The sequence below is a fragment of the Hypanus sabinus genome, chromosome 29 (assembly GCF_030144855.1).
Source record: "Hypanus sabinus isolate sHypSab1 chromosome 29, sHypSab1.hap1, whole genome shotgun sequence".
NCBI lineage: Eukaryota > Metazoa > Chordata > Chondrichthyes > Myliobatiformes > Dasyatidae > Hypanus > Hypanus sabinus.
The window spans coordinates 19,164,097-19,452,454 of record NC_082734.1 but is presented as its reverse complement, the minus strand read 5'-3'; the positions used below and the strand labels follow the sequence as shown (position 1 = coordinate 19,452,454).

General features: G+C 46.0%; 1 protein-coding gene across 1 annotated transcript; it reads left to right on the top strand.

Moving 5' to 3' along the window:
- Positions 1 to 145,827: 145,827 nt before the first annotated feature.
- Positions 145,828 to 285,932, top strand: LOC132382768 (protein shisa-9-like). The gene is made up of 5 exons (XM_059953224.1): positions 145,828 to 146,137; positions 150,988 to 151,791; positions 228,749 to 228,879; positions 277,230 to 277,376; positions 285,243 to 285,932. Exons 2-5 carry the CDS (start codon positions 151,244 to 151,246, stop codon positions 285,590 to 285,592), a joined length of 1,176 nt encoding a protein of 391 aa, XP_059809207.1. The 5' UTR covers positions 145,828 to 146,137; positions 150,988 to 151,243; the 3' UTR covers positions 285,593 to 285,932.
- The last annotated feature ends 2,426 nt before the right edge of the window (positions 285,933 to 288,358 follow it).

The following is a 288,358-nucleotide window of genomic DNA, read 5'->3' as shown; positions in this document are numbered from 1 at the left end:
TCATGAACCACCTCTGGACCCTCACCACATATGACATGGCGCATAACGAACTATCTGTAGAGGCAACAACAGACATCTCAGCACATGATCAAAGTTTCTTGCAAGGAGATATCTCCAACGAAGCATAAAACAGAAGCCTTGGCAGTTGGCAGATCTTGCTCAGGTGCCTTCCAGCTGTGGCTTTTCAGTTGAATCTATTAAAGTGCAGACAGAGAATCAGGACTCCTCCTACCTCCTTGTGTATTGAATATTGACCTGACCTTCAGCAGGTGATATCCTCCTACGCCTGGAGCCCATTGTTTATTTTGATGGGAGAAATCGCGAATTTGGGAGATACAATCAGAACAGGTGTGGTGAGGAATTTGGACAGTGTTTTGCTGATCCCGTACTCTGTGGCGGTGGGCCAATCTATGCACGATATGAAGATTTGGGATTGGGAGCAGGATATGAATCAAATGCGCTGGTTTTTTCCTGATGGTCTAAAGTTTTCTAAGTACTGTTGGAGGCTGTTTTCATCTAGGTACACAGAAAGCTAATGCTCCTAACTTTCGCTTTGAGAACAGTTACATGCTTTGACGTTGTGTCGTTCACTGAGCTTGGTAATCAGCTTGCAGATGTTCCATCACCAGTCTCGGTGACACCCTCAGTGCACAGTTGCTGGTGTTTCTCCCTGGAAGTGTTTGCGTTTATATAGCCCCTTTCTCACACCTCGGTTCTGATTGGCTGCTCCTTCAATTCTATTGGCTCCTGTTCATTTGGCTCTTAGGGGTTTGTAGATGGCGTCTATTTCTATTTCTTCATGGAGTTATTGGAAGAGAACCATGCTTCTAAAAGTTCTCGTGCTTGCCCGCACCAGAACTTCTGTGGTGTCCCGGTTAAAGTGGTGTCCTTCTCGGTCTTCATGTACTGAAATTGGCCGACAGTGGATCACGTCTCCATGCCGCCAGTTTGTCTTCCCGTCAACGGGTTGAGAGTTTGTGTCTTGTCTGGCTGGCGGAGTTCCGGTCACAGCCTCCACAGGTGATCCTCTACACCACATTTGGAGTGTCGAGAGTTGAGCATCTAGACTCTGACCTGTTCATGCAGCCTCAGTTTTTAGTGGCTTGTTCAGTTCATTGATCAAACGTGACCCCTGTGTTGCTAATAGTTAGAGCAAGGGTTCCCAACCTGGGGTCCATGGACCCCTTGCTTAATGGTAGGGGTCCATGGCATAAAAAGGTTGGTTAGAGGTTAGTGAAGCTAATGCTGTTGAATTTAAAGGTTAGACTCTCTCTTGTTGAAGAGGGCAACTGTATAGGAATCTTGTGGTGTAAATGTTATTTGCTATTTGTCAACCTATGTCTGAATGTTGCTAGGTCTTGCTATATGGAGGTGTACCTACTTACTTACTGCCTGTTACGTCGCAATGAAAGTCCTTCATCTCTGTCTGTCCTTGGTCCCACACAGATGCAGAAAGGTTCTTCATTGCCTTTTTCCAAATTCTTTTTTTGTTTGACCAGTCAGGCTTGTTAGCCCTGAGCTGAACCCCTGAACTTGGAGGACCGGTGGACTACTTGTAGTCTGGCCTCTTGCCCTTTGACCTGTTTGGCATGGGTGACCCTGTCAAGAGCCGAAGCATAAAGCCCCGACCCCAGGCAACATCGCTCTCTGGGTCATGCATGCAAGCCTGCAAACCCGACGACAAAGCTGTGGTCCTCTTGGAGGACATGGAGGTGTGGTGGGCCTCTTCATTCGCTGAAGTATAGCGAATTGAATTGATTGTTCTGCCACCATTATCCCAAAGGAGCAAAGAACGATCCACTGGGGAACTCAGCAGCTCGAGAAACATTTGTGGGATAAAAGGGATTGTCAATATTTCCGACTGAAACACCACGACAGTCCTGATGCACGGTTTTGGCCCAAAGCATCAATAATTCCTGTCCTTCCCCCTGATGCATGTTGACCCACTGAGTTCATCCAGCAGGTTGTCCATCGCTCCAGATTCCAGCATCTGCAAATCTTGTGTCACCATCAGCACAAAGGATTTAGACTTTGTTTTCCTTTTCGTTGAGTGGTGTTCTATATTGAATAATTTATGTTTTTCTTGTGAACATAGAACTGACCATAAGACCATAAGATATAGGAGCAGAAGTAGGCCATGTAGCCCATTGAGTCTGCTCCACCATTCAATCATGGGCTGATCCACTTCATTCAGTCATCCCCACACCCACACTTTCACCCCCTGCCCTTTGATGCCCTGGCTAATCAAGAACCTATCTACCTCTGCCTCGGCCTCCACAGCTGCTCGTGGCAAAAAATTCCACAGATTTACCACCCTCTGACTAAAGTAATTTCTCTGCATCTCAGTTCTAAAAGGACATCCTTCAATCATGAAGTCATGCCCTCTTGTCCTAGAATCCCCTACCATGGGAAATAACTTCGCCATATTTAATCTGTTCAGGCCTTTTAACATTCGGAATGTTTCTATAAGATCCCCCTCATTCTCCTGAACTCCAGGGAATACAGCCCCAGAGCTGCCAGACGTTCCTCATACGGTAACCCTTTCATTCCTGGAATCATTCTTGTGAATTTTCTCTGAACCCTCTCCAATGCTAGTATATCCTTTCTAAAATAAGGAGCCCAAAACTGCACATAATACTCCAAGTATGGTCTCACGAGTGCCTTATAGAGCCTCAACATCACTTCCCTGCTCTTATATTCTATACCTCTAGTAATGGATGCCAACTTTGCATTCGCCTTCTTCACAACCAACTCAACCTGGAAGTTAACCTTTAGGGTATCTTTCACAAGGACTCCCAAATCCCTTTGTACCTCTGCATTTTGAATTCTCTCCCCATCTGCCCATTTATTTCTTCCACCAAAGTGCATGACCATTCACTTTCCAACATTTTATTTCATTTGCCACTTCTTTGCCCATTCCCCCAAACTATCTAAGTCTCTCTGCAAGCTCTCTGTCTCCTCAACACTACCCACTCCTCCACCTATCTTTGTATCATTGGCAAATTTAGCCAGAAATCCAGTAATACCGTAGTCCATATCATTGACATACATCGTAAAAACCAGTAGTCCCAACACTGACCCCTATGGAACTCCACTGGCAACCAGCAGCCAGCCAGAATAGGAACCCTTTATTCCTACTCTGTTTTCTGCCAATCAGCCAATGCTCCACCCACGCTAGTAACTTCCCTGTAATTCCATGGGCTCTTATCTTGCTAAGCACCTCATCAAGGGCCTTCTGAAAATCCAAGTACACCACATTCATAGCATCTCTTTTGTCAACCCTGCTTGTAATTTCCTCAAAGAATTGCAATAGGTTTGTCAGGAGGGTTTTCCTTTCACAAAAACATGCTGGTTTTGGTCTATCTTGTCATGTGCCTCCAGGTATTCTGTAATCTCATCCCTACCAATTGATTCCAACAATTTCCCAACCACTGACATCAGTTTAACAGGTCTATAGTTTCCTTTCTGCGGCCTCCCACTCTTCTGAAAATGGCAGAGTAATGTGCAATTTCCCAGTCATCTGGTACAATGCCAGAATCTATCGATCCCTGAAAGATCATCATTAATGCCTCCACAATCTCTCCAGCTACTTCCTTCAGAATCCGAGGGTGCATTCCATCAGGTCCAGCACAGTACAGGCCTTTCAGCCCACAATGGTGTGCCAACCCTTTAAGCTACTGTATGATCAATCAAGTCTTTCCCTCCTACATAGCCCTCCATTTTACTTTCATCCATGTGCCTGTCTAAACATCTCTTAAATGTCCCTAGTGCACCTGACTCCACCACCACCCCTGGCAGCACATTCCACGCACCCACCAATCTCGATGTAAAAAACTTGCCTCTGATACCCCGCCTCCCCCTATACTTGCCTCCAAAATGATGCCCCCTCGTGTTAGCCATCTCTGACCTGGGAAGAAATCTCTGAAGTCTCTGGCCGTCCACTCAGTCTGTGCGTCTTGTCCTCTTGTACAGCTCTATCAAGTCACCTCTTGTCCTCCCTCCTTTGCTCCAGGGGAGGAAAGCCCCAGAAGGCTTTGTGCTTGTGGTGCTCCTGCTCGTAAGTTTTATATTACACCTGTGCTTATGACAATAAACTTGACTTTGATATTTGACGGGGTGGGGGGGGGGAAGGTGAAGCGATGAAAATGGTTACCCCTGAACACTGACAAACGGAAAGTGGAATATGTGACGGGGAATGGTTTGGCCTGAGAATGCCTGCACTAACGTCCTGGAGCTGGGAGAATTGACCTCTAACAACTACAAACATCTTCCTTTATATCTCCAACCATTTTGGTATTTTTCCCCTTCATTTCCACAGACCTCAGTTTTACCAAGATATGCTTGTTCAAGATGCCATCCTGATGTCATGCCCCACCTTGTTGGTTATCATGGCTTAGTGTTCTCCCATCTCTTGCCAACTCCTCCCTCTTGCATATTTTCATCAAAGCCTCTAATAAATCTTCTCTTTGATGTGAGTTCCATGAAATCCTATCCCACTGCTCCCCCTCTGTGATCTCTGCTGCCCTCCAACTCTTCTCCAGCCGTTTACCTTTCCCACTCACCTGGCTTCACCTATCACCTTCTAGCTAGCCCCCTCCCCCCCTCACCTTTTTATTCTGGCATCTTCCCCCTTCCATTTCAGTCGTGAAGAAGGGTCTCAGCCGTAAATGTCAACAGTTTATTCATTTCCAGAGATGCCCCCTGACCTGCTGAGTTCTTCCAGCACTTTGAGTGAGCTGCTTTCGATCTCCAGCATCTGCAGACTTTCCCGTGTTTATGAAACTTATGATGAAGCCTTTGGACCTTGCGTACGTCAGTCAGGCCTCTGCTAGCCTGTCCAGCTGGGAACTTGCCTCTGGATCACATCTAAAGTGAGATTATTATCATTTCAATGCACCAGTGGGCATGGATTTTGAACAATGAAGAGAACTTCACCAGAAGTCCAGCTTATGGCATGATTTGCAAAATGACAGTGGCTGGAAAGACAACAAGTTGCTATTCTAGTTTCAATCCTTCCCAAGCTCCACGCTAATAGGTGATGGGGAGTTGAGATCCTCAGGCTGGTCCATTGAGATCCTCAGGCTGGTCCATATCTTGGTCTGCTCCTTTCACTGCATTGTAATGAAGGTTATTCTTTTTTGAGACTGGGGATACTAATACATCTTACAAGACCCCCATCCATCATTCGTCACCCTACCCCAGGCTAAGATTTAGCAATCCAATAAACCATTAGTCTTAGACTGTGAAATGACAGTGAGGTTCAGGAGGGCTAGAATATTGTGGAGACTTTCTGGGAATTCATGGGAATAATGTGGGGACTCTCTGGGAATTCAGCCACACATCTGGGGAACGGTTTGAGAATGAACGTCTTGCTTGATTTATGGATTAATCCTCAAGTGACTGGAATTCTGAAACATTTAATGTTGGTGTAATCATATTATTAATCAAATTATGGAACATTAAGTTATTTAGCATTTCTTTAAGAAGTTTCAATTTCAGTCTCTAGTTAGCTCTTTGGTCGTTAGTACAGGCCAATCACAAAATGTCTTTCCAACAGTTGCCATGGAGATGGCCATACATCCTTTAATCTTTTTTTGGATTTGGAGTTTTTTTTATTGCAGTCAATTATGAGATCAAAGAATGGTGTCAGCCTCCTGATGGCTTTTCTAATCCCATACACTAAGTCCCTCAGGGTACTGAGTAAGTTGCAAAAATAGTTGTTCTTAATTACAGACACTTGGTCTTAATTCTCCGAAGCAGTTACCTGTCATTGTATTGAGTGTGACTGCAGAAAACAAGGTCATTTAGACAATCATGTTATTGCCAACTCTTTGATAATTCTCTCCAATTAGTTCCATTCTTGTGGCATTAACGCCCTCCATGAGGCAGAGATGTGAACAAAAAATCAATTTATCCCTTAGGCTTGAAGATAAGATCTTTGAAAATAAATCACAACCGTTTTGGATGGCAACTTGCCTTTATTGCAAGGTGGTCGACAGTGTCAGAATAAGAAAGAATGACTACAACCATATACACCTTCATTAGAACCACTGCTGGATTCCTGTCTTCATTTGTTCTCCTTCCCTAACAAGGAATTTAATTGCTCTGGAGAATTAGTTTATCCCGCTGTCTCTGGATATTCAATTATCGAGTTTATTCGAAGATGAGATCAGTGAGATTTCTGGATGCCAATGCAGTCAAGCAATATAGGGATCAAGCTGGAAGTTTGACTTGAGGCAGGGGATCAGTGACAGGATTAAGAAAGTGATAAATTTGCAGAATCGGAATCAGGTTTAATATCACTGGCATATGTCATGAAATTTGTTGTTATGGGGCAGCAGTACATTGCAATGCAAAATATTAAACCTGTGAATTACAGTAAGTATATATATTTTAAAAATTAAATAAGTAATGCGAGAACACAAGCAGTGAGGTAGTGCTCCTGAGTTCATTGTCTATTCGGAAATCTGATGGCGGAGGGGAAGAAGCTGTTCCTGAATCATTGAGAGTGCTTCTTCAGGTTCCTGTACTTTCACCCTAATGGTAGCAATGTGAAGAGGACAGGTCTTGGCTGTCTTCTTGAGGCATCACTCCTTGAAGATATCCCAGATGCTGGGGAGGCTAGTGCCCCTTGATGGAGCCAACTGTGTTTATAACTTTCTGCAGCTTCTTTTGCAAGGATAAGCACCCAGTGGCCACTTTATTAGGTACCTCCTGACCTTAATAAAGTGTCCACAGAGAGTATGCTTGTGATCTTCTGCTGTGTAGACAATCTACTTCAAGGTTCAGTGTGTTGTGCATTCTGAGATACCCATCTGCAGACCATGTGGTTCCTTGAGTTACTGTCCCCTTCTGTCAGCTGGAACCAGTCTGGCCATTCTCCTCTGACAGTTACAAGGTGTCTTCCCCATAGAACTGCCACTCACTGGGTGTTTTTTATTTAACACACCACTCTACACTCTGTAGTGTGTGAAAATCCCAGGAAATCAGCATTTCTGAGATACTCAAACCACCCTGTCTGGCACCAACAATCATTCCATGGTCAAATCGGATCACATTTTTCCCCATTCGATCTGAACAACACTTGTTCAATTGACCATGCCTGAAAGCTTTAATATATTGAGTTTCTGCCACATGATTGGCTGATTAGAGTTTCTCCAGCATTCCGCGCCTTTTGCTCTGGATTTCCAGCATCTGCAGAATCTCCTGTGCTTATGATGATATAACTGCGTTAACAAGCAGGCACACATTACCTAATGATGTGGCCACTGAGTGTAGAACCAAGGCAGTGAAGCCACTGGAAGAAGTGAACATGCCATCCAGAATTAAAACTACAAAATGCAGCAATAAAATATTTACAGAAGTCTGCAACATTCATGTTTCTAATTTTGTTGCCACATTCTGGTGGTGATCAGTGGAAAATTGGTGAAGCTCTGCAAAGTAACATCGGTTGCCCAGGGAGGGGGTAGCACCTCTGGTGTAGGGGCTTGTCGAGTCTATTCCGGGGTTGCTCACTCACCTTTGAACCTTTGTTCTCACTCGTGGGTCCAAGTGGCATGTGACAGCGGCCACACTCTGGTCTATCACTTCAACAGGTGGGGTGACCCAGGTGATGGCAGCCGGTGGCATCAGACCCCGGTGAGACAGGGACACGCCTGTCCTAGCAAAATCAGCTCTGGTGGACTGGGCTGATGAGATCTGTAGTGAGATGCAACGAATAGGAAGGCAGTACTTCAATGTTCCTTGGAGAGCAAAGGGTATGACAAGGCATGGAAGATGTCATGGTAATCCTCTGCAACCAAGGATGACCCCAGTTTGTGACACTTATTCATGCCACTGGCCCCGGACTTCTGAGGCTAAGAGAGTGGACCTGCTCCAGTGCAATGGCTTTTCCACTTGAAAATCTCTCCAGCACAGGTTTACTGTCATCGTCGGACACAATGGACAAGCCCCACATCATTCAGAACAGGGTTGTATGATACCTCTGTAATGCCCTGGTTCACATCTTTACTGTTATGCTGTAGGTATTTCATTTAACAGCTCTGTAAGGGCAGTCTGTTCTGCTTTCAGCCTGTTTGGGTTCTTGTTGAAGATTAAGGATGACGTGGGATGTGAGTCACCCAGTTCGTGGGAGGTTTTCTTGATGAGGGACAGTAATGTTGGGCTTGGTGTTATTTTTTTGTTCGAGAGGAGATGAAGGGCGAAGATGCTGGGGAGAACCGGTTGTAGCGTACGATTCTGTGGGAGAGTCGTTTGTCCGAGATGGATTGCGAGCAACGTTCAGAAGGTGGTGTGTGTTTTCACGTTGACCGAGGGCCCAGCGCGTGAGTGACAGAGAAGTTCAAGATGAGCTCCAACCTGTGCACATTTGACTGTTTAATTAGAATGAGCCCTTTCCTTTTAGTTATTATTTACAAACTCTTCAGTTAAGATTCATAAATATAACTCCTTTAATCATATGCGGTGTATTGTCTGTTATTTCATGGCACTAATTTGTAACAGGGTAGTAAATGACACAGACTAGGGTTTTGGTCTGGGATCAAGCAAGCCTCAGTCTCACAAGATTGGCAGGGCTGGAGCTTGTCTTCCCTAGTCTTACACAGCCGAGGAAACCGGGGTGTTTCACCCCAATAAAAGCTCAGGGTAAGAACGTGATTCAAAGCAATTCATATTGGCAGAATTTCAGATGGACGTTGAGGAGGCATACAGGAGTGAGATAGATCAGCTGGTTGTGTGGTGTTGCAACAACAACCCTGCACTCCACATCAGTAAGACCAAGAAATTGATTGTGGACTTCAGAGAGGGGAAGTCAGGGTAACACACACCAGTCCTCATCGACGGAAGTGGAAAAGGTGAGAAGTTTCAAGTTCTTGGGTGTCAGCATCTCAGGGTCCATCCTGGGCCCAACATTGTGATACAATTATGAAGTAGATATTTCTTTAGGACTTTGAGAATTGATAAGTCACCCAAGACACTCACAAATTTCTATAGATGTACCGTGGAGGGCATCCCAAATGGTTGCATTGCCATCTGTTATGGAGGGACCACCATGCAGGATAGGAAAGAACTGCAGAACGTTGTGAACTCAGTCAGTTCCACCATGGACACTAGCCTCCCCAGCATCCAGACGACTCAGAAAGGCGGCATCCATCAGTAAGTTCAAGTTTGTTTAATTATCATTCAACCACACCCGTAAAGACAATGAACATAGCCAAGCAAAATAGCATTCTTCCAGCACCCAAGACATGCCATCTTCTCATTGCTACCATCAAGGAGGTGGAGCAGGAGCCTGAAGACACACACTCAATTTATCAGGAACAGCTTCATCCCCTCCACCATCAGATTTCTGAATAGATAAGAAACCCACCTCTTTATGCACTATTTATAATAATACTATATATACATATATATTATTCTTTTTCTTCAGCTGTCCATCGATTTTGATGTTGACTGTGCTGAGAGTTTAGTCTCTGCAGGGACATCTATGCGCCACAAGACCAGCATTGGACTGACACCGTCAGAAACTCTACTCCAACACGCCTTGCACAGTAATAAGGCAGATGGTGTCATGCCCTCACCATACAGTCTCTCTGGGCTTCCAAATCTGACGCTAAGTGGTGCACAGGAGTGTAACAGACTTAGCGGATAAGGAAGCTGCCCCGCAGTGACAACTGACCAGTCTGGCGATGCCATCCGTTGACCAACACTCTGGTTCCTCCGCGTGCCACCAAGGTGGCTGTACCGTTGACCCTTTCGGATTCATCTGCCACAGACACCCTGCTGCCGGCTTCCTCGTTGGGTGCAGTCTTTGCCCGAAGTGGCATAACCTACAAAGTAGCAAAGGCATGCTTACCTCCTTGACTTAGCCAGCCATGATCCTACCACTAGATCTAGTCTAGTAGTATACTGATGGAACATCACCTTCACTGCTAGGTTAGACCTGCCAGTGAAGAGTCTCCGCCGTACTTCGCTGATAGGCCAGAGTCACTCCTACGCCATGGTGAGGCACCAAGGTAGGATTTTGTAAGAGATATATAATATTTTTTTTTGGGCAGAGTACATTACAATGTATAATATATAATATTAGTACACATCGTAATGTACTGCTGCCCAAAAAGCAACACATTTCACAACAGTTTATGATATATAGCAATGACCTGGATAGGAAATTACACAGAAGTTGGTAGTGTTCTGGATAGTAAGGAAGTTTATTTAAGGCTACAGCAGGATTTAGATCAGATGCAAAGTGGAGTGCAGTATTAGCAAATGGAATTTAATCCCAACAAGTATGAAGTGATAGAGAATTCAAATAGGAGTCAGCCATCTACAGTAAATGGCAGAGTGTAAAGGGATGTTAATTAACTGAGGGATCTTGTGGTTCAAGCCCATAGTTCTCATAAAGTGGCAATGCAGGTTGATAGGATGGTGAGGACATATTGTATTATGCTTGCTTTCACAGGCTGGGGTACAGAAAATAAAAGATCATTCGTTATGTCTTAACTTTATAAAGCACTGGTTAGACTGTATTTAGAACATTGCAGTTCTAGCTGTCACACCTGAGGAAGGTTGTCATTACTCTGGATTCCAGGGTTTTGGGAATGGGGAGAGATAGGATAGGGCGAGCTTTAGAAACAGGGAGAGATTGGATAGACAGGGTTTTAGTAATGAGGAGAGATAGGATAGACAGGGTTTTAGTAATGAGGAGAGACAGGATAGACGGGACTCTAGTAATGGAGAGAGATAGGATAGACTGGACTCCAGTAATGGGAAGAAATTGGATAGAGTGAGCTTTAGTAATGGGGAGAGATAGGATAGAGTGAGCTTTAGAAATAGGGAGAGATTGGATAAACTGGATTTATTTTCCCTGGAACAAAGGCTGAGGAATAACCTGACAGAAGTAAATAAAATCTTAGGGCAGTTAATCATAATCTTTCTCTTATAACAGGGATATCACACACAAAAGAGCTTCGAGTCATAGAGTACTACAGCATAGAAACAGGCCCTTTGGCCCATCTAGTCTGTGCCAAAATATTGCTCTGCCTAGTCCCATCGACCTGCACCGGGACCATAGCCCTCCATACCTCTCCCATCTGTGTACCTATCCAAACTTCTCTTGTGTTGAAATCAAAGCTGCATATACCACTTCCACTGGCAGCAGCTCATTCTACACTCTCTCCACCTCAGAGTGACAAAATTCACCCTCATGTTCCCCTTAAATATTTTATCTTTCAAACATAACCCGTGACCTCCAGTTCTAGTCTCACCCAACTTCAATGGAAAAAAGCCTGCTGGTATTACCCTATCTATCACCTTCAATTTTGTACACCTCTATTAAATCTCCCATCATTCATCTACAGTCCAGGGGATAAAATTCTAACCAATTCAACCTCTCCCTATAACTGAAATCCTCAAATTCTGGCAACATCCTTGTAAATCTTCTCAGTATTCTTCCAATCTTATTGATATCCTTCCTATAGTTAGGAGACCAGAACTGAACACAATGCTCCAAATTAGACCTCACGCACGTCTTATACAATTTTAACATAACATCCCAACTCCTGTATTCAGTACAATGATTTATGAAGGCCAATATCCCCAAAGCTTTCTTTATGACACTATCTACCTGTGACATCTCTTTCAATAAATTATGGATCTATTCCCAAATCCCTCTGCTCTACTGCTCTCCTCAGTACTCTATCACTAATTGTGTAAGACCTGTTTGTCCTCTCAAAGTGCAGCACCTCATGCTTTCCTGCATTAAATTTCATCTGCCAACTTTTAGTCCATTTATCCAGCTGGTCCAGACCCTGTTGCAAGCTTTGATTACCTTCCTCACTGTGTAGCACACCTCCAATCTTGGTGTCAACTACAATCCACAAATTTGTTGATCTAGGTTACTACAAACAGTTAATATAGATGATGAACAACAATGGATCTAGCACCGATACCTGTGGCACTCCACTAGTCACAGGCCTCCAGTCCGAGAGGCAACCATCTACTATCACTCCCTGGCTTCTCCCATGAAGCCACTTTACTATCTCATTCTGAATGCCTAGCGACTGAACTTTCCTCACCAGCCTCTGATGCGGGACATTGTCAAAGGCCTTACTAAAGTCCATGTAGACAACATCCACTGCCTTGCCCTCATCAACTTTCCTGTTAACTGCTTCAAAAAACTTTCTAGAGATTGGTTAGACATGACCTACCACACACAAAGCCACGTTGACTATCCTTAATCAGTCCTTATCTTTTTCAAAAAACAGTCAGTATACATCTAGACTCAGAATGCCTTCCAATAACTCACCTATTACTACATCAGGTTCACTGGCCTATAATTTCTCATCTTATTCCTGGAGCCTTTCTTAAACAATGGAATAATCTTGGTTATACTCCAATCCTCTGGAAACTCACCCCTTGCTAGGGATGTTTTAAATATCTTTGCTAAGGCCCCTGCAATTTCTGCACTAGCTTCCTACATGGTCCAAAGGAAAACCTTATCAGGCCCAAGGATTTATCCACCCCAACAAACACGTCCTCCCCTCTGTCATCAGTTTAGAGTCCATGACCTCACTGCTGTTCTGCCTCATGTCTATTGACTGTCCATCTCCTGAGTAACTACAGATGCAAAGAAAAAATTCTATTTAAGATCTTCCCCACCTTTTTCGGCTCCACACATAGATGACTACTATGATCTTCCAGAGGGCCAGTTTTGTCCCTTGCCATCTTTTTGCTCTTAATCTATCTGTAGAAGCCCTTGGGTTTCTCCTTCACTTGTCTGCCAGATCAATCACATGTCTTCTGGCAGGCAAGGTACGAAGTATTAAAGGCTTAGGTTTAAATGTGAGGAGTATTATTTTTTAAATCATTGAGTAGTTGAACTTGCTGCCAGAGGAGGTGGTAGAGTCAGACATAATCATTATGTTATGAAACAGTTGCTTGTAGTGTGGAGGGTAGTCTTAGACTGCAAGATGATGTTGATGTATTGGAGCAGAAGGAGTTTAATCCAAAGTTCAAGTGCATTTATTATCAAAGTATGTATAACCCTGAGATTCATCTTCTTGCAGGTAGCCAGAAAATGAAGGAAGACAATAGAAACCATGAAAAATCAAACAGAGTAAAGACTGAGAAACATCCAACGTGAAAAAAAATCGTGAAAGTAATAAAAACGTAAACAAGTAACACATAGAACGTGAACTGCAGCGTCTCCAATAGTGAATCTATACACAGGTGGAACGGAGTGACGATGGCACTGAACGGCGACTCCTTTGCTTGCATCTTCGAAAACAGCTCTGTTTCAATCTTTAATATTTCTGTTTTTCCCTTTCAGGGTTCTTTTGAAGACCCTGACCTGGAGTTACACTCTGACTATGGTTCTTTGCGGGAATGGGACCTGCCCACAGAGCCTCACGACTGACTGTTATTTCGTACGCCAGAGGCTCGGGTCAGCTTTGGGAGCCCTGGATCTTGGGGTTCTGGAAACAGGCAGATTGAGGGTCGGTGTCACAGCAGAAGACACGTGTGTCATCGGGAGAATTGTAATATCTGCGGCTATGTGCCCAGAGACTCATGATATTTGGGCACAGAGCATGAGAAAAATGACATGGTGGACTTTTAACATCGTAAACCAGCGAGTTGTTTGTTATGTCTCCCCGCTCGCTGTGAAAATGGAGACATTTCTTTCTCTCTTATTAGGGAGAGAGAGAGAGCCTATGGTATGTCAAATATCAGGTGAAATGCGAAGTCTTTGGGGTAACTGCAAGTCTGTGTCTTTGCTATTGCTCTGTGGTGGGTGCCGATGCTTTTTTTTGCTGGTTGGGGAGGAGGGATTGTTGCTTGCTGCCACTTACGTGAGGGAGGGAGGGGAGCCGGGGTTCTAACACATAACTGTTGTTCATTTTGTTTTTGTTGACGGTAGTGAAGAAAAAACATTTCAGGATGTATATTGTATACATTTTTCTGACATTAAATGTACCTTTGAAACCCTTGAGGCTGCGGATTGGTCAGAGCTGAGGCGAGTGAAGCCAGTCCGGGTGCCCGATGGCTGCAGGGTAACAACTATTCCAGAACCCATCGGTGTGAGGCTCAAGACTCCTGCATCTCCCGCCTGCTGATAGAAGTGAGAGAGGGAGGCAGGATAAATGCAGGAAGATGGGATGGGCTCAGGTGGGGGGGGGGGATCTTGGCTGGAATGGAGAACACTGGCTCATTTTCCGCTCTCGATCCTAAATTTGGCCTGAAGTCTGATGTGCCCTTGTGATGGCCGTAACTGCAATCTCGAGAGTCAAGTTTGTTGAATCCTTCAGGAGACTGTAAAATTGCTAATTTGTTTTGATGCTTCAAAAAAACATTTCTTAAAGGGAAATTACAGGCTGAGGATTGTAGTGATCGTAGTCAAGAAGTAGAACTATACACCTAGTAGTTTTGTGGGATGCCAGTAAAACATCACCATATATCACCAGCGCCATCTTGGAAAGAGATCCAGGTACATGCGAGGTGCTACACTGAAGGAGGCTAGGACATACTCCATGATCAGCAGGAACTCAGGAAGTATTGAGTAGATCTTGGCATGTGTCCAAAGATTCTTGAAAGTGGCAGGGAGATAACCTTGTGAAGAAGAATACTGTAGAATACTGGCCTTCACTAGTTAGCACACTGAATACCACAGCATGGAAGTTATGCTTCAACTGTATAAAACATTGGCCAGATCTCATCTGAATTACTGCATGTGGCTCTGGTCACCACACATTGAGAAGGTTCAGATACCACTAGGAAGGATGGAGATGTTGCCTAGGGTGGATTGCTTCTGCTATGGATAGAGACTTGGGATTGTGTTCATTGGAGAGGAGGTTAAGAGGGGACATTACTGAGGAAGCGTATAAAATGATGAGGGGTAATAGAAAGGGAAAAGGTTTCTGCAATTTTACCAGTTAGAGAAGTTGGTAAGAAACTAGAGGATGCAACTTAGGAACAGGAGTGAAAAAAGGAACATGGATATGAACATAGAAGAGTACAGCACAGGAACGGCCATTTGGCCCACAATGTTGTGGCAAACCAGTGGAAAAGCAATCAAAAACACCTAAACATTAATCCTTTCTACTTACACAACGTCCATATCCCTCTATCTTCCTTAAACTCATGTGCCTATCCAAACGTCTCTTAAACGCCTCTAATGTATTTGCCTCTGCCACATAGCCAGGTAGTGCATTCCAGGCATCCACAACTCCGAGGGAAAAACTGACCCCTCATACCCCCTTGATCCAACCCCTTCTTATCTTCAATACATGCCCTCATATTAGACATTTCAACCTTGGGAAACAGGTACTCCCTGTCCACTCTATTTATGTATTTTCTAAATCTTCTAAACCTCTATCAGATCTCCCCTTAGCCTCCGGCACTCCAGAGTTTAACCCAAGTTTATCCAGCCTCTCATGATAGCACATGCCCTCTAAACCAGGCAGCATCCTGGAAAATCTCTCTATACCTTCTTCAAACCCTCAACATCTTTCCTACAGTGGGGCGACCAGAACTGTTCTCAATACTCCAGATGTGGCCAGACCAGAGTTTTGTAAAGTTGCAACATAACCTCTTGACTTTTGAACTCAGTGCCTCAACTAATAAAGGCAGGCATTCCATAAGCCTTCTAGTCAACCTGTGTAGCCACTTTCAATAAGCTATGAACTTGGACCCCAAGACCTCTCTGCTCAGCAACATGGTTAAGGGTCCTGCCCATAACAGTGAACCGTCTCCTTGCATTTGCCTTCCAAGGTGGAAGACCTCACATTTATCTGGGTTAAACTCCATCTGCCATTTCTCAGCCCATATCTGCAACTGATTTATATCATGCTGTATTCTTTGTCTACCTTCTATACTATCCACAATACCACCAATCTTCATACCTAAGAAAACACCTATCTACATTTATATGCATCACAAACAGCAGAGGTCCTAGTACAGATCCCAGTGGGATCATAGACTTCCGGCTAGAATTATTCCCTTCAGCCAGCATCCTCTGTCTTGTATGGGCAAGCAAGTTCTGAATCCAAATAGCCAAATTGCTATGGATCCCATGCATCTTAATCTTCTAGACAAGGGATTTTATCGAACTCCTTATTAAAATCCATGTAGACAACATTCACAGCTCTACCTTCATCAAGTACCCTTGTCACCTCATCAAAAAACTCACTCAAGTTAGTAAGATATGACTTGTTATGCATAGAGTCATGCTGGCTCTTGCTAATTAGGCCCTGGTTTTCCAAATGCTCATAAATCCTATCCCTAAGAATTCTCTCCAGGAACTTCCCTACTACTGACATTAGACTCACTGGTCTGTAGTTTACAGGATTATCCCTAGTTCCCTCTTGAATGATGGAACATTAACTACTTGCCAGACTTTCAGGACCTCACCTGTGGCTAGAGAGGACACAAAGGCATTAGTCAAGGCCTCAGCAATCTCTTCTCTTGCAGCTGGAGTATATTCCATTATACCCTGGGGACTTAAAGTCTTAAAGAGACCAAACACTACCTCCTCCTTTACTTTGAAATGTCCTAGCATATTAACATTCTTGGTACTGATTTCCTTATCCTTCATATCTTTCTCCTTGATAAATACTAATGTATTCAATGAGGACCTCGCCCACATCCTTCACACCCCCACTTTATTTGCCCCCCTTTATTCTTGAGTGGTCAAATCATCTCCCTAGTTATCCTCATGTATGTATAGAAAGCCTTGTGATTCTCTTTAATCCTATTTGCCAAAGACTTTTCATGGCCCATTCATGGTTTTCCCAATCCCCTTCTTGAGTTGTTTTCTGGCATCTTTATAAACCTCAAGGATTCTGTTTGATTCTAGATTCTGAAGCTTTACCTACTTTTCCTTTTTCTTCTTGACTAAGTTCATCACCTCCCTCGACATCCAAGGTTCTCGTACCTTGTCCTTCCTTCTGACTGGAACATACCTGTCCTGTACTCTGTGCGGTTGGTCTTTGAACACCCTCCACATGTTGGATGTGGACTTCCCAAAAACAGCTGCACCCAATTAACTCCCTCTAATTCCTGTCTAATACTCCTGGAATATGCCCTACTTCAATTAAACACCCTCCCGCAAAGTCCATACTTACCCTCATCTTCTGGTCAGTGTTCCTTAACTGTTCACACACTGAAAGGTCAGTCACTTGGCCAGGCTCATGACCCAACACCAGGTTCAGTACAGCCCCTCCTCTTGTTGAAATATCTATATACCCTCTTGGATGCACCTAACAAATGCTGCCACATCTAAACTTCTTGCATTAAGAAGGTATGAATTTATATTAGGGAAATTGAAGCCCCCCATGACAGCAACCCTTTCCTTAAGAGCTGGTTATTTATTCCTCAATGTTCCAGTGGTTATTGGGATGGGTATGTCTGTAATACAATCCCATCAGAGAGATTGCACCCATCCTATTTTTGCATTCAACCCATATAGACTCAGTGGACAAGACCTCTATTCTGGCCCCTTTTAGTGCAGATGTGATATTGTCTCTAATTAGTAGTGCAATTCTTCCCCCCACCCCACCTTTTACCTCCCTCTCTATCTTTTCTGAAACATTGAAGCCCTGGGACAATAAGCACCCATTCCAGCCCCGCTCTCAATCAAATCTCTGTGGTGGCTGCAACATCATAGTTCCATGTACTGATCCATTCTCCAAGTTCATCACCTTTACCCATGATTCTCCCAGCATTAAAATACACACACTTCAACCTATCTGTCCTATTGTATCTATTATTTTGCTCCAGCCTACTTTCACTGGCCCTGATTTCCACTCTCCTCCCCATCACACCACTGGTGCTCCCGAGTAGCACTAGTGAACCTCATGGCCAGGATATTGGTTCCCCTCCGTTTTAGGTGCAACCTCTCCTTTTGGTGCAGATCACCCCTCCTCCAGAAGAAGTTCCAAAGATCCAAGAACCTGAAACCCTGCCCCCTTCACCAGTTCCTCAGCCACTCATTCATCTGTACTATCATCCCATTCCTGCCCTGACTAGCACTTGGCAAAGGGATTAACCCAGCGATGACTACCTTGGAGGTCCTGCCCTTCAGTCTCTTTCCTAACTCCTTATACTCTCTGCATAGGACCTCTTCCCCCTTTCTACCTGTGTCAATGTGCACCACAACCTCTGGCTAAACACATTCCCTCCACCCTCCACTTCGAGAATATTCTGCAGCCATGCTGAGACACTGAGATGCCCTGAACCTTAGTGCCCTGGAGGGAACTCGTATCCTGGTGCCTCTCATGCAGGCAGAGAATCTCGTGCCTGTCTCCCTAACTATCAATTCTCCTACCATTATCGCTCTGCCTGACTTTACCCTTTGCTGTTGAGTCTCAGAGCCTGCCACACAGCCACTAGCCCGGCTGTTGCTGCTGTGCCCTAACAGATCATTACCCCTACCTCCCTGGCAGTATCCAAAGTTGTACATGTTGCCGAAGGGAGTGGCCACAGAGGAACTCTGCACTGACTGGTTACTCCGCTTACATCTCCAGGTGGTCACCCTTATAGTATATGAAGCCTGCCCTCTGGTCGTGAGCTCAGTAAAAAATTTCACCTTGCCAGTCAGGAGCTGAAGTTGGGTGCACTTCCAGCAGACATAGTCATCAGGGAGACCATTAGGTACCCTGAAATTCCACATCTTGCAGGAGGAGCATGCCACCACCTTAACTGCCAACCTTCCTAACAGCATCTATGCAAAAGAGCACAGTTAATGTTTTGGGCCGAGACCTTTTATCAAGATGAAAACGTCAACTATACCCTTTTCCATTGATGCTGCCCGGCCTGATGGGTTCTTCCAGCATTTTGTGTGCATTGCTTGGTGTCCCAGCATCTGCAGATTTTCTTTTGCTTGCTGTCCTTCCTACACTGATTGACAGTCAATGATAAACTGTTCTTACCTGTGCCTTCTCTCTGAAGTTTCACACTCACCTAGGTCACTTACTCAGCCTCGTCTCACTGAGCTTGTTAAATATTTGGTTCTAACTTCTGAAGCTTAAGTACACACTTGATCCTCTCATCGAAATCACTGATACTGATTGTGAAGAGCTGAGTCTTCAGCTCTAATCCTCGCATCCTGAGCCCACTCCCATTGGCGAGTACTCAATCAATGAAAATACCACCAACATCATGCACTTTAATTGTGTTTAACAGTCTCACGTTTCAAGATTCAAGATTGTTTACTGCCATTTCCAGTACACAAGGGTAAAGGAGAATGAAATAATTGTCACTTCAGATCCAATGCAGCACTAAAAAAGCACTGATAAGATAAAAAAAACACACAATAATAAAAAGAAACACAATAAATATGAATACATATGATAGCTTATATACATAGTTTGAATATATATCCATAAAGTGATGCTAGGCACAGGAGTGTTTGCACATAAGGTGGATGACCACATCAAATGACTTGCCCTGATTTATTCAACTAGTTGCAACGTCAAAAAGAAAATCAAGCAGATTTGTCAAACATGATTTTCCTTTCAAAAATCCATGTTGACTTTGCCTAATCCTATAATTAATGTCTCAGAGCCTTGCTGCTGCTGGCATACGCTCACTGCAGTTTGTGGGGGGCTTATCGTATGCAAATCTGGTGAGCAGCAAGCTGAATCCTGGAGTTTAGTTTGAACGTTGTCATGGGGTGGGGGATTGTCAGCTCCCGGCATCATCGGCAATGTCCTGCTGAAGGAATGCAGATTTGAAACTGCATTGTGTTTCACCGTGCAGTGCAGGGGGAAAATAGTTGCTTAATGATAGGGGACTTTTTTCCCATTAGTCAATCAAACAATTCACTTGGCTTTGTGATTTTATTCACTGCCTGACAAAATAATAAAAGTAATTGACAGGAAATGCATAACACTACGCAATATCATCAGTATTGTCAATTCCAAGATCGCTATATCTGTAACCACGCACAATATTTCTGTCTATACAAACCCTTCTTGTTTCCTTTAACCTTCCTTCTCCTACGTGCTTCTTCTATCACTCCTCCATCTTGCATCTATTGCTCTCCCTCTGTCCCAGAATTCTCCTGGCCACAAGTTTTGCTTGGCTCCCTGTTCCTTTGTAACTTCTCCTTCGCTTGCCTTGGGCCGGTAAATCCTCCGATGTGTTTCAGTTGTGAGCGGCAGCTCATTATTGGAAAGTTACGGCAGAAACGACACTTAAGTCATGGAGGTCCACAGCTCAGGATCGTTGCATTTACTTGGTGTGAAAACAACTTCGCTCGTCAAATGATGAGAGCTCATTTTCAGCTCAATTTCATACAGAAAGCTCTGTGGATATGTAAATAGGAGGAATCCAAGGATTTCTGTCAAGTTCCTAATCTAAATTTTCTCCACGAAACACCATGAATAATCTAAAAACCAGAAATAGTGGCTCTGTGTGCTTGTGTGGAGGGGACAACAAACAGTCTCCATTCCATGGGCTAGGATGGTGAGGACCACTGTCAGAGGTTGTTCTCTGATACCCTCACTTGGCATAGATTTACCCCATTCTGATTTAGACTCCCCACCCACTCTTCTCCCCTGCTACCTGTTTTAAACTGACCTGAGGGAAATTGACTCCCACAGATCAACAGTGAGGCTGCCCACGATTGCCCCTTTGCCCATATTTCTCACCATTAGGACAAGGCATCAGAAGAATCACAGTAGCTTGCATTTATACAGCAGCACTAATGTTGCAAAACACCCCAGGACAGTTCACAAGAGCACTTAGAGATTGAACAACGGCCACTCAGTTCGGAGGTGAAAAGTAGTGGTGTCTTCACTCAGGTCGACGAGAGAGCTTCAAAAAATCGGCACTTTATAGCTGTTTTTTAGAGTTTGAACAACAGCCAGTTGGAGTTCAGGATTAATTTACAAGAGCAAATAAAAATAAGGCAGGGGCAAGTGGAGTGGCTGTTGTTGGAGTGCAGCAGCGTTAGAGTGGGGAGACTTTTGGCTTTGGCTCAACAGGCATGGGTGATGTAAGTATCTGATAAGCTTTTCCTTGTCCATTCTTCATCTGTAAGTGTAGAGATAGGCTAATAAGAGTGGCTCCAGGGCTGTGTTATGTCCTTTGTGTGAGAAGAAAGAATTCTGGAAGATCTCTGGCTTCCTGAGTTACCATGTCTGCATCAGGCCCTCAGAGAATGGGTTAAGGAACTGAGGCTTCAACTCGATGATCTTCAGCTCATAGGGGAAATGATAGTTAGGAGCCCTAGGCTGCGGGAGGTAGGTGGATGGGTGACTGTCGGGAGAGGGAGGGGAAATAAACAACTGGTACAGAATACCCCTATGGCTGTTTCCCTCAATAACAAATATACCATTTGGATGCTGTTGGGGGCAACGACCTACCTGGGGGTTGGGTGGGGGGGGGGGGGGGGTGAGGTGCAGTGACCAGGTTTCTCTAGCATTGAGTCTGGCACTGTAGCTCAGAAGGTAAAGGGCCAGAGGATGAAGGTAATGGTGATTGGAGATTCCATAGTGAAAGAAGTAGATAGGAGAGTCGGTAGTAGTAGATAGAGAAACCCGGATGGAATGCTGCCTCCCAGGTGCCAGAGACAGAGATGTCTCAGATCGGGTCCCTGACATTCTAAAGGGGAAGGGTGAGCAGCCAGATGTCTTGGTATACATTGATACCAACAAAAGAGAGGAGGTCCTAAAGAGAGAATTTAGAGAGCTAGCTAGAAAGCTGAAGAACAGGTCCTCCAGGGTAATAGTCTCTGGAATCACATGCCAGTGAGGGCAAGAACAGGATTATTTGGCAGATACAGCTGGTGCATTGGTGCAGGGGGCAAGGTTTCAGATTTATGGATCATTGGGATCTCTTTTGGGTAAGATATGACCTATACAAAAGGGACAGGTGTCACCTGAGCCTAAGGGGAACAAATATCCTTGTGGGCAGGTGTTCTAGAGCTGTTGGGGAGGGTTTAATATAATTTGTCAGGGGGATGCGAACTGGAATGATAGAGCTCAGGATGGGGACGTTGGTTTGTGAGCAGATGTAGTATATAATGAGACAGTCAAGAAGGACAGGTAGATGATAAGGCACAATTGCAGTCAATAGGACAGGTTACAGTGTAAAAGGGGAACAAAATTGAAAAGGGTGACAAATACAGGACTACATTAGAATGCACGCAGCATATGAAACACTGTAGATTATCTTGTAGCCCAGTTAGAGATCGGCAGATATGACATAGTGTGGCGACCCACTTTCTGCGCAGGTGAACCGGCTCACAAGTAGCCAGTGCGCGGGAAGAGACTTTGGTAATGCACCTCTGACGTCTTTTCCGCCCGGAGAGGGTGGGTGCTAGGGATTGAAATACCAGCACCGCGATGTTTGAATAAACTAGACTCGAAACAATTTACCGACTGCGTGTCGATATTTCAGCGCTGTGTGTAGCACATCACTACAGTAGTGGGTATCATGAGTCATGACTGAAAGATGATTGTAGTTGGGAGTCTAATATCTACAAATATAGAATCTATCAAAAGGACACCAGGTAGGCAGAGGAGGAGGACTAGCTCTGCTGGTAAAAGAAGAGTTTTTACATACAGTAGGATTGGACGATGTAGAATTCTTGTAGGTGCAGGTAAGAGACTGTATTGGAGTATAAAAGTTGCATTGTTTGCTGTGTAACCAAAACTATGTAGTCAGCTTTGTGTTTGCTATTTGCTATGCATGTATCCAATTTAGTAGGAGAATGAAATCTCTGTATTGTCTCTGTACTATTGAACACATCAGTGACTTAAGAATGTAGCCAAATAAGAAGATAATGGTGTGTTAATGAGAGGTAGCTAAGAGATGTAGATTAGAAGTCAATGGGTAGAAACAATAGTGGCGGATACTTGTGATATGCAACTGTAGACCGATTGGATATGCTAATACAACTAAACCAGGAGATTGCTATAAAAAATGCTATGTCCAAGGATTGGTGGGCAATCAGCGACTAGCTCAATGACTGTCTCAGCTTTGATTCGCAAATTAAAGTTTAATACTTCTTGAAAAATCTTCTGTGTCTCCTAGTCGTTTGTGGAGCACGAGAAACCACGACAACTGTAGGGGTCAGAAGACCCTGATGGGAATTGCTTACAGGCCTCTGAACAGTAACCAGGATGTAGTCCGCAAATTACAGTAGGAGATAGATTTAGCATGCCAGAAATGCAATGTTATGCTAGTCACGGAGGATTTCGGTATGCAGATAGTTTTGGAAAATCAAGTTGATGCTGGATCCCAAGAAAAAGAATTTGTGGAGTGGCTCCAAGAAAGCTTTTTAGAATAGCTTGTGGTTGAGCCCTCTAAGGGACCAGCAATTCTGGATTGGGGGTTGTGTAATGAACTGGATATAATTAGGGAGCTTAAGGTAAAGGAACCTTTAGGAAGCAGTGAACATATGATAGAATTCACCCTGCAGTTTGAGAGGGAGAAGTTGAAGTCAGATGTTATAATGGAGTAAATAGAATTACAGAGGCATGCAAGAGGAGCTGGCCAAAGTTGATTGGAAGGGGATGTCAGCAGGGATGACGGCAGAACAGCAATGGCCGGAGTTTCTGGGAGCCATTTGGGAGGTGCAGGATAGATACATCCCAAAGAAGAAGTACTCTAAAGGCAGGATAATGGAACCTTGGCTGACAAGGGAAGACAAAGTCAGCAATAAAGCAAAAAAGCAAAAGTAACAGAACAAAAATTCATGGGAAGTTAGAGGATTTGGGAAATTTTTAAAAACCAATGGAAGGCAACTAAAAAAATCACAGGAAAAGATGAAATATGAAGTTAAGGTAGGAAATAATATAAAAACTGACATCAAAAGTTTCTTCAGATATATAAGGAGTAAAAGAGAGGTGAGAGTGGATATCGGACGGCTGCAAGATGAGATAGTAAGAGATAGTGATGGGGGGGAACAAGAAAATGTCGGATAAACTAGGTAACTGTTTTGTATTAGTCTTCACAGTGGAAAACACTAGTTGTATGCTGGAGTCTCAAGTGGCAGAAGTGAGTGTAGTTGCTACTACCAGGAGATGCTTCTTGGGGAACTAAAAGGTCTGAAGGAGAACAAGGAGAAAATTCAAAATGCTGAGATGCAAAGAGATTTGGGAGTTTTTGAGTGGGATCACCTAAAGGTTATTTTACAAGCTGAATTGTTGGTGAGGAAGGCAAATGCAACGTTAGCATTCCTTTCAATAGGACTAGAATATAAAAGCAAGGATATAATGTTGAGGCTTTATAAATACTGGAGAGGCCTCACTTGAGTATTGTGAGCAGTTTTGGACTCCTTATTTAAGAAAGGATGTTCTGATATTGGAGAAGGTTCAGCGGAGGTTCACTAGAATGATTCTGGGAATGCAAGGGTTATTTCTTGAGCAGCCATTGAATGCCTTGGCCTCGTACTCACTGGAATTTAGAAGGCTGATGGGTGATCTCATTGACACTTATTGAATGCTGAAATGCCTTCACAGTGGATGTATAGAGGATGTTTCCTATGATGGGTGAGACTAGGACCAGAAGGCACAGCTTCAAAATAGAGGGACACCCATTTATAACAGAGATCAGAAAGAATTTAATTCACCAAACGGGTGATGAATCTGTGGAATTCATTGCCATAGGCAGCAGTGGAGGCCAGGTAATTGAGTATATTTAAACCCACAGTTTCATAGGCTTTTGATTAGTCAGGGTGTGAAAGGTTGATGGGAGGAGGCAGGAGAATGGGGTTGAGAGGGAAAAGGATCAGGCATGATGAAATGACAGGGCAGACTTGATGGGCCAAATGGCCCAATTCTGCTCCTATGTCTTACAGTCTTATTATTGATCGAAACTTACCTCTTAGAAACATAAGAAGATTATCAAGATTGGAAGTAGAGTTTAAGAAGCAACTTAATGAAGAAAGGTATTAAAGTGGCTTAGGGAGATGAATTTCAGAGACTGGGGCCTCAGCGGATGAAGGCTCAGCCATCAGTGTTTCCTTGTGAGCAGTCGGTAAAGATGGTTTTCAAAGGAAGTGATGAATCCAGGAATGAACTGAGAATGAGAAAAGAATATATTAAAGAATGAGAAACTACTGACAGGTTTTTGAACTAGATGATGAAGGTTGGAGACATAAAAGGCTGCGTGTCCTGTGAAGGATCAGTGGGTAGACACAGGCATAGAGGTATGAAAGGAGAGCATTAAAGAAATATGAATGGGTGAAGGTTGTAACACGAAGGAAGCAAAAGCCCAATGGGACAACACAAAAGATCACAGGTTAACCTTCAAACTTGTTTTCAAAAAACCTCGGATGTTGCTAGGGATGGAACACTTCTGTCCCAAGGAAAGACTGGAAAGTTTAGATCTGTTTACCCTAGAGTAGAGAAGGTTAAGATGGGACACAATTGAGGTATATAACATTTTGAGGGAGATATAATCAGTCGAGTGCAAGAAACTTTTCCAAATTTCAAAGATAAGTAAAACTAGAGGACAAAGATTCAGGTTAGAAGGTTAAATTTTTTTTTGGATCTGTTAAGGACTGTTTTTAACTAGAGAGTGATGAGTACCTGAAATACATTGCCTGAGAGTCATTAACAGCATTTAGGAAGTGTTCAATGAGCACTTGATTCACCTAAACATAATAGGAATGGAAGGCTATGGCCAAGTGTAGGAATATACAAAGAAGAGATTGATAGGTTCTTGATTAGTCAGGGCATCAAAGGATACGTGGGGAAGGCAGGAGACTGGGGTTGAGAGGGATAATAAATCAGCCATGATGGAATGGTGGAGTTGACTCCATGGACTAATTCTGCTCCTATGTCTTATGGATGGGTGTCCACTGGGTATTGTGGACGTAATGGTCCCAGTGACTTGTTTCCATGCCGAATAACTCTATAATCTTATATAACCATATAACAATTACAGCACGGAAACAGGCCATCTTGGCCCTTCTAGTCTGTGCCGAATGCTTACTCTCACCTAGTCCCACCTACCTGCACTCAGCCCATAACCCTCCATTCCTTTTCTGTCCATATACCTATCCAACTTTTTTTTAAATGACAAAATCGAACCTGCCTCTATCACTTCTACTGGAAACTCATTCCACACAGCTACCACTCTTTGAGTAAAGAAGTTCCCCCTCGAGTTACCCCTAAACTTTTGCCCCCTTATGATATATTTCTGTTCTTGATGTCAGTCTGTTTACCACCATAGTCCAAACATCATCCATCCTTCAGACTTCCATTTCATTGGATGTTAAGAACTCTGATCACTGCCCAGTAAAAACCAACACCCAGTCTGGGCCTCACACACTTCCAAAGGGAAATACTGGCTTGGTACATCTCACTTTCACCAGAATGATGAGGCTAAAAGAGTTACATTTATGAAGACAGTTTGCTGGGACTCTGCTTATATTCCCTGGAGTTTAGAAAGCTAAGGGATGTTTCAGTTCAAAGTTCAAAAGTAAATTTATTATCAAAGTCCATACATGTCACCATATACAACCCTGAGATATTCTTGTGGGCTTACTCAATAAATCCGTGATAGAATAATAATATCAGAATCAATGAAACACTGCTCTAACTTGGGCGTTTGACCAGTATTCAAAAGACAACAAACAGTGCAAGTGCAGAAAGGAATAAATAATAATAATAATAATAAACAATAAACAATAAATCTTAGCAACATGAGATGAAGAGTCCTTGAAAGTGAGTCCATGGGTTGTGGGAACATTTCAAGCAAAGTTGAGTGAAGTTATCCCCTTCCAAGAGCCAGATGATTGAGGTAATAACTATTCCTAAACCTGGTGGTGTGAGTACCGAGGTTCCTGTATCTTCTTCCTGATGGCAACAATGAGAGAGAGCATGATCTGGCTGATGGGGATCCCTGATGATTGATGCCTTTCTCCTACAACAATGCTTCATGTAAATGTGCTCAATGGTGGGGAGAGGTTTACCCGTGATGGATTGTGCTGCATCCACTACTTTTTGTAGATTTTCCATTCAAGGGCATTGGTGTTTCCATACCAGACAGTGATAAAGCCAGTCAGTATACTCTCAACCACACATCTATAGAAGTTTGTCAATATTTTAGATGTCATTCTGAATCTTTGCAAATTCCTAAGAAAGTAGAGGTGCTGCTGTGCTTTCTTCGTAATTACCCTTACATGCTCGGTCCAGGACAGGTCCTCTGAAATGATAACACTGAGGAATTAAAAGTCCGCTGACTCTCTCCACCTCTGATCGTCTGGTGAGGACTGGCTCATGGCCCTCTGGTTTCGTTCTCCAGAAGTGTGTAATCAGCTCCTTAGTCTTGTAGACATTGAATAAGAGGTTGTTGTTACGACACCACTCAGCCACATTCTCAGTCTTTCTCCTGTATGCTGATTCATCACCACATTTGATTCAGCCTAAGACGGTGGTGTCATCAGCAAACTTGAATGTGACATTGGAGCTGGGCTTAGCCACACAGTCATAAGTGTAAAGTGTGGAGAGTAGGGGTCTAAGCACACAGCCTTGTGGTGCACCTGTGCTGATGGAGATTATGGAGGAGATAATCCAAACTGATGGGATCTGCAAGTGAGGAAATCGAGGATCCAATTGCACAAAGAGATATTGAGGCCAATGCCTTGAATTGATTAGTTTTGAGGGGATAATTGTATTGAATGTTGAGCCGTAGTCGATAAGGAACATCCTGACACATGCATCTGTCAACAAGGTTTACCCTTTAGTTACAATAATCAGTTAGGCACAGAGAGAATCTGTTTTTTCTGACTTGTACCTTTATATTCTCAACTAACAAGCACATGCATTCATAAACTAAGTATTTACACTTGGTTTCCCCAATTCTCCAGAATAGTCAAAGAATAGGAAAGGTAATACTTGGGCAAAGGAGTCCACACTGCCCTTGTCGTCCCTGTCTAATCTCTATGTGCTTGATGTCAGGTTGCTCACACCCGTATCTGTGATGGCTATTCTCCAGAGCTGTCACTGCCTCACATTCAAACCTCTCATTTTTATACACTTTCCCTATCAAATGTTGCATTTTAATCTTGTTGGCTCGAGGTTATCTGGCTGATCTGTGGCACCTTCTTATTGGCTCTGTCCAAGCGGGCATCCATTTATTGCATTCTTCCGCAACTGACAACAGGTAATTTATGGTTCTTCATTCTAAATTAGTTACCATACCAGTAACCAGCTCAAATCACTCAGGGCAGACACAGACCTCACTGTTCACAAACCTGCATGTTGTATCATACCAAAGAACACCTGACAAATAACTTATTTGGAAATGATCCAGCAGATTACCTGGAGTATCATTTTGTCTACTTTAAAACACTGATTCAGCCAAGCAAAACCAGTTCAGAAAATGGAAGATGCAGAGCAGCTTCACAAAATGGCAGCCTCCGTTCCTTCAACCTCATGGGAAGAACAAGGAAAATTGCTGTGCCAGCTTCCACTGTCCTTGATTCATTTAAATTCACTGATGTATAGACTGTAGTTCTTTCTGGTCAACACATTTTTGTGGCCAGATGTTCCAGGGTTAAGTGAAGAGCCAATGAGACGGCATTTGTTGAGGACCTGTTGCACCGGTAGGCAAATTGAAGCAGATCCCAGTTGATTTGCAGGTAAGGATTGATATGTTTCATCACCAACCTCTCAAAACACTTCACTGTGTGGATGTAAATGCTATTGGACAATAGTCATTGAGGCAGGTTACCACATTCTTCTTTGGCACAGATATAAGTGAAGTCTGCTTGAAGCAGGTGGGTACCTCAGATTGCTGGAGAGGTTGAAGATCTCAGTAAACACTCCAGTCAGTTGATCAGCATAGATCTTTAGTACTTGGCCAGCTACCCCAGCCTCGGAGATTGAATGCTTGCACGCCAGCCTCGGAGATTGAATTCACAGGATTATCGGGGGTTGTGGGAGTTTGTGATGTCTTGTCCATGTTTTCATGATCAAAACAAGCACAGGAGCTCATCCGTAAGTGAATCCCAGTTGTTGCTCGTTTCAACTTTATAAGAGGTGATCGCATTCAAGCCCTGCTACAACTGTTGGGCACCCTTTATTGATTCAAGTTTGGTCTGGAATTACCACTTCACCCGTGAGGTGGCTTTCTGAAGATCGTACCTCTACACCTTCTTGGCCACCAGACTTGAATACCTCTGATCTGAGGTGTTTAAGGATAAAATTAACTCAATACAATAGTTAGAGGGAGTCAATTTCCTCTGATAGGACTGCCCCAAGGAAGGGGAATAACTTTAACATTGGAACAAGACTGTTAGGGGAAGTGTCACTATTTCACCAAGGAAAGTTTAGTGGATAGCTCTCCTGTAAAAATCTGTTGAGAATGGAGGTTAAGTGAAACTTTTTTGAAATGGAAATCACTAGATTGAGTGAGGCAAGGGTTACAACACCAAGGCAATAAAAAGGAGCGACATGCTTGGGGCTCAGGAGGGCGAACTGATCTCCTCCTGTTGCGTGGGTGCTGGCTTTTAAATGTCAAAGTCAAATCTACACAGAACTGTTTAAGCCATCTTTCTCCATTAGCAACTGTATAACTGCACTCTGTAAATATGTCAGTGGATGATGGAGTCGATACCAACAAGCAGATTAATCTGCCTGCAGTGTGGCAAGCTTAATGTAAGATACTGTGCCACCAAAATATTGCACAAGAAAGCCTGAAGACCCTGTGCAACATAGTGTGTACTCTCCTTTCAAATGACTGTGCCTGTCATTTTTATTAACCCCTCAAAAACAAGGGTAATTGTGGAAAATTTTTGCCTCACCTCAGATCTTCACATTAAAGCTGGAAATTTTCTATGTCTTTGACTTGGAGATTACAATAACTGCAATGTTTATTATACAAGAAAATATATAGGATCTAGCAATTTCTAGATAGAACTTACTTGATTTCTATTCATTACCATTTTATATAATTCAGAAAGGTACTCACAACTTCTTTGACGCTATATTTAACTTCAACAGATCCAAATCTTTGTCGTGCTCTCTATATACAAGTGTGTCAATTCAATAAAACATCGCCCAAAAGCTTTCTCATTCCCCAAATACGAATAGATTGATCAGAATGAGAATCAGGTTTAATATCTCTGGCCTATATTGTGTTGGTGTGCGGCCAAGTGATTAAGACGTTGGTCTAGTGATCTGAAGGTTGCTAGTTTGAGCCTCAGCTGAGGCAGCGTGTTGTGTCCTTGAGCAAAGTACTCAACCACACATTGCTCTGTGACGTCACCGGTGTCCTTGTCCTTCCCTTGGACAACATCGGTGACATGGAGATGGGAGACCTGCAGCATGGGCAACTACTGGTCTCCCATACAACCCTGCCCAGGCCTGCGCCCTGGAAACTTTCCAAGGTGCAAATCCACGGTCTCTCGAGACTAACGGATGCCTTAATATCGTGAAATCTGTTCTTTTGCAGCAGCAGTACATTGCAATACTTAATAATTTTGAAAACTATGAATTACAAAAAGAAATATATATAAAAAATTAATTAAGTAGTGCAAAAAGTGAGCAAAGGTAGTATTCACGGGTTCATTGTCCATTCAGAAATTAGATGGCTGTGGGGAAGAAGCTCTTCCTGAAATATTGAGTGAGTTATCTTCAGGCTCATGTATCTCCTCCCTGAGGGTAGCAATGAGAAGAGGGCAAGTCTTGGGTGATGGGGGTCCTTAACGATGGATGCTGTCTTCTTGAGGCTTTGCCTTTTGAAGGTGTCCTTAATGTCGGGGAGGTTAGTGCCCATGATGGAGCTGGCTGAGTTTACGCCTTCCTGCAGCTTTTTCTGATCCTGTGCAGCTGGTGATGAAGCCAGTTAGAATGCTCTCAATGGTACGTCTGTAGAAATTTGTGAGAGCCTTTGGTGACGTACCAATTCTCCTCACACTCCTTTGTCATGACTTCTTTGTAATAGCATCAATAAGCTGGACTCAGGTTAGATCCTCAGAGATGTTGACACTCAGGAACGTGAAACTGCTCACCTTTTCCATTTCTGATCCCTCAATAAGGACTGGGGTGTGTTCCCTCGACTTCCTGACTTGCTGACTGATGCTGAGCGCAGGGTTGTTGATCTATCTTGCTCCTGTACACTTCCTCATCACAGTCCAAGACTCTGCCTGCGATAGTTTTCTCATCAGCAAATTTATAGATGGGGTTTGAGCTGTGCCTTGCCACACAGTTGTAGGCATAGAGAGAGTAGAGCAGTGGGCTAAGCATGCATCCTTGAGGTGCGCCAGTGCTGATTGCCAGCGAGGAGGAGATGCTACTTCTGATCCATACTCACTGTGGTTTGCCAGTGAGGAAGTCAAGGATCCAGATGGAGAGATGGAGAGATCCAGGAGTTGGAGCCTGTTGATCAGAACTGTGGGTATGATTGTGTTGAACGCTGAGCTGTAATCAATAATCAGCAGCCCGAGGTAGGTATTGCTGTTGTCCAGGTGATCCAAGGCCAAGAGTCAGTGGAGATTATATCTGCTGTGGACCTTTAGTGGCAATAGGAAAATTGCTGTGAGTCCAAGTCCTTTCTTAGGCAGGAGTTGATTCTCTCAACTCACTTCATCAGCGTAGCTGTGAGTGCCACTGAGTGATAGTCATTGAGGCCGCTCACCCTGCTCTTCTTGGCCACTCTACAATTATCACCCTTTTGAAGCAGGTGGGAATCTCTGACGGCGGCAGTAAGAGATTGAAGATGTGCTTGAGCACTCCTGTCAGTTGGTTGGCACGGGTTTTCAAAGCCCTACCAGTTACTCCAAGAGGGCCTGAAGCCTTGTGAGGTGTCACGCTCTTGAAAGATGTTCTGACGCCGGCCTTCGAGACAGAGATCACAGGGTGACCAGACGCTGCGGGGATTTACACAGGTGTAGTTTCATACTCCCTTTCAAAGTGTATGTTGAAGACATTGAGCTCCTCTGGGAATGAAGCATCACAGACAATTGTGATGTTAAGTCTCACTTGCAAACCCTGCTTGAGCTGACATGCGTCCGATTCCATCTCTAGCTTCAATTGGAATTGTTTTATTACCCTTAAAATAGCCTTCCATAGGTCATACCTGGACTTCTTGTGGAGTTCTGTATCAGCAGTCTTGAATGCCACAGACCTAACCCTCAGCAAACTATGAGTCTCCTGGTCCATCCACGGTTTTGGTCTGGGTATATTCTCAAAGGAATACACTCATCCACACAGGTCTTGATGAAGTTGGAGACAACTGTGGTGTATTAGTTCAGATTCAAAGATGAGTCCCTGAATATTGTGCAGTCCATTAACTCAAAGCAGTCCAGTAAGTGCCCTTCTACCTCCCTGGATCATACCCTCTTGGTCTTCAACATTGGTATTGCAGTCTTTAATATCTGCCCAGAAAGGACTGGGCATGAGATGGCATGGGAAGAGTTCATGATGGTGACATGACAGTGGTCAAGTATGTTGGCTCCCCTGGTTCCACAGGTGATACGTTGGTGGTAGTTGTTCAGAATCTTCTTCAAGCTGGCCTGGTTGAAATCCACCACAATGACAGGGAAGCTATCAGAGTGCACTGTTCATGACCACTGATTACAGTGCTCAGCTTGACCTCTGGGTGTTCAACATTCCTCTCCTTTCCTTGAACTCCTAGTGGACCAAAGCTTTCTTTATTTTTTGTCACTGTGAAATTCCAGTGGATCAAACTTCTTCCATGGTATGTCCACCCCACAGAAATGAACTTGGGAGTCATAGAGCACAGAACACTACAGCACAGTAAAAAGGCCCTTTGGCCCATCTAGTCCATGCTGAACTATTAACCTGCCTAGTCCCAATGACTGGCAACTGAACCATACCCCTCCCATCAACATAGCTATCCACATTTCTCCTAAATGTTGAAATCAAACCCGCATTCACCACTTCCGCTGGCAGCTCGTTCCATGCCCTGAGTGAAGAGCGTTCTCCTCATGCTCCCCTTAAATATTTCACCTTTCACACTTAGCCTCTAGTTCTAGTAACTTGACGGAACTTTATCACCTATCTTATAAGAGTTCAATGGATCAACCTCTGTCCACTCACCCCCAGTTCTGCAGAATTCCAAGAGTCGTACTGTTCTTGGATTAGGAGTTGGAGGAGATATGCTGGAGAGGCTGCCTGATGTTTCTGGACACAATGTGGATCATCACCATCAAAAAGCCAGACGAATGCTGGGAAAATTCTCTTTAGAAGAGGAGATGAAAGAGAAATTTAGAGAGGAGAACATCTCACGCCTTATTGCCCTGAAGTCCTGCTCCCTGATCATTGATTAAGCCTGTCTTATGTGCTTGCCTTTAGCGTTAACTAAATAGAGGGGGTGCAAAGTATTTATAAATGATAATTAAAAAAAATTATTCTTGCTAGAAATCTGAAACAACAACAGAAATGCTGCAGTTTGGCCAGAATTTTCTGTTTTAGTTTCTAAAAGATGTTGGAACAGAACGTAACTTTGGCCATTACGTCAAAATCTGCTCATGGTGCTATCTTAGGGAAACAACAAGGGTAACTTGTGCAAGTTACTAACTGCAAGGAAACTTTGTAAAAGTTTATCATTTTGCATCATTCTGAGCACGCCCACCTACAGTGAGCACAGGATAAAAAGCATGATTTCCTTTTGCGTCACTTGCATGTGTCTTGGTTTGAATCTCCAGTGTATGTTGTTGTGTGGAACACACGAGACCTGAGGGAGCAGATCCTGAGATCGTGCTGGTCTAAGTAAGCAGTGCTGGCCACTGCCAAGGCTCCAAGGCACAGGCCTTGAACAGCAAAACTAAAAAGGGTCTGACACCCAAGCAAAAGCAAATAGCAAGCTCAACATTTCTGCACTACCAGAGTATTTATTAGTGCAATGTTTGGCTCTACACTCCCTTTCTGGACATAATAATAACCGATTTATAGAGTACTTTTCATACAGATGATATAGTTCGAAGTACTTTACAATGGGATAACGTTCAAGCATGAACACTAAATCAAAAATGAATATGAAAATAAATGGCAAAAAGATTTTAGCTAAGAGCAATGCTAAATAAATCAGAGATAAACAAGGAAATAGACATCCCAGGGAGAGGGCGTTCTGCGGAAGAATGCAGCCACGGAATTATAGAAACCTGACTTGTGAGAGAGGACTTTGGGCGGAGGGGAGAGCTGTCCTGGGGCAGAAATGGAGTACAGGGGATGGGGATAGTCCCTGAGAGAGGAGTTCTGTGCTGAGGTTTGACGTAAAGAGCAGAGCACTAGAACATCTGACAGGGAGATGGCACATAGAGCCGGGCTTGGTGGGGGAGTTCTGGAAAGGATGGAATTTTGGGAGGGGGAAATGGTGTTGAAAAGATTTACAACAGGTTTATAGCCCATCATGTCCAAGGTATATCTCATCTTCCAATGCTCTATCTGTAGCCAGCAGTCAATGGCACATCCAGCTAGTCTTTGTGAGGAGGATCTCTGCTCCTATAGTCTTACTATCAGCAAATTACAGACATCTATGATATTCTTGGCTTTTAAAATTTATTTTTCAGGATCACTGCCCGTACTGGTATTTATCACCTGTCAAATTAGTGGCTTGCTTGGTCAATTAAGAGTGAACCACATTGGAGGTGTAGACGCCACATATAAGTCAAATCAGGGTAAAGATAGCTTCTTTACCTGAATGTTATTGGTGAGCCAGAGGGATCTGATGAAAAGTTTATTGAATCACATACTCCTACAATACAGAAATGGACCCTCTTTGCTCACACTGTCCATGATGTCTGTTCAGTACTAAACCTAATTGTCCACATAACCGCTTGTGGCTCCTTTAAATTTCTTCCCTCTCAGTTTAAACTGTGTCCTCTAATTCTAGATTCCCTTGTACTGGGATAAATATTTTGACAATCTTATTTTTGACCCTCCTAACTTTATAAACCTCTGCAACTTCATCTCTGATTGGTATTCCATTCAAAGCAACATCCTGGTGAATCACTACTGCAAGTAATATACTTTGGTAATATATTACCAAACTGTAGACAATACTCAGTGCAGTAACTTTTTAAATTAATTTAAAAAAAAAATTTCTAATAGATTTTATATGTAAATCCCATATCGTTAACTGATTTTAAATTCTACATTATGAAGTTGTAGACTCTGGATTGTTAGTTCAAACCCTTAGGTCACAGGTTCAGTAAATTGCAGGGAGGTGTGGTAGCTCAGTGGTTAGAACAACACTTTACAGTACCAGTGACCCGGGTGCAATTCCCACTGCTGCCTGTAAGCTTGTACATTCTCCCTGTGACTGTATGGATTTTCTCCAGGTGTTCCAGTTTCCTCTCAGTCGGATGTCCCGGTTAGTAGGTTAATTGGTCATTTTAAATCGTCCTTTGATCAGGTTAGGATCAAACTGGAGGATTGCAGGACAGCGCAGCTCTAAGGGCTGAAAGGGCTTATACTGCACTGTAATGCAACAAATAAACAAACAATAAATAAATAAATCCCTGCGACTTTAATTTGGCTGAATAATGCAATCACTTGTAAACAATATATATTAATTAAATAGCATGAAAGTTGAGGTTTCAGCTGTTTATCAGTCACCAGCATCACAAAGGTTGACTGTCATTACATGAAGTAGATTACAACAGATTCAGCAATGAGTACATTAGGGTACCAGATTGGTATCAGATTGTTTTAGCTTTCTATCACGATGCACGTTGGCAATGCCGTGCGTCTATCTTTCCCCCAAGTAGGGGGGAAAGGTAGACTCCAACGTAGAGACGGCGACCGGATTTTACTCATGAGAATTCCAGCAGAACATCTGTGCCTTGTCCGAGGGACGCCGTGAAATGTAACATTCTCGTAACTAGGACCCCGTGATTAGCGCTAATCAGGTGTCCACTTAAAAACTGCAAGTGACACGGATCTCTTTACAAACTTATTCCTCTGAATCCCTCGGACAGTTGGGTGGTCTGTAATATAGCCCCATTAGGGTGGTCTTACCTTTCTTATTACTCAGCTCCACCCGTAATGCCTCACCAGGTGAGTTCTCCAGTCTGTCCTGACGGAGCACTGCTTGACATTTTTCCTGACTTGTCCTTCTTTAATCCCTCCCACTCTGTCTCATCCAAAACAACGGAACTCCGGAACATTGAGCTGCCAGTCCTGCTCCTCCTGCAACCAAATCTCAGGAATGGCAACAGCATCATAATTCCAGGTGTATATCTATGCCCTGAGCCCACCCACCCTCCCTCCTCACTTCTTGCATTGAAATAGACACAGCTCGGGACTAGTCACACCTCACTCAACTCCAGTAAGATGAATCATTGCAACCTGGGAGTCATTCAACAACAGTCAGTAGCTTGTGATGACAGGACAAATCACAAATTACAACATCATTAGACCGTTTGCTGTGATCTCATTGAGGGAATTATGGCTTTATTAGATGCCACAATAGTGTAGCGGTTTGCATGATGCTTCTACATGTGGAGGTGTCAGAATTCAATCCCATTGTCCTCTATAAGGTGTCTGTACATCCTCCCTGTGGAATGCATGGGCTCCCCCCAGGTGTACTCTGTGAGTTAATTGGTCACTGTAAACTACTTTGTGATTATGTTAGGGTTAAATCGGGGTTGTGTTGGTTTGCTGGGTGGTGTGGCTCCAAGGGCCAAAAGGGACTATTACGCACTGCATCTCTAAATAAATACTCTCCCAGTGTGGCCTCCTCTATATCAGTGAGACCCGACATAGGTTAGGGGAACACTGTTGGGCACCTTTGCTTTGTCTGCAAGAAGCAGGATTTCCCGGTGGCCAACCATTTAAATTCCAATCCCCATTCTCATTTGACACGTTGGTCCGTGGCCTCTGCTACTGCCATGATGTGGCCACACCCAGATTGAAGGGGAAACGCCATGTATTCCATCTGGGTAGCTTTCAACCTGATGACATGAACATCAATTTCCTATTTCCAGTAATTTTTCCACCCTCCCCCTTCTTTTTTTTTTCCATTCCCCATTCAGGCCCCCTACTTACCTCATCTCTTCTCCTCACCTGCCTATCACCTCTGTCTAGTGTCCATTCTCCTTCCCTTTCTCCTATGGTACCCTCTCCTCTCCTGTCAGATCCCTTCTTCTTCAGCATTCTCCCATGGTTCCCCTCGCCTATCAGATCCCTTCTTCTTCAGCATTCTCCCATGGTTCCCCTCTCCTATCAGATTCCTTCTTCTTCAGCATTCTCCCATGTTCCCCTCTCCTCTCCTATCAGATCCCTTCTTCTTCAGCCTTTTACCTTTTCCACCTATCACTTTATTCCCATTCCACCACTCATCTACCTTCCTCCTCACCAGGTTCCACCTACCACCTGCCAGCTTGTGCTCCTTCACCCCCACCCCACCACCTTGTTCTGGCCTCCTCCCCCTTTATTTTCAGTCCAGATAAAGGGTCACAGTCCAAAACACCAACTTTTTATCCCTTTCCACAGGTGCAAAAAGGTCAATGAACTCATTCGTAAGGCCAGTGATGTTGTGGGGGTGGAAATGGACTCTCTGACGGTGGTGTCCAAGTTGCATGCCATCTTGGACAATGTCTCCCATCCACTCCATATTGTACTGGTTAGGCACAGGAGTACATTCAGCCAGAGACTCATTCCACCGAGAAGCAACACTGAGCGTCATAGGAAGTCATTCCTACCTGTGGCCATCAAACTTTACAACTCCTCCCCTGGAGTGTCAGACACCCTGAGCCAATAGTCTGGTCCTGGACTTATTTCCACTTGGAAAATAATGTACTTATTATTATTTAATTATTTATGGTTTTATATTGCTATATTTCTACACTATTCTTGGTGCGACTGTAACAAAACCCAATTTCCCTTGAGATCAATAAAGTATGTCTGTCTGTCTGTCTGTCTGCCTGACCTGCCGAGCTCCTCCAGTATTTTGTACTCTGGATTTCCAGTATCTGCCGAATCTCTTGTATTCGTTGAGAGAAAGCAAATTGAACAGAGCACTTGAAGTTGTAACTGGCGCAAATACTGACAAGCTTTGGGATCTCTCAAGTGCAAAGGTCTTGAATTTACTGGCTAAATGCCACCAGCGATTTCCTGGGTGCACTTCAGCTGGAGGCCACATGGAGTCCAGTAGTGGAGCTGGTATGTCCCAGAGTGAATGTTGGCCAGTGGGTTTGTTTATCAGTGCCTTTGCTTCAGTGATATTAAACAGTTTAACATTATCTTCAATACCTTTGATTAATAGATGATCAAATAAATAGTAATTATAGAGCTACAGGGAAGTAAAGCACCAATAAAACAAGTTATGATTTGGTAAAGTATTCACCGGCTGGCATCAGGGGCGAGAGGTCTCGAGTTCGAATCCAGCTGGCTCCCTTGCACGCTCTCTATCCGTGCCTGGTTTGAGTGTTGAGCTAGCAGCTCGACCTCGTAAAGAAAAAAACCTGGAGAGGGATGGGCTCCGCCGGGTTTCAGATGCCCAAGTCACGCTGTACGATGAGCAATCACCAAAAGGATTGGTACAAAAAGCTTGTCATGACAGCGCCCCGATGACTCCACCAGAAGTAAGGGCGCACACACAAAGTATTTATGCTTGGTTAAGTGTCATTTCAGTATTGACTTTATGCTCATCTTTTCTCTTATCACTTTCAGATGTATTTCTTTTAGCTGTTTGAGTTGTTTATAAGATCTTCAGAAATGAACTCATCAAGGGAACTCACGCCATGTGTGACAGCCATATTACTCACAGTGGAACCCTAGAAACAGGCCATTGGCCAAGTTCCCTTCAGACCACTGAGTCCACACTGTCAATCAATCACCCACTTTCACCCTTACTGTCTGATGCACCATCAATAACTCTGAGACTTGGGTTAAGGTCGGCTTTTATTGGTTGGAAGAAAGCATAAGCAGCAAGTGACCACCACACAACATCCTGGAGACTGAGGGAGGAGCAGTGCCTCCAATCGCCTTTATACCGGGGTCTGTGGGAGGAGCCACGGTCTGTGGGAAGAGCCACGGTCTGTGGGAGGAGCCACGGTCTGTGGGAGGAGCCACGGTCTGTGGGAGGAGCCACAGGAGCAGTCAGCGGGGAGGGGGGGGCGTGTCCAGACAGGTATATGTACTTCACCACGGGGTCTGTGGGAGGAGCCACAGGAGCAGTCAGCGGGGGGGGGGGGGGGCGTGTCCAGACAGGTATATGTACTTCACCACGCTGTCCATTATGCCTGCTGGAGTTTAGGGCAGCAGTGAAGCTCTTCCACCTGTCTGTCCTTGGCCACCCAGATGTTCCCAGAAGGGTTCTTCATTGCTGTATCCATAAGAGTTTTGTTTTACCAGTAGGCCCGAGGTGAAGCCCTGAACCTTATTGTCCAGCGGACCACTCTTTGTCTGACCTCTACCCTTTGACCCATTTGGCATGGGTGACCCTACCAAGAGCCAAAGCGTAAAGCCCTGACTCCAGCCAACAAAGCTCTGCAGGTCACTGAGGCACGCACACCTCCGAACCACAGTTAGGTTGTAATCCTCTTAGAGGATTCCTACCCTAACCCATTTTGTTTTCCCATTCACAGAAACTGTCCGCAGATTCTACCACTGATCTACACATTGGCCAATAATTCACAATGGCCGATAATTCACATTGGCCGTTAATTCACAATGGCCAATGACCAGTTTTGTGAGGAACTCAGAGCAGCTGGAGGAATGGCATGTGGGCAAAACGAGAACAAGCATGCACCAGAGAGTCAGTTGCCGGTAGACCCCAGGTCACTGACACACTGAGCTGCACCTTTTACCAGCCCCACTGTTAAGCTGCTCAGTGTTGTAAGATTTCCTGCATCTTTCTGCCTTTCTCATCAGTGTATTTCACACAGATCATAAACACAAGAGATTCTGCAGATGCTGTAAATCCAGAGCAACACGCACAACATGCTGGAGGAACTCGGCAGGTCAGGCAGCATCTATGGAAAAGAGTAAACAATCGACACTTTGGGCCGAGACCCTTCAGCAGAACTGGGAAAAAAAAAGTGAGACGTCAGAGCAGGAAGGTGGGAGGAGGGAAGGAAGAAGTACAAGGTGGTGAAACTGGGGCGGGGAGGGTGTGGTGAAACTGGAGGGGGGTGGTGAAACTGGGGGGGAGGGGTGAAGTAAAGAGCTGCGAAGTTGATTGGTGAAAGAGTTACAGGGCTGGAGAAGGGGGAATCTGACAGGAGAGGTTAGAAGGCCATGGAAGAAAGGGAAGGTGAAGGAGCTCCAGAGGGAGGTGCTGGGCAGGTAGGGAGATGAGAGAGGGAAGTGGGAATGAGCGAGTGGTGAAGGGTGAAGGCAATTATCAGAAATTCGAGAAATCAGTGTTTCAACCTAAGAATCATCAACTGTTTACTCTTTTCCACAGATGCTGCCTGGCCTGCTGAGTTCCTCCAGCACTTTGTGTACGTTGCGTTAACTTTGTGAAATGCAGGGATAAGGAGTTCCACATTACAACCACTTTCAGAATAAAGAGGTTCCTCCCCAGGCTCATATTAGATTCATTAGTGACAGATTTCTCCTTGAGTGGAAATGTTCTCGATAAAATCAGTATAAAATAATGCAGAAGAGGGAAATATGAAATTAAAACAGACAATACTGGAAATACTCGGCAGGGCAGGCATTAACTGAAGAGGGAAATATCAGTTATTGATTTGGATCAATGACCTGATTTTGTGTTGGCCCAGCACCTCTACTTGCCTTGAGCAGAGCACCTGGTGGCTTACTTACCAGAAACTCCCTTTCCTGTTCTTACAGTCATTCCCAATGGAGCGGATGGAGATGTGGGCAGACGAAAGGAGAACTGGAGCACACGGTACTCCCACAGGGAATGTTAATACAATGGCAAAAGCAGAGATAATTACATTTCTCTATCTATTGTAACAGTAAAGAAACGAGACCTGAACTAAATCAACGCAACTGGTGCTGCCGAGACTATAAAGGGATCAATTTAAATAGTTGGAGAGATCATTGGTTCCAGGGAGAATGTTGGTCTCATTATAATCTGTAACGTACTGGAGGATCTGTGGCTCTGAGTGAAACATTTTGAACATTAGGCTTCATTTTCTTTCTCTTAAAGCAGGATTTTCATTTTTGTCGGGCAATAAACAAGTGTCTGCTAAATGTCAGCAGAAGGCTTTGGAATTATTCAAAGGCCATTTGTTGCAGGTTTTCACAGTGGGATCTATTTGCAAATGTACAGAACAAGTCTGAATCTTAGCTATAGCCTCAGTCTAAGCAATGATTATGTTGCAAGCTGTGTTGAGATTTGCACTTGAAGTCTCTTCCTTCAGTGGAATCAACGTTACAGTGAATTTCACATAACCCTTCAGATTACTCTGGCACTAGACCCCAACTCTTTCTCTGCTCCATCGACGTTGCCTCCGGAACTGGTGCACCCCTTCAAATTCCTACATTTATGGAACATTTCCGATACCCTCTCTCTCCTTCCTTGATCTTTTTGCTTCCATCTCAGGAGACAAACTGATGCACCATCAATAACTCTCGGAGACGTGAGGCGAGATATAGGCTTTTATTGGCTGGAAGAAAGAACAAGCAGCAATTGACCACCACACTACATCCTGGAGCCGGGGCTGTGTCTCCAATCGCCTTTATACTGGGGTCCATAGGAGGAGCCACAGGAGCAGTCAGCGGGGGGGGGGGGGGGGGGGGCGTGTCCAGACAGGTATATGTAGTTCACCACACAAACCATCCACTGACATGTGCTATAAACCCACTGATTCCCACATCCTTTGCTCCCGCCAGATTAACCAACTTGCTCTCCGCTCCATGTTGACTAACACAGTACTGTATAAATGTCTTGGGGACATATATATAGCTAGGCCCTATAGCAAGTTTGTTAATCTGGTGGGAGCAAAGGATGTTGGGAATGATGAGAGTGGAGTGCCATGGGAGGGGTGTGGGGCAGGTGACAGTGAAGGAGTGCCAGGGGGCAGGGGGTGGTGCAGGTGCAGACGTACCCAGCCCTTAGACACCAGGCAAGGCCATTTGATTCCAAATAATTAGTTTAGTGATCATTACAGAATGTCTCTCTGGTGCTTCTCATTCCCTCCCTTTCCCTTTCTCTTCCCCTTTTCCCAACCATGATTCCCCTCGTCCTTTCTGTCCACAAAAGAGACCCATATCAGAATCTGGATTATCATCACTCACATATGTCATGAAATTTGTTTTGCTTTGGTGGTAGCAGTACAGAGCGATACATAAAATTACTACAAAAGTCTTAGGTACCTTTGCTATATATATGTGCCTAAGACTGTTGCACAGCATTGTACCTGGACCACACCTCCAGCCTCTCTGTATCTTGTAAGAACCCCACGTGTTTCTCTAATTTTCCATCTCTTCTCCATCAGTTCTCAAGATGAAAACCTCAGCTCCAGAACCTCCAAGATGACCTCCCTCTTTGGAAAATTTTGTCCCATCCTCTACTGAACGAGTCCTCCCCCTCATCTCCTTTATTTCCTGCATTTCTGCTCTTACCTCACCCCCCCACCCACAGATAGAACATGGTTAGGGTCTCCTTATTCCTATCTTTCCACCTCCCACAGACAGAACATGGTTAGGGTCTCCTTATTCCTATCTTTCCACCCCCCACAGACAGAACATGGTTAGGGTCTCCTTATTCCTATCTTTCCACCCCCCACAGACAGAACATGGTTAGGGTCTCCTTATTCCTAACTTTCCACCCAAGCAGCTGATGCATCCAGCACAACATTCTTCAACATTTCCGCCAGCTGAAGTGTGACCTCACCACCAGCGGCATCTTCTTCTGCTTACCATTCCTCTCCATTTTCAGTAGCGACCACTCTCTCACTACCTCCTTGTTCACTCATCCTTCCCTGTCTACTGACCACCAGGCATCCTCCCCTGCAACCATAGGAGGTGTAACACCACGTCTCTCCGCACCATCCACGGCCCCACAGCTCTCCCGGGTGAGGCAGACATTCCCCTGCATCTCCTCCAGAATGCTTTATTGCATTAGTGTGAGATCAAGTGCAGACTTGGCGATCACTTTGCCGAACACCGGCACTCAATTACTAATCATGTTCCTTCCACTTCCCATTCCCACACTGACCTCTCTATTCTCGGCCTCCTCCGCTGCCAGGGTGAGGCTGAACACGAACTGGAGGGACAGCACTTTGCATTCTGTCTGGGTTGTCTACAAGCCAAAGGCATCGCAGAATTCTTCAATTTCAGGTAATGTGTTCCCTCTCTGTCCCTTTTCTATCTCCTTCTTACCAGCCCTGATCACTGTCTCGTCCTCCTACTCCATTTTCCAATTCCTCATGCACTCCTCCCACCATTCCCCCTCTCCCCTACTCGCATCTGCCCTTTCCATTTATTCCATGCTCCATCTTCCTCTCCTACCCATTTCATCATGCTCAGCTCTTTGTCATTTTCCATCTCTCACAGCCATACTGGTGCTATTCCCACATTCCCTTCCCTTATACTAGATCCACCTGGCAGTTCCTGACCCCCACCTTCTCTCCACCTTTTCCTATTTGCTACCTCCCCTCTACCTTTCAGTTCCGATGAAATGTCTTGACCTAAAACATCGCTGGTCCATTTCCCTCCATAGATGCTGCCTGATCTGATGAGGACTGCTTAGAGGAGCTATGTGAGGTGGGAAGGAGTGGGTTGACCCAGGTCCTTCCAAATGAATAATAATAATATGAGGAAGAAGAAGAACGTTATTGATCCTGAGTGGGAAATTATTTCATTACAGTAGCAGCATTTAAAAACACATTTAGCAATAATAATAAATAATAATAAATATAATAATATTAACTGATAATAAAGTAATAATAGGCATCCATTAGTCTCGTGAGACCATGGATTTGTACCTTGGAAGGTTTCCAGGGTGCAGGCCTGGGCAGGGTTGTATGGGAGACCGGCAGTTGCCCAAGCTGCAAGCCTTCCCCTCTCCACACCACCGATGTTGTCCAAGGGAAGGGCACTACGACCCAAGCAGCTTGGCACCGGTGTCATCGCAGAGCAATGTGTTGTTAAGTGCCTTGCTCAAGGACACAACACGCTGACTCAGCTGAGACTCGAATCAGAGACCTTCAGATCACTAGACCGATGCCTTATCCACCAGGCCACGCGCCAACATAGTGAAGTACAGAATAATAATATACACAAAAATAATTTACCAATGCACAATAATGTTCAATAAGAATGTATGAAATAATAAATCAGAGACTATTGTACGATTATGTGTGCTATCCTGTCACACAGAGATGAACTGATGCATACTGTATGCTTATTGCATTTGGTAGGAAAGATTTTCTGTAACGATCCTTGTGACAGCGGAGCTGAATGAGGCTGTTTGAAAGGGGGCTCTGCTGCTTATTCAGTCGGTCATGGAGAGGACGTGCCTGATTGTCCATAATGGATAACAGTTTGTTTAGTGACCTCCTCTCCACCACTAACTCAGAAGAGTCCATTGCTGTATAACCTCTGCATATAGATTGATGAGTGTGTGGAAAGGATGTTTCCTATAGTGGGGGGAATCTAAGACCTGAGGACACAGCCTCAGAGTAGAGGAGTGTCCTCTTAAATGGCGATGAGGAGGAATTTCTTTAGCCAGAGAGTGGGTGGTGAATCTGTGGAATCCTTTGTCACAGGCAGCTATGGAGGCCAAGTCATTGGGTATATTTAAGGCAGAGGTTGATAGAATCTTGATTAGTCAGGGCATAAAAGGTTGATGGGGAGGAGGCAGGAGAATAGAGTTGAGAGGGAAAAGGATCAGGCATGATGAAATGGTGGGGCAGACTTGATGGGCCAAATGGCCCAATTCTGCTCCTATGTCAGAGTCTTATTATTGATTGAAACTTACCTCTTAGAAACATAAGAAGATTATCAAGGTTGGAGGTAGAGTTTAAGAAGCCTGAAGGGTTACGGGGAGGAGGCAGGGGGTTGGGGCTGAGAGGGAAAATGGATCAGCCATGAGTCAAATGGCCTAATTCTGCTCCTATATCTTATGAGCTTTAGGGAGACCTGTGGGATGGATTGGTTTCTTCTGCCATATGGGAACTTGGTTTGTGACTGAATTTTTAACTCGCAAACTGTTCAACTTACAAAGAGTTGACAGGAACAGAACCCTACCATTATCCCTAGCACTATTACTTCTGCTGATTTACATCAAATACTTTGGGGGCTGAATTGAACATTTGTGAAATGGAGCATAAAGCAGACAACAGTGGCAGTTTATTTTATATCTCTTCCTCGTTTTAATTTCCAGTGGCTTCCATCAGGAGAATTGTACAAGGATCTGCATTTCTAGTCAAATTCCAACATCGTATATTTCCTGATTTTCCCAGCTCTCTGGCCTACATATCAATCCAGCCTGAAAAAGCAGATATTATAAATAGGACAAGTCCCTTGTAGGTAGGGCTGAATAAAGGGCAGAGGTGGTGGATTTTGACCAGGCCTGTATGTCAAGGATAAACAGACCCAGAGGCCAGTGGGAAATTTGCAATTGTCACTCCACTTGGACAGGAGACTGCTCCAATCAGAATTCTGCTTTCACATGGCCTGTCCAATCGCCTTATCCTTTCGAGCATGAAGGGATTATAGAGCGATTATTGGTGGAGACCCACATTCAATGAGGTGCCATTGGTAAAAAAGGAATACAGCAGCATCTGCAGTGAGATATCATTCTTCAAAAGAGAGCAAGTTAGAATCAGAATCAGGTTTAATATCACCGGTATATGATGTGAAATTTATTGACGTTGCGGCAGCAGTACAATGTAATAGCGAAAAAGCTGTGAATTACAGTAAATATATATATAATAGTTAACTTTAAAAAGTAATGCAAAAATAGAAAATAAAATGTAGTGAGGTAGTCTTGATGGGTTCAATGTCCATTCAGAAATCTGATGGTAGAGTTGAAGACGCTGTTCCTGAATTGTTGAGTGTGTGCCTTCAGGCTCCTGTACCTCCTTCCTGCTGGTAGCAATGAGAAGAGGGCATGTCTTGGGTGATGGGGAACACAAAGTACACTACAGATGCTGTGGTCAAATCAGCACGTACAAACACGAAGGGTCTCAGCCCGAAACTCATCCTTGTTTCCACGGATGCTGCCCGACCTGCTGAGTTCCTCCAGCTTGTTTGTACTGGGTGATGGGGGTCCTTGATGATGGACACCACCTTTCTGAGGCATTCATTGCCTTTTGAAGATATCCTGGATACTATGGAGGTTAGTGCCCGCGATGGAGCTACAGTAAACTGCCTCAGCTTACTGTACTTCGATCCTGTTCCATAGCGCCTCCCCCCCCCACCCATACCAGATGGTGATGAGGCCAGTTAGAATGCTTTCCACTAATAACAATATAAGGAAGCTAATCCTTGGTGTTCAAAATGCAAATGAGTTGTGTAGCAGCCAAAATTCTAATAATGAATGTGCATTTAAGATTTTATAGCAAAAAAATTTAAGTTCAACCAAAACTGTGCATTTGTCCTGATACCTTTCACTGACCTTGTTCACCGACATCAATATCTGATTTTTGAGACACATCTATATTTTAATTTGCAGCCTAGTTTTCAAGCTTCTCCTTCTTCCTGTGTTTGTAACCTCTTTTAGCCCTACAGATTGCTGTCCGCTTCCAATTCTGGCCTCTATCACATCCCCGAAGTTTAGACCCAAACATAAAAACTACAGGTGCCAGAGATCTGAAATAAAATAATCCTCAAGGTCATTAACGTCAAGCCTGGAGCTGGGGAGGATTCTCGAAGATTCTTGGGATTCTTGAAGATTGGTTAACACTCTAGCTCGTCTGTTTTTTGACGGTTTGCCAGTTTTAACAATATCTAGCATGCCTTTGTTAAAATAACTTTCACATGTCACAAAGAGCCCAGCTGAAAGGATTGAGCACTATTACTCTAAGAATAGAAACAGTGCCATGTCAATCAAAAGATTAGACCTGAACATTTCAGAAAGAAATATTTAGCCTTTGTTTAATGGATGGTGATCAAAACCAAATTTATGTATATTTTGCTCTGAACAGTTTTAAATCAACACTGGGGGAAATGTTGACCTAGTTTTTGTCTCAACGGTGAATCTAATCTTGTTGCCAATAGCTTTTGATGTCCTTTCGTATTTATGTCTTTAATGTTTTTGGGTAGCTGGATGCTGAGCATATGAGCCAATAGATGATATGTCAACACCAGGCATTCACAATCTGAATGTCAAGGCAAACAACAGGTATTTTCTGAGCCCGTCAGAATGAAAAGTAAACAGCCACAAGGAATGGAAGTGAAATGTCAGCTGGGGTAGGGGGAATTCAATAGGAAATGATCCACAGAAAGAGAAATAAAGTGAAGCAAGAAAAAGAAAAGGAAAATTAAATAACTTTAACCCAGGCAACCTGTTCATATTCTATACCTTCACAGTACAGTCCAGGTCAATTTTGACCTGGCCCAAGAATCCTCTCATAACAAGTATCTATACCAAATTTTGAACCACAGATCTATTTAGAATGTATAAATAGCCTATCTGACATTAATAAATGGTGCTTAATCCTTAATGTTTCAGAGATCTGAAATCGGGTCAAATTTGACCCAGAACAGTCTCAAAGTACAAAAATCTGTAGCACCCGTACAAAAGTATAAAATTTTAAAATATTTTCATTTTTGCACATTTTGGGTCACTCTAGGAAAAGTTATCAATTTTCAGCTGAAAAAAATGGCATTTAGGGTGTTTTTACTGGTGTCAAATGTCAAAACAGGTCAAATTTGACCCAAACAGTATGTAAAGGTTAATGTATTATATTTTGAAAAGATTTACAGCAACAATTAAAGTTTAGAATAGAATGTACACCGTATTAATTAATTTTCAGTGAAAATGAATACTTAATCTCATTTTTAAAAAGCTGATTAAGACTTGACAAATCAAGACAACTTTCCATTGTGAGTTTAGCTCGTACTCTCAGGACTAGTACAGCAACGTCTCTCTCGTCAGTGCATGAACATAGTGAGTGAAAACAGCAGGGACCTTGTTTAAGTGCCTGTATGTAAAACCTAAAAGCTTATCGAACAACATCAGTGAACTTCGGGCTGCAAAAGGGCAGGGATGGTTTCGAAATATTACTGGGTACAGGGTGTTCATTAAAGATAGGGAAAAGGAAGAGGGTGAGCAGTATTATAGATTAACAAGAAGATTTCAGTGGAGGGAGACAGCATTGTGGATAGAACAAATTTCTTTTGCATCAAGAACTATAGGGATGTCATTTCACTAATGGAACTACTCTGCTATTCAAGTTCAAGTTTAATTCTCATTAAATCATTCACATGAATACAACCAAATGAAACAGCATTTCTCTGAGGCTAAGGTGCAAAACACAGTACCAATAGTCACACACAGCTCAAGGTACAGATAGCATATATATTGAAAATGGCAGTAAAACACAGTGGCAAAAAAAGTAAATCAGATAGCCCAAGTCCCTGAATATCATGGCCTGAAGATTGGTGGTGAATGGTGCAAAAATATATCTGTTATCTTGTAGTCTTTATGAATTTATCATTTTTGTAAAAAGTAATGTGACAAATGGAACCTCTGTGATCTCAGAGTGCTTCGCTGGTTTGGACAGAGGCTTACAAGGATGTGTGTGTGTTTATGACAGAGAATGGTTTGACAACAGAGAGAAACAGGTGTTATGAAGGTGGCAGGGGGGTGGGGGAGAAGCCTCAAAAGACAAAAAGACTGATTAAAGAACAGAGGCATGGATCCAGATAGGGAAGGAATGCAATTATGGGATAGAATGATCTCAAAGACATGAAGTTGATGAATTACTGGTCCCTGTAAAAGTATAAAAATGACTTTTTCTGAGCTGTAAGATTGAAGCTAACTACCAACTTAGTGTATGGAGGTGGACCTTCCCTTGCAAATTATAAATATGCTTATAATTTGATTCACTCTGAATCTGTTGTAGTTTGTTATTGTATTTTAGAAGACCTAGCTGAAAGGTACACAACAATGGAATGTTGCTCTGACGCCATGTTTCTGCAAAAACAAGAATACAACAGTTCTTCTTCACACCCTAGTGCAGCAATCCAGCTTGATCCCAGTGACGTTTTCAGCATTCCTCACTATCTCTTGCAGGGTCTTGCAATCTGATGCACTGTAATTCCCATGCCAGATGGTGATGCAGCTTGTTAGGACATGCTCAACGGTGCTCTGGTAGAAAGTGGTGAGAGCGGTTGGGTGGTGGAGGAGTATCATTTACCTCAATTTCCTCAGGAAGTGGAGATTGGCTAGCGAGGCAGCATGAGGGCCTAAGTGAGACCATCAGTAATGTGCATGCCAAGAAATTTGGTGCTGCTGATTCTCTCTACAGAGAAGTCATTGATGTGCAGTAGAGAGTGGTCACCCTGCACCTTCCTGAAATCCACAACCATCTCTTTAACCTCCAATCTTGAGAGTCATGTTGTTGCCCCAGTGAATAGACAGGAAGTACTGGAACCCATGCCCTGGGGAATGGTCAAAGTGTACTGAAACTGGGTAAGCTGAGCCAGGAACCACAGGAATCAGTCGATGAACAGTCCAGAAACTGGGACCCAAAGTGGGCAAAATTGCAAATAGCACTCAGTGAGCTAGACCTCAAAATATCAGAACGGTCAGATAGTAGATTATTTGAGTTTTACTTAGTGTGGGTAATATTTGGTAAATCTGCAGAAGATTGTAGAAATCTGTGAAAGAGTCATAGACTGTGAAAACGGGGGAATCCCGCTACCCAAGTACAGAGATAGTAATTAGGGGACAAGAGAATTGCATTTGTCACAAGCGCGGGCTCTACTGCTAAGCCTGCGTGCCCTTGCAGGAGGACAACAAAAAAAGGGTCGACAATCAAGCTCATGAGTATGAACATTCCAGCTAATTAGGGTTTCCTAGTGATTGTGCTTAACTCCCTTCCTTTGGTATCAGGCTTGTCGGGTTTTAACCAAAACACAGTGATGGCAACGCTCCCTGCCTACCTCAGTGCATGCTCCAGAAAGATCACAATTTAGATTGATTCTGTCAAGGAGCAGTATTAATTTTATATTAAATTACTGCTTCTGAGCCACAGTGATGGTGTTAGATTTTAGCTTGAGTTTTACTGCCGTTAGCAGCTCTATTAGTCCAGCAATTGTAATTTTCCTTTTGTTCTCATTCACACTCAGTGAAATGTTCATTCCACTTGTGTCTCTCCCTCTGCACCTGGGCCATCACCGAACACTGTGCCAGCAAGACTCGACCATCCGAATTGTCCTGGTGGAGAAAGGACAGTTGACCTTGCCCTTGAATTTTGCTGGTCAGCTGGAGGAGAAGTTAGAGTCAGTGGAGGCTGGGTTGGCAGGAGTCGCTTAAGCCGTGCGACAAATTACCTCAGAGTGGCAAGCCCAGGCCAAGCTGAAATTTACTGGACAGATGGCAGTCTCATCAGCCTCAGCCACTAATGCCCCGATTCTCTTGGTAGTATTGGGATCTGAACCTCTTACCCAGTACTACTCCTCAGCGAAAGAGTACATCAAGGAAGCATTGGCCTTAGGATTTATCCATCTGTAAACTTCGTCAGCAGGGACGGGCTTCCTTTTTGTGAGCAAGCTCCATCCCTACAGTGATTATTGGTCCCCCTCAGTGAATATCCGCTATCCACCAAGAAGACCGCTGCAAGATGCCTATGGACAAGTGAAACCAATCAAGCATTCTCAGAACTAAAGCCATGCTTAACCACTGTCCCAGTGCTGCAACACCCAGACCCATGCTGGCCTCAGCGTTTGTTCTTACTAAAACTCGGCGAGCTTTTCATTCCGCTTCTGTGTCTCTCCCCCTGCACTTGGGCCGTCACCGAATGGCGAGTTTGAAAGTGTGCCTCTTGATCAGTTTGCGTTTGGCTCAGTCAAGGCCAGTGATATTGAAGTTATCTCTGAGGCCAAGTGGAATGGGTATCCGTAGGACAACATCTAAACAAGCAAAGTGCTTAGAATGGCTGTAAGATAGGATCTAGATCACAGCAGTAAAAGTGGTTACTTGGAGAAACACCAGTTCCAATGGGATGAGAACATATTTGAGTCAATTTAAGAGTTGGCAGAGAAGAATGTAACTCAGAGCAAAGCCTTTAAAGTAGAAATATTTCAAATAGTCTAGGTACCTAGCCCATGAGGGACAGGGATCAGAGCCAAGACTCTATAGAGAGAAAGGAGAGCAACTCACAGATGTCAGATTGCTAACTCAAACGAGAACAAGGCAGATTACTGAAATACACTGAGGGGAACTCAAAGGGGTGGTAAGACACAACAGGACTAACCCAGTGGCAGCAAACACAGAGAGGAAGCCAAGGTTGCCTGGATGGGAAAAATGTTGTAGGAGACAAAAAAAAAGAAATCTCTTCAAAGAGTGCATGAGTGAGGAGCTAAACAGGTGGTTTCATTTGGCTTCACCAGGGAAAATGATGAGTATCAGCAAAGGATTCAAAGTACCTTTATTATCAAAATACGCATGCAGTATACAACCATGAAATTTGTCTTCCTGCAGACAGTCATGAGACAAAGAACACCATGGAACCATTTCAAAGAAAAAACACCCCCCCACACAAAAAACAAATGGCGCAAGCAGCAACAAAAACATCAGTTTCTCCGCTCCCACTTGCAAAGTACTAATCACAAATGGTAACAAGAAAAAGCGAGCAAAGACACAAAATTGAATGAGTCTGTATTAATTTCAGTGCAGAGTTCATTATCTGCAGGCCGTCCCAATTCGAAGTCACCCAAAGTAGCAAGAGGAAAAGCAGAGACCTGGAACTGCAGACCCAGAGCTTCAGTATTATCCTTCGACAGCATCGAGGGAGGGGGAGACTACTCAAAGGCACGGCAGAGACCTTTCTTTGAGAGCAGTGAGTAAGAGGAGAGAGAAACAATCACACGCAGACACTTCCCTCCGGCAACAGCGAGTGAGAGGCTGGTAGACGGCGCTGCACACTCGCTCACTCTCCGCATCTCCGCATTCAACTCGACGTTCTCCATCTTCCTCGATACTTTCATAGGCAAGATCAGCCAGAAATTGAGTCAATCATGGCCTCAAGGCCTCTCACCTCCCGAACCTTCTCAGAGACAGCAAAGTGCCAGATCGTTCAATCAGCCCAAAAATACACCATCAAACTGTGGCTCACAGCCTCCAATGTCATGCATGATGTGATGGAGATTCAGTAAGGGATGAATAAGTTGAGATGGGCAGCCTTAAGGTTGAAGTGCTGGGCTTGAGGACTAAGTGCAGAGGCATTGATGAGTGAGGCTTCAGCTGGGGTCTGAGCAGTAACAAGGTAATAGTAAGTTCAGGTTTTGTTGACTTATCTCTGATCTACACTTAACAGGAAATGCAGATCACTTAAGTTACGACTGACTTTAAAAAACTTCAAGTGGTATGCACTTCCTGTTAAATGTGGGAGTTCAGAGAGAAGTCAAAGCAGAATCAGGTTTATTATCACTGGCGTATGTCATGAAACATCTTGTTTTGTGGCCGCAGTACGGTGTAAGACATAAAAGTTATTATAAGTTACAAAAATAAATAGAGCGAAAGACAAATAGCAAAGTGGTGTTCACGGTTTCATGGACCAATCAAAACTCTGACAGCAGAGGGGAAAGAAGCTGTTCTTGAAAACATGAGTGTGAGTCTTCACTCCTGTATTTCCTCTCTGATGGTAGTAATGAGAAGAGGACAAGTCCTGGATGGTTGAGGGTCTTTAGTCATCAATACCGTCTTCATGAATATGTACTCGATAGTGGGGAAGGTTGCGCCTGTGATGAAAACGTCTAATGTCAGAACATTTGGATATAGCCCAAGTGCGGAGGGAGAGGGGGAGGGAGAGGAGGAGAGAGAGGGAGAGGGAGAGAGAGGGAGAGGGAGAGGGAGAGAGAGGGAGAGGGAGAGGGAGAGAGAGGGGGAGAGAGAGAGAGAGAAAGAGAGAGGGGGGAGAGAGAGGGGGGGAGAGAGAGACTAAAGTGGGTCGACATTTCACATGCTTAAACGTGATCTTTCCAGAATTTTGAGGGAAAAGAAAACAATAAACGCCAGACCGACAGGGCCATTAGCTCTCAAACTGGAAGTAAAATGCCAACACCGCCACTGAAAGCAACACCTAAGCAAATACTGCTCCTTTCCAGCATCAGTTGAAACAGTAGTCCTGTTTCTGAGACAAGGATGCAGGTAATCAGGGAGCGAATGCTGTGGCTTGCTCAAGTCTGACAAGACGACAATGAAAAGAAGGGAGTTAAATGCCAACATAGTGAAGCAGTAATTAGCTGGAATGTGCATATTGACCAGCACCATTGCCAAACTTGCTCGCCTGTGGGGCCACGAGGAGTCCGTGATTGTGACACCTAAGCCTACAGTTGTCTGCAGTGTCTTGAATTCCTGTGCATTCGAGGCTCTGTCGATACTTGCAGGAAGTATGTCCAGCTGCTGCTCCTCTCAGTCACCGTGGCTCAGTCGGTGCAGCATAGAGGAGGCAGAAAGGGTTAAGTATACTGTATAAATAGGTTTCAGGGAGATGGCCACACTGCTGCTTCAGACAGACAAATGGAAAGTGGCCAGTGTGGATAACACGAGTAGTACAGGAGTCCCCTCTGGCTATTATCCTCTCTAGTAAGTATACTGTTTTGAATGAAGTTTAGGGGCGGGTGGTTTCTTTAAGGAAGACAATGGTGTTGGCACTATGACCTGCTCCCTGGTGCCAGGGTCAGAGATGCCACTAAGCAAGCACAGGGCAGGATGAGCAGCCAGAAATCATGGCCCATATTTGTACCAATGCCACGGGCAGGAAAAGAGATGAGAGGTGAAGAAGGTTAAAAGCAGGACCTGAACTACCAGAGTTACTCCTTATGCCACATACTACTGAAGGTAGGACTTGGAGAATAATGCAGATGAATGAACAGCTGAAGGACTGGTGCAGGGATTCAGTTTCTTAGATCATTGGGATCTTGTCTGGGGCAGAGGTGACCTGGATAAGAATAAAGGGTTGCAGCTTAAGTGGAAGGGAACCAATATCATTGTGGGGAGGTTTGCTAGTATAATTCTGGAGGAATTGAATTGACTTTATTTATTACATCCTTCACATACACGAGGTTAAAAATCTTTACGTTACATCTCCATCTGACTGGGCAATGTGCAATTTATCGTCATTTGTAATAAATAGTATGTACAGTAAGATGTACAGCAGAACAGTCAATATAGCTTAGAAATACAATTGTGTCAGCGTGAATTAATCAGTCTGATGGCCTGGTGGAAGAAGCTGTCCCGGAGCCTGTTGGTCCTGGCTTTTATGCTGTGATACTGTTTCCCAGATGGTAGCAGATGGAACAGTTTGTGGTTGGGGTGACTCGGGTCCCCAATGATCCTTCGGGCCCTTTTTACGCACCTGTCACTGTAAATACCCTGAATAGTGGCAAGTTCACATCTACAGAGAGACTGCACCACTCTCTGCAGAGTCCTGCGATTGAGGGAAGTACAGTTCCCATACCAGGCAGTGATTCAGCCAGTCAGGATGCTCTCAATTGTGCCCCTGAGAAAATCCTTAGGACTTTCTGGTAAGGAGGTGGAACCCAAAGTAGTAGTGTATCAGATGAGAAAATTGAGGCAAATACAAAGGTTACAGTAGGCAAATCCACTGGGCAGTCCAGAGAGGAATTTATTAGGGAACATTAACAGCAAACAGGTGAGCTCAGAAGGTGTGATATTGCAGCCCTTTCAGAAACATGGGAATGACTGTCTGCTCAATCGTCCAAGGTACAGATGCTTCTGATGTGACAGAGATCGAAGTAAGAGAGGAACAGGAGATGAATTAATTTCTGGGGACAACATCACAGCAGTACTTCGCAAGAATATCTCAGGGGTTGGCAAAGGGGGGACTCCCCCACCACCCTGAACATGCCCTCTTCTCACTACTACTATCGAGCAGGAGGTACAGAAACCTTCGACACCCCACCATCAGCTCAGGAAGAGTTATTACCCTACAACCATCAGGCTCCTAAACCTGCATGGGGAACTTCTTCCATGACTACTCTGAACTGATTGTACGACCTACACACTCACTTTCACGTTCTTAGTGTTATTTGCTATTTCCACAGTTTGTCTTTTCTGTCCTTGGTGCTTGTCAGTCTTTTCCTCCTTATGTACAGATTCTTGTCAAGGTTGTATAAAGGTGGCGGGATGAAAATAACTCTCTACCAGAGGAGGTGAAGGGTGCTCCTTCCCTCCGCTACCCTGCAGGTTACCCTTGGGTGAAGTGTAGCACCTGCTAAGCCCCCCGGACAGGGCCACATGAAGCCATGGGTGCAGGTGGTGGACGGCCGTACGAGCAACTGGTGCACATCGCAAGTCCTGGTTATGTGACCACTGTCGCCAGGCAGACAGTCTCTGGAGTATTGATAAAATCTGGTGTCACCTGCCTTGTAAAAGACACTGCCCAGAAGAAGGTAATGGCAAAACGCTTCTGTAGAAAAAATTGTCAAGTACAATCGTGGACACAGACCATGATCACCCACGTTGTATAACACAGCACATGAAGAATATATTGTAACATATATGTACTTAGACAATAAATTTACTTTGAACTTCTGAGCATCCAGCAAGGCAAAATGGATAGAACAGAGAAATGGAAAATGGGGGAACCACTTTGATGGGGTTTTAGGATAGGATGTCCAATGGTCTGTGGATATTAGAGAAGCAAATGTGGAGCGAGATTGCAGATGGAATAATAGGTTTTTAATAACAGGAGTTTTTAACTTCCCTAATATTGACTTGGACTACCTTAATGCTAAGGGATTAGGTGGATTACAACTTGAGTGTGTTTAGGCTAGTCTTCTTAACCAATATGCGGATGCCCCACTGCAAAACCGCTATGAAGAGGCTAACTATTGTTTGCTCAGAATCATGATTAATACCATGCAAATTAAATCTAGCTATCTGTTCAGTGAGTTACGCTTTAGAACTGTCTGGGTGCCTGGGCAAGTGTAGGCGCCTTTACTAGTTTCATTAACGATCCCTGGGAATTAGGAATTTTATGTTTATTCATTCCGTTAAACAGGGTTCAGTGTAAGTTATCTCCAATAAACAAAAATTTGCCCTAGAAAACTCAACCGCCAGCAGAGAGGTGAGTTCTCATTGACCTTTGAGGAGTTAGCTCTGAATTTGACCTCATAACCTGTCAAGCCTGCTCCATCATTCAACAAGACCATGGACGGCAAACTGGCCTTGTAGCAAGAAAGAAGGGAGTAGCAGAGGTGTGTTTATTTTCATACATTAGAGTTTCACAAGTGTTCATGCCTTTCTTGAAATACATTGATGGCTAGTCTTGGACTCCAGTTCCAAATCTGCCAATGCGGTGCTGGTGACAGCAACACTGTTGGTTGGTAGAATGGCAAGGACAAGGATTTTCTACCTTTCCACTTTATTCAATCTCCACATCCCTTTATTCTACTGGTGCATCCCTTTATTTTACTGGTACACAGAAATTAATGATTTGGAGTCTTAAGATGATCTGCTGATTCAAAGGTTTCTGAGTGAGGGCACTCCTCTGCATCTTGCAAATGGCTTTGCACTTGATCTCTGACTCCCCATGTTGGTTTGGAAGCTGCTGTTCTTTCCTCTATGCTGCACAATAAATCTTGAAATGAGACATGTAATGGATTCTATTACACATGGGATTCTGATGAAAGGTAAGTTTTCTTAAATATTAAATCAGTTTCTTCAATCCAGAGTTACTGTCTGACCTGCGGAATGTTTCCAATAAATTTTTGCTTATATTTAGGTTTACAGCATCCTCAGCATTTTGCTTTTGTTATGATCAGACAGTAATGTTTATGCTTGTTTTTAAATTTTGCTAGCTACTTACTTACTTACTGTCCTTTATGTCGCGGGTGTGTAGGGCAGCAATGAAGGTCCTCTTCAATGAAAGTATTCTTCATTGTTGTTCCCATAATAATTGCTTTTGATCAGTCAGGGTTGCTGGCCCTGAGCTGAACCCCTGAACCCTGGAGGACCAGTGGACCCCTCCCCTTTGAGCTGTTTGGGCTGGGTGACCCTACCAAGAGTTACAGCACAAGGTCCTGACTCCAGCCAACACAGCTCTCCGAGTCACTGAGGCACGTAAGCCTTCAAGCCCTATGACAAAATTGCGGTCCTCTTGAAGGTGCTGAGGACGTGAAGGGGGGGAGAAATGCTTAAACGTCTGAGGAAGGGAGGTTAGAAATGGATTTTCATTTGGCGCAGTCCCTGTGCCAAAGTGTTGAAGGATATACAGAACTCAAGTCACCAATCAGCAACTGACTGTCAGGATAGCTAAGTAGGCCAGTCCTGATCCTGTGGGTCTTCATTACTTTGAAATTGGACAAGGGGTCTATGAAAGGTTAAAGGGATGAAATTGCTGCAGAAAACTGATGAGGCCCACATACTGCACATAAGGTGTTGTGATTCCTTTAAGAGTTCCCTCTAGAAAGGTAATGACACAATGCAGCAGAGGAATTTCAGGTCCTAAGGGTTGCATAGGATCATAAACATAAGGAATGCATATAGATGTCAAAGTAGGCTTGAAGAATTATGTAGATATGCATTGTGATCTTGCTTTTATATTAAGGGTTTAGAATAGTGCTTCTTATGCTTAGATTGATCAAGGACATTTTTTTTTAAAAGAGAAGCCTCCAAGGACCTGTAATAATAGTGAGTGTGAGTATAAAAATTATATTAAATAGAGTACAGCGCATTGGAAAAACGTAGCAGGCTAGGCTTCATCTGTGAAAAAGGAGAAAGTCATGTTTCAGGTGCACAAGCCTTTATCAGAACTAGGAAAGAGAGATCTTAGAATCCTACAACGAGGGAACAGAGTCTTTGGCCCAGAGGGTCCATTCTGACCAAGCTGTGAGTTAGCATTCAGCAGGAGAGAAGGCCGGGGAGGACCAAGAAGAACAAAAGGAAAGTTTGTGCCACATTGAGTCAAATGGTTTAATGGTGGCAGTCACCAGAGCATTAGTTCCTTTCTATTTTTTAGTTAATGGTGGGACCTGAATGGCCGGCTGGATGTACGCAACATTGATAAGGAAAACTGAGCCAGCATGGTAGAAGAATTTGCTGGAAAAACTAAGCAGATCATGCAGCATCTGCGGAATGAGCAGTAATTAACATTTTAAATGAGGGATCCTTCACCAGACGTGTGAGAGAGAAACAATTTAGTCTGTATGGGGGTAACACTTCACTGCTAGACTAACATATTGCTCTCTTGAGTCTGATGTAGAGCCCCTTCATATGAAATATTAATTCAAAGTTCAAAGTACATAAATGTCACCATATACAACCCCGAGATTCATTTTCTTGCAGGCATAATAGAAAAAAATATAATAATAGAATATATATAATAAAGATATAATATGCATAATAATAGAGTCAATGAAAGATTGCAACAACTTGCACATTCAACTAGTGTGCAAGGACAACAAATTGAGCAAATACAGAAAGAAAGAAATGAGAATAATAAATAAATAAGCAAAAAGTATCGAGAACATGAGATGAAGAGTCCTTGAAAGTGAGTCCATAGGTTCTGGGAACATTTCAATGATGGAACAAGTGAAGTTGAGTGAAGTTATCCCCTCTGATTCAAGAGCCTGAAGGCTGCAGGGTAATAACTGTTCCTGAACCTGGTGGTGAGAGTCCTGAGGCTCCTGTACCTTCTTCCTGATGGCAGCAGTGAGAAGAGAGTGTGTCCTGGTGGGAAGGGTGGGGGTTGAGTCTTCCATAATGATGTGTCAATGCTTCATGTAGATGGGTTCAATAGTGGGGAAGGCTTTACTCATTTTTTTAATATCTTTCCACAGATGCTGTCAGACCCGCCGAATTTTTTTCACTATGTTCCCCTTTTTTTCAGAATTTCAGTATCTGCAGTAGTGTTGATTTTCATTCTGTGCCCAAAAGATGTTTGACGTGGGAAACGATGTCACAACGGGCTGAGAATGATCATCTCTGTCCTTTTACTCTCATTCCCTTCCTGCCCTCACATTATGCTGGCCTCACCTTACACTCATAAAGTCAGTTTGACATTTAGAGAGCAGCTCAAAATATCAAAGACTCAAAGGTTCCATAGCGTTCTCAGCATAGTCATGTTCTTTCAGAACTAGTTTTAAAAAAAATCGGCATATATAGGAATAATAAATGAGTAGGTAAATATTGTACAGAGGCAGGTACTTAATATATAATTTGATTTTATCTACAGTATTTATTGTCAAAGACTGAAGTATGCAGATACGTTACTTCCATCAGTACAGCAAATATGTAATAATAAGGATTCTTTTATGCTCTCGTACTGATCTCAAACTGTGCTAGGAATGAGAAAAGGATGCCTGGTTGGGCCTTAAGTTTCCCCGAGGTGACCAGTACCATTAAACAATATTGAGCCATCTTTTCCTGCCCTGCTGAATACATAAAACATAGAACAACATAGGCTCTGTGGCTCATGACGTTGTGCTGATCTTTTTGCCTACACTAAGATCAATCTCACTCCTCCCTCCCACATAGCCCTCCATTTTTTAATCATCCAAATGCCTATCTAAGAGCTTCTTAAAAGCTCCTAATGTACTCCTCCTGGCAGAGTGTTCCACACACCCTCTGTGTAAAAAATCTTACCCTTGACATCCCTCCTATACTTTCCTTCCTCCCTGGAAAAAGTCTCTGGTTATCCATTTGATCTCTGCTTCTTATAATCTTGTACACCTCTATCAAGTCACCTCTCATCTTTCTTTGCTCCAAAGAGAAAAGCCCCAGCTTGCTCAATCTATCTAAGACATGCTTGCTAATTCATATAGCATCATATTAAATCTCCTCTGAAGCTTCTACACCCTTCCTATAATCTGGTAACCAGAACTGAATGTAATATTCCAAGTACAGTCTAACTAGTGTTTTATAGAGCTGCATCATTATTTTACATCTCTTGAACTCAACTAATGAAGGCCAACAAACCATACACCACCATTGGTGGATCTCAAGATCCCCCTTTTCCTCCACATTGATAAGAATCTTGCAATTAGCCCTGTATTCCCCTTCAAAGTCTACCTTTCAAAATGAATGACTTGACACCTTCATGCGCTGAACTCCATCTGCCACTTCTCAGCCCATGTCTGCATCCTGTCAATGTCCAGTTGTAACCTACGGCAACCTTCTACACTGCCCACAACACCACCAACTTTCGTGTCATCTGCAAACTTACTAACACCACCCCCCCTTTCCACTTTCTCATCCAAATCATTTATTAAAAACCACAAAGAGTAACGATCCCAGAACAGATTCCTGTGGAACTGACAGGGCAGAATATACTCCAGCTACAACCACCCTCTGCCTTCTACGCGCAAGCCAATTCTGAGTACTGGCTACAATTCTGATCCTTGAGGCCAGTCTCATTTGCAAGCACCCTTTCCAGCCGTGGTCTGAACAGAATTCAACAGTACAGTGCTAGGAGAAGCCTTCTGGCCTACAATGCTCTGTCAAACTAATTAAACTAGTTAACAAATGCCTAACTAATTCTCTCTGTCCACACAATGTCCATGTCCCTCTCTTCTCTGTATTTGCTTATCAAAGAGCCTTTTAAACACTTTGATTGTATTTGCCTCCACCACCAACATTGGTAGCAATTCCAGGCACCAGCTCTCTATATTAAAAAACTTGCCCTCCACCTACTCTTTGATCTCAGCTCCTCTCACTTCAAAAGCATGCCCTCTAGTCTGAGGCATCTTGACCCTGGTAAATAGATACTGGCCGTCTATCCCCTTTATGCCTCTCATAATCTTATAAGCGTCTCTCAGATCTCCCTTCAGCCTCTGCCACTCCAGAGAAAACAACCCAAGTTTGTCCAAACTCTCCTTACGTCATCTAATCCAGACAGCTTTCTTGTAAACATCTTCTGCACCTTCTCTGAAGCCTCCGCATCCTCTTATAATGGAGCAACCAGAATAAAATGCAATACTTCACATACTGTCTTTGCAACATGGCTTATTGACTCTTGAACTCAGTACTTTGGCTAAGAAAGGCAGGAATTCTTCACCACCCTATCAACTTGTGCAGCCATTTTCAGGGCGCTATGGACTTGCATCCCAAAATCCCTCTGCCTCTGTACATCAACACCATTAAGGGTTTTGCTGTTAACTGTGCATTGTCCCTTTACATTTGATCTCACAAAGTGCATCACTCATACACGCTGGTTCAAACTCCATCGCCTTATATCCACAACTGATCTATATCTCACTGCATCTTTTGGCAATCTTCTACATTATCCCACAATGCCACTAGTCTCTGTACTATCTGCAAACTTATTAACTAATGCATCTACCTTTTCATCCCAGGGAATTTCTGTCACAAATAACAGGGGTCCCAGTATTGATCCCTGAAGAACAAAGCAGTGACAGACTTCCAGCCATAATAAATCCCACTAATCATTGCCCTCTATGTTCTAAGAACAAGCCAAATTTGAATCCAAGTCTCTTAACCTTCTGGATGAGCCTACAAAGAGGGATCTTGTCAAACATCTTCCTAAAATTTAAGTAGATAGCGTCCACAGCTCTACTTTCAATCAGATAATCTGCTCAGATCTAAGTCGTTGATAACCTAATTTTGGGCAATCCTTGGTGGACTATCCATACTTCTCCTGTACTCGCATACGAATGGCCAAACAGAGCTGAGCAGATCGATGGTTCCTCTCCTAATGTCACAATTGCTAGACTGAGTGTTGGACAAGCTGTTGTCGGCAGAGGAATATAGTTTGAAAAACAAGTTTTAATGTTGTTCCTTTGCCGAGAATTAGCTCATCTCCCATTTATTTAACCATGTACATGTCTGACTTACTGTGGCTGAATCAATATCCAACCCAAATGTGCTGAGTATGCCCTCCAAATGGAGTTATTGATTTATTTATTCATTTATGGGATATGGGCTTCACCAGCTAGGCCAGCTTTTATTGCCCATCCTTATTTTTAAGAGTCAACCACATTGCTGTGAGTCCGGGCCAGACCAGGTAAGGACAGCAGGATTCCTCTCCTAAAGGGCATTAGGTTTAGCCACGTTGTGACCTGTCCTTTGTGCATAACATTCCCATGTCGTGGTGTGAGTTCAGGTGTGGACACCAGTCCCACCTGCCGGCGTCCTGTGGCAAGGATTGATCTCTTGTAGACAACAATCCCACCTTGTGCTGTCCTGCCACCATGACAGTTCGGCCGTAGACAATACCCCCAGCTGATTGTGTCCCCAGATGGGTTTTAACGACAATCGACATGGTTTCACGGTCATCAGATTTTTTAAAATTGAATTCAAATTCACCATCTGCCCACGTGGGATTTGAACTCATGTCCCCAGCGTGTAACTGGGTCTCTGGATTACTGGTCCAGTGGTGATTACCACTGCTCCAAATCGTAGAAAAGAAACGGGCTTTTGTAGTCAAGCATTCTCAGTGTGGAGACCAAGAGTGCAGTCCACACTAATTATTAAACATTCCTGGCTGCAATATATTCATCTTTGGCCTTCTTTAATTGCTAACGAGAAGGTGATGTTGAGGCAAAGCCTTTCTGGTGGAGACGCTCCCACAGTGATGTTGAGGTTGGTGTCCCAGAACTGACACCCGGTTATACTGAAGGGCCCGCAACATATTTAGAGGTCAGGCAGTGTAACTTGGAGATGAAATTGGTGGCAGTGGAGTACCCATAGCCTTACTCTTCTTTCCTTCCTGGTGGTAGAAGTTGGAAGTTTGGAAGTACGTCCAAAATATGTAATGCATTGCTGCAGCCGCTGTGCACTGTTTGATGATGGGAATGTTCGATAAGATGTCATTCAAGTAGGTTCCTTTGTCCTGGATGCTGTACAACCTTTTCAAATTGTTGCAGTTGCATTCATCCAGCAAAGTGAAGAGCATTCCATCAGACTCCAAACTTGTGCCTTGTAAACTTTGGAATGACAGGAATTAAGTCAGGATACCCAGCCTCATACCTGCTCTTAGAGTCAAGTATTTGTGTAACAGGTCTGATTGAGATATAAATGATTTAAGCTTATTGTTGTCATTGGTATACACACATAAGGTGTAAATGCCATGCAAATTTAGTTTCTTGAAGCAGCACAGTACACAAGATGAGGACGAACTTAATTTAAGTCATACACAGCTTACACATCTGCAAAGTAAACAACAAACGAAACAGAACAGTGCTGGTGCAGGATTGAGAAAGAGAAAACAATTATTGTTCCTAGGTAGGGTTAGGGATCTTCAGGTCAGTTCGTGAACCTGATGGCAATGGATAAGAAGTTGTTGTTGAATCTTGAGGTTGTAGGTCTTCTGGCTCCTGTAGCTCACTTTCAAGGGCACTTCATCTCATGTTCTCAATATTTATTGCTAATTTATTGATTATTATTATGTGTTTGCTTTTGTACCTGTACAGTTTGTTGGCTTCTGCACACTGGGTGAACATCCAAGTTGGTGCGGTCTTTCATTGATTCTATTATGGTTATTATTCTATCGTGGATTTATTGAGTATGCATACAAGGAAATGAACCTCAGGGTTGTACATGGTGACATATATGTACTTTAATAATAAATATACTTTGAACTTTGACTACTACCCTTTGACAGTACTGAGAAGTTGAGAATCTCTGATGATGGATGCTGCCATCCGGATATATCACCTCATATATATGTCCTCAATGTGGGGAGAGCTGTCGGTACATAGCCCGCTGTAGCATGACGCCACTCTCTGTCAATGCTAACCCCCAGGATGTTGATGATGGTGGTGCTGGCAACAAGAGGACATTGAATATTAAGGGGAGCTGGTTAGACACTGCCCTGTTGGTGATGGTCGTTGTGTGGCAAGTTTGAAGTCTGCATGTTATAGGCTGCTAATCAATCCATGTTTTAAGTTTGTTTATTTCAGGCACGGTACTGTATGCTCAATTTGCTGGGGTGCTGTGAATGAACTGCACACTGTGCAGTCATTCTCACTTCTGACCTTATCATGGATGGAAGGCCATTGTTGAAAACGTTGGCAGACTTTGAATCCGGGACAGTGTGCTAAGGAACTCCAGTCGTAATACTCCTGCAGTGATCCCCCAAAAGCCGCCTAGATGCAAGGACAGTCACTCTTACGTCGTTCAGCTCTCTGGATCAAGGCAGTAACGAGGTCTGGAGCTGAGTGGTTTCGGTAAAATCCAAACGGATGTGCAGTGAGCAGACTATCGGAGAGTAAGTGTTGCTTTGATAGCACTGCCAATAAGCTTCACTGCTTATTGGCAGCTTTACTTCACTGCTTCCGTTGGGCAGAAGCCACCCGGGATGAAGCTCCCCAGTCAGCTCACATGTGTAGGGAATGGAGCATCATTCTCAGACAGGGGCAGCTTGGCCTTTCAAAACCACTCTAATATTTAGAATGTGCTGATCTGAATCCTGGTGCACCACAGCTGACACAGATGCCTACTATAGAGGGTGACCTCAATCTTTACACTCTAGGCCAAGACCGTAACCCATGAGTGAAACGGCAAGGAAAATGGAAACAATCAATGCATTTCATTTATTGTCAACTTACATATACGACCCTGAGATTCATTTTCTTGCGGGCATACTGAGTAAGTCTAAGAACTATAGTAGAATTAAAGAAAGACTGTACTCAACAGGGCAGACAATGTGAAAAAGACAACAAACTGTGCAAATACATAAGAGGGAGGAAAAGGGATGTTTTAGTTGAAGAATTAAGAGAATGCGCTCTTCCTGTTCCCAAACAGGGCAGTACAGAACAGCATTCAAGTACAAAAGTGACTAGGCCTCTTTTGGACTAACTACATAAGAGAATATCTTTTCTCGGTTAAGGGGACCAGAAGTGTGAGCTATGTTCCAGATGTAGCCTCGCCAACGCTCTGCCCAATCGCAACAGAGCCTTCCTATTTCTGAACTTCAACTCCTTTGCAATAAAGGCCAATACACCTCCTTCTCTCTTAACAACTTGTTGCAAAGTCCTGCTAAGCTTTTGAGAGCCATGCACAAGAACACATAAAGCCCTCTGTATTTCTCTTATTTGTAGTTTCTCAACGTTTAGATAATAATCTGCCATTTGATTCTTCTTATCTAATCTATAACCTCATAGTTTCCTTCACCAAGCAATTTTTGCTGAGTTTTCACCCACTTAAATCTATCTTCTGCTGCAGAGTCACAACATTCTCTTCACAACTTGCCACCCTTCCTCCCATTTTTGTCTTCAGCAACATCACCTGCAAGTCATTAATAGAAACAGTAAGTAACTCAGGGCCAAGACCCGATCCTTGGAGTACTGTACCAGTCCAACCACAAACAAGAGACAATCTGCAGATGCTGGAAATCCAAAGCAACACACGCAAAATGATGGAGAAACTCAACAGACCAGGCAGCATCTATGGAAAAGTCATCATTTCGGGTCGAGACCCTTATTAGTACTGTATTAGTAATGGTTTTCCAACTTGAAAAATGCCCATTTATTCCAACTCTGTTCAATGGTTCCATTTAATATCTGAGAATGTATACAGTATACAATCTGAAATTCTTACTCTTCACAGACACCCACGAAACAGAAAAAACCCCAAAGAATGAATGACAGAAAAATGTTACCCCCCCCCCCACACCATACCCACACAAAAGTAACAGCAAAACATCAACCCTCCCCTATCTGCTCACCCCCACTTGTTCCAGCAGGCAGCTTCAGCGCCCACCATCCACCAAGCAAGCAACAGCAAAGCCCCCAAAGATCTCATGATCTACAGTCCAAAAAACAACAGTCCATAATCCGGAACTTCAATATGCCACAGGCTCTCTCTCTCTCTCTCACTAACAAGCAAAAGGGAGACCAAACAGATTGCTGTTTCGATGTTACAATCTGAAGTGATGCTTGTTTGAGCTCATCTGGCTCGAGGACCAGCGGTCTCTTCGCCCTCCCATCCCCGTCGAAAGAAAGAGAGGGAGAGAGAGTGCAGAGGCCTCCGACAGCCGCATTCACTGTCTCGATGTTCCGATCTCTGCGTCGTTCCAGTTGGCGACACCGGTGAGGAATTGATTAGTCCACCAGGGGGTGCCAGAGGCCACACCCTGAAGGCTCCAGGGGTGCACGTCTTCCTAGCCGCTCCTGGAGATAACGAAGGTGCTAGGCGGCTTGGCGAGCTCCAGAAACGGGAACCCACTGCAGTTTGAGCGCAGCTGCAGATCACGAACTCCAACAGGACCCCAGCCACCAGGAAAAGAGACATTGAAGAGAAGGGTTTAAACTGTTTCGCAGATGAGCTTGAAAAAGTCACCCTCTGGTGTCAGCTTAGCTCCTCCCCAGAAAACTCTGCTTTTTGTGATTTTTAATTTCAACACATTTCCTCCAGAACTTTGAGTTCTTAATTTATGCACCAGCCTTATTATGAGGCACCTTGCTGAATGTCTTTTGGCCGACGTTGACAAGCACTCATCTTTTTCATTCCTAACAGTCACATCGTTAGTGTTAATTCTTGGATTGGCAAGGTGTTTTAAAGTCTCCTCTAAGAATGCAAATGATGAATTCTCTTGTGCTCTGAAAACCAGTGGGGTTTGGTGACCTAGACAATCTCAAAGTCAAAATCACAGGAGAAATAAGTAAGAAATGCACGATGACAAGGACAGGTATGCTTTTTGTTATAGGGGGAAATGTTTGATAAATCAGGGATATATACCCTAATGAGACAATGGTATTTTAGTGGGTATTTGCAAATTAGACATCAGCTATGGAAGACAACCAAAGGAATTCTCATCAATAAGTTAAAAAGACTCTTGAATGTTGTTCATATGTCCCTTACCAACACTGCTGCCTTTCACCTTTGGAAATTCTGACTCCACTATCGCAATGTTTCCCCTCGTATTTGGGTCAAGTACGGTCAAGGGGATTTATATATTCATGGGGAGACTGAAGAGCAGCCCACAAAATGCTGGAGGAACTCAACAGGTCAGGTAGCATCAGTGGAGGGAAATGGATAGTCGATGTTTCAGAGTCAATATCCTTCCGTCTATCAGAACCGGCTATCTTTACTGTAACCGCTACTGATTCCCCAGGTGCTATGACAGAATGAATGGACTCTTCATTGTCGCATACTGGAAGTGTGTAATATCAAGTGCCGCTACACCACGACTGGCTGAGTTTGAAAATGGCACCAGCACTGCTAAACACCACTTAGTGTGTTCTGATAAAGCTGCACGGTATGAAGACTGAACATTCGAATCCAGTCAAAGTACAGAACCATTCCCCAATCTCTGCCCACCTATGTATATATGATTTGCATATCATGTGGCCCACACCTGAGATGCTGTATAATGCTATATTCAACACTATGTGAGTGTCCCTATATACTCCCTATATTCAGCCTCATTCTATTCCCTTCCCTAGCTGCCACTCTCCCCTTTCATCCCTAAATACATGCCTTATGCTCACAGACCCTACTTAACTCACCAATGGCTTAATCCAATTTATAATGCCACTGTCAGAACTTTGAGTGATTTTCTGAAGGAGGTTATGTTAGCATTGGTATCAGCGGCCTATAAACTGCATCGTTACATCAATCTGGACTGTGCAGGTCTAATGTATCTTTGCTTTCTGTGTCACAGTCTAGTCAGGCCGATTGCTGTAATCACCCTGAGTTCCTGTTACCAGGTCCCATTTGAAAATAATATTCCTTCCTTGATCCGCACCCGAGGAAAATCTACAAAACAGACTTACTGACGTGTTCAATCCCTCACGTAGCTCCCGAGGACTCATTTCTCCCCACGTTCCTTCTTAAGCATCTATTCATTGCCCTGCGGCTGGCAGTGCTAGTAAATTCCCAGATCAGTTTCCCCCCTGCCTCCTTCACAGCACGTGATCAGCTCCCGACACCCGGTGCCCAGCACAAAATCAGCACTGAATTCCCGCCTGGCCTACACTGATCGGCACAGTTATGAAGAAAGCACGACAGCGGCTACGTTCCACTGCGAGTTTGAGGAGACTTGGTAAGTCCCAAGTTTCTACAGACGTATTGTGGACAGCATTCTAACTGTCCGCGTCACCGTCTAGTATGGGGACGGCGGACACTGTGCAGGATTGAACTAGGCTGCAAAGAGTTGTAAACTCAGTCTGCTCCACCACGGGCACTAGTCTCTGTAGTATCCAGGATATCTTCAAGAAGCCATGCCTCAAAAAGATGGTGTTCATCATTCAAGACCTTCATCACCCAGGACATGCCCTCTTCTCACTGCTACCATAGGCACACTCTCAATGAAGCAGAAATGAAATAGCTTCTTCCCCTCTGCCATCCGATTTCTGAATGGACGTTGAACCCTGAACACTACTAGTTTTTATTTTCTTTTTGCACTATTTATTTAATTTAATTTTTAAAAATATATACATCTTCCTGTAAATTACAACAATAATTATGTTTTATTATTAAGTATTGCAAGGTACAGCTGCCACACAACAACCAATTTCATGACACGTGCCAGTAATATTAAACCTGTTTCTGACTCTGACTCTGATCTCTCACACTTCCACAGCCATCGTGCGTACACAGCCCTGCCTAGGTGGTGCAGTCACACCCTGATCTGCACTCCTTCCGATGCAAAACGCTCCGCCCACGGTCCATCGTCTGCGGCCCCACCAGGGACCTGGGGACGCCCCAACCTCCTGGCCACTGTGGGGCAGCGGAAGCTGAGGTGGAACGCTGGAGAAACTCAGCGGGCCGAGCAGTTGCGGCGGAGGCAGAGGGTGGCAGGTGAAGCCTTCGGGTCGAGATGCTGCACCAGGGAAGAGCGGTGATCGGTGTGTAGCGCTACATATGGAGCTGGCAGGTGACTGGTGGAATCAGGTGGGGAGGGGATGGCGGAGAAATGGAGCCAAGTGAGGATGTGCAGGAGGAGAGCATCAAGAGGTGGCTCCCTGATATTGGAAGCTTCACTGTTCATACCACTGGGTTGAAGGTGCAATATGAGATGCCTTTCTTTCAATTTGCATTCAAAATTTGTCTGCAAAAAAAAAGAATCCTTTGAAGTTGAGAGTCCATTCCGCATTTCTGAAATGAGATTGGTGGATTTTTATGAGGACTTTGTGGGGTTGGGGGTGTAAGGTAGCATATTAGTTAGTGTAATGCTATTACTGCTCCAGTGACCTGGGTTCGATTCCTGCTACTGTCTATGAGAAGTTTGCACGTTCTTCCTGACACCGTGTGGGTTTCTTCTGGGTGCTCTGGTTTCCTCCACATCCCAAAGACGCATGGTTAATCGGTCACATGGGCTGAATTGACTGTAAGGGCCAGTTGCTTTGCTGTATCTCTGAATTTAAAAAAACACTTGCAGACTTTTGGTGGAAAAAACACAGTTCAGCTGACTGAATCTAAAAGTGATGTAATCTTAAAATGGTCTATTTTTGGCACAGTGAAGGCTATCAATAGTTTTGTTTGGCGGATTAAAGAAAACGTTTCCAACCTCTTCAGAGGTGCAAAGGGGTCTCTGGTCCAAAGGTGTATGTTGGTGAACATCAATACTCCAAACTAGATATCCCGTTTGACAAATAAATTGCTGGGAAGCAAGACACATAATTAAAACTGAGTGACTGTTTTTCTAATATCTAAGGATGGGACAGGATAACTGTTTTTGAAAATGGAGTAAGAATTCCCTGAGTGAACATCCTGCACAGCCCCTTATTCCCGACTCCCCCCGTCCCAGCTTGTGTCTCCTCTTAGCAAAATTATTATATGACAGCAATAAAGCAAATCTTCCATATAACATCCAGACATGATAAAAAAGCCTCATTAGTGAAATAAAAATATGTAAATAATAGCAATAGTTATAATTAAGCAGTTGCTGCTCTTCAGAAGGGCCTGTCCTCTGTCATTGTGCTGTCTACTCTGTAGTGTTTCCGTGGGTTACATTTTGAGTGGTAATCTTTTGCTACGCCTGTTTGCCTTTCAATGGTTTATTATAGAACACATCGCAATCAAGGTTGAAATATACCCGCACAAACAATAACCTTCATTCCAGAAATAATGAGACATAATTTTTCAGGTGAGCTGACTGCATATCATTGAAAGGTCTAGTTCAGTGAGCGCTGTGGTGTCAATCAGACATAATATGAACCTAATTGCCCTTCCCAGATTTGCGCATCCAATCCCGTTTATGCTCATCCCCTGAAAAGTAGCACACCACATTTAGGAAACTGGTACTCCACATACATTCGATCAGACATTAGCAGAGAGAGTGGGATCCTGAGCAGAACAGAGGGCCATTTAAAAACAAGTCTTGTTGGGAATGAGTCATGCTTCAAAGCTGCGGGTGAAAGAGGGCAGGCTCTGAGCAAAGGGAGCTATTTAAAGACAACAATGTCTGGTTGGGAGTGAGTCTTATTTGAACCAATAAAAAGAAGCAAGGTTTAAGTGGAGTGGCCAGTGTGTGAGCGCACCAGGCTTAGAGTGGTCAGTCTCCAGCATGAACAGCTGGAGACTCCAAGAAACTTTCTAGATTAAAAAAATTCTCCTTCTTTGTCTGTTGGTACATAGTTAGTGCAGTGAGAATGGATCCAGTGTTGGTGGTGTGTTCCATGTGTGAACACATGTGGGAATTCCTTACATTCTTCCTTATATCTGTATTATATCTGCGTGGAGTGTATCAAGCTGCAGCTCCTTGGAGACGATGTTAAGGAACTGGAGTTTTCTTTCTCTGTTTATTCATTTAGGGAATGTGGGCGTTGCCAGATAAGCCAGCATTTGTTTCCCATTCCTAGTTGCCTTTGAGAAGGTGATGACGAGATACCTTCTTGAACCGCTGGAGTTCCTGAGGTGTAGGTACACCCACAGTGCTGGTAGGGAGGGGTTCCATGATTTTGACCCAGCGACAATAAAGGAACGGCGATACGTTTCCAAGTCGGGATGGTGAGTGACTTGGAGGAGGATTTCCAAGTGGTGGTGTTCCCAGTTACCTGCTGTTCTTGTCCTTCTAGATGGTGGTCGTGGGTCTGGAGGTGTTACATTTGAATGCACAGAGTAGATAGAATAAGGTAAGTCTTGTAATGCAGGTAGAGATTAGCAAGTATGACAATACGGGCATCACTGAGTCATGGCTGAAAGATCATAGTTGGGAACTTAATATCCAAAGGTACATATTGTATTGAAAGGACAGGCAGGTAGGCATAAGAGTGGGTAACTTTGTTGTAGAAATTGAAATCAAATCCTTAGAAAGAGGTAACATAGGATCGGAAGGTATAGAATCTTTGTGGGTAGATTAAAGAAACTGTAAGGGTAAAATGATCCTATGGGAGTTACATACGGTGATGTGGGCTACAAAGGGAGATAGTAAATGGATATAAAAAGGGCATTGTTACGATAGTCATAGGGGATTTCAATATGCAGCTAAAATGAGAAAATTAGGTTGGTGCTAGATCTCAAGAGAGGGAATCTGTAGAATAACTACAAGATGGCCTTTTAGTGCAGCTTGTAGTTGAGCCCACCAGGGCAAACCACAATTCTGGATTAAGCGTTATGTAAAGACTCAGATTTGATTATGGAGCTTAAGGTAAAAGAACCCTTAAGAGACAGTGGCAATAATAGAGAATTCACCCCACAGTTTGAGAGTTAGAAGCTAAGTTAAGATGTATCAGTGTAACTGTGGAGTAAAGGGAATTACAGAGGCATGAGTCAAGTCAAGTCAAGTCAACTTTATTGTCAATTCAACCATAACTGCTGGTACAGTGCATAGTAATAATGAGACAACGTTTTTCAGGACCATGGTGTTACATGACACAGTACAAAAAACTAGACTGAACCACGTAATAAAAAAACACAGAGAAAGCTACACCAGACTACAGACCTACACTGGACTGCATAAAGTGCACAAAAACAGTGCAGACATTACAATAAATAATAAACATGACAGTAGGGCAAGGTGTCAGTCCAGGCTTAGGGTATTGAGGAGTCTGATAGCTTGGGGGAAGAAACTGTTACATAGTTTAGTCGTGAGAGCCCGAATGCTTCAGAGCCTTTTCCCAGACAGCAGGAGGGAGAAGAGATTGTATGAGGGGTGCATGGGGTCCTTCATAATGCTGTTTCCTTTGCGGATGCAGGGTGTAGTGTAAATGTCCATGATGGTAGGAAGAGAGACCCCGATGATCTTCTCAGCTGACCTCACTATCTGTTATAGGGTCTTGCGATCCGAGATGGTGCAATTCAAAGAGAGGAGCTGGCCAAAGTTAATTCAAAGAGGACACCAGCATGGATGACAATAGAACAGCAATGGCCGGAGTTTCTGGGAGCAATTTGGAAGGTACATCCCAAAGAAGCAAAGTATTCTGAAGGGAGGATATCTCAGCCATGGATGACAAGGGTAATCAAAGACAGCATTAAAACAAAAAGAAAAATAATAAAGGAAAAATTGGGGGAGGTGAGATGATTGGGAAGTTTATAAAAATCAGCAGAAAGCAACTAAAAAACCATAAGGAGAGCAAAGATGTAATGCAAAGGCAAGTCACCCAATAATATAAAAAGGGATGCAAGAAGTTTTTTTCAGATTTATTAAGAGTAAAAATGTGGATACTGGACTGCTGGAAAATGACTCTGGACAAGTAGCAATGGGGGACAAAGACACTGCGACCAAACTTAAGTATTTTGTGTCAGTCTATGCTGTGTCAGCATAATGCTAGAAATTTGAGAGTGTCGGGGTGCAGGAGTGAGTGTGGTTGCTATAACTAAGGGGAAATTGAAAGGTCTGATGGTAGATAAGTCACCTGGACCAGATGGACTACACCCCAGGGTTCTGAAAGAGGTCACTGAAGAGATTGTGGGGGCATTAGTAGTGATCTTTCAACAACACTAGATTCTGGCACAGTGCCAGAGGACTGGAAAGTTGCAATGTCACTCCATTCTTTAAGAAGGCAGGGAGGCAGAAGAATGAGAAATACAGGCCAGTTAGCTTGACCTCACTGGTTGGGAAGATGTTGGAGGTGATTTTTAAGAATGAGATCTTCCAGGGTTCTTGGAGGGACATGATAAAGTAGGCCAAAGTCAGCATGGTTTCCTTAAGGGGAAATCTTGCCTGACAAATCTCTTGGGATTCTTTGAGGAAGTAACAGGCAGGATAGACAAGGGACAGTCAATCAGTGAATGTTGTTTACTTGGACTTTCAGAAGGCCTTTGACGAGGTGTTGCACATAAGGCTGCTGAACAAGATAAGAGCCCATTGTATTACAGAAAAATACTAGCACAGCTAGAAGATTGGCTGACTGGCAGGAGGCAGAGTGGGAATAAAGGGAACATTTTCTGGTTTGCTGCCGGTGACTAGTGCAACAACTACTTTTCACATTATATATCAATGATTTGGATGATGGAATTGATTGCTTTGTAACCAAGTTTGTGGACGATGTGAAGATAGGTAAAGGGGGCAGATGGTGCAGAGAGTCTGAAGAAAGAAAGACAGATTATGAGAATGGGCAGACAAGTGGCAGATGGAATATAATGTAGGGTAGTGTATGGTCATGTACTTTGGCAGAAGAAATTAAGGCATAGACTATTTTATAAATGGGGAGAAAATTCAAAAGTCCGAGGTGCAAAGGGACTTGGAGTCCACCCGCAGGATTCCCGAAAGGTTAACGTGCAAGTTGAGTCATTGGTAAGGAAGGCAAATGCAATGTTAGCATTTATTTCCAGTGGACTAGAATATAAAAGCAAAGGTGAAATGCCGAGGCTTTATAAGGTATTTGTCAGGCCACACTGGGAGCATTGTGAGCAGCTTTTGTCCGGCCACACTGGGAGCATTGTGAGCAGCTTTTGTCAGGCCACACTGGGAGCGTTGTGAGCAGCTACTGTCAGGCCACACTGGGAGCATTGTGAGCAGCTACTGTCAGGCCACACTGGGAGTATTGTGAGCAGCTACTGTCCGGCCACACTGGGAGCATTGTGAGCAGCTACTGTCAGGCCACACTGGGAGCATTGTGAGCAGCTACTGTCAGGCCACACTGGGAGCATTGTGAGCAGCTACTGTCCGGCCACACTGGGAGCATTGTGAGCAGCTACTGTCAGGCCACACTGGGAGCATTGTGAGCAGCTACTGTCAGGCCACACTGGGAGCATTGTGAGCAGCTACTGACAGGTCACACTGGGAGCATTGTGAGCAGCTACTGTCCGGCCACACTGGGAGCATTGTGAGCAGCTACTGTCCGGCCACACTGGGAGCATTGTGAGCAGCTACTGTCCGGCCACACTGGGAGCATTGTGAGCAGCTACTGTCCGGCCACACTGGGAGCATTGTGAGCAGCTACTGTCCGGCCACACTGGGAGCATTGTGAGCAGCTACTGTCAGGCAACACTGGGAGCATTGTAAGCAGCTACTGTCCGGCCACACTGGGAGCATTGTGAGCAGCTACTGTCAGGCCACAATGGGAGCGTTGTGAGCAGCTACTGTCAGGCCACACTGGGAGCATTGTGAGCAACTACTGTCAGGCCACACTGGGAGTATTGTGAGCAGCTACTGTCAGGCCACACTGGGAGCGTTGTGAGCAGCTACTGTCAGGTCACACTGGGAGCATTGTGAGCAGCTACTGTCCGGCCACACTGGGAGCATTGTGAGCAGCTACTGTCAGGCCACACTGGGAGCATTGTGAGCAGCTACTGTCAGGCCACACTGGGAGCATTGTGAGCAGCTACTGTCAGGCCACACTGGGAGTATTGTGAGCAGCTACTGTCAGGCCACACTGGGAGCGTTGTGAGCAGCTACTGTCAGTTCACACTGGGAGCATTGTGAGCAGCTACTGTCCGGCCACACTGGGAGCATTGTGAGCAGCTACTGTCAGGCCACACTGGGAGCATTGTGAGCAGCTACTGTCAGGCCACACTGGGAGCATTGTGAGCAGCTACTGTCAGGCCACACTGGGAGCATTGTGAGCAGCTACTGTCAGGCCACACTGGGAGCGTTGTGAGCAGCTACTGTCAGGCCACACTGGGAGCATTGTGAGCAACTACTGTCAGGCCACACTGGGAGTATTGTGAGCAGCTACTGTCAGGCCACACTGGGAGCGTTGTGAGCAGCTACTGTCAGGTCACACTGGGAGCATTGTGAGCAGCTACTGTCCGGCCACACTGGGAGCATTGTGAGCAGCTACTGTCAGGCCACACTGGGAGCATTGTGAGCAGCTACTGTCAGGCCACACTGGGAGCGTTGTGAGCAGCTACTGTCAGGCCACACTGGGAGCATTGTGAGCAGCTACTGTCAGGCCACACTGGGAGCATTGTGAGCAGCTACTGTCAGGCCACACTGGGAGTATTGTGAGCAGCTACTGTCAGGCCACACTGGGAGCATTGTGAGCAGCTACTGTCAGGCCACACTGGGAGCATTGTGAGCAGCTACTGTCAGGCCACACTGGGAGCATTGTGAGCAACTACTGTCAGGCCACACTGGGAGTATTGTGAGCAGCTACTGTCAGGCCACACTGGGAGCATTGTGAGCAGCTTTGGGCCCTCATCTCAGAAAAGATCTGCTGGCATGGAGAGGGTCTTGAGGAGGTTCAGGTGAATGACTCAGGAATGAAAAAGTTAACATAGTGTTAACCAGTATTTGATAGCTCTGGACCTGTATTTGCTGGAGTTTAGAAAAGTATGGGGAGGGGGATTCTCATTGAAACTTAACGAATATTGAAAGGCCTAGTATGAGTGGATGTGGAAAGAATGATGTTTCCTATAGTGGGTGAGACTAGCACCAGAGGCTCTGCCTCAGAATAGAGAGATATCCATTTAGAACAGAGATGAGGAGGAATTTTTAGCCAGAGGGTGATGAATCTGTGCAATTCATTGCTGCATTTGGCTGTGGATTGGGTATATTTAAAGTGGAGATTGATAGGCTCTTGAATAGTCCAAGGATGGAGACTGGGATTGAGTGGGATAATATTCAGCCATTAAGGAATGGCAAAACAAATGTGATGGGATAAATGGTCTAATTCTGCTCCTATGTCTTATTGGCTGGAAGAATATTGGTTTTACATAGTCCTGGATACCTATTTCTGCAAATCCCGTATGTTCATATGAGACCCATATCCCTTAATGCCCTTCCTATCTAAGACCTGCCCAAACACATTTCACATGTAGTATTTGTCTCTGGTAGCACATACCAGGTAATTGCTATTCTATGTATGAAAAATTACCCCTGAGATTTCCTTTAATTTTCTCTGGTCCACACTATTTCCAGAATCAACTGCCCTGCAAGGCAGGTTCTTTTTATCTATTCCATCTAAGCCTTTCATAATTTTATAAGGCCCATCATGTCACCCCTCAAAGGTTCGGTTTCATTTATTATCAAAGCATGTATCCATATACAACTCTGAAACTTGTCTTTTCCAGATAGCCACAATAAAAAGAAAACATGGCAGAGAGAAACATCAAACCCAAACCCCTGCACAGAAAAGAACGGCATCCCAATCATCCCCCCCCCCAAAACCCCCAACCACTGCCTGCACAAAACAGAACAGGAGCACTGACCCCCCCCCTCCAAAACACGCTCCCCCCCACAAAAAACACTAACAGAACACAACAGAGCATCAAACCCAAACCCCCGCACAAAAAAGAACGGCATCCCGATCATCATCCCCCCCCAAAACACCTAACCACCACCTGCACAAAACGGAACAGGAGAACTGACCCCCCAAAAACACCCTCCCCCCATAAAAAACACTAACAGAACACAACAGAGCATCAAAACCAAACCCCTCCCCTTGCACAACAAAACAGAAAAGGAATGGGCAATTAAAAAACACAGAGTACAAAAAACATAAGTTTGAAAAGGTCTACAGCCCAAAAACACAACAGTCCAATCCATTAACTCAGAACTACAATACCATCCTACGATATCGCTGAATGAGAGGGACACCACACGAGGTAGAGAGGCCTACCTGCCTGCTACAGTGAGCCTCCTATGATCCAATGAGAATAATCACAGCCTATCTAATCTCTCCTTATAATTGCAGCCCTTCACTTCAGTCAAAGTCCTGTTGAATCTCTTTGGTATTTTCTGTTTTGTTACATTACCTTCCTGCAGAATGATGACTAGAGTGTTCAGTGTATGGCTACGAAAACAAAATTCCTGGAGTTTCCTTTTTAGTCAGGCAAAATCTCATGCAATCGAGTGCAATATGAAGAAGGTTTTGCACACATAAAAACATGACATCACACACATAAAAGCATGACTTCACACACATAAAACATGACATCACAACTCATATTCATTGCTTCAGCCTATGAAGAAAAGGGTTTTTCACTTTCTTATCCACTTTTGTCACAACTTTTATGGAGTTGTGGATTTGCATCCCAAGGTCTCTCAGTACATGCAGTTTCCTGAGGTCCCTGCTATTTGCTGTGTATGACCAACCAGAATCTGACTCCTAAAGTGCATTACATCACACTTGTCTGTATTAAGTTCCATCTAGCACAGCACCACCAAACTGATCTGAGCAGCTCTACCCTAGACAACTTATTGCACAGTCTACAGCTCCACCAGTTTTTGTGTAATGCTCAGCCAATTACATAACCATATACAAAAACCAAATGCTGGAAGAACAGTGCATCAGGCAGCCTCTGTTGAGGTAGAAACATTGTTGGTGTTTCAGGATGAGATCCTGCATCAGAACCCTGAGTATCCTTATATTCACATTCAAATAATTTATACATATATATTACAGACTAAAGGCCCCAGCCTCCCAATCAGAAAAGCTCCCACCCACTACTACCACCTCTCTCCTATCCCCCAGCCAGTTTTCCAATGCACATCTGATTCCTTTAGCCTTAACCTCTGGGTCAGAATGCCAAGTGGGACCTTGTCAGAAGCTTACATGTAAACCATGTCTACCACACTGCCTTCATCAATTTTTCATTCACTCAAGCTGTTTAGTACACTTGAAGACAGATTTCCAGAGATCCAGACATCTCATTGTTGTTGACGACAAAAATCTTGACTTCATTATTGAATCTCCTTGCTTGTTCCATCCTCAACCAAACACTGCTACAGTAGCTTTGTGTCTGGTATGACAGACCTTTCTCACAAGCTAGATATTTGTAGCGCAACTTTAAATCACAGAAAAAATCATTTTTCTCAATAAAAAGTGGCTATTAGTTTCCCAACAAAAATAAATGCCAATCTTTGGTTCAAGGGTCAGTAAAGATGTTCCTCAGAAGCTTGGGCACTTGTAATAAGAAATGGCACTTCAGACCAATAAATATCCATAAAATTTTGTCTAGAGTTGATCTAAGAGATAGTTTAGAACATTCAAGACTCAAAGCATCAGAAGTTTTCAGTTCCACATAAATAGTAAACGTGAAAATGTTTGCAATCTTAAAAAAACATAATGAACAGGAGCAGGCTCTCCTGGATAATCAAGTCTTGACTTCAACATCAAACAATGCTTATTGTTTCCGTATTCTTGTCAGCTTTCATGTCATTTAAATGCCTGATAATCTCTGCCTTGAATATATTCAATGATACTGTCTCCATAGCTGGGAGAGAATTCCCAAGACTTACAGCCCTTCAAGAGAAGAAATTCTGACTCATTGTTGTTTAAAATGGTTGACTCTATTCTGAAACAATTCTCTCTTGTTCAGATCCCCTGGAATCAGAATCAGGTTTATATCACCGACATACATCACGAAATTTGTGGCTTTATGGCAGCAGTACAATAGATAGAATATACTTTAAGTTACAGTAAGAATATATATATATATATATATAATAAACTGCAATTATGTATCTACCTATCTACCAAATGCCCTGCTCTATGCCTTACGTTTCTATGATTCTACATAGGCTCTAGGCTTACATGTTAGTCTGTAAATACCAGTTTACTAAAACATTACCCCGATGTGTTGCCTTTGCCAGAGCTCTTATTCAGAATGAAGAGCAGGTTGGATGCATTTCCAAGTTAACCTTACAAGAATTTATTTCCCAATCATCAGTGGTGTTAGAAATCAGCCACTGATCGTTCTGCTGAGGTGGTATCCAGGCTTTTTCCTGGCCCGAAGTGTCAATGGTTCATTTCCCTCCATAGATGCTGCCTGACCTGCTGAGTTCCTCCAGCATTTTAGTGCGTGTTGCTCTAAATATCCAGCATCTGCAGAATCACTTGTGTTCATCAAACTTGTTCACTGAAACAATGAAGTGTCTTGAAGCAGGCTGTTTTTTCCTTCCCAGACAGTGATTTGTTTCTCTATAAATACAAGTCACTGACCTGGGGAGCTGTACACGTCAATAGCTATGGGCTCTAACCTGCCAGAGCATTCTCAGCTTCAAATATGTGACTAATACTGAATGTGAGAACAAGGGCTCCTGGTATGTTGTTGTCAAGTTCTGCTGTCAGGACCTGGACTTATTCAAAATGACAGAAAGATGAAACAAAAGACAAAGAATGTTTATAGTTGCACCGCCTCAACATGACCATCGTCTCAAGACCTCAGCAAACTACTTTCAGACTGCAGTGACTCTTGACGTTTTGACACATTCCCAAGGATACGAACTTCACCATTGTCAATGAAAATTCCAAATGGATCTGACAGCATTCCAGGCTCCTGGGTAATTGCATTCAAAATGGATATTAGAAGGAAAGCTAGGAGGATTAAGGATGGGAAAGGCCTGCTCTAGGGTAGCACTTCTGAGAATCACAAAAAGCCTCACAGCCAATGGATAATTTTTGAAGCTGGAGTCACAGCTCAGCTCATCACAGAAGCCAGCCTCCCCTCTGTGGATTGTGTCTGTGGTTAGGAAGGTGTACGGTGCATTGGCCTTCATCAATTGTGACACTGAAATTAGGTGCCGAGAGGTAAAGTTGCAGCTATATAGGACCCTGGTCAGACCCCACTTGGAGTACTGTGCTCAGTTCTGGTCGCCTCACTACAGGAAGGATGTAAAAGCCATAGAGAGAGTGCAGAGGAGATTTACAAGGATATTGCCTGGATTGGGAAGCATGCCTTATGAGAATAGGTTGAGTGAACTCGGCCTTTTCTCCTTGGAGCGACGGAGGATGAGAGGTGACCTGATAGAGGTGTATAAGATGTTGACAGGCATTGATCGTGTGGATAGTCACGGCCTTTTTCCCAGGGTTGAAATGGCTGCCACAAGAGGACACAAGTTTAAGGTGCTGGGGAGCAGGTACAGAGGAGATGTCAGGGGTAAGTTTTTTACGCAGAGTGCGTGGAATGGGCTGCCAGCAACGGTGGTGGAGGCGGATACAATAGGGTCTTTTAAGAGACTTTTGGATAGGTACATGGAGCTCAGAAAAATAGAGGGCTATGGGTAAGCCTAGTAATTTCTAAGGTAGGGACATGTTCGGCACAACTTTGTGGGCTGAAGGGCCTGTATTGTGCTGTAAGTTTTCTATGTTTCTACGTCTATACTTCCCTCTGCCCCAGTAAAGCAATCGATATGGTGAAAGCCGCCGGCTATTCTGAATATTATTTTTCTTTTATCAGGCTGAAGATATGAAATTTGAAAGCACATACACTTGGCTCAAGGACAGCCTTTACTCTGCTGTTATAATACTATTGATTGGATCCTTATTATGATAAAGAAAGCCTTCTGACCTCTTTATGACCTTGCATTTCATTGTCCAAGTGGAGCTGATACACTTTACTCTGTATTTTGTTTTTGTTTTACCTTGTTCTATCTCAATGTCCGTTGTGGAGATTTGATCCGTATGTAAAGTGTGCAACACAAGCTTTATTATGCACTCACTTCTGCACTATTATCATGTCAAAATGTACATCTGGGTGACAAAGTGGTTTTGTGATGTGTCTAGTGTGGTAGTGCAGTGGGTAGTGCTTGTCACTCTCACTTTAGTCTCCACCACTGGCTAGCAGTCTTGTGAAGGGGAGAGCTGAATGTGTAAGTCCCTCCCTGCCAGTACACAGCCTCATCAACAGCAAGCCTCAGGTAGTGCCTCCTCGTTGGGGACACTCGGAAACCGAACTCCTTTCAGACTGAGGCTGAACTACGGAGGACGGGAGGAGGTCCGGCCCCTGCACATTTACCACCCAGGCTCACTGGTGTGTGGACACACCCTGGTCCTCCTGAACCAGATCCCCAGCTATGGGTAAATAGCCCCACTGCCTTGTGGGCAGCCTCGGGAGAGACAAAGGCTACGGCAGTAAACCAGGGCAACAAATCCAGAGAGGAGCCCCTAAGGCGGCTGGACGTCACTGAACAACCTTTCGGCGGCTCCAGCAGCCAAGCTGGTGCCAAACGTATTGCTTCACAAGCTTTCCTTTGGACTACACCGGTGAGGCCGAGAGGGGCATCTCAGGATCTCCATACCGTCCGCCCAGGCTTCGGACGGTCATCATCACCCACTGTCCTTCGAGATGGACAGATGCCAACCAACCTTCAGGGTCTCTTCTCCTCGTGTCCTCAACATTTAATTATTTATTATTATTTTTCTCTTTTCCTTTGTATTTTTCAGTTTGTTATATTTTTTGCACAATGGTTGTTGTCCATCCTGTTGGGTGCAATCTTTCATTGATTCTATTGTGCTTCTTGCAGCTGCTAAGAATGCTCACAGGACAATGAACCTCAGGGTTGCATATGGTATCATATATGTGCTTTAAAGATAATCCTTTCACTATATCGCAGTGACAATAATAAACCAATTCCAAATATTTTAAGCTAAAATATTCCCACAAAGTGTGAAATGAGTTGTTTATAGGTTGATTGGACACCATTGCAAACTCCCTGCAAGCCTTCATAGTGGCATTTAAAGGACACAGGAACCCTAAACAGAGAACTCTCTACTCCTGGTATTTATATCAGCATATCAGATATATATTATTATACGCGTATAACATCATTGCATTAACAATACGGCTTATTACTATGTAATGGATCAATTCCGCACAGGGCCCTTTTCTTTTTAAGTCTGAAAGTAAAGATGGACACCATTTTTTAAATGATTAGAAGTGAAGGTATCCAAAGATATCCAATTCAATGAAAAAATATGGTTTTCTGCCCGAATAGGCTCTGAATTATTTTTCATAACTTTTGAACTCAATGCCTCAACCAATAAAGGCAAGCATAAGAAATAGGGGCAGGAGTCGGCCATCCGGCCCATTGAGCCTGCTCCGCCATTCAATAAGATCATGGCTGATCCGGCCATGGACTCATCTCCACCTACCTGCCTTTTCCCCGTAACCCTTAATTTCCCTACTATGCAAAAATATATCCAACCTTGTCAGACTCACCATATGCCCTCTTAACCACCCTGTAGGAGGCATGTATCTGTTCTCTGTGTTGTGTGGTTATTGTTTATTACGGTCATTAGTCACATTGGGGGAATAAGTTAAATATTCTTGCTTACTTCATGGCAGTATGTAGCTTGGGATCGGTGGAGGTCAAATCTTTTGCTGAGATAACCCTCAATAATTCTTAATGGTATGTTTGTGAATTGCTAATAAAGGATTGAATAAAGGGTTCGACTTTGGGAGCAATCATTGGAACTGTGGGTGCAACAGTCTGTATGGTCACAGGAAGACAGCAATTGGTTTGTTTTGATTTTGGATTAGTTTTGCTGCCGCATTTCTGTCAACAAAAGTTTCAACAGTTATACCAAACGAGCATCAGCATTTGATGTGTCTGAGAAATCAGAAGCACCACAGTCAGCCTGGAGTAGTTTGAGGCAAGCAACGACCCTTCGTTGATTCATGTTGCGTGCTTTTGGGTTTGAAACACAGGTTTGAAAGGTGATCGTTGCCGCGTCCAACTGGGTTGGGCTGAAAAGCTGTATGGTGGTGTTTGCCTGAACTGTTCGACCCTTGATTCTGTTGAAACGCTAAAGAATTGCATTGCTTCCAGTGTTGAAAGTTGAATTGAAACTGCCATTGTCTTGTCTGGTTTGCGCACTTGTAAGACAAAATGAGTTCAGCTGGAAGCAGTGACCTTGAAGCTAAGATTAAGAGAGAAACTTAATCCGGTGGGAGAGTGAAATACTTACAAAATCATAGGACAGTCTGTGACTACATACAAAGAAGATGAGTTACAGGATGACAATGGCATATCTAATGTACATGCAACATGTTCTGCAGTTACCAGCAAAACAACCTGTGTGTTCGGTATCACAATGGCATGCAGTAGAATGGTGGCTGATTTAGCGGAGTTAGACACAAGGGAACAAATATCGAGGGATAAACACGCTCTGGAAAGAAAAAAATGGAACGGCTTTGAAGAAACCAGAAACAGATGGAGGAGCTTAAGTTGCAGGAAGAAATTGCAGCCAAGATGGCCAGAGTGGAAGTGCTGAGGGCTTCAGGTGCTGTGAGGGCTAATCATGCTCCAGCAGAGCGCAACTGTGGAAAGTGAAACTGAGCCCAGAGCTGATGGAAGGGATGCAGTTTCGAAACAAGCCATGAACACAACAGTGAGTAACGCCCTTGTAACTAATGGGGGCTGGCAATCATGATTGTAAACTTCCTATAATTCCAGTTCAGCTGAAGTCTAAGCAGAGCAACAAGACTGGATTTATCCTTTCTTGACTCAAGGGAGTACCACAGTGTTCGGCACAGAGAGCCTCATGAACAAGTTCAAACTGACAGGAAAAAGAAAGTGCATCGTGCCAAAGGGTCTCGGCCCGAAACGTCGACTGTTTACTCTTTTCCGTAGATACCACCAGGTCTGCTGAGTTCCTCCAGGACTTTGTGTGTGTTGCTTCTCTTATGCATGGTAAGTCAAGAGAAGATCGAGAACAGCTACACCATTTCGGGATTGGAAGTGGCTGGCTTAGATAATGAAAATATTATGAACTGCCTGACATATATACACAGGAACGAATGCCTGTCCGCATAGGGCGGGGGTCGGCAACCTGCGGCTCCCGAGCCATTTGTGGCTCTTTCACCTCTGTGCTGCGGCTCCCTGTGGCTTTGGGAAATAATTGGTCAGTATTTAATTAAAATGTATTTTATGTTAGTTTGTTAGCTTTTGAAATGTAATTATGGTGATCTTGTACAACCTAAGTGTAGCGACACATTTCCTGCCACATCCGAAACGGCTCACAATTAGCCAGCATTCCGGCTAAGGGAGATAGCCTACGGGGGTTTGTGAGTACGCGTCTTTTGCAGCATCTGCGTCCATGGGGGCTGGGTTGAGAGAGGCTTAAAAGCAAGGCTGTTTAGTTCGAATAAAGCTATCTTTGACTGCAGTTTACTGACACCGCTACAACGTGTTTTTATCGCTGGCTGTCCAGACGGAAGGTGCTGAAACGCTTTGTCGCGTGTCTGGAAGAAGTGAAAACTTTCCTGGGCAGCAAAGGGCTCACCTTTCCTGAGCTGGAACAGCCAGAGTGGCTGGAAAAGCTACACTTCATGGTAGACATGACAGCGCACCTGAACACGCTGAACACAGCTCTTCAGGGGAAAGGACGTACAGCCCTGCACATGTTGGAGGATGTTTTGGCATTCGAGCGCAAGTTGACAGTGCTTGCCAGAGATTTACAGAAAGGCACTTTGTCTCACTTCCCCAATTTGAGAGAGTTCAAACAAGGTCACGACATGATAATTTCGGAGTATTTACATTCTGCAATCATCGCAATGCAAACATCGTTTGGGAAACGCTTCTGTGAGTTCAGAGAGGAAAAAAACACATTATCCTTCCCGGTCACTCCCTTAAGCATCGATCCTTCCCTACTGAATACGACTGCATTGGCAGGTGTGAGTCAACCTGATCTTGAGATGGAACTGGCCGACACAGCCGACAAAGACATATGGGTGTCCAAGTTTAGACGCTTGACAGCAGACCTTGAAGATGTTGCCCGTCAGAAGGCTGTTCTTGCTCAGAAACACAAATGGAGTGATATTGAAAACCTCACAGATGACAGCTTGCGATCCTGTGTAAAGATGAAGGTGACATCATACAGCCCTGATGTGCAGACGCTGTGCGCTGAGGTCCAGGAGCAGAAATCCCATTAACCAAGTATGATAAATATTTTAATTGCCTATTATTTTACTTATATTCATATTTTTTCATTGTTCAGTGAAATAGTCCTTTCATTTTTCAGGATGACAGCTGGCTGACGTTATTTTTGGTTTGCTGCTGGCGGAAAATTTAAGTTCGGCGTTTTTCATAAATACAAGAAGGACTCAAATAGACATTGAATATTTTACTTAAAAGTAACTTTCAACCCAACGTCTTTTTTTCGGAGTTCAAAATGTTTTTGTTGCATGCAGAAATGTAATTTCGTTTTCTCTGCAGGAGTTCATCAATTTCATAAATGCAACACATTATAGTTTGTTTATACATAGCATAAAGGCAAAAAAAACGTTGTATGCAGTGTTATTTCATTTTAAATGTCAAACGGGTTTTGCGGCTCCCAGTGTTTTCTTTTCTGTGGGAAACGGGTCCAAGTGGCTCTTTCAGTGGTAAAGGTTGCTGACCCCTGGCATAGGGAATATTCCTCGTCAGTGAGATCCTCGGAGATAGTCTCACTTGAAGCATGTTTACTTGCCAGAAATTAAGTCAGAAATCGAGCTGCTGATAGGGTTGAATGTGCCTGAGGCACTGGAGCAAGTGATTTGCAGTGTTAACGATGAACTCTATACAATTAGCACAGTGCTGGGTTGGATTGTTAATGGATCATTGAAAGGAAACTGTGGGGATGGAAGAGACCATGCTTGTCCAGAGCTGACAGTGAACGGGACCTCAGTTCTGCACTTGGATAAGCTTTGGCAGCAGAGATTCAAGACAGATTTTCCTGAATGCAGTTAGGAGGGACAACCTGGGTTGCCAGGAGAAGATCATAATCCAGGACAGACTGCTCAGCAAAAGAGGACATTTATGTAAATGTTGAGATTTTGTGTCTCCTGTGTTTGGTAGCATGTAGTTGTAATTATTCTAGTATAACAATTAGGAAGCTGAGATGTAGGATCCATGTATCTGTTCTCTCCCATGCATTATATTCTGTGTTGTGCATTTATTGTGGTAACTAGTCACATTAGAGGTGGACATGGTAAAAGTGAAGGGAATAATTCACGTATTCTTGCTTATTTCGTGGCAGTTTGTAGCTTGGAACCGACAAGAGGTTGAATCTTTTACTGACCGCTGAGATAACACTCAATAATGTGTAATTGTACTTTGCTGATTGCCAAAAGAGGATCGAATAAAAGGTTTGACTTTTAGAGCAATCATTGGAGCTGTGGGCGCATCACACAAGTATGGAAGTCCGTTCAGTCGCAGGCAAGCGGCAGCTGTCTTGCTTTGTTTTGGATTACCTTTGCCACTGGACACCCTGTCACCCTGTGCAGCCACTTTCAGGGAGTTATGAACTTGGACCCCAATCCCTCTGCTCTGCAACACTGTTAAGGGTCTTGCCCTTTTTACACTTGATCCACCAAGGTACAACACTTCATACTTGGACAGGTTAAACTCCGTTTGCCATTTCTCTGCCCTATATCCTGTTGTATTCTTTGCCAGTCAACTAGGCTATCCACAGCACCACCAATCTTCACATCATCTGCAAACTCACTAACCCACCCATCGACATTTTCATCCAGGTTATTTCTAAATTAGTTGAAACAAGCTCTGTAACTCCGAGGGTCTGCATCACAGAAAGAAACTCTTCAACTCTGTCCCAAATCGGTGACCAACTCTGTCTTGATGCCATGCCCATCACTACTTAGTGGAATATTATTTCAGATCAACCTGGTCAGGCTCGCCCAAGATCTGTCCTGACGAAGGGTTTTGACCTGAAATATTTCTTGCCTTTTTCCCTCCATGGATGCTGCCTCACCTGCTGATTCCCTTCAGCTTTTTAGGCGTTGCTCCAGATTCCAGTAATTGCAGTTTCTTGTGTCTCTGAGAATCTGTATTGATTGTTACATATTCTTAGGATACTTCACTCCCAAGAGGATTACAACCTTACTGTGGTTTGGAGGCTTGCGTGTCTCAATGACCTGCAGAGCTATGTTGGCTGGAGTCAGGGTTTTATGCTTCGGCTCTTGGATGGCCACCCATGCCAAACAGGTCAAAGGGTAGAGGCCAGACTAAGGGTGGTCCACCAGTCCTCCATGTTTAGGGGTTTAGGTCAGGCCTAACAACCCTGACTGATGAAGCAAAATTGTTATGGAAACAGCAATGAAGAGTCCTTCTACCTCTGAGTAACCAACAACAGAGATGTAGGAGCTGCCCAAAGTGCCAGTGGTGTAAAGGGCAGTAAGTTAGTAACAGGCAGTAAGTAAGTCCCAACGAAGGTTCATGAGTAACCTCAGCTATTTCTTGTAGTTGTTAATATGGCTTTTAGAAGATTGTAAATCTTTATCAAATTAGACGATTTTACCTCTGAGAGTAAATTCAAATCCTTACAGGACAGAAGAGAGCCAGAAAGCTCTTTTTCTCATTAGATTAATTTATAGCTGTGCTGCATGCTGTCTTCATTTGCTAACTGCAGGGTTGCTTGTCGATAGGTCTTTTTGACTAGCTGACTGGACATTACAGATGTGCTGACACACAGCCAGGTGTTAGGTGTGTTCACACTCTCAGATTTCACTGGGCTTATGGCCCCTCAAAGCTTCTTAAAAGGCAAAAGCAGTATTTTGGAACTAAGTCAGTTTTATCAGCAGAGACTGAGAAGCACTCTTTAAAACCTCAGAAGATAGTGTGTTCACTCCAGAAACATAAACCATAATCTAAGAGCACACTGCCAGTCCATGTCTGAGGGGGTCTCACTATCAGAGGTGTCATCCGTCAGATGAGATGTTAAACCTGAGTAATTAAAAAGGCAAAAATCCGATTATCTGAATCGCTGGTCTATGTGATTCTAAATGAATCTGAGAAATAGATGTTGCGCATACAGTAAGAAACAGGAGCGGTGTTGTCCTCTGTTCCCTTGCGTCTATTTCTTCATTCACAGGTCAAGGCTTTTCTTCTAGTCAAGTGCCAGTTTCTTGCACTAGCTCTGTATCCCTTGGCTTCCCTAAATGCCTGAAAGAGTCTATCCATCCTGAATGCACTAATTGACTGAGCTTCCACAGCTCTCTTGTGGAGAATCCCAAAGATTCACTGCCCTCCTGGTGACAAAATGTCGCATTTCTTCCCTGAATGGGAAACACCTATTTTGTGACACTGGAATTGTGGTGAACTACGTGTACCTTTCTGGACACGCCCCCTGCTGACTGCTCCTGTGGCTCCTCCCACAGACCCCGTGTGGTGAACTACATATACCTGTCTGGACACGCCCCCTGCTGACTGCTCCTGTGGCTCCTCCCACAGACCCCGTGTGGTGAACTACATATACCTGTCTGGACACGCCCCCTGCTGACTGCTCCTGTGGCTCCTCCCACAGACCCCGTGTGGTGAACTACATATACCTGTCTGGACACGCCCCCTGCTGACTGCTCCTGTGGCTCCTCCCACAGACCCCTGTATAAAGGCGACCTGAGGCCTGGTGCTCGGCCTCAGTCTCCAGGTCATAGTATGATGTCACTCACTCCTGGTTCCTTCTTCCAGTCAATAAAAGCCGATATCTCGCCTTACGTCTCAGAGTGAGTTATTGATGGTGCATCAGGAATATGAATATCACATCTACTGTGTCAATCCACATAACAATTGTGCAGTTGTTAATAAAATTGCCTCATCCTTCTAAAATCTAGAGAGCAGGGACACAGGCTGTTGAATCTCTCCTCATACAGAAAAGTCACCATATCCAGAATCAACCAGGCAAACCTTTGCTGCACTCCTATTGTAGGCATATCTTTCCCTGGTTATCATCGCACATACTGTAAAAGCTGGCATTGCCAGCTACCTTTGGTGTTTTTGGCAAGGGCAATTTACATAGTTGTAGCGTGGGATCGTGGCTCATTTGCCAGTCGAAAGCCGCTTGAACCATATCGGCATTGATTGGTGTGTTTAACAACTGTGGCCACTCTTTCCCCATGGTTGGCTTGCACGCCAGGGCATCAGCTTCTGGTTCCGAGCGTCTTGGGTGGGGTTAAGAGTAACACAAACAGGAGGTTCGCGCTCTCTGTTTTCCTTTGTCTCTCGGGCACTCTGCACAGAACCATTGGGGAGGCACGCACTTTCAGCTAAATATCTGTTTGTTCATTATTTAGCTCTGGGGGAAAGAACTGTTTGGTCATTTTTTTACTATTTGTAAATAATGATTCATATGCTTATTCATAGTCAGTGTATTTTGTCTCGCTCACCAAACCTGTGAGCCTGCTTCCTCATTACAATAGCATCGTCATTTATGCATCAGTGTGTCTGTCTAACAAAATTAGGTTAGATAGAATTTAATCTTTATTTTTTCATACCAGTACTCATCCTTGCCTGTATTTTAATGTGTGTTCATTTTTTTTTACAAAACTGCACTTGAACCATTGAAATTGTAAAATGCAACAGTATGTTTTTTAATGGAATAAGTACATTTAATGCCAGAGCAATGTTTACCATATGCATCCCGAAATTCTTTTTCTACAAAAACATCCACAAAAACAGAGGAGTGCCCCAAAGAATGAATGACAGTCAAAACTCGGAGAGGCAGAGTGAAGTCAAGACGGCGCTAAACGGCGACTCCTTTGCTTGCATCTTCGGAAACAGCTCTGCTTCTATCTTTGAAATCTACCTTTCAAGGTTCCTTTGAAGACCCTGACCTGGAGTTACACTCTGAGCTTGGTTCTTTGCAGGAATGGGACCCGCTCTCAGGGTCTCACGACCAGCTGCTTTTTGATATCCCAAGAAATACACTGGCTTTCAAATTTATTTTTATCACTAACGTAAGGTTTGTTGGAGAAAAGCTAAATATGATTAAAACTAAACAAAAATAATCTCCTTAAGCTTCCTGAGACCATAGTGGTTAGTGGACTTGGGGTCTATTTCCCACCGCTGTCTGTAAGGAGTTTGTATGTTCTCCCCGTGACCGCGTGGGTTTCCTCCCACAGTCCAAAGACATACTGGTTTGGCGGATTAATTGGTCATTGTAGACTGTCCGGTGGTTAGAGTAGGGTTACGTTAGGGCTTGCTGGTCGGTGTGACTCAAAGGTCGGGAAGGGCTTATCCTACACTCTATCTCAATAAAGATCCCCAAAGGGGGAGCGATTTTAAAGAAAAGTTCTGCCAAATTTAACAATCCAGAATAAAGTCTAGTGCTAGAGAACATGGATAGCCAATATAATGCATTTTTTAAAGAAAGGATGCATATATTTAAATATATGTGATGCATATATTTAAGAAGGGATACGGAACATTACCAAAAAACTATGGATAAATCAGCTTGAAACCGGTAAGAGGAAAATAATGGAATCCTCACTGAAGCAAGATATAGAAAAAAATGTTCTGAAATCAAACTATAATAACATGGGTTTTCAAAGTGGAAACTCTTACTTGAGCAACCTCATAGGGCTCTTTGAAGTTAGAGAGTGTAGGATAATGACAGAAGATGAGATTAACCCTGACTTGATTCTGTAATGTTTTGGTAAACAGAGTTGAAGAAAGTAATGGAATGGAGAGTTATCTAGCTGTGAAATAAAATGGGACAAAAGTTAATGGCTGTTTTTATTCATTTTCACGATGTAGTTGCAGGTGCTTGAGGGTATGTGGTGGTGAGCCAATTCTTGAACCACAGCAATCCTTTACAGTAGATGATTATTCCAAGACAGCATTTCAGGTGTTCTGGACAAACATTTACCTTGTAACCAGTGTGAAGTGAAATAGTTATCTGTTGATCTCACATTGAAGCTTCTGGGATTGTGCCATATGCAGACTGATGTATTGCCTTCATTAACAGAGTCACTCCACATCACTGGCCGTAAAGCACTTTGGCAACTTGTGAGACGGGCACCATAGGAATGCAAGTCATTTGTTTTTCTGCACAATTTTTTAGTCTTGTGTTCACTTGCAATTGAATGAATGGTCTAGCGGGACCCAGATATTCCGTCCAACTGTTTCTAGCTGCAAGAGTTATTATAAATCCTGTGCTCGATGCAGTCTTAAAACAGCATTTCACTTCCAAAGGCACTACTTCCAGTGCTGGAATTACACGGCAATAAACCTTCCCTGCTGTTTTCAGTTTTGCTCTCTCTCATCATAGTGTGCATTAAACCACAGGACAGAAGATGGGTGTGGGAAGTTCTGTGCCAAGCTTAATGGTCTCAGCTGGGCTGTAGTGGAAGTCAGCCTTCGTTTAAAAAGCTGCAGGTTTTCAAACTAATTCTCCCTTCATCATAGGAACAAAGGAAATCAAACAGGAATAGCCATTCGGCCCCTCAGTCATGCCCTGTCTTGAGTACCATTATGACTGATCCTTTTGCTGCAGCAGTCTTTTCTGGACTATCCCAGGATTGGAAAATAAAGAGTGGAGCAATGCGTCTGATGCAAGTCCAATTATTTTTGTGTTCCTTTGTCTATCATCACACATTGGCCAACACTGCAAGATTGATGTCCCATTCACAGGCTGAGGACGTCTTGAAGCATTCTACCTAGTCTTGGAAACATTGCAACATTGGGAACAAGAGTATGATATTGTTGCACAGTACTCGAGACAGCACAGAGGAGACTCAGTAGGATGAAGGCACTGGAGAGGCTAGATCTTACTTTCCTGGAACGGATGAGGTGAAGAAAAGACATGGTTGAAGTTATGATGGTAATAGATAAGAGCAGACACTTCCTCCTTATAAGAGATGAATAAAACTCGAGGACATAGACTTAGGGCAGGGGTTCCCAACCGCCTGGGTTGATGATACAAAAGATTGGGACCGCCTGATTTAGGGAAAGGGGAAGAGACTTAGACAGGATCTGAGAGGAATCTTTTTATCCAGAGATTGGCGAGGACCTGGAATGCACTGCAAATGTCGCAAGCAGAGGCATTGACTACACTTAAAGGAATGTTGAAATGTTCAATTACCAGGCATAAAAGGCTATGGACCAGGTGCCGGATGCTGAGATGAATATGGATGGGGTTTCTCTGGTCACCACAGGCATGGCAGCCTGTTTCCATTGAAACTCGTATCAACCAGACTGTGAGATGGAATTCCACCCCTAGTTGCTGCTGCTAAACGGAGATGACAACGTGATCACTAGGAGATGACTGAACACAACTTTAAAAGTTGTTGTGTTTTTTTGTTTCACGGACTCTTGGTTAGCCCTTCCCATTCCGGATGCAGCAATTCAGATTGATGGGCCCACAGTACCCCGCCAAGTTAGGATGGCTGAGTCTTTTATAGCCAAAGGCTGGGGCGGGTTTGCTTCATGATAAATTCCTCATGGTGTACAAATGTGGTGGCGCTGTCCCAGTCTTGTTCACCAGATCTAGAAGACCTCGTGATCAAGAGTCACCCATGTTGCCTGCTGCAGGAGATTTCAGTGATCAGTTTGGTAGAGGTGTACATTCCACCTCAGCCAATGTCAAACAGGCTCGAGATGAACTGAGCGATGTGATCAACATGCATAAAACTGCAAACCTTCATTATGGGGGATTTCAACCAGGCCAACTTGGAAAAATCATCATCAACAAATCACATGGAGTACAAGAGGAAACAACACACTGGACCACTGTTACACTACCATCGCGAATCCCTACCGTGCTATTCCACACCCGCACTTTGGAAAGTCTGATCACCTGGTTGTACTTCTACTCCCTGGGTCTAGGCAGAGACCGAAGATTACAGTACCAGTAGAGAGGACCAGGAAGGTACGGACAAGGAAGGCACAGGAGTGCTTACAGGGCTGCTTTGAATCGGTGGACTGGTTTGTATTCAGGAATTCATCTTTGCATCTGGATGAGTATGCCACATATTTTACCGACTTCATTAAAACCTGTGTGGATGAATGTGTGCCTACAAAAAGTTACTGTACATATCCAACTTAAAACCCGTGGAAGAACCAAAAGGTTTATAGTCTACTGAGGGCTAGATCTGTGGCACTTAAGTCTAGCAACCCATATCTGTACAAGAAAACCAGGTATGACTTGTGCTAGGCTATTTCAAGAGCTAAGAAGCAGTTGTGAGCTACTAATAAACTCTTGTTGGGCATCCAGCTGGGTACAGGTATCGATTATGACTGCCGTTTCAATGACAAATTCTGCCATCTTCATCAGGGATGATGCCTGGGCATGTCTAGTCTGGTGGTATTTATACCCCCGTCATCAGTCCCTTCTGATTGGTTGGTTCTAATCCAATCAGGTTTCCGCTCTCCCACCTTGCTTATATTTGAATTCCAGTTCTTACTTAGAGCAAGACCTTTGTCTTTGTGAAAATTCTTTTCCTCTAGTTTTATTTCAATGGCTTCCTTTACCAGACAGTCCCAAAAGCCACTGGCATGGCACAGTAGTGGTACTTCTCTATATTACTGAATAAATGTTGGATTAATACCATCCTCAAACCCATAAGAAAGCTCAAATCACAGCTTATGAAGGTGAAAGATGACCTGGGACTCAGGTTGGCTGGCATTTACAGGATTCCCTGTAAATGTGGAACAGCGTATATTGGCCAGATGGGATGCACGGTGGAAACCCACATCAAGGAGCACAGGAGATGTATTCATTTGTTGTTCCTTTATTCAAAAAAGAGAGTAGAGATAGCCCAGGAAATTATAGACCAGTGAGTCTTACTTCAGTGGTTGGTAAGGTGATGGAGAAGATCCTGAGAGGCAGGATTTATGAATATTTGGAGAAGTATAATATGATTAGGAATAGTCAGCAGGCTTTGTCAAGGGCAGGTCGTGCCTTATGAGCCTGATTGAATTTTTTGAGGATGTGACTAAACATATTGATGAAGGAAGAGCAGTAGATGTAGAGTATTTGGATTTCAGCAAGGCATTTACCCCATGCAAGGCTTATTGAGAAAGTAAGGAGGCATGGGATCCAAAGGGACATTGTTTTGTGGATCCAGAACTGGCTTGCCCACAGAAGGCAAAGAGTGGTTGTAGACGGGCCATATTCCGTATGGAGGTCTGTGACCAGTGGTGTGCCTCAGGGATCTGTTCTGGGACCCTTACTCTTCGTGATTTTTATAAATGACCTGGATGAGGAAGTGGAGGGATGGGTTAGTAAGTTTGCTGATGACACAAAGGTTGGAGGTGTTGTAGATAGTCTGGAGGGCTGTCAGAGGTTACAGTGGGACATTGATAGGATGCAAAAATGGACTGAGAAGTAGCAGATGGAGTTCAACCCAGATAAGTGTGAAGTGGTTCATTTTGGTAGGTCAAATATGATGGCAGAATATAGCATTAATGGTAAGACTCTAGGCAGTGTGGAGAATCAGAGGGATCTTGGAGTCTGAGTCCATAGGACGCTCAAAACAGCTGCACAGGTTGACTCTGTGGTTAAGAAGGCCAATATGGTGTACTGGCCTTCATTAATCGTGGAATTGAATTTAGGAGCCGAGAGGTAATGTTGCAGCTATATGGGACCCTGGTCAGGCCCCACTTGGAGTACTGTGCTCAGTTCTGGTCGCCTCACTATAGGAAGGATGTGGAAACCGTAGAAAGGGTGCAGAGGAGATTTACAAGGACGTTGTCTGGATTTGAGAGCATGCCTTATGAAAACAAATTAAGTGAACTCGGCCTTTTTACCCCGGAGCAATGGAAGATGTGAGGTGACATGATAGAGGTATATAAGACGATGAGAGACATTGATCGCATGGATAGTCAGAGGCTTTTTCCCAGGGCTTAGATAGTTGCCACAAGAGGACACAGGTCTAAGGTGCTGGGGAGTAGGTACAGAGGAGATGTCAGGGGTAAGTTTTTTATGCAGAGTGTGTGGAATGGACTGCTAGCAACAGTGGTGGAGCCAGATACAATAGGGTCTTTTAAGAGACTTTTGGATAGGTACATGGAGCTCAGAAAAATAGAGGGCTATGGGTAAGCCTAGTATTTTTTAAGGTAGGGACATGTTTGGCACAGCTTTGTGGGCTGAAGGGCCTTTATTGTACTGTAGGTTTTCTATTTTTTTATGTTACTTAAATTTCTACTTCCACCTACCTGCACTGGGTCTGTAGCCGTCCATACCTCTACCATCCATGTACCGTCCAAATTCTCTTAAATGTTGAAATTGAGCTCCACTTGTGCTGGCAGCTTGTTCTACACCCTCAGAAGCCTTCGTGTCAAGATTCCCCTCATATTCCCCTTAAACTTTTCACCTTTCACCCTTAACCCATGACCTCTGGTTGTAGTCCCAACCAACCTCAGTGCAAAAAGCCTGCTTGCATTAACCCTATCTACACCCCTCATAATCTCCTCTCAATGTTCTATATTCCAAGGAATAAAGAAGTAACATTCAATCTTTCCTCATAACTCAGGTCCTCCAGATCCGGCAATACCCTTGTAAATTTTCTCTGCACACTTTCCACCTTTCCTGTAGGTAGGTAACAAAAACTGCACACAATACTCCAAATTAGACCTCCCCAATATCTTATACAACTTCAACATAACTTCTCTCCTGCTGTAGTCAACATCTTGATTTACAAAGGCGAAAGCTATGACCTTATCAAACTGTGCCACCATTTTCAATGAATGATGGACCTATATTCCCAGATCCCTTTGTTCTACTGCACTCCTCAGTGTTCTACCCTGGTTGCTTCTACCGAAGTGCAAAACCTCACACTTGTCTGCACTAAATTCCATCTGCCATTTTATCAGCCCATTTTTCTAGCTGGTCCAGATCCCTTTGCAAGCCATGATAATCTTTCTTGCTGTCCACTACATCCCCAATCTTGGTGTCATCTGCAAATTTGCTGATCCAGTTAACCACATTATCATTCAGAATCCCAGATCATTGATATAGATGACAAACAGCGAAGGGCCCAGCACCGACTCCTGTGGTACACCACTAGTCGCAGGCCTCCAGTCAGAGAAATAACTGTCTGTTACCACTCTCTGACTTCTCCCACAGAGCCAATGTCTAATCCAATTTACTGCATTATCTTGAATTCCAAGCAACTGAATATTCTGGACCTTGTCAAAGTCCTTGCTAAAGTCTATGTAGACAACATCCACTGCCTTCCTTCATCAACTTTCCTGGTAACTTCCTCGAAAAAGACAATAAGATTAGTTCGACATAGCCTACTCCACATGAAGCCATGCTGACTTTCCTTAATCAGTCCTGTCTATCCATATACTAATATATCCAGTCCCTTAGAATACCTTACAATAATTTTCACACTACTAATGTCAGGCTCACTGGCTTATAATTTCCTGGTTTACCTTTAGGGTCTGTCTTAAACAGTGGACCAACATTGGCTATCCTCTGATATCTCATTTGTCGTTAAGGATGATTTAAATACCTTTGCTAGGGCCCCAGCAATTTCTACACTTTCATCCCGCTGTGCCTGAGGGAATTCCTTGTCAGGCACTGGGGATTTATTCACCCAAGTTTGCTTCAAGACAGCGAACACCTCCCCCTCTGTAATCTGTACCAGGTCCATAAAGTTGATGCTGCTTTGCCTCACTTCTATAGACTCTGTGTCTGTCTCCTGAGTAAATATGGATGCAAAAAAAATCATTTAAGATGTCCACCATCTCTTTAGGCCCCACACATGGATTACCATTCTGATCTTCGAGAGGACCAATTTTGGCCCTTGCCATCACTTTACTCTTAACGTATCTGTAGAATCCCTTTGGATTCTCCTTCATCTTGTCTGCTAAGGCAACCTCATGTCTTCTAGCTCTCCTGATCTCTTTCTTAAGTGTTCTCTTGCATTTCTTAAACTCCATCAGCATCTCATTTGTTCCTACCTGCCTATACCTGCTACGCACCTCCTTTTTGTTCTTAACCATGGCCTTGATATCTCTCAAAAACCAAGGTTCCCTACATCTGCTACACTTACTTTTTATTCTGACAGGCAGATACAAGCTTTGTAATCTCAAAAGTGGAGTGAAGTATAACTTTGCCAGAAAACAGCCTGTCCCAATCCACACTTGTCAGATTCTTTCTGATACCATCAAAATTGGCCTTTCGCCAATGTAGAATCTCAACCCAAGGACCAGACCTATATTTTTGCATTTTTACTTTGAAACTAATGGTGTTATGATCACTAGATGCAAAGTGTTTCCCTACACAAACTTCTGTCACCTGCCCTGTCTCATTTCCTAACAGCAGATTACGTATCGCACGTTCTCTTGTTGGCACTTCTATGTACTGATTAATGAAACTTTCCTAAACACATTTGGCAGACTCTATCCCATCCAGTCCTTTTATGGTACGGGATTTCCAGTCAATATGTGGAAAGTTAAAATCACCTACTATAACAGCCTTATGTTTCTTGGAACAGTCTGCGATCTCACTACAAATTTGTTCATCTAATTCCCTCCAAACTGTTGGGCGGTCTGTAATACAGCCCCATTCACGTGGTCATACCTTTCTTATTACTCAGTTCCACCCTTAACACCTCATTAGATGAGTTCTCTATTCTGTCCTGACTGAGAACTATTGTGACATTTTCCCTGACTAGTATTGCCCCCCACTCCTCCTTTAATCCCTCCTGCTCTATCATATCTAAAACATTGGAACCCTGGAATATTGAGTGGTCAGTCCTATCCCTCCTGCAACCAAGTCTCACTAATGGCTACAATATCATAATCCCAGGTGTTGATCCATGCTCTGAGCTCACCTGCCTTTCATTCAAATCTCCTTGCTTTGAGATATACACATGCTCAACCTTTTGATTCCTGATTTTGTCTGAGATCTTAACATCACAACACTGTTCTGGTTCCCATCCCCCTGTAACTCCAGCTAACTCTCTGTTAGCTATTTCCTCTGATTGCTACGCTTGCATAATGAAGGTCTCATCATTTATTTCCCTTCACTACCAGTAACTCTGGTCACCTTTACTCATCCCACGGTGCACTCTCGCAGTTTCAACAGATTGCGTTTCAACACAGTTTGCAAAGCAATTTAGAGTCCAAGGGTATGCTGACATCCTGCAATCATGTCAAGGAAATAAGGACAGGATGCTCCTCTTGACTGGTGGAAATGATCCATAATGGAAAGACTGTCTGTATGGACACCAGTTGATGAGGGGTTAGGCCTAACTCTGATGCAACATTGGTTGAGTAGTCCAACTGGCCAGCATTTGGTAAGTGGTCTCTTGGGTGAGATACTCAAAGCTGAAGACAGTGGGGTTGTCTTAGACAATTTAGGAACCTCAATACCTTCCACATCATGGAGGATCTCACTCCAAACCCTGCTGCCTGCATCCTGACTCATACCAAGACCAAGGAAAGCCAATTCACTCTCTGAGATCATGCAGACCTCAGTGGGGCATGGATTCAGTTTTATGTAGTTCCCACTCTTCTTCCTGATCCCCCAGGGAGTCTCCTACTTCTTCTCTCCATAAATTCCTTCAACACAACATAACCCAAAATCTTTACTTGTCAAATTCGGATCCCTTGAGTATTGATCTGTTGACAGCCATGCCTTCATCTCTAGAGTTCTCTCTCTCTCTCTGGTCCTCTCCTCTCTTTGGCTGTATTAGGTAATCCACTGTGGTATTATCATATATAGTCCACAACAGCCCTTTAAAGCATCTAACATGTTAAAAGTACATTTTAACTAAATATTCATTTACAGGATGTGAACTCCAAGGCTATCATTTATTGGTTATGCTTAATTACCCTTGAGAAAGTGCTGATGAGCGTTTGTCTTGGGTCATCTGCACCAGTACAAGAGAAAAGCTTGCTAAGCCACTTGATAGTCACATCATAATAAGTCTGGAGATACGTTGGACCAGACTAGGTTGAGGCCAGCAGATTTCCTTCCCTAAGGGACACAAGCAAACCAGATGGGGTTTTATGACAATCTGCTAGTTTCATGCTCACCATTACTAATGCTAGCTTTTTAATTCCAGATTTATGTAATTAACTGAAGTAATTAACTGAAGTTAAATTCCACAGCTGCTGTGCCGGGATTTGAATTGATGCCTCCGGATATTAGCCCAGCCCTGTGGATTGCTAGTCCAGTAACACATGGCTCTGATGCCATATATAAAGTTCTCATAAGGTTGCCTGTCTTCTCATTTTTACAAGAACCCCATGTCTAAGTTATTAAGAGGATCTCAGATACGCTATGCATCTGTCCAACTACTCACCCTGAAGCACACAGCTCAGGGATTTAAGAGGCACATGGAAAAGAGGACTCACAGATATTCAACTCACTCCTGACTTCTTTGTCAGATCCCATTAATGAAGTAATATCACATGTCGAAGTGCAGAGCGAGCTGATCAGAAAGGAGCTAAGCTACTCTATGGGGAGCGACTGTGAGGGCCCAAGGTTGCAGACTATTGTCTTATGACTGATGGCAGTCTCAGCCAGCTTGGAGAATTCCTGAGATAAATTAGCTCTGACAGAGATGGCCTTGTTGCCATAGCAACGTCCAACTTCAGCTTCATAACAGAGGGACAACTCTACCTGTTGCTATCAGGGGAGGAGCAAATTTCTGTAATCCTGACAATACTGGCCTCTGCGAGTTCTCCATCGAACCCTTAACACTAAAGTGGATGTTTAACCAATCTAATTCTCCAGCCTCAATAAAAGGCTGAAAAATGAAAATGTATACAAGGTATCTGATTGAGACAATTAATCTTTCCATCAACGCCACTCAATCTATCCAACTTCCAAGTGAAGTATTTTAATTCCACCTGTGGGGAGGGCCACTGGATGATGGATCACATACCCATCAGACTGATGTCCACCATCATTTGGGCCCAGATTTCTGGCCAAGTAGGGGTCAGCAAAGTCTTTCCTTGCATGTGAAGATGGAGTGCCATTGACAAAGTAATTCCTGAGGTAGATCAAGGTGGAAGGGAAAGGGGCTGGGCCCACGATGAAGATAAATCTTTTACTATACATTTATTTCTTCACCATGGAAATAGTCTCCAAGACTGAGCAGGAAAGACATATCCCAAACATTAACTAGGATGTTATACTACCCTTGCCATCCTCATCCCTCCTAGAAGTCCACTCACATGCCAACCTCTGTCCCTGTCCCCATCATCAGGGAGCTGCCATCTTCCTCAGCAAAAGCACAAGCAATAGCCCTCCAATGCATAGCTGAGCATTGACTCAATCAAGAATCTCTACTTCATGAGGAATTTGAGGAGATTCGGTGTGTCACCAAAGGTTCTCGCAGATTTCTATAGGTGTACAAAGGTGAGCATTCTGGCTGGTTGTATTGCAGCCTATGTGATGCCCAGGATTGCAAGAGGCTGCAGAGAGTCATAGACTCAGCCAACTGTATCATGGGCACTGGCCTCCCCACCCTCGAGGATATCTTCAAGAGGTGTTGCCTCAAGATGGGACGTCCATCATTAAGAACCCTCACCACCCTGGACGTGTTCCCTTCTTTTTATGGCCATCAGGGGGAGGGTACAGGATCCACGCTCAACAATTCAGTAACAGCTACTTCCCCTCTGCAATCAATTTTCTAAACAGCTCACAGGAGCCTGAAGACTCACACTCAACAATTCGGGAACAACTCCTTTCCCTTTGCCATCAATTTTCTGAACTGTCCATCTATGAAGAACCAAGAACTCATTATTCCTTCTTTATTGTACCATTTATTGTGTAATTTATCATGATTTTTTATCTTTGTGCTGTACTATTGCTGCAAAACAACAAATTTCATGTCACAGAAGATAGTGATAGTAAACTTCATTCCTGCCAGCACTGAAAAGATGAAGAGCTGAAATTTGCAAAATGTGTTTTAATGCTGAGACTTCATTTTTTGTGTGTGTGTATTTAATATTGCAGTCCAAAAGAAACCATTTCCATTTTATCACACTGAAAATGCTGTTTTTGCAGCCTTGGGTACAAATTCTTCATACTTACCTAGTTATTTTTTGGAATTGTGCAGTACAAAAGGAGGCCTCTGCCCGTCATTCCAGAGTTCACTCCTTGAGAGAGCAAACATGTCAGTCTCATTCCTCTGTTCTCCATGGCGAATACTTCCTTCTTAAACATTAATCTAATTCCTTTTGAAAGTTGTTATTGAACCAGTTTCTACCATCCCATCAGAGAATATACTCCCAGTCATAAACATCATTCCATCAAAATATTTTCCTTCCTGTCATTTCTTGTGCTTTTCTTTTCAATCGTTCAACATTAAATCTGATTATTAACCAAGCCATTTGTCAAAGAGACCCAGCTTATTGAAAATGGAAGCATGTAGAGCATGTTTCTGAAAAATATTCCTTTTCTCATGGAATGACAGTGATCTATAATATAGCAGGAGGCTGTTCTGACATTATTTGGAGTTCAGAGAATATAGGAGGTGACAGGACTGAATGAGATGGGATGTGGTGGGGATTGTGCAAGGTTATAGAGTAGGGGTTCCCTACTTTTTTTAATGACATGTACCCTTACTATTAACAGAGGAGCCTGTAGACCCCAGGTTGGGAACCCCTGCTACAGAGGGATTTGAGTTCAAGACTGGTAACTTCAAAGTCACAAAGAAAACTCTCAGTTCTCTATTTAAGTGTTGGCCAGATCTGCACCGAAATTTTCTCTTGTAGCCTTAGCAGCTTCACAAAGTCTCTTGCATTCAGGGGTCAGAGCTGGCAACTACCCAGAGCCCTGCCCACATCCAGCTTGCTGGAAAACTCTAAAACAGAGAGGAAGGCATCCCTGCGACTGCCGCGTTCCTTTACTCTCCTTTGTTCGAAAGTAGAATCGGAATGATACAAATTCAGTTTAAAGAACTTTAAACATGCCTCCATTTAAATAATTCACGCATATATAACTGGTTAGGACACTGAATAATTGATGTAGATTTTAATACTTATTCAGTCACTACGTTTGAAAGCGAGATATTCTAATCGTTAAACCTTGGACTTGTGGAAAATATTCAGGTTTGATTGAAGACACAACCCCACTGATATGTTACATAAAGGGTTATGTATCAATTTTCTCTTGCCATTATCAAGAGAGTGGAATATGCTCCAACACAATAATCAGTGAAGCTTTGTAGCATCTTTGCTGACAGCATTCGCAAGCTGTATTGAGGTAACGTGAAGCAAGCTTTCCTTAAATGAGAAACTCTGAACTATTCTCTGTAATATATTAACATTCAGGGCCATTGTATACCACATAGAGCAGGAATTGGTTAAAAATATTCAAGGGCTGTTACTTACTGTGAGCCAGTTGAAAACTTTCAGCTTTAACCTGCGATCCTGAGCACGTGGGGGAACACAGTAGTCCAAGCAACTCATACAAAATGCAGGAGGAACTCAGCAGGCCAGGCAGCATCTATGGAAAAAAGTATAGTCAATATCTCGGGCCGAGACCCTTCTGCTGGACCGGAGGAAAAAGATGTAGATTGGGATACCATTTTGCTGAGCACCGGAGTCTGCCAGAAGAAGCAGGATCTCCCAGTGGCCACCCATTTTAATTCCACATCCCATTCCCATTCTGATATGTCAGTCCATAGCCACCTCCACCATCACGATGAGGTCACACTCATGCTGGAGGAACAACACCTCACATTCCGTCCAATTTTGCTGTTGACATGTGTATTTTGGTTTTAATTTCAAGATGGGACTCCAGTTTTAATTCAATAAACACAAGAGATTCTGCAAATCTGGAAATCCAGAGTAACAAACACGAAACACTGGAGGAACTCAGCAGGTCAGGCAACATCAAGGGAGAGGATTAAAGAACCAATGTTTCAGGCCAAGGACCTTCACAAAGGGTCTCCAACAGTTTGTGTGTCATCTGCAATAGTGAACGTCATTTCTGAAACACATAGACTTACGGTGTGGTGCAGAAGCCAAAGGATGGGAGAGAAGTAAAAATTTTAGAAGAATTAAAACAAAAATTCCATGCGCTTCCAGAAAGATCAAGCAGAGGCAGAGGAGAATGGGCTATCACGTTCTCCCAGGACAGGGTTTAAGTGGGTAACTAAAGGTGAGTAATAAAATTGTTCTTAGGACTGGTTGGATGGGCAATTAACCTGAACACAAGAATTAGGATCAGGGATTTGTAATGAACTCACTCTGGAAGAACTGTAACAGTACAACTGTACCTTTCCACTTTCTCAAGTGGATTGGGCAATAATGCTGACCTTACCAGTGATGGCACATTCCAAGAAGTGGGTTAGGGCAGCGTTGCTGGTGGAGGAAGGGAAGCCTCTCTCTTTGAAGAAGGAGGACATCTCCTTAGTTCTGGAATGAAAAGGTGAATTCTGGGAGCTGATGCAGCAGAGATGGAGGAATTGAGAGAAGGAGATGGCATTTTTACAAGTAACAGGGTGAGTATATCTGGGTAGCTGTGGGAGCTCCTTACCTGCCCATCACCTCCCTCTGGTGCTCCTCACCCTTTTCTTTCTTCCATGGCCTTCTGTCCTCTCCTATCAGATTCCCCCTTCCCCCGTCCTTTTTCACAAATCAGCTTCCAAGATCTTTATTTCACCCCTCCCTCTCTCCTGGTTTCATCTATCACCTACCACCTTGTATTACCTTCTCCCCTCCCCCCACCTTCTTACTCCGACTTCTCATCTTTTTTTCTCCAGTCCTGATGAAGAGTCTCAGCCCGAAATGTAGACTAATTACTCTCTTCCATAGATGCTGCCTGGCCTGCTGAGATCCTCCAGCATTTTGTGTGCGTTGCTTAGATCTCCAGCATCTGCAGATTTTCTCTCATCTGAGTTGCTTTCCTTGCCTGGTCTCAGCAATGGACCACATGCTGCCTCTCCTGGGAAATCACCTTCCTTGTTTTATTTTGAAAGAACTCTACGTGCAGCAAGTGCCTTAACAAGTTGGCATAGCCTCGCTAATGCACCAGTGAAAGACCACAGGGAGCTTGCTAAAAGTGGCTGATAGTCCACACTCAGCTAGGCAACGGTGCATCTTTCCTCCTTCTTCCTCTACCTCAGCAAGGCCACCAACATAAGGATGCCCACACCTGCTGGGTCTGTGTTTTTACCACATTCGCTTTGGTACAAACACTAGGAAGTGCCAACCGCCCTGCAGCTTCAACAGTGCCAGCGCGTCAGGACATCAGAAGTCTGTGAATACCGTGGGTTCCGGCTGCCAGGGTTGTCCTCTGTTCATTACGGACCCCCTTTCAGGGCGACACTTCCTGTGTCACATAATTACTGCTGGCATCACCAATTGATGAGAAGACCAAGAGCAAAGAAACCTTACCAACAGCGGGATCAAGACTTGTAGGACATGACGGGTGAAGCTCTGCTTCAGTGGGTGATGTTACCCATGAGACTTTGATCTGGCTAAAGTGGCTAGACCTCTGCTTGGTGCAGGTTTCCTGTGTGCTCAAGGACTGTTAGTTGATCTTAAGAACTGCCAGCTCGTAAGTGTCAAGAACTTTGGGTTATTCCCCTGCTCCCCCGGTAAGTTCCCCACAATGACTCTGTCAACATCACAGATAAGTTTGCTGGGTGAGTTCTCAAACCTCACCAAGCCCAGATTCTCCACTATAGTCACAAAACATGGGGTCAAGCACCACATTTCTACAACTGGCCCTCCAGTCCATGCCCGCGCACATAGATTGGATGCAGAAAAGCTGGCAACCATGAAGACCATGTTTGCAACATGGAAAGACTTGCCATTGTACACTGGGCAAATAGCCTGTGGACTTTGCCCCTCCATATGGTCCAAAGTCCAACGCTGGTTGCCGCCCATGTGGTGTTTACCGATGCCTTAATGAGGCCACTATCCCTGATCGTTACCCAGTCCCACACATCCAGGTGTTTTGAGCATGTTCAGCTGGAAAGTTAATTTTTTTCCAAAGTCGATCTAGTTAAGGGCTACACACGAGGAAATCTGCAGAGGCTGGAAATTCAAACATCACACACAAAATGCTGGTGGAACGCAGCAGGCCAGGCAGCATCTATAGGAGGAAGAATGGTCGATGTTTCGGGCCGAGACCCTTCGTCAGGTGCCTGTGTGCTTGAGGACATTCCAAAACTGGCTGTGATAACCCCATTTAGCCTCTCTGAGTTTCAGTGTGTAGCATTTGAGCTGAAAAATGCAGCACAGATGGACTCTTGTATTAAACTTAGATTTGTTTACCTGGATGACATGCTAGTCACCAGCGCATCCAAATCTGAACATGTATCTCATCTCTGCCACCTCTTCGATCGCTTAAGCCAAGATGAGTTGATTGTCAACCCTGCTGAATGCCAGTTTGGACTGTCAGCCATTGGCTTTTTCAGCCATTGCATCTCCACTGAAGGTGCAAAATCCCTCCCATCAAAAGTAGCTACTACTATGGATTCCCAACCACCCCACGTTACTGAAGAACTACAAGAGTTTTTAGTTATGGTGAATTTCTATCACAACTTCATTCCATAAGCTGCAGGACTTTGTGCTTCCTACTTAAAGACAATACCTCTAATCAAGTGTTTGACTGGTCAGCGGACATGACCAGGGCATGTGAGGATACCAAATAAGCTCCTTCCAACGTGACCCTGCTAGCACCCCCACTCCCCACTGCACCTAGAGCCATTACTACTGACGCCTCAGACTACACTGCGGGTGCTGTGCATGAACAGTTGATCGGAGGCGTGTGGCAGCCGCTCGCCTTCTTCAGCCAGCAGCTCCGTCCCCCGGAAAGGAAGCCTCTGTATGGCAGTCCGCCATTTTTGTTTTCTTCTAGAAGGTCACAGTATTCATTGACCACAAACCCCTCATGCACACGGTGGCCAAGATATCAGACCCATGGTCTGCACGGCGGTAATGTCACCTGGCCTACATATCAGAATTCACAGCTGATAAACAACATATCAAGGGGGAAAATAATGCTGTGGCTGAGTGCCTGTCATGGCCAGCCATTGAGGCCATACACCTGGGGGTGACTATGCTGGCATGGCAACCAGCCAAGTTACCCGAGGTCCAGGCTTATCAAACAGCAGTCATGGGAAATTTTGGGGAAGCAGGGGTTTCTGTCCCATGCAGTGTCTCATTCGATCACCCCTGCCCCTTAGTGCTCACAAACCGGAGGTGGACTCCTTACTTGGCCTCTCGCTTCCGGGCTGGAAGGCCTCACGGGAACTGTTTGCACTAAAGTTTGTGTTGCATGGCCTGAGAAAAGATGTGCATGACTGGACTTCAGCCTGCGTGGAGTGCCAGTGGGGAAAAAAATTAACTGTCATGTCCAGGCGCCCTTGGCACCTGTTCAGGTCCCTGACGACAGCTTGACCTTGTCCTGTGGACTTCGTCGGTTCTCTTCCCCCCTCCTGCGGTTTCACACGGCACCTTACCACGGTGGACTGTACCACCGGGTGGCTAGAAGTCGTTGATGATGGCCACAGAAGTGGCTCAGATTCATCAGCTTCTGGGTTGTTCAGGTTGGCATCCCATCTGCTATTTCTTCTCACTGTGGTCCTCAATTCATACCAGGCCTCTGGTCTGCGATGGCCCAGAACCTCAGCCGTAGGCTACATCACACCACGGCATATCACCCGGAGTCCAATGGCCTATGCGACTGGTTTCACCCCATCTTAAAGGCTGCTCTGAGAGCTTCCCTGATGGATGAGTGTGGGTCTAGCTGGGACTCAGAACAGCTCCAGAAGAGGACCTGCAGTCACCCAGGGCTGAACTGGTATACAGACAGCCATTATGAGTGCTAGGTGATTTTATTCTTGATGCCAGGACTGCCAAGTTGGCCTCTTAACACCATTCCACCGTCCTCAGTAAATTCAATTCCTTTGCACCTATTTCTACCTCTCATCATGGCGTACAGCACTCTTGGGTTCCTGTTGACTTGAATTCTGCCTTGTTTGCTTTTGTCCACCAACATCCCCTTAGGCCCCCTTCACGATGGCCCATTCTGCATTGTGAGATGAAGCAAAAACACTTCTATCATATACCTATAAGAGGGGTAAACCAGAACGTGTTTCGGTAGATCACCATAAACCAACCCACTAATATCTGGAGGATTCCACTACCATGCCCCTGCTGTCATGACATGACCATGAGTGTGCCAATGCACCTTCGGATGGGACAGAGGCCTCTGCTGTTCTTCCACCCATGGAACATAGAAATCGAGCTCCGGACAGGCTCACAAGGCCGGTTTCAGTGAGTTCTGCGGGTAGGGGAGCCATATTGGGTAACATAATTGGTGGAATTCACAGCCACCAACGGTGAGCTGGGGTTCACTTTAAGAGGCTGCTCCGACGTGGTGATGTAATTACTGTACGTAAAGTACTTTTTCCACGCTCTGTGCTCAGTTTTCGGTGTTCAGTAAATGATTTGCTGCGGTTTCTCTTAGGCATAAAATGTCCCCGCCATTTAATTTGTGAAAACCCACAGGTGAAGGTGCCTTGAGAGAGGTCAGGGGAGAATAGCCAGGCGGGTTCAAGCTGATAGGAAGGAAACAGTAACTCAAATAACCACATGTTACAACAGTGGCGCACAAGAATATCTGTGAATGCACAACATTGAAGTGGATGGGCTACAGAAGCAGAAGACCTCAGTACACTCACTTCCACTTTATTCAATACAGGAAGATAGAATCGAATTGGATATGATAGGGATAATGTGACTGCCTTCTCAGGGACCAGTGTCCAACCCTACTTGTCGCTTGCCAATCATCCCAACACAAGAAAGTCACTGTTGGAATTCCTCAGGACCAAATCGTCTCCAGATGAGTCATCTATGACCCTCCTTCCATGTTTGATGAAGATTCCACAACGTTCAATTTTATTTGCAACTTCTCTGCAAGCAGCTCTTCCCCGCGAGCACAGGTCTTCGGTGGTTAGCCTAGCGCTTTACAGCACCAATTTCCCGTTGCTGTCTGTACGGAGTTTGTACGTTCTCCTCGTGACTGAGCAGGTTTCCTCTAGGCTCCGGTTTAGATGTACAGGTCAGTAGGTTGAGTGTAATCAGATAGCAGGGGCTCATTGGCCAGAAGGACCTGTTACAATGCTATGTCTCTAAAAATAGTTTTAGCCCCATCATCTGTTAGGGTTGATTGGCAAGTAACATTCACACAACAAAAATGCCAGTCCATTTTCGCAAAAAAATAGTCTAACCTCTTGATATTCAACTGTATGACCATCAGCGTCCTAGGGTTCACATCACGAGCCACAGTCTCAACTGAACCAACCGGCTAAATATGGCAGCTAAAAGAGCAAGTCAGCAGAATGAAAAGACCTTGATTTACAAACCCAAAGTTCCCTCAAGATGGCAGCAAAGTAGAATAGTGAAGAAGGTCAATTGGAAACCAGCTCTTCTTTAGCTGGAGTGTAGACTATAAGAACACAACTTTATAACTCTCACAACTATAAGAGGTTTTTGTGCAACTTTCTAAAACATTGTTCAGGCTACAGCTGGAATGTCAAGTGCAGTTCTGGTCACATTATTGTGGAAAAGACGTGACTTCACTGGAGGGTGTTCAGTGGAGATTCACCAGGGTGTTACTTAGGATGAAAGACTGGATAGGCTGGATGTAATTTCCTTGGAGCAAGGACACTGAGGAGGGAACTTGGTAAATGGGTACAAGATATTCAGGTGAAAAGACAGGGTAGGTGGTAGATAAACTTTTCCTTCAGTAGAGCTGTCTAAAACCAAAGGGAATAAGTTTAGGTTAAGAAGCAAAAGGTTTAGAGAGGATCTGAGGAAGAGTTTATCCATCTTTGTGGCTGTAATCTGAAATGCAAACCGGAGAAGGTGGTGGAAGAAGGAGGTTGGAATCTGTCTGTCTCAAAGGACAATGGGGGATGACGATCATCATCACAAGTCTGGGCAGAAGGTATGGAGATCCTGAGATTCCCAGTGGTCAAGATCCCCCTCTCAGCCTCACCAGTGTAGTCCAAAGGAAAGCTTATGAAGCAATACGTTTGTCATCATCTTGGCTGCTGGAACCGCCGGAAGGATGTTCAGTGACGTCCAGCTGCCTTAGGGACTCCACTCCGGATCTGCTGTCTGAGCTTACTCCCGTAGCCTTCATCTTACCTGAGGCTGCCCGCAAGGCAGTGTAACTATTTACCCATAGCTGGTTCACGCCTTGAAGCAGGTACTCTCACAAGATTTAAGAAGCATTTGGACAAGCACATGAAGCACCAAGGCATAGTAGGCCATGGACTAAGTGCTGGTAAATGGGATTGCTATGACCTAGTAGTGAAGCTGTCGCCATTTTCATGAAAACTCTAACTTAAATCCACCGAGTCTGTGATTCCTAGTGGCAAGAATGGGTAAGAAGAATCCTCTTGAGGAAAATCATTTTAGTTCTGTGAGTGAGGCAGGAGAAACAGAAGTCCTGCAGATGCTGGAAATCCAATGCACCACAAACAAAATGCTGGAGGAACTCAGTGTGTCAGACAGCATCTGTGGAAATGAACAAACAGTCAGCAATTTGGGCTGAGACCCTTCTTCAGGACTGGAAAGGAAGGGTGAAGACGCCAGAATAAAACGGTGGGGGTGAGAGGAGGGAATCTGATAGGAGAGGAGGGTGGACCATAGGAGAAAGGGAAGAAGGAGGAGACTGAGTGGAAGGTGGGAAGAGGTAAGGGGCCAGAGTGGGGAAATGAAGAAGAAGGGAGGGGGAAGGAATATTTTTTACTGGAAGGAGAAATTGATGTTCGTGCCATCAGGTTGGAGGCTACCCAGACAGAATATAAGCTATTGCTCCTCAACTACACTTCATGGCTTTGCGATAGGAATCATCAGGGATAAAGATTCTTCCCACCCACAGGGCCCTGCAGAAAATTTCATCATCCAGCAGCAGGCTTTCGGTTTAATGTCTCAGATCAGCACTTCAGAGCTGCACCCTGGATTTTATTATCATGGGGATTGAGACCACAATCTTCTGAAGAAACCGTGGTCCTCTCCAAGCCCCTGTGGCCTTTCAGCGGGTGATGAAAATACAACTTCCCATGCAGCTCAAAGACAAGGAAAGATCAGCGACCTTCCGATCCTCTTTTCCTTTTAAATCCCATTCCTCTTCTCAGTGGCTCACGGTGAGTGATGAAGGGAGCTGCTCCAGCTGCTGAAGCTGCCCACTCTCTTTTTGAGCATCGGCACAATCCTTCAGGGATCAGGAAATTACCGTTCCAATCCCTGCAAGACCCCTGCGTCCTGCTCGAGGAAAACGGATCACAGAGCGGGGAGTGGGGTTCTGGGAGAAGACCATATCAGCCCACCACTTCTCAGGTGGCCATAACAAGGGAGTGATTTGAGACTGTCAGATTGGAGACTTTAAGATTTATTTATTTAATATATTTATTTGTTTTTTTATTGAAATACAGCATGGAGCAGGCCTTCAATGATATGTATGTAACTTTAGATTCTATTGATGGGGACAACCTACCATGGGGAGCCACAGTGACCGGGTCTCTGGCACTGAGTCTGGAGCTGTGGCTCAGAAGAGCAGAGAGGTGAAGAGGACTACAGAGACGATAGGAGATCCCATAGTCAGAGGAACAGAGACGAGGTTCTGTTCACCCGGATGGTATGCTGCCTCCCTGGTGCCAGGGTCAGAAATGTCTCGGATCATGTCCATGGCATTCTCAAGGGTGAGCAGCCGGAAGTCTTGTAACCAATGACATAGGTAGGCAAGGTGAGGAGGTCCTGAAGAGAGATTTTAGGGAACGAGGGAGAAAGCTGAGAAGCAAGACCTCCGGCATAACAATCTTTGGATTGCTGCTGAGGAGCTGGTGCAGGGTGGGGTAGGGATTCAGATTTATGGTTCATTGGGATCTCTTCTGGAGAAGGTGATGACCTGTACAAAAGAGGTGGATTACTCCTGTACCCAAGGGGGTCCAATATCCTTGTGGGATGGTTGGCTAGAGTTGTTTGGACGAGTTTAAACTAATTTTGCAGAAGGATGGGAACCAGAGTGATAGTGAGTTAGTCCTGACGAAGGGTCTCGGCCCGAGACGTCGACTGTACTTCTTCCTACAGATGCTGCCTGGCCTGCTGCGTTCCACCAGCATTTTGTGTGTGTTGATAGTGAGGTTTACAAACAGAGGCAATGTGTAGTGAGATTCCCAGCAAGGAGAGGCTGGCGATGGGGCAAAATTGCAATCAATAGGATGAGTTGCAACATAAGAGGTGGACAAAATTGATAAGGGTGAATACAGGACTGAAGGTGTTATATTTGAATGCGTGCAGTATATGGAATAAGCTAGATGAATTTGTAGCACAGCTATAGATTGGCAAGTATGATGTTGTAGGCATCACAGGATCATGACTGCAAGATTATTATAGCTGGGAGCTTAATGTCCAAGGATACACACTGTATCGAAAAGATAGGCAGGAAGGCAGACAGGGTGGTGTGGCTCTGTTGGTAAAAAATGAAATTAACTCATTAGAAAGAGGTGACATAGGAAGGTGTTGAATCGTTGTGGATAGAGCTAAGGAACTGCAAGGGCAAAAAGACTGATGGGAGTTGTATACAGACCCCCAAACAGGGGTCTACAAATTAAAACAGGAGATAGAAAATGCACGCCAAAAGGACAATGTTACAATAGTTATGGGGATTTCAATATGCATATAGATTGGGAAAATCAGGTTGGTGCTGGATTCCAAGAAGGGGAATGTCTAGAATGGCTAAGCAATAGCTTCTTAGAGCAGCTCAAGATTGAACCCACCAGTTTATCAGCTATTCTGGGTTGGGTGTTGTGCAATGAACTGGAATCGATTAGAGAGCTTAAGGTAAAAGAACCCTTCGGGGAAAGTGATCATAGTATGGTTGAATTCACCCTGAAATCCGAGAAGGAGAGGCTGAAGTCAGATGTATTTGTATTACAGTGGAGTCAAGCAAGTTACAGAGGCACGTTGGCCAGAATTGATTGGAAAAGAATACTGCCAGGGATGACAGCAGGGCAGCAGTAGCTGGGATTTCCGGATGAAATTCCGAAGGCACAGGATATATACATCCCAAAGAGGAAGAAGTATTCTAAAGGCAAGCTGAGACAACCATGGCCAACAAGGGAAGTTAAAGCCAAAGCAAGGGCATATAATAAACCAAAAAATTATTGGGAAGTTAGAGAATTGGGAAGCTTTTAAATGCTAACTGGAGGCAACTAAAAAGCTAATGAGAAAGTAAAAATGGATTACAAAAGTCAGCTAGCCAATAATACTAAAGAGGATACTAGAAGTTTCTTCAGATACATACAGTGTAAAAGAGAGATGAGAGTGGATATCAGACCGCTGGAAAACAATGCTGGAGAGGTAATAATGGGGTTGTGGCGACCCATTTCCTAGTGCACTCGAACCGGCTCACAAATAGCATAAAGGCCAGTCCCAAAAGGGCGCCAGTCTGCTTCACCAACAAAGGGAAAAGCTCGCGCGGGACTGTGAATATGTGCCCCTACAGCATCCGCGCCCGGGGAGGGCGGGATCAGGGAGGCTTTAAAGCGAGGTCGCGAAGTTCGAATAAAATCTTCTTTAACTGCAGTTTACCGACGCCGTGTCGTTATTTTAGCGCTGCGTGTAGCACACTACTACAATTGGCAACCCCAACAGTCCAAATGATATTTGGGCCAAAGATGAACGACGTCGCATCTGTTCATGCAGTTTTGTTGAAACTGCCAAGCTTCTGGACGCTGAGACCTCTCCTGTGGTTCCAGCAAGCAGAAGCCCAATTCCACGTTCGGCAGATAACCTCAGAGGACACACTTTACTACTACGTGGTGAGCTCCCTCGACCAGGACACAACGGCCCAGGTCGCGGAGTTTGTACAGTCTCCCCCAGCAGATGGCAAGTACACGGAATTCAAAGCCCTGCTCCTAAGGACTTTCGGACTCTCACGGCGCGAGCGAGCTGCCCGTTTACTGCACCTGGATGGTTTGGGGGGCAGACCTCCATCGGCTTTAATGAATGAGATGTTGTCTCTGGCCGGTGGACACCAGTCCTGCCTCATGTTTGAGCAGGCATTCCTGGAGCAACTGCCCGAGGACATACGCCTGCTGCTGTCTGACGCGGATTTCAGCGACCCCCGGAAGGTGGCAGCTCGAGCTGTGGAATGCCAAGGAGATGAGGGGCGTCCGTCGCACAGATCACCAGGCCACACTCCCAGCAGCAAACCAGTCCAGGCCTGGCCGCAGAGCCCGCTAACCCCAGAGGCAGGGGTGGAGAGCCCAATGAACAATGGTGCTTCTATCACCAGTGGTGGAGCGCAGAAGCCCGCTGCTGTCGCCCACCCTGCAAGTTCCCGGGAAACGCCAGGGCCAGCCGCCACTGATGACTACGGCGGCTGGCCTTCGGGATAGCCTCCTATATGTGTGGGACAAGCGGTCGGGACGCCGTTTTTTGGTCGACATCAGTGCCGAGATCAGCGTCTTACCTCCGACGAGTTACAACACCCGCAACAGGGCACTGGATCCCCCCCTGAGGGCCGTGAACAGCAGCACAGTAAGGACCTATGGCACCCATACGGTGCAGCTACAGTTCGGCTCCAGCCAGTTCACGTGGGACTTCACACTGGTCGCTGTAGCCCAACTGCTTCTGGGTGCGGATTTTTTGCGGGCTCACAGCCTAATGGTCGACCTGCTGAGGCAGAGACTGGTCCATGCCGAGACCTTTCAGACGTTCTCCCTGGGTGCAGCCCAGTTGTCAGCCCCTCACCTCGACTCCATCATGCTATCTGACAACGACTTCACCAGGGTCCTGGCGGATTTCCCATCAGTTCTGGCACCGCAGTTCATGGCAGCCATGCCCCGACACGGCGTACAGCACCACATCCCGACCCAGGGACCACCCCTCCATGCCCGTGCTCGAAGGTTTCCCCCGGACAAGCTCCGACTGGCGAAGGAGGAGTTCAAGAGGATGGAGGAATTGGGGATCATCCGGCGGTCTGACAGCCCATGGGCCTCCCCCCTGCACATGGTGCCCAAAGCAACAGGGGGCTGGAGACCATGCGGCGACTACCGCAGGCTGAACAAGGCTACAACACCGGACCGCCACCCTGTGCCACACATTCAGGATTTTGCATCAAACCTGCATGGCACACGGACCTTCTCCAAGGTAGACCTCATCTGAGGATACCATCAAGTCCCGATGCATCCAGACGACGTCCCCAAAACGGCACTCATCACCCCGTTCGGCCTTTTCGAGTTCCTCTGCATGCCATTCGGCCTGAAGAATGCTGCACAGACGTTCCAGCAGTTAATGGACACGGTGGGACACGACCTGGACTTCGTTTTCATCTATTTGGACGACATCCTCATAGCCAGCAGCAGTCGTCAGGAGCATCTGTCCCACCTCCGTCAACTCTATGCCCGGCTGAGTGAATATGGTCTAACAATCAACCCGGCCAAATGCCAGTTCAGGCTCGACACCATCGACTTCCTGGGCCACAGGATTACTAAAGACGGGGCAACCTCTCTGCCCGCTAAGGTAGACGCAGTCCGCCATTGTCCCCGACCCACCACAATCAAAGGCCTTCAGGAATTCGTGGGTATGGTAAATTTCTACCACAGCTTCCTCCCTTCAGCTGCCTAAATCATGTGCCCCCTGTTCGCCCTGATGTCTGGTCCAGGCAAAGACGTTACCTGGGACGAGGAGTCCGCTGCCACTTTCATTAAAACGAAAGAAGCCTTGGCAAATGCCGCGATGCTAGTGCACCCCAGAATAGACGTCCCTACCGCCCTCACAGTGGACGCATCCAACACGGCAGTCGGTGGGTACTGGAACAACTCATCGCGGGTCGCTGGGAACCCCTGGCGTTTTTTAGCAAACACCTGCGACTACCCGAGCTCAAATACAGTGCTTTCGACCGGGAACTGTTGGCACTATACCTGGCAAACCAGCATTTCAGGTACTTAGAAGGTTGGCCCTTCACCGCATTCACGGACCACAAGCCGCTTACCTTTACGTTCACGAAGGTGTCCGACCCCTGGTCACCCCACCAGCAGCGCCATCTGTCCTACATCTCTGAATACATGACAGTGTCCAGCACGTCTCGGGTAAGGACAATGTCATGGCTGACGTGCTCTCTCGCCCTAACATTCATGCCCTTTCCCAAGGGGTAGACTTTGAGGCGCTGGCAGAGGCGCAGCAGGCAGACGAGGAGATCCCTAGTTATAGAACCGCAGTCTCCGGTTTGCAGCTCCAGGTCCTCCCCGTGGGCCCGGGTGAGAGGACCCTACTCTGTGATGTCACCACCGGCTAACCCTGTCCCGTTGTCCCGGCAAACTGGCGGCGCCGTGTTTTTGACTCCATTCATAACTTAGCACACCACTCCATCAGGACAACCATCCAGATGGTCTCCAGCAGGTTCGTTTGGCACGGACTCCGCAAGCAGGTCAGTGAATGGGCCAAAACGTGCACGCACTACCAGACGGCCAAGGTGCAGCGGTACACCAAAGCTCTGCCGCAGCAGTTCCATCCCACCCACCGGCGTTTCGACCACATTCATGTGGATATCGTGGGCCCTCCGCGCGGCACCTCCTCACTATCGTGGACCGGTTCACCAGATGGCCAGAGGCGATCCCGCTCACCAACACCATCTCCAAATCTTGCGCCCGGGCACTGATCGCCACCTGGGTGTCCCACTTCGGTGTACCGGCCCACATTACCTCCGACAGAGGCGCCCAGTTCACCTCCAGCCTGTGGTCAGCTATGGCCAGCCTTTTGGGGACTCAGCTGCACCACACCACTGCCTACCACCCACAGTCGAACGGACTAGTGGAGCGTTTCCACCGTCTCCTGAAGTCGGCCCTCATGGCCCGCCTGTGAGGAGCTAACTGGGCGGACGAGCTTCCCTGGGTCCTACTCGGCATCCGCACGGCGCCCAAAGACGACCTGCACGCCTCATCGGCCGAGTTGGTGTACGGTGCGCCCCTGGTCGTCCCCGGGGAGTTCATACCAGTCCCAAGGGGGCAAGATGAAGAACCCGCAGCAGTCCTGGGGAGACTATGCAAGACGCTTGGCAACCTGGCCCCCATACCCACTTTGCAGCATGGGCAGAACCCGACCTGCGTACCCCAAGACCTGCAGAACTGTAAGTTTGTGTTTGTACGAAGGGGCGGGCATCGGCCACCACTGCAACGGCCCCACGAGGGGCCGTTTATGGTGCTCAGGAACAATGGGTCCACGTTCGTGCTGGACATTGGGGGGGGAGAGAGGAGGTTTTTACGGTGGACCGACTCAAACTGGCCCATGTGGACATGGCGCAACGGGTCGAGTTCCCGGCACCGCGGCGCAGAGGCCGACCTCCCAAGCAGGGTCTGGCCCAGACTGTGGACATTGGGGGGTGTATAGCCGGTTCTGGGGGGAGGTTATGTGGCGACCCACTTCCTAGCGCACTCGAACCGGCTCACAAATAGCCAGCGCGCCGGCATAAAAGCCAGTCCCAAAAGGGCACCAGGTCTGCTTCACTAACAAAGGGAAAAGCTCGCGCGGGACTGTGAATACGTGCCCCTACAGCATCCGTGCCCGGGGAGGGCGGGATCAGGGAGGCTTTAAAGCGAGGCCGCGAAGTTCGAATAAAATCTTCTTTAACTGCAGTTTACCGACTTCGTGTCATTATTTTAGCGCTGGGTGTAGCACACCGCTACAGGGTCAACAAAAGGGCAGGCAAACTGAATAAGTATTTTGCATCACTCTTCACTGTGGAAGACACTAGCAGTATGATGTCAGGAGTCATGAAGTGTGTGAAGTTACCATAACTAGATAAAAGGGTTCTTGGGAAACTGAAAGGTCTGAAGGTAGGTAAATCACCTGGACCAAATGGTGTACACCCCAGGATTCTGAATGGGGGGCTGAAGAGATTGTGGAGTTATTAGTAACGATCTTTCAAGAATCACTAGATTCTGGAATAGTTCCGGAAGACTGCAAATTGGAAATGTCACTCCACTGTTCAAGAAGGGAAATAGCATAAGAAAGGAAACTATAGGCCAATTAGTCTGACCTCAGTGGTTGGGACGATGTTGGAGTCGATTGTTAAAGATGAGGTCTCAGGGTACTTGGAGGCACATGACAAAACAGGCCATAGACAGCGTGGTTTCCTCAAGGGAAAATCTTGCCTGACAAATCTGTTGGAATTCTTTGAAGAAATAACAATCAGGATAAACAAAGGAGAATCAGTTGATGTTGTGTACTTGAATTTTCAGAAGGCCTTTGACAAGGTGCCACACGTAAGGTTGCTTAACAAGCTACGAGCCCGTGGCATTACAGGAAAGATTCTAGTATGGATAAAGCAGTGGCTGATTGGTGGAAGGCAAAGAGTGGGAATAAAGGGAGCCTTTTCTGGTTGGCTGCCGGTGACTCATAGTGTTACACAGGGGTCTGTGTCAGGACTGATTCTTTTTATGTTATATATCAATGATTGAATGATGCAATTGATGGCCTTGTTGCAGAGTTGCAGATGATATAAAGGTAGGTGAAGGGAAGGCAGTTTTGGGGAAATAGGCTACAGAAGTTCAGACAGATTAGGAGAATGGGCAAAGAAATGACAGATGAAATACAGTGTTGAGTAGTGTATGGTCATGCATTTCGGCAGAAGAAATGAAGGGGTGATTATTTTCTAAATGGAGAGAAAATACAAAAAATCTGAGATGCAAAGGGACTTGGGAGTCCTTGTGCAGAATTTCCTAAAGGTTAATTTTCAGGTTGAGTCTGTGGTGAGGGAGACAATGTGATGTTTCATTTCCAGTGGACTAGAATATAAAAGCAAGGATGTAATATTGAGACTTTAGAAAGCATGGGTGTGACCTCATGGTGTATTGTGAGCAGTTTTGCGCCCCTTATTTAAGAAAGGGTGTGCTGAAACTGGAGAGTGTTCAAAGGAGGTTTACGAAAATGATTTCAGACTTGTAATATGAAGAGTGTTTGATGGCTCTGGGCCTGTATTCACTGGAACTGAAAGGATGAGGGGCGACCTCATTGAAACCTATTGGAAGGTGAAAGGTCTTGACAGAGGGGATGTTTCCAATGGTGGGAGTGTCTAAGACCAGAGGACTCAGCCTCAAAATAGAGGGGTGTCCTTTTAGAATGAAGGTTAGGAGGAATTTCTTTAGCCAAAAGTGGTAAATCTGTTGAATGCATTGCCATAGGCAGCTGTGGAGGCCAAGTCTTTATGTATACTTAAGACAGAAGTTAATGGATTCTTGATTGGTCAGGGAATGAAGGGTTATGGGGAGAAAGAAGGAGATTGGGGTTGAGAGAAAAAATGGGTCAGCCACGATGAAATGGTGGAGCAGACTTGATGGTCCGAATTCTGCTCCTATACCTTGTGATCTTTCGGTCTTCCGGCCCTCTGGGCCATTCTGCCCAACGATGCCCCGATCTAATCCTAGCCTAATCATGGCACAACTTACAATGATCAATGAACTGACCGAGGTACAGCTTTGGACTGAGGGAGGAAACTGGAGCACCTGAAGGAAACAATCGTGGTGAACGCACAAACCCCTTATGGGCAGCGGTGGGAAATGAACTCGGTTCACTTGAACTGTAAAGTGTTGTGCTAACCACTACTCTACTAAGCTGCCCTGTTATTAGGCAGGGATGCTGTGGAGCAGATGTGGGTAAATGGATACAGGGCATCATGATCCGCGTAGCAGTGATGATTGCACTCCCCTTTCACTGAGAAATGGGTGACATCTCTCTGTCCACTGTCAGTGAGAGACAGCCTGCGGCATGTCGTACTGTCGGGTAGATAATAGTTTCTGTTGACTGCAGGTCCTGATATCTCTTTGGGGGCTTTGCTGTTACTTGATGGGTGGTGGGCACTGACTTTTTTTTTGCTGAAAAAGGAGGAAGGGGGAGATTGTTACTTTGCGGCTGTTTGCGTGGGGGACGGGGGAGATGTGGGCTTTGGGGTTCTAATGTTCTTCCCCATTTTCGTTGTGGTTCTTCTGTTTCCGGTGTATGCCTGCGAAGAATAACTATTTCAGATTGTAAACTGCATATATTCTCTGATAATAAACAGAACCTTTTGATGATCCATTGTCAGCCACAAGGGTTAAGCGGCTTCCTCCTTTTCCTTTCTAGGTTGACTCCAAGTCCTTGGTAAGAAAACTGAACGGCTTTCATTCGCTTGATGTTTAATGTGGCCGTGTGCTTTTTTTGGATAATGCGCTTAATCTAAACTGATTGTCTGCAGCTGTGACAAGCTGTGTGAGCACAGTTTGATGGTAAGGAGCCAGTTAGATCCATCTTCTGCTCCGTTCACCCTCTCTCATCTGCTTTTTCCTTCCAGAGGTTGGAGTGGACCTTCAGCCTGCGTCCCGAGGTAATGTGTCTGAGAGTTTTCCAGGTTTAGAGAAGCTGGTTTTGACTTTGTCCAGCACCACAGCCTTTCGAGGTCTCCAAACCTCCAAATCAACTCCCTTGTCTTCAGTTTCTTCTACTACACAGTGGGTGACAATGCCTTTGGCTGCCTACCGCTTAAACTCTGCAACTCCCTTCACAAACCCTTCCCCCACTCTCTCCTTCTATTGGCTTTGACTACAAGCATAAGAGAGGAAAAACAGGTTTTGCCCACTTGACCCTTCAGGCACACCTTGCCATTCAGTAAGGTCACAGCTTATCCAATTTCCTGCATGATCCCCATAACCCCTGATTCCCCCACTGAACAAATACCTACCTCTCAATTATTCCACCTCCACTCCTCCCTCAGTCTGAGAAGTCAGAAATTCACAGCTCTGTGAGAGAAGAAATTCTTCCTCATCTCCAAATTATTGGGCAGTCTCTTGTTTTGAATCCCCCCCCCCCCACCCCCGCGCCAGTCCTAGATCCTTATAGCAAGGGAAACAGGCTCTTTTTAAAAATTTGTTCACTGGAAGTGGATATTAATAGCAACAGCAGCATTTATTGTCCTTTGCTAATTGCATCTCACCTCAGGAGCCAGGTTACAGACAAAATCTGTATTTCTCATTACTGCAGTTACCAGCCTTCTTTAAAAAAAAAGTGGCCATCAGATTTCTAAATGAACAATGAACCCATGTGCACTACCTCAATTTGTTTCTCTTTTTTTCCCTACTTAGATAGAAACCTAGAAAACCTACAGCACAATACAGGCCGTTCAGCCCACAAAGCTGTACCGAATATGTCCTTTCCTTAGAAATTACCTAGGGTTAGCCATAGACCTCCATTTTTTTAAGCTCCATGTACCTATCCAGAAGTCTCTTAAAAGACCCTATTGTATCTGCCTCCACCACTGCCGCCGGCAGCCCATTCCACTCACTCATCACTCTCTACATAAAATACTTATTCCTGACATCTCCTCTGTACCTATGTCCAAGCACCTTAAAACTGTGTCTTCTCGTGCTAGCCATTTCAGCCCTGGGAAAAAGCCTCTGACTATCCACACGATCAATGCCTCTCATCATCTTATACACCTCTATCAGGTCACCTCTCATCCTCTGTCGCTCCAAGGAAAAAAGGCCAAATTCACTCAACCTATTCTCATAAGGCATGCTCCCCAATCCAGGCAACATCCTTGTAAATCTCCTCTGCACCTTTTCTATGGTTTCCACATCCTTCCTCTAGTGAGGTGACCAGAATTGAGCACAATACTCCAAGTGGGGTCTGACCATGGTTCTACACTGCTGTAACATTACCTCTTGGCTTCTAAACTCAGTCCCACGATTGACGAGGCCAATGCACCGCATGCTTTCTTAACCACAGAGTCAACCTGTGCAGCAGCTTTGAGTGTCCTATGGACTCGGACCCCAAGAATCCTCTGATCCTCCACACTGCCAAGAATCTTACCAATACTATATTCTGCCATCCTACTTGACCTACCAAAATCAACCACCTCACGCTTATCTGGGTTGAACTCCATCTGCCACTTCTCAGCCCAATTTTGCATCCTATCAATATCCCGCTGTAACCTCTGACAGCCCTCCACACTATCCACAACTTACTCAATTCAATTTTCAAAATATATTTCTTATTGAAATTTATCATTTTTTATTATTATGTATTGCAATGTAGATTCTTGATTGGTCAGGGCATGAAGGGATATGGGGAAAAGGCAGGAGATTGGGGCTGAGAGGAAGATTGGATCAGCCAAGATGAAATTACAGAGCAGGCTCAATGAGCCAAATGGCCTAATTTTGCTCCTGTATCTTGTGGTATTCATGGTAGTGCATTGCTGCCACAAAACAACAAATTTCACGACATACGTCAGTGATATTAAACCTGATTCCATGTTTATTCAATAAATCAAATTTAACTTCCACGGCTGCAATGACGGAACTCAAACTCATGTCTCCGGATCAGTACTCCAGAACTCTGTATAAGTCTAATAAATTGTAGGGAAGGGTTGGTAATCCAATCTAACTTCAACAGTCTGGAATTCACATTCAGTAATGGAATTTATTTCCAGTAATGCTCATCGGCTGAGAGGCAAGAAAAGCACAACAACGTCTCTTCCACCTCAGGCGACTGAAGAAGTTCGACATGACCTTCTACAGAGGCACCACTGGCTGTATCACCGCCTGGTACAGGAACTACACCAACCTTATCACTGGGCACTGCAGAGAGTGATATGGACAACCCAACACATCTGTGGATATGAACTTTTGCAGACGTTTACAGCAGCAGGTGTGTAAAGAAGACCTGAATGATCATCAGGAACACCAGTCACCCCAACCAAAAACTGTTCCAGCTGCTTCTGTCTGCCCAGTGGTACCACAACATTAAAGCCAGGACCAACGGGCAATGGACAGCTTCTTTCTACAAGCCATTAGACTTTTAAATTCCAATGTCTGTAGATTATGGGCAGAGTCATAACACAAAGATCTCTACTCCCTCATGTTGTGGGACGGATGTAAGATTTAAGTAAATTCAATTCAATAAAACCCTCAAGATGTAGGTTTAAGGTGACAGGTAAAAGATTTAAGGGGGTCCTGAGGGGGCAACTTCTTTACATAGAGGGATATTGAGGGAGCACCCAGAAAGAGAGGTTGTGGCACACATCAGTCCTCATTGAGGAGCCAACAGAGGAGAAGGTGAGCAGCTTCAAGTTTCTGGGCGTCCACATCTTCGAGGATCTATCTTAAGCCCAACACATTGACGTCATCACAAAGAAGGCGCACCGGCGGCTCTGCATCAGGAGTTGAGGAGATTTAGTATCTCGCTAACAACTCCTGCAGATGTACTGTGGGGAGGATTTAGACCGGTTATGTCACTGCCTAATATGGAGCCTCCAAAGCAGAGGATTGCAGGATGCCGTAGAGGTTTGCAGACTCAGCCAGTTCCATCACAACCTTCCCCACCACTGAGGATGTCTTCAACGGACAGTGCCTCAAGAAACGGGCATCCATTATTAAGGACACTCAACATCTGGGACATGCCCCCTTTGCGTCGGGGAGGAGGTACAGGAGCCTGAAGATCCACACTCAACAGTTCAGGAACAGCTTCTTTCCCTCAGCCATGATTTTTCTGAACAGTTCATCAACTCATGAATATTCATCATTTGCAGCATATAGTAATGTTAATGTATTGTATTGCTGTCACTGTACAGCAAACTTCACTGTGTATGTCAGAGATAGTCAATCCAATTCTGATTCTGATGGACAATAGCAATGTTTAACATTTGGACATGAATATGGATAGAAAATGGTTACAACAATTTAGTACAAATGCAAGCAAGTGGGACTAACATCTTGGCCACCATGGACGACTTGGGCCAATGAATTTGAAATTATTTAAATCTTACATCTATTCCACAACCTGAGGGAGTAAAATCTTTGTTACAACTCTGTCATAATGTACAGACGTGTGAATTTATAAGTCTAATAGCTCGTGGAAAGAAGCTGTCCCATAGCCTGTCGGTCCTGGCTTTTTTGCTGCTGTACCATTTGCCAGACAGTAGCAGCTGAAACAGTTTATAGTTGGGGTGTATGCTGTCCCCGGTGACCTTCCAGGCCTTCTTTATGAACCTGTCTCCATGCTGTATGAATCTAAATAATCAGATATTATTTTTAAAAACCCTAGACCAGGGGTTCCCAACCTTTTTTATGCCGTGGATCAATATCATTAAGTGAGGGGTCTGTGGACCCCAGGTTGGGAACTCACGTCTTAGATCATCCCAAAAGTGACTTCAAACGCACCAACGTAGTTAACTCTTAAATGCACTATGATTGGCAAATGCCCTTGGGAAGGGTGTAATATTCCCAGGGAGAAGACAATGTACTCTTCCTCAAGTTTGATTGTCATTATCAGCACAAATTTGGTGGGCTGAAGAGCTTGTTTCTGCACTGCATGTCCTTACACTGGGTCTCAATCGCATAATGCAGGAGATCACAGACAGAGAGGTCCAGGTGAGATGCACCATTAAAGTCATAGGTAACCAGAATCCTGGAGGAAGGACACTGAGAGCTGGTGCTCCTCAAGGTGACCATCATAATCAGGAATTGGTCTTCTCCAGTATAGAAGAGACTACTTTGAGAACTCAGAATGAAGCACGCCAGACTATGTGGAAGTGAAAGAACTGTTCGAGACACTGTCATTGGAAGGGAAGAGTAGAAGAGTAGTATTGCATCTCCTGTGGTTGCCCAGGAAAGGCCCGTGAGAAAGGGATCAGGCCAGGAAGTTGGGAAGAGAACTGTTACCTGGAACGTAGGAAGAGGAGAGGAAAGGAAGAGGAATCCAGAATAAAGGAAGCTGCAATGGGTGATCCGTTGAACGTGTAGGCGATTGTGATGAAAAGCAAGGGTCAGAGGAACTCTCGTCCAGTTCTCAGTACAGTGGGACAGCTGGTAGAGACCCCAGCCCACAGTGCCAGGTCCCCTGGTTCCATTCTGACCTCAGATCCGCTCTGTGTGGAGCTTCTCTGTGACTACTTGGCTCTCCGCCAGCTGCTCTGGTTCCCTCCCCCCTCAAAGACGAGTAGGTGGTGTGTATTTTGGCCACTGTAACTTACCCCTGGTGTGTAGGTGAGTGGTAAAGTCAGAGGGGAGTTGGTAGAACTACAGAGCAATGCAACATATGGATTGTGTGTCCATGTGTCAGTCAATGCTGAGCACACTGCCCAACCAGCCGCGCTCGGTACCCTGCGTTTGGCTCGCATCCCTGTGAACCCACCCCTCCATGTACAGTACTTCTTCAATGAGACTACTGTCCCTGCTCAACCGGTTCCTCAGGCAGCTTGTTACATATACTCATCCCCGTCTGCTTGAAAATGTTGCCCCCTAGGTCCCTCCTCCCCCCATCACCCCACTGTTTTGGATCCCCTACCATCCATGGTTCTCAAAATGTTAAGTATTTCTACAAGGTCACCTCTCATTGCAATGAGCCTTAGCCAACCGCTCTCTATAACTTAGGTCCCCTAGGCTGGTCCCATGCCTGTAAATCTTTTCCGCACGCTTTCCTGTTTAACTACATCCATATTAGGGTAACAAAAGTTATACGGGGTACTCTAACCGTGGCCTCACCAATGACATGATAATGACACCCCATGACTGCAACAAAAGGTCTCAATTTGTGTACTCGGTACCCTCCCTGACTAACGAAGGCTAGCATGTTAAACATCCCTTTTTCACCATACTGTCTATCTGTGATGCCACTTTCAACAAACTATGCACTCATGTTCTGTTCCATTTCACTCTCTAGTGCTAAATCCTATGTTAGTTTGACTTTTCAAAATGCACTATTTCACACTTATCTGTATTGAAATCAGTTTGCAACTTCTCGACCCGCTTCCCCAACTGATCAGGATCGCCCTATAATGTACCTTCCTCGCTCCCTACCACACTCCTACTGTTGAAAATGTGGGGAGAATTTTAAAAAAATCAAGTTCAAGTCCAGGTTTATTATCATCTAACTGTACATGTACACAACCAAACGAAATAATGTTCCTCCGGACCATGGTGCACCCCCCCCCCCCCTAAAACATACATCACGCACAGCACATAAAACTAAATATAACCACATATAAGAGAGTGTCCATTCAGGACCTCAATCACCCAGGACATGCCCTCTTCTCATTGTTAACATCAGGAAGGAGGCACAGGAGCCTAAAGGCACACACTCAGCGATTCAGGAACAGCTTCTTCCCTCTGCCATGTGATTTCTAAATGGACGTTGAACCCATGAACACTACCTCATTAGTTTTATTTTAATTTCTGTTTTTGCACTACTTATTTTAATTTGACTATTTAATCTGCACTTACACACTTAAGGTAATTAAGGTTTCTTTTCCGTATTTATCATGTATTGCATTGTACTGCAGCCGCAAAGTTAACAAATTTTGCGGCATATATGCTGGTGATGTTAAACATGAGTCTGGTTCTGATTCTGATGAGACAGAGCTTAGCATTTATCTGTTGCTCATGACCAATGCCTTCTTTCTATTCTCATTGCTTCAGTGGTGATAGGTGGCAGGTTAAATACATATACCCTTTAAAAGGGTAGCACTGTATACCCAGTAATGGGATAAGGTGGTACAGGAGCCTGAAGACACACACTCAGCGATTCCGGAACAGCTTCATCCCCTCTACCATCAGATTTCTGAATGGACATTGAACCCATGAACACTGCCTCACTACTTTTTATTATTTCTGTTTTTGCACTACTTTTAATTTAACTATTATATATATATATATATAAATATATATATATATATTTGCTGTAATTCATACATTTATACTTTCCTATATTTATCATGTATTGCTTTGAACTGCTGCTGCTGCTAAGTTAATAAATTTCATGACAGATACCGATGATATTGAACCTGATTCTGATTCAAATCATTTAATAAAATATAAAATATAATTCGAAGTGTCAGGTAAGCAGAGAACAGTGAATGGGATGGAATGGACTTGGTGCATCGACGGGATTGCTCCTATGACCTGGCGACTCTGACTTTCATTCCCGTAAGTTGGGCTTTACGGAACTGCCTCCTTGTGACTTTAAGAGCGAGCACATTCTAATCTCTGCCTATGATGTGGCTCTGACAGAAAGGAGCTGTGATATCCAGTGAGCCAAGTGCTGAACCAGGTCTGCTGGAACTGCGTGACAGACCCATTCAGCACCTGCTAACGGAAAAGGTGCACTAGTTTCAAATCTCAAAGGCTGTTCATCAATGTCCCGCAAATCCGGCAACTGGGTCCCTGTCCTCATTTCCCGAGCAGCTCAGCCACTGTTCCTCCTGCCGCCTTCTCCTGTCTTTACACTGCTTAACTCTCAGGGCAGGCGCTGGGGGACACGTGTCAGGCCCGAGAAGCCACTTAATCTACACTGGGATGTTGCTGCTAAGCAGTGTGGCAGGAAGCTGTCTCAGAGGGAGGGGTCTTCTGTCTTGTATGTGGTGGCAGATGACAGTTAGGCAGACCACAGCCCAAAACAGGGGGGAAGGGGTTGCCCCTAAATGTGACTACAAACCCACCAATGTGGTTAACTCTTAAATGCTTGGTGGCTGCACACCTCTCCTGGGCCCTGGAAAGTGCACTGCCCTCTCTTAAAGGGATTTTGCACCCTTAAGGGAGAAGTGCACTGTTACTGCAGGAGAAAGGGGGGCTTGGCATACTGCAGTACTTCAGCACCGTGCCCACCCAACTACGTCGCCAGGTTCGCAGGTTGATCAGCATCTGCGACCAGCTTGAGTTGGTGTCTGGAGCCAGAGCTAACCGCGCAGATATTGAGGCCATGCTCTTTGGCAACTAGCCCGACTGATTGACTGACCCCCTTCACGATCAGGGCTGACGATACGAAGGTGTTGGGGATCTGGCTCGGAGGGGCCGAGGCGTGCAACAAGAACTTGCAGGAGCAGACTAGGAAGGTAAAACAAACTTTGAGATCTGTGGAAATGATCTTCTCCGTCAACAACTGGGAAGGACTTGGTCATCTGGTGTGAGGTGTGAGGCGTAGGTGGGGCCTGCTCCTCCCTCCTCTGCCTCGGTCATTATCCAGTTCCTCAGGATGGAGTGAATCCAATGAATCATGATGCACAGATCGTCTGAAAATGGGGGCAAACATGTATCCAATGTTGCCCTCATCCCGATACCCACTTTCGAGTGAGGCGACATCGGAATATGCGTGGAATCAAAGTATATGGGCACCAAGTACCACTACCTACTGAGATTCTACTGGTCCCTGGTGTTGTGAAGGATGAGTCTGGCCCCTTTGCCCCACAATGTCCTATTCAACTGGACACTGCACCACAGCACGTCCTTGGCAAAAACGTTCTTCCAGACCAAAACCTTTGACAGCAGGTCCATCAGGCAGTGGTCAGCATGGAACGTCCTGCAGATCCTGCAGGGGAAGGACTCGATTTGGTGTTTCTCCAGCAGACTTTCCGAACAAAACATCTGTCAGAATGCCTCATCAGCAAACCTCACCATGACCTCCTTCGGCTGGTGATAAGAGGGGTCCTCCCAATCAGGTCCTTCCTGTACAGAGGACACATCACCCTCGATGCGTGCTGCCTTCAGGATGGTGGCAGTGGGGAAGAGATAGTCACTCATACCATTGTATTGGCAAAGATGGTACAGAGCCGGTCTCGGGGGTCTGTGTCCCAGTTCACCTCCAACTGCTGATCTATGGGTTGTTCCACAGATAAACACAGAGACAAATGTCAGGTGCTACTGGAAGATTCCTGGCTCAATGAAAGACGCTTTGGTTTGCCCGAAACCTGTTGGCCCGCCAACACATTGAGATGTCTGCAGAGGTGTTCTGTTGACTGGCACATTTGAGAACATGCTGAGGGATGCGCTGAAGCTTGGTGCAGATACCACAGTACGGGCTCCTTCCATTACTGCACGAGGAGGGGCAGAGAAACCCCTCGAGCATCGAAAAAGGCATATCACCCCAGGAAGTCGCATGAATGGCATGGTGCTATGTTTGTTTTTCTCAAAAATAAAAGTTTGTACTATTGAATGTAATGCCCATGAATGTAAACGTTTTACTGTTTCTTCTGTTATATATTTTATTATGAGTCAGAATCAGAATCAGGTTTAATATCACTGGCATATGTCATGAAATGTGTTGTTTTGTAGCAGAAATACAACATGATACTGAATAAAAAACTATGTATTACATTTATATATATATATATATATAGATATATCCATGTACACACACACACACACACACACACTATATGTGTGTATGTACACATATATATATATATAATTAACAAAAGCAGCAAAAATGATAGAGAATATACTGGGTTCATTGTCCATTCAGAAATCTGACAGTAAAGGCGAAGAAGCTGCTTCTAAAACAAACCGAATAAAGTTTATTTTAGAAAAAAGAAAAAGGGAGGTTTGTAACGTTGATGCACCTCCCACAGTAGGCCTATCTTGTTCACTGGTCAGAACCATCAGGGATGAATGAAGGGAATCACTCTGATCAGCACTCAGTAACTGTGGTCCGGGCTCATGCCTAGCACACAGATGGGGCAGAGTGCTGGCATGGACAGGTGCCAGGAATCCAGCTTGGACCAGTGGTTGGAAACAGCCAGGCCCTTTTTTCTGTAAACAATCTAGTTCAGCATGGCAAGGGATCAAGGCCTAGGCCACCTTTCCCTAACTGAAGGCCAAGGGCCTGCCATTTCGCTTTTCTCCATCCATTGGGAAAGAAGATCTTCCTGCAGGCCAGCGAGGTCCCATTTTGAGGATGTCCTGGTGCTCTCTCATTGCTGCCTGGAATTATTCTCTGAGACTTCGACCGGCTTAGTATCTGTGGTGAAGTCAGGACCAGTTAACAATGGTAAGCAGACTTCATCCCATCAAGTAAGTAAGTAAGTAAGTAAGTCAATCAGTCAGTCACAGTATCAGTCTCAGTCTCTCTCTCTCCCCCCCCCCCCACCCCATCCACTCTCTCTTCCATCCACCTACTTCTGAACAGTTAAGGTTGGTTGAGCAAATCTCCTTGACTCTGAAGCACCCTCTTTGGGGAGCAGGCCATCCGGTGTATACCCAGCTATGCCGTGAAACGGCAGCTATCCCCCAGTCAGCAGTCAGTTCCACAGAGGCACTGGGAGTCAAATCCCACCTTTACCATTTAATGTTCTGATTCCTGGCCTCCTAAACCCATTCATTTAGACCAGCTGTCACCTCTGCCCCCTTTTCCTTCACCCTCGATTTGGTATCATGTGCCTCTGGTCCGTCCCCTTCTGCTCTTTCAGACAGGTTAAATTTGGAAGGGAATGGCAGCAGACTGTTTGACCACGTGAGGCATCACAGAAAGTCCTGATCTTCTCCACTGATGTGCTGACTTTCTGTGTGATAGGCTGCATGATAATCAGTGATGGCTGCACTGCCTCACCTGAGGGGACTCTGGCAGACACTAAGCCATGCCAACCATTAGCTTCAGCCACAACTGGGACCTCACAAACCTGAATCTCATTGGACATCTCCCCTGCCCACAACATCATGGACAGGGAGAGGATAAGTTACTTAAAAAATGCACTCGTTTTTCAGAGAATCTCGAGCAGAGATGACAGACTGCCAGATGAAAAAGGATTACTGTGTTCTTTGTGTCACATTGCGGCTGGAATTACAGATTTATTCATTCAACTCAGCACAGCAGAAAACAATTTGTTTCCAAGCAAACTCATAAACTTTATGAAGCTCGTTTTTAAAATGTTTGATATCCATCGTACATCATACCTTGCAGCCGTATGTAGATACTTTCCACAAGGCTTTGGTTTGCAACGATCTTTGAAGTATTTTTGCTGCAAGATTCTCTTTGCAAATTCCTCTGTCCTAACAGGATTGGGCTCAGTAAACCACATTCGCTGTAATTATGCCTTTCATCCAAGATACTTCCTTTAATGTATTTGTTCACAGGATACGGATGTTATCCAACGCCAACAGTCATTGTCCATTGCTAATTGGCCCTGAACTGAGGAGGCGATTACAAGTCAACCACAGTAGTGGGTCTGGACTCACATTTAGGTCAATGAGACATGATGGGAATTGGGGCAAAGCCATCAGCATTTCCACATTATCGCTCTGCGGACCTGGTTTAATCCCGGCCTCAGGAAACTACACATTCTCCCCGTGACTGTCGGCTTCCTCTGGGTGTTCCAGTTCCTCCCCTCGTTCCAAAAGTGACGTCGATCGATTAATTGCCTCCAGAAAATTACTCTTAGGAAGGGGAATTGACAGCAATGTGAGAGGGTTAAAGGGACAAAGGAATGGTTTGCTGGCAACCACCATGGACATAACTGTGCTGGATCACCTCCACTTCCATAATAAGCAAGGACATCAGTAAATCAGTTGTGAGTAGTTTCAAACGCCTGGGTGTAGTCATCTCGCACAATCTCTCATGGTCCCAGGACACAGCCTACACACTCAGGATAGCTCACCAACGCCTCTACTTTCAGCGGAGGCTGAAGAGAGCTGGACTTTGCACATCTATGCTCATGTCATTCTACAGAAGCACAGTAGAGAGTGTCCTGACAAGCTGCATTACTGCACGGTACAGAAAATGCACTGCAGCAGAGAGGAAGGCTCTACAACAGGTAGTAAAAACTGCCATCCGCATCACTGGCACCAGCCTACCTGCCATCACGCCATTTGTACATACAGAAAAGTGCCGGAAAAGGGCTGGTAACATCACAAAGGATCCCACCCACCCTGCTCATGGACTGCTTGTCCCACTCCCATCAGCGAGCGTCTGCACCAGGACCACCAGCCTCAGAAACAATTATTTTCCCCAAGCAGTGAGTCTGATCAACAGCTCCACTCGCTAGCCCACCCCTATTATTATTCTGTTCTTGACCTTAGTGTATTCTTTTGGGCTGCATTGGATCTTGGGTAACAATAATTTTGTTCCCCTTTATACTTGTGTAGTGAAAATAATATTAAGCAATCTCTTGGCTCTTGAATCTTTTACAGAACGCAAGTTTTGTTGAGATTAAATCCAGTTTTATTCAATTACACAAATTTAAATTTCTTTAGTAGTTGCCTTTGTGGGATTTGAACTAGTGTGTCAGGCTGAAGGGCCTACAGCTCCGGCTGCTTGTTCAGTAACTTAACCATGTCACCACTAAGCTCAGGGCTTCACTCCGCGTGTAGAGAGTTTTACAGGGATTTCCTTCGTGCTGTTCACGTCTAGCACTGTATCGTTACTGGAAGTGTGGTGGCAAGTCAGACTGCAAGCACGAGGCAACCTCACTGTGGTCAGAGTATTCCAAGTTGCTTCATGGTGCAGTGATCAACAGGAGTTCAACACCAGGCCTGAGAAACTGGCAGTAAAATGCACTGCCTGAAATAACCATATAGAAACATAGAAAATAGGTGCAGGAGTAGGCCATTCGGCCCTTCTAGCCTGCACCGCCATTCAGTATGATCATGGCTGATCATCCAGCTCAGAACCCTGTACCTGCTTTCTCTCCATACCCCCGATCACTTTAGCCACAAGGGCCATATCTAACTTCCTCTTAAATATAGCCAATGAACTGGCCTCAACTGTCTCCTGTGGCAGAGAATTCCACAGATTCACCACTTATATAACCATATAACAATTACAGCACGGAAACAGGCCATCTTGGCCCTTCTAGTCTGTACTGAACACTTACTCTCACCTAGTCGCACCGACCTGCACTGTTCAAAGGAAAACTGGATAAATATTCAGGAAGACTGTGCAGAGAAGGGTGCTGAACAGGAACCTCTGTCAAGGGGCTTGCACAGGTACAATGGGCTGGACAGTCTGCGATTCTAGGCTGCTAGCCATGTAAGTGGGACATGGCAGACTGCAGTGCAAGCTCTTTCAGGGCACAGGGAGTACCTGGAGTAGAATCAGTTCTGTGATTAAAACTCAACCCTCGTCACTTTTCATTACAAGTGAGTGGCATTCTTTTCCCAGTCAGGACTTTGGGAGTTAACAGCCAAGACTTTGCAGCCTCCTCAAGCCCCCTGAACCGCAGAGAGGAGAAATCAAATGGGGTTATTTTCCCCACTCACAATCCTGTGGTTCAGACTGAAGCCTCCACAATGTCTTCCTCTGTTCTCATGGATTGCATGACCCACCCTGAACTGTTGTCTTGGGATTTGCACAATCTGCTTCATAGTAATAGATCTGTATAGAACCTGGAACAGGCCCTTCAGCCCCTCGTGTTTGTGCTGACCACGATGCCACTCTAACTAATCCATCTGCCTGCATATCTCTCCATTCCCTGCCTCTTCATGGGCCTGTCAAAATGCCTTTAAACTATTGCTATCATATCTACTTTCACCATTTCCCCTGACAGCAGCTTCTAAGCACTTAGCACTCCCTGTTTCAAAAAGAACTTGACCCATACAACTCCTTTAAACTTTCCTTCTCTTGCCTTAAACCTATGCCGTCTCGTATCTGGTATCTCCACTCTGGGGGAGAGAAAAAGACTCTGTCCCACCTCCTAATTTTATAAACTCACATCAGGTCCACTCTTCAACCTCTGATACTCCAGTGAAGGTGATCCAAATTTGTCCAGCTTATCTGCAATCCAGGCAACATCCTGGTGAACTTCTTCAAAAAGCCTCTATATCAGGGGTTCCCAGACTGGGGTCCATGAACCCCTTGCTTAACGGTATTGGTCCATGGTACAAAAACCTGCTTTATATGGTAGATGACCAGAATTGTACACAATACTCCAGCATACCCAGTCCCCCAAACAATTGAGACAAGTAACGAGTACTTCCTCAGCAGCTGTGTTGCCACTTTCAGGGGGCTGTGGACTCATACCTCAAGATCTCTCCGTGTACATCGGTTCTGTTAAGAGTCCAGCCATTTATGCTTTCTTCTTGCATCTGATCGCCCAAGTTCCCCTCACTTTTGTCTGGATTAAGCTCTGTCTGCCACTTCTCCGCTCAGATCTAAAAGTTAAGTTGCAAGTAACATTTATTATCAGAGTACAGACATGTCAGCACATATAATCCTGAGATTTGTTTTCCTGTAGGCAAACTTAGAAAATCTATAGAACAGTAACTGTAAACAGGATCAATGAACAATAACCTGTGCAAATGCAAATATAAATAAAAAGCAATAAATAATGAGAGCATGAAATGACAAGATAAAGAGTCCTTAAAGTGAGACTATTGGTTGTGGGAACACCAGAAATAGAATGAGTGTAGTTACCCCCTTTTGTTCCGGAGCCTGCTGGTTGAGGAGTAGAAACTGTTCCTGAACCTGGTGGTGTGAGTCCTGAGGCTCCTGTACCTACTGTTTATCCCTGTTGTATCCTTGAACATCTTTCCCCACTATCCACAGCTCCACCAGTTTTCGTGTCACCTACAAACTTACTAATCAGACCACCCACATTTTCATCTGAATCATTGAAATGATTCATCTGAATCAAAAATAGCGTTAAGCCCTAGCATCATCGCAGAACACTGCTAGTCATGAACCTCCAGTGAGGTAAAACTCCTTTCCAACACTGCCTCTGTCTTCTAAGGCCAGGGCGGTTCTGTATCTATCTTACCGATTCACCATCTGGCTTAATTTTCAAGAATCAAAGTACATTTATTTTCTCAGGATGTATAAGTTATACAGCCTTGAGATTTGTCTGCTTGTAGGCAACCACAAAGCAAGAAACCCAAAAGAGCCCAACCAGTGCAAACGATAGAAGCGAGCGAGGGCAACAGCATTCCGAACCAAACTGAGCTTATAGACGCGAATCCCAGGAGCAGCCCGGAGTAGGCCCAAAGCCTCGGTCTCAGTTCATCACACCAGTGGCCGCAAAGCTCGCAGACGTGAAGCACAGCAGCCGGGGCAGTCTCACAGCCTCAGCGACGGAGAGAGAGGAGTAAACATCACGGGAGAGCGAGCGACTCTCACACCCGCTCCCAACAATAGGTTTCATGTCAGGGAAATGTGTACGATATACATCCTGACATTCTTTTTCTTCGCAAACAGCCACAAAAACAGAGGGGTGCCCCAAGGAATGAATGACAGTTAAATGTTAGGACCCCAAAGCCCCCCCCCCATACACAAGCAGCAGCAAAGCAATGCCCTCCCCCTCCCCCACCAGCAAAAAAAGTATCTGCACACCCCCTCCCCACTGAGCACTCAAGCATGCAGCAAAGCATCAGTAAACCATATAACAATCACAGCACGGAAACAGGCCATCTTGGCCCTCCTAGTCCGTGCCGAACCCTTAATCTCACCTAGTCCCACCTACCCGCACTCAGCCCATAACCCTTCACTCCTTTCCTGTCCATATACCTATCCAATTTTACCTTAAATGACACAACTGAACTGGCCTCTACTACTTCTACAGGAAGCTCATTCCACACAGCTATCACTCTTTGAGTAAAGAAATACCCCCTCGCGTTTCCCTTAAACTTCTGCCCCCTAACTCTCAAATCATGTCCTCTAGTTTGAATAAAGACACAGATAAAAACACAAAATGCTGGCAGAACTCAGCAGGCCAGACAGCATCTATGGGAGGAGGTAGTGACAACGTTTTGGGCCGAAATTCTTCATCGGGAGTGACTTGCAGTAGTGCGAAGACTACTCGTTCACCCGGTATTTGATATACCACGGGGTCTCTCTCTCTCCCTAATAAGGGAAAAAGAGGTGACCCCGTTTCACAGTGAGAGGGCAGACGTAACAAAGCAACTCACCGATTTCTGGTGTTAAAAGTCTGTTTCGGTGTCACTTTTCCTGAGCTCTGTGCCCAAGGAAATGGGGTCTCTGGGCACACGGCCAGCAGCCAGCTCGCTTCCTTCGATCTTCCGCGCACTCCCACGACACATCAGGTGGCGGCGCCAACCTCGAATCCGCCCGGCTCCAGAGCCACGGAAATCCGGCACCCTGAAGGCACGCTAGTCTTCCAGGCCGCTTCCCTGGCATATCGAAAAGGAGCCGGTCGCGAGGCCCTGGGAGCGGGTCCCATTTCCGTAAAGAACCGAACTCAACGTGTAACTCCAGGTCAGGGTCTTCAAAAGAATCCTGAAAAGGGAAAAAAAGAGATACCAAAAATAGAAATAGAAAGAAACACCCTGCCTTTCCAGTCTATCTGGGCCGGCATTTAAATTGTCCGAGCAGCAGATCTGAACCAGCATTTACAGTGATGACTATCTACACTATCTATAACTACATTTTCTTCCTTGTGACTGTATATCTTCCTGCTGCCACAACTCTGTGTACTGTGTGTGACTGATGGGCCTGTGTTTAGCACTTTGGCCCGGCAGTAACACTGTTTCATTGGCTGTATTCATGTGCATGGTTGAATGATAATATTGGAACTTGAACTTAATCCCATTTGCCCTCATTAAGCTGATACTTAACCTTTCCAAGAAGCTGTCTGGATGTCTTCTAAACATTGTAATTATTTAAAGGATAACAGAAAACTCCATGTTGCACTGAGGTCTGAGAGATCCAGTTCATGGAGGAAGGGTGCCCATTTTCCCATGGGTGGGACACCGTAGGGTTGGAGGATGATTATGCTGACCACGCACTGGGGCAGTTTCTGTACGGTTAATGAACAGCCCCATTCTCTGCCCGTTGTCCTGGCTCACGGTTACAGAGTACGCAACACCCGCCTCTGGTTGCCCCGGGGATCTGCGTACTGCCCCCCGCACTTTGAAGGTAAAGGCACTCCCGCCTGCGGCCCTGAGGTCTGCATGGACCACCTTGTGGTTGAAGGATAACCGTTGCTCCCTACACGCTGCCATGCAGTTAGCGTTACCGTATTCACTAATCAGCTGGGATCTGCACGGTCTGCCTGTTGAATCTGTGGTAACTTCTACTTTACAAAAAGACCACTCGACAACTTGATGGCCAAAAAAGCATCTTTATCTGGGACGGCAAATGATACTTACAAAACAGAGGCTTCCAGGTGCCTCCTGCGGCCTGGGTGGAGGAACTATCTACAATGCATACTGGGAGTAAAAAGAGCGGAAGTAAAGACCCCGCCAACCCCAGATCCCGTCTCTTGCTACCAACAGCTCCCCAATTAGTATTAACATACTTCTAATAATATTCACATTACAACAGAATCGCACCCTTCACGCACTGTTCTGGGGTGCACAGAGCCTAATTAAATAACTGTGTACTCCATCTGTTGTCCTGCTATCCGCACCTCGTGGCTAAAGGGGAACTGTACCCATAGTTCTGGGGTGCACAGAGTCAATTTTCTTATGCCACAACGGAGGCCATCACCTCTGTGTCTGATCAGTGCTCCCAGAATATTTTTGCCCATCCATCCCCCACAAATTTTCCTGTACCCTACTCTCTCAGGTTCATAGAGTCATAGAAAAGTACAGCACAAAAACAGGCTATTCGGCCCATCTAGTCCATGCAAACCATTTGAACTGCCTACTCCCATCGACCCCCATTGGGACCTCCATACCCTTCCCATCCACATACCTAATCAAGCTTCTCTTAGACGTTGAAATCGAGCTCGCATGCAGCACTTGCTGGGAGCTCATTCCACTCGCCAACGACCCTCTGAGTGAAGGCTTTTTCCCTTCTTGTGAGACAAACCGGGTGGAGTGAAGCAGGAAATATGAACCAAGTGCCAGCCACTATGGGCACACTATTCGGGCAGTGCCCCATATCCAGCCTTCCTCCTGTTCACCCTCTCCCTCCACCCCTGTGGCCTGCTCCAGCTGCAGTGGTACCTGGCTTCATGTATTTTGTAAAGCGTCAGTTCTGAATGCTATTTGCTTATTTTTATTGTTTGCTCAATTCTCTCTTCACACTGGGCATTTGATGGTCTTCTTTCTCTTAAGGGGTTTTTGTTTTGCGGCTGCCTGTATAGAGAGGAATCTCGAGGTTGTATATAGTAAACGTCCCTTGAACTTTGAACTTATTGACCTACAGGCTGAAGACAGAAAGAACTGCGTTGCCCGCTCCATATTTAGCAGCCAGGACCTGTCTCCACAGAGCATTTTTTATGGAAAGAATTGTTTGATGATTCCAGCTGATATCTGAACTGCCTTTCCTCTGTTCCTTTTGAATCAAAGCCTTTGATGGTGGGGCACAGCAGGAAGCAGTAAGAAAGCAGGAGTCGAGCAAATGCAGCACGTGTTGTTATTGAGAATTGGCAAAGGCCTGGCCTCTGGCAACCTAGCTTTGTTCCACGCCAGCCCCTTCCATCACACACTCCTCCCTTTCCAAAGTCTTTCAACCTCTCTCTACAACGTCCCCATGTTAGCATTTTCCCTTAGCCCAACACAGCCTGGACCCCAGTCCTTTCTTCTCACAGCCTTCCAAGAAATCCCTGCACCCTCTTTGCTTTACTCCACCCATGCCAGTCCAACCTTCTGTCTCCAGCCCAACTCAGGCACCCTCTTCCTTTCCCACAACCTCACAAACAAACTCCCAGCCTTTTTCCCTGCCCCACCTCTCATATCTCCTCTCGACACAACCTTTCAGGAACACCCCTACCTCCACCATTCCTGACCTCTTACCTTCCCGCACCTGAACTCTGTACTTCTGGTCTTGTTGCCAACTGTTGGAATGTTTACAACCCTCTGGTCATCCCCTCCAAGTACACGGATTTAAGGCTGTAGGAGTGTGTGGGAGGGGTGGTAAATGGAAGTGAGGAGAGGCTGGATGACATGGTGAGGTTGATGAGGAATGGGATGCTGGGCTTCAGGAAAAAGTGTCAGAAGGGAGTACAAAAGGGCAGGGCATCATCTGAATATGTTTCCAAGAGTCATTCTGAGTCAAGGAGGGAGTCCAGAGGAGGTTCATGGGAAAGATTCCAGGAATGAAAGGGTTAAGATATGAGGAGTATTTGGTGACTCTGGGCCTGTACTCACTGGAGTTTAGATATGGGCTGAGGTGGGTGTGGGAGGAATGAGAGAGATGATGTTAATTCAGCATTGATTGAGAGACCTTCTGTAGAATGGCCACGGGGGGGGGGGGGGTCCGATGTGTGAGTAGCAGGGTCCCCACTGGAGTTTAGAAGAATGAGGAGGGACCTCATTGAAACCTACCAAATATCGAAAAGTCTGCATAGGGTGAATGTGCAGAGAATGTTTCCAGCAGTGGGACAGTCCAGGACCAGAGAGCGCAGCCTCAGAATAGAAGGATGCCCTTTTAAAATAGAATTGAGGAGAAATTTCTACAGTCAGAATGTGGTGAATCTGTGGAGCCTGTTGCCGCAGACATCTGTGAAGGCCAGGCCTTTGGGTATATTTAAAACAGAGGTTGATTGGTACTCAATTAACAAGTGTGTCAAAGGTTACGGGGAGAAGGCAGGAGAATGGGGGTTGAGAGGCAAAATAAGTCAGCCATGATCTTTAGCTCTTTATTCTTTGGAATGTAGAAGGTTGAGGGGGGGACTTAATAGAGGTATTTAAAATTATGAGGGGGATAGATAGAGTTGACGTGGATAGGCTTTTTCCATTGAGAGTAGGGGAAATTCAAACAAGTGGACATGAGTTGAGAGTTAAGGGGCAAAAGTTTAGGGGGTAACACAAGGGGGAACTTCTTTACTCAGAGAGTGGTAGCTGTGTGGAACGAGCTTCCAGTAGAAGTGGTAGAGGCAGGTTCGATTTCATCATTTAAGAAAAAATTGGATAGGTATATGGACAGGAAAGGAATGGAGGGTTGTGGGCTGAGTGCAGGTCGATGGGACTAGGTGAGAGTAAGTGTTTGGCACGGACTAGAAGGGCCGAGATGGCCTGTTTCTGTGCTGTAATTGTTATATGGTTATAAATGGTGAAGCAGTCTTGATGGGCCGAATGGTCTAATTATGTACCTACGTCTTAGGGTCGTATAGTCACCCCAGGCTCAGCAGATCAAGCTGCCGCCTCTGGTGCGGCGTAGTGTCCGCTGCTGTTGTTCACACTTGCACTGGCTGCTGAGCGCGTGCTCTGCCTCAGGGAGCGCTTTTTGCCCCACAGCTGGCTTTGCCGAGGACTAAACAGTGGCAGCCGACTGCCAGGGCCGAGGCCTCTGCTGGGCCCAGCAGGAGGCCAACGAGAGCAGGCTCAGCCACTCGGCGTCTGCAGGTCACGGCTCTCCTGTGAGTGGCTCTTTGATGAACTGCCTGACTCCGGCGAATGCAGTCGGCACCTCTTACACAGAGTGACAGAGATCTAAACCGTACCCATCCCCCAGCCAGGCAACTTGATGCTCTCTCTGCCAAGGACAGATGGAAAACCTTTAGGTGTCAATGGCCTACTTTCTGTTGCCACTCAGACGAAGATTATTTTTATCTTCTCCAAGCCAAAAGGGAAAATCTCTTTAGCAAAGCGTGAAAATATTTTCCCTTCACGATTAAATATTTTTTCTCCAATGGGACTGAGGGCCCTTCCCCCATCCTCATCCCTCGCTGTCAGATCGTCAGCCTCTCACTCCTGGTGGTGGTGGGACGGGAGGGGGTGTGGACAGAGCTGAGAGCCCTCCCTCAGGCAATCAGCGACAGTCGGCACTTGTTCCCTCTCTAATCCCTGACGCGGATTCAGGGCCTGTAAATTGAAATCGTTAGCCCAGCTCCATCCAGGCAGGGAAGGAGAGGTGAGGTCTGGACCGTGTGGGCCGAGCGAGAGGAGTAGGATTGAAGGAACAGGGAATATTGGGTGGGTAGGGAGCGGGAAGTGATGCTGAGGGTGTGCGGAGGAAGGCTTTGGACCTGAGTGTGATGGGCTGTTTGAAGAAAGTGAAGCAGGGCCAGGCTGGAGTTGTGAAAGTAGGTGTCAGAAAACAAAGGGTTTGCCCCGAGTGCGAGGAGCATAGGGGTTGTTGAAGAAGGTGGGGAATTTGGAGGGAGAGGGTGGGCGAGTTTAAGGAGAGGTGACCAGAGAGGGAGTGAAGTGGTGAAGTGTGAGGAGATGAGGGCTGTGAGTGTGGGAGGAATGTGTTGATGTTAATTCAGTATTGATTTAGAGACTTTTTACATGTCTGATGTGTGAGTAGCAGGGTCCCCACTGAAGTTTAGAAGAATGAGGAGGGATCTCATTGAGAGGGAAAATAAATCAGCCCATGGTTGAATGGTGAGGGAGTTTTGATGGGTCAAATGGCCTAATGAAGAAGGTGGGGAATTTGGGAGGGGTTGTGGAGAGGGTGGGGATAAGGGATGGGGGAGATTAAGGAGAGGTCACCGGGGAGGGAGGAAGTGTTGAAGCGTGAGAAGATGAGGACTGTGAGTGCGAGAGGAATGAGACAGGACAGGTTGATGTTAATTCAGTACTGATTTATAGACCTTCTGTAGAATAGCCACAGGTACATCTGAGGTGTGAGTAGCAGGGTCCCCACTAGATGATACATAGTGGACCGGAAGTTTCCAACATCCTCCTTTGCTGCACACTGAATCAAAGGAGAAAGAGTGAGGACTGGCTTCTCAAGTCAGTTAATACACTCAGGGCTGCTTGTCTCTCCCAACATCATATTCCTTCTCTCTCCCATGCTGTCACACTTCCTTATGATGTGGAAGGAGGGTGATTTGGCCCATCAATCCTATTCCTATTTCCATGTACCCCTTTTCCCTCACATCCCCATCGACTCCCATGGATTCTTCTACCACTAGGGACAAATTACAAAGGCCAATGAGCCCATTAACCTGAGAGGCTTTGTGAGGTAAGAGGAAATCCATGCAGTCACAGGGAGAGCCTGCAAACTCCACACAGACAGCATTTCTAGTCAGAATGGAACGTGGGTGACTGGAGGCTTCTCAGTCACAGTGGCCACTGTGTGTCATGGTGACAGATATAGCCTTTCAAGTCTTTTGCAACTAGGAATGAATCTGTTTAGTAGCTTGGCCATCACAGCCTCCTTTAATAGAAGATTTCCCATGCTTACAACTCTCTGAGTGAAGAAATCGCTTCTCGCCGCAGAATGACATCTTCTGCCCTGTAACCTAAAACTGACCCTCAGTCAGTGGGTTAGTTCCACAGTTCTCCTTTGTTTTGTGACTGTCTGTGGGGGAGATGGACCTCAGGGTTGTATCCTGCATACAAACTTTGATAATAAATGTACTTTGAATCTGCTGAGACCTGTCAGTTTCCATTCACTCCAGTACTCTGAACTGGAGTGAACACAACTGAGTTCACCTATCTGCATAGGACAGTTCCACAGTGGTAAAACTTTGTTCCACCAACTCTGTGGTGGCTGGTGAGGAGTCAGGCAATTCTCCAAAGACGATCTCAGTATAATTGTAGCGAGATGCCCTTGGAAACAGAAGGGTAAAGTGGAACTGCAGGATAGGAGAGCTGAAGGATGGAGTGAGATAAAAACAGAAAGTGCTGGGAACTCTTAGCAGATCAGGACGTACCTGTGGGAAGAGAAACAAAGTTCAGGTCAAAGGCTCTTTCAAAATTGAGAGGAGGAATAAAAAGCTCTTTAGGGAGGGCAGAGGAGGCGGGTGTCCCTGATAGAGTAAATCAAGGGTTACCTGGTCAATGAGTGAATGGGACCAGTTAGAGAATGAGAACACAGATTGAAGACTGTGGGAGCTGCAAAGCATGGAGCAGGAAGACATGAGTTTGATCTTCATTAACTGAGAGAGAGGCTTGCTTCTGAATTCAAATCCATTTGTGATAAAAGGCAGTGTATGTGATCTCAGGGTGATTGGTGCTGAGTCCTGGCACCCAGAGGTGGGAGCGAGGCTTTGCTTAGAGAGCAGTAAAGTGGCAAACCTTTTATCACATTCAGGACGTTCCAGGCGCATTCAGTGACTTCTGTCTGTAGTGTGCTGACTGCCAACCAGAGGGAATTGTGGCAGCCAACATGTAAATAGCAATCTCCCACAACACAGTAAGGTCCAGATCCTTCATTCCAGTTACATTTAAGCAGATCCAATACCTATCTTGCATCCGTTCAGGAGTGAAGTTGGGAACAGTTAAACATTTGCACTCAGCAGAGTTCTCTCAGCACTGGTCAAAGTTCAAATTAAATTTATTATAAAAGTGCATCTATGTCACCATAGACAACCCTGAAATTCGCTTTCTTGTGTGCATTCTCAGAAGAATAATAATCATTAGAGAATCAATGAAAGACTGCGCCTACTTGGGCGTTCAACCAGTGTGCAAAAGACACCAAGCTGTACAAATGCAAAAAGAAAGAAAGAATAATAATAAATAATAAACAATATAATCAAGAACATAAGATGAAGAGTCCTTGAAAGTGAGTCTGTAGCCTGTGACAACATCTCAGTAACACACACAAGCTGGAGGAACTCTGCAGGTCGGACAGCATCTGTGGAAACGAGTAGTCAACGTTTTGGGTCGAGACTGTTCGTCAATCCTGAAATGTTGACTGCTCGTTTCTGTGGATGCTGTCTGACCTGCTGAGTTCCTCCAGCTTGTTGTACGTGTTGCTTTGACCCCAGCATCTGCAGTGTATTTTGTGTTTGGGAACATTTCAGTGATGGGCAAGGGAATTTATCCCCTTTGGTTCAAGAGCTTGATGGTTGAAAGGTAATAACTGTTCCTGAACCTGGTGACGTGAGTCCTGAGGCTCCTGTGACACACACAAAATGCTGGAGGAACTCAGCAGGCCAGGCAGCATCTATGGAAAAAAGTACAGTCAATGTTTTGGACCAGTCCTGCCAAAGGGAACTCCAGTACTCCAGCATCTGAAGATTTTCTCTTGTTCCCCTGGCTCCTGTGCCTTCTTCCTGATGGCGGCAGCGAGAAGAGAGCATGACCTGGGAGGTGGCGGGGGGGTCCCTGTTCTTGGACGCAACTTTCATCAGCAGAGAGCAGGATTGGCTATAGCTTCTCCAGGCTGCATTACTATTCCCAGGATCTTTGCCTCAGTTCCACCCTCTGCCTGTTCCCTGTATTCATTGACTCCCCACGGCTGGGAGATGAGTCCATACCCAAAGACAACTCTAAGAACCATGGCCCATGGTGGAATGAAGGGGTTAACCTATGAGGAAAGATTGAGTCACCTGGGACTGTTCTCTCTGGAATTCAGAAAAATGAGAGAGGATCTTATAGAAACATTCAAAATTTTGAAAGGGATAGATAAGATAGAAGCTGTTTCCATTGGTAGGTGAGTCTAGAACTAGGGGACATTGCCTCAAGATTCAGGGGAGAAGATTTAGGACGGAGATGAAAAACCTATTTTTCCCAGAGAGTGGTGAATCCGTGGAATCCTCTGCCCAGGGAAGCAGTTGAGGCTTTTTCACTAAATGTAGTTAAGGTACAGTTAGATAGGTTTTTACATAGTAAGGGAATTAAGGGATATGGGGAAAAGGCAGGTAGATGGAGCTGAGTTTACGGACAGATCAGCCATGATCTTATTGAATGACAGGGCAGGCTCGATGGGCTGGATGGCCAACTCCTGCTCCTATTTCTTATGTTCTTATGAAACATCCAGTCATAAGGCATCAATCACTGGTCACAGAATGAGTGAACCATTTCAACCAACCTTGGTACAAAACTGGGAAAATTCAGATTGAGCGTCAGTCAATAAACAAATTATAATAGTGTTTGCTCCAGGGTGTCTTGTTTTAAACCTTGGTGAACACGTAAAGTTCCAAAAGTTAAAAAAAAATCAGATGCTCAAAATCAGAAATAAAAAATTGAAACTGCTGGAGATGTTCAGATGGCTCAGCAGCACATGTGCAAAGGGGAAAAGTTAAGGTTTGCTAGAATTTCCCATTTGCTTATCAGCGATCAGTGAGAGCGCTGTTGCATCTCTTCCCACTGTCTTTTACAGAACACCTTACACTATGTACTTCAGTGGAAACACAATGATTTAAAACCCTCCCGTTCCTTCTCGTGAGTAGATAAATATGTCAGGGTGATGGCTGAAAGATGAATGTTAGTCTTTACACCCAGGACCACCCTCTACTCTTCTCCAGACCATGGGAAACTGCAAGTTTTATATGCTATTTGGCCAAGGCTGAGAATACCGTCAAGGAGCAGGCCTAGGACAGGCTTCAAACACACAAAGCAAGTCATAGAATTAACAAATTGTACAGCACTGAAATGCGACCTTTCGGCCCACCTTGTTGGTGCTGACCGTGATGTCAATCCACATTAATCCCATCTGTCTGCATTGGGCCCATGTCCCTCCTTCGCTTTCCAAATGCCTTTTAATCATTGTAATTGCAGCTGCCAGTCACTTCCTCTGGCAGCTCATTCACAGGATACTCAGTGTGAAAATCTTTCCCCCTATGTTCCTTTCAGCTTCTTAAACTAGTTAAACCTGTGCCCTCTAGTTCTGCTGCCCTTAGGAAAAAAGATTTTGTGTGTCGAACCTATCTATGCCTCTCAAGATTTTATTAACTTCTATAAGGTGTATTCATTCTTTTTATTCAACAACGCAGCACGGAACAGCCCTTTCCAGCCTTCTGAGTAGCGCCACCCTATTTAATCCTAGCCTAAACATGGGACAATTTACAATGGCCAGTTAACCTACGAATTGTATTTGGACTGTGGGAGGAAATCGGGACACCCGGAGGAAACCCACACCTTCCACAGGAAAGACGTACAAACTGATGCAAGATGGGGCGGAGTGAAGTTACGACGGCGCTAAACGGCGACTCCTTTGCTTGCATCTTCGGAAACAGCTCTGCTTCTATCTTTGAAATCTCTTTTTGTCCTTGTCAAGGTTCTTTTGAAGACCCTGACCTGGAGTTACATTTTGGTTCTTTGCAGGAATGGGACCTGCTCTCAGGGCCTCAATACCGGCCGCTTTTCGATATGCCCAGGACGCGGCCTAGAAGAGAAGACGAGCGTGCCTTCAGGGTGCTGGATTTTCGCGGCTCTGGAGATGAGCTGATTCTAGGCTGGTGCCCCTGACTGAAGCGTCGTGGGAGAACACGGAACATCGGGTTAGCTGCTGGGATTGTGGGCCTGGAGAGCTGCACCTCTCTGGGGCCGACTCTCTGGACACAGAGCTCGGAAAAAGCAATGCAACAGACTTTTAGCATCATAAATCAATGAGTCGTTTGCTATGTCTCTCCTCTCGCTGTGAAACGGAAACAGCTCTTTTCCCTTATTAGAGAGAGAGCCTGTGGTGTGTCGAATACCGGGTGAACGAGTAGTCTTTAGGCTGCTGCAAGTTTATTGATGCTTTGCTGCATGTTTGAGGAGGGTGCCGATGCTTTTTTGCTGGTGGGAGTTTGGGTTGGGGGGGGGGTTCGTTGCCTTGCTGCCACTTGTGCGTGGGAGGGGGGAGCTGGGCTTTGGGATTCTAACATTCAACTGTCATTCATTCTTTGGGGCATTCCTCTGTTTTCATGGATGTTTCTGAAGAAAAAGAATGTCAGGATGTATATTGTATACATTTCTCTGACATCAAATGTACCTATTGAGACCTATTCAAACTCTTTGAACTCCAAGGCTCCAAGCCATAATAGTGTTGTGTTAAGCTGTTAGGCTGCTGGGGCACCCTAAATGTGAAGCATGCGGTTTTATTAAAATTTATTTTGGAATACAGACCCTTCTAGCCAAGTTACACCCAGCTGACCAACTAACCTACTAACATGGGCATCTTTGGAACGAGGTTGCCCCAGTAGCCTCCTTCATTCCGCTGAGAATAAACCCATCAAGCTCCCCTCATAACTGAAGCCCACACTCCAGGTGAGCCCCTCCACTTTGTTTCTTGCCGGTGTTGTTGTAGGGGCTCTCACCAGCAATCCATGTTTCATGGAGCTCCCACACGCAGCCGATGGACGCAAACGTACCACAATACCTTCTTCGGGCCCCCACCCACCCACTCTCGGTCCGCCATCGGAGTTCCTCGGGACGCTGCCTTTCGCTCCACGCGCGCCATCTGACTCCCCAAAGTGAATTACCTCACGCTCGCCTGGACGCCATCCCAGCGCTCTCCCGAGGCGGGAGCGGAGTGAACAGGGCGTCGCTCGGCCTCTCCTGGACTAATGGACTCCTGAACACGCCCCCCCCCCCCCCCCCGGCACAGTGTGACCTCAAAAAATAACAGACGGGAATAAGACGCGGTTAAAGGGGGTAAAAAAAAACAATGAATTAAATTGAGGTTCTCTTTAATGAAGTCTGACTCAGCCAAGGAGTTAAACAGGAGCCCAGTTCAGAAGATAATGCGCTGTGGACTTGTTTGGTTTTATTTTCCTTTGACTTCAAAGGGCTTCAAGTAAATCATCTTCCCGGCAGGTCGCTGAAGATACTAATGAGGTGTCTTTACAACAGGAGCTTAACTCCTGACAGGGACGTGGATGGAGCTTTCCTCTCTCCATACTGACTGCTCGTTCAGAGGACTGTCGCCTCAGTGTTTGCGCTGTGATCAGTGGCTCTTAGGCGGGAACTGAATTTCACATTAACTGTTGTTCAATAGACCAGAGAGAGAGAGTGTGTTTATGTGTGTGTGTGTGAGAGAGAGAGAGACTGAGATAAACAAGAGGCTCTTCTTCAACAGCAAACTGCGGGAGTTCAACGTGAAAGCTAAGTAGCCTCAATGCCCAGCTGAAGCTTTGGATTAACAGCTGAACACAGGTTTAATAAGCTCATGAATCGCTGCTTGGATTTATTTATGGTAAGTTTCGATTAACCTTAAAGATCTTAATCTTTGGGTATAGTTTAAACTCTGTGTTGTGGAGAGTCGGAGTCAGTCTAGTGGATACTATCTGATGTGAAGATACTTCATTTCATTTTGAGCTGTCCGAACCACAGAATATTAGACTGTAGAGGAGCTGTTAACTACTTTCTATTGCTACCTCTCCCCCTCTCTCTCTATCTGTCAACCTGACTGTCGCTTTCCCTCTCTCCCTCACTCTCTCTCTATCTGCCTCTGTCTCTCTCCCTCTCTCCTCTCTCCCTTTGTTTTTCTACATATCTGTCTGTCTCACTCTCTCTCTGTCCCTCCCTGCCTCTGTCTGTCTCTCTTACTGTCTCTGTCTGTCCATATCTCACCTTCTCCCTCCCTTCCTCCCTCTCTATCTGTCTGTGTCTCCCTTTCTCCTCTTTGTCCCCTTCCATATTTCTGTCTCTCTCTGTCCTTCCCTGTCTCGCTCTCTCTCCCTCTCCTTTCTCTGTCTCCTTCTGTCCCTCTCTGTCTCCCTGTCTCTCTCCCCCTCTCGCTCCCCTCTCTTTCTCACGCTCTCTCTCTCGAACTTGAAAGAGGTGGTGGCAGATAGAGTGGGTGGTGGGATGGAAGTCAGGAGAAAGACTGAATGCCTCATGGTCGGGGGGAGTAAAGACGACGGGAGAGAGAGAGAGAGTCTGTGGAGACAGTGAATGGAGGAGGGTGAAGGAAGAGTAAAAGGCAGAGAGGAACGGGTGGCGATAAGGGAGAACAAACTGTGACTGGGGTAAGTGGGGACACGGAGCCAGAGTCAGTCTATGAGCAGGTGTCTGAAAGAAAGTGTGGCATCAAACCATCTATGCGAGGAGCAATTCTGATACACAACTCTCCAGGTTGAGAGGAGAGGACAGGCTCTGAGTCACTACTGAGTCATTGAATCAGCTTAGAAGGTCACCATTCGACCCAACGGGACTGTGCTAGGCCTTAGACTACCTGAAAATCCCAGTGCCCTTGCGCTGCCTGCGGACTGCAAGCTTCGCCCCTGGGCTACCTGAGCTGGACCCTTCTGCTTGTTGCTTTCACACTGGCTCCCAGCATTTCTGCAGGCAGCGCATTGCAGATCACAACTCGACACACGAAAGGACGCTTCGCCGCCCAGCCTTTGGTTCAGATTCCCTGAGAGGGGCAAGGGGAGGGAAGCGTGAATGCCGACAGCTGTACGTTGTGGTCAGCCCAGCAATCGGGCGTTTCAACCCCATCCCCTAATAACCGGCCAGAACGAGTCATGTTGAACTGTGATTTGACATGAAGGTGGGGAGCCTTGACCTCATATCGAGTACAGATTGTTCCCTCGAGGCTGATGAGGAGATTCCAGACTGAGGTGTTGACTGTGATTAATTAAAACAGTTCAAAAAGATCCTAAGATATTTATCTCGACCCTGAATACTCCTGGATCCTTTAATATTTACATCCCCCCTCCATCCACTCTCATTCCTCCCATTCCCCTCCACAGGTGGAGGTTATATTAATGCCTCCCCTTCCCCCTCATCTAGAGACCTGAGGGCAATGGGCAATGCAGAGCAGGGTGGTGTGTTACCCAATGCTGCTTGTACACATCCCTGGAGAGCTCATCACATCACCTCCCTCACCTCAAACTGCAGAATTTGTGCTTCTGATATTGTTACAATTAGCAGGAAAAGAAATTGTTATTTTGGACTGATCGGGTTAATTTCCTTCCATACATCCGTCGAGAGCAATGCCTTGGAGCTGAAACTCCAACTCAGAAATGCTTTGAGCCATCGGTAGGATTGGGGACCCGACAATGAGGTAGGAGGGATCTACTGGGACAAATCTGGTGCTCTCCCCTGCTTCTCACCCTCTGCCTTCCCTTTTGTATAAAGGGGTTTCCAGTAGCCACAGTAGTGCCCCCATAGGGTAGGGTGAAGGATTTCATCCAGAATTCCAGACCCCTGCCCACCACACCAGCGTCTAGGACAGTCCTGCAGTCTCCCAGAGGAAGGATTAATTAAGGTAGATGGGTGTGCTAGTAAGATTGTGGGTGATACCAAGACTGGTGGAGTTGTGGAATGTGTAGAAGACTGGCAAAGAATACAGCTCAATATAGATCAGTTTCAGATGTGGGCAGAGAAATGGCAGATGGAGTTTTACCCAGATAAATTGGTAGGACAAATGCAAGGAGACATTACACTGTTAAGGTCAAGGTCCTAAACAGTGCTGCTGAGCAGAGAGATCTTGGGATCCAAGTGCACAGTTCTTTGAAAGTGGCTACACAGGTTGACAAGAAGGCTTGTGGAACGCTTGCCTTTATTAATTGAGGCACTGAGTTCAAAGGTTAAGAGGTTATGTTGCAACTTTATAAAACCCTGGTTTGGTCACATCTGGAGTATTGAGAACAGTTCTGGTCGCCCCACTATAGAAAGGATGTTCAGGCTTTGGAGAGGGTGCAGAAGAGCTTTACCAGGATTATGTTTGGTTTAGAGGGTATGAACTATTGTGAGAGGCTGGATAAACTTGTGTTGTTTTCTCTGGAGCGGCAGAGGCTGAGGGGAGATCTGACAGATGTTTACAAGATTATGAAAGGCACAGATAAAGTGGACAGAGAGTATCTGTTTCCCAGGGTTGAAATGTCTAATACCAGAGGGCATGCATTCGGAGGTGAGAGGGGGTAAGTTCAAAGGGGATGTGAGGGGTAAGTTTTTTTACTCGGAGAGTGGTGGATGCCTGGAATGTGCTGCCTGGTATGGTGGTGGAGACAGATACATTAGAGGCTTTGAAGAGTCATTTGGATGGGCACATGGATGTGAGGGAGTTGGGGGGAGATGGACATGGTGTAAGTAGAAGGGATCAGTGTTTGGATGTTTTTGATTTGCTCTTTAGCTGGTTCAGTACAACATTGTGGGCCGAATGGCCTGTTCCTGTGCTGTACTGTTCTATGTTCTAATTTCCAGAGACTGAGTTCAAGATACAACAAGATTGATAAAAAGATGATTGGGAAGAGCACAAGGAAACTGTATTTCCTTTTCAGTTCAATTGCTTTGAATGCTTTCATCTATTACTAACAAAAGCACTGAGGAGGGAGAAGGAGAGAGGAAACAGGGCTGTTTGAGAATGTGAGGCAGTCGGAGGTAAGGGACCACATGAGACGGGAACCTAAAGGACTCATCCAGTCAGAGCTGATGGTCCTGTGCGCTAGATGTGGGAAGTTCTGTTGATTGTCCCAGTACCAAGGAGAAAACCCCTCCAATAAATCCATACCTGCTGCAAACTGGAGGAATCAGGTCCCGCCCAAATGGACACAACAAGCAAACGCAGATATGGCTTTGCACCACAAAGCAGTCCAGTCCATTGTCCCCATGGCAACGCCATCTTGCTGTGCTCCCATCTCTCTCACGCTGCCCCTTACTTTCCAAAGAGCGCCCAGCATTGTTGTTCTTGCTGTCAGCACAAAGCAACAGGCGGTGACCATTTTGAGTCTGGAGATTAGAAACATGGAATTGTTAAGTCATAGAGGAGGCCATTCAGCCGCTGCTGTCCACCACCATTCCTGCTCTTTTGCTCACTGCCTTGTGAGCTATTCTCTGTCCAGTCAAACTCCCTTTCAAATGTTCCGATTGATCCTGTTGCCAACATCCCAGCAGCAGCAAATTCTCACCCTCTGCAAAAGCGTAATTTCTCCTTCCCACTCAGCCCTCGAGTGCTAGCAAGCTAAGGATGGTCCGGGATGACAATCATCCTGCCGGTTTCAAAGCCAACAATGCCTGGGATTACTCGGGATGTCAGGAGAATGCTTCGGATCCGAGACCTTTCGGGGGCCAGTCTGTCTCGGAGTGTTGGAGTGAAGGGAAGGAAATTCTGGAGACCAGGCAGTCCAATTGGATTCAGTCTGTGGGATCTGGAAGAGGATTATTTGCTGATGTTAATGATGGTTCTCTCTGGCCCTTCCTAAGTTTATGTTGTGTTTGATGGCACCAAGCTTTGAGAACAGGGTATAGCCATTTTACGTGGTGTGGTAAGTGCTAGCATTGAATAGGGAATGTAGACCTCACCCCCCCCCACCCCTCCCCAGAGAGTTGCTGAGCAGAATAAGGACGTCTCGTTTGGGGACGCTGGGTAAGTCACAAGGGCACAGGGTGGCACAGCTAATGAGCGTCACACACTGTCTGAATGAAGTTTACATTTCCCTCGATGCTCTGGCTTCCTCCCATGTTCCAAACCGTGCAGGTTGATAGGTTAATTGGCACGGCAGATTGCCCTTAAGTGTGTAGTGGAATGCATCTGGGATGAATTGATGGGTATGAAAGGAGAACAAAACAAACTCAGTTTAGGATCAGTGCAAATAGATGCTTGATGGCTAGCATGGAGTCAATGGGCTGAAGGGCATCTTTCATGCTGTATGGCTCCATGACATTAAAGAAAGGAATATAGTGATGCGGGAAATGGATAGGTAGATGGACTGAGTAGCCTGTTTCTGTATATTCTATGCAATTCCACATAATTTATTATGCAATAAAGATCATTCATGGTCCCCTTGGGGAGCTCTGAATTTCTCCTCACAAAAAAACCTTTCCCCATATGAGTGTGTAAACCACCAAAGGGGAATATAACAGACGGTTACTTCCAAAGCCTCATGTGGCTGATGAGGAGGGGGGAAGAGGTAAACGGGTCCACTTGAAACTAAAAATGGTACAGCTTTCTACCAGGCAGCGGATCAAATGCCCGGAAACAATCCCAGGCCAAGAGCTGAGTGGTGTTTGCTGTGATTAATCCTGAGATAATGGCTGTCTGCTTGTTGAAGATGGCAGTAATATTTTATGGGGCTCTGTCTGTCCTGACTCTTCCAGGGTTCAGCCAATGATGTGAGTTACCGTCTCTGCCTTCAGCACATTGAAACAGCAGGTCCAGAGCTCTGGCAGTGCTTCAAAGCTTCTCATACACGCAAAGAGAAAAGGGCTTCTGGGAAGCTGTCCTGAGGAGGGGACTATTTCTCAGTGCAGTGCACAGCTGCCTCTGTTTTGCTACAGCCCACAGACCTGCCCTTGACCAGCGGAAGCCAGCATCTCTGACCATAGGACGCCATCGCCAGCCTCCAAGCTCTGGATGAAAGCCTCCATGGAGCTGCGCTTCATGGTTGGACTGTGGTGTTACCTTCTGGCAGGACAGGCGCTGATGTGGGCCAGCACACACAGCGGCAAGGTGGGACAGTCGGAAGGACTTGCCACTCACCCCGAAAACGGCACCAAGTTCTCCCCCTCGGACCACGCGCTGGAGTCCACGGAGGTGCCCCAGAACTCAGACAGGTGTCGGGGTTATTACGACGTGATGGGGCAGTGGGACCCCCCGTTCAATTGCAACGCGGGCACCTATCTTTATTGCTGCGGCACGTGTGGCTACCGATTCTGTTGTGAGTTTAAGCACGACCGCTTAGACCAGAGCACCTGCAGTAACTATGACACGCCAAACTGGGCCAACACGGGGAAGCCACCCGTCAAAGTGGATGAAAACAACGAAGACCCGACAAAGGACAAAACAAATATGATTGTTTACATCATCTGTGGTGTCGTGGCTATCATGGTGCTGGTGGGGATCTTCACCAAGCTCGGCCTGGAGAAGGCCAGGGGCCCACAAACCGAGATGAACATGTCCAGGTAGGAGCTCGGGCCTGCCTTCTGAGCCCGGCGGGTCGGGTGTGTAAGTGTGCTGCTTGTCTGTCTCTTGTATTGTTGCATCCGGGGCCTGGCATAGTGATTAGCGTAACACAGCAGCGCCAGCTGTAAGATCAGGGTTGGGAATTTGTACTTCCCTCGCGTGACCGTACGGGCTTTCCTTCGGGTGCTCCGGTTCTCTCCCAAATTTCCAAATGCGTATAGTTGGGGTAGTAATTTGAGGGAATGCTATGTTGGCGACACTTGTGGGCTGCCCCCAGCTCACATCCTCGGACGGTGTTGGTCGTTGACACAAACGGCGCGTTTCATAGAAACATAGAAAATAGGTGCAGGAGTAGGCCATTCGGCCTTTCGCGCCTGCACCGCCATTCAGTATGATCATGGCTGATCATCCAACTCAGAACCCTGTACCTGCTTTCTCTCCATACCCCATGATCCCTTTAGCCACAAGGGCCATATCTAACTTCCTCTTAAATATAGCCAATGAACCGGCCTCAACTGTTTCCTGTGGCAGAGAATTCCACAGATTCACCACGCTCTGTGTGAAGAAGTTTTTCCTCATCTCGGTCCTAAAAGGCTTCCCCTTTATCCTTAAACTGTGACCCCTCGTTCTGGACTTCCACAACATCGGAAACAATCTTCCTGCATCTAGCCTGTCCAATCCCTTTAGAATTTTATACGTTTCAATAAGATCCTCCCTCAATCTTCTAAATTCCAGTGAGTATAAGCCTAGTCGATCCAGTCTTTCTTCATATGAAAGTCCTGCCATCCCAGGAATCAATCTGGTGAACCTTCTTTGTACTCCCTCTATGGCAAGAATGTCTTTCCTCAGATTAGGGGACCAAAACTGCACACAATATTCTAGTTGCGGTCTCACCAAGGCCTTGTATAACTGCAGTAGAACCTCCCTGCTCCTGTACTCAAATCCTTTTGCTATGAATGCCAACATACCATTTGCCTTTTTGTACCTGCATGCCCACCTTCAATGACTGGTGTACAATAACACCCAGGTCTCGTTGCATCTCCCCTTTTCCTAATCGGCCACCGTTCAGATAATAATCGGTTTTCCTGTTCTTGCAACCAAAGTGGATAACCTCACATTTATCCACATTAAATTGCAACTGCCCATGAATTTGCCCACTCACCTAACCTATTCAAGTCACCCTGCATCCTCTTAGCATCCTCCTCACAGCTAACACCACCGCCCAGCTTCGTGTCATCTGCAAACTTGGAGATGCTGCATTTAATTCCCTCATCTAAATTATTAATATATATTGTAAACAACTGGGGTCCCAGCACTGAGCTTTGCGGTACCCCACTAGTCACTGCCTGCCATTCTGAAAAGGTCCTGTTTATTCCCACTCTTTGCTTCCTGTCTGCCAACCAATTCTCTACCCACATCAATATACCCCAATACCGTATTCCTTAAGTTTGCACACTAATCTCCTGTGTGGGACCTTGATGTTTCACTGGATGTTTGGATGTACATGTAACAAATAAAGCAACTTTTTAAAAATCTTTATCATCAGTGAAGCGGAATTAACTGGGCCAGGCCCACAGACCATTGGTTCTGATTCTGTCTCCTTCTAGCATTAGTGGGAACAGGCAGAGTAGCACAGTGGTTAGCACAATGATTTACGGTTCAATTCCCACCGCTGTCTGTGAGGAGTTTGTACGCTCTCCCTGTGACCACTTGGATTTTCTCCAGGTGCTCTGCCTTCCTCCCAAAGTCCAAAGGCAAATGGTTGGTAGATTAATTGGTCACTGTAAATTGTCCCCTGATTAGGCTGGCATTAAAACAGCGGGGTTGCTGGGCAGCACATCTCAAAGGGCTGGAAGGGGCAACTCCGCAGTGTATCTCAGATGGAGACGAGAAGGCGTACAGGAGTGAGATATGCCAACTTGTGGAGTGGTGCCACAGCAACAACCTGGCACTCAACGTCAGTAAGATGAAAGAGCTGATTGTGGACTTGGGAAGGGTAAGATGAAGAATGTTTTGGGAACAGCTTCTTTCCAACTGTGATAAGACTGCTGGACAGATCCTGACCCAGTTCTGGGCCGTACCTTCCAAATATCCTGACCTGACTTGCACTACCATACTTTCCCTTTTCTATTTTCTAATTATGATTTATAATTTAAATTTTTATTATATTTATTTTGATTTGTACTTCAGAGAGCACAAAGCGCAGAAACAAATATCACTGTGATGATTGTACTCTCTAGTATCAATTGTTTGGTGACAATAAAGTATGAAGGAACACATACCAATCCTCATAGAGGGATCAGAAATGAAGGGAGAGGGCATTTTCATGTTCCTGGGTGTCAAGATCTTTAAGGATCTAACCTGGTACCAACATATTGATGTAGTTATCAGGACAGCGGCTATACTTCATTGGGAGTTTGAAGAGATTTGGCATGTCAACATATACACTCAAAAACTTCTGTAGATGTACCATGGAGAGCATTCTGACAGGTTACATCTCTGTCTGGTATGGAGGGGCTACTGCACAGGACGGAAAGAAGCTGCAGAAGGTTGTAAATCTAGTCAGCTCCATCTTGGGCACTAGCCTACAAAGTACCCAGGACATCTTCAAGGAGCAGTGTCTCAGAAAGGCAGCGTCCATCATTAAGGACCTCCAGCACCCAGGACATTCCCTCTTCTCACTGTTACCATCAGGTAGGAGGTACAGAAACCTGAAGGCACACCCTCAGTAATTCAGGAACAGCTTCTTCCCCTCTGCCATTCAATTCCTAAATGGACATTGAAACCACTACCTCACATTTTTAATATACAGTATTTCTGATTTTTGCACTTTTTTTAATCTATTCAATATATGTATAATGTAATTGATTTACTTATTATTATTATTAAAATTTTTATTCCATTATTATTTTTTTCAATTCTATATTAAGAATTGCATTGAACTGCAGCTACTAAGTTAAATATTTCAGTCACCTGCCGGTGATAATAAATCTGATTCTGATAACTAAGCTAAGTAACCGTGCATATAACTGTCAGTACAATCCTGGCAATTGTTGTGATGCTTTACTTGAGGTGTTTACACACACAATTTATAAAGAGGAGCCTGGGACTTTATAACCAGAAATGTTGACAGGAAATGCACACAGTCATCATGTGTGTGGACAGAAGAAAATGTCTGTAAATTCTTCTATATGCTTGGATATTTCGGAAGGGTGTCTTTACCCTCCTTTTTTGGGATCTGGGCTTCACTGGCAAGGCCCGATGAAGGGTCTCAGCCTGAAACATTGACTGCTCATTTCAACGGATGCTGCCCGACCTGCTGAGTTCATCCAGCTTGTTTGTACATGTTGATTTGACCACAGCATCTGCAGTGTACTTTGTGTTCAGTATTTATTGTCCATGTGGGATTCTGTCATGTTGTGGAGTTGCATTAATCCCTCTGGTGAAAGTAGGGGGTTCCATGATTTAGACATGGGGTGCTGAAGGAATAGCGAACCCTTTCCAAGTCAGGATAATATGTTCCCTGGAGGGGAATCTGCAGATAGTGGTGTTCCCTCTTTCAGCAGAGCTTTACCACCAAGGGTGGAGATAATGGGTGTGAGAGGTTCTGTTGCAGTAGGCTGAGCCAGCAATGGCGGTGCAGGTTGTGGATGGTATACACTGTGGCCACGGAGAGCATTCTCACTGGCTGCGTCACCATCTGGTGTGCGGCGGTGGGGGGGAGCACTGCACAGGAAAGTTGTAAACTCGGTCAGTTAGCTCCATCGTGGGCACCCCAGCATCCAGGACATCTCCAAGGAATGTTGCCTCAAAAAGGAGGCATCCATCACCCAGCTATGCCCTCCTCTTGTTGTTACCATCAGGGAGGAGGTACAAGAGCCTGAAGGCACACACTCAATGATTCAGGAACAGCTTCTTTCCCTCTGCCATCAGGTTTCTGAATGATGATAAAACCCATGAACTCCACCTCACTACTTTTGTTTCCTCTTTTTGCATTAGTTATTTAATTTAACTTTTATAAAATTTTATATAAAATCTTATTGCGATTTACCAATTTTTATTACAGTATTATGTATTGCAATGTACTGCGGCCACAAAACAACAAATTTCATGACATATTACCACCAAATGTTGGTGTTTAGGGCAACATGATCTCTGTCTCTGTCTCCATCTTTGTCTGTCCTTTTATGAAATATACTGTACCTGATATTCTGATTCTGTTCACCGATGGAGAGGATCAATGTTTAGGCAAGTTACAGATCAGATAAATCTCTGCCCCCCACACACACACACACACACACACAGGCAGTGAAATCTCAAGTCACTTCTGGCTGAAGTTACAGTGTTATAGAGGGGAAGTTTCATAAGGTCTTATCCAGCTTCTCAGTTATAACTTCAGCGGAAATGTTGTAAAACTCCAGCAAGCGGTCTGTTTTTATTTCCTGGTGTTCCTGCAGCTCTCCCACCAGCCGCTCTGGGGAGAATTTCCCCTCCGAATGCTTCCTCCAAAGTCTCATTATCAACCTCCTCAGTCATGTTTGCTTGAGTGGCAGTTTGATTTTGCGCTGTTCAGTTTGCATACAATGTCACAAGCTGGACTGGAACCTAATATTTTTGGGAGTGGGGGTGTTAGGCAAGATTAAGGAGGTGGAAGATATCAATTGCTCACTCTCTGGTCTGTCTTCACCCAGCTTGTCCAGCTTATCTGACGAGCCAAACATTTAACAAATGCAACGTCTCCATCACCAACCAGCAACAGGCCACTAGCCCCTCGAACCTAAGAGTGCAAATCAGACAGGGGTCATTTAGCTCATCAGACCTTTGGAGAATCATTTCATTCCCTTTTTTTATTCCTAAACTCCTGTTACTTTCATCTTCTGTCTATCTCTATACTTAAAGGTAGTTGAGTCTACCGTCCCCAGACACAGCGATTACTATCATGAGATTACTATTACTATTCATCAGATTACTATCTGGTCAGGCTACATATTAATTATAAAACATGCCTGAAAATCATGTGTTTCCATTCACCACTAAATGCCCAAGCCCACTAAGAAATCTAGCTATGTAGAATATGTATCTTCACCTTAAGAATAGCCCATATGGATTTCAAAGTGGCCACATGGATCATGCTAAACACGAGGAAATCTGCAAATGCTGGAAATTCAAGCAACACACACAAAATGCTGGTGCAACTCAACAGGCCAGGCAGCATCTATAGGAAGAAGTACAGTCGACGTTTCGGGCTGAGACCCTTCGTCAGGCCTAACTGAAAGAAAAGACAGTAAGAGATATTCAGTTAGTCCTGATGAAGGGTCTTGGCCCGAAACGTCGACTGTACTTCTTCCTATAGATGCTGCCTGGCCTGCTGCATTCCACCAGCATTTTTTGTGTGTTACATGGACCATGGCTTGCATTTGTCTGTGGGATATATTTATCTATCTATTTATTTATTGACGTAGAGCACAAATAGGCCTTTCTGGTGCTTTGAGTCGTGCTGCCCAGTTATCCCTCGATTTAATACCAGCCTGATCACGGGATAGTCTACAATGACCAATTAACCTGCCATCCTGTTAGTGTTTGGACTGTGGGAGGAAAGCGGAAACCCAGAGGGAACCCGCGCGGTCGTGGGGGAGATGCACTCCCTGGCGGGATCTGTGACGTGACAGTCTGGGAGAGTAAAAGGCGCTGGTGGGAGCAGAATAAAACAGCAGAAGGAAGATAGAGCCTGAGAAATCACTCCTGATCTGCGAGTCATTGTTTTTTTTTCTGTTTTGATTTTGATTGAGTTGGGCTTCAAAAGGGCTGAAAACTGACACATCTCCTGAGAGTAACCGAAAGTACTCAACCAATAAAACAACCTTGACCTGAACCAGAAATAAAAATTGTAAGGTTCAAGCTGTAATCAGTTTTCATCCATCCTTCTACATCAAATAACCTGCCCTGGAAGCAGAGCCCTTTATAACTTCAGCTAATATAGATAGATCGTGGCAAATTTTGAAAATGTTGACTCAACTGGCATCTGCAGCCTTTAAGGAATTTTAAATTCCCACTGGCTTGAAGGACTTCATGATTTTCTTGCTGAAGTGCCAAGTTCGAATTCTGAGATTGTTCCCTTTTGTTCCGGACTCCTGGTATCAATAGAAGTACTTTTCTCTGTGTCTGCTTTATCAAATCCATGAATCATTTTTAATTCCTTGATTAAGTTACCCATCAGCTTAGCAAAGTCAAGGGAACACAGCCCAGGTCAGTGTAAGTATTAACTGTTTCTACACCAGTATCACATTGATTAATGTGGGGAGTACGTCCTTCAGGGTCCTGTGATTCTGCACAGAGGTGCAACAGCCGGTGGTGCTGCTGCCTCTCAGCTCTGTTGATCCAGGTTCGATTCCAACCTCAGCTGGAGTGTCGTCCTGTGACTGTGCAGGTTTCCCCTGGGTGGGTTCACCAGTTTCCTCCCGTATTCCGTGGAATGAGTGAGAGATTAATTGGCTACTTTATTTATTTATTGAGATACAGTGTGGAATAGGCCCTACCGATCCTTCGAGCCATGACACCCAGCAAACCCACAGTTTAACACTAGCCTAATCATAGGGCAATTTACACTGACCAATTAACCTGCCAACCGGCCTTTGGACTGTGGGAGGAAACCCACGCGGTCACAGGGAGAACATACAAACTCCTCACAGGCAGCAGCGGGAATTGAACCCGGGCCGCTGGGACTGTAAAGCGTCATGCTAGCCACTACGCTACCTTGCTGCTCCAACTCACTGGAGTCACTACTCACTACTGTAACTCACTACTTTGACTAGGTTATTGGTAAAATAATCTAACTGTGGATTGATGGACATGAGAGAGTAGGGGAATAAAAAGAAGGGAATTGGGACTGGTGGGTTTGGGAACTGGTCCCTTGCATTACTGAGTTGTAGTGTTGAACGGCACAGAAATGGGGCCCTTTGGCCCATCAAGTCAATGCTGACCATCAGACACCTATCTACACCAATCCTATTCACACGCACATCTTGATACTTTAATACTGTGAGAGCACGTGCCTCCAGTTTCCCTCAGGCAGGATGTTCTAGACTGTAACTGTGAAAAATTTCATCCACTGATTCCTGGCCAGAAGATTCTACCCACCCTGCTCATGGACTGTTTGTCCCAATTTCGCCAGGGACAATCATGTCATCCACTCCTGGGCCACCAGACTCCGAGGCAGTCACTTTTCACAAGTAGTGAGGCTGATCAACACCTCCACCCACTAACCCATCCCTCCAAACCCCCAACCACCACAGCTTTGTCATTCCCCGTCAATCACCTTATGTACAGACTCTCTTATGCCTCACATCACTTTTATGGACACACAGTCATCCTATGTATATAACCTATCTTGCACATCCATCTTGTGTTTTTTGTGCTGCATCGGATAAGAGTAAAAATTATTTCATTCTCCTTTACACTTTTTCAAAGTTTCGAAGTACATTTATTATCAAAGAATGTAGAAATTATACAACCTTGAGACTTAGCTGCTTACAGGTAGCTGCAAAGCAAGGAACCCAAAAGAACTCAATTTAAAAAAAAGACCGACCTGTCAGTGCCCACAGAGAAATAGAAAAAAAAACTAATCATGTAAACAATACATGTGAGCAACTATAGCATTGACTCCTTCGGTCCAAATCCCCAGAGCAACCTGGAGTAGTTCCAAAGCCTCGGTATTCAGCATACTAGAAATGACTTATGATGTCCCCAATATCTTCCAAAATCCTCATTCCTTACCAGTACTGAAATCCATACCCACCATGAGCACAAGTTCCAGAACAGACTGCCCAAGATGCATGTTTCTCCCCTTTAGCCTTTGTGTGTTCATTTTACACTGACTAACACTGACCTCGAATTCCACTCTCTGTCCATCCCATGCTCATCCACTCCTCTCTGACCACCACCCTCCCCCTCGGCTCCAAAGCTCACACTCCTCAACACCACCAAACCTTCCTCAGTCCAGCCTCCACTGACTTGGCTAGCAGATGCACATTGCTGATAGGCATCCACTACTCCTCCAGGTTAAACACTCTGCCAGTCTCAAGCCGTCTGCCCACTCTGGTGCACACCTCAGCATTTTATCAGCAGATGCTCTGGGATGCCTCACGCGTGCAGCATGGAAAGGAACGTTTACTCCAGCAGTGGCTTCCGCTGCTCATTTTTATTAATTAATCAGAGATACATTGCACCAAACCAGGATGGCCAGTCGTCAACCTGGGGGCGGTGAACCGATCACCTGTTTTGTGGAACTGTTACAACCTGCCTACAGGCCCCAATGCCTCATTGTGCCAGTGAGGGGGGCTGTTACGCCGCACGCAGCCAGTTTACTTCCGGCTCTGCGGCAGTTTTGCAAAGATAATCAAAGTCACCCTGTGACAAGAAGAGCACAGGGGTCAAGATCTGGCTCCAGTGCACCAGTGCCCAGGCAGGGAGAGTCCCGTCCAACAGTGACACAATAGCTTTCTGCTTACAGTGCTGGACTATCAAACAAACTCCTGAATTAATGGTGAGGAGACACGCAATCAAATCTACCCACAGCAGGGTGAGTGTTTCAGTCCAGTTTGGGACAGAAAAGGCTGTTGTCTCTAATGACGTTTGTATGTTCTCTCCATGACCTTGTGGGTTTCCACCAGGTGCTCCCGTTTCCTGCCGCAGCCCAAAGACGTTTGGGTGGGTCTGTTGTGGGCATGCTATTCTGGCGCCAGACACTTGCAGGCTGTCCCCAGCATATCCTCAGACTGTGTTGGTTGTCAGCGCAAACAAAGCATTTTGCTCTAGATTTCAATGTTTTGTGACAAACAGGGATCATCTTCGGAAGGTTACTAACAAGAGAAAATCTGCAGATGCTGGAAATCCAAGCAACATGCACCAAATGCTGGTGGAACTCAACAGGCCAGGCAGCATCTATGAAAAAAAAGTACAGTCGACAGTTTGGGCCGAGACCCTTCAGCAGGAGAGGGAGAAAAAAAGCTGAGGAGTAGAGTTAAAGGGTGGAGTGGAGGGGAGAGAGGGACACCAGGTGATAGGCAAAACCTGGAGGGGGGAGGGATGAGAGCTGGGAAGTTGATTGTTGAAAGAGACAGAAGGCCATGGAAGAAAGAAAAAGTGGGGAGTAGTACAAGAGGGAGGTGATGGGCAGGCAAGGAGATAAGGTGAGAGAGGGAAAAGAAGATTGACAGGAAAGGGGATTAACAGAACTTTGAGAAATCGAAGATAATGCCATCAGGTTGGAGGCTACTCAAACAGAATATAAGGTGTTGTTCCTCCAGCCTGAGTGTGGCCTCATCACGACAGTGGAGGAAGGTTCCTGTTCACTGCCGCCTCACTCAGCAATGTACGACAGAGAGGGAAACCAGATGATCTTAATGTGGTCTCCAGACAAGGTGACTGATTTATCTGCTGCTCTAACAGGGCACTTATTTTGTGGATAATTAGGGATGTGCAATGAATGTCCTCTTAAATACCCTCGTACCTTTAGGATCGCTCGTCTAGGTGACGCTCCCACAGCTGAAGTTCCTATGAGGTGGATGGATTCCAAGGCAGAGGGAGAAGCCAGTGAGGTGTGCATCTCATTAGGATTGTGAGGAGGCTTGGGAAGGTGAGGGCTGTAACTGAGAACACCTTGGGAGTGGAGGGTTCCTCTGAAAGTAACCTAGTTGTGCATTTGGATGTTTGTCGGCATTGCAGTGCTTTATATTTAGTTATTGAGATACAGTGCGGAATAGGCCCTTCAAGCCGAGTTCCTCTGCAATCCCTCTACTTACATTGACCAATTAACCTACATCTTTGGACTGTGGGACCCAGAGCACCCAGCAGAAACCCGTGTAGCACAACCTCGTTACAGGCCGTGGCGGGAATTGAACCCAAGTCGCCTGTACAGTAATGCGCCATGCTAACCACTACTGCTCCTTGGAGTGTCGTGAGGTTCTGAAGTGCTCTTGGTAGAGTTTCTTGGCAAATTCCGTCACAAACTTCACTTCGGGGCTTCTTGTATATCGTTGAAAATCATTCTAGAATGAAGGAAATCACATCCTTTTTCAAAGGAAGAGGCTTCCCTTCCTCCACCATCAACGCTGCCCTCAAACGCATCTCTTCCATTTCACGCATGTCTGCTCTTACCCCATCCTCTAGCCACACATCCAGGGATAGGGTTCCTCTTGTCCTCACCTACTACCCCACCAGCCTCCGTGTCCAACACATAACTCTCTGAAACTTCCTCCACCTCCAGCTGGATCCCACCACCAAATACATCTTTCCCCCACTTTCTGCTTTCCGCAGGGATCGCTCCCTACGCAACTCCCTTGCCTATCCGTCCCTCCCCACTGATCTCCCTCCTGGCGCTTATCTTTGCAGTAGAACAAGTGCTTCTCCTGACCCTACACCTCCTCCCTCACTACCATTCAGGGCCCCAAACAGTGTGAGTTTGAGTGACACTTCACTTGTGAGCCTGTTGGGATTATATACTGTGTTTGGTGCACCCAGTGAGGCTTCTTGTGAGACCTGATGTAGATTGGGAGACTGCTTCACTGAGCACCTATGCTCCAACTGCTAGAACAAGCGGGATCTCCCAGTGGCCACTTCCCATTCCCATTCCGATATGTCCATCCATGGCCTCCTCCGCTGTCGGGATAAGGCCACACTTAGGTTAGAGGAATAACACCTTATATTCCATTTTGGTAGCCTCCAACTCGATGGCATGAACATCGATTTCTCAAACTTCCGGTAATGCCTCCAAACCACCCCCCTTCACCATTTCCCATCCCCTTGACCCTCTCTCATGCTAACTCTTTGCCCTCCCATCGCCTCCCTCTGGTGCTCCTCCCCCTTTCTTCTTTCTTCCACTGCCTTCTGTCTCTTTCACCAATCAACTTCCCAGCTCTCTGCTTCATCCCACCCCCTCCAAGTTTCATCCATCGCCTGGCGTTTCTCTCACCCCTCCCCCCACCTTTGAAATCTACTCCCCAGCTTCTTTTCTCCAGTCCTGCTGAAGGGTCTCGTCCCGAAACGCCGACTGTACTTTTTTCCCCATAGATGCTGCCTGGCCTGCTGAGTTCCTCCAGCATTTTGTGTGTGTTGCTCAGGGGAAGGGGCCATTTTCCAGTCTGAGAATGAGTGCAATGCTTGTTTGTAGAGTCACCAGATGTTAGGTCACATCTGCCATTGGGCACTCAGTGCTAGCTCTGGGATCGTGAGTAGGCTTGTCCCTTTGTTATTTACTCTGTCAAGCAAGTAATATGCTCTGCGTTCAGGTTGTACCATTAATGTGCCGGGAAGGGATGAAACACAAAGGAGATAGAGAGGCTGTCCTTCGACACTCAGAGTGCACTTACAATAGAATGCCATGACAATGCCCACTGCAGAGCCATTAGTTGCAGACAACTGATGTACAACTTGATGGCAGATGGTCCTTACTTCTGACCTACAATTAAATGGACTATGCTCCTGAGAATCTGTTGGCCAATCAATAGTGCATGCAGCCATGATCATGTTGAGTTGCTGGTCTGTGAGCCACAACCCAGATTGATTTAACTGATGGGATCTGGACAAGGCTGGCTTTATCATCCATCCCTAATGATCCCGGAAGCTAAGTTCACCACATTGATCTGGAATTCCGCATATGTGTAACACGGAGTAAGGACAATGAATCTGCCACCTTGAAGGATATTAGTAATAAACTTTGAACATCAGTCTGAAAGTTCTTCACTATTGCTGTTTCCCGCTTTATTTTTAGATGTATTTAATTATTTAGTTTCTGTGATTCAGGAACTAAGTAGATGAGTAGTTTTTGGACTTCTGGATCAGTAGTCCAAATCACTGAATCCTTGTCCAGAAGGTTAAGCACAATGCTACTGTATCCCATGCCAGTGAACAAATTCAGAGCTCAGAATTCAGAATCAGGTTCAATATCACCAGCATCTGTCGTGAAATATGTTGCCTTTGCAGCAGCAAAACAATGCAATAAATGAGAATAGAAAAATCAGGACTTACAGTAAATAGATTATATTAGTAGCAATAAAGAGCAGTGAAGTAGGGTTCTGGGATTCAATGTCCATTTAGAAATTGGATAGCAGAGGGGAAGAAGCTGTTCCTGAATCATTGAGTGTGTGCCTTTAGGCTCCTGTACCTCCTACCTGTTAGTAGCAATGAGAACAAGGCATGACCTCAATGACAGGGTCACCCAGGTTTTGCCTAATATTTTAGGTCACCTAATATTTTATTAAGATGTTAATAAAACAGTGCAGTGTTTTTGGCCTTGGTCTTGTTCTAGCTGGTAAAGGGTGTACAGTGATCACTAATATTCTGCAGATGCTGGAAATCTTGAGCAACACACACAAAATGGTGGCAGGTCAGGCAGCGTCTATGGAGGAGAGGAAACAGTCAATGTGTCAGGCCGAGACCCTTCATCAGGACTGAAACGTACGGGGGAAGAAGGCAGAATTGGAAGGTGGGGAAGGGGAAGGAATACAAGCTGGCAAGTGATAGGTGAAACCAGGCGTGGAGGATGGTGGGGGGGGGGGGGGGGAGAGCGGATGAAGTGAGAGATTGGAAGGTGACAGGTTGAAAAGATAAAGGGCTGAAGGAGAAGGAATTTAATAGGAGAGGGCAGAATACCACGGAAGGAGGAGGGGAAACAGGGGGGTGATGGTCAGGTAAGTACAAAAGAAGTGGTCAGAGGGTAAACAGAATGGAGAAAGGGGAGTAATCACCGGAAGTTAGAGAAATTGATGTTTATGCCATGTCATAGACCATAAGATGCAGAGGCAGAATTAGGCCATTTGGACCATTGAATCTGCTCTGCCATGTCATCATGGCTGATCCATTTCTCTCTCAGCCCCAATCTCCTGCCTTCTCCCCATATCCCTTCATGCCCTGACCAATCAAGAATATATCATCCTCTCCCTTAAATATACCCAATGACCTGGCCTCCACAGCTGCCTTTGGAAATGAATTCCAAAGATTAACCACTCTCTAGCTAAAGCAATTACTCCTCATCTCCATTCTAAATGGACGTCCCTCTAATCTGAGGCTGTGTCTTCTGGTCTTAGACTCCCCTGTGATAGGAAATATCCTTTCCACATCCACTCTATCGAAGCATTTCAACATTTGATAGGTTTCACTGAGATTCTTCTGATTTCCAGTGAGTACAGGTCCAGAGCCATCAAACGCTCTTCATATGGCAAGCCTTTCAATCCTGGAATCATTTTCGTGAACCTCCTTTGAATGGTCTCCAATGTAAACACATCCTAATTGCAGATTGGGTGCCCAAAGCTGCTCACAATACTCTAAATGAGGCCTCACCAGTGCCTTCATATTATATCCTTGCTTCTTCGCGAAATGAATGCAAACTTTGCATTTGCCTTCATCACCACAGACTCAACCTGCAAATTCACCTTTAGGGAATTCTGCAGGAGAACTCCCAAGTCCCTTTGAGCCTCAGGTTTTTGAATTTTCTCTCCATTTAGAAAATAGTCTACACTTCTATTACTTTTACCAAAGTGCATGACCGTACACTTCCCAACACTATTCCCATTCTCCTAATCTGTCCAAATCCTTCTGTAGCCTCTCTGCTTCCTCAATACTATCTGCCCCTCCACCTGTCTTCATATTGTCTGGAAATTTGACCACTAAACTATCAATCCCACCATCCAGATCTTTGCACATAATGTAAAAAGAAGCAGTCCCAATACAGACCTCTGCAGATTACCCCTAGTCACTGGCAGCCAACCAGAAAAGAATCCCTTTATTTCAACTCTTTGCCTCCTGCTGATCAGCCACTGTCCTTTCCATGCATGTATCTTTCCTGTAATACTATGAGCTCTTAACTTGTTAAGCAGCCTCATGTATGGCAGCTTATCAAAGGCCTTCTGAAAATCCAAGTACACAACATCCACCAATTCTCCTTTGTCTAACCGGCTTATTATTTCTTAAAAGAATTTCAACAGATTAGTCGGACAAGATTTTCCCTTAAAGAAATCGTGCTGACTGACTTCGGCCTATTTTATCATGTGCCTCCAAGTACCCCCAAACCGCATCCTTAGCAATCAGCTCTAACATCTTCCCAACCACTGACTGGCCTGTAATTTCCTTCCCTCTGCCTTTCTCCTTTCTTGAAGAGAGGAGTGACATTGGCAATTTTCCAGTCCTCCAGAACCATGCTGGAATCCAATGATTCTTGAAAGATCACTACTAATGCCTGCACAATCACTTCTGCCACCTCCCCCAGAACCCTGATGTGCAGACCACCTGGTCCAGTAACCTTGCGTTCTTTCAGTTTCTCAAGTACAATCTTCCTAGTATTGGCAACTTCACTCAATTCTGCCTCCTGTCACCCTTTTGAACCCCCAGCATACCGTTCGTGCCTTCCACAGTGAAGACTAATGCAAAAACACTTATTCAGTTTGTCCGCCATTTTCTTGTCCCCTATTGGAGGCTAACCAGATGGAATATGAGGTTTTGTTCATCCAAACTGAGTTTGCCCTCATCAAGGTAGTAGAAGAGGCCTTGTGCAGACATGTTAGAGTGGAAATGAGATGTCAAACTGAAAAGGCAGGACTCCAGGAGATCCCGTCTTTTGCAGCAGACTGAGTGAAGGTCTGTTTTGTCTGAAGCTCCACCATGGATGATCCCAAGCCTGCCTGCATGGGGACTAGCAATCCCATCCTGTAAAACACCAGAGCTGCAGAAACAGCTCCAAAATCCTCATCCCTGGGAGAGGAAGGATCTTCAGAGATGGGCTACACCTGGGGACTAGCCCAGGACGGAAGACTCGGATGAGTTGTTGTCGGTGGCCTGTGGATGGGCTTGAGCAAGCAAGTAGGAGTGAAGTTGCTTGCCGAAACGTTTCCCCAATCCTTGTCAGGCCTCACTAACGAGGAGGCTAACCTGGAAGCACAAGATACAATAAATGACCCCGACGGAACCACAAGTGAAGCATTGCCTCACTTGGAAGGCCATTTGGGAAAAGCTGTAGTACCTCCCCTGTCTCTGCAGGGAGAGTGAAGGGTGGATCAGGGAGTGGTGGCATTGGGGAAAATTTAAATCCCACTTCCATTTCCACGCCATGTACTCAGGAGATGCTCCCCACTTTCATTCCTTGATATCAGAATTGCATGATGTCCACCCACTAAGCTTGTCCTCTGCGTCCGGTGATCCTGGGCCTCAGCGCAAGTGTTCTCAGGCCCACTGCTCCTCATAAGACAAATGGCTCTCCTTGTTAACTCATGCCCTGTTTCGCTCTGCCTGCTGCCCTGTTGCTGCGCTGGTGAGTTTGTGACACAAGGGGTTGGTCTTCAGCAGTAGTAACAGAAGGTGATGATCAGGGGCTGGGATTTTGGATTTCTCCCATCTTGGCTCAGAGATAGAAATGAATTCAAAGTCCTCACCACCCACACTCAGGACAGCTTCTACCATGCTGTTGTAGACTAATGGTTCCCTTGCACAACCAGTTGGACTCTTGATTGCAATCTACCTTGTTTTATGATCTTATTCTTTACCTGTGCTTTCTCTGTAGCTGTTCCACATTGTTATTGTTTTACCTGTATTACCCAATACACTGTGTAATGATCTGATCTGTATGAACAGTAGATAAGACAAGCTTTTCACTCTATCTCGGTACAAGTGACAATAATAAACCACCCCCAATTCCTCCCACAGAGCATGAGGAAACTCTATAATCTGACAAAACACATTCAAAGTATGGATACATGAGGCATCATTACACTGCATTATAAATGAAAGAAATCCCAAATACTTTTTGTCCAATGGCCTTTCTAGCCCAAACTGTGACTAACGTCGCACATCAGCGATTTTACTGATTCTAGAGTCATAGAGTCACGCAGCTTAGCAAGAGGACCTTTGATCCCTGGGTCTGTGTAGACTATTAAGCACCTATTTACATAAATCTCATTTTATCCTCAGTCAATTCCGATCATCTTGCCCCCAAATTCCACCAGTCACCTCAACACCAGGGCAATTTACAATGGACAATTAACCTACCAGCCCATACATTGTTAAGAAGTGGGAGGAACTTAGACCCAACCTGGAGAATCCCATGAAATCAGCAAGAGTGTACAAACTCTCCTCATGTCTGCATGACTGGTTTATGAAGGGGCTGATGAAGCACAGTGACGATTTCCAGCTGACAAAGATAACAAAAAATAACGCTATTAATCACACCTTTTCACAGATATAATCATTGCAATCAGGAGCCTGTAATTTCCCTTTTGGAGCTGAGCTGTTGAACCACATGAATGACCTGGCATTTTTGCAGTGTGAACTGGAGTCTTGAGGGTGCAGGATGGTTACCGTGTGGTCCCGTGTACGGGCTAAATCGAGGGGGCTCGGCCCGGGCACAGGAATGGGGAATGAGCCAATTTTAGCCATTTCTGGAGCGAACTTGGAGGCGATTTGATGCGGCAGAACCAAGCGGAGGTAAAGCAGAGACAAGGTAGCAGGGCCTGGTCTCGAGAGTGAGGACGGACCCGAGGTTTGATCAAATTAAACACTGGGCCAAATTGGAAAGGTCGGGTTGGATATGAGCCAACTCAAGGCAGCAGGGCCTAGGCCTGAACGCATATCGAAACGGCAGGCCCAGGTCCGAGAGCGAGGAACTAGCCAGGGTTGAGATGATTTAGGCGCTGGGCTAGATTGAAAGGGTCAGGATGTTGAGGTGGAGGTGAGGGATGGGCCAGTTCAGCTCACTGCTCTGCAAGGTTTCCTCATCTCTGTGCTGAAACGAGGCTCTGGCCTACAACTAACAGGCTCCTGAATTGCCTGCAGTGATGAATTGTCTTCGTGGCTGTGGGCTCACTTTCGTGAACTTCAGTTCTGAACGTTATTTACTTACTTCCATTGTTTGCACAGTTTTGTTTCTCTACACATTGAGTCTATTTTCTCAATGGGTTCTATTGGATTTCTTTGATTTGTGGCCTGCCTGCGAGGAGCCGAATCTCAAGGCTGTATTGAGCATACATACTTTGATAATAAATGTATTTTGAACTTTGAAACTCCAGAGGTCGGGACCGCTGTGAGGCGGAAGCTCTATCAGATGTGGCACTGCCCCGTCTGTTCCTGCAGTTCAGACAGTTTGCTTTGAAGCTCCTCTGCTCAGTACATGAAAGGCGATGAGATGGTACTGAATTTACGAGAACACATGAAAAAGAAGCAGCATCTCGCAACACTTGCTCCTTCATTCAATAAGGACCCAGCCCTTTTTTTTAACGTCAGTGCCGCTTTCGTGCGCTAGCCCGATACCTCGGTTCCCTTAACATCCAAGCCTCCATCCATCTCCGTTACTAATTAGCTCAATAACTGAGCCTCCATGCTCCATTGGGTAAACAGTTCTACAGTTTCACTGGCCTCAGGGAAGAGTGCATCCCACGGCAGAAGTGAGGAGGGAATGTTTGGGATCTTGCTGTGCACAGAGGGCAGTTAGATAATGAGCTGATGTAGGGAAGGGAAAGCTTTGGCCTCAACGCTGGCACCCATTCTTACTTTATTAATACCTTTGTAACTCTGAGATTTGATAAAACACAGGCAAAACAGGACTGGTTTAGGAAGGCACCCCAGTCGGTATGGACAAGATGGGCCGAAGGGCTTACTTCCATGTTATATAACTCCATGCCTCTGTGAGAGAGGGTCTTTGGGCTTACACCTAATCCAAAAGAGCGTGAAGTCCCTCAGAGCCGTACTGGGTATCAGCCTAGATGTCCAACGTTGTGATGTGGGACTTGACCCTACAGTTATCAGAAGTGGAGCTGAGTGATTCTTACTCCCGGTGCCCAGAGTAGTCTCCTGGACAAAAACCTTTCATACTTAGATCACTGAAAGTACAGAATCCAGAGAGCTCAGAGGCCATCAAGCACCGAGTCTGCGGCAGCTCGGTGCAAGTCAGTCCCAATCGTTACCTCTTGTTTTCTCTGGCATCTGCCGTGCTCTCTGTGACTGGGACTACAGATCCACCTCACCCTCCAACAGCTCCTTCCCCTGGGCCAACAAGCATTACTCCACAGGTGGGGAGAGAGGAGAACAGAATCTAATGTCACAAGATCAGTTAAACCCGAAGACCACCCAATGAGTCGGTCAGTTTTATTGTCGAATCTTGAGAATCCCGGTGGGGTAAATTGGGAAACTGGTTTATTATTGCCAAATACCAACGCACAGTGAAAATCTTTGTTTTCCATCCATACAGATCAAAGTCAGTCAAGTTTATTGTTACATGCACAAGTACGATTGTAGTGAAAGGAGGTGTAAGTGTCTCCCTCCCTCCTCTACCCTGCAGGTCACCCTTGGGCAAGGTGTAACACCTGCTTAGCCCCCCAGTCAGGGTTATGTGAAGCCATGGGAGCAGGTGGTGGATGGTCGTATGAGCAGCTGGTGCAGATCACAAGTCCTGACAATGTGACCGAATCTCTGAAGATTATTGATAATGGCTGGGGTCACCGGTCTTGTAACGACACTATCCAGAAGAAGGCAAACCACTTCCGTAGGAAAAATTACCAAGAAAAGTCATGGCATGGGACCATGGTCATCCACGTCATACGACATGGCACATAGTGATGATGTCATACGACATGGCACATAGTGATGATTTCATACGACATGGCACAGGTGCAATGAAGAACTTACTTGCAGCGATTTCACTGACACAGAGCATCACAGATAAACAGCATTGACAAGAAAAGAATAAATTAAACATAAATTATACATTATGATTATAATAAAACATAATTAGATGCTACCAGTGGTGAGGAGTGAGCTGACTCCACTGCTCTCTGCAGCTTCTGACATTCCTGTACATTTGAATTCCCGTAGCAGGCAGACCAGTCAGTACACTTGGAGAGGTTTGAGTGTTCAGTGACGAGACGTACCCCATTAACCTCCTCAGAAAGTTAAATCGCTAGTCCACTTTCTTTGTGATTGCTCCACCCAGGGCAGATCATCTGATATGCTACCACACAGGAACTTAAAACTGCTGACTCTCTGCACTGGTGTTCCCCATTGTAAACGGACACACATTCACCCTCCTTTTCCTTCCTCAAGTCGACAGTCATCTCTTCAGTATTACTCACCTTGAGCAAAAGGGTGTTGATATGGCATCACTCAACCAGATGTCCTATCTCGTCACAGTGAGGTGACTCATCGCCACCTGTGATTCATCCCTCGACTGCGGTGTCATTGACAAATCTGAAGATGTCACTGGAGATGAGTTTAGCCACACAGTGATATGTGTATACGGAGTAGAGCACGGGACTACGTACATTGCCTTGAGCTGCATCTGTGTTGATGGCCAACATGGATGAAGGGCTGTTATCAATCCTCACTGAATGGGTTCTGCTGATGAGTAAGTCAAGGATCCAACTGCAGAGCCCGTAAGAGCATAAGAAATAGGAGCAGGAGGAGGCCATCAGGCTCGTTGAGCCTGCTCTGCTATTCAGTAAGATCATGGCTGATTTGGCCACGGACTCATCTCCACTTACCTATCTTTTCCCCATAACCCTTAGTTCCCCTACTATGCAAAAATCTATCCCTTAACCTAAATATATTTACTGAGGTAGCCTCCACTGTTTCATTGGGCACAGAATTCCAGAGATTCACCACTCTCTGGGAGAAGCACTTCCTCCTCATCTCCATCCTAAATCTACTCCCTCGAATCTTGAGGCTATGTCACCTAGTTCTAGTCTCACCTACCAGTGGAAACAACTTTCCTGCCTCTATCTTGTCTATCCCTTTCATAACTTACATAAGATCTCCCATGTCTTGAAGCTTGGTGATGAATTTGGATGGGATAATTGTGTTGAATGCGGAGCTATAGCTGATGAGCAGCAGCCTGACGTACTAGTTCCTGTTGTCCAGACCGTCCACATCAGAGTGAACATCCAGAAAAAATTGCACCTGCTGTTCACTTGCTGTGGTGGTGAGCAGATTGGACTGGATCTAGGTCACCTCTGAGGCAGGAGCTGATACATGGCATAACCAACCTCTTACCGATGATTTGGGTAGATGGAGCTCGTCAGCCTGGGAAGGCAGTCCATCTAAGAGAGGGAAAGCTCTGATTTCAAACCTCTGCTGCCTTGCGGCCATACCCACTTATGGGAAAGGCTTCGGGAGTAAACCCTGAGGACAAATCCAGAGCTGGAGTCACTAAGGCAGTCCGACGTTGCCTTCAATCTCGTTCTGACAACTCCTGCGATGTCACTGGTGCCAAGCTGTATTGGCCTTTGCCCTTTCCTTGGACAACGTCGGTGTTGTAGAGAGGGGAGACGTGCTGCGTGGGCAACTGCTGGTCTTCCATACAACCTTGCCCAGGCCTGCACCCTGGAAACCATTCCAGGTGCAGATCCATGGTCTCATGAGACTAACGGATGCCACCTATGATGGTCATTGATGCAGATCACCATGCTCTTCTAGGGCACTGCTACAAAAGATGGCTTTTAAAGCAGGTAGGAACCTCAGACCACAGAAGTAAGGGGTTGAATAATTCCATAAATACTCCAGCCATTTGGTCTACCCATTTCTTTAGTACTCAGCTTGGTACACTGTCTGGACTTTCTTGAATTCACTCTCTTGAAAGATTCACACTCTTCAGCCTCGGAGACTGAAGTGTGGGTTTGTAGTGGGTCTCTCTATCAAAATTGGCAGGAAAGGCACAGAGCTAATTTGGGAGTGATAGATTGTTGCCACATAAGCTCCACGTTCTCGCCTTCTTGATCTTGATCTCCCTGGGTGTTTCATCACAACGGTGCATTGAGTAAGTAGAAAGGAAACCCACTATCAGAATGCGGAATAAGTTGTTCCTGTTTCTGGGAAAGTGCAGTGCAAGTAGACAATAAGGTGCAAGGCCACAAGAGAGAGTGTGAGATGATGAGTTCACTCAATAGTCTTACAACATTGGGTAGAAGCTGGTCATACCGTCAGTCTGATGGTAATGTGCTTTCATGCTTTTCTATCTTCTGTCCAATGGGTTGGGGGTACGAGAAGGGAGAATGCCCAAGGAGGGTGGGTCTTTGATTACTGAGGCAGTAAGAGGTGTAGACAGAGTCTGTGGAGGGGAGTCTGCTCTCCTTTACGTGCTGAGTTTCATCCACAACCCTGCAGCTTCTTGTCGTCTCAGGCAGGACGGTTGCTCTACCAAGTTGTCATGTCATGGATGTTTTCTACAGTGGTGGGGGTTGACAGTGGAGTAGACAAACTGTGTAGGACCTTTAGGAGAAAGACATAACGGATCGCTACAGGCCATTCCATGGAGCAAATACATTTGCATTTACAGACATCCATAAATTGATTTTGTCAGTATGTTGGAAAATGCACAAAAGTCACTCGATATTGTAACCAACCCTCCACAATTGTAATGAAAGATGTCTGAAACATAGAACACTGATAAGAAAGAATGAAGTGGGGAGAGAGAGAGAGAGAGAGAGAGAGAGAGAGAGAGAGAGAGAGAGAGAGAGAGAGAGAGGAAACTGATTCCTGATTCTGCTGTTGATAGGATAGAATGTGTGTATAAAAGGCTGAATTTTGAATTTAATAATATGATAGTAGCTTAGCCACATATAAGGGGGTCCATTAGTTGGATGTATGTAACTGTGGGAATGGCCTCTGGTGGCTGCCTTTAGGATATTTTTACATTAAATACCAATCATAGCCATGGGAACTGAAGCAAACTCCTTTTGCTTTGCACTGCTGCCCACCATGGTGAATGGATGCCACTGGCTAAGCTACTAAGCCATAAGGACCCTTGACCCGTGTTGCTGCTTGGCTGTGATTGGTCCCAATGGTGGAGGAGCGGCAGGTAAGCATCCTCTGGGGTGCCAATACTCTCAAAGTAACTTGAGTTCCTACATCAGTCAGATAAAAGACAGTCAACCAAAGCTTGACCTTTTACTCTGTGAAATGAATGATATGGCACGTTGGCAGGGCAACCTCCTGCCTTAAAGGCTGCTGGGAAAACAGGAGGCTTTACGCCTTACAGAGTATCGACAGGCCTCTTATGTCTCCGTGTCTGAGAGTTTGGGGTGGATGGAAGTCCGGGGGTGGTGTGTGTGAGAGAGATGGGTGAGGTGGTGGGAAAGGGCTTTGTTTTGCTGTCGTTACATTGTTTTGTTGTTGCTTTTGAACGCGGCGAGCATGCTGTGTTGACGCCGGAACATTTGGCAACCACTCGTGGGTTGCCCCCAGCACATCCTTGGGTTGTGTTGGTTGTTCATGAAAACGAAGTTTCTCGCCAGAAGTTTCGATAAACAAATGAATCTGAATCTGAATCGCAGACGCCTTACTTGTTGAGATGAAGTTGAAGTGCTGGCTATTATTATGAAGCTAAGCATGAACTCTTTTCCCTACACAATGACAGACATCCCACCTCTCCCGGAAGTTCCGGGAGTCTCCTACATATTGGTAGCGGCTCCATGACGCCCGCAAATTATATACAATATCCCGGAAATTGACTTTTTTGAGAGGGAGAGGAAGAGGAAGAATGAGAGGGAGCATCCTGATTGGTCTCTCTTCGTGCTAAGTAGACCTATCAGTTTTCTCTGTGGGCGGGCTTTACAGTCAACCTCAAAAGTAATGACAGTGTTGCTCGCTGCAACGGTGACTTTTCTATCACCCACGGTGGGTTAAAATATAAAAGACATGTCGAGGTGAGTTTAACAGGTGTCCTTTGTTCATTTGCATAGCTAACGTTATTTAAACTAGCTGGTTAGCTGCTCAGGAGCTACTCTATTGATGTCCTACATAATGAGGCCAAACTCCCTGTCGACTTGCTCAAAGTTGTAATAGAATAAAAAAACGACTCCATGATAACATGAGTACATATTTTAATGTCACATTTTCTGCATACACCCAACTTGGTTTACAGATTAGATAAAATCATTAAATAAAGTATTACATACACCCTTGGAGGTCGACCGGCAGTGGGGGAGAGTATGGGGTTGTGGGGGGGGTGGGGGTGCTACCTCCCTGAAATGAATTTTTGTAGGGCGGGATGTCTGCAATGAAACCCTGCAGGCAGCATGGTCCTGGACAAGCAGCGAAACAAGGAACCTGAAAGAACCCAAATTTAAAAAATTAAGTGCCCACAGAGAAAGAAGGAAAGAAAAAACAAAACAAATCATGCAAACATGAGAACTGAGAAACAACAACAGCATTCTGAACCAAGTTGAGTCCTTGGATCCGAATCCCTGGAGCAGCCTGGAGTAGGCCCAAACCTTGGCATTCAGTTCACCATATTAGTGGGACAAATCGCAGCAAAGTTTGCGGACTGAAGCAGTCTCACTGCCTTAGTGTGAGAGAGGAGCTCCCGGACTATCTGTGCCGGCATTTCGATTGTCCGGACCTCACACTAGGTCCCAGCCCCGCCACAACAGATCTTCGCTGCCAGAGAAACCATTCTCTACCTCTCCAAACTGGCTTGGCGGCCAGTCTTTTCAATCCAGTGCACTGAAGCCTCCACACCAGACAGTGATGCAGCCAGTCAGAATGCTCTCCACCATACATCTGTAGAAATTTGCTCAGAGTCTTTAGCAGCATACCAAATCTCCTCAAACTTCTAATGAAGTATAGCCACTGGCTTGCCCTTCGTCCTGATGGTATCAACATATAATCTGAAAGTGTGAGCAGGTTCAAGTTCAAGGGCATCAACATCTCAGGGGTACCTTGGGCATTTCATGTGGATGCTTGCCAAGCCACTGAGGAGGAAGGCTGTTTCGTCCCACGGCATTTAGCGTTGAAGGCAGGCATGGAAGGGGCTCTTTAAAACTCACTAGCCAATTGCTTGGCCCCACTTTAACTCCAACAGCAGGAGATCCATCCTGTTCCTTCCTCAACTAAATCTGGCTGAGTCTGGACTGCACTGACAAGGGTTGCAGTGGAGGCAAGTAGGACAAGATGCAATTAAGAGGGTCTTAGATGGAAGAACATGGGCATTGTGTTGGCAGAAGGCATTTAATTACTAGCTTAACTAACATGGCACAACATTGTGGGTTCCTGTGCTGTGTTTTTTTTGTTAAACCGGCCTTTTCTCTTCATACCAGAGAATCATTGTTTATGGAAAATCAATTAATAGTTTTAAGGTTTATAAATGATCCAGCATCAAAATTGTCCTTGTTAGGTGAGAGTTACAAGCTTCTATTACACTTTGTGCAGCAGCATTTCCTATCTTCACTCCTGAACGTTTCAATGCTGGGTTTTGAACTCTGCTCCCAACCCGGACTCCTCAGCCAGCAAAAATAGACTCCTCCAATTACCCCATAATTACCCCATAATAGCTCAAAATCCTTAAGTATGTCACCTTCAGAACTGCAGGAAACAGAACTCTCATCTATGTAACCTCTCTGCGTAACCTGACAAATGCAAATTCCACACGTTCGGTCTATTACTGGGTGAATGGACAGAATGGCCTCATCCTCAGAATCAGAATTGGGTTTAATATCACTGGCTTGTTTCAGAAACTTCATTGTTTTGAGGCAGCAGTACTATGCAACACATGATAATAAAAGAAAAATGATAAACTACAATAAAACATACAGTGGATTCCGGTTAATTGGAACACATTGGGATATCTTGGCTCAATCTCGGCAGCTGTCCCAATTGGTCAAAATGGGAATAGTTAAAAAGATATAAAAAAAAGAATGACTACCATCTAACTGAGTAACAGATTTTGTATTTAAATGAAATACAGAATAAATTAGAACACTACCAAAGCTAATAGAATACTACAAAACTATCTATTAGTTCCCAATAGTTATCGACAGAGGAATTAATCCAATATATGTTGCTGTGTTCTTTTGATTGACTGTAAATGAACAAAATCAGTGCAGATTCCTCATGCAGATAAACGCCTTCAGGCAACGTGTTAGACGACAAATCCCCCAAAACTTCATTTTCATTGTAACATTCAAGGTGATTGTGGATGCCTTCAAATTCTTTGTAGTTCCCAACTTATTTAAGTAGAAATCCTTTTATTTTCACTCCTGGCCATTTCTGGTACCTGAACGCTTAAAACTGTAGTGAGCAAGACAGTTCTGAATTGACTTTCTGCTTATCATAGTGACAAAAATCACTGCTTTTTGAAAAGAACACACGCAAGTGACGCTACTTAAAACTGTTCATTCTAAGCATGGTGCAATCTTTAATGCCACACGATGTGCACGTGGCTGGCGCTAGTAAGAAAATGTACAGCAAAAGTTTCCTGTCTCAGTCAAGCAACATAGTGTCCCCAAGGAAATCCTGGCTATTTAATTTTGTTCTTTAAGTGTTGTCCCAATTAAACAGCTGCCCCAATTAACCAATGGCACAGTTAACCAGAATCCACTGTATTTGTAAAAAAAATTTAAATTAATTAAGTATTGCAAAGAGAGAGCAAAAACATGGTGAACTAGAGTTTGTGGATTTGATGTCAGTTCAGAAATCTATTTGCCGAGGAGAATAAGCGGTTTCTAAAACTTTGAGTGTGCGTCTTCTGGCTCCTGATGGTAGCTATGAGAAGAGGTTTTGTCCTGGGTGATGGCGGTCCTTAATGACAGATACTGCCTTCTGAAGGTATCCTCGATGCTGGAGAGGCTAGTGACCATGATGGAACCCCTTCCTTCAGGTGGTTTCAGTTCCTTTCTACTGTAGCCACTTAAACTTAGTGCAGTCCCAGCAAGTGAATGAATTCACAGAGATTCCAAGCTGACAGAGAGCTTTAGGCGAGTAAATAATAGGTTTTTGCCCACACATCTGAGGGTTTGGATTTCAATGAAAATTTTTCCATCCTACAGTTTACAAAGTGGACACCAAGTTAGTAGAAACCTTTTGGTGCTAGAAGAGGAGGAAATTGGCAGGAGGTGGGACTTAGTTATAAGAATATAACTCTTATAAAAGTTAGGAGGAGTACTTCTCAGCCTGAGCTCACCCTATCATTCAACGAACTGCTGGAGGAACTGGGTAGTCAAGTGGCAACCATGGAGGACAAGAGATGGTCCACATTTCAGCTGGGGGCCCTGACCCATTGAGTTCCTCCAGCAGTTTGTTGTTTGTTTCAGGCTCCAGCATCCACAGCCTCCATTCAACAAGATCATGGCCGATTTACCCCAACCCTCACTTTTCTGGACTATCCCAGTATCTTGCAGTTCCTCTGACATCCATGGCCCGGGACAGATCATCTGAGATATTGACACATAGAAATTTGAGGCTGTTCACCCCTTCCATTGCTGATCCCTCGATAAGGACTGGTGTGTGTTCTCCCAATTTCTCCTCCCTGAAGCCTACAGTCAACACTTTGGTCTTGCTGATGTTGAGTACAAGGTTGCTGTTGCAACCCAACTCAACTCTCAATGTCACCACTCGATTGATGACATTGGGGTTTTTAATCATCAGAACTCAGAGAAGAAGGAGGCTTTGCAGCTGAATGCCCCAGCTCCTCCCCTACGGAACTGAGGTTGTTGCTTGGTTCAACATGGCACTGAGAACTAACATCACAACATATAGACAAGAAACCAAGAGATCCTGCAGATCCAGAAAATCCAGAGCAAAACACACTAAATGCTGGAGGAACTCAGCAGGTCGGGCAGCATCTAGGGAGAGGGTTTCAGCCTGAAATGTCCACTGTTTATTCCTCTCCATAGGTGCTGCCTGATCTGCTGAGTTCCTCCAGCGTTTTGTGTGTGTTACCATACATACAAAGGACATGTTTCAGTCCAAGCAACACACACACAAAGTGCTGGAGGAACTCAGCCAGGCCAGGCAGCATCTATGGAAAAGAGTACAGTTGACATTTCGGGCCAAGTCCCTTCCTCAGGACTGGAGAGAAAAAGAGTTAGAAAGTAGCGGGAGTGGAGGAAGAAACACAAGGTGATAGGTGAAACCGGGAGGGGTGAAGTAAACTGGGAAGTTGATTGGTGAAAAAAAAGGGGGGAATCTAATTGGAGAGGACAGAAGGCCATGAAAGAAAAAAAAAGGGGGAAGAGCACCAGAGAGTACAGGCAAGGAGATCAGGTGAGAGAGGGAAAATGGGATGGGGAATGGTGAAGGAGGTGGGGGAACATATTTCTTGAAGGGAAAGGGAGGGCAGTGGGGAGGAGAGGAAGAAGGATATCAGACCCAACTCTAGTTACTGTGGGGGACGTTGTATACCAGCTTTAATATGGACTAGGTTGACATTTAAAAGCAATCGGAATCCATGGGCAGTGGCAAGAATAATTAGTAGAGCACTAATCGTTTGCAATCCCTGAGCCCAAGGCATTCACTGAGTTCCACTTGAAAGCACAGGGTTCAACCGTGTGCCAAGGATGTTGCTGTTCTTGTCTTGTAGTGACTGTGGCGTGAAATCTGTTTATCAATAGAAGAAAATAAACAGTACTGACATGTTCAGAGGAGCTGCAGGGGTGAGGAATGTCTTGGCGTAAATAATGGACAAGCACTTAGCATTGCCGTTGCTGCTCAGCAGTGTGTCCGATAGGAACAAAACCGGAAAATGGCCGGGATATCTTGCAGCTACTGATCTGATCTCCCCGGCTGCACCCATCCTGTGGCCAACGGCTCCACGTGAAAATGCTCCTTCGCGGAATCTGCTTTTCAATGGGTCTGGACGCAGGGAATCTTTAAAGTGCTGCCTGAAAGCAGGGTTAGTCTCAGCAACTACGGAAACAAACTGGATAAGTATCTGAAGGGGAGGAAATCTGGCAGATCCACGCAGCAGGAAGGTGGGACTAGCTGATAGGAACCAGGAGAGACACGAGCGGGATGTGGCCATTTGGCCCCTCTAGCCAATTCTGTCACTTAGATCATGGCAAACCAACTACAGCACCATCTCCTGTGCCGCCTGCTATCCAGAAATTTCAACTTCTCAGCTCTGTCTGCAATCAGTGGCCAAGCCTCTGTATTAACCTCCAGGGTAAAGAGTGCCAAAGATTCACTGCCTCCTCCGTCAGGCCAACACTTCCTTCTAAAGTTCACTAGGTGGTAGTCATGCCCCCCTGCATAGTCTGCTCAGTGTTTGCCCTCCTCTTCCACCTCCTCTGAGCCCCCAACCTCTGCCACTGAAGACAAGGGCAGCAGTCACAGAGAACACTGTTCCTCCAAGTTCCTCTCCGAGTTACCCACCGTCCTGTGGTCAGTGAAAGTGGCTCAGATCCATCTTCCCAAGAGCAATTCGGGATGGGCAATAAGTGCTGGCGACATCCTCGAAAATCTTACAACTATCACTATCCCATCCAGAGCATCAGTCTGTGTGTTGGTACCCCATGACTAAACCGGCAGAGTGGAGAGTCACTTAGTCACTAACAGTGCCAACTCCTCCAGCCCTGTTGCAGGGATTCAGCCCAGAAGTCTAACCATGCCTCTGCCTCCACAGATTCTGCTCAACCCAGAGTCACTCCAGCTCTTTCTTTGGTTCTCCACATTCCAGTACCTGCCGTCTCCTACATCTCCGGTTGTCCCGTACAGGCTCACTGTAATAGCTTGCAGCCACCTCTGGCTCAGAGGCAATTTATTTTTTAACTTTCAGTCTTATTATCTTCCTTCCTCAGTAAAATAGTAAGACCATAAGATATAGGAGCAGAAGTAGGCTATTTGGCCCATCAAGTCTGCTGTACCATTCAATCATGGCTGATCCAATTCTTCCAGTCATCCCCACTCCCCTTCCTTCTCCCCATACCCTTTGATGCCCTGGCTAATCAAGAACCTATCTCTTTCTGCCTTAAATACACCCAATGACTTAACCTCCACAGCTGCCCGTGGCAACAAATTCTACAGATTTACCACCCTCTGACTAAAGTAATTTCTCCGCATCTCTGTTTTAAATGGACATCCTTCAATCCTGAAGTCATGCCCTCTTGTCCTGGACTCCCCTACCATGGGAAATAACTGCCATATCTAATCTGTTCAGTCCTTTTCACATTTGGAATGTTCCTGTGAGATTCCCCTCATTCTCCTCAGCTCCAGGCAATACAGCCCAAGAGCTGCCAGACGATCCTCATATGGTAACCCTTGCATTCCTGGAATCATTCTTGTGAATCTTCTCTGAACCCTCTCCAATCCTTTCTAAAATAAGGAGCCCAAAACTGCACACATCACTAATGCAATCCTCTCCACCTCGCACCTAATCCCCTTTCCTCCCTTCCTGTCACAATGCTTGGGGAATAGGTGGGGAGAGAGTTAAAACATGCCTTCCGGTTTAATCCTGCTAAGGTCTGGGAGCTTCCAGATGACACACTCTGAAAACAACCTGTTAACGGTCTGGATGAAGCCTGGAGAATGGAGGCTAGAGGACTGTCCTGGAGTTGGAGGAGTGTGTGTGTGTGAAGGGGCTTGTTTTGCTGTTCCGGTTTTGTTGTTTATTGTGCTCTGCTTCAGTGGGTTCTGCGTTACTCTGCCAACCATTACGGGCATGCTGTGTTGGCACCAGAGTGTGCAGAATGTGTGGCGATATTTGCGGGTGCCCCCAGCATACCCCCAACGTGTGCTGGGGGCTGTTAACGCAAATGAACCATTTCACTGTATGTCTCAGTAAATAAACCTGAATCTGGATTTCAAACAAGAGAAAACCTGTAGATGCTGGAAATCCAGGTAACACACATAAAATTGCCGGAAGAACTCAGCAGGGCAGGCAGCATCTGTGGAAGGGTACATCCAACAGCTCTGTCCAAGACCCTTTGGCAGGACTGGATCTGGAATTCCAGCATCTGCAGTATCTCTTGTATTTCTGCTAATGAGACCAATGTTATCCATGAGGACATTTCCCAGGGTAACTGAACAGATGCCAGGAAGTGCACTTTCATCTCTGCTTGTGGCCAGCTCCAAAAACTTCCCCCTCCATTGACCTGTTCAGTTGTGACCTCTCCCTCCCTTCGAACTGAATGCCCACCTTAGACAGAGTGGGCATGGAAATGACATTTCCTATCATGGGGGAGTGTAGCACCAGAGGGCATAGCCTCAGAAAACCTCAGATAGAAGGATGTCCATTTAGAACAGAGATGAGGAGAAATTTCTTTAGCCAGAGGGTGGTGAATTGGTGGAATTCATTGCCACAGATGACTGTGGGGGTCGAGTCCTTGGATATATTCAAAGCAGAGGTTGATTGGTTCATAATTATCAAGGGTGTTAAAGGTTATGGGAGAAGGCAGGAGAATGGGGTTAAGAAGGCTAATAAATCAGTCATGATAGAATGGTGGAGACTTGTTGGGCCGAATGGCCTTATTCTGCTCTGATGTCTTATAAACTTTCATTGCCTTCCCCCCTGTGCTACCTACCAAGCTTATCTCACTGATTTCCAACAGCCTCTGTCAGTCTAACCTCAACCCTAATGCAGCATCGGGGAGCAGGTGGGGCTGAACCCACCACAGCAGGAATACTCCCCTCTTGACAGCGACTGATTGTTCGAGCCCTTGCTGGGTGATCTGCCAATAGTAAACCATTGACGCAGGAGCCAGTTGATCTACACCCTGAGCCTGCAACCTGAGCCAGTGTCTCACAGTTAATCAATGGCTGGACTCTTGCACAGAGCAGAGAGCCAGCCCTGTCGGGGACCGGTACAGAGCAGACGAGTGCCAGACTGCTCTGTGTCATTGAGGGCATGTCACTGAAGGTTTCTCATGTCTGTGTTGGGGGGAGGTGACTGAGGCAGGATAAGATGGGGGTACAGCCTCTGGGTGTGACGAGTTTCACTTGAAAAGGACATTGCAGAGTGTTGGCTGATGGACAATGTCTGGGATTGTGTGAGAAGATCGTCTCCCAGCTATCGATCAGTGGGGTCTCAATGCCTGCTTGCTTCTTCCTCTCTCAGTAATGAGAGTACAGCCCAAGGGCACAGCTATGCTCTGCTGCCTCATCCAGCAGTTATTATGCACAGAGGCCACTATTGAGCAAAAGAGATGTCTCCCAACTCTAAGTCAAAGTTGTGGAACCATCCAGCATGGAAACAGGCTGTTTAGACTGACCATCAAGCAACCACTTATACTGATTCTACACCAATTTAATGTTGTCCCTTCTGTTGTGACTGTCAACAAAAACCACTGGAGAGACACACAGTTAGTAGTATCAGTCTTTATTCAGCACACACAAGCTGACAACATTTGGAGTCACTCTGGAGAGGGGCTCTCTGATCCAACGTTACACCACATTTTAATATGTTGAAGATCAATGGTAACAGCAGGACATCTTCTATAGTTACAGTGCACTCAAAGTGTTTCCTTTGAGGTACGTATAATTTTCAAACACCTAAATCTTCACACCAACACACTCAAAGTGAGTGTTGATCATTGCTGTCTCTGAGCTGCATTCATGCATATGCTGACATATCAGGTCAACAGAGTGTTTATTGCATTCGTGCATATGCAGACATCTCAGGTTATTGGGGTTTTTCCTGGTCTGCAATCGACCCCAGTCTGCAGTTCCAGGAAGACTGTTCTTCTGAGCCACATTTTAAACTCAATCTACAGCCCACATTCAGATCTGAAGACTGGTTGCTGTTGAAATTAATCCATAATCCCAGAATAGTCCCTAATGCTCTCCGCATCCCCATAAAGTTCCCCTAGATTCTACCCCCACCTAGATGCTAGGGGCAATTTACATTAGGCAATTAACCTCTCAACGTATACTTGAGATGTAGGAGGAAACTAGAACACACAGAAACACGTATGGTTTCCTGGAAACCATGCAAACTCTACACAGACAGTACCAGAGATCAGGATTGAAGCCAGGTCACAGGAGCTAAGAGGTACCATTATGCCACCAATTTGTTTTGTAGCTCCTTCTCACCCACTACCCTCAGCTGCCAAGGACCAGATTCCTCCATTCCACCTTCTGATGGGTAGAGCATGAAATAAGGGAAATGGTAGGAAATTGCAAAAGAACTTCAAGAAACAAAAACTCTGGAAAAAGTTCTCAGCAGGTCAGTCAGCATCTGTAAAGGAGGCACAATGCTTTGGTTGTAGGTCATTGTTATCAAGGAGGCAACAAACTCAACAAAAGTGGGAAGTTTTCCAGGAAGGAGAATAGTTTGACACTATTTATTGGCTAACCCCCCTCACCATTACCCCACCTACACCATATCTACCCGTGATCTTGATTGTCTTGTTGTTCCTTTCCACATCTTGTAGCAACATGTGCAGCAACCTTGTGGTTTCCTCAGCATTTGTCTGTTTTTTTTAATGAGGCCGAGTTGCTAGCTCGATGGCCAACCCAGTACAGATGGAAAGCGTGCAAGGGGCTGGCCAGATTCGAACTCATGACCATTCACCTTGAAGTCTGGTGCTGATGCCACTACACCACCTTTATTGTCTGCCTTCCAGCAAACCTCTGCTCCCTGTCAGACATATGGACCCTTACCCCAGGTCTGAACATGACAGGCTGGTATTCTGGGGAGGGAATGGGAGGAGAGGTTAAAGGTCAGTTAGAGCAGAACATTAGAAAGAGAAAATGTTGGGAAGACAGAGAAGGTCAGACAGCATCTGATGAAGGATCTCAAACCAGATCTTGAAATGTGTCCTTTTCTACAGATGCTGCCTGGCCAGCTGAGCGCTTCCAGCATTTGGCATTTTTATTTCAGGTTTCCAGCATCTGCACTATTTCTGTATATTCATGCCAGTCGGAGAGGATTCCAAACCTTCTAGAATTGTCCAGGAATTGTGATTTATTCCCAGATCACTGCCTTGATAATTAGCGGGCCTTCTTGAAGAAAGCTTGTACACATGGACCACAGGAACAGCTGTGATGGGGAGCGAGTGACGAGAAGATGAGGTTGCCTCTAGTTGGAGGAGAGGAGTATCAGTTAGTTCGGTATGGTAGCATAGTAGTTAGCCTAACGTTGTTACAATGCCAGTGACCCATCTTCAGTTCCGCCCCTGTCTCCCTATGACTGCGCGGGTTTCCTCCTGGAGCTCTGGTTTTCTCCCAGATTCCAGAGAGTCACGGGTTAGTAGATTAATTAGACAGGGTGTAATTGAGCATCGTGGGCTCGTTGGGCAAGAAGGGCCTGGTATCATGCTGTATCTCTAACTAAAAACAAACAATCCTGTGGTGAACTCAGCAAACTAATCCCATCAGTGTGCATACAGCCTTCACCCTCCTCTCCCACACTCGAGCCCCTCCCGGAATTTGAGTGTGTTCGGGAGGAAGGCGCAACTTCCGAAGCACAAGGGGAAGGAAAGCGAGGGGTGGCAGACGTGACCTGGCAGGGTGCAGTCAGGCAAGGTTAACAGCCTGTGATTTACTTCCCAGTACAAGGGTAGGCAGGCCATTCGGTGAGAGGGTTTCACTGCCAAAGGAGCTGTCCTACAGGTGAGCTGGGACAGCTGAGCTGCCTGCCCTTTACTCTGGATGTAAAAGTTCCCAGGGCTGATCTGTGAAGGCAATTATAGGACTTCTCCCCTACGGCTTGTTCCTCAACAGCTCTGTGGGATTGTTCTGTGCACACTGGTGCTGATTGCATTTGCCTGTATTGCAATGGTGTGTTATGGTGTACTGGTTACAGAAGGCTCTGCATTAAGGCAAGCGTTTCGCTGTTTCTGCAGCTGCTCTGGATGATGCTCCTGCATAGTTCCTGGTACCACGCTGGGCTGTTGGCATTGACTCACTGTCCAGATACATTTACAGGCACACTGTAGGTCATCATAGACTACTGTGTTTCCATGGAAACAACCAAGGCAGTTTCCAATAGCAACAGTGTGTTGCCGATCTACAGGCAGCGTTGCTGGGTGGGTGTCGTCTCCCCTGCGCGATGTGACATCGCACTCCCACTGACTATCTGTGCCACAGCACAGCGATCCTCCTTCTCCCGGACCAAGGACAGGGGACTGCCGTAGACATGTAAGCATCTGGAAGTGACGCCATTCCCAGAAGCGTTCGCTCCTTCCTGCTGGGCACAGCCAGGATGTTGCACGATCCCACTCTCCCCGGGCACCTCCAGCGGCCTGACACAGAGCACCCACTGCTACTGGAGAGAAAGTGTCCCTACAGCACCTGCCAGACTTTCAGCTCATCTGAGAGCGTTTCACAGCTACAAGAATTTAGTGATGTTCACACTGCCACGATGAAGGGGACAGCCGGCACCGATTTTCACATACTTAGCCCCCTGAAAAGAACATCAGGGAATGATGGTGCTGGGAGGTCGGTATGAATCAGGACACTGGAACTAACAAGCCAGCTCTTCCTCCAGATCTCCTCAGCTCACGGGAGAGAGCAAAGATCTAGTTTTTGTTCCATCTGTACGACAGCACCTCTGGCATACCTCCTTGCTGTACCAGTGGACAGCCTGCACTCCAACCAGAAAGGCTCATTTTGAGATGTCCTCATACCATGAGAGCCAGCTCCCAATGGAGACAGATACTGATGAGGAAATTCACCACAGCTTTCAATATGCCAGCACGGCCTTTGGTCTATTGAGGAAAAGGGTGCTTGAAGATGGCAGTGGCCTCTGTCCTTTGCAGGTGGAAGGGTGAGCCTCTCCCAAACTGCCTGACGCACCTTGGGCAGCGTCTGACCCGGATCAGCACCCGCAATTTGCTGAAGGGTCTCGGCCCGAAACGTTGACTGTTTGCTCTTTTCCATTGATGCTGCCTGGCCTGCTGAGCTCCCCCGTCATGCGGCCTTCCAGCATCTCCGGACTTTCTCGCGTTGGTGATGATCCTGTCTGGATGCTTGACAGCTTGGCCAGGCAACTGATCTGGCCAAGACCACAAGGAATTGCGGAGACTTGTGGATGCAATCAGTCAGGCAAGCCAGCTTCCCACTCCATTGACTCCAACCACATCTGAGAGAAGCAACCAGCATGATCAAAGTCACCTTCTACCCTAGCCTTTTACCCTACTATGAGGCGGATCTACAAGGCGAGAGATCATGTGCCAGCAGACTCAGAGGGCACATCAATCCCACTCTTACAAAAGGATCTCTCGTATGCTAAAAGATAACTTCTTGATCTCCTTGATCTACTTATCTTGCAGAGACCTTCGCACTGTACCTGTCTGCCTGCTCTGCATCTTCTCTGCTTCCCTTTCGGTGTGCTTCTGATCCACCTGGATCACACGAAGGCCAAAGCTCTTCCTTGTACCTCTGTCCACGCGACAATTGTTGACCAATTCCAAAGCCTACATCAGCTGTCTCTTGCCCCACCTGTAGAAGGGTCTGAGTGGACTGATCACTTCAGAACCTGAATGAACCCCGAGGGACCGACCAAGGAAAAACAGGACAGGCTTCAGACGAATATGGGTTTCCCATGGTTCCCAGCGGGAGCAAAAACAAGAAGCAGGAGCAGGGAGGCCACTCAGCCCATCAGGCCTGTTCTGTCAGCCAGTAAAATAATCCTAATCTTCCATTGCACTCTATTCACAGCTTGGGTGGGACTACAACTGGAGGTCACGGGTTAAGGGTGAAAGGTGAAATGTTGAAGGGGAACATGAGGGGAACCTTCTTCACTCAGAGAGGGTGGGACGAACTGCCAGCGCCTGTGGTGCATGTGAGCTCAACTTCAGCATTTAAAAGAAGTTTGGATAGGTACATGGATGGGAGGGTTGTGGAGGGTTAAGGTCCAGGTGCAGGTCGATGAGAGTAGGTTGTTTAAAATGTTCATCACAGACTGGATGGGCCAAAGGGCCTGTCTCTACTATCCTGTAATCCATCCACCTCCCCCTTTGGAACGAACCCTTATTTAGCCCTCAGGGATTGAGGATTACGAAGATTTGCCATCCTCGTAGTGAGTGGGACTTTGATCTTTGGATTTTATTTAGGGAGAGGAGATGGGAAGTTGCTGTTGGACTCCATCTTTGGCTACGGTGTTTGCTTGCGGAGGTTTGCCAGGGACTGCCTCACCAGCGCGCCTAAGCTCAGAGCACATCTCAAAGGGTCAGGTGTTCGTACCGTGTGCAACCAGTAATATTCACACAGCTGGGGAGGGATCTCGCCATGTCCTGAAGAACTGCAGAGAACCCATGACCATCCTTCTTTTCCTCTGTGTGCCTGTGACATTAACGCCTGAAGAAAACAAGCGGGCTACTACCTCCAAGTGGTAACCTCCCAATTGGGCCCAGCACTGATCCCTGTGGCACACAGCCCCAAAATTAAACACCTGTCTACCCCCACCCTCTGCTTCCAATTATGTATATACTTAGCCAGTTCTCCCTGGATCCCATGTGGTCTAATCTTCCTTACTGGACCTCATGTAAGGCCTTGCTGGACGGTCCATCTAGACACAGTCCACTGCCTTGCCCTCCCACAACTGATATCCTCCTAGTTAACAACCTTCTACCTAACCTCCCAGTTAAACTGCTCATAACAACCAGGTAGGATGGGGGAAACCCAATTGGTTGAGGACTAACCAATCAGGAGAGATGGATGACAGTGGGGTATATATGACACAAAGGTTGGAGGTGTTGTGGATAGTGTGGAGGGCTGTCAGACGTTACAGCGGGACATTGATAGGATGCAAAACTGGGTTGAGAAGTGGCAGATGGAGTTCGACCCAGATAAGTGTGAAGTGGTTGATTTTGGTAGGTCAAATATGATGGCAGAATATAGTATTAATGGTAAGACTCTTGGCAGTGTGGGGGATCAGAGGGATTTTGGGGTCTGAGTCCATAGGACACTCAAAGCAGCTGCACAGGTTGACTCTGTGGCTAAGAAGGCATATGGTGTATTGGGCTTCATCAATCGTGGAATTGAATTTAGGAGCTGAGAGGTAATGTTGCAGCTATATAGGACCCTGGTCAGACCCCACTTGGAGTACTGTGCTCAATTCTGGTCGCCTCACTACTGGAAGGACGTGGAAACCATAGAAAGGTTGAAGAGGAGAGCAACAAGGATGTTGCCTGGATTGCCTTATGAGAATAGGTTGAGTAAACTTGGCCTTTTCTCCTTGGAGCGACAGAGGATGAGAGGTGACCTGATAGAGGTGTACAAGATGATGAGAGGCATTGATCGTGTGGATAGTCAGAAGCTTTTTCCCAGGGCTGAAATAGTTGCCACAAAAGGACACAGGTTTAAGATGCTGGGGTGTAGGTACAGAGGAGATATCAGGGGTAAGTTTTTTACTCAGTGAGTGGTGAGAGAGTGGAATGGGCTGCCAGCGACGGTGGTGGAGGCAGATATGATGGGGTCTTTTAAGAGGCTTTTGGATAGGTACATGGAGCTTTGAAAAATAGAGGGCTATGGTAAGCCTAGTAATTTCTAAGGTAGGGACATGTTCAGCACAACTTTTTGGGCCGAAGGGCCTGTATTGTGCTGTAGGTTTTCTATGTTTCTATATATACCACCAGCCTAGACATTATCCCTGATGAAGATGGCCGAGTTCGTCATTGAAACATTGGTTAAAATCTATACTTGTTCCCGGCTGGAAGCCCAAGAAGAGTTTGTTTGTCATGTACGCCAGGAAAGCTCTGGGTCCATTTTCCCTCAGAGCTGATACCCCATGAGTGTCCAACATCTACTCACGCTGGCTAACCCCACCCTATCATCCTTCTCACAGCAAATATCCTCCTAACTAGCTTGCCCCCCCCCCAACCCACCCCCACTACTGCCCACCTTCATCATCAATCCCTGGCAGTCAAGCCACCATTTGACACTCCCTGCAAACGCACGTCACCCCAACCTCTCCAAACCACCACTCTCTCCGTTGTCCACACATTTCTACTTTGCCGAGTGGAGGGCGCTGCCAGAGGGGGTGTTGGAATCAGATACAATTGCTGTGTTCAACAAACACTTAAAGACTATTAAATAAGCAGGATGGAGAAGAATACAGGGAAATGGGATTAATGTAAATGGGCAAACAGATCGGCAGGGATGCTGGTTTGAGGGGCCCCTCTCTGTGATCTAAAGCTCTGTGTCCGCTCCTCCCCGTACAATTGCTACCCACACACTGCTCCACAGCTCATCAATCCTATCTGGAGTTAAACTGAGAGCTGAAGCAAGCACTGTGACTCATTAACTGGGAGGTTTCATTGCTGCTAAACACTGGGATGTGGCATGGTATGCAATATTCCTCATTGAGGAACTATCTCCCCGAAACCCAGCCTTAGACGATCCTGGTTTCTTTTTGTCATGCAGCAATAGGTATTTCGTTAAGATGGACTCTCCTCCTGCTAACTGCACACGAACTGAATCCTCAGATCAGAATCAGGTCGTGAAACTTGTTGTTTTGTGGCAGCAGTACATTGCAATGCATAATAATATAAAACTGTAAATTATACCAAGTACATATGTTGAGCAAGATTGAAATCAATGAGGCTGAGAGCGGAAGGTAAGCAGGTGTTCAGCGCCTGCGTTTCCCCGGCCTCCCTCTCCCTCTCGCTTGCTGCTGCCAGAGTCTTGGGTCTTGGGCGAGGTTCGACTGGCACAGTACGTGGATTGGACTCGTTTATAGAGGATCTGCGGTTCATCTGTGTTTCAGATTTCCAGTTACTCCTTTTTTAATTTTGTACAATTTTAAGCGGGGCAGACTAGCCCTGCGGCCTGCAGCCAACGAATGATACGGCGCTGAATAGAACTGAACCGAACATCCCAGACAGCTTCCAGGACTCTGCAGTTTAAAACTCAGTGTGTTACTGGCTTGTTGTTTTGCCGTTTGTGTGATTTAGTGTTTTTTGTGTTGTGGGTGTTTGCTGTTTTCTTTGAACAGGTTCCTCGGTGTTTCCTTGTTTTGTGGCTGTCTGTGGGAAGAGAAATCTCAGGGTTGTATACAACATACATACATTGATAATATTGTGCTTTGAATCTGAATATATACGGTGGCGTAGTGGCATCAGCGTCGGACTTCTGAGCAAAGGCACCCGAGTTCAAATCCAGCCGGCTCCAAAAACCTGGAGAAGGACAGGCTCCGCCAGGTTTCAGATGCCCAAGACATGCTGTATGATGAGCAATCTCCAAAAAGATCAGTGCAAAAAGCTCGTCATGACAGCGCCCCGACAACTCCACCACACATGCACACACACCAATATAAATTAAATAAGTAGAGCAAAAAAAGCAAAGAAAGAAAAAAGAAGTGAGGTGGTATGCATTTTCCATTTGGAAATCTGATGGTGGTGGAGAAGAAGCTGTTCCTGAAACATTGAGTGTGTGTCTTCAGGCTCCTGTACCTCCTCCTTGATGGTAGCAATGAGATGAGGGCATGTCCTGAGTGATGGAAGTCCTTAATAATGGATGCCGCCTTTTTGAGACCTTGCCTTTTGAAGGTGTCCTGGATGCTGGGGAGGTAGTGCCCATGATGTAGCTGGCTGAGTTTGCAGCTTTCTGCAGCTTTTTCCAATCCTGTGCAGGGGCCTCTCCATACCAGACAGTGATGCAACCAGTTGGAATGTTCTCCATGGTACATCTGTAGACATTTGTGAGTGTCTTTGGTGACATACCAAACCTCCTCAAACTCCTAATGAAATATTGCCACTGTCGTGCTTTCTTTGTAACTGCATCAAGATGTTAGGGTCAGGGTATGTCCACAGAGCTGTTGACAATAGATAATGGGTGCAGGAGTAGGCCATTCGGCCCTTCTAGCCGGCACCGCCATTCACTGTGATCATGGCTGATCATACAGAATCAGTACCCCGTTCCTGCCCTCTCCCCATACCCCTTGACCCCGCTATCTATAAGAGCTCTATCTACCTCTTTCTTGAATGCATCCAGAGACTTGGCCTCCACTGCCTTCTGGGGCAGAGCATTCCACATATCCACCACTCTCTGGGTGAAAAAGTTTTTCCGCATCTCAGTTCTAAATGGCCTACCCCTTATTATTAAACTGTGGCCTCTAGTTCTGGACTCACCCATCAGCGGGAACATACTTCCTACCTCCAGCGTGTCCAATCCCTTAATAATCTTATATGTCTCAATCAGATCCCCTCTCATCCTTCTAAATTCCAGTGTATACAAACCCAGTTGCTCCAATCTTTCAACATATGACAGTCCCACTATTCCAGGAATTAACCTTGTGCTGCACTCCCTCAATAGCAAGAATGTCCTTCCTCAAATTTGGAGACCAAAACTGCACACAATACTCCAGGTGTGGTCTCACCAGGGCCCTGTACAGCTGCAGAAGGATCTCTTTACTCCTATACTCAATTCCTCTTGTTAATTCCTCTTGACACCCAGGACTTTGAAACTGCTCACCCTTTCCACTACCTATCCCTCAATGAGGATGGGTGTTTGTTCCCTCGACTTCCCCTTCCTTGAGCAACCATTCTCCTAATGATTGTTTTTACAACAACCTATCCACTGGAGGAACTCACTGGGTGAAGAGACATCTGTGAGGGTGGGGAGAATGAAATGAAGTGTCAACATCGAATCTTAATGCACCCCTGCAGCCACATCTCAATGAGCTGCAGGCCCATAATGATGTGAAGGTCCTCTTCCATCATCCCTGCCTCCGTGCCTATTTCTTTGGCAAGGAATCCTCATCCCCTACCACCTCCTTCCACTCATGACCCTCTTCTCGAGTCTTCAACTCTTCCCTTCCTCTTAGACATCCCCTTGGGCCTTTTATCCACTCTTGACCCAACTCCTTTCCCTTTACAGATGCTGCTCGACCTGTTGAGTTCCTCCAGCAGATTGCAGGCTTATGTATTCATTAGAGGTACAGGCCCTCCCAGCCCAACATGCCGCACTGCCTAGCAACCCACCTATTTAACCCAAGCCTGATCACAGGACAAATTACAATGAACAATTAACCTACTAACCGGCATGTCGCTGGACTGTGGGGGGAAACTGGCACGCCCGGAGGGAACACACGCGGTCCGTGGGGAGAACATGTGAATTCCTTATAGGCGGCACCGGAATTGAACTCCCAGCTCTGCAACGCCCTGAGCCGTAATAGCATTGCGCTAACTGCTACGCTACCATTGCTCCAGGTTCCAGTGCCTTCGTGTCTATTACCAATATCTGCAGAAGAACAATTCAAACTGGAGGTTTCTTTCTAAAGGTACTGGTACTGGACATGGCCCAGAAGCTCCCAGTGATGGGAACAAGTCCATCAATGCTGCCCTGGAGAGCCTGCATTACATTCAGCTAACATTGTCTTACTTCATCAGCGTGGGTGAGGTTGATGTTCGGCAGGGTATTTAATGATCTCCACAGGCGCTAGACTACTATCCAGGTCAATGCCACATGCCATTAGAAGTGAAATGCAATCCAGTACAAGATGGTTCAGACTGGATGCTTCCATCTGTGAGAGATCCACAGCTGATCTCCAGGCGTAGAGTTTACAGCGCCGAGGACCCAGGTACAATTCCGCTGCTGTCAGTAAGGAAATTGTACCTTCTCCCTGCTACCATGGGAATTTCCTCCGGGTGCTCCTGTTTCCTCTGTTAGTCCAGAGAAGTGTGGGTTAATAAGTTAACTGGCCACAAGGATGTGATTGGGCGGTGCAGGCTGCAGGACCTGTTACCTCGCTGTACCCCTAAATAAATTATTAAGTAAAAAGAACGGTCACTGTTCAGCCAGAGGGAATTCTGGGAAAATGTCTCAGCCCAAAGGCACAATAGGGCGAATTGGAGGAAGAATCATCTCCTCCTCACGTGTGAGGGAGGAGAGAGCGGCAGAGGTGGAAGGGATGATGAGGAGAAGGGCGGAGGATTGTTGACTCATGTCAGGATGGACCAACTGTGTAGAGCAACTTCTCTCTGTACGTCTAAGTCATTCTGTTTCTTTGTAATATGGAGCCTCTCTGAACCCAGAAGCTTTGAAACACTCTGTTAAACTACATGGTTTACGATAAATTTGTCTATCTATCGGTGTCTGACTGGCGGAGCAGAATTAGACCACTTGGCCAGTTGTTAACCCAATTCTCCTGCCTTGTTTCCATAACTCTTAACCCCTTCACCAGTCAAGAAATTATCAGTCTCTGCCTTCTGTACAACAGTGACTTGGTCTCCACAACCCTTGTGGCAACAAAGTCCACAGATTCACCACCTCCTGGCTGAAGAAATTCCTCCTCTTCCCAGTTCTAAAGGGAATTCCCTCTAATCCTAGACTCTCCAACTAATGGAGACGTTCTCTCCATGCCTGAGTGACTGTCTCTCTGTTCAAGTCAAGTTTATTGTCATTTCGACCATAAGCTGCTGGTACAGTACACAGTAAAAATTAAACAACGTTCCTCCAGGACCCTGGTGCTACATAAAACAACACAAAACTACACTAGACTATGTGAGACAGCACAAGGCTACACTGGACAACGTAAAACAACATAAAAACTGCACTAGGCTACAGACCTGCACAGGACTACATAAAGTGCACAGAACAGTGCAGGGCACTGTTAATAAACAAGACAATCGGCACAGTGGAGGACAAATTACAATATAATAATAAATGATGTAGATGTCAGTCTAGACTCTGAGTATTGAGGAGTCTGATGACTTGGGGGAAGAAACTGTTGCACAGTCTGGTTGTGTGAGTCCGAATGCTTCAGTACCTTTTTGCCGACCTGTTGGTTTAACTGTCTGTGTGTCCACTTGATGTCTTCCTAATTCTTGTCTCTGGCCGAGTGACTGCCCATCTTTCTGTCTGACAGTCTGTCTGTCAGACTAGCCGTCCGAGTGACTGTCTGTTTCTCTGTCTGGCAGCCTGTCTTTCTATTCGAGTGACTGTCTGTCTCTCTCTGTCTGAGTGACTGTCTTTCTCTCTGTCTGAGTGACTGTCTGTCTCTGTCTGAATGACTGTCTCTCTCTCTCTGTCTGAGTGAGACCTCTGTGGATATGGGTCAACCATGGATGTTACATCGTAGCTGTCGAGATACACAAGCCTGGGCAGTACAATATGGAGAACAAGCTGTTGCCCATGTAGCGGGCTCCCCCCTCTCTACACATCTGTTGAACTCAAAGGAACAGCAGAGACCGATACAATTTGGTACCAGCAGCGTCACCGATGTTGTCAGTCAACATTGAACTCAATGTAGGATTGCTTTAGGGTCTCATTTCCAGAATTTACCCTCGGGATTTCCTCCTGAAGCCTTGCCCCTGAGTGGGTATAGCCACAAGGCAGCGGGGGTTTGAGATCAGAGTTTTCCTACTCCTAGATGAGCTGCCAACCACAGCTGATGAGCCCCATCTACACAAAGCGACTGGTTTTAAGGCACCAGCAACCCACCTTTGCCTATTCTCCCAACAATAGAAATGTTTCCGCCAGGCTTCGTAGCTAAGCCACATTTGGAGGCCGGGGGCAGGACTTGGTTGTCAGAGGCTCTTTGAGTTGTATCGGGAGCATTTAATAGATAGTGGGAGCTTGTCCCCATTACCACCCCAACCACTCCCCACCCCCCGCTATAACAACCTTAAGGTACCAGATAACCTGATTTACTTTGTAACAGCTTGAGGAGAACCTTATTTGGTTTCTGACCGCCTGTCCAGAATTCGTTGACACATTTCCTGCTGCTGAGGCAAATCTCCATCCAGGATGGTCGGCTGGTCGTGAAGCAGCCTGTTCAGATGAGAGTGTCAGATCTCTCCTTCAAGGACCAACAGTTACTGGGCCTGAGGCCTCCACACCCATGAACCCTGACCCCACTCTCAGTGCCATTCTGTCTGATTTATCTCCAGATGGAACAGGGGGACATTGGTGTTGTCAGGCATTTATGTGGAGAGATCTTCACTCCATTCCTGATTGCTTCCTTTCTTTCCTGGATAATGGCACAGGCTCTTCATCGAGTCAACGGACAATAGACAATAGGTGCAGAAGTAGACCATTTGGCCCTTCGAGCCTGCACCGCCATTTTGAGATCATGCCTGATCAACTACTATCAATACCCGGTTCCTGCCTTGTCCCCATATCCCTTGATTCCCCTACCCATAAGATACCTATCTAGCTCCTTCTTGAAAGCATCCAGAGAATTGGCCTCCACTACCTTCTGAGGCAGTGCATTCCACACCCCCACAACTCTCTGGGAGAAGAAGTTTTTCCTTAACTCTGTCCTAAATGACCTACCCCTTATTCTCAAACCATGCCCTCTGGTACTGGACTTTCCCAGCATCTGGAACATATTTCCTGCCTCTATCTTGTCCAATCCCTTAATAATCTTATATGTTTCAATCAGATCCCCTCTCAATCTCCTTAATTCCAGCGTGTACAAGCCCAGTCTCTCCAACCTCTCTGCATAAGACAGTCCAGACATCCCAGGAATTAACCTCATGAATCTATGCTGCACTTCCTCTACAGCCGGGATGTCCTTCCGTAACCCTGGAGACCAAAATTGTACACAATACTCCAGATGTGGTCTCACCAGGGCTCTCTACAAATGCAGGAGGATTTCCTTGCTCTTGTACTCAATTCCCTTTGTAATAAAGGCCAACATTCCATTAGCTTTCTTCACTGCCTGCTGCACTTGCTCATTCACCTTCAGTGACTGATGAACAAGGACTCCTAGATCTCTTTGTATTTCTCCCTTACCTAACTCTACACTGTTTAGATAATAATCTGCCTTCCTGTTCTTACTCCCAAAGTGGATAACCTCACACTTATTCACATTAAACGACATCTGCCAAGTATCTGCCCACTCACCCAGCCTATCCAAGTCACCCTGAATTCTCCTAACATCTTCATCACATGTCACACTGCCACCCAGCTTAGTATCATCAGCAAATTTGCTGATGTTATTCTCAATGCCTTCATCTAAATTGTTGAGTCGGGTGCGGCCCCATGTAGGTGGCTGTGAGAATCCCTTTCTCCTCTAAACTAAGACACAGCAGCTTGAGATATCGCAAAAGACACAAATACTGGATGAATTCAGCAGGTCAAGCAGCAGCTACGTAGGGGAATAAACAGCTGGCATTTTGGGCCAAGACCCTTCTGGGCAATCGACATTTCTGGACTGTAGTTGCTGTTGTAGAAAGTGCAGCGGCTGATTTGAGTACCAATGGATAAAAAACAGATGTCAGCTAGAAGTCAGGGTGGACATTGTCCAAATGAATCATTCTGTGCCAACGAACACTTGAGTGAAGGCACTCACCCTTCACCATCTTTCACCACACGTTTCTCCATCTACAAAACCATTTTACTTGTGTGACGCTCTCCAGTCTGGGAAGAAGCTGACAGCATCTCCTCAGTTCTCTCCAGGGCATCGCAAGTGGTGGTCATCTGTCATTAAGGACCCCCACCACCCAGGACATGCCCTCTTCTCATTGCTACCATCAGGAAGAAGGTACAGAAGCCTGAAAACACACACTCAATGATTCAGGAACAGCTTCTTCCCCTCTCTCATCTGAATGGACATTGAACCCATGAACACTACCTCACTATTTTCTTTAAGTTCTGTTTTTGCACTACTTATTTAATTGAACTATTTAATGTAAATATATACTTACTGTAAATTGCAGTTTTTTCTATATTATCTTCCATTGAACTGTACTGCTGCAGCACAATCATAAAATTTCACGACGTATGCCAGTGATATTAAACCTGACTCCGATTCTGACTTAAATGACATGAAATTTGGTGTTTTGAAGTAACGGCACAGTGGAAGACTTAAAAATTACTATAAATTACAAAATACATGAAGATTGCATCGTAAAGGAGTAGCCAGGTTTGTGGATGTTTCCATAATGAACGGAACAAGCTGGTGTAAGGGGGGAGGCTTGGGTGGCCCGGCGGCCATTTTGTTTAGCATGGCTGTTCGAGGGGGTTTGCTCTTCCCATGGGGCAGATCGTCTGTGGGAGCTTGGCGTTCGAAGCTGGAGGCTGACCCTCCAATCCAGTTTCTGGGCATGACCCCCAGCTCCGCAGCCCAGCTGTTCTCAGATCTAAGTTTCTCCCAATACAGAAGGAGGCCATTCAGCCCATTTAGGCTTTGTCCAGTCTTGGAGCTATCTCACTCACCCAGTGATTTCTCTTGAACCCTATTCTCTCCTACATTCCCCACGCATTCCCCCCCCCCCACAAACACCAACAGAGTCTACCACCATCCACCTACGCACTTGAGGCAATTTACAACGAGCAGTTAACCTCCCAGGAAAAGGGACAAAAACCAGAGGACATGGGATTAAGGTGGGAGGGGGATGATTTAAAGTGGACATAGTGGGTACTTGGAGGTGGTAGAGGTGGGAACACAAACACTTATTGTTGCTTATTGAGAGATATGGCATGGGAACAGGCCCTTCAGCCCAACAAGCCCGTGCCACCCAATTATACCCATGTGTCGACCAACTGACCGATTGACCGGTGCGTCATTGGGATATAGGTGGAAACCAGAGCAGCCGGGAGAAACCCACGTAGTCGCAGGGAGGAAGAACAAACGCCCCACAGACAGCGGCAAAACTGAACCGGGGTCCCTGGTGCTGTAGTAGTGTTAGTAGATGCCACGGTAGCGTATTGGTTGGCGCAAGGCTTTTACAGCTCAAGGCATTCTGGAGCTCGGAGTTCAATTCCAGCACCGCCCTGTAAGCAGACTCTGTACGTCCTCCCCATATGAGTTTTCCCCTGGAACTCCAGTTTCCTCCCACAGTCCAATGTCATACCAGGTAGGTTAACAGGATCATTGTAAATTGTCCCGTGATTAGGTCAGGGTCAATGAGGTTTGTCTGGGGCAACGTGGCTCAAAGGGCCCGAATGGCCTTCTCTGTACTGTATTGCTAAATAAATTATACGAATTAGTATAAAAGTCAAACATGAGGAAAGCTGCAGATTCTTGAAATTCAAACCACACACACAAAATGCCGGTGGATCGCAGCAGGCCAGGCAGCATCTATAGGAAGAAGTACAGTTGACGTTTTGGGCCCAGACCGTTCGTCAGGACAAGTCATCAGCATAAAAGTCATTTGGTCAGGCATGTAGGTAGAAAAGGTTTAGAGAGGGTTAGGGGGCAAATGTGGGCATTTGGGACTAGCTTAGGTGGGTATGTTGGTCAGTATGGGCCATATGGGCTGAAGGGCCTGTTTTCGTGCTCTAGTACTCTCTGCATCCCAAAAGTATTTGGGACTGGGGAGGAAAATCCATGCAGTCGCAGGGTGAATTTGAGAGGAAGACCCCGAACACTGGTGCTCTCGTCTCTCTTCGTCAGAGGGCAGAGTCGGTGAAAATCCCCCGGCCTGGGGACACCATCAGATGGTCCAATCCATTCTTGACGGAAGCCATTAAAACCCGCGAATGTTTCCTTGGCAAGCACTGTGTCTCATAGAGCGGACGCCAGAGAACTGCGAAGAGGTGGTTTACAATCCACCACGCCTCATATTAGCATATCTTCAGATTAGCAGAATTTACATATATAATTGGTATGCAATTACACTAAACATTAATGTTGTTGCTAATAGGATAATGATCATTCTCTGAATTTCATCAAAGTAAGATTCTATTTTATTGTTGGTGTAAGTATAGTTTCCAAGTTGTGCTTGTTTAGACATAGAAATCTGATCTTCCTAATTAGATATGTATTTTACCTTGTCCTATTAATGGACTGTATTAATAATTACTCCCTCTACATTTATTATTGGAAATTAATACATTTTTAGAAGTGTTTCATTAGCACTCTGTATTTTGCAATCTTGTTACAACAGCAGAATTTTAAACTCAAGGAACAAGAAGCCCCTCATCCCAACACACGCGTCAGCATTTCAAAAGTGCTTGGCAATTAGCCGCAATTCTCATTAGCCCTGCAATTTTCACCTTTTTCAGCAGTCTAACCAGCTCTCTTTTCAAAAGTTTCACCTCAATGTGTCTCCTCCAGCAGAGCTTGCAGACCTCACCAATTCCCAGCGTAGGAGCAATTCCGTGTTTACTTCGGGCTTTCTCCCCACGTCCTTCCAGTTGCTGTCCTCCGGCTACTGACCCTTGGGAAACAGCCAACTTCAGAAAGGTCAGGCAACACTCGCAAAATGCTAGGAAAACTCAGCAGGTCGGGCAGCGTTAATGGAGGGAAATGAACAGTTGACATCTCAGGCTGGGGCCCTTCTTCAGCTCCCCCAGGAATGTGTGTGTGTGTGTGTGTGTGTGTGTTGCTCAAGATTTCCAGCATCTGCAAAATCTCTCATGTCTCTGACTTAAGAAGTTTCAGTTGTTGTAAAACATTCTGACTTTATGACCTTTGAACCATTTTACCCACAATCCTATCTCTCCCTCTCCATCTATCTTCACTTCGATCTATTCTCACACCAGCTCCCTGCCCATCTATCCCCAGACAAAAGCCGATATGTCTGAGTGGTAATATTACTCTTTTTAGTGTGACTCATTTTGTGGCCATTTATCTTCAGGCTCATTCACAGAGGGATTGCAATGTTGGGCTGTCACAGAGCGATGGTTGAAGGAAAACCAGGACTGGCATCTCACGTTCCAGCGCCTGGAATCTTCTTGAGTCCTAGCAGAGAGACGGCATTACAGTGATGAGGCTAAAAGACCCTCATGGTAGCGTAGTGGTTAGCATAACACTATTAACATGTCAGCAATCAGGTCTCGATTCCTGCGCTGTCTATAAAGAGTTTAGACATTCTCCCCATGACTGGGTGGGCTCCCTCGGTTTCCTCTCATGTTCCAAAGACGTACGGGCTAGTAGATTAATTGGTCACATGAGTATAACTGGGCAGTGTGAGCTTGTTGGGCTGAAGGAGATATACCTCTAAATAAATCAATAAAGAAGGCCCCAAGGAAATGCAAAAGGATAATCATTGTGTTGGGGGTCCCAGTAGTCAGTGGGAGGTAGCAGAGTAGATGTGGAGGCAAATCACAGAGGTGTGATAGAAATACTGAGGCATAATGTCTGCCCCTCCATTTCCTCCCTCGCCACCATCCAAGTCCCCACAGCTGTCTCAGGTGTGGGAGACATTCACCTGCATCTCCTCCAATCTGGTTTATCGCATTTGATACACGTGTTGTGGCCTCCTCTACATCAGTGAGACCGAACACAGGCTAGGTGACCGTATTGTGCCTGTGCTCACCAGCCATTTTAATTCGCTTCCCTTTGCTACACTGACCTAACAGTCCTTGGCGTCCTCCACTGCCAGGGTGAGGCCAGTCACAAATCAGAGGACCAGCACCTGGTATTCTGAATGGGTGTTGTAAAATTTGCAGAGTCAACATTGAATTCTCCAATTTCAGGTAACCTGCTCCTCTGTTCATGTCTCTCTCTCTCTCTCTCTCTCTCTCTCTCTCTCTCTCTCTCTCTCCCTCTCCCTCTCCCTCTCCCTCTCCCTCTCCCTCTCCCTCTCTCTCCCTCCCCCCTCTCTCCCTCTCCCTCCCTCTCTCTCTCCCTCTCTCCCTCTCCCTCTCCCTCTCCCTCCCTGCCTCCCTCCTCCTAATCCACCCAGTTCCTCCTACACCCACCCCAGCCTCCAATCTCCCCTTTACCCTGCACCTCCTCCATCCACATCATCTGTCCATTGGGTCCCCTCTCCACCTTCTTTGCTTATTTCCATCTTCCATCTTCTTTTCCTATCTGATTCCACCATCTGTAGCCCTTTATTACCTCCACCTATCAGCTTCTGTTGTTAGTCCCACTCTTCACTCCATCATCTATCATCACCTCCTCTGGATGGACCTATGGCTTGTCTGGTCCTATTCCATCCCTTCTTATCATTTCTCTGTACCGGCTACTTTTCCCCCCTCTCTCAGCCCAGGTGAAGGGTCTTGCCCATTTTCCTCTGCAGATCTTGCTTGACCTATTGAGTTCCTCCAGCTTCTTTGTTGCCCCAGATTCAAGCATGAGTAGTCTCTTTTGTCATCAAGGAATAAAGCAAGATGGTCCTGTTTTTGGCAGGTCTTGAGTTCCCATTGTCAGTTCTCCAAAGTTCTCCAAGACCTTCATCTCCAAGCAGTCTCACCCTTACACCTGTCGTTGGCTTTCAGCATTGGGCACCAACTGCAAAGCCAACATACATCTTGTTATCCAATTGAACAATTCTTGATTGTCAGCAAAAGTTCAGAGGGTGATCAGAGGTGGAGAGGATTAGCGACTTCAAATTCCTCAGTGTTATTATCTCTGAGGACCTGTCCTGGGCCCAGCATGTAAGTGCAATTATGACAAAAACACGGCAGTGCCACTCCATCCATAGTAGTTTATGTAGATTCGGCATGATATGCAAAACTTTAACAAACTTCTATAGCTGTGTAGTGGAGAGTGTATTGACTGGCTTCATCACAACCTGGTATGGGAACACCAATGCCCTTGAATGGAAAATTCTACAAAAAGTAGTGGATACAGCCCAGTCCATTATGGGTAAAGCCCTCCCAAACATTGAGCACATCTACACGAAGCATAGTCGCAGGAAAGCAGCATCATCATCAAGGGTTCCCACCAACCAGGAATTGCTCTCTTCTTGCTGCCGCCATCAGGAAGGAGGTACAGGAGCCTCAGGACTCACACCACCAAATTCAGTAACAGTTATTACCCCTCAACCAGCTGGCTCTTCAACCAAAGGGTATAACTTCACTGAGATCACATACCCCATCATTGTGGGGTTCCCACAACCTAAGGACTCACTTTCAAGGACTCTTTCATCTCATGTTCTTGATATTTATTGATTATTTATTATTATTCTTATTTATTTTTGTACGCATAGTTTGTTGTCTTTTGCACACTGGTTGAATACCCAAGTTGGTGCGGTCTTTCATTGATTCTATTATCGATACTGTTCTATTATGGATTTATTGAGTATGCCTGCAAGACATCAGGGTTGTGTATAGTGACATTCATGCACTTTGATAATGAATTTACTTTGAACTTTGAACTCTTGTGCCAAGTTCACAGTTCTTGTCCACAGTAAGTGGAGCTATCAGGAGAGGACAGGTAACCTGCCTCTCTCTACAAGGAGATGACCTCCCAGCATGAAGACAGAAGCCAGGAAAGAGAAAAGCTGACCAGCCAGGAATGAGATGGGAATTTACCTTTTTCACTTCATAGTGCGAAGGATGTCACGATTGATGCACCATCAATAACTCTCTCTGAGACGTAAAGGCGAGATATTGGCTTTTATTGACCGGAAGAAGGAACAAGCAGTGGTTGACCACCATACTACATCCTGGAGACAGAGAGGCCGGGCTCAGACCTCAATCGCCTTTATACCGGGGTCTGTGGGAGGAGCCACAGGAGTAGTCAGCAGGGGGCGTGTCCAGACAGGCATATGTAGTTCACCACAGTTACGTTTAGGACCATAGAGGTAGCTAGCAAGGAGACATTTCATGGCTAATAGAGGGAGCAAGTGATTAGAGGGTTGTGCTGATGGGAGTTAGGAAGGATAAGGGAAGGTATGGCTGAAGCTGATGTGCTGAGCAACATATCTCTCTGCAGAGTGCACGTAAAATTGTTCAAAGTAAGTTGCAAAATGCTCTATCTGTTTTTATTCTAGAATTCAATTGGTGGGGAGTTTCAGGTTCTAGTTCCGTGTTTGCACTTATGTGAAGCACTTTAAGAATGATATGGAAGTGCGGAGGGTTGATCTGTTCAGAGACTTGGATCTGAGGGCACACGTCAAGCAGCCATTTTGTGTGGTAGTGCCAGCTGGGTGGAGAGGTTGGAAGAGATGTAAGGGCCAGACTGTCTCAGGAAGAATGTCTTCTAGATGCGCTGACTATCCACCTCTGTCCCCTGATGCTATGCAGTGCATCGAAGGATCCTTTGGATCTAAAGAAAAGCTAACACTGTACTGGAAAAGTAAAGAAATCACAAGGCACAATCCAGAGAGGCTCCTGGGACCATATCCTCTAGTGACTGGAGTATATCTCCCCACATCACCAGCCCCACTGTAGAACACCCCCACATAAATCCTATTCATTGGAAACTATGTGGACCCCCCGGCTGCTCCAACAGTCTCCTCCTGGTACTGAGAGAGCAGTGCCATCTTCCCCACTCTCCATTTGACAGCCTACTAAAAAAGGTTAAGTGCTTAAAAATAACATTTTCCATTTTTTTTCACAATATTTGCAAAATTCTGACCATTTTCCTAGAGTTGCTGGGATTGTTGCAGTTGTCAAAGACATTTGCGAAGATTCAAAGTACATTTATTATCAAAGAATGTATAAATTATACAACCTTGAGATTTCCTCGCTCACAGGCTGCCACAAAGCAAGAAAACTAAAAGAATGCAATTAAAGAAAGAAAATAAAAGACCAACACGCAAGGGAAAGAAAAAAAAAATGCAAATCATGTAAACAATTGAAGCAAACAACAACAATGTGAACCAATATTGAGTCCTCAGGTCTGAGTCCTGGAACCATCCAGAGTAGGCCCAAAGCCTCACTTATCAGTTCACCATATAAGTAGGCATGGAGCACAGCAGCCCAGGCAGTCTTCATAGCCTCGGAGGGAGGAGTGACCATTGCGGAGAGAGAGCAAAATCGGATCTTTGTCTTGTAAACCAGGAGCCACGTCTACCTACTGGCAGTCAGAGCCATTGTGTGAGAGTGGCCAGCTACCTGCATTGCGATGGCAGCCATACCCATGAGATGGGAACTGGGAAGGCAGCAGGAGACTGATCCTGGACATCACTAAAAGCACCAGCAGAACCAGCAGGACCACCTTGCCCTGGCGTCGTGTTCAGGGAGCTTGCTGTGCTCAATTTACATGCTGTGTTTGCAACAAGACTGCAATCAGCAGCTGATGAAGGATTGGTTACAAATAATTTATTTAGTTACTGACAAATTGCTTTCAGACATTGTGGTATCCTTAAATAAATGCAAATCTGTCAGTTTTTCTAATAAATCATAAATGTGTGACAGGTTCACCAGGGCCAAGAGACTGTCAGGTCTGAGTGGATTGCTCTGGACCCAGGGTGCACTGAGAGACCACACTTAGATTAGTTGTCACTGATTAATGGAATAAACATTTCCTTTCTTTTCTCACTGAAAACAAAACTGAAGAAGTCACAGCAGTAGGCACAGTTTTCACGGATGTCAGCAAGGCTTTTTATCCAGACTAGTCCCAAAAAGTTCGGGCTCAAGGAGTCTGAGGCATGCTGGCAAAATGGATCCAAAATTGGCTTGGTGGTGGTAAGCAGGGGCTGGTGGACGGTTGACCTTCTGACTGGAACCCTGTAACAAGTGGAGTACTGCTGGGATCAGTGCTGGGACATTCCGTGTATTTGATTTGGATGAGAACGTAAGTGTTCTGGATTTAGAAGATGGAAGGAAAAGATATAGTTGAGAGTGATGAAGACTGGTTGAGGACACAGGGGAAGGTAGATCAGGTGGAAAGTTGGGCAGAATAGTGGCAGGTGGAATTTACTCCAGGCAAGTGTGGAGTCAAATTCTGGTGAGATATGTAGAGTAAATGGCAGGGACCATAGGAATGCTGGAATAATGGAAGACCCTGGTATGTCAGTTAATAGCTCCCTGAAATCAGCAATACAGGTGGTAATAGAGTGGGTTAGAGTAGTGAAGATGTAAGAGTACAGAATCAGGTTTAATATCATATGTCATGAAATTTGTTAACTTTGAGGCAGCAGTACAATGCAATACATGATAACTATAGAAAAATTAAATTACAGAAAGTGTATAATTATAGAGAATGTAAAAGGTGTTCAACAGATGTTGCCTGGAATGGAGGGTTTTAGTTACAAGGAGAGATTGGATAGGCTGGGTTTATTCTCATTGGAACATAGGAGCTGAGGGGTGACCTTATAAAGGCATATAAGATTATGAAGGTCCCCAACCCCCAGGCAAGGGATTGTGGAACTAGAGGGTACAGATTTAAGGTGAAAAGTAACGAATTCAGAGGCTGCACCTGGAGTATTGCGTGCAGTTCTGGTCTCCTTCCTTGAGGAAGGATAATACTGGCTTTGGAGGTGGTGCAGAGGAGGTTCACCAGGTTGATTCCAGAGATGAAGGGGTTAGACTATGAGGAGAGATTGAATCACCTGGGACTGTACTCACTGGAATTCAGAAGAATGAGAGATCTTATAGATACATATAAAATTGTGAAAGGGATAGATAAGATAGAGGCAGGAAAGTTGTTTCCTCGGGTAGGTGAGACTAGAACTAGGGGGCATAGCCTCAAGATTTGGGGGAGTGGATTTAGGACTGAGATGAGGAGGAACTGCTTTTCCCAGAGAGTGGTGAATCTGTGGAACTCTCTGCCCAATGAAGCAGTGGAGGCTACATCAGTAATTGTATTTAAGACAAGGTTGGATAGAATTTTGGATAATAGGGGAATTAAGGGTTATGGGGAAAGGCAGGTAGGTGGAGATGAGTCCATGGCCAGATCAGACATAATCTTATTGAATGGCGGAGCAGGCTCGATGGGCCATATGGCCTCTTCCTCCTCCTATTTCTTATATTCTTATGTTATGAATTTTAAAAGGCCTTCTGAGGGGTGAGCTTTTCACACAGGGTGCTGAATATTTGGAACAAGCTGCCAGAGGAGATAGTGGAGACAGATACAATTACAATGTTTATAATGTTTACTGTTACTGTCAGGTAGGAGACTTCAGAAGCCAGAAGGCACACACTCAGCGATTCAGGAACAGCTTCTTCCCCTCTGCCATCTGATTCCTGACTCATTTTTTTAATACTGTTTACAGTATTTCTGTTTTTGCACATTTTAAAATAATCTATTCAATATACGTAACTGGTTTACTTGTTTATTTATTATTATTTTTTTCTCTCTCTGCTAGATTATGTATTGCAATGAACTGCTGCTGCTAAGTTAACAAATTTCACGCCACAAGCTGGTGATAATAAACTGGATTCTGATTCTGAAAACAAACAGGAATCTGTATAGGAAAGGCAGAGGGGGTGTAGTTAAATGAGATGACATAGATAACTACAATACACACAAAATGCTGCCTGGCCTGCTGTGTTCCACCAACATTTTGTGTGTGTTGTTGTTTGAATTTCCAGCATCTGCAGATTTCCTCGTGTTGACATAGATAACTATTACAGTAAACATGGATGAGATGGGCTGAAAATGCATCTTCGATGATTGGGCAATATGACATAATCAACAGGACAATTGTGTAGCAGAAGGCCTATGGACCATCATTGATCAACTGCCCACTGTAATCTCCAAATGTAGGCCTTGCAACACTCTAATACAATATCCTATTGCCCTGTAATTAATCTCAAAATGTTTTGGTTTGGCAGATGGGGAACCAGTGAACATAGTAGGACTGAATTTTCAAAATCATTCACTAAGGCCATTAGATCAAAGAATTAAGGCGCATGGTTGAGGGCTGATTAGAGATCAGAAAGCCGAGAGTACAAACAGGAGAAAGTGCTTGTTGGAAATCCAGAGCAACACACACAAAATGCTGGAGGAACTGAGCAGGTCAGGCAGCATCTAATTATTAATGTCTCTGTCTGTCTAAGTAGACAATGGATGCACCCGGGGTCACAGACCTGGGTGATGAATGTGGAGATCCTGGGCTGCCCAGACATTAAGATCCCACTCTCGGCTTTGCGGATGTGGTCCAAAGGAATGCGAAGCAGTACATTTTGCATCAGCTTGGCTGCAGGAGCTGCCAGGAGTTGATGTGATACGTCATCTAGGGAAATGAACAAACAGTCATGTATCGGGCTGAGACCCATCTTCAGGACTGAAAGGAAGAGGGAAGATGTTAGAATAAAAAGATGGGGGGGAGGTTAGCTGGATAGGTGGAGCCAAGTGGATGGGAAAGGTTAGGGCTGGAGAAGAAAGAATCTGATAGGAGAGGAGAATGGACCATAGGAGAAAGGGAGAGGAGGGGACCCAGGGGGAGGTAATAGGCTTGTGGGAAGAGATAAAAGATCAGAGCAGGGAACAGAGGAAGGGGGTTGGGAGTGTGTTTACCAGAAGGAGAAATCGATGCCATCAGGCTGGAGGCTTTCCAGACAGAATATAAGGTGTTACTCCACTTTGGCATAAGAGGAGCCCATGGACCAGCGTAGAAACAGTTGCCTCATTTTTGGGCTGGCATGCTGGTGATAGAGTGGCACTGAGCCGAGTTGTTCACAAGGTGTGCTACAGGCCCTGGTGAAAAGGCAGGGTGGACCTTATCCAGGCTCATAGATGATATATCGCCAGGTGGAAACTTGAGGAGTCTGCAGATGGATGTAAACAGGTGGAGCAACAGCAGGAAACTGGAAATGCCTGTTTGCTTTGGAATCCTGAAGCAATGGTTCCAAACGTGCAGGAACCATGGACAGATCAGAAGGTAAATGGAACTGAGAGGAAGGAGCTTATCTCACCCTGTGTGAGAAATTCCTCTCCCTCTTTCTCAGCTCAGTCAAGGGATCTCAGAACTGAACTGTTGACTTCTTCCCCTGACACCTGCTAGTTTATCTCTAGCAATTACTGTTTCTATTTTCAGTAACACTATGTACTTATATTGCAGAGATGGAGTACGGGAGTGAAGAACCTAGTGAGAAGTGAGAGTCGAGGGGAATTTATTCATTTATTTATTTACTCATTGATTCAGCCTTCTGGCCCACCTGATTTAACTAATTTACAATGGTGAATTATCCTACATCCTTCGAACGTGGGAAGAAACCCATTTCCCAGCAGAAATGGAGAGAGCGACTGGAATTGAACCCAGGTCGCTGGTACGGTGAAGCGTTGTGCTGACCACTATGCTACCATACCAACCCCAGCTTGTTGAGGCCACATCAGGAGTGTTGTAGTCTCTGTAGAAAGAGGAATGTGCAGAGCCTCCCTGGGGATAGTTCAAGGAGGTTCCCCATGTGATCCCATAAGGACACACCAAAGCAAATTGATTTACACTCTGAAGTTTTGAACAATAAGAAGCAACTCCATTGAAGTAAATAAGATTCTAAAGGATAGATATGAGAAAGTCTGCAGACGCTGGAAATCCAGAGCAACACATACAAAATGCTGGAGTTACTCAGCAGGCCAGGTAGCGTCTGTGGCAATGAATAGGCAGTCAACCTTTCGGGCTGAGACCCTGACGTGTTGACTGTCTATTAATTTCCATAGATGCTGCCTGACCTGCTAAGATTCTAAAGGAAATCGCAGGTAGATGTTTCAAGAGGAGTGTTGGTCAAGGGTTTAGCCAGTTTGGACTGATATGCTAAATGGGTTTATTCTTATCAGAAGTACCAAGGTACAATGAAACATTTTGTTTTGCATAACATTCATGACAACCGCACATTGAGGTAGTACAAGGGAAAACAGCAATAATGCAGAATCTAGTGTTAGATTTACAGAGAAAGTGCAGTGTAGGCAGGAGGACAGTGAGACACAAGAGCTGTGCTGAGACAGATTCTGAGGCCAAGAGTTCATGTATTCATACTAGGGGACTGTTCAACACTCTTCTAACAGTGGGATACAAGGTGCCCTTGAGCTTGGCAGTAAGTACTTTCAAGTTCAAGGTCAGTTTATTGTCATTCAATGGTACACATGTATACTGCCAAATCAAACGATGTTCCTCTGGGCTAAGGTATGCATCTCAGCACATCTAACTCACACGCATAACACATAAAGTAATATCACAAATAAACTAACAAGAAATCAGATACACATACGATATAAGTTACAAAGTGAACAGTATAACGCTACTGGCGCTTCGTACGTGATGAGACCTGGGTGGTGGCAGCGAGTTCTGTAGTCTTATAGCCTGGGAGAAGAAATTGTTTTCCATCCAGCAGTTCTTGCCTTAATGCTACAGTACTTCTGTCTGATGGTGGGAGATAAAAGAGATGAGAGAGATCAAAGACCATTGACAATGCTAAGGGCCCTGTGTACACAGCGCTCCTGATAAATATCTCTAATGGGTGGAAGAGAGACCCCAAGGATCCTTTCAGCAGAGCCCTCCCAAGCCTTTGTAGGGACTTGCGGTCAGCTGCCTTGTAATTCCCATACCAGATGGTGATGCACTTGGTCAGGACACTCTCGGTGGTGCTCCAGTAAAACTTGGTTAAAATGAGGGGAGGAAGAGCCTCACTCACAACAATCTTCTCAGAAAATGGAGATGCTGCTGTGCTTTCTTGACCAGACTGGTGGTGTTGATGGACCAGCATCTGTCATGTTCGTTCCCAGAAACTCGGTGCTCCTAACTCTCCATAGAGGAGCTGTGGACGTGCAGTGAGGAGTGGAGAGCCTGCGCCTTCTTAGCGTCCATAATCATCTGTTTGGTCTTGTCTGAGTTGAGACTCAAATAGTTGTGCTCGCACCATTCTACCAGCCTCCTAGACCTTGGTAGCTCTTACCTGGTGGGAGGAGAAGAAGAGAGAATGCCTAGGCTGGGTGGACTCTTTAATTATGCTGCCTGCTTTACTAAGGCAGTGAGAAATGTAGACAGAATCCCCAAAGGGGAGGCTGGTTTCTGTGATGTGGTGAGCCATGTCCACAAATCTCTGGAATTTCTTGTGGTCATAAGAAAAGAGGTTGTCATACCAAGCTGTGAAGCCAGACAGGATTCCTTGCCTTCTAATCTGTCAGTTAATCAGTTTCAGTTTATTGTCATTTAGAAACCACAAATGCAATGCAGTTAAAAAATGAGACAACATTCTCCAGAGTGATATCACAAAAGCATATGACAAAACAGACTACACCAGAAAATCCACATAATGTTTGGTAATCCCCAAATCCAGAGTCTGGAGAGGCTGCTGCATATTAATATTGCGCTACCATCTTAGCGCATTCCCCGGAAAGGAGCTCCAAATCCACCAGACAAAACAAGACTACCCAGATACACCAAGTCAGGAGACCAACTCTACCACCCAACAAACCAAAAACTAAAGCTACCAGACCTACACAAAACCACATAGTTACATATAGTTATAGTTCGCATATAGTTACAACAGTGCAGACAATACCATGATTGATAAAAAAACAGACCCTGGGCACAATAAAAATAGTCCAAAGATGTTAAAAGACTATAAGTTCGGAAGAAACCACCACACAGTTCCCACAAGTCCTCAGGGTCCTGATAGACTCATTATCCCATGTGAGCAGCAGAAGGGAATACCCCTGCTATGGACTACCACAGCGCCGCCTGACTCAGCCTCGCGGACGCAGCACACAATGAAAGTTCTGTCGGACCCAACCTCGCAGACACAGCACACAGTGAAAGCGCCCCGACTGCAGCGGACTCTGAGTCCGTCGAACCTCTGAGCCTCCGACCATCCCCTCCGGCACAGCCTCTCTGAGCACCATCTTCACCGAGCGCACTATGACAGCCACCGGCAACGCAAGGCCGAGGACTGGGGGGTCTGTTCTTCTCAGCAAAGTCCTGAACCTCACAACAGCAGCAGCAATGAAGAAGGCCTTCCTGCAGATGTCCAGATGTTCCTCCGTGCTCCCACATCTCTTTTTCATCAGATTAGGATTGTGCACAGCACCCTGCTTAACAAATAACAGGTAACAGCTCCAGAGTGGCTGCTGCAAACTGTGTCGCGCTGCCATCTTCTCCATTCTATGACAGTTGGTAAAGAATAATGGAGACATGTTAAATTTCAATAGCTTCCTGAGGAAGTAGAACATCTGATGCACCTTCTTGGTCATGACATCAATGTGGTTGGACCAGAACAGGTTATCGGTGATGTTCACTGCGAGGAACCTGAAGTTCTCAACCTTTCTAACCTGAGCACTGTTGATGAAGACAGGAGTGGGTGCACCACTCCCATTCCTGAAGTTAATGACCAGCTCTTTCATTGATTGTCATTGATGGAAAGGATGTTGTCATGACACCATGTCACTAAGTTCTCTTTCCCTTCCTGCACACTGACTCATCATCATTTGAGATACGGCTCACTCCAGTGGTATCCTCTGCAAACTTGTAGATCGAGCGACTGCAGAATCTGCCACACAGTCCTGAGTGAAGGGGGGTGGTGAGGGGAGTGGATAGAGTAGGGGGCTGATGATGCAACCTTGTAGTGGACCAACTGAGAACATTGAGAGGTGCAGCTCTCCATCCTTAATAATTGAGGTCGTTGACCAGGAATTCAAGAAGTTGCAAAGGGAAGGATATTATTGAGAGAGTGCAGAGGAGATTTACAAGGATGTTGCCTGGAGCATGCCTTATGAGAATAGGTTGAATGAACTCGGCCTTTTCTGCTTGGACAGATGGAGGACGAGAGGTGACCTGATAGAGGTGTACAAGATGATGTGAGATATACTGATCGTGTGAATAGCCAGAGGCTTTTCCCCAGAGCTGAAATGGCTAACATAAGGGGGAATAGTTTTAAGGCACTTGGATGTAAGTACAAGGGGGATGTCAGAGTTAAGTATTTCACACAGAGAGTGGTGAGTGCATGGAATGCACTGCCAGTGAAGGTGGTAGAGGTGGATACAATAGCGTATTTTAAGAGACTCTTAGATAGGTACACAGAGCTTAGAAAAATAGAGGGTTATGCAGTAGGGAAATTCTAGCCAGTTTGTAGAGTAGATTATATGGTCGGCACAAATTTGTAGGCTGAAGAGCCAGTAATGTGTTGTAGATTTCTATGTTTATTTGAAAGGATTGGGTCCCAGGTCAACAAAGTTTGGGACAAATTTTCTTGGGATAATAGCACTGAAAGTGGATCCACAGACAGTAAACAATAGCCTGATTTAGGAGTTGATGTTATCCCAATACTCCAGAGATGAGCATAGGGTGTCCATTGTGAAGTGGTGTCCATTGTCGACCTATTTCAGCAGCAGGTGGATTGCAGTGGGACAAGGCTAGGAGGATGGAGTTCATGCATGCCTCTCAAAGGATCTCAGAGCCACCAGGCCTCCATCCTTGGTGGGAGCGGTCATGGCTTTGGGTGGTGCTGTCGGTACATTTTGCAGATGTCCTACACTGTAGATGGAGGAATGTTCCAGTTGGTTGGTGGACTTCCAGTCAAGCGATTCTGCAGATGCTGGAAACCTAGATCAACACACACTCAAAATGCTGGAGGAACTCAGCAGGTCAGGCAGCCTCTGTGGAGGGAAATGAACAGGCCCCAATGAGGGGTCTCGGCCCAAAATGTTGACCATCCATTTCCCTCCATAGATGCTGCCTGACCTGCTGGATTCCTCCAGCATCTTGTGTTTGATGGTTCCAATCAATGGTACTTGAATGAGTTGCAAATGTCCTTGTCGATCTCAGCTCCGTGACTAAATCTGTTCAAGGTTGAGACCGACAGATTTGGGAAACTGAAGGAAATCCTAGGATACAGAGGCTGTGTGATAGGTGTAGGCTGCCCTGGACCTCGTGGAATGGTGTGGAAAAGCTTCAGTGACTGAGACCCTCCTCCCACTTCAGTTCTACGTTTCTGCTGAAGTAAATTTATTGATTGAGATACAGCATGGAATTAGGCCCTTCTAGTCCTTTGAGTCTCATCGCCTAGCAACCCCCGATTTAACCCTAGCCTAATCGCGGGGCAATTTACAACGACCAATTAACCTACCAACCGGAATGTCATTGGACTGTGGGAGGGAACCAGAGCACCCAAAGGAAACCCATGCGGTCATGGGGAGAATGTACAAACTCCTTACAGGCAGCAGCGAGTAATAAACCTGGGTTGCTGGTACTCTAAAGCGTTGTGTCGCCATTAAATAATTTAATCCATGCAGTAAAAGTAACTCAGATTAAAACCCCCACTCCCCTCCCTTTGAGGTAAATAATTTTACCCCGTTAAGTGGGTCTGTTCCCACCCCCAAGATAATTCATGCCGTTTCGCTCCTGTGAAATCACACAGAATGTGACTCATAGACAGATGGGACACCAGTGTATTAAAATTGAAACTTATTTGCAGTTAATTATCGCTTAAAAGTCACAGCCAAAGCGAAACATTTATTCATTAATGGAATATGGAGATCAGAGTGGCAGGTCTCTGCACCACTGACAATGGAGTTTAAGTCCAGTCCATTCCATTCTCTGCATCTTGTCGTTGTTGTGGGACAACAGAGCAATGGTTCCCACTCCATAGGCACTAACAGTATGTGTGGTTAGCGCAACACTACACATACATTTTTTAGCCTTGGGAAAATACACATGCAGAACAACAAATACTTTTTTGGGTCGTTAATTCCATTATCTGTTTTAGATGTTGTAATGCAGAAAGAGGGTATAAAAATAAAAACAACAAAATGAATATTTAACAAAAAAACCAGCTCCTGCTGTTACAATTTCAGTTTAATTTCAGACCACACCCTTGCAAAGTATGCACTATGAAAATAAATAAAATATACAAAACCAATACAATAGCGGCAATTCTAAAAAAAACAATACAAACAACATTAGAATCCCATCAACCCTGTACCTTATGTACATCAAAAAATATGAATAAATATATCTCATCTTAACTAAGAGATATACTCACTTTGGCACAGATGTGTGTAGCCTCCAAACACATATTGGTGAGACCCTGAAGACAGACAGACAGACAGACAGACAGACAGACAGGCAGACAGACATACTTTATTGATCCCGAGGGAAATTGGGTGAGTTCTCCCTGCTCACACTACGCATTCACATTTAGACATGAAACAATAAAGTAAGACAGAGATAAACTTTTACCAAACTTTTACAATATATTGCCTTGTACTTTAAATGACTAGAATCTACTAGGCCGAAAAGGAACTTTACGCAACCATGTGTCCAGTGCTGATACCTTACTCGTGAAAATCATATCAAATCATGTCAATATTCTAGATTTACAAACAAGTATAAACAAATTTGTATGAATATTATCAGATATTATTCACCTTTTCTCACCATACGACTAGCATTCAATGTTCTTTCTAGAACCTTGTAACTTGTCTTTCCACTCCACACGTGCATAATGACGCATCGTTTTCCCTTAAAGGCTCAAGCAGCTGTTTTACCAGGGTGAATACATAAGTGCATGTTAACAATAAAAAAAAATTCAGCAGTCACCTAGTTACATAAGGTACATAGAACATTACAGTATAGTACAGGCCATTCGGCCCACAATATCATGCTGACCTTTTAACCTACTGCGAGATCAATCTAACTGTCAGTGGAGTTTGTATGTTCTCCCCATGACCCTGCAGGTTTCCTCTGGGTGCTCTAGTTTCCTCCCATGGTTAGTGTTAAGATTAGTGAGTTACTGGCACGCTGGCTTCCAGGGTGAGCTGAACTGCGTCCACAACATCTTGCAATCACACGCAGAGCTGTTGCCATACCAAACCGGGATGCATCCCGACAGACTGCTTTCTGTGCATTGATAACAATCTGTAAGGGTCGCCAGCGATATGTAGAATTTCTTCAGCCTCCTGAGGAAGTCGAGGCGAATTTTCTTCCCGTGACATCGAGGTAGGTGGAGATCCTTTCGGCCAGAAGTAGACCCCTCCCCATTCTCAGCCATGTTTCTGAAGTTGCTACAGAAGGAGTTGACTGGGCGGGGAGAGCTCTGGCGAGCTAGGATCATCCTGACTTCTGGTGTTGTGCCTTCTCTCTGTGACCATGTGGGCTTCTGCCAACTGCTTCAGTTCTCTCCTACATCCCAAAGACGTGCACGTCACTGTAAATTGGTCCTCATGTGCAGGCAAGAGATGGGTCTTTTTGGGAGAAGGGTCACAGGGTTGCAGGGTTGATGGGAATGTGGAAAGATGTTAAGGTGAGGAAATAGGACAAATGAGATTGCTCTGAGTCAGCATTAACAGTGGGCTGGATGGCCTCTTATGTGGTAAGGGACTATAGAAAACTCACTCCCTTATTGAAGACCACACGTCCGGCCTGCTCCTGGCAGATCCCCGGCACTAGTAGCTGCCCCAGGTACGCAGACATCTCTACCTTGGTGTGAGCTGGAGCCAGACTATATGCTGGTGCTTAGCAGAGGTGACCCATGTGACGGTGTCAAAGCAAAGATTTGTCTTCCTTTGATGTGACTGCAGAGCCCTCTGGTGTATGGCGTCCGTTAGTCTCGCGAGAACTTGGACCTGCGCCTGGAAAGTCTTCTCCAGGGCACAGGCCTGGGCAAGGTTGTATGGAAGACTGGCAGTTGCCCAAACAGCAAGTCTCCCCTCTCCACACCACCGATGTTGTCCAAGGGAAGGGCAAGGGCCGGTACAGCTTGGCACCAGTGACGTCACAGGGGTTACCAGAACGAGGCTGAAGACAACGTCGGACTGCCTTAGGGACTCCAGCCCTGGATTTGTCCTCAGGGTTTACTCCCGAAGCCTTTCCCATGAGTGGGTATGGCCGCAAGGCAGCTAAGGTTTGAAATCAGAGTCTTCACTCTCTTAGATGGATTGCCTTCCCAGGCTGACGAGCTATCCTCTGGTGTACCTGGTGTAAATCTGATGCAGGCACCATTGTTCAGGCATTAGGCATTTAGTGGGAAAACTGTTTAGCGAAAAGAAGGAAAAAAGGAGACACTGAGTTTCTGTGGAGACGAAAGAGTCTGCCGACACCAGAATCCGGAGCAACAATCTATCTGCCAGATCAAGCAGCGTCTGTGGGGAAAGGATCTGCTGATGTTTCAGGTCAAAGCCCCATGACACGGCTGAGAGCTGGAGAAGGAAGGTAGTCGATGTAACGAGGAGAGCAAAGGAGCTGTGGCAGGCGTTAGTAGGTGATGGGTGGATCGAGGAGGGGTAACGGATAACAGGCAGATGGAGCTGGGTGGGGAGAGGGTCGAGGTGGGTGGGTGATCAGCGGAGGTAGGTGAGTCACTAGGGTGCAGGGAGGATGAAAGCAGAGACAGGCTGGCAGGCGATAAGTGGGGACACAAAGGCTCCCAGTGCTGGAATTAAGATGGATGTGTGAGTAGTGAATTGAATGGAACCGTGAGGGGAAGGAAGAAATAAAAGGCTGATGGGGGAGGCTGGAGGAGGTGTATGGAAATAGGAACAAAATTGCTAGGACCGGAGGTGGATCAGAAGGAGAGAGACTGGAAAGCGTGGGGAGAACATACGAGGTATGGTTATGCTGCTGGCGTTTAGGGCAGCAATGAAGGTCCTCCATCTCCAGCGGTGTCCAGGACTTCCTTCAGTATGTCAGAAACTTCCTCTTGGCTTTCACTACTGTCAGTCACACAGGTCCCGGGTGGAGACTCAGGAATACCGTCACACTCAGATGTAGAAGAATCGCTGTCTCCGTAACAATTTTGTTTGGTCAGTTGGACTCCACTTGGAGTACCGTGCTCAGATCTGGTCGCCTCACTACAGGAAGGAAGTGGATTCTCTGGAGAGAGTGCAGAGGAGATTTACGAGGATGTTGCCTGGATTGGGGAGCATGCCTTACAACAGTAGGCTGAGTGAACTCGGCCATTCCTCCTTGGAGCGATGGAGGATGAGAGGTGACCTGATAGAGGTGTATAAGATGATGAGAGGCATTGATCACGTGGATAGTCAGAGGCTTTTCCCCAGGGCTGAAATGGCTAACGTGAGGGGGCATAGTTTTAAGGTGCTTGGAGGTGGATACAGAGGGGTTGTCAGGGGTAAGTTTTTCACACAGAGAGTGGCGGGTACTTGGAATGCAAGAGTGGTGGTGGAGGTGGATACAATAGGGTCTTTTAAGAAACTCTTAGATAGGTACATGGAGCTTAGAAAAATAGAGAGCTATGTTGTAGGGTAATTCTAGGTAGTTTCTAGAGTAGGTTACATGTTATGGGCCAGAGGGCCATAGATTTTCATGTCAGGGTTGTTAGCCCTGAGCTGAACCCCTAAACCTGGAGGACCAGTGGACCACTCTAAGTTTGTCCTCTGCCCTTTGACCTGTACCCTACCAAGAGCAAAAGCAGCAAGTCCTGACTCCAGCCAGCCTAACTCTCAGGGTCATTGAGACACACAAGCCTCCAAACCACAGTGAGGTTGTGGTCCTCCTAGAACTGGAAAATTCAATAGCCAGTCATTATGGTTGTAGACCACCCAGGTGGAATATGAGATGCTGTTCTATTGAATTTCTGTGATATCTTTGTCAATTGCAGGACAGTGACATTGCGAGTGTAACAGCTGGTCAGTACAAGACAGGATCCTTCCACACACCCCGAGGAAGTGGATTGATGGTCAGGCACTGGTGGGTTTTCCCTGCTACTCAAATGCTGACCTGATATCTCACACATTCACCCGAGAGGCAGAAAGGGCTTAGGTGAATGTCTCCTTTGAAAGATGATACCACTGACACTGCGACACTCCCTCAAGTCTGAAGTTGGAGCACAAATTCACAGTAACTTCTCACAGTATTTGAGTAGGTCTTGAATCCACAATGTCTGGTCCCGAGAGAAGCAGCTGAGGCAGAGATGGCGAGGAGAATCTCCCTCAAAATGCTTAATGAACAGTCCCCAGAGACCTAGCAGTGGCTTTCTACTCCAGATTCAACCCCAGCATCGGACATGTTTAAGATTATTGCACAGGACCAGCCATTTTTTCAAACCTTGGTCCAAACATAGACCAATGAGTTATATTCCAAAGATAGAGGTGGGAGTGACTACAATCGACACTGAGGCAGCATTGTTTAGTTGTGGAAAATCAAAGCACAAGTGCAGATGCTGCAAATCTGAGATAAAACCAAAAAACACAGGGAAGACCCATGTCAGGCAGCATCAGTGGAAGGTGACCTGACCAATGTTTCAGGTACAGGACCCTTCTCCAGAACTGAGAACGTTTCCTTTGGCATTTTTGGTTTTTCATTTAGTCACTGATGCCTTCCTGTTCGTGAGACTTGCCTTGACTCCTTCAGTACAACTGTGACTACAGTTTCTCACTAAGAAGTGCTTTGGGAGTTCTAGAAATCCAAATCCTTTCTTGTGCGCTTTGGGAAAGGCCATGCAAATGCAGCTTGCTGTTGTCAGCCATTGTGTGAGTGACGTTTCTGACAGTCGAGGTGGTCTGACTGGCAGACCTGCTGTCTCGGGAGACGGGCTTCCAGTAGTCTTCCCCCAGTTAGGTTCCCCCAGGAGCTCTGCTCGCCCCATCGCATGTACTTCATTTGCTGTTAATGCTGGCTGCCGCTTGAGCAAAACGGGTGCGACATGACAGGCCGATAAATTATTGACAATCGCTGTAAATTGAAGATGGTACTTCAATTACAGAAATGTGAATTTTTATTTGGTTCCCTTCCCTGCAAAACAGAAATACTGTGACAGAACTAATCAGCATCATTGTGAGTGAGCCACTTTCAGATGGTCTGTCAAGGGGACCTGACTAATTTATCAAACAGTTCACTGACTCTAATGCATGTCTGTAACTCACCGTACGGACTGACAGTAGCATCCCACTCCATCTGAAAACTCATTCAATATACACGTTTGTAAAAGCAGAAAACTCTGGAGGCACTCAGAAGGTCAGGTGGCAACAGTGGAGAGAGAGAGAGAGAATGTTTCAAATTTAAAAATCTTCACGTAAGGTCTTGACGCAAAACATCGCCTCTATAGATGCTGCCTGACCTGCTGACTTACTTCAGCATTTTGCGTGTGTTACTCACCTGCAGAATCCCTTACGCTTACCCTTCACCATCTGTGTTTTTCTCTCTGCAGATGCTGCCCGACCTGGTGACGTGTTTCCAGTTTCTTATTTTTTTTTATTTTAGGGCTTCCAGTGCCTGCAGCTCCAGGTCACTCATTGAGAAGAGATTGAGTCACCTGGGACTGTACTCGCTGGAGTTCAGAAGAATGACAGGAGATCATCTAGAGACATATAAAATTACAAAAGGGGTAGATAAGATAGAGGCAGGAAAGTGGTTTCCACTGATAGGTGAGACTAGGACTAGGGGACATAGCCTCGAGGTTCAGGGGAGTAGATTTAAGATGGAGATGAGGAGGAACTGCTTTTCCCAGAATGTGGTGAATCTATGGAATTCTCTGCCTAATGAAGCAATGGAGTCTACGTCAGTAAATATATTTAAGACAAGTTTGGATAGATTTTTACATAGTAGGGGAATTAAGGGTTACGGGGAAAAGGCAGGTAGGTGGAGATGAGTCCATGGCCAGATCAGCCATGATCTTATTGAATGGCGGGGCAGGCTCGTCGGGCCAGATGGCCGACTCCTGCTCCTATTTCTTATCTTCTTATATAACTCGTTGCACATTGCCACACTGTCTCTGATAACCACCCTTTCCAAATTGTCTCAGCCTACAGCTGGAGTTACCCTGTACCGTCCTGTCACCTCACTATAGGAGGGGTATAATAGTGCTGGAGAGAGTGCTGAGGAAATTTAACAGGACGTTGCCTAAGACGAAGGACTTAGACTATGGGGAGAGATTGGACCGCTGAGGAATGGTCTGATAGAACAACGTAACAACGTGGAATGCTCTGCCCCAGGAGGCCAAGACTCTGGATGCATTCAAGAGAGAGTTAGATAGAGCTCTTATAGGTAGCTGGGTCAAGGGATATGGGGAGAGGGCAGGAACGGGGTACTGATTGTGTATGATCAGCCATGATCGCAGTGAATGGCGGTGCTGGCTAGAAGGGCCGAATGGCCTACTCCTGCACCTACTGTCTATTGTCTAATGTAACATTATGAGAGACGTAGACAGGGTAGATAATCAAAACCTTTCTCCCAGTGTAAAGGAAGTGAAAACAAGAGAGCTTAAGTATAAATTGAGAGGAAGGAGTTTTAAAGTTGATCTTTAGTCCTGTTTCTTGCACAGAAAGTGGCTAAAAACTGGAACGTATGGTCAGAAGCCGTGGTGGAATCAGACACAAAGAAGGGTCCCCAAAACGTTGACTATACTCTTTTCCATAGATGCTGCCTGGCCTGCTGAATTCCTCCAGCATTTTGTGTGTGTTCCTCAGATACAATTATTTTCTTTAAGGGACATTTATACCCACTAAAAGAGTCAACTCGGACTGGTATATGTGGGCAAGAAGGTCAGCACAGAAGGGACATCCCTCTGTTCTGAGGCTGTGTCCTCTGGTCTTAGTGTGGGAAACATCCTCTCCACACCCACTCTATACCTTTCAGTATTCGATAAGAGATCCCAGAGTAGGGGAGATTCAAACAAAAGGTCATGAGTTGAGACTTAGGGGGCAAAAGTTTAAGGGTAACATGAGGAGGAATTTCTTTACTCAGAGAGTGGTAGCTGTGTGGAACGAGCTTCCAGTAGAAGTGGTACAGGCAGGTTCGGTATTGTCATTTAAAGCAAAATTGGATAGGTATATGGACAGGAAAGGAATGGAGGGTTATGGGCTGAGTGCGGGTCAGTGGGACTAGGTGAGAGTAAGCGTCTGGCACAGACTAGACGGGCCGAGATGGCCTGTTTCCATACTGTAATTGTTATATGGTTATATCCCCCCTCTCGTTCTTCTAAACCCCAGTGAGTACAGGCCCAGAGCCATTAAACGCTTCTCATATGTTAGCCCTTTCATTCTTGGGAACCTCCTTACGGGGAGGTGAGGAAGACGGGAAAGGGAAGGGCAGATGGAGCAAGACTGAGATACCGGCTGCAAAGTTAAAACCTCTGCTTTCTGCTCCCGTGCTAAATGCACTGAAAATGAACCACAAGGAGAGGGGCCCCAAAAAGGACTGTTCCACAGCTCTGGGGAGGTTTCAGGCTTGGAGCTTGGATCCATGTGAATTCCCATAGCAACGACTTTAAATTGTAGGAACTTGCTGGAATTAATGGACAAGTGGGTGGTAGATGAATTTGTTCCATAAGGTGTATGAGGTTACTGCACTGTTCTGTTACATCGCTGGGAAGGAACGGCTACCTTATCAAGTATTTTATAACTTACAGACAAAATTGACTAAAGAGAAGGTGGAGAGAGATTGGTTGGGCTTCTGTTGAAGGAACAAGTGAAATGCTGAAGCCAAAGATCTCTGCCTGAGCTGCATAGAGGACAGAATTATGAAGCTACGTGGCGGGGCTGTAGTGTGGAACTAACTGGTGGGCCTGCACTCGGGTGGGGGGAGTCATATCATAGAGATATAAAGTGGGACTGTAGTCGACCTGTATCATGGAACAGTACCAACACAAGAAAATGTGGAAATCTGGAGCAACACAAACAAACTGCTGGAGAAACTCAGCAGCGCAGGCAGCATCTACGCAGAAGAATAAACAGTTGGTGTTTTGGACTGGGACCCTTCTTCAGGACTGGAAAGGAAGGGGAGAAGTCAGAGTAAGAAGTTGGGAGGACTGGAGGAAGAAATACAGGTGGTAGGTGAAACCGGGAGAGGGGGAGGGAGTGAAGTAAAGAGCTGGGAAGTTGATTGGTGAAAGAGATGCAGGGCTGGAGAAGGGGGAATCTGACAGGAGGGGACAGAAGGCCATGGAAGAAGGGGAAGGGGGAGGAGCACCAGAGGGAGGCGATGGGCAGGAAAGCAGATAAGGTGAGGGAGGGAAACGGAAATGGGAGAATGGTGAAGGTGGGGGGGGGGGGGTGCGGAAATTACCAGAAGTTCAAGAAATCGATGCTCATGCCATGAGGTCAAATGCTACCCAGATGGAATATAAGGTATTGCTCCTCCAACCCGAGTGTGGCCTCATCACGGCAGTCGGAATGGGAATGGGAAGTCGAGTTCAAATGGGTGGCCACACGGAGATCCCCCTTTCTGTGGCAGACGGAACACGGGTGCTCGGCAAAGTAGTCTCCCAAGCCGTGTTGCCTCTCACCGAGTATACAGGAGGCCACACCGCGAGCACCAGATACAGTCGATGACCCCAGGACACTCCTGGGACAGTATCTCACTACTCGTGGCTGTAGTGCGGGTCTGTACCATGCGGTTCGGTCTGGCTGCACTGCCAGCTCTGGCCACGTGGCTTTGCTCTGCCGCTGTACTGTGGCGTATTGCGTCACCGGAGCATAATCAGGACCTTGAAGCTCATCTCGTCCTGTGGGTTATGTCATGGGACTGAACGACTGACTGGCACTGCAGCTCTGCTGCGGGCCTGTTCTGTAAGGTGATATCATGGATCTGTTGTGTTGGACTGTACAGCAAGGAGTTGTTTCATGTCGGCCGTACCACGGAGCCTTTTTGGTGAATCCGCTCCGTGTCACTGTACTCCTGCTCTGTACTATAGTGCTCTCTCTCTCTGGACTGTATCCTGGCGCTTAATGTCAGGGCTCCACCAGGAGGAAGTTGAGCTGTACTGTGGATCATACCCTGTGGGGCTGAGTTCAGTGACTGTGTGTCTGTACCACAGCGATATACAGTGCAACACACACACACACACACAAAAGCTGGAGGAACTCGGCAGACCAGGCCGCATCTGGGAAAAGAGTGTAGTCGACCTTTCAGGCCAGAACCCTCCGGCAGGGCTTCGGCCTGAAACGTTGACTGTACTTTTTATCCAGCATCTGCAGATTTTCTCTTGTTACAGTGGGACGGTGGCATGTTTGCACCGAGGGGTGGCACAGTGAGATTATACTGTGGGACTCTACCATGAGTCTTCACTGTGGGACTCCATATCACTGTGCTGTACTGTGTGTCTCTGCCACGGGGCTGCTTGGACAGCCTCTATCACAAGTCTGTAGAACTGGGCTGTACCGTGCGGCTGGGCCACGGGGCTGAATTGTGGAATTAAAGCTTGGGTCTACTCTCTAGACCAGCAAGGTACCCTGGACCTCTACAGTGGCCATCTTCCATGAGAATGTGAGACAGTACCGGTGGGGGGGGGGGGGTGGGGTGAACAGTACAGCACAGGAGCTGACCCTCGGTCCCCAGTGTCCATGCTGAGCACAATGCTGAACTAAACTGATCCCTTCTGCCTGTTCCATATCTCCCCCCAGCCCTATTTCCTGAAAACTATGGAGCTGTACTACAGGGCTAATCTGTGCGGTTATACTGTAGGGCTGCACCATGGGGCTGTGTTGTATGTCTCTAACATGGGTCTGTAACATGAGACTCTCATAGTACAATGAGACTGTCTCATGATGTTGTATCATCGGCTACACCATGCAGCTCTACTGTGGGACTGTACTGTGGGACTGTACCATCAACTGTACTATGGAACTGTACCATCGACTGTACTGTGGAGCTATACATCGACTGTACTGTGGGGCTGTACATCGACTGTACTGTGGGACTGTACCATCAACTGTACTGTGGGACTGTACATCAACTGTACTGTGGGGCTGTACATCAACTGTACTATGGAACTGTACCATCAACTGTACTGTGGGGCTGTACATCAACTGTACTATGGAACTGTACCATCGACTGTACTGTGGAGCTATACATCAACTGTACTGTGGGGCTGTACCATCGACTGTACTGTGGAGCTATACATCAACTGTACTGTGGGGCAGTACCATCGATTGTACTGTAGGACTGTACCATCGACTGTACTGTGGAGCTATACATCAACTGTACTGTGGGGCAGTACCATCGATTGTACTGTGGGACTGTACCATCAACTGTACTGTGGGGCAGTACCATCGATTGTACTGTGGGACTGTACCATCGACTGTACTGGGGCTGTACCCTCAACTGTAATGTGGGGCTGTACCAGCGACTGTACTGTGGGACTGCACTTCGGTGTTGTAGTGTGGGGTTGAACCACATGGCTGCACTGTGGGGTTGAACCAGGGGTCTGTACCATAGAACTCTACCATAATGCTGTACTGTGGATTATACTGTGGGTATGTAGTGGAGCTGTACAGTGGGGATATACTGGGAGCAGTATAGTGGAATTGTACTAAGGGGATGTTCACTGGGACTGTACCAGGGACTGTACTGCGGATTGCTTTCAGTGAAGGAGAGGACTGAATGCAGATATGATGTATTTCTCAGCCCAGCAGATTCTCCACTAATACTTTCAGCTTGCAATTGCTTGCGATTTTCGGTTTGTTCACTTGTTGTACTTCTTCCAGCTGTGTGAGCTTCCAAACACATCACTCAGCATAGTCGCAGCATAATTCCTCTTAACCCAGGGAATCTCCACACAAGATCCGTTCGCAGGCCTGCAGAACCTGCACTGCCTTGGTCACCGTTTGACACTACGGTCTAGCTCCATACTTCTCACTCATAGCAAGGCCCCGTGATGTAGCTCCAAAGTGTGTTTCCATGTGACAGCTCACGGTGCCTTTGCAACTCCATAACCCATCCCTGTGGTTGTGGACATGACGGAGCTCCACGGTACAGCCTCTTGTTAGAGCTCCAGAATTATGGTCCTGTGATGCAGCTCCACGTTCTGGCTCCTTGGGCCATTTCCATGGTCAGGCTACACGCCGCAACTCCATAATATGGCTGGTTATACACCACTGACTTGGCATCTGAACTAAGGCTTCATGAAGGGCTTCTCCTATACATTGCCTATAGAGGTAACACTGAACTGTTGGATGGGGCTCCATCACCTGCCCAGTGAAGGAGTGTAACCTGTGGACAAGATGGCCTGAGTTCTATCTGGTCGATTTGTATTGGAGAAGCCTGAGAGGAAGGGGCCTAAATGGCAGACAAGCCACCAGAACCTGATGGACTGCTTGCTAGGCTTTTTAAAGGAAGTGAGTTATTCACTGACAACCTTCATAACCACCCAGACCATGTCTTCTTCTCACTACTACTATTGGGCATGAGGTATAGAAACCTAGATCCCACACCCCCAGGTTCAAGAGCAGTTATTACCATCAGCATGGATAACTTCAATCAATATTCCTATGAACTGATTCTACAGACCCACTTTCAAGAACTCTTTGCAACACATGTTCTCAGTATTATACAGTGTGCCTTCTCATTTACATTGGTTGCTTCTCTGACTTGCCCTCGGGTGGTGAGATGGCGATACGTCTCTACCAAACGAGGTGCAAGGGGCACCTTCCCTCTGCTAGCCTGCAGGTCACCCTGGGCAAAGTGTAGCACCTACTTAATGCCCTCCCCCCACCCGATCAGGCTCACGTGAAGCCATGGGAGGAGGTGGTGGATGGCTGTATGAGCAGTCGGTGCAGATTACAAGTCCTGGTTATGTGACCACTGACATCAGGCAGACAATCTCTGAAGAGTATTGATAATTGCTGGAGTTACCCGTCTTGTGAAGACACTCCCCGGAAGAAGGCGATGGCCAACCATTTTTCTGTAGAAAAATTACCAAAAACAATCATGGTCATGGGATAGCTTTTCATATATTCTATTGTACAGTATCACAGACAAAATGCTGGAGGAACTCAGGAGGCCAGGCAGCATCTATGGAAAAGAGTACAGTCAACGCTTTGAGCTGAAGCTCTTCAGCAGAACTGGAGAAAAAAAAAGATGAGGAGTAGATTTAAAAGGTTGGTGGGGGGGGGGTAGAGAGAGAAACACAAGGTGATAGGTGAAACCGGGGGAGGGAGAGAAGAAGTAAAGAGCTGGGAAGTTGATTGGTGAAAGAGATACGGGGCTGGAGAAGGAACAGTATTGTACAGTATGTCATTTTTCATCTGTAAATCCCTGTGAGAAAATGAATATATGTGATAATATAGATGTACTTTGATAATAAATTTACTTTGAACTTTTGAACTTTAGCTCATGCATCTTTAGGAGGGCTTATTAGATTGCAAAAGATTACAAAACAGCCATTGTGACTCCCTTGTTCAAAAAGCAGTAAGGGAGAAGGTGGAAAGCTATGGGCCAGCTAGCTGAACATCTATCACTGGCAAATCGCTACAGTCAGTAATCAAAAATAAAATAATTAATCATTTAAGAAAACTGAACTTTGTCATCACAGTTTTAGGAAAAATAAATCGTGCTTAAATTCTTTGAGAATATGGAATGTTGAAACAGGAGAGTCCGCGAATGTAGCATATTTAGATTCCGACTGGCATTTGACAAGGTACTGCATAAGAGGTTGGTGCATGAAATCAGTGACCAAGGTATCAAACAAAGTGTGTTTGAATGAACTGAAAACGGCATATCTCATAAAAAAAACAGAGTTAGAATAAATCTGTCCTTTTCAGACTGGAAGAGGTGACTAATGGAGCACCTCAGGGATCAGCTTTCTTGAGCTAGAGGAGGGTTACTAAATATGCTAGTGATGCAGAAATAGGTGGAAGGGCACTTTGTGATCAGGAAACTATGATTCTACAAAGGGATATGGATAGATTTATTGAGTGTCAAAAGATTGACAAATAATGTCATCGAGTCATTGAAAAGTTCAACTCAGTAACAGGCTCTTTGGCCCCTCTAATCCATGCTGAATGATTTAAACTACCTACTCCCATCGACCTGTGCTGGGACCACAGCCCTCCATATTCCTACCTTCCATCTACCTATCCAAACTTCTCTTAGATTTTGAAGCCAAGCTCACATGCAACACTTGCACTAGCAGCTCATTCCACACTCACACAATCTTTTGAGTGAAGAACTTCCCCCTTATGTTGCCCTTAAACTTTTCCCCTTTCACCCTTAACCTATAACCTCTAGTTGTAGTCCCAGTCAACCTCAGTGGAAAAAGCCTGCTTGCTTTACCCTATCTACACCCCTCATAATTTTGTATGCCTCTATCAAATCTCCTCAGTCTTCTATGCTCCAAGGAATAAAATCCTAACCTACCAATCTCTCCTGATAACACAGGTCCTCCAGACCCTGCAACATCCTTGTAAATTTTCTCTGTACTCTTTCAACCTTATTTACATCTTTCCTGTAGGGAGGTGACCAAAACCGCACAAATTCTCCAAATTAGGCCTCACCAACACCTTAGACAACTTCAACCGTGAAAGTGTGAGATTCCACACTTCAATAAGAGGGAACAAAAGGCAGAATTTTAGCTAGATGGAAAGAGACTGCATGTGAGTGAGGCTCACACAAAATGCTGGAAGGAACTCGGCAGGCCAGGCAGCATCTATGGAAAAGAGTAAACAATTGATGTCTTGGCCTGAAACGTCAGCTGAACTTTTTTTTCCATAGATGCTGCCTGGCATGCCGAGTTCCTCCAGCATTTTGTGTCTGTTGCTTGGATTTCTCTCTTGTTTGCATGTGAGTGAAGTTTAGAGGAACTCAGATGCTCTAGTACATGAACCACAAAGTTAGCAGCGAGATTCAGCAAGCAGCTAAGGAGGAAGATGACACGTTGGCCTTTATTATAAAGGCATATGAATAGGGAGGTTTTGGTAAAGCTGACAGGATGTTGGTGAGGCCACACTTGGAAAACTGGGCACAGCTTGCTCCTTTTAATTCAGAAAGGATATAGCAACATTTTGGGTGGCTAGGTGGAGATGCACCCCTACCAAAGGAGGTGTAAGGCGCTCCTTCCCTCTGCTAGCCTGCAGGTCACCCTTGGGCACCCGCTTAGCCCCACAACCAGTTTCAGGTGAAGCCATGGAAGGAGGTGGTGGACGGTCATATGAGCAGCTAGTGCACATCACAAGTCCTGGTATGTGACCACCAACTGACGCCAGACAGACAGTCTGATCATTGATATAAGAGTATTGATAATGGCTGGGGTCACCCATCTTGTAAAGGCAGTGGCCAGGAAAAGACGATGGCAAACCACTTCTAAAGAAAAATTTGCCTAAAACAATCATGGTCATGGAGTCCATGATTGCCCACTTCATATAACATGGCACATAATGATGATGTCATTTGGTACGGCAAATAATGATGATGATGATAGTAACAATGGAGCCGGTTCAGGGGAAATTCACCAGGTTAATTCTTTGGATGGAAGGATTGTCCTTTCAAGAGAGACTAAGATCTGTATTCCTTGGAGTTTAGAAGAATGAGAAATGACAATATTCAAATATCTAAGATCCCAAGAAGGCTCAACAGAGTGGATGTTGAGATATTTTCTCTAGTAGGAGATTCTCACTACAAAGTATTTCAAACTGAGGTACATAGAAATGTCTTTTTGCAGTGGAGAGTGAATCACCAGAAGTCTGTGTCCTGGTGGATGGTGGGATCTGGATAAGCAGAAGTTTTTAAATGGAGATGGATGAAAAAAAGACAGATTGAGGAAGAGAGTGGTATGGAGAAATGGTGTTGAGGCTGGCCTAGACCAGCTATGGTTATATCGAGGCCTGAGGAGACTGGTGGCCTACCCTGCTCCCATTGTCTAGCATTTTTTGTCTGTGTTAGGCCAAATGTATCATTTCTCTTGGTCTGGGGAAGAGATGAATCAAACAAGATCTCAAGTCCCAAAGGTTTTCCAGGTTGTGTACAGTTTAGACCATAGTGGATGGCAGACCAGTGCTGATGCTCTCTACAGGCTCATACACACCACCAGGGCCCAGAACTGAAGGGTAGCCGGGAAACCCTTCCCAGGAGTGTGGGACATTGGGGAAAGATGGGACAGAAGGTGGAAGAGCTGTGTGACCAGAATTTGTGACTCATTGTTCCCTCCTCTCCCTTCCAGGGCCCTTACTGATCTCCTGAAGCAGCAGGGCAACCCTGCCATGGATTGCATCGAGCGCGATGGGAGCATCGGAGCAGTGCAGGTGCCCATCACGGGCAGTCTCTCGCCGAGAATATCGAGGAACAGCGCTGGTAGGTAGCCCCTCCTTCACCAACAACCACTTTCAGCGACGCCTGCTGAGGTTTCAGCTCCGAGATTAAGGGCCAATGTGGAGTAATGTACAGTCCTCACTGACCCAACATACCCCAGACCTGAGTCAGATATTCCTTCCGTATAACACTGGCCTCAGGGGTCAGCGGTGATCCAAATGTTCAACAAGTTATTCATGGGGGCTAAGTTCAATCTAATACAGGCGTCCCCCGCTTTACAAGTGTTCGCTTTACGCCACTTCGCTATTACAAAACACCTACGTTAGTAACTTGTTAGCACATTACAAAGAAGATTTTCGCTTTTGCAGAAATTTTTCCCATATAAATTAATGGTTCTTCGCTTTACGCCATTTTGGCTTAAGAAAGGTTTCACAGGAACGCTCCACCTTTGTAAAGGGGGGGGGGTGAGGACACCTGTACCAGAGGGCATGCATTTATAAGGTGAGAAGGGGTAAGTTCAAACAAGATGTGAGGGAAAGTTTTTATACTCAGAGAACGATAGGTGCCTGGAATGAGCTACCCGGGGTAGTGGTAGGGGCAGAAGCATTGGAGACCTTTAATAGGCATTTAGATGGGCAATAAATGTGAGGGAAATGGAAGAATATGGACATCCTGTAGGCAGAAGGGATTAGTTTGGTTGGCCATTTGATTCCTAATTTAATCGGTTCAGCACAACATTGTGGGCCGAAGGGTCTGTTTCTGAGCTGTACCGTTCTATAAGCAGTTGAGTGTGGATGTGAGCCTGGGCGCTGGTCCAGATGTGGCACAGCGCCAGTTCGTAGGATCCAGATGTTTAACGATGAACGTGCTGGAGTCCAGATGTGCAGCCAGGAGCACGCAGACGCCTCCTGCCCCGCCGGTTCAGACCTTCTGAATGTGTCGCCATCTCATTGAGGTCGTCTGCGGTGCCGGCATGTTAAATGCTGAAGACCAGCCCGCTTTCGTCAACGGGATCTCGATGTATCACTCTGATGGAGCGCGATGAAGGTACACTGAATCGGAAACAGATTGAATATCACCGGCATATTCTCAGCAGCAGTACATTGCAATACACAGCGATAAAAATCCATAAATTACAATAAGAAATAGGTATTAAAATTAAATTTAATAAAGAGAGCAAAGCGTAGCGAGGTAGTGTGCGTTCAGAACTCTGATGGTGGATGGGAAGGAGCTGTCTCTATTATGTTGAGTGTGCGTCTTCAGGCTCCTGTACCTCCTGCTTGATGAGAAGGGGGCACGTCCTGCCTATCGGGGGTCCTTAATGATGGACGCCACCTTCTTAAGCCATCGCCTTTTGAAGGTCTCCTCGATGCTTCCCAAAGAAGGTGCCTGTGTGTCGGGACTAGAGAAAGGGTAGCGGAGAGAGTATGCGGGCAGCGACCCGCCATCCAGCTTCACCACGTTACGACGAGATGCTCTTCGGCCGGTGACTTGCTGCTGTCAGTGCACAGGATATCAGACAATACGAGGCTCACTCATAAGTGTGTTTGGGGGTCACTCCTCGGGTGGACAGAGTGCTGGGCCGGGCCTATTGCCAGTACTCAGACCGGAGGCGGCTGGTGGAACGAGGTCTGCTACGTTCGGCACAGGCAAAACTCGGTCCACCTCAGTCAGGGCAGGGTACCCCGACGCTGCAGCTCACGGGGAGTCAGATGAGTAATTATAGGATCAGCCGAAGTGTGGGCCTGAAGGAGTGTATGAGTGCTTATAGGGAGTCATGAGGCGTGTTGTCAGTATTCCTGGGAGAACCCCGCGAAGTGTGTCAGCATTTACAGAGCGTTACCAGGGCATGTGTCCGTATTTACAACAGGTCCTGGGGAGAGTGTCGGTACCTACGGGGAGGGGGGGGGGGGGGACCCAGGGATAGTATCAGCTTTTAGAGGCGGACCCAAGGGGTGTATAAGTATTTACTGGGCACCCACAGGGGATGTGTCAGTATTTACTGGGGACTCAGGGGGTGTGTCAGTATTTACAGGGACATCCAGGGAGTGTGTCAGTATTTACAGGGACATCCAGGGAGTGTGTCAGTATTTACAGGGACATCCAGGGAGTGTGTCAGTATTTACAGGGAGACCAGGGAGTGTGTCAGTATTTACAGGGACATCCAGGGAGTGTGTCAGTATTTACAGGGACATCCAGGGAGTGTGTCAGTATTTACAGGGGGACCAGGGAGTGTGTCAGTATTTACAGGGACATCCAGGGAGTGTGTCAGTATTTACAGGGGGACCAGGGAGTGTGTTAGTATTTACAGGGAGATCGAGGGAACATGGTAGACACAGATAGTTTCGTCAGTATTTACAGGGAGACCAAGGAATGTGTCAGTACTTAAGACCATAAGACCATAAGACATAGGAACACAATTAGGCCATTCAGCCCTTCGAGTCCACTCTCCCATTCCATCATCCTGGATCCCACTCAACCCCACACACCTGCCTTCTCACCGTATCCTTTGATGCCCTGACTGATCAGGAAATGATCAATTTCTGCCTTAAATATAAGCACAGACTTGGCCTCCGCCACAGTCTGTGGCAGAGCATTCCACAGGTTTACTACTCTCTGGCTCAAAGAATTCCTCCTTACCTCTGTTTTAAAGGGTCACCCCTCAATTTTGAGGCTGTGATTTCTGGTTCTGGAAACCCCCACCATAGGAAACATCTTCACATCCACCCTATCTATAGTCCTTTCAACATTTGGTAGGTTTCAGTGAGATCCCCCTCCCCCCCACTTTCTTCTAAATTCTAGTGAGTTCAGGCCCAAAACTGCCAAACGCTCCTTAGATGTTAACCCCTTCATTCCTGGAATCATCTTTATGAACCTTCTCCGGACTCTGTCCAATGGCAACACATCCTTTCTGAGGTATGAGGCCAAAAACTGCCGACAATACTTCCAGTGCAGCCTTAGCATTATCTCCTTGCTTTTATATTCTGTTCCCATTGAAACAAAAGTGATCTTTGCACTTGCCTTCTTTACCACAGACTCAACCTGCAAATTAACCTGCTGGGAGTCTTGCACAAGGATTCGCTGCACCTCTGATGTTTGAATTTTCTCCCCATTTAGATAATATCCACATTATTGTTCCTTATTACCAAAATGTATTATCATACATTTCCCAACACTGTATTCCATCTGTCACCTTTTTGCCCATTCTTCCAATTTGTCCAAATCCTGCTGCAATCGCTTTGCTTCCTCAGCACTACCAACCCCTCCGCCTATCTTCGTATCATCGGCAAACTTTGCCACAAAGTCATCAATTTCATAATCTAAACCATTGACAAACAATGTGAAAAGTAGCAGTCCCAATACTGATCCCTAATGAACACCACCAATCACCAGCAGTCAACCAGAAAAGGCTCCCTTTATTCCCACTCGCTACCTCCTGCCTGTCAGCCATTCTGCTATCCATGCCAGTATCTTTCCTGTAACGCCATTGGATTTTATCTTGTTAAGCAGCCCCATGCGTGGCACCTTATCTTACGCCTTCTGAAAATCCAAATAAATGACATCCACTACTTCTCCTTTGTCCACCCTGCTTTTTACTTCCTCAAAGATCTCTAACAGATTTGTCAGGCAAGATTTCCCTTGACAAAAACCATGGTGACTTTGACTTATTTTATCATTAGTCTCCAAGTTCCTTGAACCCTCATTCTTAATAGACTCCAACGCTTTCCCAGCCACTGAGATTAGGCTAACAGGCCTAGAATTTCCTTTCTATTGCCATCCTCCCTTTCTAAACCTTCCAGTCCTCCAGGACCATACCAGGACCATACCAGGACCATACCAGAATCAAGTGATTCTTGAAAGATCACGACCACCGCATCCGTTATCTTTTCAACAACCTCTCTCAGGACTCTGGGATGTAGTCCATCTGGTCCAGGTGACTTATCTTCCTTAAGACCATTGAGTTTGTCTAGCATTTTTTCCTTTGTAATACCAATGGCACTCACTCCTGCTACTTACTGGGGTGCCTGGAATTCTGTTTGTATTTAGAGGGGGAATCAGAGAGTGTGTCTGAATTTACTGGGAGAGCCAGGGAGTGTGTCAGTATTTACAGAGGACCAGGGAGTGCATCAGTATTTACTGGGAGTGCAATGAGTGTGTCAGTATTTACAGAGAGCCAGGGAGTACGTTAATAATTACAGGGTGATCTGGGGAGTGTATCAGTGTCATGAAATTTGCTGTTTACATTACAATATGATAAATAAGCTATAAGTTGCAGTAAATAAATGTAGTGTGTGTATGTGTATTTAAAAAATTAAATTAAATAATTATGCAAAAAGAGAAGAGTAGTGAAGTAGTGTTCATGGGTTCATTCCCCATTCAGTTATCTGATAGCAGAGGGGAAGAAGCTGTTCCTGAATCACTGAGTGTGTGCCTTCAGGCTCCTGTACCTCCTTCCTGATGGTAGCATTGAGAGCAAGGCATGTCCTGGGTGATGGGGGTGCTTAATGATGGATTTTTGAGGCATCGGTCCTTGACTATTTCCTGGTTGTTGAGGAGCATCACTCAGGACATCGTCAGCAGTTTCCTGGGATAGTTTCAGTATTTGAACAGTTCACAGGAGTGTATCAGTTTCCCGGGGTCCCAGGATGTGTCAGAATTTTCAGAGACTACCTTGAATTGTACATTACAAAACATGCCATTCAGTCCCCCAGTTCCATCCCAGCCTTTCTGCCCATCAATACTAGTCCAATTTGCCCTCTTTAGTACCATATCCCCCCTATTGCTTACGTTTCTGAGTTCCTGACTGAAAACTCCTTCAACATAGTAAATGTTCCTGAGCCCAGCACCTCTTCTGGAAGCTTATTCCAAATATTGATCGTTCTCTTTGTAACAAAAAAACACCAAACTACCTTTAAAATTGTTCCCTCAAACCTGTGCCTTCTCATTTTTGATGTCCCTGCAGTGGGAAAAATGCTGACTGTCTAGATATCCTGCGCCTGCTATAGTATTATACTCCTTAACCAAGTCACCCTTCAGTCCCGTCACAAACACCAGTAAATCTGCAGACGCTGGAAATCCAAGCAACACACTCAGAATGCTGGAGGAACTCAGCAGGCCAGGCAGCATCTGTGGAAAAGAGTACAGTTGACATTTCGGGCTGAGACCCTTCAGCAGGACTCCTTCAGTCTCCTTCGCTCCAAAGGATATCCAGCCTCTCTACTTAACTGAACTCTTTCAAACCAGGCACCATTCTGGTGAACCTCCTCTGCGTTCTCTCTGGCAGAATCACAGTATGCTGATCGGAACTGCTGCATACTCCCAAGTACAGTCTATAACATAGTTATAGTCCTGCTGAAGAGTCTCCGCCCAAAACGTCGACTGTACTCTTTACCAAAGATGCTGCCTGGCCTGCTGAGTTCCTCCAGCATTTTGTGTGTATTGCTTGTATTTCCAGCAACTGCAGATTTTCTCTTGTCTACAACAGTTACATCATGACATCCCAATCCTTCCATTCTACAGCTGAACTGTGCCAGATGCCTTCATTTAGTGCCCTATAGCTCTGTGCTGCCACTTTGAGGGAACTGTGACTTGGATTCCTTGACCTTCCTGTTTATCATCATTCCTTCCTGCCCCCATTCCTACCCCCATTCTGTTCCCCAAAACACAGTGCCTCACACCTGCTGAGATCAAATTCCATCTGCCAAAGTTCTGCCCAATTTTCCACTCGCTGTAGCCTTAGATAACCTACCTCGCTATCCAGACTACCAGCAATTTTCACGTCATTCACAATTTTACTAATCATTCTGCCTAAATTCACACCTAAGTTGTTAATATATATCACAAATAACTAATTTCCCAGCACTGATCCCAACGGTGCACTACTAGGTATCGACTTTAACAGAAGAAAACCGGTAGATGCAGGAAATCCAAAAGCAACACACACGAAATGCTGGAGGAACTCAGCAGGCCAGGCAGCATCTAGGAAAAAGAGTGAACAGTCGACATTTTGGGCCGAGACCCTTCCTCTGGTTCCATAGATGCTGCCTAACCTGCTGAGTTCCTCCCTTGGTATTGACATCTGATCTCCAAAACCCTCTAAAGTACTCACATGGTCCTTGTAAATGCTGGCCTCTCCCAGGCCTGCCCTGTGTGCACAGGCACTCTAAGCAACTGGAATTAAATCAGTCCATTGAGGAGCACAGAGTAAATAGAAGTGGGCTTCAAAAAGAAATTAGAAGAGCAAAAGGAGATGAGAAGGTAAGAGTAAGGAGAATCCTTAGACTCTATAAAAATGTGAGAGGAAGAAGGTAGGCAGAAAATGAGTGTACTTCATCAGCAAGGAATCAGGATGGGACAGGGCCCTCGCTGCCAGATTGTACCTGTCCTTTCTCCCCCACCTTCTTATTCTTGCTTCTGCCAACACCGAAAAGCGTCTCGACCCGAAATGTTGACTGTTTATTCATTTCCATAGATGATGCCTGTCCTGCTGAGTTCCTCCAGCATTTTGTGTGTGTTGACTTTTCTTCTTGGAGCCACCTTTTCACAGCTACCATCAGGCAGGGGGTTCAGAAGCCCAAACTCCCACAGCACCAGGTTCGAGGGCAGCTGCTTCCCTTCAACAATTCGGTCTTGAACCTACCGTCAGAATCCTATTCACCACTACAGTTTAACAGTACTCCAATCCTTTCTCATTACAATCAATTTTGTCGTTATTTTGCTCTCACTGTGTTTGTCCTTGTAAAAGCTGGCGTACAACTTATGTTTACGAGCCGCGTGCATGTGATGCCATTGCATTTCATGTGTGCATACATGTGCTGTGATCTTCAGTCAGGAAAACATCCTTTAGGTCTTGCTGTTTGCCTCTTATCACCAAGCCAGTTCTGGATCCAGTTAGTGGCTTATAACCATATAACCATATAACAATCACAGCACGAAACAGGCCATCTTGGCCCTCCTAGTCCGTGCCGAACCCTTAATCTCACCTAGTCCCACCTACCCGCACTTAGCCCATAACCCTCCACTCCTTTCCTGTCCATATACCTATCCAATTTTACCTTAAATGACACAACTGAACTGGCCTCTACTACTTCTACAGGAAGCTCATTCCACACAGCTATCACTCTTTGAGTAAAGAAATACCCCCTCATATTTCCCTTAAACTTCTGCCCCCTAACTCTCAAATCATGTCCTCTAGTTTGAATCTCCCCTACTCTCAATGGAAACAGCCTGTTCACGTCAACTCTATCTATCCCTCTCAAAATTTTAAATACCTCGATCAAATCCCCCCTCAACCTTCTACGCTCCAATGAATAGAGACCTAACTTGTTCAACCTTTCTCTGTAACTTAATTGCTGAAACCCAGGTAACATCCTAGTAAATCGTCTCTGCACTCTCTCTAATTTATTGATATCTTTCCTATAATTCGGTGACCAGAACTGCACACAATATTCCAAATTTGGCCTTACCAATGCCTTGTACAACTTTAGCATTACATCCCAACTTCTGTACTCAATGCTTTGATTTATAAAGGCCAGCGTTCCAAAAGCCCTCTTCACCACCCTATCTACATGAGACTCCACTTTCAGGGAACTATGCACAGTTATTCCTAGATCTCTCTGTTCCTCTGCATTCCTCAATGCCCTACCATTTACTCTGTATGTTCTATTTGGATTATTCCTGCCAAAATGTAGAACCTCACACTTCTCAGCATTAAACTCCATCTGCCAACGTTCAGCCCATTCTTCTAACCGGCATAAATCTCCCTGCAAGCTTTGAAAATCCACCTCATTATCCACAACACCTCCTACCTTAGTATCATCGGCATACTTACTAATCCAATTTACCACCCCATCATCCAGATCATTTATGTATATTACAAACAATATTGGGCCCAAAACAGATCCCTGAGGCACCCCCGCTAGTCACCGGCCTCCATCCCGATAAACATAATAATGTATCCCATGTCACTAAACTTCTGATCCAGCCTAATACCATATAATAACCTCCAGCTTACCTGTGGGCAGCAAAGGTGCAAAAAACCTCTGACAGGGTCTCAGCAATCTCCTGCTTTGCTTCCCACAGCAGCTTGCGATAGATCTCAAACAGCCCTGGGTGTTTATCCATTCTGATCCCTCCTAACATCTGACATCTCCAGATTCTTAATACTGTCATGCTCCAGGCTATCACGTAACCCTCCCTGAATTCACTAACCTTCACATCCTGCAGAATACAGAGTTGCAAGCATTCAGTCTGGACACACACACACACACACACACACACACACACACACACACACACACACACACACACACACACACACACACACACACACACACACACACACACAATACTGGAGGAACACAGCAAGTCGGACAGCATCCATGGAGGAAAGTAAAAGGTTGATATTTCAGGCCAAGACCCTTCATCAGGACCGGACAAGAAAGGGGCAGAACCCAGAATAAGAAGATGGAGGGAAGGGGAGTGGTAGCTAGGACCTCGTCCCTTCCTGATGGATTCCAAAGTTCGAAGTACATTTATTATCAAAGTATGTATATATTATACAATGTTGTATAATGAGGTTTGGCTCCTGACAGGCAGCCACAAAGCAAAGAAATCTCAACAGAACCCACTATTTTTCTACCTATCCTCTTTCTCTAACATACTTCTAGAAGGATTCTCCTTACTTTTACCTTTAAGATGATGGGGGCATTGATCGTGTGGATAGCCAGAGGATTTTTCCTAACATGAGGGGGGCACAGTTTTAAGGTGCTTGGAAATAAATACCGAGGGGATGTCAGGGGTAAATTTTTCACACAGAGAGTGATGAGTACGAGGAATGTACTGCCGGCGGTGGTGGTGGAAGTGGATACGGTGGGGTCTTTTAAGAGCCTCTTAGATGGGTATATGGAGCTTAGAAAAATGGAGGGCTATGTGCTAGGGAAATTCTAGGCAGTTTCTAGAGTAGGTTACTTAGTCAGCACAACATTGTGGGCCGAAGGGCCTGTAATGTGCTCTAGATTTCCATGTTCTACCAAGGATATTTAACGTCCTTTTGCTCTTGTAATTTCTTTTTGAAGCCCATTTCTATACACTCTGCATTCCTCAATGGACTGATTTCATTCTAGTTGCTTAGTGTGTCTGTGTTTACAGGATGTGCCCGGGAGTAGTCAGTATTTACAGGGAACATGTGAGTATTTAGACAGCTTTTGGACATCAGAGATATAGTAAACACCAATGAGGAACTCAGCAGGTCATGCAGTATCTACACTTTCTTCCAGCCTGCTGCACTGCTGGTGTTTAGGGCAGCAACTAAGGTCCTCCATTTCTGTCCTTGGCCACTCAAATGTAGGAGGATTCTTCATTGTTGTTTCCATAACAGTTTTACTTTACCAGTTAGAGTTGTTGACTCTGAACTGAACCCCCAAACTGACGGAACACTCTTAGTCTGACCTCTAGCCTTTGACCTGTTTGGTGTGGGTGACCCTATCAAGAGCCAAAGCATAAAGGCCAGCATAGCTCTCCGGGCCACTGAGGCACGCAAGCCCCCAAACCCCAACTAGGTTGTGGTCCTCCTGGAGGAGGCAGCATCTATGGAAAAGAATAAGCAGTTGGCGTTTCGGGCCGAGACGGAGACTGTTTATTCATTTCCATAGATGCTGCCTGACCGGCTGAGTTCCTCCAGCATTTTGTGCGCGTTGGATTTCCAGCATCCACAGAATCTCTCGAGTTTATAAATACCAGGCTGTTATATAATAACTCTGAAGCAGCCCTTCAAACTAGTGGTTACATTTCACCTTACTTCTCTCTTAGAAGGGGTACCTGACAGGGTTCCCCACTTTCCCCAGTGTTGTTCTGTCTAGCTTTGGAGTCTCTGGCAGCAGCTATTGGAGAGAATGAGAACTTTATAGGGGTATCTGTGGGAGGACAGGTTCATAAACTGATGCTTTATGCGGATGATATTTTATTATTTGTGTCCGACCCTAGTCAGTCGGTGCCCTGTCTTTTTAACATTATAAAGTCTTACTCTAGATTCTCAGGTTATAAGGTTAATTGGACAAAATCAGAAGCACTACCATTGACTGCATATTGCCCTGAATCTGCTTTTTACTCAGGGCAATTTCACTGGCCAAAGAAGGGTATACGATATTTAGATATTAACTTTCCCCCTCAGCTGAAGGATTTAGTAAAGGTAAATTTTGATCCATTATTGCAGAGAATTTCATGTGATGTAGACAGATGGTCATCATTGTATCTGTCCTTGTTGGGAAAAGTAAATGCCTTGAAGGTGAATAGCATTCCAGAGGTTAATTATCTGCTCCAATCGTTACCAGATCAAATCCCATTAACGTATTTTAAGCAATTTGATAAAATAATTAAGGCTTTTATTTGGAATGGTAAATGCCCACGCTTAAACTTTAAGAAATTATAATTGCCAGTTGAAAGTGGGGGGCGGCTTAGGTTTGCCAAAGTTAATATATTATTACTAAGCCTTTACTCTTAAACATTTAGCACATTGGTCTCTCTCTCTGGAGAGAGCGCCCCCTTGGTATCGTATTGAGTGCTCTGCTCCTCCTCCCATCCCTCCGTTACAATGTTTGTCTATCAAGTTACCTCCTGAGGCAAGGTCTCACCCAATTATATTGCATATGCATTTGTTCTGGAATAACATAGCCAAATTATTTAAATTTAATCCATATTTGAATGAAGCCTCGAGTATCTGGATGAACCCAAAGTTGTGTATTGATAAGTCCCCTTTCTTCTCGAGGGAATGGCAAGGGAAAGATATAATTAAATTGGGAAACCTTTATAATGGTGATAGTTTAAAATCTTTTACTCAATTATCCCAACAGTATGATAGCTCTAGGTCACAATTTTGGAGATACCTTCAACTGTGTCATTTGCTACATGCAACTTTTGGTTCTACACAGCAACCCCCACAAGTTGCTGCGATACTGTCTACTGTACTGGCTGCAGATGGTAAAGGTCACAAAGCCTCAATTTATTATTCAGCTTTAACACAAATTTCTGGGGACAAAATTCTGTTGGGTCTTAAAAGAGCATGGGAAAAAGACCTGAGTGTGACTTCTGAGACAAAAAAGTGGGACAAAATTTGCAAAAATGTCAAAATAATGTCAAGAGACCTGAGGCTGCACCTTATTCAGTTTAAGATCCTACACTGTTTCTATTGGACTCCAGCAACGTTACATAGATTAGCTTCAAAAACACCCCTGAATACTGGTGCTGTGAGGTGGAAAAATGGGACTTAGTACATGCTCTCTGGTCCTATCCCAGAATTCAAGAATTTTGGATTATGATACATAAATATATTGGTGAAGTTTCAGGTAACAACTCCCTTTCTGCCCCAGACCTTTTGTCTTGGGAGACACACTTGGGTTACTTGGGGATAAACACTCTCAAAATTGGATCCAGACAAGTATAATGGTAGGAAGACACATTATACTTAGAGGTTGGAGGAACTTGGGGGGACCATTGTTTCAGGAGTGGGTCACAGAAATAGTCAAAGTGGCAGCTTTTGAACTCATGTTTTACAAATAGTTTGATAGACTGGACATCTATACACAAAAATGAGGCAAATATTTCAAGTCAAATCAAGTCACTTTTATTGTCATTTCGACCATAACTGCTGGTACAGTACATAGTAAAAATGAGACAACGTTTTTTTCAGGACCATGGTGTTACATGACACAGTACAAAAACTAGACTGAACTATGTAAAGAAAAATAACAGAGAGAAAGCTACACTACACTACAGACCTACACTGGACTGCATAAAGTGCACAAAACAGTGCAGGCATTACAATAAATAATAAACAGGACAATAGCAGTAAGGTGTCAGTCCAGGCTCTGGGTATTGAGGAGTCTGATAGGTTGAGGGAAGAAACTGTTATATAGTCTGGTTGTGAGTGCCCGAATGCTTTGATGTCTTTTCCCAGAAGGCAGGATGGAGAAGAGATTGTATGAGGGGTGTGTGGGGTCCTTCATAATGCTGTTAGCTTTGCGGATGCAGCGTGTAGTATAAATGTCTGTGATGGCAGGAAGAGAGACCCCAATGGATCTTCTCAGCTGACCTCACTATCCGCTGCAGGGTCTTACGATCCAAGATGGTGCAATTTCCGAACCAGGCAGTGATGCAGCTGCTCAGGATGCTCTCAATACAACCCCTGTAGAATGTGATGAGGATTGGGGGGGGGGGGGGGTGGGAGATGGACTTTCCTCAGTCTTCGCAGAAAGTAGAGATGCTGCTGGGTTTTCTTTGCTATGGAGCTGGTGTTGAGGTACCAGGTGAGATTCTCCGCCAGGTGAACACCAAGAAATTTGGTGCTCTTTATGATCTCTACTGAGGAGCCGTCGATGTTCAGTGGGGAGTCAACAACCATCTCTTTTGTTTTGTTCACATTCAGAGACAGGTTGTTGGCTCTGCACCGGTCCATTAGCCACTGCACCTCCTCTCTGTAAGCTGACTCGTCGTTCTTGCTGATGGGACCCACCACGGTCGTGTCATCGGCGAACTTGATGATGTGGTTTGAGCTGTGTGTTGCAGCACAGTCATGGCCAGCAGAGTGAACAGCAGTGGACTGAGCACACAGCCCTTGGGGCCCCCGTGCTCAGTGTGATGGTGTTGGAGATGCTGCTCCCGATCCAGACTGACTGAGGTCTCCCAGTCAGGAAGTCTAGTATCCAGTTGCAGAGTAGGCTCAGCATTCCAATCAGTTTCTGAGGGATGATTGTGTTGAATGCTGAACTGAAGTCTATGAACTGCATCTGAACGTATGTGTCTTCTTTGTCCAGGTGGGTTAGGGCCAGGTGGAGGGTGATAGCAATGGTGTCATCTGTTGAGCGGTTGGGATGGTACGCAAACTGCAGGGGGTCCAGTGAGGGGGCAGAAGGGTCTTGATATGCCTCATGACGAGCCTCTCGAAACACTTCATGATGATGGATGTAAGTGCAACGGGATGGTAGTCATTTAGGCAGGACACTGAAGACTTCTTCGGCATGGGGACGATGGTAGAGGCCTTGAAGCATGTTGGACCGTTGGCGCTGTTCAGGGAGATGTTGAAGATGTCAGTGAGAACATCTGCTAGCTGGTCTGCGCATCCTCTGAGCACTCTACTGGGAATGTTGTCTGGTCTAGCAGCCTTCCGTGGGATGACCCTGCACAGGGTTCTTCTCACATCAGCCACAGTGAGACACAGCACCTGGTCATTTGGAGGGGGTGTGGATTTCCTCGCTGCCATGTCATTTTCCACTTCAAAACGGGCGTAAAAGTTATTCAGCGCATCTGGGAGGGAGGCATCACCCGCACAGTCAGGTGATGTTGTCCTGGAGGAACAATTTAGATATTTAGGTTTCGGGGGGGGCGTGGGGGTAGGAATAGTGGTAAAGCATATTGCTGAATGGCAGTCTTTTCTGTTATTAAAGGTCTAAATAGACACACATGGTTGTTATATTGATATTTATTTCTGCCATGTTTTTTATTTTATGGATAATTTTATGTTTTGTAAGCTATAATTTACACGATTTCAACACTGACTCAAGGTTTCGGGGAAAATTTGTAAAAGAATTCAATAAAATTTAAATCACAAAATAATAAATACCAAGGAATGATTCAGCATTTAAAAGTGCCTTTGGAATCCGCCTTCAATCCTGCGAGTGGTTTAATATTCAAAGAAGCTCCCCGGATGGCCGTTTTCACCCAGGACTCTGTCGTTATTTCGGAAGTGTCTCTGGAGGAGTGTCTGAGTTTACAGATGTTCCTCAGCTACGGGTTAGTGTTCCCAAAATAAGAAAGACCAGGTCATTTCCCTGTCTGCCATTTCAGAAGCCTGCTCTGCTCCATGGAGGTGAAATTAATTCCATGCACCTGTCATGCGTTATGTTTGCTCAGGGACGGACCTGGCGTTTATTGGGAAATGTAGCTGTGTTTGTGATCAGTCTTTTTAAGTGGTACCTGTGGGATGCTCACTCGAGTGTGCTGATTAATCGGGCTTTTACGACTCCTGCCAGTTCCTCTCCAGTAATTTGGCTTGCGCCAGCGTTATGAGTGTTTGGAGGTTTGTTCCAATCACCGGGATGAATTATTTATCCTGCAGATTTTGGTTCGCATTTAAGTGGGTTCGTTGTCTCGATTGGGCTGTTGTTTTTCGTTATAAATGACGGAGCTTTTGCATGTCAAAGCGTCACCCGGTGCCCAGTTTACTCAGCCGGGGAGAAGGGAGAGCCTGCATTGACGTTGCATGTTTGAGTGGGTGGTGGGTTTTGAAGTGCGGCCATTGCTTGTCATGCAGGTTTTCTCAGCGTGGGGAGATAGCAGAGACCGGTTGAATGTGGGCCATGCCAGCAGGGGCACTTCTTTCTTCTCTTTGCAATGATCTCCATCTGGGAGATTGGCAGGGCCTCATCTCAAGGCTCCAGCTGTTCACAGATACCCCTGTCCTGCACCAGGTCCCTCAGAATTCCAGTGTGTACCCTGAACCCAGACATCTGTAAAGACCCCAGTTTCATTGCCATGATCACACCTCCAGCACTCCCACTAGCTGTGACCACTTTGGAATATCTTCAGGTTGAAGCGGGTGCTATATAAATGCAGCTCTGAATGCCCACTTTGAATGCAGATGCATTGATTGTATATTGCCCAGTCACTGACAACAAAACACTCTTCACTTCTCTGAATCTTGCTGAAGGTCTATAAAACACTAAGTTGTTGCTTCATTCTGGCGCCTGTGCCTTAAATTATAAAGGAACAGGTCTACCTAAGAACAGGCCATTTGGCCCACAATGTTGTACTGAACCAGCTAAAGAGCAAATCAAAAACACCCAAACACTGATCCCTCCTACCTACACCATGTCCATATCCCCCCATCTTCCTCATGTCCACGTGCCTATCCAAATGTCTTTCAGAAGCCTCTAATGTATTTGCCTCTGCCACTGTACCAGGCAGCACATTCCAGACATCCACCACTCTGAGTAAAAAACCCCCCTTGAACCTACCCCCTCTCACCTTCAAAGCATGCCTCTGGTACTAGACATTTCAACCCTGGGAAACAGATACTCTCTGTCCACTCTGTCTGTGCCTCTCATAATCTTGTAAACCTCTGTCAGATCTCCCTTCAGATTCTGCTCCCTGGATGGTGAGGTGAAACTCTGTGGTAGAGTTGTGTGGGGTTCAGAAACAGCCAAAGTTTGCAGAGATTGCAGGGCACAATGCTGTGTATGGTCTCACAAACTCTTATATATCCATACAATTTTGAAAGAGGCCACTCAACCCATTGACTCTCAGTGCAATCCCATTCCCCACTCATATCCCCTGTAAACGACTCTGTCCCAGTTCCCATCAACCCTACCCAGATTCCATCACTACCCATAAAAGCCACAAAGTTATACAACATGAACAAATGGCCCTCTAGCCAATTCTTGCCCAAGCTGACCAAGATGTATATTGCAACGCATCCCATCTCCCAGCACTTGGCCCATTCTAGTCACCCATGTACCCGTCCACATATGAACCTGTCTCAGCTAGTTCCTCTGGCAGGTGGTCCACACATCGACCACCGCTGTGTAAAAAAAAAGTTGCCCCTTTCACCTCTGACAAAACTATGCCCTCTAGTTCCCGATTCCCCAACCCTGGAAAGTAGACTGCTCATCCTAACTATTGTTCTCATCACCTTATAAACCTCTGTGAGATCATCCCACATTGCTACCAGCAGGAAGGAGGTACAGGAGCACTCAACGATTCAGGGACAGCTTCTTCCCCTCTGCCATCCGATTTCTGAATGGACTTCGAACCCATGAACACTACCTCACTACTTTTTGATTTCTATTTTTGCACTCCCTATTTAACCATTGTATTTTAACTTTTATCCCCTATTATTATGTATTGCATTGTACTGTTGCCGCAAAGACAATAAATTCCTCGGCATATGTTGGTGATATTGAACCTGATTCTGATTCCTATACTCCAAGGAGTAAAGGTCCTCGGGGTCAAAAACAATGATAATTAACCTCCCAGCCCACACATCTTTGGGAAGTGGGACAAAACCGGAGCACCCAGGGGAAATCCACATGGTCACAGGGGAACATGCAGACAGCGTCAGGTCAGGTTCAAGCACGGGCTGCTGGAACTGTGGGTGACAGTAGCCCAGCCTATGGGGCTGTGCTTCAGCATGGTGAAGCTGATGAAGAGGTTTATAATTATGCACCGAACGCGAATCAGTAACCAGACACACAGATTACTAGCGGCAGGGCAGGCGCAGGTGGTGGGGGGAGATGTTGTGAGTTCTCGCAATCTGGAGCACCTAGCCGGGAGGGGCCGCAGGTGGAGAATCAACTACAATGTGTAAAAGGGGAATTGGGCCAAATGCTTAAGCAGCAAAAGGCCAGATCAGCGAGACCACCCCCCAGAGCTCTTTCGAGGGCCTGAACGTCACCTTGCCGTGCAGTATCATCCTGAGCAGCAGTGAGCTGGCTGTGATGGCTCACAGTGGCCTGCTGGTCCCAAGCTGGGGTGGTCAGCCAGTTGGCGGAAACCTTGGGCGTTGACGGTCCCCCATACCCGACTGCAGTGGTTAGCGGCTGACAATTCTCCAGTATATGAAGGCTTGCGAGGAATTCCTTTATCCCAACACTGCCCGGTTACATCAAAACACCTGGAAAGCTTTCCAGCACATCTGGCACCATTTTGACCAAATAATAACATCTGTATGACGTTCCCATCTGGCAGTCCGGGATGATAGCTAGACCATACAACAACATCACCATTGGAGTGCTGCAGCATCTGTCTGCTGCCTTAGACTCTCCCGACTGCCAGGCACCATCCCTGTGGTACCAATACACCACATGTAGTAGTGAGAAGAGAGCATGACCTGGGTAGTGGGGGCCCCTGAGGATGACCCTGGGTAGTGTGGGGGTCCCACCTTCTCACATCAGCCTCCCTCCCTCAGACAGCCACCTACATTCCCAGTCAACTGGTGTCCCCTACCACCTGCCAGCCCGTACTCCTCCTCCTCTCCACGTACCTTATCCTGATTTCTGTCCTCCTTCCTTTCCAGGCCCGGAAAAAGGTCTCAGCCCAAAACGCTGACTGTTCGTTCCCCTCCATAGATGCTGCCTGACCTGCTAAGTTTCCTCCACCATTTTGTGTGTGTTACCTCAGAAACCTTCCTGTGCTTTGACTAGCCCTTTTCTCCAACCCCATGTCCCCACATTAAATGAGCTGCCGCTAGGCACAGACAAGGGTGCTGCAGAGGTCTAACTCTCCCTGGAGAGGCTCAGGGACAGTCTCTTGTCATTCACCCTCACACCAGCGGATGAATGATGCTCCTGTGATAACTGTTACCCCGAGGAAGGCTGCCTTCCTTCGGAATGGTCGATGAACATTGGGGGCTGAAAGTTCCAGCACAAAGACCCTGCCCCATCCCGGACATTCTCCCTTCTCCCCTCACCAATCAGGCAGAAGATACAAAAGCCTGAAAGCACGTGCCACCAGGCTCGAGGACAGCTTCTACCCTACTTTATCAGACTCCTGAATGGACTTATTTTGTACAATAAGATGCACTCTCGGTCTGACGGTTTACCTCATTATGATCTTGCACTTAGAAACAAGGGAACATCTGCAGATGCTGGAAATGCAAAGCAGCACACACAAAATGCTAGAGGAACGCCGCAGGCCGGGCAGCATCTATGGAAAAGAGCAGAGTCTTGCACTTTATTGTTCAACTGCATGGCACCTTTTTGGTCGATTTACACTTTTATTCTGGGTTGTTATTGATTTACCTCAATGTGTAACGATCTGATCTGTATGAGCCATATCCAAGACATGCTCTTCACTGTTTCTCGGTATGTGACAATTTCAATACCGATACCTGACAGGCCTTGTCAGAATGCTGGGTCCTTATCAGTCTGCCCCAAGTCTAATTAGCCAACCTCCCTGCATTTCAACGTGAAGTCTTCCTGCTCAATTCTCCTCACTCACCAAGCCGTTGTCAGCCCACCCCTTCCTTCCCTATCCTCTGCTTCAGGGAGACTGTGCACCGAAAGTGGCCAGGTGACACTCCTCGCTGAGGCTGGGGCTAACAGGATCTCTCTCTCTCTCTCTCTCTCTCTCTCTCTGCCATCTCGGCTTCCACGTTCCCATCCCTCCACTGCCCAGTATTGCTACGTTGCTTTGCTACATAGGACAAGGTGCAAGGCTGCAATGAGGTAGATTGTGAGCTCAAGAGTCCATCTTGTATGGGGGAATTCGTTCAGTCGTTGTAGAACAGTGGGGTAGAGGCCTTTCTTGAGCATTTGGACAGGGAAAAGCTTTCTGGCTTTTGAGTCCTCTTCCCAATGGGAGAGGGGTGAAGAGAGAATGGCCAAGTTGGGTGGGGTCTTTGATTATGCTGGCTACTCTAATGAGGCAGTGAGAGGTATGGACACAGTCCACAGAGGGGAGGCTGGTTCCTGTGTGCTGACTGCGCCTGCAACTCTCTGCAGTCTCGTGCAGTTGCCATACCAGGCCATTGTAGATCCGAATAGGATGATTTCTGTGTGGTGCATCGATAAAAATTGCTAAGGGTCGACGGTGATGTGCCAGATTTCTGAGGGGGTAGAGGCCTTGGTGAGCTTTCTCGATCATGAGCAGACTACAAGCGTGGGAGAGGGGGCGGCAGCAGCCTGTGTTAATTTGGTCTGATTGGTGATCCCCTCTATCAGTCCCAGAGCTGTAACATCCATCAGCATCAGCCAAGGAACTGTTTTACGATTCAGTCATACAATGTAGAAGTAGGCCTTTCAGCCCATTGAGTCTGTGCTGACCTATTTTCATGGATCCTGCACTTCACTCTCTCCACACACCCCTCTCCACCCAATGCCAGGGACTCAGTGAGTCCAGGCAGTGTGTCAGTATTGATTACTGGTCAGAGATATGTGCAAGTGATCCAGGAGGTCCCCAGGACTGTGTCCCTGTTTACAGGGAATCCCTGGGAGTGTGTCAGTATTAACAGAGGGCCCCAAACTGTGTCCATATTTTACACACCTTTAGCAGCACAGATAAGTTGTTGGAGGAACTCAGCAAGCCAGGCAGCATCTATGGAGGCTCTTGAGCCGAAACATTCATTGTTTATTGCCCTCTGTAACTGCTGCCTGACTTGCTGAGCTCCTCCAGCATTCTGTGTGTGTTACTCAAGATTTCCAAAAGGTGTGCCAATGATTACACACCTTTTCAATTTGAAAATGCTTCACGTGTGTTGAACTTACCTAAGACAGTCCGATGTTGCTGCAGCAACGGCGGCCATTTTAGCAACTTGTCAGCATCCAATATTTTTTTCTCAGATTTATTATTATTGACATATGCCATGAAATTTATTGTTTTGTGGCAGGAGCACAATGTAAGACATAAAAATTACTGTATGTTACAATAGATTATTGTGCAAAAGAGGAATAGTAAGGTAGTGTTCAGAGGTGAATACTACTGTACAAGAAGAGATGGCGGAGGAGAATAAGCTGTTCTTAACACGCTGCGTGTGTCTTCAGGCCCCTGTACCTCCTCCTTGATGGCAGTAAATGTGAAGAGGGCATGACCCAAATGGTGACCTTTATCACTCAGGAGGCCTGTCTGAGTACCTCCTCACATTCCTCATCAGGCCAATGTCTGCTAATACTCCAGCACAGCGCACAGGGACATTTAACTATATGAAGGCTGCTACATAAATGTAAGTGTTGTTCTGTTTGACGCCTCAAGTAGCTGTTGACAGTCAGCACAAGCATGGCTTAGTGGGTTAGTTGCCTCTTGGGAAGGTTTGGGGTGGGGAGGGGAGGGAAACAGTTATGTGGATGGGGGCAGATTAAAAAGGGGTAAAATTAATGTGAGTGTGTGCCTGATGGTTGACATGGAGTTGATGGGCTAAAGGGCCTGTTGTGATGTTTCTCTTTAAGCCACCCTGTTATGGACCCTCATGATATTCCATGCTTTAATGAAGGTCCCTCTGATTCTCCAGTAGATACAAACACTACCTGTGCAGCCCTTCCATATGAGACAAACAGTCCAGTCAAGGTACGTCTGGTAAATGTTCTCTAACCTGCCAATATCCAGACCCCGCACAGGAGACTTACACTCAGTAACAAATAAACTCTTCATAGGCTTCCAGCCAGGTACAGGTATCAAATAATAATAATAATAATAATAATAATAAATAAATAAGCAATAGATATTGAGAACCAGAGATGAAGAGTCCTTAAAACTAAGTTCAGAAGTTGTGGGAAAATTTCAATGATGAGGCAAGTGAAGTTGAGTGAAGTTATCCTCTTTGGTTCAAGAACCTGATGGTTGAGGGGTAATAACTGTTCCTGAACCTGGTGGTGCGAGTCCTGAGGCTCCTGTACCTTCTTCCTGATGGCACCAATGGGAGCATGTCCTAGGTGGTGGGGGTCCCTGATAATAGATGCTGCTTTCCTGTGACAGTGTTGCGTGTAGATATACTCAATGGTTAGAGAGCTTTACCCGTGATGGACTGAGCCGTATCTACTACTACTTTTAGTAGGATTTTCCATTCACGGGCATTGGCTTTACCAGCAGTGCCGCATTGCTGTACAAATAGAGAGTAAGCCTCCTTGTGCCAAAGATTAGAATGGGGTCACTGTTTAAAAGAAAAAAGCATGTCCATTTCCAAGAAGTAACTGCTCTCGGGGAATCTTTAGAACACCTTTTGTCAAAGAACAGCATAATCACAAGGCTTGAATATTTCTAAGGCAGAGGTGTCCACAGCTGTCCCATCCATGGGGGGCTGCTGGTGGGGACCATTTCACTGGTTTTAAATGTCTGACACGAAAAGACCGTTGAAATTGATGTAAATAATTCAAAAACATTAAAATTGGGAGTAAGCTATCCACAAAGCGCCATAAATCTCTAACCATGAAGATCAAGAGGTGCTCAAATTCAATGGGGCATCAGTGAAAGTCATGGCACAAGCAAACATGGCAATCAAAGAGAATTCCTAAAAGAGTGGTTTCTCCCCCGCCATTCTGTAAACAAACATGTCGACCTCAATCTAATTTAGGAGCCGATGCGGGCAAAATTCCAGACCACAACACTCGAAGTTCACCACACACCCAATCAGCAATGAAATTTCCTCCCCACATCACAACTGAGTTTTTGAAATGATGTCCAATCAGTTGATTGAAAAGTATATGAAGGCCAAACATTCGAAGGGCTTACCACAATTAACAGCACAGGGATGATGCCCCCTTGCAAGGTGACGAAACGTTTGCAAGTAAATTTCCAACTCAATCCAACCTGAGCTGCACACTTACTGAATTATTTCTAACATTTAAACTCATAAAAGTTAAAAAGGATAAATCTATTTTAAAACTCATTAAATTGCTGTTAATTAATAGAGAACATAAACAGTGAAATAAAAAATACTAAACAAAATAGACCTAGCCAGCTTACCATTTCATTGAAGGATGATAACTGTTTTCACGAATGGGCCTGTGTTGCTGAGGGGCCAGGTACGAAGTGCATTCACGCAGCCATGTATAAAATGATCCTGGACTCTAATGTAAGATTAAGTGTGAAGCAAGAGGTCAGGTGGGCTGATATCCAATCTCCACGCATTCCACAGATACACAATCATGGCTTTTGTATGGAACTGCCACGTAACTGTTGGTGCAATCTGATTTAAATTGAAATGCAAGAGCAAAGAATTACAGACCAGAAAGCAGGTTTAAAGGTTAATTTAGAACTGGGCATAGAGTTAGCTAAAAGAAATGCTTGCAATAAAAAAAATGATGGGGGGAGAATTTTTTAAAAATCCCTCAGAATTTTTTCCAAGAACTGCCCACTAAAGTTAGATTATAAATTTCCCTGTTGCCTTTCTTGAAAAGTGGGACCACACTTGCCATCTTCCTGTTATCTGGTGCCACAAAAATCCAGCAAAATTTATAAGTCTCAGCCAAAGCCCCAGGAATCTCTTCCCTCGCCTCCGACTGCAGCCTGGGATAAATCCCATCCTATCTGTGGATTTATCCACCTTTACATCTGCTAAGGCCTCAAGTACCTCTAATTTATTTATAGGGACATGCTCTAAAACAGATCTCACCTTTTTATGCGTTCTCAATTTCTAAGTCTATTTCCTTTGTGAATACCAAGGAAAGAAAAAAAACATCATCCATTTCCAAGAAGAAACTGCTCTTGGGGAGTCTTTTGCCCCTCACTTTCACCCCTGATCCACACACAAATTGCCCCTGTTGTCCTCTTTCCCTGGATATGTTTTTACCCTAAACAGTCCAATACAATGACTGTATATTTACCTCCATCTGCCAGTGACATTTTGTGACCCATCACTTTCACCCTATATATGTTATACTCTTAACAGGCCTCACTGTCATTAGTTCCCTATGTTTGTCAAGGGCTTTCTTTTTTTCTTTTTATCCATCCCTTGACATCCAGGGTTCCCTGTATTTACTGCACTGACATTCACCCTTACAGGAACATTAAGGCCCTGAACTCCAGCTACTTACCCTTTGAATGGTTCCCATTTTACACACATTCCTGCAGGTACATTCTCCCAGTCTACCTTTGCCAAGTCCTATCAGATCTGCCCACAGTGTTGTGGTGAACTACATATACCTGTCTGGACATGCCCCCTGCTGACTGCTCCTGTGGTTCCTCCCACAGACCCCAGTATAAAGGCGTTTGAGGCCTGAGCCCGGCCTCTCAGTCTCAAGGATGTAGTATGGTGGTCAACCACTGCTTGTTCCTTCTTCCAGTCAATAAAAGCCGATATCTCGCCTTCATGTCTCAGAGTGAGTTATTGATGGTGCATCAAGTGTAAGACTATTATTCCTGGTTGATCCCCACCTTCTTCCATAGCTACTTTGAGATATATGAAGGGCTAATGCCTCTACACTGATTGGCTAATTTTCCCAAGATCCAGTAAGGCTCCCTCTCTCGCTGGTCTGTCTACTGCGTCAAAAATCTCTCCTGGACACAGAACAAAAATTCCTGTGCCATCTTTAATCCTCCCTTCTGTAACCTTGCTTCGCTTACCAAATCTACTCTGAAACCCAAACCCCCTCCTTGCTTTGTTTCAGTACTAGTTTGCGTTTGTTAATGCTCCTGTGAGGTGGTTTGGGATGCTTCACTCCCCTAAAGACACTATTAAGATGCGTGATAAATATGTAGATTATCTAAAGGTACGCTGCATCTGGAGGTGAAGATATTTTAAGTATAAACATGAGATGTTGGAAAAAAACTGTGTGGAGGCTGTAATGGCAAAGTAAAAACTTTATTAAAAGACAGCGTTTCAGCATGTCGTTTGATTTCTTTTCTCCACAGGAGCTGACTACCTTGCCGAGTATTTTTCAGCATCTCCAGTGTTTATTTCAGATGCCCAGGATCTGCAGGACTCTTCCCATCAGCGCAGAGAGTGAACCAATGAGGTTCGGAATGCTCTGGTTGGAAGAGTTCAGTCATCAACTGCTTGAGTCCAGTGCTGGTGGCTACCCTGGCTCTCTGGCCATGAATCTTTGCAATTCTCTACCCCATGGCAAATGATCAGATATGTCTATGGCTGTGGTAAATGGTAATCAGTGACCGTGGAGGTCAGTCAGGTCCGAGGCAAAGGTAAAATCTGTCATGATCTGATTAAATCAGGGAGCAAGCACAAAGGAGCCATACTCCTGTTCCTGGTTTTTATGAGCTGTTTTCTTACGTGGAGAAGCTGAGGTTCTTCCCTTCAGAGCAGAAGTGTTTAATGGGGGATTTGAAGGATGTGATGGAAAACAAGACAGTGAAAAATTGGTTTCAATGGCAGAAATGTCAGCAATCTCAGGTTTGAGGTGACTGGCAGAAGTCCCAGATGCGGCTCGAATGGGACACTTCTACAGAGTGAGTCGCCGGGAAGTGGGATGCCTGGTCTGGAAGAGCAATGGAAATGGACTCAAAAGTGACATCCGTCATTCACTAAACACGTGCCTGATCCAATCCTGACCTCAGATCCACTTCCCTGCCCAATCTGTACAACCTTTGGTCTTCCTTGTCATCCAAAAATCTACCTCACCCTCAAAAGGGGCATGGGGACAGTGGCTTTTTCCAAAGGGCTAACATAGTCACAATGGGCAGAATGGTCCAGTGATGTATTGCTGTAGTGTGTGTATCCCAGGGCTCGGAGTGAATATTTATCCCTTATCTGGCATTTGTACAATCCTTCCCTTAAGTGGAGGGAAGGGAAACAGTGAACAAGGGATCACGCCATTAAGGGAAGGATTGTACAAATGCCAGACACCTGGGAAGCGCAGTTGCAACTGGTTTGTTTCCAGTTGTTTGGGAGTAAGCTCTCAATAAATCACAATCAGATAATTGATTAGTTAATCTAGTCTAAATGAGGATAGGATAAGGGATAAATATTCACTCCGAGCCCTGGGATACTTGGAAAACTTTCCCCTGGATGAGAGAACATGTAGATTGTGACCATGTGGAACGACAGATATATCTGAGGGAAAACTAAAGATGCAACACTACAGCAATACATCACTGGACCATTCTGCCCATTGTGACTATGTTAGCCCTTTGGAAAAAGCCACTGTCCCCATGCCCCTTTTGAGGGTGAGGTAGATTTTTGGATGACAAGGAAGACCAAAGGTTGTACAGATTGGGCAGGGAAGTGGATCTGAGGTCAGGATTGGATCAGGCACGTGTTTAGTGAATGACGGATGTCACTTTTGAGTCCATTTCCATTGCTCTTCCAGACCAGGCATCCCACTTCCCGGCGACTCACTCTGTAGAAGTGTCCCATTCGAGCCGCATCTGGGACTTCTGCCAGTCACCTCAAACCTGAGATTGCTGACATTTCTGCCATTGAAACCAATTTTTCACTGTCTTGTTTTCCAACACATCCCTCAAATCCCCCACTAAACATCTCTGCTCTGAAGGAAAGAACCTCAGCTTCTCCACGTAAGAAAACACCTCATAAAAACCAGGAACAGGAGTATGGCTCCTTTGTGCTTGCTCCCTGATTCAATCAGATCATGACAGATCCTACCTTTGCCTCGGACCTGACTGACTTCCATGATCACTGATTACCATTTACCACAGCCACAGACATATCTGATCATTTGCCTTCAACAGTTCCGTGGGGTAGAGAATTGCAATGATTCATGGCATTCTGAAAGAAGAAATTCCTTCTTCTCTGTGTCTTCACCTTTGGACCGTGACCCAGTTTCCAAGCTCCCCCTACTTATCTTTTAAAAAATGTTCCCTATCAAGCTCCCTCTGAATTGGGAACAATAAACAATCTGCTGGAGGAACTGAACAGGTCAAGAGGCATCTGTGGGGGGTGGTGGGGGGGAGAGAAAAAATTGTTGATGTTTCAGGTTGAGATACCGCATCAGGACAACCTGATTCTCCACCCCCCCCCCCCCCCCACAGATGCTTTTTGACTCATAGTGTTCCTCTAGCAGTTTGTCCATTGCTCCAGATGCCAGCATCTTGTATTTCCCTCAGAGTCTTAAATATATCTATGAGATCTCCTCTTATCCTTCTGAAATCCTGAGCATGGAGTCTTTTCATTATCTGTTAAAAATAAGCCCCTCTTGCAGGACACAATGTACTGCCCTTCCCTCTATAAGTATAAGAACAAAACAGCACACAAATGCTGTATAACTGGAGCTGGAATCTCCACCACTGATACTCCACCCCATTGCAATGAAGACCAACATCCTATTTAACTTCATAGCAGTTCATTCTTCCTGCAAGCTCATTTTCTAATTCAATGAACATTAGGTTGTCATGGAATGTCAACATATATTGACATCACAACATTTAAATAATACTGATTTAAATAATTTTCACAATGATTCAATCAGATCACAGCCCATCCGTCCACATCTTCCGACTTCACTTTCCTGCTCTCTCCCAAGGCTCTTTCACTCCCTTGTCTAATAGTGTTTTCAATGACTTCACTTCCACAGCTCATAGATTCATAGCCCTCTAAAGCAGGGGTTCCAACCCTTTTTTTAAAGTCATGGACCCCTACCATTAACAGAAGGGTCCGTGGACCCCAGGTTGGGAACCCCTGCAAAAAAGAATTCTATCTCATCTCCGCCTGAAATAATTCTGAAACTATTCAATACATAAAATAAATAAATATACTCATTTGTTTCCCTCGATATCTACTCTGTCAGCCCCCTCAAAGTTGGAGTCCTCTATCCATGGTCCCATTCTGATGAGACTCCCAATAGGTCTAGATGTCCAGATGGGCCATGGATTCTGCCTTGGACCATGAACCCTGTAAACGTTATGCATCACTGCATGCCTGGAAATGTTGCTGTAAGATCATTTGTGTAAGATCATGGCTGGGGCTGTCTCGCAAGAGGGAGAATAGTGGGAGGGTGGAGGGATCGGCTGAACTTCGAGCTTCAGCCCAAGGGTGCAAGAACATTTCTGGCTTGTACTTTGCAAGCATAACTGCTGTGTTTTCAACAAAAAGGACAGGCTTCAGAATGATCAGAATGGAGTCCAGTAGGGTATCCAGAGGGAATGGTCACCTGTTGCAGGGTTGGCAAATTAGGACTCAGCCATGGGTATGGATCCTGCCGGTGTTATTATTCCACAGACCTTGGCAATAATATCAGTAGCAGAGGTTCATCGTTACTACGGCAGCCCTACTCAACAGGCACCTCGACCTCATCAACTGTTGCCCTAGCAGGATTACTCAGTCCTTCCTATGCACCACCCTTCTTCCCATGGGCACGCTGTTTTTCCCTTGGGAACTCCACCCATCCTATGGCATCCAATCCTTCCTATGGGATCCCTCATATCCATCAGGAACATATCCTTTCCATGGCATCCAATCCCATTTTCCATGGGCCCTCTTCCCATGTGCACCCACTACTTCCATATGGCACCATTACCATGGGCACCACACCCATCCCATGAATGGTAATCTTCAAAATTTCGCAAATCTCTACAGATGTATCGTGGAAAGCATTCTAACTCGTCGCATCACATCTGGTATGGACAGGTTTGGGAAAAGCTGCAGGAGGTTGTAAACACAGCCAATCCCTTCACGGGATCAAGCCAGCCCAGCGTCAAGAACATATTCAGAACTTGAAGCCTCAAGAAGGCAGCATCCATTATTAAGGACCCCTGTCATCCAGGACATGCTCTCTTCTCATTGCTACCTAAGGAACACACTCAACATTTTAGGAACAGCTTCTTCACTTCCACCATCAGGTTTCTGAATGAAAAATGAACTCACGTACTACCTCAGTATATTTTGCTCTCTTTTTACACTATTTAATTTATTTTTCATGCATATTTCTTCTTGTAATTTATAGTTTAATTGTCATGTACTGCACTTGCTGCAGCCACAAAGACAAGTTTCACAACATACACCAGTGATATAAAACCTGATTCTCATTCTGAATCACCCTGAGTAAATCATACCTATTCCATTATTCAGTAAGATCATCGTTCACCTGATCCAAGAGGATGACAACCTTCTTGTAGGGTTTAAGGGCTTGCGAGCCTCAGTGACCCAGGGAGCTACGTTGGCTGGAGTCAGGGCTCTATGCTTTAACTCTTGGTAGGGTCACCCATGCCAAACAAGTCAAAGGGTAGAGGCCAGACCACCGGTTCTCCGGGTTCAGGGGTTCAGCTCAGAGCTAACAACCCTGACTGGTAAAATTTTTACGGAAACAGCAGTGAAAAATCCTTCTACATCTGAGTGCAACAGTATGGACAGACAGATGGAGGACCTTCACTGCCACCTTAAACGCCCCCGGCCTAACGGGCAGTAAGTCACGGACAGCCCACCCACCATTGTTATGGGCACTCACACCCTTCCCATGGACAGCCCACCCACTGTAAGCCACCCCTCCTTACCAATGACATCCTTACCCATACCTTGGCCTCTTGTGCTCCAACACTGAACCTGTGTTCTGGTGTCTTGAACATAGAACATGGAACAATATGGCACATTCAGTCCACAATGTTGGGCCTACCTATATAAATCTTCTCCATGATCAATCTAACTCTTTCTTCCTATAAAACCCAAAACTCCTCCAGTTTTCTTACATCCACGTATCTAAGAGTCTCTGAAATGTCTCACCACTCCCCGTGCTATCTAGGCACCCCCCACTCTCTGTGTAAAAAAAACTTCCTCTGACACCCTCCACTGGCCTCAACTCATATTAACTCACCTGAAATGACTGTCTTCTGGTATAGGCCATTGACGCCCCTACCCCCAGGTTTCGCTGTGTTCCGAGCTCCCGCAGCTAATGCTTTTGCTTACTCAGTCCATCCAAGGAGTGGCAGCCTCCTCAGTAAAAGGCCAGAATCCTCTCACACCTCACCTGACCAGTAAAGGCCATGCTCGATACTGGAGGCAGATTGGCAACAGCTGAGTTAAGATGATAATCCAGCCACACAGGGTATTGCCAGGAAATACTCCCTCATCCAAAGGGGAGCGCACTTTCCCTCTGAAAGCTTGTCCAGACATCTGAGGTACGTGGGATCCAAGGCGTATTGGTAAACTCGGTAGGAGACAGAGGGCAGTGTGATCGGTGTCTTCTGAATGGAGGTTGAAAGTGAGAAAAACATTGGAATTGGAATTTTTTTTCATTCATTTATGGGATGTGGGTGTCGCCAGCTGCCAGCATTTATTGCCCATCTCTAGTTGCAGTTGAGATGGTGGTGAGCTGCCTCCTTGAACCGCTGCTGCCCCTGAGATGCATGTACACCCACGGTGCTGTTAGGGGGACAATTCCGTGATCTTGACCCAGTGACATGTTTCCAAGTCAGCATGGTGAGCGACTTGGAGGGGGATTTCCAAGTAGTGGTGTTCCCAGGTATCTGCTGTTTTCGGCCTTCTAGATAGTGGGTCTGGAAGGTGCTGCCTTAGGAACTTCGGTGTGTTGTTGCAGTGCATCTTGTAGACAGTACGCACTGCTGCAACTGTCCGTCGATGGTGGGGGATTGGATGCTTGTGGAAGGGGCACCAGTCAAGTGGGCTACCTTGTACTGGATGGCATCAAGCTTCTTGTTTTATGATGTCACATGTACTAAGAAACAGTCCATCCATGCAGTTCATATTAAACTGTTAGTACATTCGGGTAGTATAAGGGAATAGCATTAAAATCACAACTATTTATTTATTTCATTGCTGAGATTCAGCACAGAATAGGCCCTGGGTGCCATACCACTCTGCAACGCCCGATGTAACCCTGGCCTGATTACAGGACCAATTATGGATTGCGGGAGAAAGTCAGAGGACCCAGAGAAATCCCTCTCATTCCACGGGGAGGACGTGCAAACTCCTTACAGATGGCGTCAGAATTGAACTCGGAACTGGGACGCCGCGCACTGCAACAGCATCGTGCTAACCGCTACCGCGGCGCCCTGTGCCTTACGTTCAGGAGAAAGTACAGTGCAGCTAGACAATGAGGTGCAAGTGCAATGCCAAGGTAGATCGCGAGGTCAAGTGTTTATTATTAGCAAGAAGTGTGTTCAAGAGTCTTTTTGCCAGTGGGATAGGAACATGAGCTGCAACGCTGAACGTTTCTCACTCCACAGGTGCTGCCTGACCCGTTGGGTATTCCCAGCACTCTCTGTTTTTGTTTCAGATCTGCAGAATTTTTCTCAGGTTAGCATCATCTAAGCAAGTGGAACAGGTTTACAGGTTGAACTGCCTCATCCCCACACTCCTGGATATGCGGTAACCTCCTCTGCTCCCAGTGGGACCCAGCCAATGCTTTAAGCTCGTGGAAGTGGGTTTAAGTTCAGAGGACTTTTTTTTACCTGAAGGATTCTGCCCAGAGAGGAGAGATTGCTCACATAAGCCAGGGACTGGTATGAACTCAAGATCTAAAGGTCACAGAATGATCAGTCGAAAACATAGTCAATACGCGCTGCTATTAGTAAGGCCAATACTCTCTGGGGGCATTGCTGGAAGGGATTTTATTCCCGGTCACCGGAGAGCATTTTAACCTTGTATATTAACCATGAGAATATCGGCCTGACTGGTCAATTGCTGTCACATTTACTGAGATACAGAGAAAGCCTCTTGTTTGCGTGTCATCCAGGTAGTGAAAAAGGTCACCAAGGAAGGAAGGGGGCAGCGGAATAGAGAGCGCAGAATGACACACACAAAATGCCGGAGAAACTCAACAGCTCAGGCAGCGTCTACTGAGAACAAACAGTCAACATTTTGGGTCGGGACCCTTTATTATGGTCGGCTAGACCCTTCATGATGAAGGTAGAAGTTAGCGTCACGCAGTTACAGCACTGGCAAGGCGGAGTCGACTCCACCACTGTCCGTAGGGAGTCTGTACACTCTCCCTGTAACCCGCGTGGATTTCCTCCTGGTGCTCCGGTATCCTCAGACAATCCAAAGACGTACAGATTAGGAAGATAATCGGTCCCATTAGGCCGGAAGGAGCTGCGTCTCTAACAATTAATTAATCAACCTGCGGAGTTCCTCCAACAGTTTGCGTGCGTTGCTCTAGATTGCCAGCATCTGCGGGAATCCCTGGTTTGTATCGAACACGGTGTTGCCGGCATAGAGAACCTGCGGTGCAGGTGGATGAATAAAGTGCAGGCTCCACGACGCGGTGGATCGGGAGATCAAGATTTTGTAGGATACAAGAGGTCCATTCACAGTGGGAGAGACGCCTGGTGGTCCACGCCCCCCACCCTCTCTGCCCGTAGCTGCAACAGCCGACGGGAGAATAGAGGTGAGGAGCGCAGCAGCATCGAGTACCAGCAGTTTGGAGCTCTTGAGCTGGAAATGTTTCAGGAGAGTTGGCATTGGTTCTATCCATACGGAGAACACATGGCTCTCCGCAGGCAGTAGTCCTGATCGCCCGGCAGGGGGTTCACCTCGCACACAGTGCAGCACCTGGCCTGCTACGATTCAGTGCCACCTCCTTCGTGCTAACTGGCAGGCCTCCCGCTGGCTCCTGCTGTCACACGGCAGAGTGAGCGCCCCGCACCAGGGCCAGCGCACTGACAAAGTCACCGGGCTTTATATCCACCGGCGGAGCCACTGCAGCCAGAGGGGCGGGTGGGCGCGATGAGGGGGTGGAGGCTCTGTGCCGTACAGGCACGGCAGACGTCCCCCACACCCCCCTCCCACCACGCCAAGGGGCAGTTCGGCCGCCTTCACCCTGCAGACCTCCCGGGACAAAAGACGCGGCTGCAGCAATTAACACCAATCAGGGGGCACTTCACAGCTAATTACCAGGCCAGTGGCGGTCTGCAAACTCATGTCACTTCACCGGACTTGCCAAGGCTCCGCGAGGGGCCTGCAGTCTGCAGAAACATTGCTGAAAGATCCGACAATCTTCCAGCACTTCAGTTGTGGTAGGAATACTAAGAGGGGGTTTGAGGGTGGAAGATCTATCAAACAGAGAATGATTATAAAAGAAGGAACCCAACAAACAACATGCTGGAGGAAACTTTGCCAGCTCAGGCATCATCTGTTGGAGGGAAGGAATTGTCCTGTTGCACACTTTTGACAATTCCTTTCACCACACAGATGCTGCTCGACCCACTGTGCTGCTCTCCGGGTTTCAGCATCTGTAATGTTTCGTTTCTCCAGGGAATGTGGCCACTCAGCCCATCGTGTGTATCATCTCATTCCACTGCCTTCTCCTCACAACCCTGCAAAGTTATTTCTCTTCCAGATACTTTTCCAGCTGCCCTTTGAAACTCCACCCACTGCATCTGAACATCCCCCAATATTCCAGTCATATTTTGAAAGATCGGAACGACTGGGCTTGTATACACTGGAATTTAGAAGGATGAGAGGGGATCTGATTGAAACCGATGCTGGGGGAGTCCAGAACTAGAGGCCACAGTTTAAGGAAAAAGGGTAGGCCATTTAGAACAGAGTTCAGTAAAAACTTTTTCACCCAGAGAGCTGTGGATCAATGGAATGCTCTGCCTCAGAAGGCAGAGGAGGCCAATTCTCTGAATGCTTTCAAGAAAGAGTTAGATAGAACTCTTAAAGATAGCGGAGTCAAGAGATATGGGGGAGAAGGTAGGAACGAGGTACTGGTTGTGGATGATCAGCCATGATCACATTGAATGGCGGTGCTGGCTCGAAGGGCTGAATGGCCTACTCCTGCACCTGTTGTCTTTTGACTCCTCCCATGGGCTCCCACCTGCCTAGTCCACACCCCCACTCTTACTTCATTTCATGTTCCACCTTACTTTCCCAACAGTTACCACCAACTACAGCCCTTTGTTGCCTCCAATTATCACCTCCCAGCCTCTGTCACTATTCGCACACTCCCATCCTCCATCTGCCTAACCCTCATCACCCCTCAGACCCCAAGAACTTCCTGTTGTTCACTCAGTTGAAGCACTGGCATCCAAGGCATATTGACAAACTGGATTTAAAATTGGCTCAACGACAGAGGGCAGAGGGTAGTGGCGCATGGGTATCTTCTGACTGGAAGTCCTGGAACGACCTGTTGTTTGGCAGCCCTTGCTCTGCCCATTCCCTTCCCCTTTTTACACTGGCTCCCCCCTTCTGTTCCTTCAATTTAGGTGAAGCCTCTTAATTCGAGAGGTGACTGTCCATTTCCTTCCACAGATGCTGCCTGAGCCCTTGGGTTCTTCCAGTACCTTGGTTGTTGCACCATTGAATCTGCCTCTTCCACTCCCTCCAGATGCCAAGCACTCACTGCATCAAATGTTCTTCCTCGCCTTTGCTCCTTCTGCTAACCTCCATTCTACATCACCCGCTCCTTGATCCCTTGGCCAGCAGGAATAGTTTTTCTCCAGTCACTCTGCCTAAGCGTTGTAAGATCATAATACCATAAGACATGGGAGCAGAATTAGGTCATTCAATCCATCAAACCTTCTCCACCATTTCCCTCCCAACCCCATTCGCCTGCCATCTCTCCATAACCTTTCATGCCCTGACTAATCAAGAACCTATCAACCTCTGCCTAAAGTACACCTTAGCAACAAGTTCCACAGATTCACTTCCCTCTGGCTAAAGAAATTCCTCTTCACCTCCATCCCTCTATTCTGAGGCTGTGCCCTCTGGTCCTAGACTCTTCCACCATAGAAAACATCCTCTGCACATCCACTCTATCTAGGCCTTTTAACATAAGATAGGTTTCAATAATATCCCCCTTATTCTTCTAAATTCCAGCGAGCAAAGGCCCAGCGCCGTCAATCACTCTTCATATGATATGCCTTTCAATCCCCGAATCATTCTTGTGAACTTCCTCTCAACCCTCTCCAATGTCAACACATTCTTTCTTAAACAAAACTGTATGCAATACTCCAAATGGTACTCCCTTATAGTATTATCCAATCAGGTAACAGGGCATGCTTGCTGACCAATTGATGAGTGAGGGCAGGGCACTGTAGTCATTGGTGGAGATCATAGAATTGGTGGTCTTGGTCTCTACACCTAAGGATATACTTGTGTCAGATGTGCTGGGTTGATTCCAGGCTTGTTCTGGAGAGAAACAATACAAAAGAGCTCCTTTAGTTCTTTAAGTCCACACTGATTATACTTAATTCCCATTTCCCCACTTTTTACTCACCTCCACATCTCCATCAACTCTCCCCAAATTCAACCACTTGCCTACGTACAAGTGGTGATTTACAGTGGCCAGTTAGACTTCTGACTGGTATGTTTTGGAGAGGAAACCGCAGCACCTTGGAAATTGCATGCTCCCACAGGGAGATTGTGCAAACTCCACACAGACAGCATTGGAGGTCAGTAGCACTACTCTCGCCCCATTCAGCCACCATTTACTGTGAGGAACGGTTGGATTAGGACTGGCTGTTGCTGGAGTCTGGAGGAATGAGAGGACTTTGTACTGAAGTATGAAGGTTCTGGGGCAAGTGGATGGCTCCATGCAGAGGGACGGTTTCCTCAGGCTGAAGAACCCACAGTGATCAAACACAGCACTAGGAGGAAGGGAAATCTCTTCACTCAAAGGGTTGCCAACATTTGGAGATCTCCACTCCGGATAGCTGGATTTCTCAGCCCTGAGGAAACAGGGCAGCAAGGGCACGTGCAGGAAGAATGACTGCAGTCTTATTGTTCCAGTAAACCAGGGTTAAATCTGACATCATCCCGTGTACGTCTGTACATTCTCCTGTGACTGGAGAGTCAACAAACTGCAGCTGTTGCAACCTGGAGCAACAAAGAAGCGGCTGGAAGAACTGATGCAGCATTTCAACCCAAAATGTTCCTCCCCTCCCACGGATCCTATGTCTGGAATGTTGTTTCCCTCTCCCCGTGACTGCACGGAGTTCCTCCGGGTGCTCCAGTCTCCGTCCATATACCAGGCACCCTGCAAGTTAATGACTGATGTATATTGCTCCTGGAGTGCAGACAAGAGGTTAAATGTGGGGGATTTGATGGGTCGTAGGGAGGATGAAACGGGATGACTATGAATTGGTGCCTGAAAGCACAGACTCAATGGGCCAAAGGGCCTCGTTCTGTGCTGCGTGACTTTGTGTGACTCTGTAGTCAAGGCTGAAACTAGCAGGGTTTTGAACACTAAAAGTGTTAGTGGAATCAGGGAATGGGTAGGAAAGGGGATTTGAGCTGGAGGATCTTGGCAAGTGGTGGAGAAACTGAAGGTGCAACACTTGCCCATTGCTAAACTTTTCAAACTCAACTCTGTGACGAAAGCTGCAAGGATATGTCCATCAGGAGCGAGTGAACTCTGCTCTCGGCTGAAACCAGTTGTACAGAGGTTTAACTTCTGTCCATTCTGCTTGGTCGTGTGCTGGGCGGCCCGCTCCGGCGAAGGACCCGCTCGGCCTGTGGCTGTTCTTCGGGAGGACTGCGCTCCAGAAACCCCTCCTCCAGTCAGGGTAGGACTTCCTGTGAACAGCTGACTGTGGATGGGTGACCCTGCCATGCTGGGTGCTCAGCGTCACCGCCGTTGCCTGGTTTACCTGTCTGGGCAGGTGGGTGGGTGTCAGCTGGCGGGTTCCTGGTAGAAATTGTTGTGGTCAGCGTGGCTGCAGAACAAATCCATCCTTGGTGCAGCCTGTGACTGTGAAATGACCAGAAGGTGGAATCCTTCCGAGCTCAGTGGCTCCTTCCGAGCTGTTAGAACTGCTGTCTTCATGAGCCCACTGAGTCTTCTCCGCCATTCCAACATAGAACAGTACAGCACAGGAACAGGCCATTCAGCCCACAACGTCATGCTAAACCAGCTAAAAAGCAAATCAAAAAACACCCAAAAACCAATCCCTTCTACCTACACAATGTTCATATCCCTCCTCCTTCCTCACATCCATGTGCCTGTCAAAACATTCCTTAAAGCCTCTAATGTATTTGCCTCTACCACCATACCAGGTACTATGAGTAAAAAACTTACCCCTCACATTCCCCTTGAACCTACTCCCTCTCATCTTCAATGCTCTGGTGTTAGACATTTCGACCCCGGGAAACAGATACTCCCTGTCTACTCTATCTATGCCCCTCATAACCTTGTAAACCTCTATCAGATCTCCCCTCAGCCCCTGCCACTCCAGAGAAAACAACCCAAGTTTATCCAGCCTCTCATGATAGCTCATGCCCTCTAAACCAGGCAGCGTCCTGGTAAACCTCTTCTGCACCCTCTCCAAAGCCTCAACTTCCTTCCTAAGGTGAGGCAGCCTGACCTGTATGCAATAGTCCAGGCCAAACCAGAACTTTATAAAGTTAACACAAGGAAATCTGCAGATGCTGGAAATTCAAGCAACACACACAAAATGCTGGTGGAATGCAGCAGGCCAGGCAGCATCTATAGGAAGAAGCGCTGTCCTGGCCATTTCGGGCCGAGACCCATTGTCAGGACTAAGGGGAAAAAAGAGATAGTAAGAGATTTGAAAGTGGGAGGGGGAGGGGGACACCAGAAATGATAGGAGAAGACAGGAGGGGGAGGAATAAAGCTAAGAGCTGGGAAGTTGATTGGCAAAAGGGATACAAGGCTAGAGAAGGGGGAGGATCATAGGACGGAAAGCCCTGGAAGAAAGCAAGGGAGTCTCAGGTTTCCCCTCCCCCTTCCACTTTCAAATCTCTTACTATCTCTTTTTTCCGTTAGTCCTGATGAAGGGTCTCGACCCAAAACGTTGACTGTACTTCTTCCTATGGATGCTGCCTGGCCTGCTGCGTTCCACCAGCATTTTGTGTGTGTTGCTTTATAAAATTATCCTCCTCAACCCCATCCTCCCGCCTTCTTCCAGTAACTTTTGACACCCTTACTAATCAAGAGCCTATAAACCTCCACTTCAAATACACACAAAGGGACATCCCTCTATCTGAGTCTGTGCCCTCTGGTCCTAGACTGTCCCATTATAGGAAACATCCTCTTCCTCTCCACATCCACTCTCTCTAGGTCTTTCACAGGTCCCGTGACTCAGGTTCAATTCTGGCCTCGGGTACTGTCAGCGTGGAGTTATTTTATGCTTTCAGAGATTTTATTCCTACTGTATGAAGTAAATATAGTCAGGATATATCTTTCCTGGGGGTCTGCGATATACAGGCCCTTCGGCCCACAGAAGCTCTGCTGTCCATCAGTACCAACTTCTCTACAAACCCCTGTCTAACCCTTTTAGTTTTCCTGACGTCCAGTCACGTAAAATTTATTATCAAAATACACACAATATATGTTACCATATGTTAGCTTGAATTCCATTTTCTTACAGGCCTTTACAGCAAAATAAAGAAATATTGAATTCATGAAAAACCAAATACGAACAAAGACTGGCATTCCCTTTCCATAGAACCACAGAACATTCCAGCACAGAAACAGGCCTTTTGGCCCTTCTTGGCTGTGCCGAACCATTTTGCTGCCTAGTCCCACTGACCTGCACCTGGACCATATCCCTCCATACCCCTCTCATCCGTGTACCTGTCCAAGTTTTTCTTAAATGTTAAAAGTGAGCCCACGTTTACAACCTCATCTGGCAGCTCATTCCACACTCCCACCACTCTCTGTGTGAAAAAGCCTGCCCCCCCATGTTCCCTTTAAACTTCTCCCCCTTCACCCTTAACCCATGTCCTCTGTTTTTTTTTTCTCCCCTGACCTCAGTGGAAAAAGCCTGCATATTGGGGCAACTTACCATGACCAATTACCCTTTCAAGAATTGTCAGGGCTGGAATTATGAATCAAGATTGAATTAGTTGTCACCCAGCTTTCTTTTTGCATGGATATGGGGAGAAAAATTGCTTATTCTCACACAGGTATGATTGGGATGGAAGTAGACATGGGTGGGGAGCAAACCTCGCACTGAGTACTCTTCGTCTCTGGATGGATATTGAGCAAAACATCCCACAAGTAACCAAGGAACCTCACCTAGATTTGTGTCATCAACCTCATCTTCTATTGTATTCATTGTATCAGAAAGTCACGACACTCCCTCATGATCTATTAACATTGCTCATGTCTCCTCTTTAAATTAGGGAACAAGAAAGGGACGGTCACTTTGATGTGGTTAAAGGACTTCACAGTTACTCGGTGGGAATTCAAAGAACAGAAAGTAGGCAGATCTTAAAGTGTGTAAAAGTAATGGGGTTATAGGAAGAGAGGGGCATTGTATTCAGTGCCAGTGATCTGGGTTCAATTCCCGCCACCGTCTATAAGGAGTTTGTACGTTCTCCCTGTGCTCCAGTTTCCTCCCACACTCTAAAAATGCGCGGGTTAGGGTTAGTAAGTCGTGGGCAAGTTACGTTGGCGCCAGAAGCATGGCGACAATTGTGGGCTACCCCGGGACATCCTCGGACTGTGTTGGCCATTGATGGAAACGAGGCATTTCACTGTACGTTTCGATGTACGTTGACAAATAAAGCTGAGTTTAAATCTAATCTGTAATGGGGAATTTAATTTTCCCAATATTGACTGGGATTGTCTTAGCACAAAGGACTTGGAACATTGAACAGTACAACACTGGAACAGGCCCTTTGACTCCAGATGCTGTGCCAGAATAATTAAATTACTAATCAAATGCCCAGCTAAATTAATACCATCTGCCATAAAAATGGCCTTCCATTGCCTATCGAAGACCCTCATGAATGCCTCTATCATACCTGCCTCCACCACTGCCCCGGGCATCACATTGCAGGCATTCACCACTCTCTGTGTGAAAAAAAGGCCTTTCTCGTCCCTTTCACCTTAAATACGTGCCCTCTGGTTTTGACATTTCAACCCTGGGAAAAAGATACTGACTGTCTACTTTACTCAACCTTTCCATAATCCTATAAACTTCTCTCAGGTCACCCCTCGGCCTCTGATGCTTCAGAGAAACCAGCCCAATTCTGTCCAACCTCTCCTTGTAGCACATTGCCTCTAATCCAGACTGCATCCTGGATTAGAGCCCCCTCATTCCTCCTGCAATAGGATGACCAGATGAATGTTTAGATGGGGTGAACTCAGGAAGCATATCCACTAGTGTTTTTTGAAGCAGTATGTATACAGTCCTACAACAGAGTGAGGTGGACCTGCCCTCGTCTTAGGAAACGACTGGTGTGTCTGCGGAAGAGCCCTTTCCCTTTGGGAATAGGGACCATAGTTCGGTAAACTTGCAGGTGTTCTTGGAGAAAGTTAAAGCTGGACCAGGAGATGGGGCCCTGAAGGTGGATTCTGATGACATAAGTTGGGACCTGGTTGAAGAAGTCTAGGAGCAGTTGCTGGAGGGGAAAACAACAGCTGATAAATGGGAGGTGTTTAAAGGTAAGAGCTCAGAGTCAGCAGGTCCCTGTAAGGATAAGGAGCGAACATGGTAAGTTTAGGGAAGCTTGGCTGACAAAGCAAACTTTGTCAATATGTCAATATGATCAATATGATCAGTGAAAAGAAGGAGATGTATGGAAGGTATGGCAACTTGGTGTTGAGGAGTATTGGCTAATTATTGTCTCACGTACCACGATACAGAGAAAAGCTTGTCTTGCACTTTTTTCACCCGATCAATCCATTGCACAGTGGATCGAGGTAGAACAAGGTAACAGTGCAGACTAAAGTGTAACAGGTTTATCATAGGGAGCATTCTGACTGGCTGCATCACCGTCTGGTATGGGGTTGGGGGGGATATTGCACAGGATTGAAATAAACTGTTGTGAACCTAGTCAGTTCCATTATAGGCACCAGCCTCCATAGTATCCAGGACATCTTCGAGGAGCGATGCCTCAAAAAGGTGGCATCCATCATTAAGGACTCCCATCTCCTAGGACATAACTTGTCTTCATTGCTACCATCAGGGAGGAGGTACAGGAGCTTGAAGACACACACTCAATGATTCAGGAACAGCTTCTTCCCTCTGCCGTCAGATTTCTGTATGACATTGAACCTGTGAACACTACATCACTACTTTCTTATTTTTACACATATTTTTCCTCACTCCTTATGGGTGGTGTCCATGTACATTTTCCCCAAATCTCAGAGGCCTGGGAGCTTGGGGACTCAGCACAGTATCCTTGCTGTTCCTAGTAGTGTGCTCTTCTGGACCGAGATCACAGATGTTGTTCCCAGGATTTGTTGCAGCCACTCTCCCAGTCCAAGTGTCACAGTTTCAAGTGCTCCTATCACCACTGGGATTACTCTGGCTTATCCTTCCACATCCTTTCTATCTGCTCTTTTGAGCCCTGGTACTTCTGCAGCTTCTCATATTCTTTGTCCCTGATGTTACTGTCATTTGGGATTGCCGCATCTATGACTATTGCTTTCTTCTGTTCCTTGTCCAATATTACTATGTCTGGTTGGTACCTGCTTATCAGTTTTTAGTTGGATCTTAGCTCTGTCATTCGCCACTCCCTTTTCAGATGTTTCTCAGTTGGACTTGGGAGTGTCCAATCCATTCATACAGATGTTTCTATACACAAGTCCTGCAACTTGGTCGTGCCATTCAGTGTATACTGTCCATACCTGCATCTTGCACTCTGCTGCTATGTGCTGGATGGTTTCAGTGGCTTCGTTACACAGCCTGCATCTTGGGTCCTGTCTGGTGTAATAGCCCCCTGCATCTTTTGTTGTTGTGCTCAGTACCTGTTCTTGTGCAGCCATGAGCAGCGCCTTTGTGCTGTCCCTCAGCCCTGCCATTTAGACAATAGACAATAGGTGCAGAAGTAGACCATTCGGCCCCTCGAGTCTGCACCGCCATTCTGAGATCATGGCTGATCATTCACTATCAATACCCAGTCCCTGCCTTGTCCCCATATCCCTTGATTCCCAGCCATCGGTAGGACCTTCTTATGTCAGTCTCCTCTGATATCCGGCAGTGTACATCCCGTGCAGTGGCTTGTCCTGCCATGGCCTCTGGTCCACTGGCTCTACTTCACCCACTTCCATTTCCATGTCCCCTGCCTGCTGTCTGAGGTATTCTCCTAGCATTATGTCCTTGGGAGCCATCTTCCTGACGTACTCATGGATGTTTCCTGTTTCTTCCAGGACTGAGTCCTTGACACTTCCAAATCCCCATCCTCCTTTAACTGGCAGGTTTACAGTCACTTGATGTTGGACATTGGGTGGAATTCTCCATGTATTATTAGTAGTTTCCGAGCCTTGATGTCAGCCACTTCCAATTCATTTCTTGACCAGCGCACTATTGCCGCTGGGTATCTGATGACTGGTTGGGACAAATATGCTGATGGCCCTGATCTTGTTCTTCCCATTCAGCTGGCTCTTTAGGACCTGTCTCACTCTTTGGAGGTACTTGATGTTGCAGCCTTCCTTGTGTCCTCGTCGTGGCTTCCTTGTACCTGCAGGCTCCCCACATACTTGTAGCTGTCCTGAACATCCGGTATGTGGCCTTCAGGTAACTCAACTCCTTACGTCTTGATGAGTTTGCCTCCTTTCACGACCATCCAGCTGCAATTTTCCAGTCCAAATGACATCCCGATGTCTCTGCTGCACACCCGTGTCGGGTGGATTAGTGGGTTAACAGCTCTTTCGTTTCTCCAACATGAGAAGTGGAACGCTACTTCAACAGCAACCCTCATCAAAGAGGATACATCAAGCGCGTGTGGGCAGTCTATCAACTAGTCCGCATGTACTGCTGCTGCAAAGGCAACGAAGCCGGAGACATTACACCCGATTCTGACTCTGAAGAGCCACAAGGAAAGTGCAGCGCAGGTAAACAGTGGTGGACATATGGAGCAAGCTGCTAAAAGGTGTGGTCGAGGCAGATACAAAGTAAACGTCGGAAAGGCCTTTGGTCAGGCACTTGGTTGAGAAAGCTGGCTCAATGTGAGCAGATGGTATTGGTGTAGAAAGGCATCACAGTCAGCATGGAGGCAATGGGCCGAATGGCCAGCTTCTCCATGGTAACGGGTCTATCGTTCTGCAAAAAAATGTGCCCGTGAGGTGCCTGACTGTGAGGCTGTGACTCCGGGCCTACCCGCTCAGCAAGACGCAGGAACAGCAAGAGGCTTTTAAAAGAGATGTTTGAATAGGAAGATATTGGTATAAGGAAGATGGAGGGATGGTGTAGTTTGGAAGGATTAGTGTCTGGGCGTTCTGATTTGCTTTTTAGTTGGTGCAGCACCACATTGAGGGCCGAATGGCCTGTTCTTGTGCTGTACTGCTCTGTGTTCTGTATTCTAACCGGCCTTGGCCAAGGCTACACCAGGCTTTGCAGGTTCGAAAGTCATGAAGTCGTACAGCAATAGAACAGGCCTCTCAGCCCATCTTTGCCATGCTCTCCGTGATGATTGTCTGTCCTAGACCCATTTGTCTGTGCGTGGTCCACATCCCACAAAACCTCTCCTGTCCTCCTATCTGTCCAAGTGTCTTTTAAACATTATAATCAGAGGCTGGGTTGGAGCCACAGCACCTCATTGATGCACAGTGGCCAAAACACCCTCTTCGACATCTCCCCACTTGACCACCGTCAGTATTCCACCAAACGTCAGTGTGTTCCCTCAGGGGTGCTCTGAGAGAGGTCCGGGCAAACTCCTCAGGTCTTTGCCCCCTCCTGCTTCACCCTCCACCCCCAGGTGTTAGCCCACAGCTAGCGGCTTGCAGATGTGCAGAGGTCATGGCTGGGAATTGGGATTTGGGCCTGTTGCCCGTGGTATAAATAGAACACTTAACGTCCTGCAGTAAGTCCATCGTCTGCAGGCTTCTCTGTTTAGTCAATGTGGCCGATTGCCATGCAGATAGAGTCGCCTGTTCAGTTATTCCCTGCAAGTGTCAGGTGACCCTTGTGCAAAAACCGCAGCCAGTGACACACCGGTGCCTTGTGCTGGGGGAAGTGGTGGTAGACCGGAAGAGGACGATTGAAGGATCGGCTAGACGTGGGAGGGACAAACGCAACGATCACAGAGGCAAAGAGAGAATGTAATCCACTATGTTTGTGTTGGGACCTCATAACACTTCAGGCACATGGGTCCTGAGCGGCGGAGGAGGGAGGTGGGACCTGGTACACTGATCCCTCTGATCTTCCTGACCTGGAACAGATCAGGGACCTGCACTGGGTTCAGGAGCACAGTGCAAGTCATTCAGGGTTCTCTTCACGAAACACTACAATAGGGCCTGTCACCAACGAGCTGCCAAACAAGGCAGCGTACACATTGGGCAGACAGCAGCCATTCAGCCCGCACGCCTGTACTAGTCCCTCGAGGTTGCATTCCAATTGGTGTCCCTCCCCTGTTCTTTCTCCACAGCCCTTTCCCACCGCTCAGGACCAATGCTCCTGAAGCATTACGAGGTCCCAGCATGAACGCAGATGATACTCTCCTAGTGTTTGCCTGATCTCTCAACCTTCCTCTTCCGGCCTACCAGCACCTTCGCCCTGCGTGATGATGGTCAGATGTACTTGTTTTTAGGAATTACCAGCCAGGGCACAGAGGGCGGAGGGGGAGTTGGTAACTGTCCTGGAGCTCAGGGCAGTGACCCGGGTTTCTGAGGGGGCGGGGGGGCTTGGTTTAACAGCGCTCCAGCAATGAGCAGCATCCCGTTCACCCGTGGAGACTCGAGCTGAGCTCAGGCCTGGAGGCTGCTTGCTGGGCCACAGCTCCGTGCAGGCAAGGAGGTGGTCAGCAGTAGAGGCAAAGCGAGGGGTTGAGGGAGGGTGAGTCTGGCATACCCTCAAGTGATGCATACTCAACATCAGCAAGACTACTGGCAGATGGGGTCTGGGCTTCCGGAGTAAACCAGTCCCCCCGCCCCGTCCATCCCATGCTCACGAAGCTCTTTGAGAACCTCACTCATCCATGAAGGATCCATCTGATTCTCCTGCCACTGAACTTTGGGGGTGATTAACCCGATAACTCACATATCTATTCTGGAGGGAAATTGGAGCACGGGGGAGGGGGGGAAGGATCCCACACAGTCGCAAGAAGAACGTGCGGACTCTGCGCAGACAGCACCAGAGGTCAGGATTGAATCTGAGACGCTGCAGGTCCAGCTGGGATCCAGGGGCCCTTGCAGAGTGAGAAGTCCTCAACTTCAGAGCGGAGATAGAGTCATATCGGCTGTACATGCATACTCATTTAAGGAGGGGTGAAGATCCATTGCAGTGAGTCAAGTGGGTTTCTGAGATGAACGGTTTGCTTTCAGAGGACCGAGCAACTTCAACATTCATCCTCTGAAGTTTAGGGAGAGTCCAGAAGAAGATAATGAGAATGATCCCAGGAAGGAAAGGGTTAATTTATGAGGCTCATTTGACGGTTCTGGGCCTGTACTCATTGGCGTTTAGGAGAATGGGGGAGGGGTGGAGAATCTCATTGAAACTCATCAAATATTAAAAGTCCTGGTAAGAGTGGATGTTTCCAATATTTGGGTGTCTAGGACCAAAGGGCACAGCCTCAGAATAGAAGGAGTCTCTTTAGAACGGAGATCGGGGGAATTTCTTTAACTAGAGGGTGGTGTATCTGAGGAATTGATTGCCACGTCAGCTGTGGAGGCCAACTCATTGGGAATGTTTAAAGCGGAGGTCGATAGGTCCTTGATTAGTCAGGGTGTCAAAGGTTACAGGGAGAAGGCAGAGAATGGGGTCAAGAGGGAAAATAGATCAGCCATGACGTAATGGCAGAACGGATTCAATGGGCCGAATGGCCTAGTTCTACTCCTATGACATGGTGTTGCGGTCCTCTGTGCCCAGCTCGCCCTGACTGGTGGGTTAGCCTTGGGAACCCTTTAGGGACAATACCCCCCCCCCCCCGCAACCCCCAACAGTCTGGAAGGGAGGACGAGGGAAATGGAAGGCAGCTGAACCTGGCTGGAGCAGGCGAAGAGCCCGCTTCTCAGAAGCAGCCTGCAGAGTGGGTGACTAAACGAGGTACGGCCCGAGGGCTTTGTCACACTCGTCAGCAGCACAATCACCCAGGCCTGTCAGTTTAATGGGAGGTACAGGGAAACAGCCTAATTACCACCCCTGCCCTGTGAAGCTTAATTGATTAGCTTCCCTGTGAAAATGTTGCCTCCATAATTACATCTGAGCTGACACATTGGATAAGGGCTCGGCTGTAGATGTGCCGCCTTCGCTGCTGCTCGTACAGATCTGCCTGAAGCCCTCTTCCTGAATCCTACCCTTGACGCGCTCTATAAATAACTGAAGCGCAGGAACTTTAACCCCCTCACATCTGCAGAGTGCGGCTCACTGCTCGCCGATGGCTTGTTGCTAAGACTGCACAGAACTCTGCGAAGGAACTTACAGCTGTCGGTGCCCACTCACCGGGGCCGCTCCCCCCTCTCCTCCTAAACCCCTCCCCATCTCTTTCTTCACTCATCACCGCCACAGAAGCAGAATCAAGTTTACCATCTCTGACGCAGCTCGTGAAATTCGTTATCTTGCAGTAGCCGTACAAAGCAAGGCATAAAAATTATAGTAACAGAGGAATTTGTTGGGGAAAGAATTGATCAGTTGGGAGGTAACACACACAAAGTGCTGGAGAAACTCAGCAGATCAGGCAGCATCTATGGAAATGAATAAATGGTCCACTTTCTTTATTCTTCAGAACTGGAAAGGAAGAGCGTAAGATTATAAGATACAGGAGTAGAATTAGGCCATTTGGCTCATTGGGTTTGCTCTGCCATTTCATCATGGCTGATCTGTTTTCCCTCTCAGCCTCAGACTCCTGTCTTCTCCCCGTATCCCAACATGCCCTGACTAATGCAGAATCTATCAACCTCTGCCTTAAATATGCCCAATGACTTGGTTTCCGCAGCCGCCTGTGACAACGAATCCCTCTGGCTAAAGAAGTTCCTCCTCACCCCCCCCCCCCCCCCCGTTCTAAATGGACGCCCCTCTATTCCGAGGCCGTGAAGAGAGAAGACACCAGAATAAAAAAGGGGGGGTGAGGAAGAAGAAGGAGGAGGATAGCGAATAGATGGCAGGAAAGGTAAAGGGCTGGAGAGGAGAGGGAACTATCTGAGAAAGGGAAGGAGGAGGGGACCTGGGGGAGGTGATGGGCAGGTGAGAAGAGGTTAGAGGCCAAAGTGCAGAATAGAAAGGGGGGGAGGAGGAGTTTTTTTTAATTGAAAGGAGAAATCGATATTCATGCCATCAGGTTGCTCCGCACATACAGTAGTTGAGGTCATTTCTGATGACAGGACACAGGACTGGTCTTCCTCGATCGGTACCGGTATTTGTTTGTTATTGTCACACGTACCAAGCAGAGTGCATTGAGCCAACATGCAGTTACTAATAACAATGCAAGATAAAGTGTTGAAAATTACTGAAAAGTTAAACGATAAAGTGCAAGATTATAAAGAGCTAAACTACGAGTCTTATTGCCTGTTCAAGAAGAGTCTGATGCCAGAGGGTCAGAAGCTGCTCGTGAGCTTGGGGGTACACGCTTTCAGGCTTTAGTATCTTCTGCCGGAAGGGAAAGGGTAGAAAAGAGAATATCTGGGGTCGCTGGGGCTCTCTGATCATACTACCTGACAGCAACAAGTGTAGACAGAGTCCACAGAGGGGAGGCTGGTTCCTACGACACATTGAGCTGCGTCCAAAACTCTCCGTAGTCTCTTGCGGTCATGTTCAGAGCAGTTTCCATACCAAGCTGCGATGCTTCCAGACATCGTTGTTAAGGAAAGATATCAGCAGTTCAGAGAAATTTTATTAGACTAGTTTGTGGAATGGGCGAGCTCCCTCACGAGGAAGTTTTGGACAGGTTAGGCTTGTATCCACTGGAGTTTAGGAGAGTGAGAGGGGTCTCCCCTAAAAAATAGCCAGGTAAGTGTTTGTGGTCTGTTCAGAAATCTGATGGTGGAGGGGAAGAAGCCGTGTGTGTCTTCAGCTCCTGTACCTCCCTGATGTTAGTGATTACAAGAGGGCATGTCCCAGGTGCTGAGGGTTCGGAATGATAGGTGCCATCTTCCTGAGGCATTGCATCTTGGTGATTTCCTCAGTGATGGGGAGGGTTGTGTCTGTGATGAAGACAGTGATGCAAACAGTCATCTCGTAAATGAGATCAGTGTTTTTAACAAAATGGCTTGTATAATGGAGACACAGGAAAATACAGATGCTGACATCTGCGGCAAAAGTAAAACTTGGAGGACTACAGCAGGTCAAGGTCAAAGGTCTCCAGCCAAAATGCCCTCTGTCCGCTTTCCTCCACAGACACTGCCTGACTTGTCGAGTTCCTCCGATAGTTTGATTTTCTTTGCAAAACAGAAATGATCACCTGTTTGAGAGGAGCTGTTTTCTCTTAGAAAGCCTCTGGGATTCGTCCTCAAAGGCCAGTGTGAGTGAAGAGTTGGAATATTTCCAAGGCAGAGGTAGACACCTGCTTGATGAGTGGTGGAGAGGGGAGGGGAGGGTACAACAGGTCACCGAGCTTACATCAGATCAGCCACGCACTCCTCAAATGGCGAACAGGCTTGAGGGGCCAAGTGGCCTGCTCCCATTCCTCATGGGTACATTTCTGTGTCTATGTTCACTCCCTCACCCCGTTTGTTTTATGTACTGGCCAAAATCTTTCTCAGGCCAGCTCTGTGCACCGGCACAGTCCTGATGCTTTTTACGCGTATGTGTGAGTGTGTACGAGAGAAAGTGTTGTGTGTACGTGAGGCAATGTTACGCATGTCAGTGTGAGAAAGTGTCCAGTTGTATATGTGTGTGAGTCTGTGAGAGAGACCATTGTGCATGAGAGTGCATGTGTCTCAGAGAGCTTGTGCGCGTGTCTGTGTGTGCATACATGTGTGTGCGTGTGTTTGTGTCTGTGCGTGTGTGCAAACTTGATCATCACTATTTTGGACACCTTTGTTAGAGTCTTAGAAAAGTACAGGACAGAAACAGACTCTTCATCCCATCCAGTCCATGCCAAACCCTACGTAAACCGCTTACTCCCATCGTCCCGCACCGGGACCACAGCCCTACCATCCACGCACCTATCCAAATCTTCTCTTAAACATTGAAATTGAGCTCGCATGCACCATGGTGCTGGCAGCTCATTCCACACTCTCACCACCCTCTGAGTGAAGAAGTTTTCATGATGTTCCTGTTAAACATTTCACCTTTAACCCATGACCTCTGCTTGCACTCTCACTCAACCTCAGTGGAAAAAGCCTGCTTGGATTTACCTTACCCATACCCCTCTATCAAATCTCCTCTCAATCTTCTACATTCTAAGAAATAAAGTCCAAATCTATTCAACCTTTCCTTATAACTTAGGTCCCCAAGTCCTGGCAACATCCTTGTCAATTTTCTCCGCACTCTTTCAACCTTATTGACATCTTTCCTGTAGGTAGGTGACTGAAACTGGACACAATACTCCAGGTTAGACCTCACTAACGTCTTATACAAATTCAACATAACATCCCAACTCCTGTACTCAACAATTTGATTTATGAAGGCCAATGTGCCCAAAAGCTTTCCCTTCAACCCCACCGACCTGTGATGCTAGATGTTCTGGTTCACCACGTGCTGGGGTTGATGTGAAGGGCAGGGGGTGGGGTTGAGGTGAGGTTGAAGGAAGTGGTTCCGGGGATGAAAGTTTAGACTGGAGACTGGAGCAGAGAGGGTCCAGAGAAGAAACGAGAGAGCAGAGTGAGCACTGGCTTGCTTGGACAGAGGAGGTCAACAGAAGCTCATGTGGTCACTCAGTCATTTGAGAACCAGGGAGACACAGATTGAGAGTGCAGACCCATGGCAACAGGAGGGATGTGAGGTAGGGAAAGGTGACACTGAGCGTTCACGGGGGGTGGTACAGACTGCAACAACCAGCGGGGCAATCGGAGAGGCAGGATTCAGGAGGATTTGCCGAAGTGGGAGAAGTGTTGGAGGAGGCGATCCAACTTGCTGCAGCTGCTCAGGTGCTCAGCCCCTCGCCCCGCCTGGCCTCAGTACCGCCTGCCAGGGCCGCCCAAACGGGAGTCAGCAGGGACCCGCCAGAGGAACGGACTCACATCCACTGGCTGAGTGCTCGAGGTACTGGAGAGCAGTGGCAGCCCCTGCTTCACCGACCATGCCGTGTGCTTGCTCCACAGACCCTCCCCACCTGAACAACGCCGTGACCTCGCCAGCGCTCTCCCAGATGGGACTACCGCACCCGCATAGCAACGTGCTCCAGCGGGTGGCCAGCGCCCCCCTGCACTCCGCCGACTACAACAAGTACGCGACGCTGAAGGCAGTGGGTGAGTAGCATGTCACAGGCGTGAGAGAGACGTTGGGAGTCCCTCAGCACCGCCGCGCAAAAACGCTGGCCGGGCAGCATCTATGGAGGGGAGTAAACAGTCAATGTTTCGGGCTGACCCTACCATAGACCAGAGCCCCTGGGGTGAGGGGGAAACATCGTGGTCACAGGGAGAACGTGCAAACTTCACACAGGCAGCACCGAAGCCAGGTTTCCAGAGCACATCATAGCTGAGACACTACGACCTCAGTCTGAGAATCTCCGTCCGCTCCACAGCATGGGGAGCTGGGCTGGCGGGGAGGAGGGGGATCTCCAGAGCATGTCCTCTCGCATCTGTCACCAGGGGGGGCAGCTGAAGTTCTGAGTCCTCGGTCCAAATGCTTTTAGTGTGATGAGAAAGCTTCCCCCATTTCATCAACCCTCATTAATAATTCACCAGCCTCATTGAAGTTAACCTCCCTTCCTTTTTAACATTTGGGGCAGCATAGTAGCATAGTGGATAGCACAATGCTTTCCATTACCTGCGGTCGGGGTTCAATTCCCACCGCTGCCTGTAAGGAGTTTGTATGTTCTCCCTGTGACTGCGTAGGTTTCCTCCTACAGTCTAAAGACCTACCGTTTGGGAGGTTGATTGGTCATTGTAAATTGTCCCGTGATTAGGCCAGGTTTAAAAGTGGGTGTTGCTGGGCAGAATGGCTCGAGTAAATCAATCAATCAGCACTTGCCGGTTCGATATTACTTGCTAGCTTAATCACACAATGTATTTTCCCCCCTCTATTTTGGTTTCTAGAATGTTCCCAATCTTCAAGCCAGCTGCTGATCTTTGCAACGAGCTCTGTCATTTCTTTCACATCCATAACTTCCTTTTATCCGCAGATGGATCACCCTTCTCACGCACTCTCTCTTTCTCTACAGAATACATATTTTGTAGGAAATTATAAGCTATATCATTAAGTTGCCAACTTACCAATTAATGAGCTTCTCGGTCCAGCTTCTGCCGTAGTCACTAGCCTCATGTAAGTTTGAGACACCAGTTTCAAACCGAGACTTTGATTCTCAAACAGAATAAGAAATTCCGTCGTGTTACAATCGCTCATACTTGGGAGTTTATTTCACTGTTCATTAATCTGAGTTATTATGCATGCCGAGATTTAAAATAGCCTGTTGCTGTTGGATCCGTAAAGTATCGCTCTAAGAAACTGCCCCGAGTACAGATTATGACCTCATTCCGAAGTATTCTTAGCTGCTTTTGACTAGCCTGATCTTTATGAAGCTTGAAAGAGCCCCGTGATTGTCGCAGCACCTTTATCGAGCTGCCTTTACATCTTGATTGATCTCCCATCCTATTGTGTGCTGGGGCTGATTTCACATCCCACAAAACCGTTGAATTAACCTACTAACTCGCACAAGTCTCGGGTGTGGGAGGAGCACGCAGGGGACACGCCCTGTGGCCAGGGAGACATGTACAATCCATGCAGATATGGTAGCGTAGTGGTTAGCACAATGCGTTACAGTACAGGCAACCTGGATTCGATTCCCACCTCTGCCTGTAAGGAGTCTGTAACTGTGACTGTAAGGGCTTCCTCTGGGTGCTCTGGTTTCCTCCCACGGTCCAAAGACCTACTGGTTGGTGGGTTAATTGCAAATTGCCTCGTGATTAGGCTCAGATTAAATCAGGCAGCGCGAAGGGCTTGGAAGGGCCTATTCAGCGCTTTATCTCAATAAGTGAGTAAAGATAGTCCTAAGAATTGGAATTACAGCAGGTCACTGGCGCTAATGTTATGTTTTGTAACTTCTAAACATTAAACTAATTCAAAGAAAGAAATGGGAGTCAGAAAATGTTTGTGTTACTTCGTCTTTACTTTAAGCAAGGCTTGCTAGCTTTATCACACAATGTATTTCTTCCCCTCTACTTTGGTTTCTCGAATGTTCCCAGTCTTCAGGCCAGCTGCTGATCTTTGCAATGAGCCCTGTCATTTCTTTCACATCCATAATTTCCTTTGTTATCCACAGATGGATCACCCTTCTCACGCAATCTGTCTTTCCCTACAGAATGTATCATGTGGTAGTGTGATGATGTATGCAATTAATGTATTTTTACATATAACTTGTAATTAATTATTTAAATGAACAAGAGTGCTTAATCAAAAACATATTTACAAGATTGCTCAAATATTATTGAAACATTCAGTACAGAATAACTGGTCTACCAGCTGTGCTTTGTGTTGCCCCCTACAGACTATTTCCTGCATTCACTCTGATCTCATATTGCTTATCTCCTACCAAACTGGTGGTCCACCATGATTTTCTGAGCTGGGTCATTGCACAGCCCTGCACAATTGCCATCTACTCTTAGCCCTTAAACTTCTGGCCAATCACACCCCTGGCTCGGCCACCAGCTCAGCAGGGAGCTCACTAATGGTTTGGTCAAGGTAGGCTTTGGAAATGGGCTGATTCGGTTGCTAGGCAACTGATGTAGAATCCTGAAAAGACCAAGCAATCAGAGTGTTGGGCCTGGTAAATCAGAAATTTGATTTCAATCACAAACTGAAGAGATCCATAGTAACACACACACAATGTTGGAGGAATTCATCAGGTCAGGCAGCACCTAGGGAAAGAAATAAACAGTCGTCTTTTTGGGCTGAGACCCTTCATCAGGAGGGGAAAGGAAGAGGGAAGACGACAGAACAAAAAGCTGTGAGAAAGGGAAGGAGGACAGCTAGAAGGTGATAGGTGAAGCCAAGATGGTGGGAAATGTAAAGGGCTGGAGAGGAAGGAATCTGATAGGAGAGGAGAGTGGGCCATAGGAGAAATAGAAGGAGGAGAGGCACCAGGGGAGGTGATACACAGGTGAGAAGGGTTAAGAGGCCAGAGTGGATAATAGAAGAAGGAAGGGGGAGGGAATTATTTTTGCCGGAAGGAGAAATCGACATTCACTGAGGTATCACTGAGATATCAGGGTAGGTTGTCTCTGGTCACTCACATGTCAGATTCCCATTCCCGTTCTGACATGTAACATCTGACATGTCCCTTTCCCCATGACCTCCTCTCAGGCCATGATGAGACCACTCTCAGGTTGGAGGCTACCCAGACGGAATATGAGGTGTTGCTCCTCCACTCTGAGGGTGAACGGGAATGGGAATCTGACATGTGAGTGACCAGAGACAACCTACTCTGATACCTCCATGATTACTGACGTCCCACACCCGACACGTCAGTGACCAGAGATGCCCCACCTTTTTATTCTGGAATTTCTCTGACCGTAAGAGAGTAAGATGGGTGCTTCAGTAACAATGAATGGGGCGTTGTCTCCCTGATGCCAGGATCAGGAATGTCTCGGAGCAGCTACAGGGCATTCTGAAGGGAAAGGGTGAACAGCCAATGGTGTGGTACATGTCAGTACCAATAACACAGGTAGAAAAATGGACAAGGTCTTGCAATGTGAACTTAGGGAGTTGGATAATAGATTATAGAGCAGGGCCACTAAGGTTATAATATCTGGATTACTCTGACCTTATAACTTTGAAGGTGGATAGGTGAGCTATGTGTATATTCCATTAGAAGTTGGAGGAGATTTGCTACGTCACCAAAGATACTCGCAAATTTCTGCAGATATACTGCGGAAAGCATTCGAACAGCCTGCATCACTGTCTGGTGTTGGTGGGCACTACACAGGATCAAAATAAGCAGCAGAAAGTTGTAAGCTCAGTCAACTTCATAATAGGCCTAGCCTCATCAACGTCCAGGACATCTTCAAGGAGCAATGCCTCAGAAAGGCTACATCCAACATTAAGGACCCCCATCACCCAGGACATACCTTGTTCTTATTGTTACCATCAGGGAGGAGGTACAGAAACCTGAAGACACACATTCAACGATTCAGCAACAGCTTCTTCCCATCTGCCATCAGATTTCTGAATGGACATTGAACCCATAAATGCTACCTCACTACTTATTTATTTCTGTTTGTGAACTACTTATTTAATTGCACTTTAAAAAGATATATATACTGTAACTTAAACATGAGGAAATCAGCAGATGCTGGACATTCAAGCAACACACACAAAATGCTGGTGGAACGCAGCAGGCCAGGCAGCATCTATAGGGAGAAGAACTGTTAACGTTTTGGGCCAAGACCCTTCGTGAGGACAGCAACGGGTCTCGGCCCAAAATGTCAGCAGTGCTTCTTCCTGTCGACGCTGCCTGGCCTTCTGCGTTCCACCAGCATTTTGTGTGTGATACTGTAACTTACGTTTTTTATGATTATGTATTACAATGTACTACCGTCACAAAACAATGAATTTCACAACACACGGCAGTGATATTGAGCCTGATTCAGATTCTGATAAATGCCTGGCTAAAGAAATGCTGTAGGAGGGAGGGATTTAACTTTTTAGATCACTGGGACCATTTGTGGTGCAGGTGGGGCTTGTACAAACAGGACAGGACGAGGTGAGCTGGAACAGATCAAATACTCTTGCTGGGAGGTTTGCTCATGCAGTTGGGGAAGTTTTAAACTAATTTGGCAGAAGAGTGGGAACAGCGGGCATGCAGCTAGGAAAGAGGCACAGTGAAATATTGCCGGAAATCTGGATCAATGTGCTCAGCAGCAAAGCCCTGGGCGGGCTGAGCACGGCAGAGGGTGGCTACGTTCAGAATCAGAACCAGCTTTAACGTCACTGGCTTGTGATGCAATGCATAATAATAAAACTCATAAATTAGAAGAAGAAAGATATATTGAAAATTAAATTAAGTAACCAATGCAAAACGAGAGCAAAAAAAATAGAAAAAACTTAGTGAGGTAGTGTACATGGGTTCATTGTCCATTCAGAAATCTGATGGCAGAGGGGAAGAAGCTGCTTCTGAAATGGTGAGTGTGCATCTTTAGACTCCAATACCTTCTCCTTGATGAGAACAGGGCTTGTCCTGGGTGATGGAGGTCCTTAATGATGGATGCCGCCTTTCTTGAGGTATCTCCTTTTGAAGGTGTCCTTGAAGCTGGGGAGGAAGCTGTGATGGAGCTGGCAGAGCTTACAATCTTCTGCAACTTTCTCTGCTTCCGTGCAGTGGCTGAATTGCAACTATTTCAATGCAACGCAAGGCAAAAGACCTAGAGTGCCATTCAACACGCAGAATTATTGTATCGCAGCAATCTCCAGCTTTCTCAATACTGCAGGGTCTAGAATCTGAGGGTGTGGTTGTGGGGAGAAGTAAAAGAGAAGGTGGCACTGCTAGAATGAAGGAGGACAACTCTTCAAATGAGGCTGTATGTGTCCAGGTTAGTAGAAAGGGGACAGTCTCCTTGCTTGAGGCCTCCCAAAGGCCAGTAGGAGATAGAGTAGGTATGCAGGGAAATCACACCAAGGTGTAATAGCAACAGGGATCTGGTAACTAGGACTTTCAGCTTCCTAGTGTTAGTCGGGATTGCCTCCATGTCAAAGGTTTCGGTGAGGTGGGCATTCTTGTGCCTGCTCTGGAAGGGACAGTGCCGGACTGATCTCGGGGAGTGAGACCGGGCAAGTAAATTATATGTCAGTAAGTGACCATTTAGGAGACTATGACCATAATTATTAAGCTTCAAAGTGATAAAGATCATCTGCAAGTTGTAGGGAAGACTGGGGTTTCCATATCTCTAACCCTGACCCTAACCCTGGCAGTTATATACTGGGAAAAGCCATTTGTGGGTCAGTCTACAGCCAACAAGTAGAAGTCTTTTTGTGGATGCCTACCCATACTAGCCCCAGGTGCCCATATTTGGCCCATATCCTTCTATTTCTTTCCTATCCAGTTACCTGTCCAAATGTCTTTTAAAAACAATTGTATCTGGCAGCTTGCTCCAGATAACTAACCCCTCAGATCTCTTTAAGTTTCTCCCCTCTCACCTTAAACCCATGCCCTCTAATTCTTGACTCCCCTGCCCCGAAAGAAAAATTCTATCAGTACTTTCCGTGCACCTCAAAATGTAATAAACCTCTCTAAGGTCACCATACCAGCCTCCTGTGTTCCAGTTTTGAGGGTGAAATAGTGAGAGCTCAAGTCCAACATCTCTGACAGGGTGGAAGGCAAGACCAGCATGTCAAGGGACAAGTGTTTGAGTAAGAAAAGGAAGGAAATATTTGGCTGGTGTAGAGCATACAAACTGGGCAGAGGAGAGAGTGTGGAGACGTGCTTAGAAGAGGAATTAGTTGGCTAAAGTAAGCCCACAAAATATCACTGGCAGTTAGGTGAACGAGAAGAACTGGTACTTTATCAGGATTTTAAGAGGCAGGGAAAGGTTGGGGGATGCATGGGAAGTGGGCAGGGTCTTCAGCGGATCTTTCTCTCTGTATAATGACATTGGAGAGTGCTGGGAGTGAGACATGGATATTTCAGAGCACTTAATCATCCATAAGCAGAGGGTAGTCAATATCTTAGCGGATATAAAGGTGGATAGATCTCCAGCGCTTCATCAGATGAATCCATGGTAGCAAAGGGAGAACTAGCTGAGGACCTGAGATATTTTAAAATCTTCATCAGGCACTGGCTAGCACTTGGGCCGAAGGGCCTGCTTCCTTACTCTGTGCTACTTTGACTCGATGATGAGGAACCAGAAGACTGAATGACAGCTAATATGGTTGCTTTATTCTGGAGATGTAGCAGGAATAATCCAGATAACTGCAGGCCGTTGAGTATTACATCAGGATAGGGAAACTATTGGAAAAGGTTCTGACAGACACTTAGAAAGGGATAGAACATGCAAGGTCAGCTTGGTCTTTTTGGCGATCCTGTCTAACTATATTGATTTGACTTTTTCAAAGTGATTACTTGGTATATTGAAGCAACACACACAAAATGCTGGAGGAACTCAGCAGGGCAGGTAGCATCTATAGTAAAAAGTACAGTCGACGTTTCAGGCGAAACCCTTCGGCAAGACCTGATATGTTGATGCAGCCAGTATTGTTGAGTTCTACGTGGGACTTTTGTGGAGCATTGGGCATCTCACGTGGAAAGCTGGTGATAAAGGTCAAAAAGGAGAAGACACTAGATGGATAGAACGGTGGCTACAGACCAGGTCTGTTGGGGATATATCCCAGACTGCTCTGTCTGCCTCATGGGATCCAAGGCAAACTGGATCTGAGCTTACCTGGAAATGGGAGACAGAACGTGATGGTAGAGGGGTTCTTTTGTGATCACCTTTGACTTGTGGCGTACGTCAGAAATCAGAACTTGGTCCATAAGCCCATAAACATGGGACCAGAATCAGGCTAGTCAGCCCTTTGAGTTTGAACTGCCATTCAGTCATGGCTGACTTATCAATTTCCCTAACATCTGAAAAGCAACCCCATTCGTTTCTCCACTGCCACCTTCTCCTCTGTCTTTCATTCCCTATTGTGGTGGCCCTCTTACCCCTTCTCTTCTCCTGCTCCCGCTCTTACGACCTGCCCATCATCTCCCTCTGGATCCCTTCCCTTCCAGCCCTGTCGAAGAGCCTCAGCCCGAAACACTGACAGTGATTGCCCATTTCCCTCCAAAGATGCTCTCTGACCATTTGTCTTCCTCCAGCCTTCTGCTTTGACTTATTTAGAGATTCAGCACGGTAACGGGTGCTTCCTACCCATTGAGTCCACGCCGCTCAGTTGTACCCATGTGACTCAGTTAACGTTACGTCTTTGGAATGTGGGAGGAAACCAGAGCACCAGGAGGAAACCCATGCGGTCATGGTGAGAATATATCCATATAGACTGCGGAGGAATTGAACTGAATTGCTGGTGTGATAGCATTTCACTAATCAGAATGAACATGCTTGCCCACCTAGTCTGTACTGAAACAAGTTTTGCGTGTGAGGTCTATACACACTAGCCGCCTCTAATCCCGCCTTTTCTCCCAGCAGAGACAGCCTCGGACGAGTTTTACTCCAAGCGGTACCCTGTGATGGATCTGCCCGTCTCGGGCTCCGCCTTCCCCGCGGTCAAGGACAGGCAGGCGGGCGAGCCGTGCGCTTTCCTGGCCGTCACACCCCGGCAGAAGACCAAAGCCAGCAAAACGAACACGCACCCTCTGTTCAGCTCGGGCTACGGGGGCTGGGAGCAGGGGCAGCCCCTGGGGCAGCGGCAGGCCTACACCAGCAAGAGGCAGTACAGCATCGAGCACCTGCCCGAGATCTTCAGCCCCCCGCTGCATTACAAGCAGCCCCAGCGGCACCTCTCCACCAACAGCAAGACCGAGGTGACTGTGTAGCCGACGCGGCACCGGGGAGCGAGTCTGTTGTACCAAAGGCCACAACAAAGAGCAAACCGGAGGAGAGCAATGGTGGGTGGGAGTTGCATAGGTGGCGGGGGATGGACGGATTGACACGGCGGTAGAAGCCCGGGCTCCGGGCTCTGGGACAGGATGATGAGAGGGGGTCCAAGGGAGGAAGCTGGCTCTGCAATGGAAGGGACGGGAACTGTGAGGACACATGGGGCAAGAGGTGCAGCCCTCCCCTAGGGCAGAGCAGTGCTGCACTGGGTTACAGTGATGCACCGGGCAGGCTACAATTATGCAAGTGGAGTTCTCGTGGTCGCACTGGGGATTTACAGTGATGAGCTGGAGATGTCTCACTGGGGGCGGGGTTTGAATTTGATGGGTGGGCAGATGTGGCACTGGGCCTCTGATTAACTTGTTTACCTCTGGCCTGCCAGTGTCCTTCTGCCCAAATCCCCCACGGCAGCCCGCAATTCCCACCCCTGCCCATCACCAGGGTCCTCTTACCCTTTCGTTCCTCATTTCCCAGCTCAGGTGCACCTCAAACTCTCGTTCTGTCAACGAGTAAGCGGCGAGGGCCGGGAGACCCCAGCCTCTTCAGGGTGCAGGGAGCAGCCCTAAGTAAGGCAACACTGGATGGGCCTACTGAGAGGGGTGGGAGTGCAAAATCCAGTGGAGGCCAATGGTCTGAATGGTCTGTTTGTGTATATTCTTTGTAACTGCCTGCTACAGCATTCAGACCCCTCTTCCTCCACCAGATCCAGAGAAACCACTCACCAACATCTCAGTGGTCCTCTTCCTACTCTTCACCTAAATTCTTCAGTGCCCAGGAATTCCTCGTTCACAGTTTTCCAAGGATTCACATCCCTCCCTACCTCTATCCTAATTGGCTGCCCCTTCCCTAAGGGCTGCTCGCTGGGTTCCAGAATTCCCCATTCCACAGTTTCCAGAATGTACTCTGTGCCAGATTACAGCTGACTGTAAACTCCTCATCTTGCACCATCTGCACACCTCCATTGTCTAGGAGTTCCTCTTGTCCTCAGTTTCATCTGATTAACCCCAAGCCCCTGCACTGAAACCACGGCCTCCTCGAAGCTCCTTCCACACCGCATCAATGTTAATCCTTGCTTGCGATCCTCGTGCAGGAAGCTGGTGGGCCTCGCCTTCCCAAAGAGAAGTGGGAAACACTGGAAGCACTCACCAGGCCGGGCAGCGTCTGTGGAGAGAGAAGCAGAATTAATGGTTCAGGTTGAAGCTTCTTCGTCACAACTGGGCAGGAGAGGGAAGCTAATTAGTTTTGAAGTTACACATACAAAACACTGGAGGAAATCAGCTCATCAGGCAGCATCTATCGAGGGAAATGAACAAAAGCATAGTTTGGACTGAGACCCTTCATCTGGACTGGTGAAAAGACGAGTTTTTGTTTCCTTCCATAGATGCTGCCTGACTCATAAAGTTCCTCCAGAATTTTAATAAACCTGTTTCCTGTCTCCCAGTGATGACAAGTGGTCTTTGACCTGAAAAGTTAACTCTGTTTTCCCTCTCCACAGATGCTGCCTGACCTGCTGAGTGTTTCCAGCAGTTTCTGTTTTTATCTCAGAATTCCAGCATCTGCAGTTTCCTTTTTTTCTCAGTTTTCATTTTCTTCCCCTGCCCTGTTGTAGGGAGATCCATGGGGTCAGACACCCTCATCATGTATGGAGTGCTCGGTCCTTGGAGATGCCTCAGGAGTCCAAGGGGAACTCCCTTCCCAACTTGACACAACTCAGTAAGGCTCCCGCCATTTCAGGAAATGCACAAAGGGAGAAGGTGCTTGCCTCCGCAGCTGGGGAAGAGTGTGGGAAGGCTACCCACATACCTCGATCAGCTCAGGAATCAGAGGAACCCCACAACTCGCAAAACCACTTGGCGCCATCTTGTCCTTGATGGTAAAAATGACCACCCCACCATCTTCCCTGGTGATGCCCGTTCGGGCACACGTCGAGCACAATTTAAGTGTCACAGAGTAACAGGCCCTGTGGCCCGGTTGGTGCTGACAATGAAACCTATTCACACTATTTTATTCTGGCCAGATTCCCATCAACTACCCCCAACCCCAGATTCTAACCTTTACTAACCCATGGGGGCTGATTTACAACAGCTAATTAACCCCCTGACCGGCATGTCTAAGAGATGGCGGGGGGCACCCAGTGGAAGCCAACACAGTCACAGGGAGAACATGCAAACTCCACATAGACAGAAGAGGAGATGGGGACTGAGACTGGGCAACTGGGGCTGCGAGGCCAACAGCACTACCTGCTGCTCCACTTTTTGAGAGCTACTGCCCCCCCACCAGCACCAGCGCACAGCTCTTCCCTGCAACTGGCACCCCCCCCCCCCCCCCACTGACGAGGACCTCTCCTCTCCTCGCAGCCCTTCCGCGTACAGCTTCCGCCACCTACGCAGGGGTCCCGTTGCACAGGGAGAAGCAGACCCATTCTCCAGCCAGCGGGAGTACCCAGACATTCCACGGCATCTCAAGGGTGCCTGAGACTAGGCCGGTGCTCTACTTCGAACCCGAGTGTGGGGACAGCGCTCGCAGAGAGGCAGGAGCCACCGTCCTGTCAGAGGGAGTTGGTAGCTGGACTGTTTTGTGGTGGCCTTTGACAATGTTGAGCAAAAAAAAAGACAAATCTGTAATGTATATTTTTATTGAACTAAAAACCTGAATCCTCATCAACAGGGATATAAGTAATGATTTGTGGAACCTAGATTGTAGAA

Coding starts and splice junctions, on each gene's coding strand:
- LOC132382768 (XM_059953224.1), top strand. CDS start 151,244: ATGAAAGCCTCCATGGAGCTGCGCTTCATGGTTGGACTGTGGTGTTAC. Junction 151,792..228,748: donor ACCGAGATGAACATGTCCAG/GTAGGAGCTCGG, acceptor TCTCCCTTCCAG/GGCCCTTACTGATCTCCTGA. Junction 228,880..277,229: donor AATATCGAGGAACAGCGCTG/GTAGGTAGCCCC, acceptor CTTGCTCCACAG/ACCCTCCCCACCTGAACAAC.